This window comes from Plectropomus leopardus, chromosome 12, assembly GCF_026936395.1.
Source record: "Plectropomus leopardus strain MGB_pleo_1.0 chromosome 12, ASM2693639v1, whole genome shotgun sequence".
Lineage (NCBI taxonomy): Eukaryota > Metazoa > Chordata > Actinopteri > Perciformes > Serranidae > Plectropomus > Plectropomus leopardus.
Genome location: NC_142187.1, coordinates 4,886,405 through 5,157,203, shown reverse-complemented (window position 1 = coordinate 5,157,203; position 270,799 = coordinate 4,886,405). Strand labels below are relative to the sequence as shown.

The 270,799-nt window shown below is 38.2% G+C and overlaps 5 protein-coding genes and 3 long non-coding RNA genes across 14 annotated transcripts; 4 read left to right on the top strand and 4 right to left on the bottom strand.

The window, feature by feature from the left end:
• The first annotated feature begins 33,598 nt into the window (after positions 1–33,598).
• Positions 33,599–160,338, top strand: map4l (microtubule associated protein 4 like). 6 transcript variants are annotated; one of them, XM_042497553.2, is made up of 17 exons: positions 33,599–33,753; positions 59,801–60,000; positions 84,997–85,083; positions 86,601–86,678; positions 88,119–88,358; positions 97,657–99,015; positions 132,202–132,590; positions 134,545–134,742; positions 136,565–136,670; positions 139,085–139,144; positions 140,920–141,164; positions 145,618–145,677; positions 153,244–153,336; positions 156,683–156,764; positions 156,882–156,991; positions 157,699–157,876; positions 159,862–160,338. In XM_042497553.2, the coding sequence occupies exons 2-17, from the start codon at positions 59,811–59,813 to the stop codon at positions 159,864–159,866; spliced, it is 3,480 nt and encodes a 1,159-aa protein (XP_042353487.2). In that variant the 5' UTR covers positions 33,599–33,753; positions 59,801–59,810; the 3' UTR covers positions 159,867–160,338. The 6 variants fall into 6 exon arrangements, with proteins under 6 accessions (XP_042353487.2, XP_087941185.1, XP_087941182.1 ...); XM_088085059.1 differs by lacking the exon at positions 134,545–134,742; XM_088085056.1 differs by lacking the exon at positions 145,618–145,677.
• Positions 160,339–168,975: 8,637 nt separating this feature from the next.
• LOC148188032 (uncharacterized) lies at positions 168,976–175,105 on the top strand. Its single transcript, XR_015778094.1, has 3 exons — positions 168,976–169,083; positions 172,021–172,103; positions 175,040–175,105. It is a non-coding gene; the product is annotated as an uncharacterized LOC148188032 (long non-coding RNA).
• A 1,236-nt stretch (positions 175,106–176,341) lies between these two features.
• On the bottom strand, positions 176,342–191,451 carry LOC121951961 (myosin-7). Its single transcript, XM_088086076.1, has 39 exons — positions 191,327–191,451; positions 188,050–188,081; positions 187,430–187,638; positions 187,196–187,339; positions 186,946–187,102; positions 186,821–186,848; positions 186,630–186,738; positions 186,405–186,497; positions 186,246–186,309; positions 186,001–186,099; positions 185,793–185,896; positions 185,552–185,690; positions 185,143–185,261; positions 184,906–185,055; positions 184,631–184,801; positions 184,234–184,543; positions 184,010–184,080; positions 183,451–183,656; positions 183,178–183,301; positions 182,958–183,094; positions 181,996–182,251; positions 181,668–181,910; positions 181,397–181,573; positions 181,143–181,288; positions 180,966–181,056; positions 180,485–180,874; positions 180,241–180,367; positions 180,046–180,164; positions 179,774–179,970; positions 179,509–179,692; positions 179,259–179,424; positions 179,051–179,175; positions 178,646–178,954; positions 178,355–178,558; positions 177,978–178,274; positions 177,708–177,816; positions 177,530–177,621; positions 176,932–177,066; positions 176,342–176,468 (listed from the first exon to the last, which is right to left on the bottom strand). The coding sequence occupies exons 3-39, from the start codon at positions 187,628–187,630 to the stop codon at positions 176,448–176,450; spliced, it is 5,814 nt and encodes a 1,937-aa protein (XP_087942202.1). The 5' UTR covers positions 187,631–187,638; positions 188,050–188,081; positions 191,327–191,451; the 3' UTR covers positions 176,342–176,447.
• A 4,003-nt stretch (positions 191,452–195,454) lies between these two features.
• Positions 195,455–214,237, top strand: LOC148188031 (uncharacterized). 2 transcript variants are annotated; one of them, XR_015778251.1, is made up of 6 exons: positions 195,455–195,582; positions 195,876–195,923; positions 204,508–204,650; positions 210,714–210,818; positions 211,130–211,227; positions 213,400–214,237. It is a non-coding gene; the product is annotated as an uncharacterized LOC148188031 (long non-coding RNA). The 2 variants fall into 2 exon arrangements; XR_015778252.1 differs by having other exon boundaries at positions 211,130–211,282.
• Positions 197,696–209,351, bottom strand: LOC121951959 (myosin-7-like). Its single transcript, XM_088086078.1, has 39 exons — positions 209,215–209,351; positions 209,036–209,085; positions 208,494–208,705; positions 208,232–208,375; positions 207,982–208,138; positions 207,858–207,885; positions 207,667–207,775; positions 207,429–207,521; positions 207,284–207,347; positions 207,098–207,196; positions 206,887–206,990; positions 206,648–206,786; positions 206,425–206,543; positions 206,178–206,327; positions 205,870–206,040; positions 205,470–205,779; positions 205,047–205,117; positions 204,487–204,692; positions 203,939–204,062; positions 203,525–203,661; positions 202,877–203,132; positions 202,549–202,791; positions 202,196–202,372; positions 201,951–202,096; positions 201,772–201,862; positions 201,288–201,677; positions 201,044–201,170; positions 200,849–200,967; positions 200,578–200,774; positions 200,313–200,496; positions 200,063–200,228; positions 199,855–199,979; positions 199,450–199,758; positions 199,159–199,362; positions 198,771–199,067; positions 198,549–198,653; positions 198,343–198,438; positions 198,103–198,237; positions 197,696–197,811 (listed from the first exon to the last, which is right to left on the bottom strand). The coding sequence occupies exons 3-39, from the start codon at positions 208,692–208,694 to the stop codon at positions 197,794–197,796; spliced, it is 5,811 nt and encodes a 1,936-aa protein (XP_087942204.1). The 5' UTR covers positions 208,695–208,705; positions 209,036–209,085; positions 209,215–209,351; the 3' UTR covers positions 197,696–197,793.
• LOC121951960 (myosin-7-like) lies at positions 213,372–230,225 on the bottom strand. The gene is made up of 39 exons (XM_088086077.1): positions 230,087–230,225; positions 229,940–229,978; positions 229,544–229,756; positions 229,162–229,305; positions 228,863–229,019; positions 228,734–228,761; positions 227,298–227,403; positions 227,119–227,211; positions 226,975–227,038; positions 226,794–226,892; positions 226,592–226,695; positions 224,928–225,066; positions 224,727–224,845; positions 224,446–224,595; positions 224,144–224,314; positions 223,744–224,053; positions 223,527–223,600; positions 223,214–223,419; positions 223,008–223,131; positions 222,381–222,517; positions 222,015–222,270; positions 221,608–221,850; positions 221,342–221,518; positions 221,095–221,240; positions 220,885–220,975; positions 220,411–220,800; positions 220,182–220,308; positions 219,478–219,596; positions 219,182–219,378; positions 218,759–218,942; positions 217,556–217,721; positions 217,335–217,459; positions 216,952–217,260; positions 216,654–216,857; positions 216,230–216,526; positions 215,708–215,812; positions 215,408–215,503; positions 214,409–214,543; positions 213,372–213,488 (listed from the first exon to the last, which is right to left on the bottom strand). Exons 3-39 carry the CDS (start codon positions 229,742–229,744, stop codon positions 213,468–213,470), a joined length of 5,814 nt encoding a protein of 1,937 aa, XP_087942203.1. The 5' UTR covers positions 229,745–229,756; positions 229,940–229,978; positions 230,087–230,225; the 3' UTR covers positions 213,372–213,467.
• Positions 230,226–235,363: 5,138 nt separating this feature from the next.
• On the bottom strand, positions 235,364–250,395 carry LOC121951958 (myosin-7-like). Its single transcript, XM_088086075.1, has 39 exons — positions 250,303–250,395; positions 249,502–249,556; positions 249,052–249,259; positions 248,007–248,150; positions 247,482–247,638; positions 247,354–247,381; positions 247,137–247,242; positions 246,666–246,758; positions 246,479–246,542; positions 246,256–246,354; positions 245,986–246,089; positions 244,496–244,634; positions 244,281–244,399; positions 243,987–244,136; positions 243,729–243,899; positions 243,329–243,638; positions 243,156–243,235; positions 242,859–243,064; positions 242,653–242,776; positions 242,419–242,555; positions 242,057–242,312; positions 241,735–241,977; positions 241,489–241,665; positions 241,231–241,376; positions 241,052–241,142; positions 240,576–240,965; positions 240,169–240,295; positions 239,965–240,083; positions 239,662–239,858; positions 238,892–239,075; positions 238,573–238,738; positions 238,358–238,482; positions 237,937–238,245; positions 237,651–237,854; positions 237,262–237,558; positions 237,067–237,171; positions 236,886–236,981; positions 236,664–236,798; positions 235,364–236,406 (listed from the first exon to the last, which is right to left on the bottom strand). The coding sequence occupies exons 3-39, from the start codon at positions 249,250–249,252 to the stop codon at positions 236,386–236,388; spliced, it is 5,820 nt and encodes a 1,939-aa protein (XP_087942201.1). The 5' UTR covers positions 249,253–249,259; positions 249,502–249,556; positions 250,303–250,395; the 3' UTR covers positions 235,364–236,385.
• Positions 250,396–256,836: 6,441 nt separating this feature from the next.
• On the top strand, positions 256,837–262,849 carry LOC121950898 (uncharacterized). The gene is made up of 5 exons (XR_006106361.2): positions 256,837–257,338; positions 257,427–257,516; positions 257,619–257,834; positions 261,288–261,428; positions 261,609–262,849. It is a non-coding gene; the product is annotated as an uncharacterized LOC121950898 (long non-coding RNA).
• The last annotated feature ends 7,950 nt before the right edge of the window (positions 262,850–270,799 follow it).

Below are 270,799 nucleotides of genomic sequence, written 5' to 3'. Positions count from 1 at the left end.
CACACTGCAGACACCTGCCTGTTAATGAGAGTGAATGGATAATTAAGCTGTCAGACCTGTTAGTTTAAGCACTGGTCAAACAGTCAGTCCACAAGGAGGATTAATTTGTCTTTTTCTAACCTGAATCTGCCTAAAAGTATCAATTCACAAGATGCAAAAAAAAAAAAATAGCAGAAATTCATAAAAATCTAACAAGAATACTCATTTGAATTTATGACAGTTAATTAAATTCATATGATATCTTTAACAAATTAGTGCCCCATAAGTGACTTTAGGTACATAAAATTACACAGGTTAGGTCTCAGCAAGTTATGTTACGTAGGTTAGGTTTAGGCAAGTAAAATCATATAGTTAGCCCTTTGAAACCTGAGAGAATTTGCTTGATTTCTTTCAAAAACATGAGAAGAACGCAATGAGAGATATTAGTGAGAAAGTGCAATAATGACCTGAATATTAGTATTAAAAAAAGAAAAAGACATTTAAAAACAAACTAAAAAGGAAAATAACTAAAGAAAAGTGCTTAAAAAATGATTTTTAAAAATGCTGTATCATTATTTAAGATATGTGATAATGATAATTATGAATAAAGTTTTTCCTTGTTTTTTTTAATTTTTCCCTATACATTTAAAAAAACTTATTTCTTGCAGTAATACTTTTTTTCAGTTTCTTTCTTGCATTTTGTGGGTCATTTCTTATCAAGTTGCTCATTGCCTTTTTTTCCCATGTTTTTCAAAGAAATTGCACCAATTTGCTCAGTGCATTTTCAGTTTTTTCTTTAACTTTAATTGAAAGACAAAAGTTGTCCTTTTGACCCCAATACATTTTTAGAAATGCTTTCATTAATCATTACATTTTCTTTAAAGTCAGCTGATCTTTTTTATTTTTCTTTTCCAAAGTTCAAAAATTGTGATCATGCAGTCATGTGTGTGGTTTGTTTGTGAAGAGGTTTACCACTGAAAAAATCAGGTTAAATCATATTCAGAAACAAAAATTCAGTGCACTTTTCTACCTCCTGAACAGCACAGTGGCGAGTTTGTCATCACGACATCAGGGTTCGTGAGCGGTGGCGGTGTTTGTCAGTGGGCTTGGTTTCCCTCCTCAGCCAAAAACATCCCAGCATCTTACAAACATGCATTTGTTTTTGCTTCCAAGCAGCAGTTGCTTTTGGTTTTCCCGTGACGTGCAATGCTTATCTCGCTGCTCGAGCTGTCACAGTATGGGTGTGTCATACATGAATCTGTGTGTGTGTGTGTGTGTGTGTGTGTGTGTGTGTGTGTGTGTGTGTGTTGTGCGCGCGCATCTGAGATTGAGTCACTGGCGAAATATTGGATGTGTGCAGTGTCTTCGCAGGGTGTGTGTGTGTGTGTGACAGAGAGAGGGAGTGACCACTTTACTTGCTAACTGCCATGTTTCCATTGGTTACCTGACCCTGACAGGAAGTGTTTTAGTTGTGACAGGTATGGATGGAAGGACATGATGGAAAGATGGTGGTCCTTTCACTCAGTAGGCTGCACTGGAAACTATACACGCGGTTACAATTAGGGAGGTCCATAATGTGTGTGTGTGTGTGTGTGTGTGTGTGTGTGTGTGTGTCTGTGTCTGTGTCTGTCTCTGTGTGTTAACGTGTGCATGTGAGATGGATGTTTTACCTGACATAAATGTTTAAAACTCAAGACATACCGTTTTAGTTTGTCTCTAAATTGAATTTTACCAATTTATTTATGGACTATTTATTTAAAAATTTTAGTCTGTTTTACTAAATGCTATTATTATTATTTTTTCAAACATGTTAGCCCTTTATTTATAATTTGTTCATTTTCTCAACTATTAAGAGTATTTTGTTTATTTATTTGGCATTTTACTCGTGATTTATATTACATTTATTTTTATCTTTTATCTATTAGTTTTATTTTGCCTTTGGTGTTTCCTCAATTCTTGCTTTTTCCCCATATGCCTCTGTCCTGCGATGAATCAGAAGCCGTCAAAATGTTGATTAGGCATAGACACATTTCCAAAAGTCGGATTTTCCACAGTACGCCAGAAAGCCTGATATCTTAATGGATTTCTCAGAACAATACAGTCAATGACGAGGATATGTGCATTTTAAAATAACTGTTTCTTATCTAAAATAAGAATTTTTATCTACATGGTGTTTTTTATGTTGGTTTTTACACATTTTTACAGAATTTATTCATATTCAGGCTTTTTATTTATTTAATGTTGGACACTGTGGGGCTCAAACAATTATAATAATAGTTTAAAACCATTGATGGGCACATACAACATATAAATCAACCAGTATCTTTCAACAACAGAAAACACCACACATCATTATTAGACTAGCGCGTTTCGGCTTGTGGCCTTCATCAGGGTCATCCTGGTGAAGGCCACAAGCCGAAACGTGTCTGATAATGATGTTACAAGTGCTGCTGGAGCTCTTTGACCTCTTCAAGACTTCCTTCATTCTCCATGCACCTTGGAAACCCTTCAGTCTGCCGTTTCTGTTCCCCCATCATCCCCAGCCTCTTTCATCTTCATCTGCACGACCCCATCAACAGGACTACCAAAATAAACAGCGGGATTCTGGGTACTGTATTGCCAGGACAACAAAGGATAAGGGGCGGGGCCTTGTGGAACCAGAGGAGTGCCACATCTGGGTTTTATTAGCATCACAGGCCAATGACAGATGACTTGTGTTCTGCCCGGCGACACAGTGTTAGGCTGGATGGTGGTCTGCTCTGACAGAGAGGGAAATGACATCATCAAGGACAGCTGAAGTTTCCTGGGCCTCTGGGAGCCATTTCTGGTCCTGGAGGGATTTAGTTTGGTTGAGATTTATTAGGATTGCCATTAACTGATACAGTAGTGACAGTGGTCCCAAACGGTCTTAGTGAACTCATTAAGATTTGAGAGTGTGTGTTTGTGTGTGTGTGTATGTGTGTGTGTGTAGCTCCTGTTTTCTGAAGACCAATTCTCCACACAGTTTTCACTGTCATAAGCAAATGGCATAAATGTGGATGTATTCCCTTTGTGTTTTTTCCTCTTCTTCTTCTTTCATGCCAGTATTCATCCTCATGCTCCAGCCTGTTCTCACCCCAAACTCGTCAAATCGCACCGCTCTGCCAGTGCTTTTGGCGAACTAGCATGACACCAAAAGCCACCTTTCACAACCATCCAGAACGTAGTTGGATGGCATCAGATGAGATGCACCTGGATAGAACTGGTGACATTTTTGTCATACGCTGGCGGATGACCGGACGGAGCAGGGAGTATCTACATGCAATGTACCTGGGCGGCGTCATTTGAAGATGCGGCCAGACAGAACCAGTTGCATGTGCATGAATTGTGGAAGGACAGCGTCAGGTAATAACGCTGCCAGTGACCACGTAATTTAAGGAGCGTAAGTGCACTTATGAGGCAGGCAGGTGGGGAGGTGGATGGGTCCCACAAACATCCTGTTTTCATCCGGGAGTCTAGAGTTCACTTCCCATGTGGATGTGTGCATGCGGTTTCTTTCCACACCTTACCATGTGCCTCTTTTGCCTAAATCTAACCATCTGTGACTTTGTTTCCTAGTCTTAACTATCTAGACGGTCCGTGTTGGTTGCCATGTGCTGTTGTGTAAACATAAGGACCATGTTGCTTCATCCCACCATGTGGATTTGTTTACATCACGGTAACGGGCTGCATCATTTATCAGTTATTTCCAGTTTATTTGTCAGTTTGTTTTCACCTCAGGAAAAGTAACTATAAGATTTTGGTCAAAAAAAGTCTTATTTAGTCTTTGGTTGTACTAAAAGCTCTTCTACAGCAAAAATGCCAAATTTTAGGCTTTAAATTGGGAGTCCATCAACCAATAGCTGATGTACCGGTCGCTACGTCATGGGTGGCCGTGTAGCTTTTCAGTCACGACAGAGCACAGGGACATCTTCAGCACAGACACTTGCTCCACTTTAATGACCGCCACAAAGTTTGGACATCAAAACTGTGACCTGTTCATACAGTGATATGTACTTTCAGCACATTCTCATCCCAAGTCATCACATGTTGCAGTAATTCAGTGGACTTCCACCTCTATGTATTACGATTTAGGTGTCCTTCTGCATCTGTTCTTTGTGTTCTGGGATGCTACTACTGTGATGTCAACACAAGCACATGGTGGGATTACGCTACATATGGTTATGTTTAGCCAACAGAAGTATATGGCAACCAATGTCAAAAAATGCTTCTGTCTGGCTGCGTGATGCTGAAAAACACTGGAAGACCCAGCCCTCCATCCAATGTAGGCCTTAGGAGATGTTTTTTGGATAATCTGTGTTTTTTATAACCCCAAATAAAATCTAAAAGAACTGTCTCTAATTTCTTAAAATGGTCTGCTGAAATCCAAATTGGCAAATTTTGAAAAATATATAGAAACCTTGGTAGTGACATCATCTTAATAGCATTTACTCTGCCAATCATGGAGAGGGGCAAAGTCCTCCAGTATTCTATACTGTGTTTTAATTTATCAATACCTTCAAGAAAATTTAATCTGAGCAAAAGTTTAGGATTTTTTGAAATTTTAAGTCCTAAGTATGTGATATAGTCTTGGACAACCTCAATCGGGGAATCTTGCAAAATCGTATTCTCTCCAATTAACATAAGTTCACTTTTAGTGCAATTGATTGTGTAACCAGAAATTTTACTGAATGACTGGATATATTGTAAAAGACAAGGAATACCCCCTTCAGGATCCATTAAGGTGAGAAGTAAATCATCAGTGTACAACATTACGAGACATTCAGATGTACCCACTGGTACACCCGTGATATGAGGGTGACTTCTTATCCCAGTTGCCAAAGGTTCAGTTGCTAAATTAAACAACAAAGGGGACAGACAGTCTCCTTGTCTCACACCAAGGTATAGATTGAATGGCTCTGATACAATATTATTTGTAATGACAGATGATTTAGGGGAGCGATAAATCATCTCAACCCATTCCATGAAAGTCCTCCCAAATCCAAACCTCCTCAAAGTTTCAAATAAATATGGCCACTCAATAGAATCAAAAGCTTTTTGGGCATCCAATGTTATGACAGCTGCTTGGGTATCTTTAACCAAGTCAGAGTACAATATATTTAGCAAACGACGCACATTGAAAAAAGAATGCCTGCCTGGTATAAAGCCAGCTTGATCTTGGTGAATGATTGTTGCTATATGCTTACTAAATCTGGTGGCCAGTACCTTTGTCAGAATTTTGTGATCAAGATTTAGCAAAGAAATAGGCCTATAGTTACCTGGATCTGTAGGATCTTTACCCTTTTTTAGCAACAGACATATGTTTGCCATACAATATATTTTTAATGACGATCTTGCCAACCATTTCCACCAATTTATCAAATTCGATTTTTATCTTCCATCTTAACTTTTTGAAGCACTTATTTGGAATTTAGACTGTAGAATTAGCATACATTTTATGCAATAAAGTGCATGTTTGAAAGGGGGTTATGATGATCCTCCCCCATGTTTTTTAATTCACATTCTCCTTCTTACACTGACTGTTTCTGCTGTTGATTAGTGTAATTGGCTCTCAGATACAGTGAATGGAAAGAGTAACAAAGGAGGAGGGAAAAGAGGAGAGGAGGCTCTTACTCTTGGACCCTCCAGCCTTCTAAAGTCATTAAGAAACAGATAACTTGTTGGTAGAAATGAAACATTAGCTGGGGTCATAACATCTAAAATTTAAATGTCAAATAAGCTCAGCTATGGAAGGTAACTGATGTCTTGTGCTGTTCCACAGTATATTTTTGTGTTTGTGTTGTCACACTCATGAAAATCTAAAGCTCAGATATTATTTAGTTCTGTTGTGTTTTCTTTTCCCGTCATCTGCAGTCAAACCTCCCTACTCTCTTTCAGTCAGTAGATTTTTTCAAAACCTCCTCAGCGCTCCAAAGGAAACAGTGTTTTGTCCTCAGAGGCTAGCTAGCGTGCTAGTCGCTCTACTGAGATCACTGTGGTCAGCGGAAGCTTCTGGATTTCAGTGGTTTTATTGCAGCACTAATGGCCACTGCCTTTGATGTAGGTGCCCAAACATTCCCATCATCAGTTACACATAGAGCTGTCATTTTTCTGGTGAAGCTTAAAAGACTAAGATATCATTGTTTTTGCAATATCCTCATATAAAAAATGGTAAGTTTAAGGTTTTGAAGTTAGAACCACAGTGGACTTAATATTTCACACTTAGGAAGTGAGAGAAGGTCATTACCAAGTGATTCAGCATCTTGTTTTCCTTAAACATGAGGTGTGTTGAAGGTTTAAATGGTAGTTTTCAATATTGTTGTTTTTTGACCCTTTTCCAAAAAAGGAGAGGTATAAAAATCTGTTTATCTGGATCAAGTTATTAATTTAATGATAAGTGATCCAGTATCTTCAAGGCAAAGTAAAAACATTGATCTATATTGTCATCAAAGGATACGCCTTTATTTTGAAATTCTGTGTCACCAACACGTTCTCATCCCAACTTGTTACACGGTGCTGCTCTGTCAGTGACGCATCTACTTATGATGTTTTCTGTATCCTTATGTGTCAACTGTTTACGCTCCAGGATGATATTGTGATGTCAGCAAATGCACATGGTGGGATAATGCAGCACGGTCCTTATGTTTCCACAACAGCATGGACTGTCATTTTTTCGGAGTAGGCAACAAAGTCTCTGATGGTAAGGTTTAGGCAAAAGAGGTACAAGGTAAGGTGCTGAAAAAAAACACACACACACACACACACACATCCACTCAAGAAGCTAACTCTAGACTCCCACACAAAAGTCAGTTGTTTGTGGGACCCATCCACCTCACCACCCGCCCTATAAACACACTCGTGCTCCTTATTTTACGTGTTTACCAGCAGCGTTATTACCTGATGATGTCCTTCAGCATTTCATGTGTATGCAACCTGGTCTGTCCGGCCATGTGTTAAAGTGACACCGCCCATGCGCGTTGATTATGGACGCACCTGGTGCTGTTTGGCCGTCTGCTAGCATATGATAGTAACGCCACTGATTCTGTCACAGCGTGTTCTCGTCTGGGGTCATCCAACCGCATTATTGTTGGACACAGCTTTTGGCATCACAGTTGTGCACTGAAAGCACTGACAGAGCGGCACTATTTGATGAGTCGGGATTGAGAACAGGCTGGTCCAACAAACCCCGGACTTTATTGTGAGTGTCTTGTGTTCGCTTCACATCTAAAGGTGAATTCCATGGTTGCCTAATCCTAACAATCTGTGCCAGCACGTGCGTTTGTTGGCGTTTCAGCGTTAGTTGCCATGTGCTTACGCTGCTTAAACATAACTATGTGTCGCATCATGCCACCATGTGCATTGGTTAACACTGCAGTAGCCGCATCACAGAAGGTAATGAGCAGATGTAGAAGGATACCTAAAATGTAATATGTAGATGCAGAAGCCCACCAAGTGGGAACGTTTTTTGTTGCGATGTGTTGCTGCAATCATTTCATAACATTAACCACTTGTTAAACCGTGTTTCAGCTGTGCATCACATAGACAAGCTAATGACCTGGGAATGAGGACAGGTTGCATTTACCCTGACTACATTTTCTGTCTGTATGGCCAACGCAACATTATGTTGCACTCAAGTGTTGGTATTTGGAAGCAAGCTGCTCTTACACAACACTCCATTGTTCATGTACCCATGTTCAAACATTTTTGCCACAAGAGGATTTGTTTATAATTTGATACATTACTTCATTTTTCCATGTCTGGGAAGATGCTAACGATACATGACAGCAAAGTAAGATTTGTTTCAAGAAATTAAAAGAAAAGACTGTCTTTTGTCCAAGTAAAACTCCAAGCAACAGAGTTTTTCTCTGCTCCTTCCAAATAAGCCTTGAGGCCTTACTGTGGTGCTGAGTGCAGAAGCCACAGCTTCAAAGCTCTGTCTGTCAGTCACTTGGCTAACACAGCTAAAAATCTGACTCCAGACTCACTGAAAGCCTGTTGTTGGTGTTGACAGACCACTTTTATCCCATTTCTGTGTTCCTCTACTGGCACATGCAGAGACGTTACAATGAATCTAAGAGCTGAGGGCAAAAATTCCACTACATTTCTGTGTATGTTGGCCAATATGGTTCATACCCATCAAGACACTTCCTACGTCCTTCAGTCTTGTTACAAAATATAGTGTGCTTCAATCATCATGCCACTGAAAGCACCTCTTCAGTGAGTTAATATGCAGCATTGAGTCTTCTTGAGTATCCAGAGAAATACAGTTAACCTTAAAGATTCTATTAAAGTATTAAAAAGCACTTTTACAGGTTACTTTTTCATGCTCACATTATCTCGATGCTACCTCCATCTGTGAGTCTGAAATGCATGTGGCCTAATAACCACATTTACATTTGCACACCCTGCAAATGTTAGCCTTACATCACCAGACCAGTTCAGAAATGTGAGAAACATGTGATAAAGTGCTGAATGACAAACAATGTGAGCAGTGAAGCGAAGAACTTATGTCTAAATTTAAAGGTACTTTGACATAAAGTTCCACATCAGTTATAGCCACATTAGTTGTTTTCAATAATATCTAAACAGTGCTCCTCTTTACTAAACTACGTTTATGCTCACAGTAGTGTAGCATGAGGTTTAGTGAACCAAAAATGATGTCATCATGTATAAGCCAACTAAGGTTATCATAACACTATTGTTACCATAAGGCATGTGGGCAGTCAAAAACTGTGAGTCTGTCCTGGAAACAAAACTACTTGGTTAGGTTTAGATGAAAGGTTATGGCTTAGGTTAAAGTAAGTATGTTTGTTTTAGGGTTACAGGTAGAAGTAAATTGAAGTAAATATGTCATGTAAATAACTACATGATATACATAGATAACTTAAGCACATGGCAACCAAAACTGGTGCTACGTCAACAAAAGCATATGCTGGTTAGGATTAAGCAACAAGGGCACATGGTAAGGTGTAGTAAAACAGTCCCATCACATTTAGACAGGAGGCGAGCACTGGACTCCTGCATGAAAGCCTGGACTTTGTTGGATCCATCCAACACCCCTCCCAAAAGCAGCAGTATTTGGCAATTTTGGAAAAACAGGCTGTCCATCAACATTGATCATCTTGCTATGTGCATCTCATACAGATGCTATAGGGAGCACTGTACACTGGGAACAGACGCAGAAGGATGTGACAAAGCATCAATATTTGATTACCTGAGAGTGGGACCAGGTAACCCATTCTTACTCCCAACTCATCAAATACTGCCACCTTGTCAGTGACTTTGGGATCAGAACAAACGCAAAAAGTTTTGCAGTGGAATGATACTCCTCTGGATGGTGTCAGTTTATACCCTTTTTTGCAGTGGTATGACACATAGCCAAACAAGTTTAAATTGATACGGCATTCCTGGTACATCAACAGCAGACGCAGGAGGATACCTAGTGCGTCATACTTGTGATACGCGTGATACGAGTGAAAGTTCGCTGACGAAGATGTAATATTTGACGAGTTGGGATAAGGATATGTTGGTACAAGCTATGACCTGCAAAGGTCCAGTGGATCCAAACACAACATGTAGTGTAGATGTGCAGGAGGGTATACAGCATCCATTCAGTAAAAATGTGTTATTTTGAATGTTTACAACATACAGTGGTCCAAAGCCAAAGTTTCACACTGAAAAAGTATACATATTTTATTTTAGTGAACACTGAAAATGGGTCCCACAGACTGAAATGGATTATTCGGCTTTATTATAATGAACAAAGAGTTGCTGTAGTTTTGTCTTTTCTATCAATCATGCTAACAATGTGCTTAGCAAATGAATTGCTGACATCTGGGAACACTGACAACAACTTGTGAACTTGTGTCCTACATGTCTTACAGGTTGTTCCTATAGGGCCAAGTGTTCTTGTCATTGCATTATTTGGTGGAAGTTTTGGGGAATAAATACAGCACGTACTTAGCCAGTGTTAAAAATGTACAAAGGTATATTATATCATACAAATACAGTTAAACAAACCAAGTACAAAAAACTCTGGATAAGTGCTATTTTACTTACGATTTATACGAATACTTCAGATCTTGGAAACTATTATTAAGTTGATTGTATGTTTATTCACTCACAGTTTATTTTTTGAATGAACGTAATGTTGTTGATTTTGTCTTAAGGTCTGGATGCTGAGCATCAAAGTTAGAGATCAAAGCTGCATCTGTCAGTCAGCAGACCAACTCTGTGAAAAACCCAAAAGCTCTGACTCTCCTCTGTTATTAGAGAACTTTCATCACTTCATCTGTAGGGCGCTCACAGGAAGCCACCACTGTTTATCAAATCGTATCAATCACAACACACCACTCTGCATCTAAAAGTGGACTTCAAAGCTGAAGTAGGAATATTTTTGGCTGCTTTTGTACTTTTTCCTGTTCTTTTATTTCTTTTTTTCATTACACCATCTGTATAGTACATCCTTATTTCACCTACTTTCTTCCTTTTGTTAATCTGGCCTTCTTCCTTTCTTGTATTCCTTCTTTCTTTCTTTGTCTGCCACATTCACTTCTCTCTTTAGCCCCATTCACCACCTCACTTTACTTATTTCTCCTTCCCCCTCAGTTCTCCTCCGTTTATCTCTCCCTCCATCTCTCCCTCCTGTTCTCTTGGACATGTCTCTGTGTTTCCTGTCCTTTGTGAAACCCTCCTCTCTGTCACATCTTGTTTTCCTCATTCTATCCTGTTTTAATTCAGTTCCCGCCTCCTTGTACGGCAGAGTCACGCTATTGGAGGAAATGGGTGAATAGTGGCTGCTGAGTGACAGGTTATTCTGGGCCTCTTGTGGAGGTAAACATAGCGAGGTAATGGAGGTAAACGTCCGGGCGTTTGGCTGGGTGGTACACAAACAATAGACCAGGAGGTTCGGGCTGAGCCACGACACGGAGCGGGCTATGGAGGTCTGATAAGTCTGTGTTCAAACTCAACTCCTTTTTTTTTTTTTTTTTTTCATATTCATATTTGTGGTCTTCACACCCAACCAACACCGACTCAAGTGACTTCACTTGAGGACATTTATCAGATTGCATACAGCTTCCTCTGGGGCCACAAAAGGTTTTAGATAACTTTACAAAATATGCAACATTGGGGCCAACATCTGGAAACACACTTAAATGAGTAAAATCAATGAAGTTCCTCTTTATTAATAAATCAACTTGGAGTCGTCCTCTTTCCAGCTAGATCTTAAAAATAAGCTTCCTAAGCTAAACTGTGTAGCATAAGATGGAGAGAACATACATAAAGTAACCAATCAAAGCACATCAGTAGAGTGCTTTGGATAACAAGATTACTTCTGCCATGCCTGAGATTGTAATAGTTATGTATCTGCAAGGAAGACTAGATACCCATGGAGTCTCTGAAGGTTTGCCTTGCTAAACGTTTTCATTAGCTGCATGCCTACCGGTTATGTGTCTTCACAAACCGGGCTAGTTGCACTTAGAGTTCACATTATGACATCACATCGGAGTTGACCTTTGACTTTTGATGATAGATTGTCATGACTTCATCTTTATATCCTATTAAATAGTTGAGTAAAATTTTGTCATAACTACCATATTAGTTTGTGAGTTATGGCTAAGAACATGTTTTCTGAGGTCACAGTGACCTTGACCATCAACTACCAAATTCTAATTACTTCTTTTTAAGTCTAAGTGAATATTTGTGCCAAATGTTGGGAAATTCCCTAAAGTTGCTTTTGAGATATGGAGTTAACTACCATGGGATGAGTGCAAGGTCACCTTTCCTTTGATCACCAAAGTCTAATGCGTTCATTGTTCAGTCCAAGTGAGCATTTGTGCCAAATTTGAAGCAATTCCCTCAAGGCATTCTTCAGAAATTAGGTTCATAAAAATAAGTCACACGATCTCACAGTGACCTTGACCTTTGAGCTATGACTGCCAAATTCTAATCAGTTTATTGTTGAGTCCAAGAGGAAGATTGTGCCAAATTTGAAGAAATTCCCTCAAGGCGTGCTTGAGATAGCACTTTCATGACAATGGGATGGATGCAAGGTCACCTTGACCTTTGATCACCAAAATCTAATCTTTTCGTTGTTTAGTCCAAGTGATGTCTGTGCCAAAATTGAAGAATTTACCTCAAGGGGTTCTTGAGATATTAAGTTCATAAGAATAAGTCAGAAGACATCACAGTGACCTTGACCTTTGACCTACGACTGGCAAAATCGAATCAGTTTATTGTTGAGAAAAGTGGATGTTTGTGCAAAATTTGAGGAAATATCCTTCAGGCATTTTAAAGACAGAATTTAAGAGAATAGGACAGATAAACTGACAACCTGAAAAGGGCAGCACAGAAGTTACACATCTATTTTCTGCTAACAGGAGTATTTGGGAGCATCTCTGACCTTTGAACTCCTCACTATTGGTTTTCCTAAGTGTATGATCTTGGAACTTGGAAGTGCTGTTACGTTACATTTCCTGGATTATTGTCACATACACTTCTGATGTATAAACTGTTAACGTAATTTAGACTAAATTTAAATTGGAATTATTGTCCGCAATTTATCCATAATTCCTGAGGGAATGCTGGCCTTGTCTTAGCTGGTTAATTGACAAGCCAATGAGTACATTATAAACTGTCACATAGCACAGCCACAAACCAGAATGAAATTATTGATACTGTCAATCTATCCCCTCAAAAATGAATCTGACATCAATATCCTGTCTGGAGGTGTTAGGCCAAGTGGGACACACACACACAAACACACAGAGAAAGTGGACAGGAAGTGTGTGAGGCCCTGTCCGTCTGGCAGAGTGGAAGACGACTCTCTGGAAGGACCGGGACCTCTCAGTATTATATTCACACTGTTGGCCACTAAAAACCAACTCCTAACATTACGCTGTCTTATCCAGACATGCAACAAGTCCGTGTGATCCTACGAGCACAATATTAATCATTTGCAAGAATAACAGATTGAGATTGCTTTACAAGTCAAACGACTGCAGGCAGAATTCTTTCCAATCTGTAATCATGCATGGAAGTTGTGTTTACTAAACCAGATGATTCCTTAAAGAGAAGACACAAGACTATGACAAAAACACTCATTCATTGAAATGAGACATAGTTGGGATGCAAATGTGCATAGTGCACATTTAACAAAAGTACTAAATAAAACAGCAGCTTAAGTAAACCTCACAAATATTAAACGCGACATAAGAATATTATATCTACTTAACTTTTTGGTTTCCTCTTGTTTTTAAGCAGAATATACTTGTCAGACTTTACAGTGTGCTGTTCATCTTGCAGTTGTCATGACAGAGGGTCAGTATTTGCAAAAATATATGACTTTGCAATTTGCTACATTTTTCTAATGTTCAGGGGAAGGATTCTACTGTCACAGTCTAGAGAGATAGCTCTGGAAAATCTAAGTAAATTGACTATTAATCTTCATTTTTTTTCTTGTCTAACTCAGTTTACTTAAGATGTAGTTATGTTTGCTTAATTTTGTGAAGTTGTTGCAACTTAAATATGACATGTTTAAATAAATTTAAAAATTGTCTGGATTTTATCGACTTCAGTAACCCAAGTATACTGTACTACATATCTGTATTCTGCTGGTTGCAAACTAGTCAATCATATACTTTATATATATATATATATATATATATATATATATATATATATATATATATATATATATATATATATATATATATATATATATATATATATATATATACACATATACAACATACAACATATTAACAAAACAGAATTTCTAATTTCATCATCGGCAAAATACTCATTTCATGATCAAATTAATTCAAACTAACTTACTGAAGTTGCTATGAAATAGAAAGAACATGGTGGGTTTTTTTCAATTGCAAAACTTCACAAAATTAAGTAAATGCCACTAAATTGAAAATATCATAATTTATATTTACCTTACATCAAATTGTTAAGATTTATAGTTATATTTATTTTTTCAAGGCGATCCATTTCAAAGTTTATTTTACGTAAGATCACCTCGTCCGGTTTAAAGTGTGGATGCTGACTCTCACCCTGGCTGCTCTTCCGTGTTTCCACTGTCAAATCTGCTTCTCATGTCAACAAAATGTTTCAGGCATAATGAGGTGAAATTTGTCCTTTTGTAATATGAATTTGGTTCAAGATAAAATAACCTGAAGGGTATTCAGAGAAAAAAAAAGTTGGTGTCTAGTGCTGTCATTTTTAAAACAACCAAATTTATAATGGGTTCAGAGAGAGAAAGAGAGAGGAGAGGGAGAGCAGGGAGGTAAGGAGAGACCTCTGGACTCTCTCTGAGTGTTTATATAGTGGCGGTAGGAAATCCTGCTACATGATGAAATCATTACAGACCTGAAGAGTCTACGTTTCTGTGTGTGTGTGTGTGTGTGTGTGTGTGTGTGTGTGTGTGTGTGTGTGTGTGTGTGTGTGTGCGTGCATGCGTGTGTTGTAGATCTGCTGTGTAAGTAGTCTAAGTTTGTTTAGGGTCGATACAGAGACGATTAACAACGATATAATAATACAAAATTATAGGTGTCCATTGTAAAAAAAATAAAATAAAAAAATTCTCACTTAATTCTCTTTCATGTAAAACCATCATCCGTCTGGATCAGAGATTTTGGGCCTCCATATTATGATCACCAGCATGCTATTTTAACGCTCAATTACACGCGCACACACACACACACACACACACACACAACTTGGTTACTCAGTCACTTCCCTGGAGGTGAATGGAGAGCAGTGCAAAACCACTGAGAGAGGTCAAGTTACACACATACACACACACAGTGGATCCAGCGAAGATCACCTTTCAGCAGTGCTGCCTCAAAGCAAGAAAATGTGTGTGTGTGTGTGTGTGTGTGTGTGTGTGTACATGTGTGAGATCTATTAGTATAGAGCAGCCACAGGAACTAATGCTATTTCCTGTGTTTTACATCTGACTGTATTTACTTATTACAGTGGAAATGGTTCAACAGTGAAGATTAAAGGAACACATCAAGGATTTGGACATTTTTCCTGCTGCTGAGTTGTGCTGAAGTGCTGAGACAAACCAACATCCTCCATGTGTCCACACATGATGAAAACTCAACATAATGTCTCCTGCAGCGGCAGTGACAAACACAGCCAATCAGTTCATCTTGAACTTCTCTCTCAGATTTGTCAGATTCCTCTAGAAACAAAAGACTCGATAACAAAATATGTCATCTTTTTAATTTGGGGGTAAACCGTCCCTTTAACATGCATTGTATATTGTTATGAACTTGAATATTTATATTTGCAATACAAAGAAGAGTGATATAATCACATAGGTCACTGCTGTGTACTATATTTTGTTAGTATTGCAGACATACAGGAATTTTATGTAATACTTCATATTATGTATTTTTATTACATTTTTTTCATATGGCATGTATTACAGAAAAAACAGAAAACAAGTAAGGTAGAATACAGAACATTTATAGCAAGGTATCATCTTAATAAAACTGTTAAGACAGGACACTAAGTGTTTTTAAGGTTTAAAATAAATACTCAGGGAATGCTATCTATACAATTATTGATGGTCCCAAAGAAGGAAAAGGAAAAACAGCAAATGCAAATATATTTAATTATGTTGTCATCAAAGACAAAAAGTAGACTTCTGTAGCCTTCTCCCCTTATAGAAATTTCATAAAATGCCTCCATATCTTAGCAAAAGTAGAGTATTTAGTATTTAGTATTTAGTACATTTTTAAAGGGCAGTAGAGTGTGACAGACCTGCAAGCCAGGCTTGTAAGTTCACATATTGCTTTATGCTTGTCATGCGATTTTCATATTCATGTTATGTCTCATGAACATGAACATAAAGAAATGCTACACCAAATTCAGAACTAGTCCCACGAACATCAGAAAGTTTCCACAAATGTAAAAGCACATAATAATTAATAAAAAAATAAAATAAAATAAAATAAAATAAAATAAAATAAAATAAAATAAAATAAAATAAAATAAAATAAAATAAAATAAACGTGCCTGAAAACAATTCTGTGACAATTCAGCTAAATAATTCAGCCCTGTAATTTGTGCAGTCTTTCTGTAAATTATTTATAAATTACTCAGAGTGCTGCTTTGACAAATTTTGACCCTCTCTACCCAAACCTCTGATATTTTCTAATGAGCTGACTGGAAGCTACTGGCAGGTTCATAAGTAAATAAACAAACTAATATGACCACAAAGATCATTTTACATATTTGGAAAGTAATTGCAATTTTGAAAGCTTAAGATTTTCACCTTCCCACAAATTTTAACAAATCCCTGCAAATCAAACAGCTATTACATTTGCAGGAAGTTACATATTACGTTTGTAGGAGGCAACTATTATTATGTTGTGGGAAATGTATTACATTTGTTGCATTGTTACATTAAAAGCTGTAGATTTGTACTATGTTTGTGGTTTGTTGCGTTGGCGGATGTTACAGTGTTCTTTATCAAACTTTACATATGAAAAACATCATTTCCTGTGTCTGTTTGTCTAACATGAAGTCAGCTCCATTCTCTGAAGCCCCTTGGTAATGTTGTCTTTCTTCTCTACGCGCCGCTTTGTTCAGACAGCTACAGGCACACTCACATCTCAAAGTGCCGTCTAAGAGGAAATTTTACATTTGTCACACTCGCGTCCGTGTCTGTGTGTGCACCGTTTGCATTTTACTTGCATAAAGTAATGCAAAGAGCAGAGAGGTGGTGAAAAGCAAAGAGCCACAACAATGAAGCGTGCATCACCCGGAGGCTTACTCACACAAATATGGAAGTGGAGGAGGAAACCAGAGTGAATGGAATGATGACAGAGAGAGAGTAAGAGGCTGAGAGGGAACACGCAGGACTTACTGAGCCCTGCATGTTCACAAACCAGCCTCCACGGGCATAATGTGCACTTAAGAAACATGTTCTCCCTTTTTATTTTTTAAATTGATGACAAACAACATGAAGAACAAAGCAGTAATATAGACACGATGGAAAAACACAGACGTAAGTACAGTAACTATTAAATAAGATATGGTGTATGGAGTAGATGTTATTATGATTATGTGGAATATGTATACATTTAGTGCAAGATCAAAGTGTGAAGTCAGGAGCATGATATCAGAGTAACAGGAATGAAGGAAATAGATGAGACGCGGTGTTAATATAATTAGAATCATAGGAATATAACAGTTGTAAATAAAAAGTTAAAAAAACAACAATATAATAGCAGTAACATTGAAAAACATAAACCTATGTATGCATTATGGTGAAAAATAATCTCACTGACATTTTTTTTATCAAATATATTATAGAATACCTTTAAATACATGGAATTGAAAGTGAGAATATTTATCCTTTTTTATTTCCTAAAAAATGTAAATATATTATCTTAGCATCACTACCTTTACCTTAAACTGACAAATTCAACTGTTTGGCTGAGCGGGGTGAAAAATCACAATCATACTTCTGCATAGGTGTAGACATATCTGCCTCAGTAGTTAGAGCATGTGCATTTATTGTGCACCAATAAAAACAAAACCAGCAGAATTTTATTTTGATAAAATAAATATACTCCAGTACTCAAGTAATAATTGGAGCATCTATACTTTGACTCAAGAGTTGTATACTTTGTCCACCACTGATTCTGTTATATTCTCCTTATGTGTCATATCCTGGATTTCCTGTTTGTTTTTCCTTGTTTCATATATTCATTTATCCTTTATCTGTTTCCTGTCTTATTTTGTAGAGTCACACCTCATGTTTCTAGTTTTACTTCCTGCTTTTGTCTGTTTCCCGCCTGTTTTCTGTCACACCTGTCTTGCATCAGTCATCCTTCCTGCTCCTCAGTTTCACTCAGCCAGTCAGCTCCTTACCTGTTCCTCTGTCTCATCATCTGATTCTCCTCACCTGAGCTTCTCCGCCCTTTTTCTCCACCTGCTCTTCATCCCCTCGTCACTCTAGTTTGTATTTAACTCCTGTTTTTTGCTTCAGTCTTCGCTGTTTTGGTCGTGTGATGTTCTGACCTGGAAAACGATATATCTGTTTCAATTGTCTGCATTTGGGTCCATCTGCTCCACATCGTCACATCACACTATTAATGTCATTTTTACTGATAAAAAGGATGAAAAATGAATAAAGAAATGAAATTCCCTTTGCTGATAATACTTTTGTAAGTTGGATTGTTAATGCAGGACTTTTACTTTCAGTGGAGTTTTGCTGTAGGACTACAAGCATTATTGCATAAATACTGACATAAACACTGGCATGTCTTTTATTCCACCAATAATAACTTCTGATGTATTTATATTACATTATGCAGCGTGATCATGCTGCAGACTGAACGGCTATTATAACAGCATGACATTTAAACCATTACACAGGCAGATGTGATCAAATGATTTTAAAGTTGTAAGACACCCTTTAGGCCACTGTGTGGTGCTGCATGTCTACACTGTGTCCACCTTGTCAGGATCCATGTGGCTGTCTCATTCACTGTCACTTGTTAGTGTTTTTAGGGCAAAAGCATGAACCAGACTGCACTGATTGATCTGTGCTATCAGAGTGATTCCTGACAGTGGAAAAAAATTGCACTTTTTCATATAAAACGGGAAATTTAGATTTAAAATCAACAAACCCATTTTCTCCTCGAAGAACAGAAATAGCTTCCCAGCTTCTTTGAACATTAGATTAAAATGTTTTCTCTAAAATACTGTTGCAACTTGTGGGTAACGTTAGCCAGCCTAGTGGGAACATTTCCTGCCCGCTGGGTTTGTGAGGTAAATGCAAAGTGTTCAAGGCAGTGACTGCACCAAAACTGTAGCGAAGATAATGCATTAGTAATTTATTTAATGTAAAAATACACCAGTTAATATTGCATTACTGCGTTAGAAAAACCCCAAAACAGCAAAAAGAGACTCAGAGACTGCTGGACATACCAAAGCTGCTGTGACTGAGGCCACAGAATAGGAGTGAGACATATTCCTCTTCTCATGCTTCTGTTATTCTCTCTGACTCTCTTTCATCTTCATACTCATCCTGTCTGCTTTATTCAGATCACATGTAAAACACTACTAAGCTGCCACAAAGGTGTTTAATGCCAGGTGTTTCCCTTTGCTGTTTTTCAACCCGGAACCTATTTTTCCATGTTTTGTGTGTCAGTGACTAATGGAGATAACAGTTTCTGAAATATTGGTTCAGTGCTGACAGAGTGCTACAGCCACAAAACAGGCTGTAATGTCCCTACAGGCAAGTTTGCACTGGCTATTAATGTCCATTAAAAGGCTCAGATTGTTATTGTCTAACAGTGTAATGGAAAGGATGCGACAGAGAAATGAAGCGTTCCTTACCTTCCACCAGTCTCTTTTTCAGTGTGTGTAACCAAGTTTCGCTCAAGAGGAAGTCTCATTCTGAAATCTCAGAAAGCATAGCTTAGTGTTGTCGAAAAGATTCTCGATATCATGACTGAAAATGTAGTTGGATTTGATGATGTGGAAAAGTCAGGGAGATTTCAAAACAAGACTTTAAGTAAGACTTGGTTACATACACTAAAGCCCCTTTCCCACTGCATTAACTCCAACTAACACCCGCTAACGTGTGGCTTTTTTTTTTTTTGTAATTCACATTTTATTGAATTTTAATTTTTACAACAACAAATACAATAAAACAGAACAAATTGGCAGAGTTCCAGGCAATGTATATTACTAATTATCTAAAATAAAAACTGAGAGGTTCAACAATAAGGTTTGAATAATGGGTGTTCAGTAGGTGTGGTATAAGGTAGTTGCAGGTTCTCAAAGTACTAATTAATTATTGGCTTGCCAAGCCCAAGGCATCAAAAATCTTAAATTTTACTCTTCGAGACCTGGAACCACCCTGAATACTATCATATCAAGTCACATTGACAGATAAATATTTACTTTTCAGTTTCCTGTACATACAAAATTTCTAAACCTTTCCCATTGTTCATTAGCAGATTCATTCCCAATTGCTCAGTCTCATCAACATTTCTTCACATGCAGCCGTTTCCATCATTTGAACTTTCCACATTTCCATAGTTGGGGTTTGGGGTTCTTTCCAACACCTCAAAATCAGACGGGCACAAGTTAATAGAGCAGATTTTAATATTCGATATTTAAGTTTGTTTAAATTTGGTACTTTTGTTCTGTCCCCAAGGAGACAGAGCCTTGGTGAGATTGGAAGAATACATCCTAGCCAATTCCCTATTACCTTCAAAACGTTTTCCCACAATGGGAAAAACTTGAGTACATTCCCACATCGCGTGTAGATATGTAACACGTTGTACTTTACATTTCCAGCATAAGTGATCATTTATTAATTTCATTTTATTCAGTCTAGTAGGTATAGTAATATCTATGTATTATTTTATATTGAATATATTTGCTCCTTGCTTCTCTGACATATTTTTCAGTGTCGGAAAGAATCCCTTCCACACTCCTTCATCCAAAAGACAATCCAAATCTTTCTCCCATAGCTTCCTTTAAATAATCACACCTTTGCTGGTCTTCCAGGGACATATCTCGTACCACTTGGAGGCTGTTTGAATTCTTGATGGTACTTTAAGAACTGATCAATAATATTAGCATCATCATGTAAAAGTATCTTATCTTTAATGCAGTGTCTGAGTTGTAAATATTTCCAAAAATGGGCTCTTCCTTTAAGTTTAAATTTTTCTAATAATGTTTGATAGGACACAAAATTACCCTCCTCAAAAATATCATCTAATGTTCTAATGCCATTTTTCAACCATTGGGCCCAGTAAATGGTTTGTTTACCTATTTTTATTTTAGCATTGTGCCAAATAGATGCATATTTTGGGTGTTATGAGAGAGATTTTATAATTTTTATGCATGTCCGCCAAAGTTTTTCCTTGAATGAGTTAAATTGGGTTCATCATATTGTCATCCTTTGCTTAATTGTTTGTGAGAGATTCTCTGTGGGTTTGAAAGGGAACGTGAGCTCCTGCTCAATCAAGATCCAGTCTAGGTCTGCATTTTTACATTCCAGTGTTTGCAAGTTTTGCCATTTCAAAAGAATAGCTATAATAGGATATATTTGGTAGGATAGCCCCCATCTTTCTTTGGCTGGTATATAATTTATCTAAATTGATTCTGGGTTTCTTCGCACTCAAAGGAAGCATTTTATCATGTTGTTATATTTGAGTAATAGCTGTGGGGATACATAGAGGAAGCATACCTGTAAGATAGTTAATTTGGGGAGCAATGACCATTTTAATAGTATTTACTTTCCCCATAGTGTTGTAAATCAGCCTATCCCATTTCTCCAGATTAGTCTTAATTTTGTTTAATAGTTTTTCTAAATTGGTTGTAATAATTTCTTTTTATATCTGAATTTAGTTTTATTCCTAAGTACTCCAGTGTCTTTTGGGAGCCATTTGAAATTAAATGAATTAAGTAGGGTAGGGAGCATACCAGGGAAACTGGCATGGCCTCTGACTTATGCCAATTAATACAGTACCCTGAAATTTTAGAATATGTTTTAATAGTTTCTAGTAATTGTGCGACAGAACTAGCTGGATCCTGCCACAGTGCCAGAATATCATCCGGCGTAGAGAAAAGTTTGTGTTCCCTACCCCCCCAGTAACTCCTCGAATTCTTGGTTCCCTCTCTTATCATTACAGCTAAAGGTTCGAGAAATATTGTAAACAATAATGGACTAAGACTACACTGGCGTGTTGATCTAGATATTTAAAGAACTGAGATATCATGCCATTTGTAAAAACAGCAGCTGGATTTGAATATAGGATCCGCACCCATCGGCAGAAATTAAAGCCAAACCCAAATCTTGATAGTGTTTCAAAAGAAAGGCCCACTCCACCCGATCAAAAGCTTTCTGGGCATCAAGGATAAGGCAACAACAGGTTGCAGGTTAGATTTATTCAACCAAAGTAGGTGCAAGAGTCTTCTCATGTTATCAGTTGATGTTCTATTTTTTATAGCCTACTTGATCCTTATGTATTATTTTGGTAAAACTTTGTCTAATCTCAGAGCTAATACTTTTGATAATATTTTGCAATCAACATTAATTGCTTATAGGTCTATAATTTGCAGGGTCTGTTAAATCTTTTATCTTTTTTGGTAGTAGGGTTATAATAGCTTCATTAAAGCTGTCGGGTAATGATCCACACTCAAATGCTTCCTGCAGAACCTTTTGTAAGAAATGGGCATAGCACATCCAGATATTTCTTATAATTCAGCTGGGAAGCCATCCACACCTGGTGACTTCCCAGATTTCATAGCCATAATAGCAGTTTTTACCTCTGTGTTTGATATGGGGGTTTCTAAATGATCTCTTTCCATCTGAGGAACCTGTGGCAGCGTGATGTTTTCAAAAAGTGGCCAAATCATCCTCCTTTGTTATATTTGAAGATGTATATAATTCCTCATAAAAACTCTTAAAGATCTTGTTAATGCCAGTTGTGGATGTGATTAGTTCATTATTTTCTCTAATTGTCATAATTGTGTTATTTTAAGTCTGTGACTTTAACTGTCTCGCTAATAATCGTCCAGTCTTCTCTCCGCTTTCATAAAAATTAGTTTTAAGCCTAAACAATGCGTATTCTGTTTTTATTATAAATTTCATGTAAATCATATTTCAATTGACAGATTTTATGAAAATTTTCCTCTCAACCGTCCGCTTAACAGTTTTTCTAAATCAATTATTTCCTTTCTAATGATTGTAACTTATTACGACTTTCCTTTTCTTGAAGGAACTCTGAGAAATAAATTTTCCTCTTACAAATGCTTTGAGAGCGTCCCCATACTGTAGCTAGTCTCTTGTTGAACCAATATTTAACTCTAGAAATTTACAGATATCTTCCCCAAGTTTTTAGCAAATTCTTCATCCTGTAATAAACTTGTGTTCATTCTCCATCTTCCAACTTTGATTTTATCAACATTTTAGATCTAAATGTAGCTCACCAGAGCATGATCCGTTATTGCTATAACTCCTATATTACAGTCTATAACCTTATTCTATGAGAGAGTGTGAAATTAGAAAAAATCTATTAAATGAATAAGTTTTGTGGGAATGAGAGTAAAAGAATACTCCCTCTCCGCTGGTTAACAAGCCTCCAGATATCAATTAAACTCAGATCTTTCCTGTAGACTGTGTATGGCATTTTCTTTCTTTCGAGTATAGGGAAGGTCTAATTTTACTACGATCTAAATGGTCATCTATTACTTGATTAAAATCTCCCCTAATATAAGTGGACCATCCAGGCCTCCCAACATCTTAGAGACTTTAGAAATAAAATTTGGGCTCTCCTTATTGGGAGCGTAAATATTACATAATATAACCATTACTCCATTAATTTTAGCTTCTACACAGGATACGTCCATCAGAGTCCTTTAAATTCTTTTGAAAATATGAAATTGCTTTTTGTTTACCAAAAATGGCAACTCCGCAGCTTTTTACTAGATACAGAATTGTGAAATACTTTCCCCACCCAATCACGTTTCATTTTCAGAGCTTCTTCTCCTTTTTTTTAAAATGAGTTTCTTGTATAAGAGCAATATCTGTGTTTTTCGATTTTAGATATGTAAGTATCTTTTTCCTTTTGGTAGGAGTGCTGCAACCATTAATGTTCCATGAAACAATGTTGATATACTGACTACCCATAAAGTTTATAAAAACAATATTTTCCTCTCTTCAAAAGTAAAACCATACTATTCCAAATTTCAGTGTAATAGATCCATGCCTTGCCTTTTTACAATTACAAACATTTAGAATTAACCATAATCCAAGTCCTGCCACATCAGCAAAACAGTAAACAAAAGAAAAACGTTTTCAACTCAAAAACACTGTCTCAAACAGAACCTGACAGTGTAAAGCATCTTCTGCTGATTCCTGGTCCGTGTTGATCCTCTGGGTGGCACCGTCATTCTCCTCCTCGCCCCCTGGTCATGACAGCTCCCAGCTGGTCCCCGTCCCCGACGCCTCCTTCAGAATAAAGTTCAACTCTCCGTGCTGCGTATGTCACTTAGTCCTCTTGTTCCACGGTAGTAATGTTATCCTGCATAAGCATTCAGCTTTCTCGGGTCAGTGGCTCCATCTCTTCCCTTCCACGTAAATCTCAAGGTTTCTGGTTGTGCGAGCGTGTGTTTAACCTGGTGCTGCCACAGGATCTTCATGATGGGAGAGAACAGCCTCCGCCGGTCAGAGCGCTCGTTGGTCAAATCCTCAAACATCGAGATGGTGGCATCCTCCCATTTCAGCCCTTTATTTTCTTAGCAGCAGCAAGAGCTTTCTCTCGGGCCATACCGTAAAAACTTCACCAGTATGATACGTGGCTGCATTTATCATCCGGCCGTGGTCCTCCGTTTCATGGTCTTTCGATTTCAAATTCTTCTCCATCCAGTTTAAAACCATCTCGTAGTATCTTCCTGACATAATCATTCATATTACTTCCAGCCTCCTTGCCTTCCTTCAGTCCAACCAGCCTGACATTATTTCGTCTGCTTTGGTTCTCATAGTTCTCAATTCTCTGCCAAAGTTTGTCCACTCGCTCTGTTAGCCGCATGTTATCATTATTATGTTAGGCTGCGCTTATCCTCCACATTGGAAATGCGGGTTTCAGCTTCATCCATTCTTGTTTGGAGCGCACATACCGAGTTCTTGAGTTCGGTGGTGTCTGCCTCAGAATACGGGTCACATCAGTCTCCACTTGATTTAAAGTTTCGAAGCTTCGTGATCTCCGAGAAAAGATCTTCCATGCTATTTTTCGGGTTAGTTCCGGGGCTAGCCGAGCTAGCATCCACGGGGACAGTAGTTTTCAGACGAGTCTGCACACTTCGTTTGGGTTGATTCATCTCAAAATCCAGAACTTCTGCGTAAGTAGATAAAGCCACAACTTACTTAGCGTAGTTAGAATTAGTTGCGGAGAGTTGTCATGGTTTAATTGCCTTTAATTATGGTCAGGGACCGGGAGCGGATCTAGAGCGCTGCCATTTCCCAGGTATCCCCACGTGACTCTCCACGTGTGGCTTTTTTATTTTATTTAGAAAGGTTACAGTCGGCATTCCCACCCCATGTCAAATGATGGTGACGAAAAATACAACACCCCGGTGGATGTGCAGTATTTGCGCTGCAGTAACAGCTCTTGTAGCTTCTGCTGCATCCTGAGGGAGCCAGTTCCTACTGACAAACACATAGCCATAGCATCATGTGACCTAGAAATGTTTCCATTGCAGTTTTGCGAAATATGGCTTTGTCAAATTGCCTGAAATACCACCTTACGCGGGTGTAAAAACTTTTTTTTGTGATAAATGTGAGGTTTCATTTTTAAAAATGTATATATTTCCATTACGTGTATTCTATATTTACAGTTTCAATTTGCGCAATTTAAGGGTTAATGGAAGCCCGCCTACTGTCGTCATTGGTGCTCATTGTTTCAGTAAAATAAATGATAGAAATTGTGGAGAATCTTACCAACTTAACGGCGTGTGTAGCATGTCCATATTGACAAAAGTTTAAATATTAATACATTTATAAACATTGATTCTAAGCAGCTAACTAAGCTCCAGCTGGTAGCCCAAAAACATGGTTTTATACATCCAAATATATTAAAAATACACCGCATGGCAACCAGACTGGGCCTCTAATTGAGACAGGCCTTTGTTTGTCACAAAGTGGAGCCACACCAGGCTAGTAAAAGGGACTGGTTGTCTGTATTTGAAGTTTTACGGAAATCCAATTCATTTAGTTGAGGCTGTGGATAAAATATGCAAAGTGCAATTAAAATACTCTCTACTATGCTGTCAAGATAACATTCACAATCATAAAAAGCCACAGAGATCAAGCTCTAGAGAAACACCTGCCAGATTAATGATATTTGCTGTATATGAAATATCCCCTCGGCTCTTTATAGAGAAGAATTTTAAAGAGCATCCACAGCTGACATGACCTTTTGTCCTTTTATAGGCGGTCACATGACCTGCACAGAGCTCAGAGACCTGCTTTCATGCGCTGCACCGCAGTATGTCGACAGTCAGATGCAGTGAAACATACTATATTTTATGTTTAAGCGACAACATTGCTCCTCCTTTCCTCCATCACCACAGCATCCCTCCTACTGCCTTCCCTCACCCTTCCTCACCCATTTTCATCTCCCCACCCCCCATCCCTCTAACCCAGACACCCCCTGTGCAGCCTCGCCCCAAATCCCCCTCCAACCTTAAAACTCTCTCTTCCAAATCTCCTTCCTCCCAGCGGTCTCCCTCCCCGCCCCCAAACCCCTCAATGCTGCCAATCACTAAAAAACTCCTCCACGCTTAACTTTTACAAATTCTAATTTCATAATATGTTTCTCAGAAAACTGCATTTTTTTCCTTTTTCCTTATAATTTCTGTTAGTGATTGCTAGAGATGTGTAATTGTGTGTTTGCTGCTGCTTGTGTATATACATTCACAAGTGTAAGCATTAATGTGAGTGAGTGTGAGCCACCGTTAACATGACATATCCAGTGTATCAGTGTGTCAATCCCTCAGCTAAGCCTCAGCTCTGCAGGGGTTCATTCCTTATTTAGGTCATCAGATGGTTAAACAGTTAAACTCCCCTGGACTGGCCCAGACTGAGAGAAGAGTGATTTTAACTCCAACCGCTGGTCTGCATGGCCTCAATCCTGCACTCACATACAGAGGTGGTGCCCATAATAACCATTCGGCTTTAAGGCCTCCACGCCAGAGACAGCCACGACTGGAGGCTTCATATTTTTGGGTTGTCCATCTGTGTTATTCTCATGAACGCAATATTTAAGGAAAGCTATGGACTGATTACTAAACTGGTGTACCTGGAAAGCACAGACCTAGAGAGGGCCAAAGTGTCAAGGCCCTCCCAGCCTTCACCCACTAAATGTCACTCAAATTAATACGTACTGACCAGAGGAGACACAAAAAGACCAGAAACAGATGCAAAGACACACAAAAGAACTACAAAAAGAGGCAAAACAACCGCAAAGAGAAACACAATGACTACAAAGAGACCATATGACCAAAAAATTAAATAAAATGACTACAAGGAGGAACAAAACTACCACAAAAGAAACAAAATGACTACAAAGAGACACAAAATGACCAAAAAGGTGATTAAAATAACTAAAAAGAGAAACCCCCCAAAATGACTCCAAACAATAAAAAAAATAAACAAAATGACTACAATTAGACACAAAATGACCAAAAATTTAACAAAATGGCTTCAAAGAAATGAAGCAACCAAAAAAAGAAACAAAATAACAAAGACATACAAAACAACCAAAAAAAAACAAAGTAAAATGATGACAAAGAGACACAAAATGACCAAAGAGTTGATTATAATGACTAAAAAGAGAAACAAAGCCAGCAAAAAAAGAAACAACATGATGGCAGAGACACAAAACAACCTGAAAAGAAACAAAACAACTACTGAGAGACAGAAAAAAACGAAAATTGAACAAAATGTCTACAAACAGACTCCAAACAATGAAAAAAAGAAACAAAATGATTACAATTTGACACATAATGACAAAAAATGGCTAGAAAAAAACACCAAGCAACCAAAAAAAGAAACAAAATGACACAAAAACAACCAAAAAATAAAACAAAATGGTGACAGAGAGACACAAAACGACCAACAAAAGAAACAAAATAGCAACAAAGAGATGTTATTTGAGCTGTCGTTTTATGATATAATCAATCAGCAGTGAGGCACTTTGGCTTGCTCTAACCTGTACAAAAGGAGTCGCACAAAGTTATTCTGCTTGATCGACTGAATGATTGAACCTGTTGTGAAGGGAGTGAAACCTGGACTGAGGCAAAGACATAAAAGTTAAATGACGTCATTCACTGTTTTCTCCCCAGAAAATCACAACATGATTTCAGCCTGAATAGCACTGTTGCATCACTACAAAAATAGGGTTTTATTCCAGCATCGTCATGTGACGAGTTCGGAGGGAGGACATTTACACATAAGGACATTTATCAGATTTCAGATGTTGTGTTGTCTCAGTGAAAATTATTACAGTATATACTGGCTGAACATTATAGCAGGAAGACTAACTTTGTTTAAATTCTCTATAGTTTGCTCTCTTCTTTTCTGGAAAGGCAATAAGAGAAGAGGGAAAGAGCAAGAAGAAGGAATGATACAGCACATGAGGAGCGAGAAGGAGGAGACAGGATAGATGCTGTGACAGATTGAGTTTTGGGTGAGACGGGAACAAAGATGCTGATGATAGGAGGAGAGAGCGAGAGATAATGCAGGCAGGCAGGATATTACATAAGAGTGTGAGACCAGGAGAGAAGAAGGGAGGGAAGGAGGGAGCAGGAGGAGGCTAAAAGGAGGCGAGGACGGGCAGTGACGCAGTCTGTGAATGAAGAGACACCACCCTGGCCCCTCCTCTGCATGAACCTGATGAAGATGACGGAGACACTGCCACACCCTCTGGATCCAGCTGCTGCTGCAGAGCTTTTAGAAACAGAACTACACAGCTGAGATGAATAAAGATGCAGTTTTCACTCACACTTCATCAGTCCAGAGCCTTGATTTTATTTGAAGAGAGTTATATATTATGCCTTCATCAAAGGGGACCTGATTAATTCTCACATCTTGATTTTATTTGTATTTATTTTTATTTAACCAGGAATAGTCCCACTGAGATTCAACGTCTTTTCCAAGGGAGTCCTGGTCATGACAGCAGCACAAAGAATGTCACATAAAAGAACAAACAAAAACACAGCAGCAAAAGTTAAAACAAACAGCATAAAAATTCAAACACAAGCAACAAACTTAAAACAAACCATCAGTTAGCAGCGTTCAGACACCAAACCTGCGCATTCAGTGTCCAAAAGGTTTTTAATCCAGTTTTTAAAATCTCCCAGGCTGATAAAAGAGTCCAGTTTAAGGTGACTCTGCAGCTGATCCAGGATGACGGAGCAAACACACAGTGCTGGCTCAACATACAAAAGTTGTGACCAAAGGTAGCAGCTACTGACAGTTTTAGGAGTCAGCAAAGAACATAAATAAGAAGGCAGTTCCTGTAAAATGGCCTCATAAAGGAAAACATACCAGTGTTCCAGTCTACAGTTGGACAGAGAAGACAAACCAACTCTCACAAATTACAGTGATGTGGACAGAAAGCTTGATTGAACTGAATAACAGTCAACATGCAGATATTTGGCATTTTGCCCATTATATGATCGCCAATAAAATTAATCATTTAAAAAGTGCAAAGAAAGTGTCAGCATGGGAGGAACTTTTACTTTGGAGCTAATTTTATTCAATCATTTTTTATTTAAAGTGTCAGTTTTGATTAAATATTTGCCAAAGGCATTTAAAGAAAGTTTTGTGCTGGAGTTTGTTATATTCCAAACTCTAAATATTGACAAAGATTTTCATTTTTATTGTGAAGGCATATTGTATCCAAAGTTCAATTTGATCTCATTAATGACTAATAATCAGTATATGTATTGGTCCTGTAAAAAACTATAATGGTCGAGCCCCAATCAACACTTTATTACAAGCAATAATATTCAGTGTCTGTGAAGGCTTCTGACTGATCAAAGCAAATAAACAAAATTACAGCAAAATGATATTAAAGGAATACTTCACCCTTTAAAAGACGCCTCCACAGTAGAATCCTGCAAAGGATGTTTTGTTAATTCGGCTCCTGCTCTTCGGCTGGATTTCTGATCATTGTCTCCTGCTCTAGTTTTGTTTCTCTTTTTGTCCTCTATTATTTTATTTTTTTGGTCATATTTTGTTATTGCATTATTGTTATTATCTTTGAGAGAATGGCCAGATCATTCACTACAGCTGACTTCTGCCAGCACACAAAAAGGGGCCTCAACTTGACAAATTCCATGACCAGCAGTTTATTTTGGGTTGTCCACTCCAACCTGGAGGCAAGTTAAAACCACCTGCTCCTGCAAAATCTGTATCAGGTCCCCCAGGGTTAGAATTATCCAAAAACCAAGCATACTCTTTATTCAACATACACCACGTTCATACTGCAAGCCTTGGTGTTCAATGCAGATTTTTTCCTATAACTGATATTTTTAATGTAGCTGTTCACATTATCGCTTAAAATGTGGACAATATCAGACTCCGATGTGAAGAACAACAAGACGTCACACTCAGCATGCTGTGTCTACAGCAGAAGAAGAAGTCTGTAACTACATCATCTCTAAACTCTTGTATAACAATCTTGTAGAGAGACTTAATTGGACTGTGTGATCTGCAAATCATCAGAGGTACAGTTGGGTCTGCATGATATCATTACAATTAAAATCACGTCAAATAAAAGAAGAAGAAGAAGTCCTTGGAGTCCATGGAGGCCACTGATGTGATGTTGGATGTTTAAGTGATATTGCAGTGCCTCCACGGGCAGAAGAAGAAGCAAGTCAACCTTATTTATGAGGTATTTTTTATACAAAACAGGCTAAGTCAGTGCGTGAATGAGACAAAGGGCTTGGTCACTCTCTTCCTATGGCACTTCTCAATACCCATGAGCAATTTCAGATTGATTTGGTGACCCACGGAGCAGACAAATGGATGCAGACAGACCGACAGATGGATGGATGGATGGATGGACGGATGGACGGATGGACGGATGGACGGATGGACGGACGGACAGACGGATGGACGGATGGATGGACGGCGTTTTCTTTGTTTTATAGAAGGATATCGCTTCAGAGGAACGTGAAAGTTGTAGTGAATTCTGATGCGCGTCTCGTGGGTGTTCAGACTGAGGTCGTATTTCAAAAAATCAGATCTGTTCCTGATGCAGAACCACATATAAAGTGGCCCAAATCTGATTTGGAAAGATCATATTCAATTTAATTTGTGATGTTCATACTGTCATTAGACAATCACATCTGGGTCACAGAGGAGTCAATTACATTAACTTAGAAGACATTAATGAATAAAGGCTAAATGTTTGCATCATTTTATGAGCATTGTAAGGTGGCATCAAAAGGTGCTGACAAATCCAAATAAATTCATGACGAATCCTAAATGAGTAATGAAGTGGGATGTTGAAAATCATGACTGATCAAATAAAATTGAAGTTAGTTGGATGAATTTTTTATGTTGAAAGTATGCAATCAGCATGGAGAAGATGGATGTTTCGTATGTGAACAAATAGATATTTGTCATCCTGCTGTGTTTGTTCACTGAGTTTGTGCCGCTGTGCCGTGGACTGTATGTGATGATTGAGAGATTACAAACAAACCCACCAAATCAAATGGGAGCCATAATCCCAGATAATCCTATAGAAACCTCTGCTTTACCAACAGCCAGTCAGTCATCTGGCTAGCTAGTTCTGGCAGCCTGCAACTCTGACAGTCACACAGTCACACACTCAGCCAGTCAGTCAGTCAACCGCCTCCACTGCCCTCGGCTAGTTCCTATAATTCACTATAAAGCAGCAAACTGACCACAGAAAGAGGTACAACTGCATTAGGAGTTTTAACTGAAAAAAGAAAATGCATCCACAGAATGCCCAATCTTAAGCGTGTTTGTATTATGTGCATTGTTTTTATCTTTTGCTGCCCTGTGTGTATTTTGTAGTTGAGTTTATGTATGTTTATGCAACCAGGAAGTTAGCATCGCACCGCTTCCGCCGTCAGAAACCATATGGGATTTTTGAATATGGTCAAAAATAAGCTTTGTGACGAACAGAGATTTCACCAGAAGCAAAAAGATATTGTTGGGACATCGTGGACCCCCTTTTTTTATGATTGCAATGAACTTGTAGATATTTTTATTTTTATTGTTGCCAAATATTTATTATTTATTTGTATATATGTATATTAACAGACTCTTTTACTGTTGTTATTGGAGTGAACTGCCAAAGAAAGTTTTGCTGTATTTTATTTCACAATGACAAATAACTATCTATCTATCTGCCTATCTATAAATCTATCTATCCATCAAGCTATCTATTTTGGGTTCTGTAACCCAATGACACAGGATTTATACATAGACATTCATGATAAGATCATAGAGTAAAACAGTGCATGTGCAGACAGAATCTTCAGGGTTTTTTGTGTATTATTTGGTCAACATGCTTCTCACTTGATTAGAATTTGGGATTTCTTTGTCTAAAACGCTGCAACCCAGGTGCAAAATCAATCATGTTTTTGAACAATTATCCAGGAAAGACAGAAAAACATCGAGACATATTACAATCCGTGTCGGCTGCTCTGGGTTTTTGAGTGTGCTGTTGATTGGTCCATAATGCGGCACACAACAGAAGGAGCTGCCCAAATAAAATAGGTTCCCAGATGGTATTGCAAGAATAGCTCAGAGCAAGGTAACAAATCCTGGGGAAAAAAAGTATTTCAGTTTGCTATTTGTGAAGTAATCAAATTTTCATTTCATGGTAGACGCCTGAGATCACAGTATAAATGACAAATAGGTGCAGGCCTGGTATCATTTTCTGTTCTGAACACAACAGCTTCTAAAACCTCAGGACTTTCCTCTTCATCTAACTTTCTGCATTACTTTCTACAGCTGCCTCAGGCTCGTTTCTTGCCCAATGCACTTCACGTTGTCTATACTGATCAAGACTTTGAATGCAACATTTTTGGTTTTGTTCATATTTTCACAGGTTTGAGTTACTGTAAAAATCTGAGACCTTTTAAATGCACTCAGAAGGTCTATCTCTCTCAAAGTTTGGTTGCAAATTTGTTAAAATCCATGTTTTTTTTTAGCACCTCCCCATTTTCAAGACAGGTGTGGCACATCAAGCCACTGATTAATCAGCGTCATAGAACAGGTGTACCTTATGATCACAATAAAAGGGTACTGTAAATTGTGCAATTTCAGGCCTTTAATTGTGACTGTCCTGAAGGCACATTTGTTTGGCACTCATGCTGTTTAAGTAATCAGCATCTTGATATGGCATACCTGTCATGTAAGGTCTGTGGTTAAACTAGCTTAGCTTAACATAAAATTATTAGTAAATACCCCACTCATGAACTTCGAAGCTTTTATGTGTCTTAAAAAATTGCTAAATTATGTTACAAAATGTCCGAAAGCCTAACTGTGCTCAACACACCTCTACAGTCTGGTTGAGGTGGGAATGTTAAGTCATATGACTTTGATGTAATTCTTTCATGGCCTAACATTAGTTTACAAAATGCAAACAAACATGTTGGCTTGGAACACAAAATAAAAGCTCTGTGCTGGAAATTCACTACACTTCAAAATAAAGTTACCGAACTGACACATTCACAGGTCCAATAACTATGTCATGTTTTATTTTTATTTTTATTTACACTCATGGATTTTTATATTTGTGTCAGTTACTGCTTAAGTAACTTAAGTTTCAAAAAATGCTGTTTGTTTTATTATGTTGGTTAATACTTTGTCTTGGTCTTTAAAAAGACCACCTTACTACCCCCCACCCACCGCCCCAAAGACGAAAAAGAAAAAGAAAGAAAAAAAATGGAGTGAGAGTGTTATGTTTCCGGCAGCTCGTGAAGGCAGCAGCAGCCTGATGCCTGCAGATCCAGAAGATGAAAGGACCCTTTTTTGCTCCGCGGCTCCTGATTGGCTGAGCCGCTTGGGAAAGGGGGCGGGGCTTGTGTCTGAGTCTTGGCACCAGTCTGCTCTGCCAGCAGAGAAAGGTGGAGAGATTTTCACCTTCACACACTCCGGCTGTCACACACATACACACACATACACACGCGCGCTCCGCGAGAGAAACATCGAAAACGGTGAGTAGAGTGACCCATTTTACAATACTTATGTGATTCTGGCGTGTCATCGCGGAGTTATCGTTGTTTACTGTCGCCTCGCGCTGCGCCATCCTCTCGTGCGTTGCTGAGTGAATGATGAAATTCATGCCATATTTATAGGTCTCGTATTTAGGTCTCGCGCCGCAGTAGCGTGGATGCGGGCCTATTTTTGGCTTAATATATGGCGGACAGGCAAATTGACGGAGCGGTGGACGGTGTTTGCCATCACAATGGTGGTAGAGAGTAGTGGGCGTGTGAGGGGGAATCTCTGCCTCATGCAGAGCTCCGTGGATTCGTGTCTCTTTGTTATGGTACTGCCGCAGTCGGGATGGTACACCCCTCTTGCTGAAAAACCACCAGGCTGTAGTAATCCCAGAATATTACTAACATATCCCAACAGGAGCTCATAGTGCTTTTCAGTAACCATTAATGATTGAATAGTGTCCTATGTGCTATTTTAGACTTTGCCTTTGCCTTTAACCCCAATAGTCCTAGATGGGACTACAGTAGCCTATAGATATATATCATTTTTGGTGCTTCTTTGGCTCTATAATATTAACTACAGGAGATTTCTCAATGGCAGCAGGTGCAGCAACAAATTACTTGTGGCCATGTTATATAAAGGCTTTTTTATATGTCACACAGCCTATAAACCAGTTTTAGGACCAGTCTTTGATGTTCTATAGGGGCTAAGCCTGTCGTTATACAATGATACCCTCCCTCCCCACTCTACACACACATACACAGCTACACACACTGCATCCTCTGTCTCAGTGTGGATTAGTACACATTGTTCTATCTATGCTCATGTCTAACGCTCTCTGGCTGTGTCTGCTTTTGGTCTTCTGTCTATTTTGGATGTGAAATTTAATGTTCTGTGTTTTGGGATGGAAAATAAATCGTAAACTCATTAATAAATGAGCTACTTCAGCACAGACGGGCTGTATTGTAGTAGGAGAATCTTAATTCTCCCCTTAAAGAAACAGGAGCTGTAAAGTTTGGGTAAATGAGTTCTGTAACTGCTTGTTGCAACATTTTACGTAAAGCTGCATGATGTTTGAACCCAAGACACTTGGCTGCACCAGTACATCAAACAGACACATGCAGGAGTCATGTTCTTTAGCATATTTCTTGTTTCCACCGCCTGGTTCGGCTCGACCCAACTCACATTTGGTATTAAGTCCTCCAGATAGTAACCATGGATGTATGAGGAGAACTGGACATAGCCTCAGAGGTGGGGCCGGAGCTTTATGACAGTTACTCAGTCACGCAATGTGGCAAAAAAGTTCATCATGTGACACACCAAGAAGTTGTAATTCTGGTTTGGCCACTCAGGCAAGTTAGCGTCAAAGCCTGGCACTGTTCCTGGGGGCTTCATAGTACCCCCTCAGTGAAGGCAGGATTGTAGCTGACCGTCATTGAAACACATCATTTTCTCAATACTTTCACTAGCAACCAAACAGAAGAATATCTTCACTTTGCCAGTTTTATCAATAAAAATTACAACAACTGTTGACAGTAGCTTGGCTATTTAAAAATGGCAGGTTTGTGCGAGATGTGTTCTGCAAGTGATGAATCTCTCTGATCAATCGGTGGTCTGCAGTGTTTTAACTCATGTTCTAGTGTAAGCTTAGCCCACTTGGAACCTTAACTGAGGTGGTACCCCCAAGAAAGTATGAGGCACTATCCACAACTTTTGCTAATGTAAAATCAAGAAAGACTGAGTTTAGTAGAGTCGTACCATGCTGTAGAAATTTGGCATTATACAGTTATTTTAGACTGGCATGTTTGGTATTTGTCAAAAGTTTGCGGTCTAGACAGGAATTTGAAATAATGGTCTGGATCTGCTGGTGGCTCCTATAGAGTTGAAGAGGTCAGTCATTTTTCTTGCAGTCTTTGTATGTGTTTATTTGGGCCAGTTAGACACTTTTTGTCTCTCCAGTTCTGTCTACCGGTCACCTTGTTACTGCCTGTCTATGCTTCTGTCACTCATATGCCACACTGTGTTTAATAAATGATTCATTTGAATTTATTGTTTTATACTACTACCAGCCATAGACTTCATAATTGGTATTAAGTGGTTGTTTTTATGTTCTTACTTTTGATGAGGTGATAGCAGGTAGTGGAACAGGTTGGTTACTAATGGAAGTTGTCTGATTGTTTTCCCGGCTGGTTCTAGACACATGTTTAGGTGTCTCTGAGCAAGAGGCTGAACTCACTATTATTACTCCAAGTGTATATGTATGGAAAAATAACGTCATTAAGTCTCTGAATCAGATAATGAATACTGTTTGTCCAACAAACACTTCAAAACTCTTAAATATCCAACTTACTGCAATGTAGCATTGAGAAAAGCAGCATTTGAGTAGTCCAAACCAAAGAAGGTATTTTTTCTTGTAAAATATGAACTCATTATCAAAATAGTCACAGATTAATTTTCTGTCAATCGACTAATTAATGAATAGTATCATCTGCAGACATGGAGAAAGATGTCACAGTTAAATTTTACTGTCTTTGAAAATCAGACCACTTTGCTTTATTTGGCTCATAATATGAGACAGTGTTGGGGCTGTACAGTTTTGAGTCTAAATCAAAGGCTTATTGAAATAAGATTTGGATTTTGATCAGAGAAAAAAAAAACAGGAATGGAGATTTTCCCAGTATTCGCCCCGTGATGGTGCATAATCTATATAAACAGTTATCTGCATATATATGCAGAACCTGAAGGCAAGGGGAAGATTTTAGTATTGGAAACATTGTGGTTTCTGTTTGTAGCCCAAGTAGTATTAATTAAGTCCAGAGCGAAAGAGACCGAATGCATGTAATCTCAGGAACAGATTGGCCATCGTCAGATGACAGTTTTGCTTTTTATTAGCTTTTTTAAAGATCTACATATGCAGGTATCTCTCTATAAAGCCAAAATAACTGGTGCCTGAATACCTGCTGGCACCGGATGCTCCCAGAGGCATAGCGGCTAATAACTGATGGGTCCTGAGATCGGTTGGTAAAGTTCAGGTCAGGTAGCATCTGAAGTCTTACTTCCATGACCTTTAAGCCTGAGTAACTCAACAAAGTCTCTTTTAACAATTTAGCATTGAAGAAACCTTCTTAAACCAATGCGTGGTACCTGCAGACAGCAGGTCCGTTCCTGTCGCAGGCCATTTTACTCCAGTGAAGTGACAGTGTGGTTCACAGGATAGTAAGCAACATAGTTGTGAATGAACACAAAGACGGATACTAAAAGGAAGTAAACATTATAAATGATTTTAATAACAATAAATAGAAAATACTCAATTATGGCTTTTGAAATGGAAGATTTTAGTTTTATTAATCAGTGAAAATAACAATAACCATAAAATGAACAATGCTCAATTTCGAATGAATTCTTGCTGTGTTGACTACAGACTAGATCCAATACTCATAATAATACCAATACTTTCCGCCTTCCAGATTTAAGTAGCAGTCCTTCTCAAACAGCAATCTTTTTATGGGTATAATCTTTGTGATAAGTCAGTGAAAGACAGACAGCCAGGAATCAAAAGTGACACAGAGAAAGGATGAAAGAAAGAAAGGATGAAAGAAAGAAAGAAAGAAAGAAAGAAAGAAAGAAAGAAAGAAAGAGTTTAGTAGGTTCCCATATGCACACTTAAAATGCGTAAAGGCTGAATTTCTTGTACTGTTAACATAACAATATGACAAGAATTGTAAAGGAAAACACTATTTTACAACACAGTCAGAATGAGTTGGAGAAGAAGTTTCAAGGTTCAAGAATGTTTATTGTTATTCCAAAAAAAATAGGTTCATGAGAGGGAACAAAACTAAGTACTGAGATCCCACCAACAGCAACAATGAAATAGGACACTAGAATCTAAAACGAGTTGAAGCAACTAATAAATACAATTAAATAAAACAACAGAATCTAAGACCAAGCAAAAATAAAAACAATACAAATTTAACAGTGCAAAAAAGTATTAATCAGTATAAGTATAAATATTCAAGGATTATTGCACCTAAGAAGAACTGCTAGTTACATTGTGTTTATCATCATGGCAACAATGAATTTTTGGTGGACTGCAAATTTTCATGTCGGCATTAGTTTGAAAGGTCTAAATGTGAAAAATCGTCAACAAATTATTTTTTTTGTTTGGTTTTGTTTGCTCCATGCCTGGTATAAAAGGGCATTTAGACAGGAACCATTAGATTGCATACAAATGTTTACAGAACACTGTAAACATTTGTATGCTAACATTTTATCAAGCTAGAGTGCTAGCTCAAAAACTAAAGGGTTTGGGAAATCTGGTGCAATTTCAGCCATCCTGTTTGAAGTGAAGTACAAATTCTGAGGAACTGGGACGTAACCATGGATTCTAAATTGCAGCTCCTTTCCCCAAAAGTTTGAACCATACATTTCATAATAATATAAATTTGGAAAAAGACTGGCTGATGATGCGTAAGACTACAAGCAGGAAGCTTGATGGATTAATGGAGATGTTCTAATGCATGGCTGTTGTGATGATGATGCCATGATTTCTGCTTTAGAGATTGGTGGGATTACATGCAATCCCTCTCAGATTACCAGGCAAGCAGGCAGAAAGTCAGGCTAGCGGTCATCCAACCAGGTATACTCAACATCCTCAGTCCACCGGCCAGGCAGTCAGCCGTTCAGAGTCATCCAACTGGCCAAACATTGACTGTAAAAGTCATTGTACAACACAACAATGTCAGTTTGAGTCAGATAGCATTACAGGAAATGTATAGGCTCTTCAGTCATTCAGTAAATCAGCAAGTCAGCCAGCCAGAGGCAGTGCAATGATGTGATCTAATGGTGTTGTCTCCAAGGCAATCCTAAGCCATAAAAGTAGTTGGTAAAACGTAACATTATGTAACACCTTGGGGTCAAAATGCGAAGATATCTCTCAGTGCCCAATACCAACCTAAGCAATATGAAGGAGATGGTGACTGTGACGGCACCCTACATCCATGACCAGATCTTCCTGTAACAGTAAAGAAACGCTAAATTATAAACCTCATTTAGGAGGAATGGGACAGACGGGAGTGGAAGAGATTTGTAACTAAGGATCAAATACTGTCCCGTGATATAAAATGACCAAGGACTGTACATACAGTGACTCAGCATCTAGCAAAGTCTAAGTGTAATGGTGCAGTTTGCAGTTTGAATTCAAGCTCCAGTGTGTAGGATATAGTGACATTTAGCGGTGAGGTTGCAAACCTGAATTCACCCTTGTGCAAAGCGTGTAGGAGAACTTTAGTGGCCAACAGGAAAATGAGACATGCCCAATCTAGAGCCAGTGTTTGGTTTGACCATTCTGGGCTACTGTAGAAAACACTGAGCAGACTCTGTGGTGTAGGACTTGCTTTGTAGGTCAATCTAAACAGCTCATTTTAAGGTAATGGAAACCTAAAATTATTCCTATTTTCAGCTGATTAAACACTAAAGAAAACTTGGTTATGGATATTAGGATATTACATACCATTTCTGCCAATAGATGTTCCTAAATCTAAAAACAGTGATGTTGAATCTCTGACAAAATAAAATCGGAAACAGTGCAGTAAACTCAGGTGCATCTAAAGTACCCGCCATATTATTTGAGTCTTTGATACTGCTACATCGTGAACAACAAATCTATGTTGAAATCATAGAAATTGACATAAGAAACCATGTTCTTTTTTGAGACTTTGGACATGGTAAATAAACTTGCATGGTAGCTGATCAGTGCTGTATTGATTCATATCAATAATGACCTGATGATGCTTTACTGTCCTGGTAACAAAAAATATTTTCACCATCGTCTACCATTTTCTTCCCGTCTGCAGATACACTGTGCACAAGCTGAGATCCCATTTTGTTCAAAGCTAAACAGTAAAAGAAAAATGTAAAAGCTTGTCTCAGAAGTAAAGACACCAAGCATGTGGAACTATTCAATTTCAAACAGATTTAGGATTTTATTTGTTTGACTTTTTGAATCGTTTTCAAGTAACTTGAATAAAACCATAATTAAAACAGCATGACATCAAACATGAGTTTAACAACATGATTTGTAAAAAAAAAAAAAAAAGTTTTTATGTAGGACCCTCTTAAATGACTACCTGTGGTTTCAAGAGACACACTTTATTGCAAACCTGACTGCAACAATTTGCAACAGAAATCGGCTCATTTTCATGCAGTCAAAAACAAATTCTAATAAAAGTATTAAACAAAATAAATTTAAATATTCTATAATAACTAAGAAGTTTAACTGGAGGTAAAATGTTCCAATTTCCAAAGTGTGGGTTGTTTTGGCTTTCTTGCCTACAGACTTAGTGTTCCACCTCACAGATTTCATCAGCCTTTTTTCAAGCTGCAGCAGGCAGCTATTTTCAACAGAGAGGCTCTGATGCACCCACTTTACCTGCTCATAACAGAGCGAACAGACACTTAAAGAGGTGCTGAACTTAGTAGAGCTTCTAGCTGCTAAAGACTAAAGAGACAGCTGTTTAGTTGGAGAGTGTGTATTGTGCTTGGGTCTATCAGTTCAGAAACAACTCTAAATATGATTGTTAATGTTGCTGTGTGCATGCTGGATTTGTATAAATGATTGCTATCTCAAACATTTGCCCAAAAACCTGTAAGTTGATAATTTGTTACACATTGTGTTTTCAGCTATCTCTGCTGCCCCCAAGGGGTTAAAAAAATCAATGCAGCTTTAAAGTCTGTCAGTCTGAAAATAGATGTACCATATGTGAATGCATTTTTAATATCATACACAGCAGATGTTTGTTCATTGTTACTCAGATGTGGAGCATAAATATCTTTTAACTTGAACTAGCCTTTATTGTTCCACTGTGGAGTCCATTAACTTTTCTCTAATGTAAATACATTTTTTCAAGACCTAGATGCACTGGAAAAGCTCATGTGGGAAGACATTTATGGTATTGTGATGCACATATGGTGACAGTTTCAATCTGTTAGAGAGTAACAATGTTGCTGCCAAGGACAGAGAGGGCAAATTGCAGATTGTGTCAGTGCCAAAGTGATAGTCTCACCCCTGCCTGGTAATGAAGACACAGTTGGACAACTTTCCATTGATGCAGTATTGTCTGTTTTTTTTAAGTCTGTTGAACATTGTGAAGTCGGCCTCACGCTGTGCTGACGAGAACATGGGTGCAATCTGTTGCAAGACTTTCAGTGCACTTCAATGCAATAGTAATTTTTAATTCATTATTGATGACCTCAGAGAATTATGTAAGCTATTGAGCTATCTGTTGGAACCTGTTTTTATTGACACAGTGAGATTAATGGGCCCGAAATCCCTGCAAACATTTATCGTGTCTGATAGAATAAATTATCACAGATAGAAAGTAGACTTCCTGCCTTGTGGTTGTATGCCTCTGCCAACCAATACAGCTGCAGTTACAGTTTACATTCACGTCTGTGAAAACATGGATGCTTTACGCACATCTTCATCTGGCAGAAGAACGATACAATCATCAGAGTTTTGAGGTGGGCACCCAAGATTAGTGTCACCAATTCAGTATACCAAATGTCTCCCCTTTTGTTTCTGAGTTATGACATTGATTAATTGCGGAGAAAAAAAGGCATTTTTTTCCCATTTTCTATATAAAATTTGACCTATGACAACTAAATGACCCAATTAGTTCAGTCTTGTGTCCAAGTATGTGCCAAATATGAGGACATTTCCTGAAGGCCTTCCTTAGATATCACATTCACCAGAATGACATGGATTCAGTGTAGGCTTCCTGCAAATCCTTAAAAAGTCTTTAAAAGCATTGCATTGATTCATCTAAAAATAAGGCCTTAATTGGGATTGAACTGATGTAAATTAATGTTTAAAAATTCTAAAAATGCTCAGAAATGGGAAGTAATATTTTATGAATCTTTTTTGACATTATATTGTAAAATTTCAAAGTAAATGGTACAATCTTTCTTTTTTTAAATAATGATAATTAAAAAAAGCTACATATTTTAATAAATTCCTTTTCTTAAACACATCATGATGGGATTCAAATAGTGGAATTTCGGATGCAGATTGACAAGCTCAAAATTAACTGGCTAGAAATGCCAGATATCTTCCACTTCTGACAATTCCTGACATTGCATTGAAAAAGCTCAAAATTTATGTTACTTAAGAATAATAATGATAATTTACCGAATGCCTCTTGCATTAACATCACCAAGGGGTCATGTTTTATGTTACAATAAATGTTGGAAAAACGGATTAGAATTTCCCCTGATTTTAACTAATGAATTTCAGTGTATGTTTTTTCCCCTTCAGTATCAGCTTGTGTGAAGCTGGTCTTTAATTTTAATTCCAAATGCCATTAAAAAGTCACACTTGCCTTCAGATGCAGGAGCCCTGATGGTGATCTCGCCTGGTCAAAAAGTGAATCACCTTTGAGAAAATGAAACCCCTCTAACAAAGTTTACTCTCTAACACACCACTCTTGCTTGATGAGACAGACCCTAGCATTACCAAGGACCGCTTCACTGACTCAATCCAAACAACAAAGCTGTTTCTGGGACAACATTGTTTTAGGAGTGGGTGCCATACACCACAGGTTTGAGCTTAAAATAGACACATTACCCAGAAATACACCTGGGAACCAAGCTGTTGGTGTTGGACCAGCCTGATACTCATTGGAACTAAACAGCAATTAATATGTGCCACAATAGCTCCTAAAAATAGGTTAGAAAATTGTTTTTTTTATGTATAATTTGTTTAGCTAAATTTTTCTTTATGTGACAATTCAACTAACTGGGACTTGCATACAGTGCCAAAGTTTTGACATCACATCCAGGTTATTAGAAGAAAGACACTGTAACTCAATGCCATGTCTCATTGAGAGTGTATTTTGTCTTCCATAGGGTGCAGGACTTAGTAGAGCACTGGGTCAAAAACCTTGTTGGCTGGTGAGCCCTTAAACAAAAAGCTGATTATTTGTGAGCCCCTCAGTACAGGTTGCATGAACAGATGTGATCGGCTTAATCGACAAATGATTTTAAAAAGTTTTATGTTTATCAAAAAGATGCCCAAAGAAATAAGTAAGTAAATGATTAATTCCTGAGAAAAAATGCAAAAAATCTAAGGAAAGTCAGAAAAATGCATCAAAAAAATATGTTGATCTTTACTTTCCCATGTTTTTAATAATCACCACTGTACAATCGGTGTATTAGTATGGACTGCAGCACTTGATATAAGGAATCACATCTTTTGTGATTTTAAAGATAAACAATAATTTGATTGTGGAAGTTCACTCCCGGCCTTGGGACAGTATGTGACAAAATAGTCCCAACTCACAGATCCACATCTTCTGGACATCATCACAGATCGACGCTGTGAGAAGTAGTTGAGAGCTCAGAAGAAGCCAGAAAGAGCTAGAATAGTTTTGTCACAGCCGCCACTTTGTGTGCATTTTAAAAGCTATTGCTCCCATAAAGGTTTACCAACACAACATGTGAGCATACTTAACAATAACAGAACTGAGTCTTCATTATCGGCGATATCTGCCAGTGTTTTTTTTGTCTTTTCCAGCTTACAAGCTGATGCCTTCTCATTCCTGTGACCTCACAACATTTCTTTTTGGCTGTACCTCAAGAATTCTTTTGCTAATTATGACAAAAGTTCAAAAAATGTATAATAGGATAAAATCCTTTTATGATGACATTTTATATTCAAAAAGGTCAAAGTTTGAATTCACTGTGACATCATAATGTTTAGAAAAACACTCTTCTGGCTATTGCTCAACGCTATAACTCAGGTACACAAGGGGAGGTATCTGGTCAGATCCTGAATTGGTGACAATAATCCTGAAACTGTGCTGATTGTGTAGATATTCTGTGCTATCGGCTTGAGGATATGTTTTAGAATGTGTAGCATTTTTGCAGCAACATCCATAATTAGTACTGTTAAGCGATTTAGCCAGGTACGAGTCTGGATGGGCGTGGATGTAAACTGTAACTGCAACTTCATGGTTTTGCAGAAGCATTTAACTGCAAGATGGTAATTGTAGTTTCCTTTAATTTTGACCATTCTAAACTGCAAAAATCCATTTTGTTAGTGCACTCTGTAAATGACCTCAAACTTAATTTGGTATCATATACAATATTATATAAAATATATACATCTACAAAATACACCAATACCTGCACTGAGTTGATATTGGTGATTATTATACATAAGAACATACTCATTTCTACCTAGCTTTTTTTCTTTTCAAACATAGGGTTCTTTCTGTACCCCTTGCATGATTAGAAGGAGTAACTGATAAAAAGTAGGCATTTATACCTGATATTTATGTTCCTATTGGAATTAAATAAACCAGTTAATGCCAAGCAAACACAGTGCAGTGGCATTTTAACTTTAAAAGCAGCCCTCACTGACCTGACTGTAGGTTAGAGATGCAGTGAATGGATCAAACGGAAAGTTCAGAGGAAACAACAAAGGTCGTTCTCTCCTGCTGAGGGAAGAGGCTGAGATTCAGATCAGACCTGACATCATATTGTACAGTAGAGCCAGGGATAGGATGGGATGGCGGTGTGTCTTTTGTCATCCTCCTCCTCCAGAGAGCTTCCATCAGTGTGTGTTTGTGGTTTGAAACAAGCAAAGGTCTTCTCTGTCCCGCTGATAGCAGTGGCTGAGATTCAGATTAGACCTGACATCAGACAGTACAGTAGAGTGAGGGAAGGATAAGTACAAAATGTCCCCTTCTATTGATTGTCTTTAAACATGGAGCCTGTGCACAGACAGCAACAAGCGATCAGTTTATTCGCAGGGTTCAAGGTAGATGTAACAGATCACAGTTCACTTTGTTACTGCTCTGGAATAGATTGTACTTTTAGTCTTTAAAGACAATGCAGATTCGCATTTATGGGAAATCCTGTTAGCATATGTAGGTGGTTGGGGTCAAAGGAGCATAGGACTTTCAGCCAGGATATTTAGTCAACACTGAGCATTTTTAAGTTCATACATAGTGTCATTATGTCGTCACGTCACGTCATGCTAGGAATGCGACTTTCTAAGATGTCATGGTACTAGTTTCCAAGACCATTTTTTTTTCACAAGAGATTTTTCACACTGAGATGTTCAACAATTTAAACAACCAATGCACTGTCAGATGTTCGTCAAAAAAAGTATGTGAATGGTGAATGCTTCTACTAAATATTTAATTGATTGCAGGCAGTAGAAACAAGTATTTCTATATTTCTATAGTCAATATATACTGTCTCCTTATACGTCGTAATTCTCATGGATAAATTGTAAATAAACATGGATAAATTTACTCAACTGAGGGGAAAGAAATGTTGAGAAAAGTCATATATGAAAGATTTAGAGTTGTCTAAGACATGATGCCACATTTTGTAGGTACAGGCGTTGTAGTAGGTTACTGCGTGTATGGCAAAACATGATGATGAAATCAAAGTTGAAATTCCACAAAAGTTCATTTTCTACTAAAATTATGCAGTTTAGTAATGGTGTATATTATGTGAATGCATGTACTGGGGAAAGGATAACAACATAATGTATATGTAGTACACCACAGTACAATATAGTGTAGATCAACAAGATTGAGGGAATTGCATTGCAAATGTGTGGTGTCTGTTTAACTCTATTTTACATGAGTATTGCATCCAATTAGGCCCAATTTTTTGATTAATCAGTTCAGTGCCTTTAAAGACTTTTTAAGGATTTGCGGGAACCCTACATTGCATCCATGTCATTCTGGTGAATGCGATATCTTAAGAAGGCCCTTTAGTATGTTATCTCAAATTGGCACCTGTTCCACGTCATTTTCAAGCTCTACAAATCAAAGTCCAAATACAGTTCTTGGGTATGACTCATCATCAGCTACATGTGTTTCTATAAAGATAAATATGTTTAAATATTGATATGTGTATTCCAGTTCATTAACTTTATATAAGGTGTCCTGAGCTGCAGTAAGTAGCAAAATATACCATATTACCTTTTAAATTGTAGGTCTTGCCCTAGGAAACATTGAGCAAAGGACATTGACTTATTACATTTCCTTTCCAAAGGACACATGTAGCCTTTAGCTGCTTCCATCTGCTTCTTTTTGCATCCTTTTCTGTGTCCTTTGTTCATGCTGTCTCTCCTCCCACACTCTCCTTTACATAAACAACACGAGCACTTTTGCTTGAATACTGTTGCAGTGTGGGGAACTGGGAGTTCTAGAGTGGTGGAAAAGGTACTCAGAGTGCTCAATTAGCAACAATAGCAACACCATATTGTATAATACAAGATTAAAATAAACACTGGTAGACACACAACATTACCAGGAAGGATGCTCTCAGCGCACTTTGGCTGATTCCGTTAATCTCAAGATAACGCGCAGTTTTTTTTCCCCATCGACCAATCGATTGGTCAAAGACTAGAATATCAGTCAACCAAAACTTTCTTTGGTTGAAAGAAGCCCATGTCTGCAGTGTGATGACTTTGGCATATGTGTTTTTGAAAAATAGAAAACTACTAGGAGTCTTTCTCTATGCACAATAATATTGATCAACATGTTGATTTCTGCCAATTTCACAAAACAATGTTTTTTTTTTAATCATTATATTTTTGCTTTGTAAAAGTGCTTAAGCTAATACTGTGTTCCTAGCAAAAAGCAATAGTTGTGTCTGTGCATCTTTACCGTTATTATTGAGCTACATTCAATACTGCTGTTAAATGATGTTATTCCACATAGATTGCCCTGAAGTTTTAGGAAAAGATTGTGGTTTAGGTTCACATGAAACATTTCTTCCAGAAAGGACTCTATGGCAGAAAAAACATATACCATGTGCTGTTTTTTGTTAGTGGATTTAATTTAGAGTGAACTTTAATGCACTTAACTGGTGACAATTACTTATATATTACTTATATATTAATTATTCATATGCACGTGATGATTTAAGCTTTTATGGCCAAATGCAAAAAAAAAAAAGGTTTCAGCTTGTTCTGTAACAGATTGTGTTAAATGGTCATATCATGTCATACCAATCACAGACCCCCAAGTTGAATTGAATCGAAAACGTATTGTGACAAACTTTGTGTTATAAGCAAATATTGTATAATTGTCCAAAGAACTGATTTAACATATCATGATGACATTGGTGATTAGGTCTGCAACAATGAATCAATAAAATCGATTATAATCGATATTAAATGTGTTTAAACGTGTTGTGCGATTATTACTCACTGTTTCTCTAGCAGCACTTGTCAGGCGCATCTCAGCTTTGTGTCAGCTGCAGCACATGTAGAGAAACGGTGGCTCGCCGATTTATCACGCGTGACACGATAATCTGTTTTTGAGCAAAGTGATAGGAGAAAAATGCCTATGTTAATATTATTCCTATTTTATTTTTTCTTTAAATCTGATTAATCAGTTAATCAAAAAAATAGTCGACTGATTTATCGATCATCAAAATATTCGTTAGTTGCAGCCCTACTGGTGATTAAAACTCCTAGCTATGAAAGTGGCATGGACACTAGACATTCAGTTACTGGTACATCCCTAATTTGGAATACAGTCTTGTTTTTCAATACCATCTTTAATACAGGCGCTTCTCTTTCTATTAAACTCATTGCATGTAGTGCACAGCATGCACCACCAGAGCTCAGTCTCTGGTCTCTACTGGTGGAACAAGCAGATGAGGTGAAAGACACAGCGACACCTAGTGGTGGAGGGATATGTTACAGGACTGTGAACAGCCAACAGCCAGCACGCAGCGAGAGACTGTGGGAAATAATGGCAAGTTTTCCACATCTAACTTGGTGAATTAAGGATTTATTTTGAACTGGAGAACTGAGCTGGAGCTGGTAATTGTTGGAACAGAGGACTTACTAACTAGATTACCAGCAAATGTAACCAAGTTTGGGTGTATTTTTGGGTGTAAGTTGTATTTTGTTTCTGTTGAGTTTGAGATGGTTATGGTGAGTTAATGAGGCATTAAGCCTCGTCAGTCTTGTGTGACCAAGAGAAAGTTTATTTCATAAAGTTTACAGTTGTATTTCTCTGTATTATAAGGAGTATTTGAAATTACTTTTCTTAACTTTTTGTGGGTTTCTTTTGTGTATTTATTAGTCTAAAAAGCTGAAAGTGAGTAGCACACTTGCCATCAGGAGGTTGGGGTGTTAGCACTGCTCTCTTACACCATTATATATCGTATATCCCGTTGAGATTTCAGGGAGGAATGAAGGTATGAAATACTACATACTGCCTAAGCCTAATATGAATGTGTTTCCAAATAGAAATGAAAAAAAAATTGTTGTCCTTTAACCAAACACCAATGAAAACATGCAAACAAACAGACATGAGATCACGCTCGGACGCTTGGAGCTGCAGTGTAAACAGTCAGAGGGGTGAAATGATTCAAAGATACAATACCATTCACAGCAGATTCTGTACTGATCTCACTTTACCTCCATTGTTTGGCCTCCTTCAGGCTCGTCGGAGTTCTCTCCATCTCATCTCCTGCTTGCACACATGATTTTCTTGATCATCTCTCACTTTGAAACGCAGCACAGAGCCGCATGTGACAGATTTGCGCAGTTAGTCATCAGTCTGTTGAATAAGCTGACTGTCTGCACCTTTCTCTCATGTACTGACGCCATGTGTAAATGTGTGTGCATGTATGTGTGTTGTGTGTGTGTGTGTGGATAGGTTGACACAGTGTGTTGTCAGCAGTAATCTAAACTGCTGCTCATCAGAGACACACCGTGCGTATGTGTGTGTGTGTGTGCACGCGCGCAAGTGTGTGTGTGTGGTCGTGCGTGTGTGTGTCGGAGCTTGTGCCCATCAAGAAGGAGACAGCGAGGAGCTGCTGAGTCACCATGGCGACTGGCTGGGCAGCCATGACAGGATTTTGTTAACACTTTAGATTCCAAAAGTCTAGAAACATCTCAGAGTTACAGCTTTGGTTGTGCATTTCATTTTATTTCCCTCTTTGTCTTTCATTTTTAGTCATGGAGAGGGATTATTTTCTCATTCATACCATACATAGAGACTATTTACATCCTCTTATCACACAGAAATCCAGTCATCAGTTTCATATCCTTGTTGTAAAAAGACAACAACGGTAGAAAAGCAAGCCGGTGCTGGTCCAGCATGTCTGTGGGTTTAAACTGATTCGACTGACATGACGGTAACTTCCAGAGTCGATATTACTGAGTTGCTAATGGACTCGCAGACACATTTCAGCTGCTTACACTGTTAGCTCCTAACTGCATTAGACTAGTCATTTATCTAGTACGTGTGCTGGCCTTGTCATTGACATTGAACTCGTTGACACTGAAAGGGGCAGTATGTAATTTTAGGAAGTGCTCTTGTTTTGCATCTAAGCTCATTTCACTGATTTTCACATATGATTATAGTTAAGAGCAAACAACACTAGTTCCTAAAATCTTGGACTCTTCCCTTCAGTGTTTCCCACAGAATCATAATTGATGTGTGGTGTAAGCTACTGTTGTAGTACTTCGAGATCAGTCTTGGTCTCGAGATCGGTCTTGAGACCACTTTTAGGAGGTCTCGGTCTTGTCTTGGAATCAAACACATTTTGACTTGGTCTTGTCTCGGCCTTGGACATAGTGGAGTCTGGATTTTTAATTGAGACTGTTCAAGACCACAACAGATTTATTTGTTAACATAATTACTGTTATTGGATGTAAAACTTCCTTCTTCAAATCCAGCCAATCATGTAAGCAATTTGTAGTATGCTACAAATGCTGCATTTGGTAGTATGACTTAGTCTCGGTCTCCCTTTTAAGTCTTGATCATGTCTCAGTCTTAGCACACTCGGTCTTGGTCAAGTCTTGGTCGTGGTTAGTATGGTCTTGACTACAACACTAGTGTTAGCTGCTGTTGAAGGAGTGAGGTGTTTTTTTGATTCTGTGAACACAGCTCTGGCAAAACTCGTCATGGGTTCTTTTTTCAAGTTTGAATCGTGGTGAATAATTGATCTGTCGATCAGGTCAGAGCTGATCAGATTAATGGGGTAAAAGAGCTGCTGCAGTCAAGTGAAACCAGATTTTTAGATGCTGCTATGAGCAGTTTCACTTTGACTGCTGCTGGTGTTCTGTTGCTCTGTCTGTGTTGCTCTGCGGTTCAAGAGTGTGGTGCAATGAATAACTGAATATATAGATTGTAATAGCACTCCTTATGAGTAGTCCAGTTTCATATATATAAAATCAATATGTTGCTGCAGATGTTTTAATCGTGGTGGGCTGCCACAAATAAATGAATGTTTTGGAAACTCTGCCCTTAAAGTTGCACTAGAAAGATTAGCACATAAAATGTTAGGCCATTAAACTAAATCGGACCCATACATGGTCTCCGACATGCCAGTTTTAGTAAGTTAGCAGTTGCTTAATTACATTTCGCAGACACAGAACAAAGTTTGCATTTTTTTTATTGAGAGTCATGTTTCTGTCCACCTGCTCATTCAGAACAAGATGCCTTGTCCCCATCTTACATCGCTTAGAGTCACTGGTGTTTGAAAAGTGTCAGAAAAGGTTTTGTCAAAAAATGCTAAAAGAGAACTACAGAGAGTTGTAGTTATTAACCGTATTTATAAAGCAAAGCTAAGGCAGTAAACCCCAGAGTTAATAAAACAATTGAAGTTAGTCAATAATGCTGAACAAAGGCCAGACAAGAGTTAAGGCAGAATTCAACTGGAGATTTGAGGCAGAAACATAATAATAATAATAATAATAATAATAATAATAATAATAATAATAATAATAATAATAATAATAATAATAATAATAATAATTTCTTTAAAAAAGGCAGGATCAAGACAGAATAAAAAAGATAAGTAAAAAGATAAATTTGAAGTAAAAATCAAAAGACAAAATAAAAAATTAAAAGACAAATTAGGGAGAGATGAACTGTGATGATAATTCTAGGTGGGTTCATTACTGCAGGTGACCCTTTACATCTTATACCTGGTGCTTTGTTAAAATCAAAATATTGATTATTGCAGCTTTAAGTTGTCTGGATTTTTTAAATGAAATCTTTCAACGAAGTATCAGTAGGAATATTACCAGGTACTTAATAAGAGTATTTGTCAGAAGCAATAGTCAGCCTGCTCTGCCTCAGCTGCATCCATTGGTGATGTTGCAATACATATATAAATATCTTGGTAGGTTTCCCTGTGTTTTACATCCATTTTGGCATCACTGGTGACCTTATGACACATTCTGTGCTTCATCTGATACATATCCACTATCAGCAGTCTTATATTAAATAGCTCAGCACTCGCTCTTTAAAGTTGCAGTTCAGCTGGTTTTAGAGGTGAACTAGAAATTTTCTACATATAGTTTTACAGCTAAACTGTTACAACACTTTACTTCAGAGTTATACCCACAAAGGTAGAGCTATAGCTCCCTGAGGTACAGCGTAGATGGATTTTTAATTATTACATTCAGAACTTTTAGATTGTGCATAAAACCTGACCTTTCTGACCTTTTCAAGTAATAATGCCCCTATTTGCCCCTAATGTCCCTATTTTTAAGCAATGACATGGAGAGAAATACAAAAACATTTTAAGTTTTTTTTTGTTTTTTTTTCAGTAATAGAAATTTTTAGCAAAACTGCCCAGTTACAGGTTTACTTGTAACTAACTAATTAATCAATTGCCAATGAATTGTTCTCATCCCTAGTTACCAGTGATCCAAACTAAATGCCCAGTTGATGAAACATTTATTTTTGGATGACACGAGCACAAACGCACCATGTTATTCTGTCCCACCCACTCACTCTCTGTGTGTTCTCGTGTTTCGGTGCCTCTTTATCTGTTCACCTGTGTGTGAACCCTCCAGTAGGCTGAACAACAGAAGAGAAAGCTGCAGTGTTGGCCGCTTGCTGTCCTTCAGTGATTTCGGAGGCGCTGAGATGCTGAAAGTGCTGCTAAAGCAGTGATGTGCTTCACTGTTGGTCAGGCCACGGGGCTGGTCGCACATTAATTTATAATGATCATACTGAGCTGGAAAAACTCTCCCACTTTACATAATACAGCTCTCATATAATCTAGCCATAAAGACGCTCTGGTGGTGACTAACACTACTGTAAAGAGCAGAATATATTAATATTAACATGAATATGAAACCAGTCAGAAATCAAATTTTATAGCGTCGCAGTCGTGTTTTCTAAGCTTAGCAGAGATTTATGATTTGATTCTTTATTACAGAGAAAGAAATATCACAGCAATGTGCTGTATATAGTATGCGCTTTATAATATAATGCCATCAGTTGTTTGGTTGCTACTGTTATTTTAGTGTTTTTACTGTCATATCCATTAGCAGTTTATTACTGTAATTGATTTTTACAATATACCACTTCTAATATGGAGGACTGAAACTGACAAAACCAAAAATAAATAAATAAGTGTGTCAATAAATAAAAAAAAATGCCAAAAATAACAATATTTATTTAATTTCCCATTTAATTTTCCATTTTATTGATATTTTCATATTTATTTGCTTATTTTTTAATTTATTATTTTCCACATTTATTTATTTATTTTTGATTTTGTCAGGGTAGACTGAAGTCTGACTTAACTAAAAGAAAAAAATACTGTATCATACCATAAGATTGCAAAGTAGTTCACTGTAAGTATGTAATCAATTTTGGCCACAAAAGCATCAACATTTACAGTATTCAGTTGTTTTTATGGAGAACAGTACATTACTTCATAGTATTCTCTGTAATTTTACAGCCATTTACAGTGTACATTTTCAGGGACTAACAGTCCCATGGATACAGGAGGGTGCAGCTCCCTGGGGCCTCTAACCTCTCCAATCACTGTTGTTACATCATTGGCAGAGACTCAGTTATTGTGCTGTGACTCATCAGTGAGCTGAAATGACCTGTGGCTCAGCTCGAAAGCCAACTTGTATCCTGCTGTGGAGCAAAACAGCCTGACCTCTGTTTGAGTAATTCACAAGTGTTCACATCTTCAGACAGATCAGTCGGTGTCAGTGGAGCTCCTCTGTCTTGCTAATTGGCACCTTGACATTAGTTGATAGCAGTCTGGACAGTCTACCAGTTAGAAGCACATTTCTTTAGAAATCCACTTCTATTATTCACGAGACTGTGGTGAACAGACAGTAATCACATCATCACATTGGCTCAGTGCAAGAGCCACTCAGAGGAACGGTCTCATCCTCAAATGGCACTTTTGAGTGATCCGAGAGAATTTATGGCATTAGCCAACTCTGATTTTCTCTTCATGTACAAATGAAATTCAGATGTGTGGTACCAGTAATGTGCTGGGCGATATGGGCTGAAAATTGTAATGGGATATTTTTAGGCTATACCTTGATACACAGTATATATCTCGGTATTTTTAAATCTCCACAAAAGCACTACAGTAATACTAGAACTGGGAGACAGAATAGAATATTACTTTTTAATCCATATTCCTTCTTTGATGTGACAGTATTTCAGGAATGACTATTTATTACTTTGAAAAAATATTACATATACACAATTCAATTTTTGATCAATCATCAAAAGTAATGTAAATATAATGACTAAGTGGGTAAAGGCAAGTATTGAAACAAGTAGAACTGTCGCCTCATTTGAAGAAAATACTTCGCTTCACTGGATTGCAACCTTACAAATCAGGAAAAAACACCATTTATTGCATATCACAATATGACAATATCCAGTATCTAAGTGAATATGTAGTCTCATATCTCTTTGCACTTGTAAGTATCTGAGCCGACAACTGTATGCATTAGTATAGCTTGTTTAAAGTCACGTGATCCCGATGATGAGCGGGAGTCAGATTGGGGCTGGGGCTCAGAGGTAGAGCGGGTCATCCTCTAATCAGAGGGTTAGGGCGGTTTGATCCTTGGCTCCTACAGTCAACATGTCGAAGTATGCTTGGGCAAGATACTGAACCCCAAATTGCTCCAAACGCTGTGTCATCGGAGTGTGAGTGCGTGTGAATGGTTACTGAGTAGCAGGTGGCACAATGTACGTTAGACTCGGCCAGAAGCGTGTGAATGTGTGTGAATAGGTGAATGTAACATGTAGTGTGTTAATACATTGAGTGGTCAAAAAGACCAGAAAAACACTATACAAGTGCAGTGTTTTTAGCATTTAGAAGTGAAGAACACCGGTTGGGAATCATTGGGAATGGAGTAAAGTGAATAAGCTAAAGCCTTAGATGGACCTGCACACAGCAGCTATCATCAGAAAATTTCAAGACACATTGAATATGAGTCCTACATTTTATGAAAAAGTGTTTTTTTTCCCCATGTTGACTGATTTGCCTAAAGGCGATGATTTCACAAATCACTAAGAAATCACCTCCACATTTGTATTTCATGCAGCGCTGTCGCACAGGATAAGCAATGTCTGTATTTAACTCGAATTTACTGAAACTCAGTACGTTTACGTGCACATTTTAACAGAGCTACGGTTTAGTTCGATCAGGCCATTTAATTGGATGACTGTCCTTGTTCCAGTATACAAGCACTGGGGGAGAATCGAATTATTGATGAAGTGCATCTGACTCCACCACGGCAGATGGAGATATTTCCTCTTTCAGCTAAAAGCAAAAAAATCTCTATTATTTATACAGTCTATGATATAGACTGCATCACAGTCATAACTGTTTATTGACAATAACTGAGCTTTCACTCATTTACTTTATTGTGTACTATTAATTTTTTATTATTTGTTTCTGTTGTGATGTAATGTTATGTTGTCTTGGACTCCAGGAAGACTAGCTTGTCGCCTACGCGTCAGCTAATGTGGATCCTTATAATTAACAATAACTTCGGGGTAGAAAACCACAGTGTCACATAGGCTACATATAATTACAATTATATAATCGTATGTAACACTATTTTGCCTGTAAATTTTAAAACAGTAGAAAAAGATCACACAAAAACACAAAAGGCAGCGTACTGGAAAAAATGTCATAAATTCAGTCAGTTTTGGACAAAATAATCACTAAACATTCCTGCTTGTGCTGATATCAGTACAGCACTGCAGCAGTACAGCAGTGACAGGAGGGGTGGTGGAGCTTCATTTAGGTGATGGTTTATGTCCACAAACACACAGACACTGTCACACACACACAAATATCATCCACCAAATCTCTCTTGTATTTCCATGGTACAGTTATGTGTTTGATTTTCTGCCAATCTCTGGCCATTGCGTGTGTGTGTGTGTGTGTGAGTGTGTTTGTTTGGTGGTGTTTGTGTATGCTTGCGTGAGAACTGTCAGTGTTTTGGAGGATGAGATGATTATGTAGCAGAAGGCTGGGTTCAGAGAGGGAGAGGTGGCGGATGCTGGAGCAGGGGATTGTGGGTGCAGAGATAGTTTTTAATCCCTCAGAGTGCAACAGCTGTCATCATCATCATCATCATCATCATCATCATCATCATCATCATCATCATCTCCCTTTCTCCTTTATGCACACACAAACACACAGCTTTTTACTTACCAGCAGTTACATCATAATGCTTCTGTGTAACATTCGTATCATACACTTATGTCAAAGTTGAGCAGAGTCGTGCTCCATGTCAGAGTGCTGCACCCATTTACAAATCCACAGACTGCAGCGATTCTTTTGAAATGAATGATTGTGGTCAAAAGGATGCTGGTATGACCTTAGTGGCTTAGTCCAGTCTGTGCTCATGCGCTGTTTGTCACGTCTGCTCCGTGAAAGTCTAAGTTTCGAATCATCAGTCGGAGACCCCTCAGTCAGCTGAGATGAAGTATTTTAGCATGCTGCGTTTCCTCATATCAAAGTCAATGGGTTTTTTTGTTAGATGCCTGAAACAACGTCTTTGGTTTACCCAAGTTAAAGAGACTTTAACGTTTTGTTCTACGATATTAAGTAAGGGTCAACAGATTATCGGCCTGGGTGATTTTAGGGGTCAGTATTTGGCTTTTTGACAGTTATCTGGGTTGGCATTTTATTTTAATCTTCGTCGATAAATTTAATAAATTAAAAAGTGCAAAGAAAGAGTCAGCATGGGAGCTTCCTCAGGGAGCTATTTTTATTTAAATTTTCACTTGACTTAATGAAAAAAGTTGCAGGGAACTTGCCGTATGTAATACTGAAAGTTTCAGTTTTTATTAAACATTTGCTAAAGGTATTAAAAATTTTGTGTTGGGGTTTGTTATTTTTTAAATTCTCAGTATTGACAATAAAAGATTTTTATTTTTATTGTAAATGCATAGCGCTTCCAAATATTGGTTATCAGTCTCAATTAATAATAATCAGTATTGGTATTGGCCCTAAAAACTGATATTGGTCAAACCTTATATTAAATACGTCAGTAAATATCACACGTAAATTTTGAAGCTTTATGTGTCTTAAAAGAAGAGATTGCTAACAAGTGGCTTAACGGGACTACAGAACGTCATCATGCTGAACACAACGGCCTTGTCGTGGTGGGGACATTAAGTCATGTGATCATAGTGTAGTTCGTTTGCTTTTTACTTCTGGTGATTTACACCTTAAACATTCGAAAAGTGGTCCTCATTTGTGAAGATTATCTTGCGGAACAAAATGTAAATATGTACAAAAAACAAAAGGGGATGGGAGCTAAAACCCTTGGAAAAGAATTCTCTTGCACAGATTTTTTTGTTTGTTTCTTTACAACCTGGCGGATTGCTGCCACATCCAATATGGCTGCAACATCCACATACTATTCAGCAAGCAATGGGTCATCTACGTGTATATAAATAGCCTTATGGAATTATGAGGAAGTCATCGTTTTAAAACACCAATTCACACAAGTTAACTTGCAGCTTGTCACTTGACAGAAAGGTTATCTACAGGTGGTTCATAAGAACTTTTTTTACAGTCTGCTACTGATGTGGGCTTAAAAAATCCAAACAGAATTTCAAAAAAGTGCTTGAAAAGTTGCATTTCCTGTATATATTCCTGCAGTTCTCTTTATTCCATTCCTGTTGGACAGCAAGGACTAAAAAATACATACAATAGTTTAAATTTAAATAGCTGTCATACAAAGTTTTAGCATCAGTTACATAAAAAGAATGAGTTACATCCGCATTAATGATTACAACAACAAAAAGTGCTATCAGGAGTAATGAGAGGCGGAATGAGTGAGAGGAAACAAAGAACAGCAGCTTCAGGCCACTCAATATTCTGGCTTATGAAACCTCTCCAATGGAGCGATAAATATTGCAGAATAATACCCTAAGAGGGTAACAGAGGTTAGGAAGCCGTTATTTGGGATTGGTTCTGTTTTGGACTGGTGTGATGGAATTATTGGTTGCATCCTGAGTGCATGTATATCTGAGAGGGTGTGTTGTGTAATTAAAGGACATAATTTGTGTGGTAAAGCATGTCAGTAACCAGGATTAGCGAGGAAATGTAGCGTGAAAAAATAAGACATGAATCTGAGGCAACAGGAAAATGCACAGTCTTCATAACTGCAATAGTGTAGTAGAAATGACATGTGAAAACACAACTGTTAGAGAGCTACAAACCCAAAGTGTGTGTATGTTATGTGAGTTGTCCACTGTACTGTGTCCTCTCACTGAAACAATAGCCTACAGTTCCACTCGAGGCCTGCTAACACCCTACTGTATGTCCTCATACTGGCTACTGGCCACAGTGTGTTTGTGTGTGTGTGTGCGTGCGTGTGTGCGCGTGTGTGTGTGTGGTATAGTTGCAAGACAATGACAGCTTGTTTGCTGGGAGGGTGGATGGAGGGACAAACAGAAACAGAGGACAGAGAGAATGAGGAGTTTGTTCAGGGGTCATGCTGTCTAAGTGTCGGGACATGATTTATGCTCGGGGCATTTAGCAGCCACACTCCATCTTTAGGTTAATCTTTATTTTGAAGTATGTAAACCTATTTGCTTTAAGTTTTTTAGTTTGTTATCAGTGTTGTAGTTTTGGATTTATGTTGATAAAGTCAAGTTTTTGGTTTGTTTGTTTGTTTGATTGTGTGTGTGTGTGTGTGTGTGTGTGCGCGCGCGTGTGTGTGTCTGTTATCATTCTGTTTCCCCTATCAAAGGGTTTTGTGCATCTGTTAACGCAGCACAGGCAGAGCTCCTTGTGAGTTCTTTTATTCCTCAGCAGCAATTTGTGGAGTTTGAGTTGCGGGATAATTGATCCGATGATTTGATCAGAGCTGATCAGATCAGATCGATGGATCAGAGGAGCAGCTGTTGAATAATGTATGTAAAGCAAACTTTTAAGTTTTGCTCTCACTTGCTTTGGCACTCTGCTGCTCCATCTGTGAGCATAGTATTTGTTGCATCTATGGTGCACAGAAAAAACATTATTTATTTAAAAAAAGAATCTATATATATGTATATATATATATAGCAGTGTTCCTGGGGAACGGTCCAGCTCCAAAAAAAAAATTATGTGTATGTTGTGGCAGATATTTTAATGGTGGTATGCTGTCACAATTACATCAATGTGTGGGGAATCCCTATTATATGAGTCAGACAGACATGGATGTAAAGTGCAACTGGACTGGTTGGCAGAGACATACAAGGTATAAATTCCAAGGTTGTTTTGCATAGTATGAGACTGTCTTTTATATTGTCACTTGCTTTATTAGCAGAAGCAAGCGTAATAGCAGCCCACACTTGCAGTGCATGAGTCACATCGGAACACAGGCATCCATTGTTTTCAGTGTCAGTGCACACACTGGTGGCATCTTGATGCCTGGCAGCGGCAAGTCAATGCGTTAAGATACATTACCATCCTGTTGCCAAGTGCCAGCACTTCAGAAAAGTAGCACTTTTATCCTTTTCTCTCCCCATATCCACACTTCCTATCTGAAAAACTAAATGTCATGTTTTGGTGGATCATTTTAGAATGAGAAGTATTTTGTCTGTGTAAAGTTCATGGGTGTTGTTGTGGAAAAAAAAACCTAAAGAAAGGTTTTCTGGATACTGAGTGGATTTATGTTTATTCACCTTTGTTTTTACCACAGGAGGATCTCAGAAGTGGCTGAATAATATTAAACAGGTGCTGTTGTATCAGGAGGAGTGCCAAGACTGTGGGAAGAAGAAAAACACAGCATACTCTTTATGTTTTTCAGGCACTCCTCATCTTAAATAAAGAAGGTAGATTATATACACAGTCACAGTCACATTAGATTTTGGTGGTCATAGGTCAAAATCATTGTAACCTGGTTTCTAATTTTCATGATTGAAATATAAAAAAAACCCTTTTTGACATCAGATTTGGCACAAACATCCTCTTTGATTCATGGAGGAAGTGGTAAGAATTTGATGGTCAAAGGTCAAGGTCACTGTGACCTTGTACGTCGCCTTCTTGTAAACTTGGTTTCTCAAGGACACCTTGAGGGAATTTCATCAAACACACAACCAAAGCACAAACCTTAACTTGAACTTAATGGTGATTTGTTTTTAGAATTTGGTGGTCAAAGGTCACTGCTGCCTTGCAGAGAAGGCATACAACTGCGAGGCAGCAATAATAGTTTCTCTTTCTGTCAAACATTTGTTATATTATAAGTGATTGAGCCGTCTGAACAGTTTAAAAATTCTACCCACATTTAATTTGACTTTCACTTGTTTTTCTACATTCATAGAGGTTGTTAAAGACTGTTCTTTTTGTTACATTTAATTTCAGTTTCAGTGTTATTACCAGTTTGAGTCTAATTACTAACATCAATTCTTCTTTGAAAGGCAGTCATGTCTGCTACAATGAATTAAGAGAGTACAAATATGTGGAACCGTCAAAGCGGAAATGTGTGCCAGTTTGCTCAGCTTTGTTCCACTGAGATTTTTATTAGCAGGCAGCATCTGCAGTCTGTCTACAAACTGAGTGAACCACCGCTGCTCACCTAAATCAGCAGGCTTGTAAAAGGTGTGAAGTGGTCAGTCACGTACTAGTGATAAATCTGCTGTTCACTGGAGTGAAAAAATTACAATTTAATTTATGACACAAAAGCAATATGACTGTCAAGACAGCCTGCAAAATGGAGTGTGCAAAGAAGGAAATACCTAATCACACCTGTCCTTTTCTCTACAGAAACAGGACTATGGACCTGAGCCTGCGAGACGCTCTTGGTGGGGGTGGAGGTGGGGTCCCAGGTGGGGCCCCTGCTGAGGCCCTGCTGAAGAGGGACTTTGTGGCCTCACTGGAGAAAGAGAGCTATGATGACAAGGTGGGAGAGTCAGTCTCCAAGAGCGACTACCGACCCTTACTGGATGGAAAGGACACCAAGAGCGGTAAGTCGCTGTGAGCGTTTAAGCCAAGATGTGAAGAGGGAGTGATGCATTCTCTAATGTGATGTTGATCCCTTCGGGGGAGTCCTCTTTTCAGCAGGAGGTTAGAGTTGAGTTGACTGGTTGGCATTTAGTAAAATTGATATTTTTACATCACTGGGCTTGAATTTAAGTTGTCTGAGTGAAACTGACCTCCAGTTTCACGGTGGTTAACTGGCTGAAACAGACAGTTTTGCTGTAGTGTGTCCTCATTGCGTTGTTTAAGGACCACACATAGACAAATAACTAGTCTCTGCCTACACCTTCAATAAGTGCCAGGTGCAGATATATGTTCTTTCTGTGTAGTTTCATTTTGGATCATACAGCAGAAGAGATATCCCACCAACAAGGGTTTTTAATGGACAGAGTCTGCTCCCTGAGGCACACCACTTTTCTGACGTTATTTGCAAGAGAGCACTGAAATCAGGGCAGCTTGTCTTGTATGTGGGCAACCAACACATTGCACGTATTGGATTGCATACTTTTGCATGTGTTACTGCTAGAATGACTAGAATGTTTCTTTATGGCAAACTACTTTCTGTGACATTACTACATGGGTCTTCCTGCCCTTACCATCCAATAATAGCACACATCTGTGTTTGACGTGAAGGAACGTTATGTTTATGTGCTATCGTTAAGCCTGTCTGTTTGACGAAGTATATCCATGGATAAGTACAATGCTGATGATATATATTGACATGAGAAAATACATTAAAGTGTAAAGTATGTTACGTTCACTGTAAAGTCACTAAATCAACCACATTTATGCTCTAAATTCCAATATGGGCTGCCCCCTGAAAGTCAAAATTCAAATAATGACCCGTAGACCCCTCAGTTGATTGAGAGTCTTCAAGCTCTTAACGCCTCCATGCAGGTGATGGCCATGGCTGGAGGCATCATGTTTTCAGATTGTCCGTCCGTCCATCTCATTCTTGTGAACTTCTCAAGAACATTTTTGAGGGAATTCCTTCAAATTTGGCACAAATGTCCAGTTGGACTCAACAATGAACAGAACACATTCTTGGCCAGAACTCAAGAATTTGTATGCTAATTATGACAAAATTTCACAACCCTTATTCCCAAGGCTCAACTTCATAATCATAATTTTCTTTAGAAACAATTTTCTGGCCATATCTCAATTGCATTTAGGGAAAAAAAAAACGCTTAAAGGGGTAGACCAGTGATATAGTGTAGTGTTGCTTTTCTATGAAGTTGGACTTGAGAATGAGATTTTTTATAGTCGTAATCTAAGCAGCAGAGGATGAGATATGCTGACTTGTAGTCCCTAGAATGGATCAAATTCATGCTGAGTCATATGCAACTGTCTTCACACTCGTGTAAAATTGGTGAGGCATTTTGGCATTTTTTTAATAAAAGACAATGCTAATGCATTTTTGTATAATCAGGATGATGTTTCTCCTCATATTTCTGTCAGCACCTGCACGTTAATATTTGTTTGTCTGGAGGTGGATGGCTTTCAGTGGTTAACTGAAATATTTCACTTCAAGTTCTGTTCCACTGAGATGAGCTTCATGATATCAGTAGCTGTAAAATCGCCCACACAGCTCATTAAATCAGCCCCATCTCTGCAGTCTCTTGCACATAAATCCTATTTGGAATACTTTCTGTAATTAGTTCCTTGAAACAAGACAGAAAATCCATGAGTTTAAAATGTGATCATATTAAGTATTTCATAGCAGTTGTAGAGTTTAGAAACATAGATGAAGATAGGATAAGCTCTGTGTAAACATCCTTACCTGACATGAATGAAGTGAACTATGGCTGAATGGCAGGCAGACGGAACGGGCAGAGCTGGGAGATTAACAGAGAAGTAATATAGATAAGAGCATACTGGAGGAATTAAGGAAGGAGAGCATAGGATGGAGGATGAGAGTGTCGTCCGGGCCGGAGAGTTAAATAGAGCAGACACAAAGGCCCTGTAGACATGGAATATTTTATAGAAGGGGGTTCGTTCAAACCTCAAGGGGAGGAGGGTCATTTGTTCTAACAAGGGACAACAGTATTCTATTATATTTTTCCTCTGTGGGACTGTACCATTGAGTGAGGTCCCCCCTGCATCAGTTTGTTCATGTTCATGATCTGGCCAACTTCAGAGACCACAAAGGAATTGATGGCTGTTTCACCCTTTTGAAACCTGAGCATATTGGCCTTATTTCTTCCAAAAACATGGGGAGAAAATTTAAGAAATAAGAAATTACCAAGAAGGAAAAAGCAAGAAATAAGCAACAAATAAAAAAAGTAAAAAAACAACAACAAAAAAACAAGGAAATGACCTGAAAAAACTTCAAAAACATAATAATAATATGTAACACAATTTTGAATATGATTAAGATAATTTTAAATAGTGTTCTATATTTTTTCCCTAGCCTTTTCAATTTTTTTTTCTATATCTACAAAATCTTGCATTTCTTCGAACATTTCTTACCAAGTTGCGCATTGTCTTTTCCCCAGGTTTTTGAAGAAGAAATCAAACCATTTTGCTTAGGTCTAAAGGTTAAATTACTTGTGAAGGGTGTCTTAATGCAGGGCAAGAAACGTGATGTCAATTTAGGTTTCAAGTTAAACATGCTGTGTGTCACATTTTAAAACATCAGTATAGTTTTTTTTTTAATTGAAATGTGTAAAATGCAAGCATAATGGAGTCAGGGTTGGGTATCATTGACATTTGAATAGATACTGGTTCCTGGAATTTGGTACAGTCACCTTTGTATGAAATTATATAGATAAGGACGTACACCGGACGCCACTGTTGTGGTAGATTGGTGCTGCAGCGATAGTTTTGGGCTCCACAGCTGCTCTGTTGGCTGGCTTCCTGGATTCAGGGCACTTTAACTTCCTGTCTGAAGTTTAACCCTACGGCTCCACGGAGCTCTGTTGCCAGCCTTCAGGCTCTGTGGCTGGCCCTCAGACTTCAGGGCACTTCACAGTACTTCAGCTTCTGAGGTCTAAACCAGTCATCTGATGTGCTCTCAGGCACTGACATTTGGCTCTGCTGGATTTCAGTGTTTCCCACAGAATTAGAATGTATGTATGGCAGTAGCTGTTTTTCTTTTTTTATCAGTCTGTGTCCCCTTTCTAAATGTGGTTGTTTTTGCGAGTCCAGTGACACAGCATGGATGGAACTCGTCACAAGTTCTTTTTTTCTTCAGCTACAGTTTTAGCTGAAGAAAAAAAGGGTCGGTCGATCTGCTCGGTTATAGGTCGGTCGATCTGCTCAGATCACATTGAAGGATGAGAGGAGCAGATGCTGCAGGACGAATTGAAAGCAAACTTTTAGAACCAGTGCAATAAACGGAACAACTTTCACTTCCATTGCATATGACGTTCTTTCTGCTCCATATATTCCCAGGGTGTGCCTGGCACTCTGAGTGTGTATTGCAGTCAGTAACAGAACAGTATATATTGCAGCAGCACTCGTAATGAATGGTCCAGCTCCAGATATGTAAATTTAGTATGTGATGGAAATTTTTTTGGGAAACCCTGGATGTAACATAAATCAGGACTTGGTGGTATTGATATTATTCGGCCCGTAGCCTTCGGAGTATTAAGTTTGGTACCCAACCCAAATTGGAGCTGATAGCTTCTCTCTGTGACATGTACCTTTGGTGATGCTAAAACTAGTGCTCAACATTATTAGGAGGACATTTTACATAAATCCTTAAATTTTGGGTTGTAAAGATGAAGTAAGATAAGATTCTAGTTTTATGAATTGGGTTAAACCAAACTATGTTTTCAAGAGGGTACATATGCACCAAGCAACAGAAGAAGATAATGTAACACAATCACTTGTTTCGGTCGGTCCAGCCAGTCTAAAAAAAGTCCACTTCAGAAAATTCTTGACCTGTTTTCTGTTGCAATAATGATTATCATACAGCGAGAAGGATATAATACAATTTATATATTTGACACTTATAGTTATTATCTTTTAGTTTTTTTTCTGGTTAGTCGCACCTGAAAATGTAACTAGCCCTAAACGTTGTGTGACCAACAACCACTTTAGCTGCTTTAGCTAATGTTAGCTTCACAGATTGACAGGGTGAATTGCTTTATATTGCTAAATCCAGTTCCCTATTCAGAACTTTTTGATGTCAAAAGATAAAAAGGATGATATTATAGTTGAACATGAAGATTCTGACACTATCTACAAGCTGCCTATCAGAAAATGATACAAAAAACATTTTTAAAAAACATTTCCGTGATGAATGGTGCTTCTTTCAAAAGTCATCTCTGGCCAACTAGCATGCAAAGTTTTTATACTGTGACTAACTCATGGAATAAACTGTAACTAGCTGCAGCTGCTTAAGTAAAATTTTGTGACTCTTGAATTTGGGAAAAAACACTTTAAATTATTAATAATAGTAATAATAATAATCGTAAACTTCATTTCTCAAGGGCTTTTCTAAACCAGTTAGTAAGTGCCACAATAACATTTAAGGTAAAGAAACAGAGGTAAAAAAGAACATTATTGACAGAAAATGCTAAAATTAAAGATTTTGATGTAAAACATCAACTCTATTATCAGAGAATGTAAGTCTCAATAATAATCTACAATATATATTAACAGTTATTAAAATGCAGTGATAATTTATTGATGCCAGATTTAACATAGAGCACTTTAATGAGACTTTTCCCCAGGTTGAGACATGATGTGTTAATAATTAATGTTGTTTTTAACAATGTAGGCTAGCTGAAGCATGTTTTAGCCTGAAGTAAAATGGTTTAAAAAGAAATTAAGGCATCATATGATCGCAATATCAGTTATAGTTAACAACAGTCCAGTCATTATTGTGGATTTCCTTTTTTTTCATATCACTGTACAAAATACAGAGGCTACAAATTCCTCAGAGTCTACTCTGTGCATCAGGGATCCTCCGAGGAGTGTGTCCTTGCGTGTGGTGTGTGAGCTTTGAAGATTAAGTGTAATTGCCTCGACACTTTTCCCAACCCTGTCTAGACTTAAAATTAGCTGACCGTCTTTCTTTGCCTTTATCTCTCGGGCTTTCTCCCTTTATTTTTCTGTCTTTTTCATGTCTGTCAGGCTTCATCTTGAATCATTATATCCCAATTTCTTTTTCCTTCTCGCCCTTTTATTTTGATTTTTTTGCTTTCCCTTTCAGTCTCTGTTCCACCCGTCCTCTCGGCCTTTCTGTCTTCCTGTCATTGTTGCGCTGTGTCAGCCTGGAGACAGTGCTGTATTAGCATCATTACCATCACACACACACACATACACCCACCCACACACACACCATTAGCAGCCAGCCAGTAGCACAGTCTGGTCCAATGAGTTGAATATTAGCCTATCTAGCTGTCAGTGTAATGACACGCAACAGTTCAGAGCTGTAGGGAACAGTTTGGCAATGTCTCTAATTCATGGCACCTATAGATGGACATGTTTGGAGCTGTCAGACTCACACGAGACAGACCAATCGAGATACTCTGTTTCTAACATTGTTTTTTTTGTATTTGTTGTATTTTTTTCAACTCTGACTACAGAATGATGTCATAGTGTGTCAGATTTGATATGGTCAGTTGATCCCAGCGCACTACTTGCAAGTGTTTACATTTTGCAGCCTGCACTGCTAAATGAAGCTACATGCTAACGTCAGGAAAACATGTAGGCTTGTTTGTCGATGTTATTTTTTTCTCAAAGTTTTTCCCAACGTGGCATAGCAATGATGCAGTATACTCTCTATCCAAGTTTGTGTGTTGTCATACAGTAAGTTTTAAGCAAAAAAACAAAAGATTTGATTAGGGCTGGGCAATATAAAGACATTATATCATAATTAGTTAAGAGACTATATATTGTCTTAAATATTAGTTATTGTTATATTGTGATTCGAAATAATTTTTTAAAACTTTTCTCAGTTTATCAAACAGTTCTACTTGTTTTAATAATTGCATTTGCTCATTGAGTTATTAAATCTACATTACTAGTGATTATTGATCAAAAATTGAGTTAATAACAACCAATAGTTGTTTCTACAATGTTGTCACATCAAAGAGGGAGTTTGTTTTTTTTTTTTTAAAAAAAAGTCAAATTCTGTCTTCAATTTCTAACATTAATGAAGTGCTTTTGAAGAGATTTAAAAATATCAAGATATATACCAAGTATCGAATATAGACTAAAAATATTGCCGATGTAATTTTCAGCCATTATCACCCAGTCTTAGATTTGATACGAAGTGCTGTGCCACTGTAATGTATGTGGAGTAGAATATCATGCCACATTATACTATGATTACATAACCACATTGATAGATTTGTTCACTTGCATCTTAATATAACCTCACATTATCATGGTGTGACCAAAAAACAAAACATCAACAGCAATCAAAATGTGATATATTATGTCAATATACACCACCAGTCCCAGATTCATCATGCTAATGAGAACGCATAAAGGTTATGGATGGCAAAGCGGTAGCAGCATAGATCCAGAGATAGATGAGATCATGTTTGAAACTTATGATGCTAAACACAGATGGCACATCACACAGAGCTGTGTGCATGTTTTTTTCAAAATACTTATGGTAAACCATCAGGCTGTCATATCCCCTTTCCTATCATGTATCACAGTCTTTGACAGGCCCATGCACAGCTGGTATTAAAAAACATCAACAAAAGTAGACACATGTCCTCCAGCGGTGTGTGTATGTGTGACTATTTCAAACACTGGTCCTGTCCTGTATGTACCATATGGATGTTCCTGTAGACTGAGGAAGACACGTTTCTGTCAGCAGATGTTTAACCGCAGGGTTTCTCAATTTTTTTCATATCATTGACCTTCAGTTAAATATGCATTACACCACAGAGTCACATGTGATACCTCATCAGTCCAAGGGCCAACATGGGACTCCTCAAGGATCAGTACTGGGCCCACTTTTTTACTGTACAGTCTGGCTTTACGTATTGCTAAATTGCAACAAACAAGTTTATATGAACTAAATCTAAGAACTCAATGACATATACAGTTTACTGTATTACAGTTAGCAGCAGGCAGGCAGCTACAAGGTCAGAATAGGTGTATGGGTTGGGGTACAGGTTGGGTTAAGGCTTGGGTTCTGGTGGCTCAAAAGTAGGGATGGGGATTGTTAATTTTTATTGATATTGATACTATTATCAAGACTCCTAAACAATCTGAGTCTTTGTTGATACCACTATTGATACTTTTCTGTTATTTGGTGGATAAACAAGGCAATACTTTGTTTTTAACAGAACTGGTTTTACTTTTATTGCTTTACAAGTGACAATTTATAGGTATTGGTATCAATATGGGTATCGCTATAGGTATAAAAGGTGGATGATGGGCTCACTTAATTGGAGTAGATGCAAAAGTCTGGGGACATTGGTGGACAGGTTGATAATGGCACTGACTGGGTTTGGGGAAGTTTTAATGTGTCTGGAGGGAGGTACAGAGAGGCAGAATGTAACAGTCTGTTGGCTTAACGGCACAACAATAATATGTTCCAGTGTACAATAATATGATATGAATGCAGGTGAAAAATGTTATCTATTAATAGAAAACATTTCTGTCATAATAACTTTCCAGACTGACATATTGGCATATCTAGTTGGATGGTCAGGGTACATGTCAAAATCACTACCAATCAATGAGATCTATTGTCTGAGACAAGGCAGCATCTCACCATCCCACAGCCTCCATTTTTTAAACAGCTTTATCTCTGCTTTTCTTTTTCATCTTTTTCACTCTTTTATTTTATTCATCCTCTTGCACTTTATGTGTGCTGTCTTACACTGATCCCCTCTGTCTCCCTTTGTCTCCATTCTTTTCACCCCTCTCTTATCTTGTACCTTGTTTATTATCTTGAATTCTGTAGTAGAAGGTGCTTTTCCTTTCATTTCTGTGTTAATAATGTGGGAACCATGAAGTCATTTGTGGTCTCAGTCGTGATAAAGGGCTGTAATAAACCTGACTCCTGAGATGTGAACTGAATGGGGAACACAAAGCTCATCTGTCCTCACTGTCAGGAAGGACCAACCTTTTTCTCCCTCGAGCTCTGCACAGCACTATTGCTCTTTGACAAAAATAAGCAGTTTCTTTTCTTTTAAACTAGTTATGTAGAATTTGCGAATGTGATATAAAGATCTTTAAATCCTAAAGTTATACCATAGAGGATATTCATAGTAACAAAATGGTCATTGTTGTGACTGAACTGCTGAATCACAAAAGAAATTTTAACCGTTGAAATGAATATGATGCCACCAACTTCATGTGTAAAATTTAAAAGGATGGCAGAGAGTGTAGGTATTGAAATTGACTTCTTGCACAAGCCTTAAAGGGACAGTTCACCCCTAAAATAAAAAATGCATTTTTTCATCTTACCTGTATTGCTATTTTGGTGTGAGTTGCCAAGTGTTGAAGATATCAGCCGCAGAGATGTCTGCCTTCTCTCCAATATAATGGAACTAGATGGCACTCTGCTTGTGGAGCTAAAACCCCCCAAAATACTTTTGAAAATCTCAACAGCAATGTCTCTTTCCAAAAATCGTGCTCTAAATAGCACTACAGGTTAGAGGAAAAATGTGTATTTTTGGATTTGGGGGTGCACTGTCCCTCTAAAAATCTTAATTTTTGTCTTTGCATATTACTGTCTTATCATATCCTCTTAATAACAGTGATGCTAATAATAATCGTTATTAAAACTAAAAGTGACCACAGAATAACGTTGAAGTATACTACTCTTAAAGCAAAAAAATAAATATATTTTGACTTGTTTACAATGCATTTTTAAAAAAAAATATTCTAAAATCATTTTTGTTAGTTTGGAGTGCAGCAACCTGCTTTATTTTCCGTAGGCTTTTTTTTATATTATGGAGCAGTTGAAACATTTTCACTTTTTGGAAAATTAGTTTTTTATGGCCAGAGTATAGACAGACACGCTTGTAGTTTTACCATTCACTGTAGAGTTTATTCTGTTTTTTTGTTTTTTTTTTTTATGACAGTGCAAAGAGGGCATTTGAGATGTTTGAAAGATGGGTTGTAGAAGCTGTTATGACTGTTTCAAATTTTAACCAAAAAAATCTTTGAAAATAACAAAATATGCCATAAAATTCACATAACTCTAAAGAGTAAAACATAAATTGTGAATGGGATTTTTGTTTTGCTCTACATTCAGTGCACTAGCTGTACTAAGTATGTGTTGATTTTTATTGTTAATTTACTTTTAAATACATTTAATGAAACAGACATACTTCCTTACATTGATGGATTCTACTGCTGTGCTTATATACTGGGACGGTCAGTTAAATGTCCTAATTGAGCTAAAACGATAGCTCCACTCTGCATGTAAACATTTATCAAAGATTACACTTAATCTACTGGGTAGCAACTTTATCTAGTAGTACTTAATTAAAAGTTTTTTTTATGTTTTATCATTTAAAATTGAATTGACCTTAGATTTAGATCATCCAGGTTTATATAAAGCCAGAGTGAGCTTCAGTTTGAGTCTCTGTAGCTGCACACTGAAGGTAAAGTTGTGCTGCAGTCTGCTAGTGTTTCTATCAAGCTGGGAAGGAGCTGTGTCTGCTGAGGCATAAGAACACATCCCTGCAGTGTGTGTACTTTCACTGTACGTATGTGTGATCGAGGTTCAGGAGAGAAAGAGTGTGTGTGTGTATGTGAGGCACAACCACTCTGCAGTAGCATTTGTGTGTGTGTGTGTGTGTGTGTGTGTGTGTGTGTGTGTGTGTGTGTGTGTGTGTGTGTGTGTGTGTGTGTGTGTGTGTATCTGAGCCATTGTTTTTTGCATTCCTGAGTGCATGGTCTGCATTTGGGAGTGGGAGTGTCTGTGTGTGTGTGTGTGTGTGTGTGTGTGTGTGTATGTTACAGTACAAGACACCCACTGCAGTCACATGTGACTGCAGTGTCTGCAGTGAAGCATCGATATCAGCAGCTCCACACACATGCAGTTCTGGTGAGGTCATCACACACACACACACACACACACACACACACACACACACATACACACACCTTAGCTGTCACTGTCAATAATTAGGATGTGTGTGAGTGCTGAGTTCAGCAGATGTGTTGAAGTGAATATGATGTAACTGAAGCTTTTACAGCACTTCTGGTCGACACTGACTTACTGACTGACAGACAAACAGACTGATGAAACCATCTGACATCTGAACAACCGAGACAGACGGACGGACTGATGGATGGATGGACAGACAAAGGATCTGAGTTGTGCTGAATTTCTTGCAATTTGTGTTTTATTTTTGCAAGTTTGGCAACAACAACAAAGTCTTAAAGACTTAAAGCCAGTAGTTCAGCCAGATCATCTAATACTGTTTTATTTCAAGGTAAAATGAGAAGTGTGCACATGTGAAATGTAGGTAATATTTCCGTAGCACAGAAAAACAGTGCATATAAGTAGTACTGTAGGTCATAGTCCAAGCAGAAACTTATTTTTAAGCTGCAACAATTGTTTACAGCAAACTGAGTAATAATGTTACGGTTCATCTTTATTACCAGGTCCAAATAAGTTTAGTCTGGGTTTTTAGTAAACTAACAGACTGACAGACTGACCGACTGACTGCTTGTGTTTCTCAATCTGTGAAGAGTTCTTCTCATCTTGTCAAATTCTCAGATCCTAGCAGTTAACTTCGCTAGTACAAAATCATTATTACTGATAGTTATGATGGTAAAAAAAACTACAAACAATGAGACCCCAGTTTTAAAAAAATGTTGCTCCTTGTTGCATTTTAATGCCTTTGTGGCCTTAGGCAATAGCTGTTAAGGTTGTCCTCCACAAATGTGAGGCAGTAATTCTAGATTAGAAATGCCTGAATCTGAAGGTGTAGTTATCCTGTAATATTTGTAGCATCTGGACATATTATGGCAAAATCAGTACAGTACAGTCCTGGAAAATAAAATCTGGGAAACATAAATCAGCATTTTCGTCTGCAATATCTCTTTTTAAAGATTTTTTTTTTTGGGGGGGGTCCTTTATTTGGCAGGAGAGCTTGTAGACTGAAAGGGGGAGAGAGTGGACAACATGCAGCAAAGGGACACTGGTTGGAATCAAACCCGTGGCTGCAGCAGTGAAGGCATAGCCTTTGTACATTGGGTGTCAGAGAGCTACTGGGTTCCCTGCTTCTGCAGAATTTCTAAAGAATTTGGTAGATATTTTCGCTTTGTTTGCATGGAAACCTGGCTTGTGTTGGATAGCTGGGAGGAGAAGCAAGAACCTCAGAGGAAACAGCAGTTCCACAGTCCTCCAGTCACAGGAACAGGATTTGCATCATGTATTTAATGCCATGGGACTGCAGCATTATTCCAGAGCATCTGGAGTTTGTTGTTATGCTGTTAATGGCTGTCAGGACCACAACAAAACCTGCACCCAGAGGAAAGAATCATTTACCTTTTCCTCTGTTTCCCTTTCATTTACTCTGATATCATGCATCTGTTTCTCTCTCACTTTCTCTTGTTGTATTAGATCATTACTTGTTCTGCGTCATTTATGATATTTCTGGTAATGGGTCCTTACTTTCTGTTTGTCTCAATGACAATGAAATAACATCATTTACCGTCCATGTTTTATTGATCTCGCCCTCTGCTAGGAGTGTAAAGAGCTCCCAAATCTGATTGTTCCCACACCTTGTGGACATTAGCAGCCACTGTTCTTTCTCTTTGAGCTGGCTGCTAACAGCTGCCTATTAAATCTCCCATGGTGGGTCGCATCGATCATAGATATAGAAACGTAGGTACCTCATTGACCGCTGCATCTTTCACAAGTATTTAAACACTTTGTTAAAAATACTTTATTGTAGGAATTAACATTTGCAATAATTACAGTTATAACAGTAATAATAATAATAGTAATAATGATAATTATAAAGATAATAATAAAAGCTAAAAAATAAAATAAAAAAAGGAATACAAAAAAAAAACTAGCAAAGCCAAATAAGAGCTGTAGACTGTTCAATTCAAGTATTTAAACACTTGAACTTTAAGCAAATTGGTGTGATTTTTTTTTTTCCAAAACATGAAATGAAGGCAAACAGCAAAGTCTAAAACACTTTTCCATGTCTTGTTTGCCTTGTTGTTGTTGTTTTTTTTAACTTATTCTTTTTTCTTTTTTTTTTTAAACTAATTTTTAAAACATTTTTCCCTCCCTCTGACCCCCACTGCCTTCCTCACCCCTCCTTTACTGCGCGGCCCTCCCGTCTCTCCTCGACTCTTAAGTGCTCGTCTCTGTCCAGAGGTGGTGACAGCTGTGAGTGAGGACGGGCTGCTGTAGTTTGACATTCACCTCCCCTGTCCTTGGCTCGAAAGACTTCAGCATTAGCAACATACACTTGGCAATATTAGCTGCATGAGATTGGGGGCAGGGAGTGGGGACAGGCCGGGGACAACATAATGGCATCTGGAGATAGATATAATGGAGAATGATGAGATGTCACCGTGGTTTAGAATTTTTATTGAAAGTATTTGAGACTAAAACCTTAAGATGCCAAACAGTGTTTCTTTTCCTTTCCAATTTTATATTAAGTAAGTAACGTCAAATTCTTTAGCCATCATACTAAATGTTGTATGATAGGTTGTTATAGTAGCAACATATCCTCGTAGAACAGCTTGTAAGATATCCCACAAAAGGGAGCCCCATGAAGGATGTTATGCCCATAATGTTAAGTTAGGAAATGAATGTAAAAGTTCCTTAGGAAAGGAACATGGTGACTGAGGACATAAAATGACTCAAAGTTCTCAACATGCGTCTTAGTGGCAAAGTTCCTTGGCTAAAGTCCATAGTTTCACGACCCATTCACAACCCCAACCTGCCCCCGTAACCCTTTAACACATGGATCAACATTAGTATTGCTGTGCTGCATTCAGACACCTTTCAGGAGTGTTGAAACCTAAGCAAATTGGTGTTATCTTGGTGGTGTTTTTAAAACCTGGGAAAAAAAATAATGAGCAACAGGGCAAGGTCCCAAAAATTGCAAAAAAAAAAAAAAAATAGTAAAAGGTGACAAGAACATGACTTGAAATTTAACTGCGTGGGATTATTAGATATTATCAAAAAAATGAGTTTATAATTCTTAGAATTTAATATTCAAACCTGTGTGTGTGTGTAGATATATATATATATATATATATATATATATATATATATATATATATATATATATATATATATATATATATATATATATATGTATATAAATGATGTTCTTGTGTTTCAAATACATGGGCCAGACGTGGCCATCGAACAGACCAGGGGTTCTGGCACCGCATAGCTCCTAGAGCATATATATATATATATATATATATATATACATATATATATATATATGGGGCGACGCGTTGATGTGATCGGGGTTTTCGATTACGCAAATACTTCGATTCACGTAATGTGCATTGACGCGTCGCACCTAGTGCACTAGCAAAAAAGGGCTCTGGTCGCACCGTTTCACACAGCGCACGTCATGACAGCGTGAGCAGCGCTGAACGTGTCGTCTTTTATTTTGGCACTCATGTTATCAAATGAGAGTGTGCACACTGCTCGCCCGAGCAGCGCTTGTCAGGCGCTTCTCAGCTGCGTGTCAGCTGCAGCACATCTAGAGAAACGGTAGCTCGCTGTTTCTTTACATGTGACGCGCGTGTTTGTCAGCAGGAATAGACAGTAAGAAAGAATGCAGAAAGAATTTACTAGTTATAATTATTTCTGTTAGGGAAAACTTATAGTGTTATTCAAATTGCACTAATTTTACTGTAAAATGTTTTGTTGGACTGCTAGACTTGAGGTTTGTTACTGTAACATGGATGCATTACTTTTTGCTGAAAAAGTTACTTGCAGTTCATGAGAACGGCCTGAAACTAGACGTCATTTATCAGATTAGTAACTGTAACCTGCCTTGCGTTTTCAGCTGACCTGTTACACTGGTTAGCCAAACGGTAACTCTGTAGTTGCATTTAAAGGTCAAAATATCAGCATCATTCATGGAAGTGTAACGAGTTTACTGTTGCCTGCTGAAAGTGGGAGTAACAGACAGTAAAACTGATGGAGATGAGGGCCAAATTAAGACTATTACCAGATAGAAAATATGCACCGAGAATCCTGGTATCAGCACATTTTAAGTAAATAGTCCATACTGACCTTGTTGCCCAACTGTTATTGGCCCGTAAGACGTTAATCTAAATATAGAGGCAGCAGGTTTGCCCACAGGCTGACTGCCAACATGCAGAAAGCTGCTCTCTTGCTGCGAGCTCAAGTGCACTAGCTTCGGCCCCGGTACCCCCACAGTTTATAGCCATCATCGCAAAGTGCACTTCAGCAAGCCCCAAACCCCTTCAGAGGCACCGCACAGCAGACAGCCCTGCACTCTGACCTCTGAGAGGAAACCTGTGAGAACAAGGCATCTTTAAAGGGCTACTCCAATAATTTATATTTCATTTTTATGAATGTCACTCAGTGCAACAGTGTGGCTCATTGATGCGTTTTTTAAAGGACAGTTTACCTTCAAATCAGAAATACACATTTCCGCTCTTCCCTGTAGTGCTGTTTATCAGTCTGGATAGTTATTAGTGTGACCGTAGAGATGTCTGCCTCCTCTCAAGTATAATGGAACAAAATGACACTCGGTTTGTGGTGCTCAAAGTCCCAAAAATCTATTTCTGAAAGACTCAACATCACTATCTCTTGGCAGAAATCATGACCCGGTCACTGAAGAAAATCTACAGACCTTGGTGTGGGTAGTTTCATGTAAGAACTATTTTCTTTATACTAAACTACATCCATCCAACCACATCACTGCCTGGATCTCTTTTGGTCCGGGGCATTGTCCCATTGTTGTTTTCTAAACATTTTATTTTATTTTTTTATAACTCCATTTTGATACTTTTTATGCACTCTGACATCTTATTTACATTCAAAGTACAAAACAAAAATTCAAGAGATTGGTTAAAAATGACAACTTAGATAATCATAAATGGAAAGATCTTGTCAGTGAAAGATATGAAACTGAAAAGATTACTATGAGAATCAGAAACCAAATCCATATCTGAAGAAGGATCGGAGATATTGATCACGTATATAACATAACATTTTCCTTTATTTTTTCTTGTCTATTTGTCCCACCTGCTAACTCATAACAATATCCAGTTTGGATAAGTACATAACATTAAGTTATCCCGTGACATGAAATTGCTATATTTATCAACTGATGAATTTTGATCATTTGCAGACTGTAAATGATTTACTAACTCTCCTGAATGGTTTATTACTATGCATAATTCTGTATTTTTTTGTCTTCAGTTTTATTTATATACATTTGTATATATATATATATATATAGTGAATTAGAAAATGGTCAGCGGGCCACCCTGCACCCAGTCATCGGCCAAATCTGGCCTGCGGACAGTAAGTTCAGTATAACGGATCCTGAGTAACCGGGTCATGATTTCTGGAAAGACACATTATTGTTGGGTTTTTCAAATATTTATTTATTACATTTTTTGGCCCTTTGAGCACCACAAGCTGAGTGCCATTTAGTTCTACTATATTGGAGCGGATACAGACATCTCTATGGTCAAGATCTCCAACACTCTGCAACTCAAACCAAAACAGTCCACCCTGATAAATAGCACTTCAGTTTAGAGGAAATACAGAGAATTTTAATTTGGGGTGAACGGTCCTTTAAATTGCTCAGCAGTCTGAGATATATTCCTTAGTCACTGAGTTCTATTCTTCAATGTCTCATTAACATCGTCGGCAGTATGGATGCTTAATGTGAAGTCTCGTCAGGTTTTCCCTCCTGCTGAGTGTGTTAGAGGAAGGTCCCACAGGCAGCTCACAACTAGGACAACATTGTGGGTTTTAAGGGAAATGAATGAACCCAAATGACTGGAGTGATTAGGGTGGAGTGAAGCTGACGTGACTTACACTCATGCTTAATGACTCAGAGTACCACTTTTAAGGTAGTAAAATGCATTAAAGCAGACAGAATAGACATTAACACTGACATTGTCACTGGTGTTATGAGCTAAGAAGAAAATAGCATTCATTCTTTAACAAATAGTTGGGATTTTTTTTGAAGTGGGGTTGTAAGGGGCACTAATCCATAGTCAGTCAGCACACTCCCAGTTTGGAGAAGCAGGCTGGAGTCATGGTAGAAGTGTACTAGGGTTGACAGATTATCAACCTGGCCAATTATTGGGGCAGATATTTGTCATTTTGCTGATTATTTGTTTTATTTGAATGATCACAGATTGAGTTAATTAATTAAAAAATGCAAAGAATGTGTCAGCATGGGAGAAACTTCTGCTTTCTGCTATACATTGTTTTTAATTTTTAAATTTTCACTCATATTTATAAAAAATAAAGTTCCTTGGAACTTGCTTTAAATGATGTTGAAACAAAGTTTTGTGTCGGAGTTTGCTATATTCCAAATTTTATATATCGACAGAAAGATTTTAATTTTTATTGTAAATACATATTGATTTCGAATATTGGTTATCGGTCTCATTAATTACCGATTATCGGTATCCGACCCCGAAAAGCCAGTATCGGTCAACTGCTGGTTTGACAATTTAACTAGTTTTTTTTTCCTTCATTGGTGTTAACTCAGGTGTGCTTTTGTGCTTTTATGTTGACTGGTTTATGTACTATTTCATTCTATTTTCTTGGTTTTACTTGTATGTTATCATCTTTTACTTGTCTTTTTATCTGACTTAATTCTTTTTTTTTTATCTTTTATACATTTTAATGTATGTATGTATTATGTATTATACTCTTTCAATGATCTACTTTTAGTATTATTATTTTCTTGAATTTAAAATCTATCAGTTCTGGCACTCACGTATTTGTACCATTTCTTTATTGTTCATCTTAATTAATACTTAATGAGGTTTTATTGCTAGTTTTAAGGGATTTGACTCACTTGTACCTCAGCAGCACATTGTGCTTCTACCTGGAATAAAATGTTCTGATATAAATTAAGTTTTGCTTCCTTGCTTGCTGTGAATGAGGGTCAGCACCAAAATGCATTCTAGCCACCTGAAAAAAGTCCCACTTACAACCCCCCCCCCCAAAAAAAACCCCATCAATTTAAGTGTATTTATGCTCTTGTAAAAGCCACCAGACTCCATTGACAAAAACAGTAATTTTAGCTCTCTGAACATGGGAGCTGCTGCTCTATTGCCGCTTCAATCAGTTAGTTTGTGGTATTGTGCAACTTTGGTGAATCTGAACCGACCCACAGGCTTGACGCCAAAGTCATATAATAGCACAAATAAACTAACTGATCGAGGCAGCCAGACCAGCAGCTCCTGTGTTCAGATCACTTGTTTTTTCAATGGAGTTTAGCTTTGAAGAGAACAAAATAACGCCTTAATTTTCCCATTGGAAATCACAGTCTGACATTAAGGTAAAGAAGTGAAAATGCTCTGAATATTGCACACTTAAAATGATATTAGCCGGGTCTCATTTTAGTCGGTTAAAATATGTTTTGTTGCAGTACCCATCCACAGCAGTACATTGCTTAGCTTCCATGTCGGACTCCTGTCTGCTTCTCCAAACTGGGGGCGTGACGACTGAAATCTACTGTATGCAATACACTGCCTTTTTTACCCATTTCTTTTCCTTTCTAGAGCGATTAAGATGACTTAACAAGATGAGCTGAAACGGAAGGTCAACTTTGCGTCTTACTAAACGCTGCAGTGTGATAAGTTTTTGAGCAAATGACGTGAAAGTACGACCACTCTGTCAGGCACCGTGGTGACTCCGGGCCCATCAAACTGTATTTGCTTTAACTACACAGTGAAAGCTATTTTTTGTGGTGGTTCCCCCACTTGTATATTTTGACTCGTTTCTCCTGGCAGTGGGTTTCAGAGAGCTTCCAGTGCAGTGATGCAGAAACGCCATAAAAATAATGTCTGGAAAAAAAGAAGGTGTTTGACCTTGAGGCTCGATACTGGCTGCTGTCCTCAGAGGACTGTCTGGGTTCTGACTGTGCCTGCACGCACATGGCTGAGGGTGTGTGTATGTGTCTTTTTGGGGACGTCTGAGAGAGAGGAAGAGAACAAAAGCAAAAAGTGAAGGGCTGCTGAAAGAGCAAACTTTGGAAAGTACTTTCATCCAGATAATGGCCCGTTCTTCTCTTCATTGACAGTGAGACTATGTGCTGTTGCCCTTATGTGTACATATGTACATGTACCTTCTATCAAGAAGTATTGCTAATGTCTCTGAGATTTAAGACTATATTTCCCATAAACAAGAGAGAAAGGTTTTAAGCAAACTATCTCATTGCAAACTGCAAGTTTTGATCGCAACTGTCACTTAAACTGCAAAGATTTTATCTGAATTCTACTCTAGGCCTTTATTGGTTGTCTACAAAGCACTCAACAAGAGAAGTTTGGACAAAGCACAATCAAACATAGATTTAAATTAAAATAAACTCAGATTTATACATTAAAAAGGTATGATTTGTTACAATAACAAGCAAAGTATTCAATAGGCGAAAGGACAATTTATAAACTTAGTCTTAGCTAGCTAAATACAAATATTGCTCATATTTGAGATATTACATTAGTTTGGACTTTGTGTTGCTAGTTGAGAATTTCAGAGTTGGCTGCTATAACCTCCAGCTGCTTTAGCTGATGTTATTGACTCAGAAGACCAGGAGGAGATGCCTCCAGGCCCCAAAAGCATTTTCCCTGTTAACCACCATTAGAAAAACATGTTCTTGTTAGCAGTGTTAGTGCTGCTAGGACCATTAGTCTGCCTGCTAGACCACCTCAACCCGAATCAGACTACGAATTGTAGTGACACTCTTAATGTTGTATCTTTAAAATTGTAAATGTTAAATATTATATTGATATAATTTCAAAAAAGTCCCTTCAAATATCACAAAAGAAGCAGGTTGTCGATGTGAAATGTCATGTAGCGGGCAGTAGAGGCTTCCAGTGATAATTAATGTGTGCATTATAATGCTAATTGATCAAACTTTATATGATATGATACTTTGTTTTTTAGATAGTGTAACATCTGGCATGCAAAAAGTAGAGAATGCTAAACAGGGAACACAAAGAGATGTTGAGTGAGAGTGTGGCGGTGATGAAGGAAAACAGACATGACTCAAAAAGATCGACTGGCAGTGGAAGAATGATCGACAAGAAGAAAAACTAGACAGAAAGAAAAGAGGCCTGTGGCGCTCTGTCTGGAGTGACTCTGCAGTTATTGTGTCTGCTGTTTGTCTGTGTGTGTGTGTGTGTGTGTGTGTGTGTGTGTGTGTGTGTGTGTGTGTGTGTGTGTGTGTGTGTGTGTGTGTGTGTGTGTGTGTGTGTGTGTGTGTGTGTGTAAAATCAGCAATTCATGAATGCTGTACCTTTATGGAGCCAAAACAGATAGAGCCATTAAGAAACGCTTGCTGTGACAAACGCACTCGCACTCCATCCAGCGTGCGTGAGCTCACAGTTAATGCAGGTTTGTTAATTATTTATGATATCCACCATTACACTGATGCTGGCCCAGTGCCAAAACTCATTCCCTCTCAATACATGTGGTAGAAAATCAGTTATCAGTGTAAGACTCTGCGTTTTGTTTGTTTGTTCAGATCCCCATTAGCTAATGTATTGTATGTAACCGCTGAAATTCTAGAAAATGGTTTGTTTCCTTTGAAATCACAGGGGAAAATTGGCAAGAAATAACCTGCAAACTTAAAAAAAAGAAAATTAAAGAAAAAATGGCCACAAAATTATATTAATGATTCTCTTTATTATATATTTAAACTTATTTTATGGAGAAAAACAAGAAGAAAATAATAACTTTTTGGCACTTTCTTATGTTATTTTCTTGTTTGTTTTTGTCTGTATGTCTGTTTTACATTTTTCTTTTTCTTTTTTTTCCCCTATTTTATTATTGGGCCATTTCTTATTAAGTTGTTCATCACCCTCCAGTGTTTGTTGTTTTTTTTTTTTTTTCAAGAATTTGCTAATTTGCTAAGATTTCAAAGGGTTAAACAGTAGCTAAAAAGAAACTTAACCTTCAAAAAAGTGCTGGAAAACATTTTTTAAAATATGTATTAATTCTTTCTTTTTCTGTAACATAATTTGAAATAAAAAAATGTGCATATTTTTCCCTAATTCTTTATATATTTTTGGCTCCCACAGCCAAGCTGGTCATTGCCTTTTCCCCCATGCTTTTTCTTTCTTCAGAAAACATCAAACCAATTTCCTCAGGTTTCAAAGGGTTAAATAGCTTGTAAAAGGCATCTGAACACAGCGCAAGACAATTAATGTCGATCCAGGTTTCAGAGGGTTTAACTAATTCCACAGGGAGGCGACAGAAAACGACTTTCTGATGACTTTCGAGTAGAGTAATGAAGTTTATTGGGAAAAAAATGGCAGTTGACTATAAAGTATTTCTGTAGCACAGCAACATGTTTTATGTATACGGTGAACAGTCAGGTTGCATCTTTCAGAGTAGGAGTTAGTATTACCTGATGTGTCTGTGATAGTTCACTTGTAAATTCACTGTGTATCTTTCCCCTGGTGTTTCAGCACCATGGACAGAGACTGACTATATCTTATGTGCCGTGTAGCAGTAGCAGGCTAACGCACAGGAAAGCAACAATAATCCCGTTGCACTCGATCCAAGTGTGCTTCATTTAATGAATTATACAGATTAAGATATTAATTAATAAGTAGTCCAAAAAGAAATAGGTCTTCAATAAACATTTAGAGCTCATGTAAAAGGGAGATAATGTTTGTAAATATAACTAAGTGCACTGACTTAAATACTTTAAAGTAAAATATAAAGCAACTGTACTTTGAGTATTGTCATTTGATGGTACTTTATACTTCTACTCCATCTACATCTTAAAGGGGAATATTGTACTCATTACTCCACTCTGTTTATCTGATAACTATGAATATTATGATTTCTGATAACAGATATCTGCACATGTATGCAAAAATCTGTAGGTGATTAGGGTTGGGTATTGTTTGGGTTTTATTTGATATCTGTGGTAAAACGATACTTTTGAAATGGTACCGGTGCCTTTTTCAAAATAAGGCACAAAATGATGATCAACGATGTGAGCTTTTTACATTGCAAAAGCAAATTTGAACTTCAGCATATTACCTCTTGACAGCTTCAAGTACTCTTAGATATGTAAATACAAATTATTAAGATATGTATTATTAATACATATTCAATAAAACCTAATCCAACAACAATAGTGTCAAATACAGTAATAATATCAGCAAAATATATTTTGACTTGAGTTCACTCATTGACTCCACTGGCAGAAGACAAAGCAAGTCAAGGTTATTTATGAAGTATTTTTTTTTTCAAAACAGGCACGGGCAGTGGGTGAATGAGACAAAGGGCTTCACCATTCTCTACCTGTGGCAATTCTGAATGCTCATGTGCAATTTCAGATTGATTGACCTATCGAGGAGAAAAATAGATGCAGACAAAGTTTTCTTTTTGTCAGCATAAAGAGTCTTTTTACTTACTTTTGAAGTTCATTTTTCTGTAGATAATTCTTACCAAGGTAAGATCTTAAAATCAGGACTTCTACTTGTAATGGAGTATTTCTGCAGTGCGTTGTTGCTACTTTAACCCATAAAAGCTTGTTTTGCATACATATTGTACTGCCGTTGATTGCACTGACCGAAGTACCTTAACATATAGCAGTGAGCATACTGTGGTAACAACAAATCACTGTATTGTGTTCAGTGCAACATGACTGTGTGCTCTGTGCTCAGCAGTCTCCTGTAGCACAAACATATTATTCTCATCAGTTTTCTCAGGCATGTCTTCCTTTCCATTTTCCCAAAATCAAAGAAAATGCTGCTCTGTAGTTAACCTGGTGGTGTCTCACATTCCTCAGCTCTCCAAAGACCTGTTACATTTTTGAGATAAAATTATTTTTGGCAATTACAATTTTGATATTTTGACATTACAAAATAAGAATGGATTTTAGGAAAACTTCACCTGCAAAATGATCATTGGTATACCAACTACTCACCTGTTTCCCTGAATTCATAAAGAAAACTTTCGTGATGAATTGAAGGCTTCAAACAACAAAACTCTATCAAAACATCTGTTCACAAACTCTCGCACAACTCGTGCAGTTTAATCCAAGTCTTATTTATCCGGTCGTATGCTCCGAGCTTCCCAAACTCAGGGATTTTCTCTAAAACCGTCCTAATTAAAACACTTCAACATAGACGCTCTCACGCACAGATGAGAGGGGAGCCTCTGCAAGCACGCATGCACTTTACCAGGCACGCTACGTTTATCTGACAGTGATCATTTCAGGGGTGAAGTATCATTTTAACCCTTTGAAACCCCTTTTTCTTGTGCTGCGTTCAGATGTCTTTCACATGCATTAAAACCTTTGAAACCTGAGAAATTGTGTTTAATTTCTTTTGAAAACATGGCAAAAGTATGGATAAATATGACAATATGACCTGAAAATTAGTTTTAAATGAGTTAGAGAAAGAGAGAATAATTATAAGAAGATTTTTAAAAAAAGAAGGAAAAATGTCCAGAAAACTTAATTTGTAATAATAATAATTACTAACTAGGATTCTTTTGGGGATGGTTTTATTTTTTTTCCAAATTTCCTTTTATTTATTATAATTATATATATGTATATGTATGTGTGTATGTATATACATACACACACACACACACACACACACACACACATATATATATATATATATATATACACACACATTTATACATACATACATACATATATATATACCTATATGGAGGTGGGGCTGCTCTATTTTCCTTTTTCCTTCCTGCATTGTTCTATTCATGTGTTTATAAATATACAATTTCTAACTGATATAAAGTTATTTCAAAAACATAAAATAGACAGAGTAAGTTACCTATCTAATCAACTTAATACAGTGTCCTCTAGAATATCTAAATTGAATAAAAATTAATCAAAGTCAGCGCAACTGCAGTAAAATTACATTTTACATTACATTACATTTTTAATTTTAAAATTTCAGAAATGGATTCAGCATCCTCAATAACCCCCAAAACCACCCAAATAATTTTCAAATTAGTCAAGCAGTTGCTAAAGTACTGTCAATATATACAATTATGCAAACTGCCCAACATAAGTAAGTTAGCATTTGGTGGTTTCTTAACACTGGGGACCCATGCTATACATTCATAACATAAAACTTTGGTGTACTCAACATTTTTTGGTTTTACTTTGCTGGCAAGTAAATTTGTTCAGCTGAAATATACATAATAAAACCACAATGAGCGCAATCCCATTTAAGACTTAACAGAAGCACAATTTCAAAGCCAATACTGTTCAGTTTTTTGACGCATGGATATATTGTGCACATGAGTGGAGCTCAGCTTAATTTGATCATGTAATGGCTCCTTTGTGTTATTTCCTTGGTAATATGCTTTTATTGTTATAATAGTGTCGATGATAGCAAGTTTTGTGTCTGTGCTGCCTAGTGGGATTTAATGGAGCCGGCAGAGCAAATCTTTACTATAGTAGATGGATTACATCAGCCTCTTGATTTCTTTTATTATACAGCAGCACTTAAGAAGCTCCTCCTGCTGCTCCTTCTGCAGGAACAGGAATATCAAAGATGTACTTGATATACAGTATTTGTCCATACAGTGTGGGTGTGTTCTGTGTGTCTTGGTATGTGTGCCTCTCAGTGTTTGGCACACATGCATCCATCCTTTAAGACACATCCAGCCACAGTGAGCGTTGCCGAAGGAGCCACAGATGCTGTCGTCCTCCCCTTGCGTAACCATGGTGATAGTCCCCTTGGCGACGTGTTGTGTCTGCTCGCCTCACTGTCAAAAGATGTACACAGCAAACACACACCAACAGGCTGCAGAGGCTGGTTTTTGGGAAGCAGGACCTGTTTGGTGATTTAACAGCTGACAGAGCAGAGTGACAGATTCAGGTGCAGTTTTCAGTTTTATTATACAGAGAGTTTGAAAAGAGAGCCGGCAGGATGCAGTCTGTGTTTGTCAGAAATATGTAGGTCATTCATCCAAGGTCTGGGTTTTCATCCCTGAAAATGATTGTTGTATGCAACAAAAAGCCTGAAAGACTAATGAGCTAGTATATGATCTTTCAGTATTTTTTATTTTTTCACAGCTTTAACAAAGATGTGTACAGGGTACCTGTGGATCCTTAAAAAGTCTAAAAAAAGGCATCAAATGAAATAGTCTAAAGCTAAGGCCTTAATTGGTCTTAAAGTCTTTTTCCATAAGTCTTAAAAGTGCTAGGACATAAAAGATATGATTTTATAAATCTTATTTCTGAAATTGCATTGTCTCAAATCTCAAAATAATAGGTAACTTTAAAAGAAAAATTCAGAGAATACTACTTACATTGCTGTCACCCAAAAGTCATGTTTTATTTTAAAGTACAGTAAATAATTTAGCAAAAAAATCTCCCTAACCCAAAGTAATTTATGTGAGATCTTTTTTCTCCCATTTTTTTTCTACCTAGATTTTGGTTATAGTGAAATTAGTCATAAATTTAATTCCTAGTGGTTTTGAAAAAGTCCTAAATTTACTTGCTGTAAGCTGCAGGAACCTTGTGTGTCCAAAAAATGTCATGTAAACAAGAACACAAACGTACATGAGAGCAGAGATAATTGGCATTCTACACAGATCATAATCATTAGTAATAACAAATAATCAGAATCAATACATAAATCAATAAAAATCTTAAAATTAAAATAAAATGAATGGACATGGACAGAAAAGCAAGCAAACATTATGAACTCATATTCCTGTCACATCAGGGGGATTCGCCAAATAAGTTTTTGTTATAGTCTATAAATCTGTTGCTATTTAATATCACTATTTTTTCACCCATAAAGATATAATCTGTATTATAATGATACAAATAACAAATATTTGAACTATGTTGTTAATGTTTTCTTTTAATCTCTTCTAGGTCCAGGGATGATGTCATCAATGATGTCATCAGGGGGACGCCAAGACCCACCAGGACAGCCTGCCTTCAGCTCTGACTACCTGTCTGGTGAGGGAGGAGGAAGTGCCAGTTATTTATCATACAGTTTTCCCACTTTAGTACAGATGATCTTTTTGCACACTGATTTAGTTTTGTTCTTGCAGAGGCTCATGGGAGCTGTAGTTCCCCCTGTAGGTCACTCTTATAACAACAATGAAATTGTGAGACCAGCAAAGTGGCCCCCTTCTAGATTTGTATGCCCAAAACTGTATTACCCAAATGAGCAATGTTTTCTCACATGATCCTCAACACAAACAAATTCAACACTCAAATTTTCCATTTTAAAGAAAATTATGAAAAAGAAAAAATCTGTTTGCATCTACTATTGATGAACTGAACAAAACGCTAAATGCAGCAATTGTTTTTGTTCCCATTTTCCACAAGTTTAAGTTGAAAATCTTATTATTTTTTTTGCACTCAACAGATGTATTTCTTTTACATTTTTACAAATTTAGTTAAATCCGCATTAGTGAGCACTTCTCCTTTTCCAATAAATATGGTAACACTACATAACTCTTAAAAATTCATTTTAAAATGAGATGAAAACATAGTTTTTAGGATGAATCAACTTGAAAATGTATAATAAATATGGTAATTAAATACTAGTTTACCATAATTATGAAGACACGTTTTTAAGTTGATAACTCATACAAGTTAATTTGTTCCAGCTAAGTATTCCACATTATCTGAAAGAAATTCAAAAGTGTTTCGTACTTAATTACCATATTTATGAACATACATTTTAATCAATTACTCATAAGTAAAGGTTTTTCCAACAATTTTTTCACATTATTAAAAAAGGTTTTTTTTAAACTAATTTGTAACCAAAAAAAAAAAACAAAAAGGAAGCAAAAAAGTGTTTATGTGTTTAGTTTCATTCAATACATACAACAAAATAGCATAAACAAGAGTCAAATCTGTGGTAGCAAAATGTCAAGGCGGTGTCTATAGTGTTAGATGTTAAAGAAAAGGAAGAATTTATGTGCATATCAGCTTGTATGCAGAAAGTCTTTATTGCATTCTCTGTTTGTTGCAATAGTTATTTTTTATGTCATAGTATGAAAACCACAAATGTTACAAATAACAGTATGGCTTAATTTTATTCACATGTCTCAATAAGCTATGAAAACAAAAACTTAACCTTGAAATTGAAGTGGCTAAATGGAATTCAGCCATTGTTCATTTCATTATTACTCCTGTGCTTTTCCTATTGTGACATGTCAAAATATCAAACATATTTTTTTGGTTTTTCCATATAAATTTACATTATGCATGCACTCATTTGGACATTACCAAAATTAGCATATCTGTTGATATTCTATCCCACGGCTTCATCTCACTCTGCTCCTCATCTCTCCCAATCATTCACCTCTTTGTTCACTCCTCCCACTCATTTTGACTTCTCTGGCTCTCTGCCCTCACTGTCCTCTGTCATTCTCAAATATTCGCTCCTCTGTTCACTCTTGGATTTCTCTCCCTCCTGCCTATCTGTCTCTGTCTCTCTGTCTGTCTGTCTCCCTTTTCAGGTCCTATGATGGGAGCAAAGACAGATCAATGGAGCCTGAACAAGACAAAGGACAACAGCATGCCTGACTCATTACTAGGTCCACTTCACTTTTTTACCTCCTGTGTAATATTGACCTCTGACTGGATGGATCATCATATTATCACTCCTGTGTGTTTGCATATTACCATAAAAAGTTGTTTAACCCTTTGAAACCTGGATTGATATCAGTTTTTTTGTGCTGCATTCAGACGCCTTTCTCAAATCATTATGTTAGTGCTGGTATCAGGAATTTGGCTTTTAAATATTAGACCCCACACAGTGGAACAACCTGCAGAAGTTCTTAAAATTAGATGCATGAATTCCTCTTAATCAATTTAAATCTGTTTTGACTGACAGAACACAGTGAATGCATGTGTTTTCTTTGAGTGACATTGTTCCATCTGTTGATGCTTCGGATTATTTGTTTTATGTATGCATTGGCTTTTGTGTGTGTTTTGCTTTTAATGTGAACTTTAGTATCGGCTACATTTTTGATATTTTGTCAATGTATACTATCTTTGTAAAAGAGAGCTAGCTCTTGGTAGCCTTACTTGTTTAAATCCAGGTTATATAAATTCCAATGGCAGCCAATTTAGTTCGTAGACATATAACAATTAGACAATCACAGTAAAATTGGTGCAGTTGGCGGCAGTCACTGATTCAACCACTGGGGACACTAATTAGAATTTTTCAAATTCCGTGTATAGTAGCATTGAAGGGCTATATCACCCAAAAATTAAAACTTCAGTTGTTATCTACTCACCAACATGCTGAGGGAAAGTTAGGTGAAGTTTTATAGTCCACAAAACATACGTTAAAAAATAAAACCGTAATAAAAACGCAAAATGTCTCAGTACTACTCGTCTGAAGTCATCAAGTGTCCCTAAGCCCCGATGTGCCAGGTTTTTTTGAAAAATGGGACTGAGGTCACGTTTTTAGCCTTGTCGTAGCCTGTAGTTAGTAGTGTGGGAGCCACGTTCACGTATCCGCTGTGCTATCTCAGGGCTTCAGGACACTTGGATTGCTTCAGGCAAGCAGTATGGAGATATTTTATGGTTTTATTTTGTATTTTTTTCAATCCTTGTCACCATTTGCTTCAATTGATTGTTTTGTAGATTGCAAAACTTCACCTGATTTTCCATCAGACTGAGTTAGATAATGACTGAATTTTCATACTTAGTTGAGCTTTCCCTCTAGTAATGTTAAGCTTAAATTTGTCAACAAAATTTAGTTACTATTATTATTGAAACTGGTGTAGTGTGACAAATTATAATGCATCATTTGACCAGCTTTATCTTGATACTTTAAGCATGCCAGTCTGGTTATGGATTAATGTTATGAAACGCCTGGTCTCACCACTGTTTTTACAGCTTCCTTACATCATATACATTTTAGAAAAAAATGTAAAAGCAGTGTCTTTATATAGCAGCAGTGTGTTTAATTTTCTTGAGACAGTTGTCTGTTGGTGAAGAATCTCTGTGTTCTCTCTCTCCATCAGGCTTTTCTCAGTCTGGGATGGGAGGGACCATGGGGTCTAGCATGCCACCATTCCAGAGCAGCATGAGCTCCACTCTGGGCCAGACCGGGATGGGCTCGGCCATGGACTCCCAGAAGAGTTCGGGCCTGTTTGGTGTGGAAAGCAAAAGCACCACTAACACCAGTGGAAGCAGTCCAATGAAAACCAGTGATGTGTTTTCTTCTGGCGGCCCGGGACTCCACTCTATGGATCACACTGCAGGTATCTGAGAGAGCGGTGGATGCATGTGTTACTGTGTGGGGTGGGCTGAGTCAGGAGAAAGATAAGAGGCGGCAGTTACAGTTTATGTAGTTTGGTTTGGGGGTTTTCATGTACAATCTGTACAATCAAAAAATGTTAGGACGCTGGACAACATCAAAAAAATAACAGAATGCAATGATTTGCAAATCCTTTTAGACCTGTATTCAATAGAATACCATACAAAGACAAGATTTTAAATGTGCAAACTGAAAGATATGTATATTTTCACAAAAAAAATTGTGTTTTTTCAAATCCAAAGAGCACCTGTTTTTTAAACCTACACATGTGAAGTCGCATTCCTCAGCCAAACTTTTTTTAGAAGTGAAATTCTGTTATGTTTTTGCTTGATATACAATGTTAGATGTTCAACAGTCTAGAGTCTCTGTTGTTGTACACTACACAGCTGAAGAATGTACACAGTGTGTCTCACTGTGTACAAGGAAGTCTCTAAACAAGACAACGTCTAGATGGCAGCATATGTTGCTCTAAAACCTGTATGTACCTTTCAGCATTCATTATGCCTCTACAGATGTGACTAACACTAACAATCCCTAATACCATCACAGATGGTGGCTTTCAAGCTTTGCAACGGTAACAATCTGGATGGTCCTTTTCCTCTTTAGCCCAGAGGACAAGACGTCCATGATTTCCAAAAACTATGTGAAATTTGGATTCATTAGACAAAAGCACACTTTTCCACTTTGTGTTAGCCTATTTAGTTATATCCTTTATACAATTGTGTTAGTTTTTAATGCAGTGCAGCTTTAGGGGTCAAAGGTCACAGGCATTTAATGTGTAATGCAATTGTGCGTTAAGAAATGTTCTTCTTAATATTTGGGTTATGGGTTAACCTATCACCATCCTTGCTTGTGAACGACTGAGCCTTTCAAAGATGCCCCTTATAAACCCAGTCATGATATTGTCATTGGTTACCAGTTAACCTGTTTACCAGTGAAATGGTCCAGCTGTTTTTTGAGCATTCCACAACTTCCCCAGTCTTTTGTTGCCCCCTGTCTGAACTTTTCTGAAATGTGTTGCAGGCATCAAATTCAGAATAGGTCTAAATTAAAAAAAAAACAAATATAAAATGCATCACTTTGAATAATAAATATCTTGTCTTTGCACTGTATGCCATCGAATACATGTCAAAACACATTTACAGATCATTGCGTTTTGTTTTTATTTACGTTTTACACAACAACCCAACATTTTTGGAATTAGGGTAGTATGTTTTTAGGGAGGGTTGGTTGGATTTATTACAAAGTTACAACAAATGTTGAAGCTAGAGCCCTGGCCAAAATTGAAAAATTCAAATCCAGATCATATCTTAAATTTGACTCAAAATGTTAAATGTTTTGCTAATTAATGTAGAACGAAGCGCTGGGTTTGGGAAGCAAGGGGCAGGTGGTGACAGGGGCAGAGTAACAGCCTGATCACACTCATCCAGCAGCAGAGGGCAGCCTTTTGTAGTAGTTTCCAGTGGAGGTGGATCAGATCCAGCTCTGCCCTGATGTCTTATGCTGCGCGCACTTTGCAACTGTCTTTGTCTCATGACAAAACTGGATCAACAGACAGATGGGACTCTTTTAAATAATAGAGGGCAACCTGTAGTTTTATGTCTTCTGTAGTTACTGCAATCTGTTAGAAAAAAAACAACCCATAGGCATCTTAGAGCTCCCCATGAAATTTATATTGCCTCTTATCATGAATTGGTAATGTTAATAATAATCAATAGCTGCTTGGGTGGATAACAGCTGCGCATTATCTCAAAATGTTGTTGTAGTGTTAGGGATAACCTTAATCAACAAAATCACAAACCCATAAGACGATTTAACCACAAAGTAAAAGCAGCACACTGTGCCTTTTGCAGTTTTCCTGTGTTTCTGTGCCCAAAAGCAACATTTCATACAGAAATAGAAAGAACAGAGACATGCTTTTGGTGCTGCGTAACATCTGTGGTTTTTCGAAACATAATTTTACACTCACTAGGGCCGTTAGTCCTCTCAGCATAAAAGCTTCAGGTGTGAGAAATGGACAGAAAAAAAAGATTTGAACCGCAGGACCCTCAACTGAACTTTGAAAATGACTCAGCATCTGAGTTTCAGTAGTGCAGAACTTATAAAACATTTAGCAAGCTCTTACTCTTACTTTTTTTTTATCTCCTCTGTTTGTTGTTGTACTAAAGATAGCCCTGCTAGCTTAAAGCCAGTGAGCAGTACAGGCTGGTTATTATGTAATAGTTACTATCCTGGTTCATTACAGGAAATTTCAACACATCTTTTAGAAAGCAAGGATGAATTGAGGAGAAAGTGTCTGTTACCCAATAGCAGCTATTAATGTCTACTGTAAAAACTGCTACAATTGTCACTTAAGTCTTTAGAGTGAAAAAAAACTTTAGCTTTGTTTGTTTGAGGATAAAGATAACTTACTACTGTACCCATTCAATGTTTCAGGGAACAGAGTGTAGTGATGTAACCACATGCTGCTATTTTAACATTCTGTCCTCAGCTCACCGCTCCATCACACAAAATACCTGCAGACATTCTGTAAATGTGCCAACCCTGTTACATAATTTGGATGACAACAATGAAGAGTAAAATGTAAGCTTTAGATAAGCAAACCCAATCTTTCATGTTCCTATTGCAGATCTTTTGTTTTTTTTGTCAAATGTTATGTAAAATATGCAACCTTTAATGAAAACGGTTTAGCCCAGCTTTGTATTTGCTTAATGTGACACGGGCTAGAGTTAGGTTCGAGAACTATTATCATGACTCTGAGAGTCATGACACAGATCAAATTGACCTGACCACATTAGGAGGGTTGATATGGATAAACAGAATGTTAAACATGGGAACTCAGGACCCTGGAACCATAAGCTGCATTTCCACCAAGCAAGCCAGTTCAGTTCAGTTCAGTTCAGTTCAGCCAGGTATTCATTTTTTGCTTTTCCATTACAAAAGTTGTGGATGATACCTTTGGAACCATTCTTTACTGTGGCAGCGAGTGTTGCTGAATGGAGCAGTGAGTTACGAAACTGCCTCCATGTAAGAGCACTGTCTGCAGTGGAAATGCTTAACAGGTCCAGAGTGTAGGTACATGTTTGTAGGGGTTACTTTTAGTTCCAAAGGTACTATACCGAAAGTTTTCTTCAGGGAAACACAACTATAGGATTTTGGGAACATATGACATTGGGAACTTAGGACTTCTGGGAACATTGGACATTTGGAATTTAAGACCCTGAAAGCAGGCCCTGCGATAGTCTGGCGAACTGTCCAGGGTGTACCCCGCCTTCCGCCCGATGACAGCTGGGATTGGCTCCAGCCCCCCCGCGACCCTTACGAGGACAAGCGGTTACAGAAAATGACTGACTGACTGACCCTGAAAGCATAGGACTTTGGAAAAATAAAACCGTAAAAGTCCTGGATTTGAGAAGGTTTTAAGTACTGGAGGGTCGGACGATGGTTTTGCACAAACCTGTTGAGAATGTAATTAGTAATTGTTAATAGAACATCCAGAATCAGGGATTACAGGTGTTACTAATAATATGATCAATTGCTTTGCTCTATTGAAAAGTCCCAGTAAGCCATGACAAAGAGCCAGCATGAAAAGAAAAAAAAATCCATGAAAAAAGGTCTATTATACTCATCCCAACAGTAATGTGATACCACTGATATTGAAGTCCCTTGCCTTTGTCACAGCTGCATGTGCACATCATAAGAGAAATGTAATCTAAACTACATCTACACCACCACTTGGGGCATTAAGCACTGAACAATCTAAAGGTGTGTTAAGAGAAAGACATTTTAAGTGTTTTTCCTAAATAAAACATAGCTGTTTTAATGGCTGTGTGTTTTCTCTGAATGTCTTTCTCTTAATTGCACTTTAGAAGGATAATTGAGTATGAGTAGTTCATTCCTGTTGGCAGACTAAAGAAAGAAGCCAAAGAAGCCATTCGGAGTCATGCCAAGTCATGGTTTTCCACTCCTTCCTGTCTCACATCACTGGGTATCTAATGTCGCAAAGCCAAAATCATAAAACTTTTGGACCAGTCTTGTACTCTGTTTGGCCAAATGATTCCACAAGAACCAGAGTATATTTTCTGTTAGATGGGAATCTTATTGGTTTGTTTGAGGTTATAGTAACAATTCAGGTTACTTTATGATGTCTGAAGCTACCTGCAGACTGTAATATTTTTGCAATCTTATAAGATTAGTGCAAGCTACACTACGCGATATGGATCTTAATAAACTTGGGTATGTGGTGATAGTAAAATGAAAACAGATAAATCAATCTGAAACACTCAAAAATCAGACAGTGTATACCCAGACTTACAGTACTGGGCAAAAGGTCTTTTTGGAGCCACAAATCCTCTGCAAGACACTACTGATACATTCACCCACCAGCCTTCCACTCTGTCTGTGTCACCTCTTCCCGAACCATGAAATTTAAAGTCCTTTACACACTTGCTCCTCTTGCTGTCTGCAGGTGCCAATGGGATACACAGAGATATAACCCCCCACCCCCCCGTGCACAAAATTTCAGATTAACTCCCACCCATAGCACTTTTGCATAGGCAATGTGTTTGAGGCAACCAGTGCTTAAACACTAATGTTTCCTGTGGCAGTTTGCCAGCCTCCAGATTAAGATGTACTCCCATTAAATACCTTATCACATTAAATATAGATGATAATGCCCTGGCCTTGCTTCTTTTTCGAGCTGTTTATAGCTTGGCAAGCATTGGAGGCCAACGGGAAAAAATAGCAATTTCAATCAATCAAGTATTTAGAAATACGTGGAAAAGTGCCAGATTTAGATGGGAATGCACCTTTTTTGGATTCACATTAACATCCAGTGATGTAAGACTGATTTCAGAGATGGGAGGATGAAAACTGAGATGGAGGAATAATAATTTAGAAAGGAAGAGGACACGATGAGCAGACTGAGTGGAGTGTATAGGTCAAAGAGTTTCATTTATACAATCTATCCCTCTATCTGTCTGTTTCGATCTGTCTGTTCATCTTTCTCTCTCTCATTCTCCCCGAGCTGATGAAGTGCTTGTCAGAAATAATTGAGAAATATTGCTTCAGAGGAAAAATTCATACCCAACTGTGATGACTTCATCCCCAAACAAGACAGATAGTGGGAACAGACAAATGAAGGGGTCATCTGGTGTCAAGCTGCATTTCTTTTGTTGTTTGGTAATGCTTGCATGTGAACAATCTGTTGTGGTGCTGTGATGCTGTAACTTCCATAATTCCATATTTTTAAACAGATCATTTTGGATCATTTTAGTGTTTCTGCATTTAAGACAATGAGCCATTTATTACTCTAAAGATATGCATGCAAGTATTTTTATGCATGGTATTTGAAATGTGCCTGACTCTTTTACCCTGTTAAAGTGGAAATAGAGGGTTTTTTTTGCTTTAACTTATAATTATTAAGTCAATTTTGATTACAAAATGTGATTGCTAGTGAATGATGACACCATCTGCATTCAAACTGGTTCCCTGTCAAAAGTCAAAACTCAATCCAAGCCTAACACAGTTAATCAGTATACGCATAGACCGGTTTGTATTTCCTAAGAATTAGTACTTAATTAAAGACATTATGTCCTTAATGTACAATTATATAATTAATGTAAAGTTACAGAGGTTACATGGTGAGGACTTACCTTAAAATAACGCAAAATTTACATGGTTCTTAACTCGCGTCTCATGGGGAAAATCCAGACGGAAATTCTGTTTTTTTGACCCATCCACCATCCCACCAGGACTGCTTCCTTACTGATTCCCTTCAGCACTTTGGTCATGTGATCAAAGCCTTTAAAAATATGTGGTTTTTGTACAAATTTGAATGCATTACCTTTTATAGGAAAACATGCAAATAGTTTGTCAGAAGAAGTCTTACAACTTCATTATGTCAAGTCTTCATTCCCATGATCTCTTCTTGATCTGTAACTTAATTATTTACTTAATCCGTGTGTTGTGGTGAGGCGATAACATCCACCTTGGATGGCTTCAGTGCTGTTCCCTTTTGTCTTCCACTAGTGCTTAAGTTCTGTTTGCTGCTGCTGCAGTTGGCTAGAAAGGCCAGAATTCCCTGAACAAGTACATCAAGCTTTGGGTAATGTTAGGCGAAGACATAACTTGTCTGACGTCCTCCATCATTACCTAGCTAACGTTAACTTACATGCCACTTGAAATTACCTATGTTTTGTGTTCATGTGTTGTAACGTAAAAAAACAAACCCCAGCACTGAGCTGCTGTAGCCTAACACAGACATTTGGTCCATTGTTGGCCTGACCTAACCCAAACCTTAATGTCATTTGCAAATATTTATACAATCCCAGCCCAACCTGTCAGGCTCAAATTGGGTCTCCACACTCTTTTTGCTATAAGCCTTGCTTTCACTGTGCAATTCTGTCTGCCACCAGGTACAATCTCCTGGGAAAATGAAGGCTCGATTTACGGCATGAGGAAGTGCATCAACCATTGTACAACCAAATCAAAAGAGGATAGCACTTTTGTTTTTCCTGATAGCTTTTCGGTAGCTTTTCCCAGTTACCAGAGTATCAATATTCTGTAAGTTCCGCAAGTTCTTTGCATTACTAAACTCTAGGAAACTAACTGGTTAGTAGCTGCTAGGCTCTGAGATAAACAAATAGCGATCCAGTTGTCTTAAAGACAACTGGTACCAACAATAATATTACTTAAAAAGACCAAGGGGCTGGGGGGTTGTCTGTTTCCACTTTAACTTGCTTCAGAGCTCTTTTGCCGGCAGTGTTTGTTGTGCTCTGTTTTGTGTGCCTGCTCCCTCTGCAAGGCTCTGCCTGCTGGGTCAAGATGATGATTATGATGATGATGTTTAAAAGAGGTGAATCAAACCTTTTTTTGGACAAACAGAGAATCACAACGTTTACTGACTGATTGAAAAGTGCTATGTTGAAACATTTCATTCCAAACTCCATCCAGAATTTTAGAATTTAGAAATTAACAGTATATGATATAACCAACCAATAGAGCTTTCAGCTTTCATTTCCTCTCAATTGTATTGTATTGGTTGGGATAAATATTGAATGTAGAGGTAATGTCCAAAGGCAAGGATCTTAAACTTGTGTTAGGCCTCATCTTTATGTAAGCTGTGAGCTTTTACCGAGTTATGATGACAATTTGGCAAATTATTAATGAAAATGCTGTTTGAAATTAAATGCTAAATGACAGTTATTTGAAACACAACCATGGAGATAAACAAAAGCAGATTCTTCCCACCTAATGCTCATTGCAGAACCACAATGTTGCTGTAAAAGAGTACCTGCAAATATCTGTCTTAATATCAATTGATTATGGACATGCAATCCCAAATTAGCCTTTACTAAAATATAGAAAGTCTCAAACAGGTGAGTATACAACAGGTTGAATGTATTTATAAAAGTAGGCACCATCACATACATCCCACTTTATGAGAATGTTCTAAAGGTTGTGCCAAATGGAGTCTAAAAGCTGCTAGACTGTGGTTACGATGGCTGGACACATCCACAGAAGACACTTTATGACTATTTTTTCATATATTCTGCACAAACAGAACTCCACACTACTGACTTTACTTCATCTTTGAGAATTACTGTGGTAATTTCTATTCAATGGCTTTAGGTATACAGCCCATTCTCATTTCCAGGGCTTGAAATACACTTTGTCACATCCCTAAGCATGTGTTATCAATGCACCCTTTAGCATCCATGTAAGACGCACAGGACATTGAACTTATTCCAATATAAAGTCATCTCCTGCAATACTTTATGCTGAGAGAAACAGATGCAGTATAAAGGACAAGAAAGGGTGAGAGGGAAGATAGGAGACGAGTCTACCAAAACTGCACTATATGGATTTTGAAGTCAATGTTGTTTTGATATTACGTTACATCACTTACATTCCTATGTCTTGTGTGAAACCACAAGTCAATGTTTCTTAACGGTACACTCTTTTCAGACATTTACAACACGTTACCCCACATTCTTATCTTAACCCAAAACATGAACTTTTTTTCTGAATAAAACTAAGTAGCACAACTGTTTTAAAACATCAACCATGTGTTTCAGCTTCGCATCATATAAATACGCAAAAGGGTGCCCTGTGGGTTGCTTTGAGATGCCGAGGGGCGTTTCAAAGCATCAGTATTTGACGAACTGGGAATGAGAACAGGTTGGTATTATGTATGCATTAATGTACTGATGACTTGAATGAATGAATATTTTTCCAATTACCTAGAGTCAGACAATCGAAGACTTTAATCTCTGCAAGTAAAACAAGGGTATTTTGAATGGAAGTTCAGCCTACCTTTGCCTAATTGATAGTCGTCTATGGGATCGAAGTAGCTCTTAAAATGACCCATGCACCATTGCACCTATGACTGTGATGGACTTGTGATAGACAGAAACAGACAGAAAGAAACTGGTGCAGCAGAACCAGAGATATCATATTTTTTATTCTAATTATTCTTTTTTTTCTCAAAATCTGGCAAAAACTTTATCCACAATGCAAATTGAGATTTGGGTTATGCTGTTGATTAATGTTTCCTTGAGCGCTAGCCTTTAGTAGAGATGAGGAGCGGGATACAGAGGTCTGGTAAAATCACCTCTATCTCCACAACCACATATGTTTATCATTTTAAATTTGTGGTCCTCAGACCCCATCAACACTGACTCAAGTGACATCACTTGAGGGCATTTATCATTCTACATAGTGGTCCTTCTGGAGACACAAAGGCTCTATATGTTTTTTTTCACATTTGCAGTAGTATTTTCCAATGCCTGTAAATAGACTTTGATGTAGAATTTATAAAAAAAAAAGGCCTATTGTTAAGTACCCTAATCCCCACTGTTGTCCTAATCTAGTCAACATACCTTCAAAAGATATGCAAAAGCACAAAACAATGTATTTGTGAGTTTGTCTGACTCTTTGTAAGAAGGAACAGTTAATTCTGCAGTAGCATATTCCTATAAGAAAACAAAAATCCACCTTCAGTTATTGGTAATTCTTCAAGCTTCACTTTTTCAAAATATCACATAGGCTGGTATGGACCTTAATTTTGGATGAGATCAATGATTACACTCTTTTACTGCCATGAAAAAGTGGCCAATTTAGACATTATGTAGTGAAAACCACTTATGGTAACCACAATCTGATGGCTTTTTGGCAGGTGATTCTCTTACACAGTATGTGATTGGTTCCTCCTCTTATAAAACCCTCCCCCCCCTCGGCAGCTCCCATCCTCTCTCCCAGCGGCTCTATGGAGGACAGCAGTCCCACTTCCTCTGCCTCTGAACCCCTCAGCCCTGAGAGAGTGGGGCCGGGGGGCGAGGCTGGCAAGCAACAGCAGAGACGGCGGAAGAAGAAGAGGAAGGGCCATGACCAGGTCTATGACTTCTTGGATAGCCAGGAGAATAACATCGGACAATCAGACAAGCATGGGATGCAGGATAAGGGCGGACTGGAGGCGGAGGAGGATGAGGACGAGGACGAGGAGGAGAACTGGGAGTGGGAGATCAGAGAGAGTGGAGGAGGGGGTAGAGTGAAAGGCAAGAAGACAAAGAGTCGGGCAAGACTTCCAGAGGAGTGGGGAGGGCCCCAGCAGCCCATGTCTCCCACGCCGGCTACTGCTGGTCCTACTCAGGCTACCACTGCCAACTCTGGTCCTTCTGACTCCAAAGCTCCAGACACCAACCCTAGCCCTGTTTTGCCCTCTTCCCCTGCACAAATACCCACAAGTTTCATCAACAGTTCCCATGCTAGCCTTGTTACAGATTCATCTCCACGCTCGTACGAGCCGATGTGTGTAGATGATTTCCCTTTGTCTGCAAAAGACGGTCAAAAAGCAAATGAAGAGAAAATGATGACCAGCAAACCTGAACCTAGCGTTAGCACAGGGGCTAGTGTTGCCAACAAGAGCAGTTTAGCTGGGGATGTTAGTGGTAGTCTAGCGTTGATGACAGGGGACAATCTCAGCCCAGTCTCCCAGACCTTCTCTTTCCTGGATTCAGTCCTCCAGACCCCTCCAGGCTCCACTCCTGACTCACAGACCACCACCCCTATCACCAACACCCCTTCCCTTGCAACAGCTCCCTTGACAAAGTCCACCTCGGCAGAAACCTCCACTCCTGCCTCACACGTCACTTCAGTTTCCAACCCCTCCAAGAGCACCCCAGACCTTCCTCCTACTTCCACCAACCCATCACCCTTAGCTGCCACAGACACACGCCCTACAGCAACTGCAGTTGGATCAGTCCTCAACGCCGATGCCAAGCCTTTTGTCCCCTCAGCCTCACTCACATCCTTCACACCCACTATGACTGCAGCTGCTCCTATTGTTAGCACAACAGCAGCCGCAGGAACCGCGGCGTCCACCACCACCTTCGCCACAACCCTTAGCTCCTTGGCTTCTCCCTGTAAGAATGAATCCACTCCCACGCCATCATCAGACACTTCCCTCAAAAGTGTAGCCACGCCCCTTAGCTCAGCAACAGCCACTCCCCCTCCATCCATCACCCCCGCAGCCCCTCCTTCTCTCCCTGCACACTCAGAGCACCAGGAGTCCTCGTCGCCACAGCTCCCCCCAATGGAAGGTTGGTGAACTACAGGGAAGATTATGAATAACACTGGGCAAATTTGATCAAATGATAGTAGGCTAGGATAGCAGGAAGTAGCTACTATTTGTCTTCCTGTATGCATGGCTCTTTGTCTGTGGATTGAGCACCAGGCTTGCTTGGTGTTTGATCCTTTTTATCTATGTATATGTAATAACCAGGCCCGACACATACATGTAGAGCAGCTCAAGTTTTAATCTGTATCATAACTATAGTAAATCTACACACAAATCTGCTTTGGATCACAATTAAAAATCCATAAAAAAAAGTTTCTATTACAAAAAGGTACCAGAGAAACATTTGTGTCCAAATAAATCACCCTTCCCATATGTTGGCACATGGGACACAAATGTACTGTGCTGGTCGGGCCCTTTATTAACAAACCTGCAACAGTAAACTGATAAGTTGATTTGATTCCCCTCTGCCTGCCTCTGTGTATCTGTTACCATGATCATAACTATTTTATCACTTGACCTGCTGCTGCTGTTAGCTCTACTGTCCTTGCTTGCTCAACTGTCTACTGTTTTGTCTGATTGTCAGCTGCCTGTGTAACCTCCCACTATCTCCTCTCTGTCTATAGAAGCACACACATGACCTGGGTCCTTGCATGGCAAAGCTAGTTTGCTAATGCCTTTTAGCTTTAAAGTTACTTTAATTTATCAGCTGCATTGAGCAAAGTTCGCGTAGTAGTACAGAAGTTAAAAGTGTCTGTGACTGAGAAAAGTGAATTGATTTACATGTCTGAGGTTGCAAAACCTGCATTTATTTAATTTTCTTGATAGCTCTTGGGTTTATTATGCCTATATTCTGTGTTCCTGTTGCACCTTTTTATAATGATTGTGACCACATTTAGAGTCTCAAAGACAGGTTTTTTTATAGAGACAGAAATCCTAATTTCAAGAGACTGTAGACATTCAGGTTTAGGCAGCAAATCTAACACATGCTACCCACTAAAGACCAGATTACAGTAAACTAATATTTGCAAAATAGTCCAGTTTTCTGACATGTGAATTTATAAGTTTACAGTATTTAAACCTATTAGACAAAAGTGACAGTTTGCCGAAAGTCTAGATGAATAGATTAATAAATAACACTACAGGCATGAGGCAAAATATGTTGTTTTGATTTTTAACTGTCTGTAAGTCATATGATGACAACAGAACTACCTCCATGAAAAGTGAATAAAGCCTCTATAATTATTATTGGCATAAGATGTCAAAGCTCAGGAAGATGCTTATTAGGCACATCAGTTCAGTCTTTTGCAATTCACTACAACAGCTTTGACAGAAGTTAATGATGGTCAGTTTTTGGTGCCATTGATAGAAATCTGTGAATTCAGTTATGTGTTTACTGTTGAGGTCATAGTTGGAAAGTGGCGTTATGCTAAACTACATTATCTTGAGACGTGTTTCTAATTTTGTCCTCTCTGTTCACATATGAGGGGTGATGGAATCATAGAGACGCCTCTAAATATAATTCAGTCCAGTACAACGTCATCACTAACTATGACCTGGTAAATGTGCTGAGCAGTTGTATTAGGTTGCATTTGATTGTACAGGTGTTAAGGGTGGGGGAAATTGTTAAAGCATAGTATTGCAATATTTTGGTGGCAATATTATATCAATATGTGGACACTCAATAAAAACTAAACTTTTGGTAGCCTACAAGAACAATTAATTTGCTGCTGTTTCAGTCCCAAGATAATTTTTGCTGCAAGAAAAATGAAGTGAAAAAACGTTATATATAAAACTTTATCTTGTAAGATAAAACACATGTTGACTTTTTTTCCTTTGGGGACATAATTAATAAAGTATCTCTGATAATTCACAGTTGAAAAGGGGTCAAAAATTGCAATATATGGCAATATATGGTGTACTCAGTATATTGCAAAATGTTTAAAACCGCAATAGTATTGTTTTTTGACTTAAGTATCGTGAAAATATGGTATCGTCGGGCCTCTGGTGATTCTAGCCTGTAGCAGGTGCACCTAATTTAGTGGCCACTGAATGTATTTTTCATGTAAAGAATAAATCTTCAAGCACAGAGTATCTTAAATGAAATGAAAAACCATTTGCAACCTTGATCCTGCAATACAAAGATCCAGAGCAGTTTATAGATTTAAAAGTATAGTGTTTTTGCTCCTGTTTCAGTCCAGGCTAGAATCTACTCATCTGATATGTCATCCTAAATGAAAAATAAAATCACCTGCAGAAATCAGGGTTTCCCCCAGTTGTTATTAGAAACACAGACTGTTGACAAATCTTAAAAAGTTATGTGTATGACATAACTTTGACGGATCTAGCGGACCACCCCCGAGAGTGTTAACAGCCCTGTAGTAACCAGCAGTCTAATATCTTTCTTTTTGGCCTGTCTGACCTCTTGTGCACTGGGGTAAACCCCGAGATGACCTCAGTTCAATGCGTCTTTCTCCTGATAATGCTGGGTTTCAATCCTGTCTCTGGGGACATCCCACGGTCTGCTGAATGAAGCTTTATTTTCCAGTGTGATTCTCTCGACTTCTCCTCAACCTTGTCTCACAACTAAAACCTGACCCAGTATTCAACGCTGATGTGAAATCTGCGTTACACATTGGTTAATTGACTAACTTTTGCCCCCAAATTCTGACACAGTAGACCTTTATTTTGAAATCTCTAAATTATCTCTAAAACGTCTTGTAGTCTCTAAAATGTCCTGCAACTTCCAGGAATTCTAAGTGGAGTTTTGAAGAACATTCCTGATTTTCATGTTGTATTAGAAGTCTTAACGCTGAGACAATGTTTGATTTGATGTTAAGAAAGTGTCTTTGTCTAAACATTATCTCTTTATTTCTCTCCCCTTTCCCTCTTTCTGTTTCATGATGCCACCAATCATGTGACCTTGGATGACAGGTAAGACAAGTTTCTCTTTTTGATGTTTGCTTATTTTATTCTCTTTTGGGGCGATGATGCACACTCCTGATCCCACGGTGGTTTTACTGGGATTGTGTGTTGAATTTAGTTTACCGTGGAGGCATGCGAGAAAAGCTGTTATTTTCATGAATTCGATGTAACATGGGGTGAGTAACTGACACATAAATAGTCGGTCTCAGTCAGTAAAATCTGCTTGCAGTAGAAATTTACGTGGACTTGTCAGCGAGTATATTGGAGTATAGGCACCTTAGGTAACTTGAAATGAAGGTCTATCAATGCAGAGTGGTTACTTGGAACAATGCTGTTGCCTCATGCTAACTCTTTGTGCATGAGGCCATGAGATTATGCTCCAGAGCACTACATGTCAGCATGTAGCCACAGACAGATGAGTAATGTTGTAAATAGCAACATTGTCAGTACATACTGGATGTTTACTCTTAAGTTGCCATCATTTGTGGAATGGTTTGGTGAAATATTATCATCAAATATTCAAAAGTATGCGCCACCCTCTTAAGCTGATGTTGCACCAATTTTTGTGACACTTTTTGTGAGCTAAACAGTTCAATTATCTTGGGATAATAAGACCAATGTGTTACAGTGGCATCTGTTGTTTGGATTTGCTCCACATTTGGCACAATAGATCTAGAGCTCATCAAGGATCTGTTGATGTGACTTGTCTGTCGGTCTGTTAGAGTCTTTTGGTAGACTTTATAGACTTCTTTGATACAAATTTGTCTCTCTGAGTTGAAAAACTAGACACTAGATTGTTGAATTGGATTTTACAAGGCTGCATGAAGTTGCAAGAACACATGATATAAACAGAAACGGGTATGACCATTAGATGCATCTCTACTGTGTGTTGGGAATATCTGGATATGAAGCTTTTGAATGTATAGTCTTTATACCAAATCACATTTGTTATATTTGATGCTGGTCAGCATGATCAGTCAGTAGTTTCCATTAGCCGTCATACTGAACACATTGAAATTGTGAATATCAAATATGCCTAATGGAATATGTCAATTTAAAAAAAAAACCTTTTCATCTATTGTCTAAACTATTCATCGCAAAAAGGTTTAGATGCACACGAGGTGGTATTTCAGGCGATTCCAAAAAAGCCATATATCACAAAACTGCAATGGAAACACTTCTTTGGCTTTTCTAGGTCACGTGATGCTATGGCTATGTGCTTGTCAGCAGGAACTGGCTCTCATGATGCAGCAGGAGCTACAAGAGCTGTTATTGCATCACATAACTCTTCAAAAGTTAAGCGGTTCGTCTGGGAGGTTTGAATCCACAGTTCCTCAGTGAAATCTTGGACTATTACCTCCCAGAAATCCCTCATATTTGGCCGCTCCCACGTATGAGGGGCTTGTCTTTCCATTATCACTCACATAACTCGCCTACGTGGCCTTGGATTGGAATTAATGACAGCTAGTGTGGTGGCTGCAATAGAAATAAAGCTGCTAATGTTTTAAACATCCATCGCCATGCTTCTTGGAATATTATCGCCAGAGAAGTTGCAGAACATCACTCAGTGGAAACGCAGTCATCTCGCAATTGTGTTTTATCGACATTCCGATAACATCGCTTAAGTTTTGTGCAAAGCTGTCAAAGGAACCTGCCTAGTGACAGTTGAGGCATTGGTGTTATCTCATTATGGTTTCCCACCCTGTGAAAGCTGCAGTTGAATGTATTGTATCATTGCCACAATGATACTGAGCTGTTTTTTTAAAATAATTGTTATACTTCACAGCACATAAATTGGTTTTAGACCATTGTCAGTTCAGGGATAGGTGAGTCTTTGTATACTCAACAAATGATGTATCAATGGCAAATGCATCTTTATCTTCCGCGGAGAGGACACTACCTCATCTGTCTCAATAAGTAGAAATGACAGTAAATCTTTACTGAAACTCTCCATTTACCTCATAGTTTCAAGCCTGTGTGTCTGTGTGTTTGTTGAAAAGCTGTCTCTGCTGCAGAGGACAGCACCACCCGAGCCTGTCTACTTTGTGTATTCAGTCAGCACTAAATTGTTCCAAGGTGAGTGTGTTGCTCTGTAGCTGGTCCTCCCTCAGTGCTGCACTTGGCTGAGATCTGCTGCTTGTTACAGCCCAGTCACACGAACTTCACGGGGTTGAAAAATGGAGGTTATTAACACAGTCCAGTGTGTTATTTTTCAAACAGACGTTTTGGTCCAGTACAAATTAGGCTTTTTAATATTCATTAGCTCAGAAAATGGAAGTAACTTAGTTTGTGAATCTCTACTAATACTTTTAAACTTGCTGCTCAATTGTTGTAGAGGTTCTGCAGTCCCAAAACATCTGAATTTCTGATTAAAATGGTTGCTTAAGGTCAAATTAGAGTGGATTTCTGCTGTCAGTCTTTATGCTATCCGTCCTATTCTTTGCAAATATACCACAAACATTAAACACATTCCATTTTGCTATGAGAGTTTGAATCTGTAGCAGATGAATGCCACCACCTTTAGAAAGACTCATATTTTATTTTGAAAATCTTTGTTTAAGCTTTTCAGCCATGACTCTAAATCTGTAGTAATGTTTAATCAAATAGTTTAATGAAAAAGTACCCATAATAACACCTGCACAGTGATGGAATTCGTACTCAAATGTTGTATGACATTAATCAGCAGTAGGCGAGAAAGCGTGTAGGTATGTCCTCTAAAGCCCTCGTACAGCACAGTTGTGTAAAGATATTATTTTAGTTAGTAGCAAAATCCAGCATAAAATGGTAGATATTAGAATTTGTGGTATAAAAGCAGTTCCTTTGCAGATGTGCTTTCTATTAGTGCCTTAACCTGGATTTTAGAAATACTGAGGTCACTGATCCAAGTTGTACCCTTTGTTGCCTCGGGAAAAAAACAGTTACCAAAAGGGTCTCAACATTTTTCTGTTTTCTTTGAATATTTCAGTTTTTATTTGTCAGTAATCTGCTAAATTATATATTGTCAAATTTTATTTTATCTCAGTGCTAACGTAATGCAAGGAATAATCTGTGGAAAAATACTCTTAAGATAAAGTAAAATACCTACACAAGTTTTTTCTCCCTCGTAGAATACAAACTCTCAGGTTGCTAAAACCCCCAAACTCACAGAAAAAAAAAAAGCTGTCATTGGGTCAGTTTGGATAAGTTTCACCTTCACTTTTGTTAAGTTTAGCTGCCAATACTGTACATGGTTAGGTTTAGAAAAACATCATAGGTTGGCTTAAAAAGTTTGTTAGTTTTAACATAATGTTAGTTGGCAGACATTGCATAGTTTAACATATCCTCATACAGTTTGTAGGATATCTTACAAAAATGTTGCGTACTTAAAGCTGCATAAAGGCAGGTAGGTCAGATTTAAGAAATGTGACATCCCTTAAAAATACTCAAAGTTACCCTCTCTTTTTGGACTTAATTTGTTTAGTGCCATCAGCCTATTGGTCTCAATATCACAGCCTTCTCAATTATGTGGGTTCTTTCATGACTGAATGTGTTGTATTTGAATTGTGGTGCATAACTTTTTAAAGTTTAATGTACAAACAGTGCATTAAAACAGCCTGTATAGTTAAAATAACACTGACTTTTGGTTTCACACGGGAAACAAACCCTGGTCTTTTTGGATGAACATCTTGTGTTTGTTTGACCAATCTCCCGCCCCAACCACTTCTTGCTCTTTTTACTAAAGTCACTTGATATGCATAATCTCTCATAACAGAAATCACAGCTATTTAATGGGCTGATAATGGTCTTCTTAACCTACTTATTAGTTTAGGACCATTCTAATCCAGATCTTTCATGTGGATAACTACTAAAAACACATATTTATGAAGTGATAGCATTGTAAATGGGTGGTTTCTTCTTCAACTTTTACTCCTACATTTTAAAATGATCATATTTTATCATTCGTTGCACATGTGAGGTTACTTGTAAGATTTGGCCCAAACATTGCAGGTTTAGTGCTTGTGTTGTTGCCCAGTGAGAGTGGGAATTTCAGTGGATGGGCTCTAATGGAGTTGTTGACAGCTGGCTGCTTCCTTGGTTTAAGGTTTGGTAGACATCGGTCACTTAATTATTCTAAGTGTGTCTGTTTCTTTCTTCTGTCTTTGTGTGTCTCTATTTATAAACCTGCGTTCTGCCTTCACATCTCGCTATCTTCTCTCATATGCAATATTGATGTCAGGGACTATTTCACCCTTACATAAAGCAAGGACGCGCTCACTTTTTACCGAGCAGGCGTGTGTGCGGCCTGTGAAATGAGCTGTCATCCCTGTGTCTGTGTTTATGTACCAGCTTTCATGTGTGTGTGTGTGTGTATGTATAAGAGAAAGTACTCTTCTGTAGGCAAAGCACAGGAGTAACCCTCTTTTTTTTTTTACCAGTGAGAGAAATCTGGAATCCAAACACACACGCGATGCTCTGACCTGGTTTTGTCCTTGAGACTGAGCCAGTGAGATTGAATCAAAGTGAATACTATAAATTGAGATAATCTCCGGGGACGAACGTGTGTTGTGGTTGGCTGTCTGACGTTGCAGATAGATAATCATGTTGCAGTGTGTGTCTGTGTCGGTTGTAAAGGGCTTTGGGGCTGTTAAGTCTCTGCCCTGCTCGTTGGCTCCATCAGGTGTCTGCTGGAAGAACTGCAGCTCTCAGCACAAACTGCTGCTGCTGCTGCTGCTGGAGCTCATCAGAGACGAGATTCAGATTAAGATACACATTTATTGATCCCCAGTGGGAAGACAGTGTCTGATGGCACAGAAAAGTTACTGAGGAGCATTGGACAGACTGGCTCCTCGATCAGGAATGTGAAGGCCATTACACATATGGCCTAAAGATTGTGTATTTTTCTTTAATCTTGGAATTTTCAGCTCAGCTCCTACAATAAGTCTAAAATACACAGTGTAAACACAACTGTTACATTCAGACTGTTGAAGAGCAAAAAATGCTCCTTTGAAGCCCATTCAGACTGACATTTTTGATCCCACAGCCATCGAAGCATAAAAACATGCATTGTATTATTTCTGGGTGTCATTCTGGGCTTTTGCCTTGGAACTTTGTCATTTTTACTATTTTCCATCTGATGATGTCTTTTTTTTTACCATATTTGGCATTGGGAAAAAAATACATGCTATTTCCACTAGTTCACATTCACAGTGAATGTTGCTGCTAATCACTGGCATATTCCAGGCTGTGATAATAAAAATCTACTCAGCATATAGTATTTTGAGAATAATTCTGTTTTTTTCATCTAAAAACATCGTGGCATCATGTCCAAAACTTGGCATTTAAAGAGTTAGAATTTCAAAAATTAATGAGTATTTAATAATTATGATTAGGACTGATGCTGGTTAAAAGATAAACTCAATGAAAGTAGCCTGATTTTCAAAAGCATATTTTGTGTGCAGAGTGGTTTGAGTGTGTGTATTTGACACTGCACTTACAAATCTCTTGCCAATTTGTGTGACTTCTCTTACGTTGTTGATTTCCTTCTCCCCATGTTTTTGAAAGACGGGTTTCAAAGGGTTAACTCACCTCTCACATTAAAAAAAATGTCCACAACTTTCTCTTCCCAAACTGGCTTTGAAGAGGGTATCAACTATATTCAAGTCAAAAGGTTTAAGTAAAAAAAGTAAAGTCACAACTCATTGGGGTTAAAGTCCAAGTTGAGTTGCAAGTCTTTTTTGATTTTGCCAAGTGGAGTGTAAAGTCCAAAACATACATGGTCCACAGCCCTGCTCCATATACTCATTATTAGATCTTTTATGTGGTGCGTTCAGCTGCTGTGAGACGGTTTGGCAATTTGCAACGTGAGTGACAAATGCTGAGCAACTGTAGATTCTGGAGCTTAAATTGTTTTGTTTGTCATCTTGAGTTACAACAGACAGGGGTTGAATATTTAATAATTTTAGTTATTTTTCTGTTATTTGTTCCTTTAACATGCATGACATGCAACTTGGCAAATGTGTGACTCACAGGTGTATGGGATTATTTATCATCAAAGCCCGAGGAGGATAATAGAAAACCCCTGGTTAAATATTAGACAGCTCATCCTTCTTGAGGGCTTGTTTAATTCTGCATGTGATGGATCTATAAGATGTCCCTGCATGATGCCGGTGCATGCAGCGCTAACCAAATCATGTTTCACAGTCTCTTAAAGTGGAATTTTTCTCATGATTGAGCCCAACACGAGCAAACATCCACATCTCATTTAAAGACACCTGTATCTGTATTTTGTATGACCTTTTAAATTCTTCATCCCATATATTGGCACTGTTCTGTTCAGATGTGCCAATCGTCTTTACTGTATATTTATATAAATGTTTGGCTCCTTTCCGTCTGCTGCTGCCAGAATGCCTCAAAGTTCTTCTTCCTTCCTCCGGCTTTCCTGCCAAATCTGACTCATTGACACGTATTGCAATGCAGCAGCCAGGAGAAGCTGTCAATCTTCTCTATTTATGTAGGTCTTCTCATTTATGTCGTCTTGATTTTAGCACTCTTTTCCTCTGATGCTAATTTCTCTAAAAAGATACTTTATTTGGGCCATTTTAACAAAAGTCACAGAGAGACAAGATGCCCCTCAAAAGTATTTTCACCTTTGAACCCTGAGCAAAATGATTTAATTTCTTTCAGAAATAATTTTTTTTTAAAAGGCAATGAAGAATTTGGCAAGAAATGTCCCGCATATTGCAAGAAATAACTTGTTAGAACAACAATGTTTTGAAAAAGGTACAGAATAATGTCATCAAAACGCTATTATAATTATGTATTTGAAATTCTGTAACAGATTTTTAAACTATTTGTTTTTTTTTATCATTTCCTTGTTTATTTTACTTTATTTTTTTACCTTGCTTTTTTCTTTCTTTCCCCTTTATACAGATTTTTTGGTAATTTTCTTGCCTCGCCCCTTTGTCATGCTTTTGAAAGACAAATCAGTTTGCTAAGACTGTATCAAAAAGCTATTTTTCATGAAACAGCTATTTATAATTATCATAATTTTATATTAAAAATGTTGTTACAGAATTACTATTATCTTAAAACACTTTTTCAGGTTATGTCCTTATTTATTTAATTATTTATTTATTACATTCCTTTCCTTTTTTTCTTTCATTATCTTGTCATGCTAATTGTCAGGGAATTTTCTTCTACTTTTTAATTGTTTTTATTTATTATTATTGTTGTTGGTTGTTTTGTTTTTTTTTTACTAATTTCTTGATTTAAGTTTGTCATTGCTTTTTTCTCGTGTTCTTGAAAGAAATCAAGTTAATTTGCTCAGATTTTTCATGGTTTAAGTGCTAAAAGTAAGAAGTGGGCTAGTGAAAAAGTTTCTGGAAATTATTTTTTTTCTTCTTGGCCTCCTTTTTCTCCCACCTTTTGCCGAAGTCTCTATCTTTATCTCTACTCCCACCCTTTTTTCTGGTTGAGTCTTTTCCTCTCTATTTTTATTTCATTTCATCTCCCTTTTGGCCATTACTTCTCCACCTGGGTGTTTTCCTCTTTTCTTCCTTACTTCCTCCACCTTCATCTGTTGCCCTTCATCATCTTTCATCTTTATCTATTCCGGGATTCCACCATCTTCCTCAGTCCCTCTGTCCACCCTCCTCCATCTCTCTCTCTTCCCTCCTCTCATTTCTCTCTCCCTCCATCCTCCATCTCTTTGCCCTTTCCGTCTCCTCCATCCTCATCACGTCTTCCCCTCTCCTGCCCAGACTCCCCGTGTCGCTGCGGCACTGTTATAATCACCGCATTGGAGATTGGGGGGTAAGGCGGGGGTGCAGCGTTGTCAGGGAGACATGGGAGGCGGTTACCGTGGAAACAAAGAGACTCTGCGAGTGAGGGATGGAGGGATGGGGAAGGGGTGGACTGGGTGTGACAGTCAGTGAGGTCGGAGAGTAAAAATAGAAGCGCTATGACAAGATCCTCCACCCTCCTCTTCTTCCTCCCCCCGCCCTCCTCTCCCTCCCTGCCCAGAACCATGGGCAACCAGCTGTAGCATCCTCTTTCTCTGTCTCCTCCATCTCCAGCTGATGTTCAACAATCTGTGACCTTCACAGGGAGGACTTCACAGTGACCTCTGTGATTTAATTTATTTATTTATTTATTTTGCCTGAGCAGACAGCAGCAAGAGAATCACATTTAATTTTTTATGTCTTTTTTTCCCCTGTTTATTAACTTTATTTGCCTCCCTCTATTTGTATCCCACAGAGTGTCTCTGTGGTCCAGCGTCTTCATTGCCAGGTTGTCAGAGTTTAAGAGATTTTCACAGTTTTCACGCTCCAATTTGGGAGCGATATTTACACAATCGCACATTTATAGTCATTAAAGTTTTGAGATATAATTTTACTTTCTAAGTTACAGTGGTCCTTTCAAAACACAGCCATCTCCCATTAGCCTACTAATGAAAAGACGTGCTGTGTCTAAAAAAAGGATTAAAAAAAAAAAAGCTGGAGCAAGGGACTGACATATACAGGCTTCCATTTTTACTTGTGTGTATGAAGCCAATTTTGTGAACTTTTTTTTTTATCTTAAATTAATTTTGTAGCTGTTGTGCAAAATATGACACAATTAGCTCTTACATAAACAGATATATATAAAAAAGGAATAAGAAGGATCCTAACAATAGCAGTCAGTACTATTAGTGCACAAATAGAAACAAGAGAGAGTTCTTGCTAAGAGCCAAAGTGCTGCTGAGAAAGGGATGTGTGTTTGTGTTCATCCATGAATATTTTTAACCCTTTAATACCTGAACAAATTGACTTAATTTATTTTAAAAACATGGTGGGGAGGCAATAAGCAAGTGAAGGAGAAATCACCCAAAAAGTTACCCCCCCCACACACACACACACACAGACACACACACACACAAAAAAGTGATGCCCATCCAGGTTCCAAAAGGTTAATACAAATATCGATATTTTCATTCTGCAAACTTTGCATGGCGCTAATTGAATACAAATTTAAATAAAGTTTGGCTAAAACATGGGGGCTAAAATTGTCTCAGTCCCAGGCTGATTATCAAATAGAGATAAGACCAAAAAAAATGATGATGTAAAAATCATGTTACACTCTAAATGTAAGGCTTAAGGCTGTGAAAGTCTATTTTATCAGAGGAGGGGGCCCAAACTGTGTCAGACTTTGAAAACTCCCTTTTGTCTGACCCAGTTAAGCCTGTCACGTTAAAGCTCAGTACTAGTAAACTGCAGCCTAAACAAGAACAACATCTGCTCAACAGGATTAAACTCACATTTAGAGTGAATCAATTAGCAAAATGTAAAAACCTAAATAAAGCCAATCTATAAATGTGCATTGGCCTGATTTTCTGGAACATAATCAGGAAAGTGAAGTGAATCTCGTTCTGTCTGAGCAAACGTTTTCACAGCAGTGTGAGCTGCAAAGAGAAGCAGCATCTCTGGGTGCAGGGACACCAGCAGGAGTATCAGCTAAAGGTCACTGCCACAGGCTTCCAGACATGACACTTCATAGAAGACATAATGAACACACTGCAAACTGCCAGCTTCCACAGCCAGGTTCTTTCCATCTGATCTGGTCGCTATCGTGATTACAGTTTGTGAAGGAGAGATTCAGACACGGAGGGGTCAGTCCTCTGTGTCGTCCAGGTTTCAGGCTTGCTCTTGTCTTCTCTGAAATACCAGAAAGTCCGCTGTCAAAGCAACAAATTTCTCTGCTTTAATGTCTTTGAATGTTAGCATGTTAGCCTGAGCCTGACTCAAACTTTAACCCCATTGGAACCCAATTATGTTGCAAATTTTAAATAAAAAAATAAATTAAATTGTAATGATGGGATTTCTCCTCTGGATACCTTTTTAAAAAGGTATGTTTATTAATTTTATGCAGTTATACATTCAAACATACAACAAACATCTGAATTTTTCCCCAAAGGGAATATATGGCAGTGTGAAAACAAAAAAATATGATACTACTGATAAAATAATTATAATAATAATAACAATAACAGTAATCAGAATAATAATATACAGGAAGTTAAACACAAATGCGACATGCAAAGGACCATAAACAATCATAATAATAATAATAATAATTGCAGTAAATAAAATGAGGAAGTATATAAATACAGCATCAATCAAAATACTGAGTGAGTTACTGTCACGTTCCTGACAGTAAATCTAATGCCTCTTTAATATCACCGTTTTTGACAAATTCCAAAAACCTCTCTCAAATGTTATTAAAATGAAAAGTTTTCTTTCTAGTCAGAAACCTATTATGTGTTTTTTTTTTTAAGGTTATTTTTTGGCATTTTTGCCTTTATTACACAGGACAGGAGATTGATAGTGTGAAAGGGGGAGAGAGAGGGGATGACATGCAGCAAAGGGCTACGAGCTGGAATCAAACCCGCGGCTGCTGCAGCAAGGACATTGTCTTCATTTATGGTGCGCCTGCTGTATCCACTGAGCCAGCCAAGGCCCCTTTTTATGTATTTTTTTTCCCCTGCCCATTCCCATGGATGTAGAATCTTAACACAGAAATGACCTAAAAGTGCAAAAACAAAAATTTCAACAAAAATGGTGACATTATTTATTTTTCATGAATAATTAACTCATATAGATGAACATAGCGATGCTATACATATATTCAATATCTATTAATATTTACATATGTATATAGATATTTTCATTTTTGTCATCTTGACTCAAAATAACCTTAGTTTCTGAAGTATCTCTGGAAAAGATTTAGTGGAGACGCTCCAGAGATAAATATTCTGTGAACATTATAAATACGATGTTTTTTAAGTGATTATATCATTATAAAATCCAATCAGAAGTGTATTTCCTTATATAAACTGTATTTTTCTTTTAATTTTCCAGTGATTTTCAGATCCACAGTCCATTCCAATCTACAGATTTTTTTTTTAATCCTGAGTAAAAGCTATATATCTTTTATATAATATTTTGACATGTATATCATGTCTACTTAAACAAGAGTTTAAACACAAATTATGTACTATAACAATATGATTTACAGACTGAAACCTGCCTTGTGCTTCCTCCTCTCCTCATGGTCGCCCATGCTTGTTAAAAAAGGGGGCGTGGCTCTACTGCAGTTCACCTGAGATGGTGTATAGCTCTGTGATTGGCTAATAGACATCCCATCAAATTAGTCTGTGTGTTTGATTGGGGTCAGATGAGAGTTATCACAGATCTATAGATCCTAGAAAAATTAGGCCCGTTGGAACGGACAGGGGGATCTGAACAGGTTAACAGAATCATCGCCTGGATTTCTTGCATAATGTTCGCCCTTTCCAAGTCTATTGAAGGTGAACAACACTCTAATGTCTTCCTCTTCCTCTCTCTGGCTGCCTCTCCCTCTGTGGTTACAGTAGACAAATTGTTTATGGAGGATTATGTAATGACACTCATTCATTTTCAGTCATGCCTGACAAGCTGCTCTTGTTCTTTTGGCACAGGCCTCGGGTGTGTGGGGGGGTGAAGCAGGGTTGCTGGGAGACAGTCAGCTGTCATGTGCAATGAAAAACTTCACATGTCAGTGTTTTTCATCAGGCATTTGTTTAGAATAGTGTTTCAAAGGCGGGGTCGAGACCTTGAGCTGGCTCACTGGCAGTTGATCCCCTCATGGCTGGAAATACTCTGGAGATAGTTCCCACTGTGTCTGCATGTACTCGCTGTCTGTCTGCCTCTGTTTTTCTCCTCTAAGAGCACTCAACACTTTCACTCATATCAGTGCTTTTTACACCGTGATGGCTCCAAGATCCCAATCTTAGTTATAGCAATGCTTTTAATGGTGTAGGACTTAACCCTTTGAAGCCTGAGCAAATTTCTCTGAAGAAATGTTTCAAAATTTAGCAAGAAATTAGTAAAAAGAACAAGAAAATGACCTGAAGATTAGCAGCCCCCTCCCCACCACCAAAAAAAAGGACATTTCTGGACATTTCTTTTACTAGTTTTTTCTTTTATTAAAAAATATTTTATATATTTAATTTCACTAATTTCTCGCAGTTTGCTGAACAGTTTTTTATTCTGTTTCAGTTCCAGTTATTGACCATAAATACAGACGTTCTAGATTAGGTTTTATTCTAAGTATTTTTAAGATAGATGCTGATCAATCCATTTTCCCACCGTTATGGCCTGCAGTACAGTAGCTGAGGGTTTACTCAGCCTTTATTTTACCCTGTGTAAACATGCATGTTGTACATCTCGTGAACAAGTATCCCACTTTGAACATGACCTTGGTCTTTGGGAAAGGTTGTTGGATGCTTTAAGCAGCCAGATGAATTGTCAGTTCTAGTTGAAATTCTGTCAAGAGAGAATACTGAATTCCAGATGGCTGCACTCCTTGAAGCCAATTTATGCTCTCTGCATTGAGCACGGAGTCGAGTGTTGAAAGCATCATTATTAAGTCACTGTAAGACATTAGTGGCTAGAATGTAGCTGTTCTTAAGTAGATGTAGTTTTATACTGGTAGTTTCTCACAATTTTCAGCCAAGTTCAGAAAGTCAGTGCTCTGCAAAAAAAAGTGGAGATAGGAGAGGCTGGGTGGACGATGGGACCCGTCGACGTCAGGATAGTTTTAATCCTTCTTGCAAAGCTGTAGAGCAAATCCTGAGAGGAGCTCAGTGGGATATTGCACCAGTCTTGGAGTGGAAAAGACTCTTTTCAGGGTGGAAAAGGAAAAAATTTACGTTGCACTCATCTTACCGTACCCTCTTAAGGTCCTGTTCTATATGTTGAATGGAGATGGCCTCTGGAAGCATTAGGTCGTAATTAGTGGTGTGTTAGAGGGCTATCATTACCATAGGTGGACCACAAAAGAAGAAAAAAGAAGTCAACCAAGATAAAACATAAAGAATTTTTTGAAGTTAAAAAATTGTAAGTTTGATAAAAGAAAATGCAAATTGGGAAAAAAAAACCAAAAACATTATGTTGAGGTTTGACCATTAATTAAACCAGTGAATTGCAAAGGATGACTGTCACAGACTATGTGTAACAGTTGGCAGTGCACACAGGTAGTTTGAGACAAGAAAATATAAGAAAGAGTCTTATGTTGGTTATGTTGATAATAATTCTTTATTTTACAGCTGAAAGGTCCAGCTAACCTGTGTTCCTCTGCCCCAGCTTTTGACAACAAATGATTAACAAATGGCAGCAATACGTCTGTATTTTTTCAGTGAGTCTGAGTGTCATCATGGCAAACTGTGGACCTGGTAAGACCTACTGTAGCTGGAACTACCACAGAAGCAGTTTTGAATATTTTTTTTGGTCAATGAAATAGCACTTCACATCCCTAGCGCTCCAGCTGTACATGTGTGCAGTTGAGAAGTTCAAAGATGGGTGTTGTTGGAAAAAGGGGGTTGAAAAGGGCCATTGGTCCCTGCCATAGACGGTATATAAAGACTGACGACGCGATGCAATACGATTGTTACAGTACTGTTCTGTTGATAACCTTCCATGTACTGTAACATAACTGCAAATATATTTTCTGAAGCTGTTGTCATAGTATAGCTGTAATATGCATTCATGTGTGACAGCATTTGTTTACCGTCACATACGTTTCCTTATTTTCTCCCTGTGTTCATCCCACCCTCCGTCTCCATCCCGTGTCTGCCAGCTAGGTAAAATTACAATTACAGGGAAAATGGGCAAGAAAAAGACAAAAATATTATGACACCTTGGAATGGAAACATTTTTATTTATTTTTTAAATGTTTTCCATGAAAATGTGTCGGTACCCTGTCACTGGAATGAACAGTGGCCCACCTCCAGTGCTGTATCCAGGTCTCTTTAAATATCCATGCTTCATGTCCCTGACCCACATTCATTTTAAAATGCTAAATTGTCGCTAGAGTGAGGCCATGGTGAGATGGTCTCTTGTTGACTTTATTATAGACAATTATTTATTAACCCTTTAAAACCTGAGCAAATTGGCTCGATTTCTTTCTAAAACATGGTAAGAAGTCAATGAACAACAAAAGAAGAAGAAAAGAAAGACAACATTAGTTTAAAAAAAATGCAAAGAAAGTTTTTGAAAAACAGCAAAAAGGAAATGACTTGGGAAAAGTGCTTTAAAAATTACAATAATTTAGAAGTAAGATATAGAACAATTATAATAATAATATGCACAGAAAACGTGTCTGTAACTTCAACTAACCGAACCAAACAATGAAAACTAAATTCCAAACTTGAAGCCACATTGAAATTGTCGCAGTGAAATCAGTCAAGCCACCAGTGGTATTTAAACTCATTTTGTCCAATGAAGTATATCTTTATTTAATCAATTTAATCAGTGTTATCAACTAAACCAATGAAGGTAATTATGATGAGTGAGTGAAAATTAGAACTCTGCAAAGTGAAAATGTGAAAGTCAGCTCAGTGAAGGCACAAATTATTCAGGACGACAGGGCAAGGTTCAGAGCGCATACTTGTTTCATGTTGACACAAGGCATCATCACATGACGTCAATGTGATAAATTATAGCTTTGAAATATACATTTGGATTTTTTTTTCCTTAAAGCCAATCAGAGTCTAGTCAGGATGATTACAGTCCTCAGTGATGTCTCACTAATCTCGCCTTGTGTCTCCCACTCTGTATCAACATGTGAACAGTGGCTGTCATATGGCAGCTGAGTAACTGTGACAGCCATTGATCTGTTTTTGTGCATGTTTGCCACTGTACATGTGTGTGTGCCAGCATGCCTCTTTGTGTGTGTGTGTCTGTGCACGTTTGTCGCTAGGGGCTGGATGCTGAAATTTTGCTCCAGCGAATGAGGGAATATTCCGGGCTGTCATGTGACTGTGTGATGTCAGAGAGAGAGAGAAAGAAAACAGAGATACAGAGAGAGAGAGAGCAAGGTGCAATTTAGCCCCACAGCTGATCCGTGCAGTGCTCAGAGAGAAGCCGAGACGACCAGATACGCACACACTCCCACTTTCACACGCACTCTTTTTGCCTTGCCTGTAAACACACATGCACTTCACACATCAGCACAGTTGCACACACGCACAACTCTGAGGCTTAAAAACAGAAAGGATGCAGTGCTTCCTCTACTTTTCAAGCTCATAACACTTTTGGATGCTGAGGACATTTCTGCCTCCTGGACAAGAGTGAAACGACACTGGAGACACACTCGAGCAGGAGACAGGAGGACAAACTGAAAACAGAGAGAAAGACGAACAAAAATTGTCAAAAACAAGACAAAGAAGAAGTAAATAAAGACAGAGAAAGGACTGGCAAGAGAGATAGCCAGAAAAAGAGCAAGACAAGAGGACCTGACAACAGAGCGGGAGAATGTCCTTCCTGTCTGGCTCGCCCTGGCAGCAGCCTGGCATTATTAGTGCTAGCAGCGGGTACGGACAACCTTCCAGTGGGCATCAACAGCAGCAGCAGCATCAACAGCAACACAAACCTCCCACAACCCTCTCTGGTGCCAACATCCCTGTGGTCCTGGCTTCCTCTCCACTGACACCCTCCAGCGCGGCCTCTGACCGGCGCAGTGAGTGGCACTGCCAAGGCCAGATGGCACTGGGGGGGGCGCTTCCAGCTGCAACACAGGGGGGGTCCAAAATAACTTTGATGGAAGGCGAGGTGAAATTAGGGCGAAGCGGGACCGAGGGGACATTGTCTGGGACGGTGGCCGAGGCGCCAGGAACACAGAGCTTCAAGATGCCAGGGCTGAAGATAGAGGACGAGGGTACCAGAGGGGGGAGGCCAATGGAGGAAGGACATAGGGTGGGAGGAGCAGGGGGGTCATTAGGGAGTGCAGGACAGAGCCCCAGCAGCCCTCTGTCTTCCCACTCTTCCCCTTCCTCTTCATTGCCGTCCCCTTCCATCTCGCCAAATTCTGCACCAGAACGTAAAGCCACGTCGAACTTCGGACAAAATCTACCAAACTACACAGGCAGCAAAGATGGATTTTGCATCCAGGGATCTCAAGTGTCTGCCCAAAGCCAGGGCTTGCTTCCTCCTCCAAAACAGGCCTCAGGGCAAAGGGAGACAAACACACTGAACCCTTACTTCAGTGGAAGTACCAGATCAAGTCCTGGACATAGAGAGGATGAGACAAAATCTCCTACATTCTCTACATCTGGAGGCCTACTTGGAAGTCTGAAGGAAAATTCTGTCACAATTGTAACTAATCAAACGCTCAAGCCATCTTTAGGAAAGCAAAGTTTTGATATGCAACCAGCCAACCTAGCAGGAAGTAAAGATTGTGCCATTAGAGGGCCTACTGCAGGCCTACCTCTACCCTCAGCCAGCACTGGTGTTGGGGTGGGTGGTGTAGGGGAGAGCAGAGTGGAAAGAGAAAACTTAAGCCATACTGAAAATGGAAAGATGGAGACACCTGGCAGAGGCGTAACAGATCCTGTCACAGGCCACGAATCCCACCTAAGTCTCGTCGATCATGGAAGAGTGGAATCATGTGCTATTAGAACCATCCAAAGCAGTGACCTACCACAGCGGACTGCAGTGAGACGGGCAATGTCTGACTGTTCACACCTGTCTGTTCCCATGGTAATGACCGGGACGTACCCCACTGGTATGGGAGGCTCACCAGTGATGATGCCCAACGTACCCAATTTTGCCCTGATGGGAACAGCATGCCCGCCCAGGACGCCCTACCCACACGTGGCTGTCAGACGCTCCCTCACAGTGTCGGACGGCACAGAAGCTGCAGCTGCAATGGCAACAATGATGTCATCCCCTTTAATGACGTCAGCTGTGTTGCCATCATCACCACCTCCTAGGAGGCATCAAGGGAGTTCCGAGACCAATTTTTTACTTCCTGTGCCCCCCCCTGCAGGAGCGTCTGCTTACAGCACGCAAGATAGAAAACTGAATACAACGGGTAAGAGTTTCTCTTTGTATGTGTCTGTTGGGATGGACATTATAAAACATACAGATTATCACAAATATCAGGTCAAGTTTCCCTGGTTGGTGGTTCCAAACCTCTGAAGCATAACAGATCTTAGATTTGTTGGTTTGTGAGTTCAATTTGCATTAATATCTCTCTTAACTCTTATTTACTGCTTGTAGAAACAGCTACCGCAGCTTCCAGCTTGGTTCAGAGCAGAACTAAACAAAACAACTCCAGCAAGATCTTTCTTGTCGTGCTGCTACTAAATATGAGACTGCCATGTAATCAGAAATGGCAGTATTCATGTTTGAACTCTTCCATTTATTGTGATCACGAGTACTGATCATGAGGAGCTGAGGGTTTGTAGCTGAAATGGCTGCTAGATGCTGGTTCCTGTTGCCTAGAAATTACGCTTGTATTGTAAAAAAAAAAAATGGCAGTTGTGGTCAGTTGTTCTTGTCAGTGGTGCCATAAAGAGTGTCACACTCACCAGTTTGAGAACTCAGTTTTGGCCTCAGACCAGGACTTTGATTCTGTCTGTCTCTTGTTGATGCTTGTCATGGAGCTTTGGCCCATAGTCCATGGAAATGTTGCTTTGTGCTACTCTACAGCTTGTTTGGTGGTCACTGCCAAACCTCACCTCATTGAGTTTGCAATTTGTCCTTTTAAACAGAAGTGAGCTCACTACCGTGGTTACAGTGCTTTGCAATGGTAACGATACACATGAAAATGGCTGCTACTCTGACCATTTTGATATGTTGATTTGAATGTAGGAAATATTGTTAACTGATGTATCTGGCAAGTCACAAAATTGTTGATACTGAAAGTATCAGCAAAATGTTGATGGACACTATCAGCTTGTACAAAAAACAAAATCAAACTTCAAAACAAGCAATATAAAACACAGAAAGAACACAAAATAAAGTTTCTACAAGGAAAGACTAAAACGTATGCTAATATACGCTATAAGTAAACCCTAAAAACAAGACAATTAAAAGACCAGCAAAGATACTCCCTGACAATTGCATGAAGAAGTCCTTTCCATACAAGAGTCCTACAACAGTGCTTTGAAACAGGTTTGAGGAGTCCAGTTTTAAGTCTCTCTGCAGAAGAGTCCATGTAAATGGAGCTGCGTACATATAGGCTGTTTTGCCAAACTCTGCACAAACCCAAGTCATAGACAATAAGAACGAGTTCTGCGAATGCATAGCCATTTTCCATTTTTTGCTTAATGTAGACACATAAATATGCTGGATTTAGGCCAAGAACAGCTTTGTAAATAAGAGAATGCCAATGAAAAAGCCTACAGCCAGAGCCTACAGGATACAGTGATGATTAAAGGGCTTGCAATTAGTAATGAACCTCAGTTCACCATGATACGTAGAAATTTAGCTCTAAATTACGGCCGCTTGCTTTTAACTCGATCAAACGCAGTAACTTTTTTAGTAATTCATGCAGTTCCAATGATACAGAAATGTCACAGCTCCAACAGATTGGACCATAAAACTGCTTCTGCTTTTATGTTGCTCTGCCTTCATCTCTATAAGGGGTCGTGTAGCATGTGGATGTCATCATTATGCAGCTAAGCTCATGAGTGCCTGCTGTTCTTTCCTCCACGGCTCTTCATCTGAGCACATCCATGCCATAACAGCTCAGTTGCATTTGGTTAAGTATAGGTTGCTGGCTGTGCCTTCTTTTCAAATGTTAGCTATATGTGTGAAAAGTGGTGTGTTTTAGAACATCAATAGGAGGCTGTCACATTGCTGCTAGTCACTTTGGTAGAAAGCACATGACAATACATAGAACATGCTGTCACTGGGTGCAGCCAGTGGCACTGAGTGTTCTTTACGTGCAACCTTTAAGTCTAGATACTACTAGACTTAAAGTGCTACTTCCACTGCTGCACACCACCATTATCCACCTGTGGATATCCATTCTGTTTCTTTGTGTTTGTCTTCGGCAGAGTCAAATAGATTAAGCTAAAAAATTGTTAAATCATTATCTGGTAACGTAATGTAGAAGTGAAGTTAACCCTCTGAGACCTGGGTTGACATCAGTTTTCTCATGCTGCATTCACACGCATTTCAAAAGCATTTAAACCACTGACACCTCAGTGAATTGTGTTGATTCCTTTCAAAACTTTGAGATGGCAACTTAGCATAAAATGTCCTGAAAATACCTTTCACAAATATTTTTTTAGCTAACAATAAAATGACCTGAAAATGGAGAGAATCATTAGAAAATGATCACATAACCAGTGAAAAATATCAAGAAAACTATGATAATTATCATTATAATTGTATATTTAAATTAGATCACAGGATATTACAGGAATATATAATTTTTATTTCTTTTTTTGTTTTAAATAGTGAAAAATATCAAGAAAACTATAACTATAAAGAAATATTTAAAATTAGATTACAGGGTACAAATATTAATATTTATATATTAAATATTACATATTAAATATTATATATTTTCATTTAATTTGTCTTTTTTTCAGGTTATTTCCCATTTTTGTTCTTTTATCTTTCTTTTTTGTGCTAATTTTGGGCAAATTTCTTGTGTTTAATAATTTTTTACAAATTTCTTGCTAATTTTCAGTCATTTCTTGTTAAGTTGCTCTTTGCCTTTTTTCTATGGTTTTGTGAGAAATCAAGCCAATTTACTCAGGTATAAAGGGTTAATGAACTCACTTAAAAGTAGTGTACGGGTAAGGCGTGTGTCGAAAGGTGGCATATTGTAATTAAGATATATGCATCTTTACTATATCTTGAGGTCACATTCACCATCTGCGCTCTTAATTTGCTGAAAGTTAATTAGACTGGAAGTGTAAATCAGTACAGGTGATTGCAGCTCACAGGGTGTAAATGGGTGGTTTAGTTGAAGGTGTCTGCAGGTGTAACTTTTATCAATGCTGCTGAGAAACATCTTGCACTGTAGCACATTCTACATAAGGGGCTTAAACCAAAGACAGACTGATTGAATACACCCAGAATATATAAAATATTGTGGACTATTTGAAGTTAATGTTTTGTTTGTGTTCATATTTAAATCATTGAGAAAACAATTATAAGGGAAAAACATAAAAAGGAAAAAAGATCAATTCTTTTTTCTGCAATTTTGTTTTTCTCTGTCAGCACTGTTGCCATTGTTTTGCACAGTATTAAGAAAATACTGTGAGTTAGCAGCAATAGCTCTGTCAGCACTGTTGTTGTTGTTAAGTTGTTGAGTAAACAATGTTAGCTCTGTAAGCGCCATTGCTGTTGTCTAACACAGTTCATGAAGATAGCACTGTTAGCTCTATCAGGACTGTTGCTGTTGGTTAGCATTGTTTATAAGGTTATCGCTGTCAGCTGCGAGACATTAGTTAAGCCACCTTTACGTTTAGAACCATGTTCAGACTACTCACACACTCTGAGTTTAGCATAAATCCCCTTTAATCAGTAATTTGGGTGAGTCTCCTCCTAATGAGGCTTCTGTAACAACAATAGCTTTTGTGTCTTCCTTTGATAACTGAACTGAGTGAGCTCTGCTGTATCAGGGATGAGAGACGACTAAGTTCTGCAAAAGTTCAAATGGCAATGTCACGCCTATTTTTGTTGCCAAATCACGAGTACCGTACGCTCGGTTGATTCCTGGCAAGTCCACGGAACGAGTTTTGGAAAAACAAGTCTTCATTTCCATTATCTGAAAGGTTAAAACTCTTTTAATCGTCGTCTCCTCCTCTAATGGGGGTTTTAATGAGGTAAATCAACATGAGAAAATGGGTTTTGCCAGGTTTCACATCATCACATTATTTCATTTTCTGAATGTCACACAGATATTATCACATCCTGGTATTTTATTGCACTCTTTGAAATGACTTTTTTGATGGATTCTAGGACAAATGCAAAGGAGATTTTCACAAGTTTGATGGGGATGTAAGAGAGAAAGAAAGAAGGGAAGTGTATGAAGGGAGCTGGCAGAGGATTATGGGAGGACCAGCCCAGGGTTTAGAACTTGAAATGAACGCTGGTTTGGATTATTGGCGTGTACTATATGACTCCATATAGCAAAATTAATGAGAGAGGAACCATTTCCTATTCCCCTCACTGTGATATCTTTTATTAATTTGTAATCAGTATATGTTGTATGATTCTCTGTCTGTGTTATGATATTTCCATCCATCCAGCCGGGTGTTCTGTTTTTCAGACTACAGTCGACAGAGAAAGGCTGGGACATTGATTAGACATTGACTGTGACTGTACTCATTCAAATATAGAGCAGCTATTTCCAGCATTGCCCGTATGTGTGTGTGTGCACGCATGCATGGACATGGGTATGTGTGTGTGTAGGTGAACAGCTTCTCCTGACGTGGATCTTACAGATTTTAAAGACACACGCCCCCGCAGACAGCACACAGTGTGTTCATTTATCACAGAGAGATAGAAATAGATCACAGCTGCACATCAATACACACACATGCACACACAAGTACACAGCTAAAGAGGGGGGGAGTTGGGCAAGTGTGAGTTTTGAAGCTTGAGCTAACAGGTAACTCAAACATAATACAACAGCAGTTCATTAAACAGACTGAACACGCTCCTTCCTGCTGCAGTGATCCCTGCCCTTCCTGTAATGTGGTCTCTGTGGGTTCGTTGCCCGTACAGAGAATCCAGAGGGACAAATCACCAAACATAGAAAAACACTGAACTCATAACATTCACTGCGAGCTGCTAGCCTGTTGGCAGTGTGTGAATGTGTCGGGCGCAGGCGAGGAAGGCGAACAGGTGAACCAGGTGCATGTAGGCAGGCGCTGTCATAGATTCAAACCTTATATTAAATCATGCTGTGTAACTGTATGAGACATATCTGAGTGTTATACTTAAAAAAAAAGTCAAGCAAATTACTGCAGTCTTTGGTTTATATACCAGCAGCATCACTTTTCTTGTGCTGCTTAATTCATCTATTTATCTTTTAATTTATTTATTGCTTGCTTTTTTTAACCACTTTATCTTTATTCAGTTTTTTTACTCATTTGACCCTTTCTTGTGCTGCCTCTACATGCCTTTTGCAAGTTGTTATAACTTTGGGCTCTTTAAAAAATAAAAACAAGATAAAAAGGCAATGAGCACTTTGAAATGTTCCATAAACTGCAAGGAATTCTAGATTTGAAAAATGGTTCGAAAAAGAGCTAGACGACAACATCTAGAAAACAACATTTCTAATTATAAAATTTGCATACTTAAAATTAGGCTTTTTTTGTTTGTTTATTTTTCTTTCTTTTTTTTTTATACTAATTGTCAGGTTCTTGTTTTTTTTGCGAGTTTCATCACAAGTACAAAAATTGATCGTTCGACAGCCCTAGTTATTATCCTTGAGCTTCACTCCCAATTGATATGGCGACACCTGTGGGTGCTGGTGATAACAGCAAATGTGGTTTAAAATCAAAGCATTCTCTCTTTGAGCAGCTGCTTTATCAGAAATATAACCAGAGAGCAACAGGTGAATCTGTTTATAGTGCAGTCAAACAAACTTGCATCACTTTATTAAAGAAGTCGGCCTATAATAACTACTGTATACAACTATAATCTGATGTGATGCTGCACCCAGCGTGAGTAGTTTTGCACACAGCAGCAGGATACAGCAAAGTTTCTCACTGAGGGGTTGGAGGTGCAGCCTGTCGCCCGCAGCTCTTCATCTAACAGCTCACTGCGGCAGCTGCTCCTGACTGTTCCATTACTCCTCATCATTTTCAAACTGCCACGCTGATACAAAATGCTGAAACGTATGTCCACGTCTTCTTGTGCCCTCTTTTCAACAAAAGCTGCCCATGTGTTGCTAGTTAATGTGGAGCAGCAGCTCCTCATTTACTAGCAACATAATGCAACATAATGCAGCTCGGATACGCTATAAAGTGAGAGAACAGTGAAGAGTGAGGCTGTAACTGTAAGAGAGATGAAATGATACTGGATTACATTTTATGTATTGAATGTTTATTTAAAAGGGGCATAGCAAATTAATGAACGTCATTATAAAATACAAATGTAATAAACATGCCGGAGTTAGCAGGACTGCTAATTTGCATCCGTAGTCTCTTGGCAGGTAACAGATAACAGAAATAAGAAAAGAAAGAAAAAGACAAAACCAAACAATACAACAATTAAATAGAGAGGAAAAACAGTGCATTAAAAGTGGCGATGAAAACTGTATGTAGAATTCAACGTGTGTTTGTTGAGCACATGCATCACTGGATAAACTTAATGTTTCCTGTCAATCTCTTGTGTGTGTCTGAAGGCGATTTGAATCCAGCGCTGGACTGGTGGACTGTACCACAAATAATGGAATCTGTCACAGCAGATAATTACTAGGGCTGTCAAATGATTTAGAATCATAATGAACGTGTTTTTTTCAGTTGTGTTAATCACTGCCTGACATTTCTGTCTTTAAGAGGCTGCACCGTGATGATATCATCTGAAACTAGAAGACCTGACGAATCCAGCGGTACCAACCGTGCCATGCTATCTTCTCAGTAAGGGGGGGTGGAATAATGATTAATTGCATAATTTCTATAGTTCATTGCAATTTATTGCATTTTTTAAATTTCTATTATTTTGCATTTCAAAATAGTTTTGGAATCCATATCGAGTCAATTTTATTTATAAAGCCCATATCACAACTCACAGTTTGCCTCAGAGGGCTTTACAGCATACGGCATCCCTCTGCCCTTAGACCCTCACATCGGCTAAGCAAAAACTCCTCCCAAAAAACCCTGTAATGGGGGCAAAAAATGGTAAAAACCTCAGGAAGAGTGACTGAGGAGGGATCCCTCTTCCAGGATGGAGAGATGTGCAATACGAGGATGACGCGGCTGGTACCACTAAATCCCTTAGATTCCACTAGTTTTATATGATACCAGTATCATTAGTCCAGGTATAAAAGACAGCCTCTTAAAGACGTTCAGCCGGCAATAAACGCAATTTAAAAAAAACAAAAAAACATCTTCATTACGATCTTCGCGATCACAAAGCAATTTACGCATTTTATTATGAATCAGTCATGTGCTTTTGTGCTGTTTACAAACAGCAGTAAATAGTAAATGTATAATGTGTAACTATCTGATATGCACTAATGACAACGTTCATCATGACTACATAAAGAGGGCTTTACGAAGTGTCTCTCATAAACTGTGGCATAAACACTTGTGTGTACTGTATGTCTGTGCAGTGTTGTGATGGTTATTACTGCGTCCATCAGACTGTCTGTTGATCGTCCAGCCTGTCACTGTGGAAGCTAGATAGCTGTCATGCTAGCAAAAAGGAGCTATAGCGGTCAATACTCAAACTGGGCTTATATGAGACAGAAAAGTGTGTGTGTGTGTGTGTGTGTGTGTGTGTGTGTGTGCGTGCTTGCGTGCGTGTGTGTGCGTGCTTGCATGTGTGTCTGAAGGCCGCCTCCAGTAAAATATTCTTGCACCAGCTTCATGTCTGTGTATGTTAGTCATGCTCTGATTTACGTGCAGTCATTTCTCTCTCTGTCACACACACACACACACACACACGCGCGCACACACACACACACACACACACAGCTGGTCGCCAGCAGCTGTGTATTGTAGCGTGGTATTAGATAGATCCTCTGTGTTCTCAGCCAGCAGTGTCATGTTGAGTCATATTGCTGGTGTTGCAGGGTGGAGTGATACACTGATGTAAACTACTGTAGCAAAAGCAATACATTGTGTGCTGAAGCTGCAATAACTGAATCTATAAGAATATCAAGGCCTCAAATACATATATCCACATTTTTCTTTTTCTTTTTTTTTTATCAGTAAAGCATTTTTCAAATTATTCAGACTAAATATGTTTTTTTGTAGAAATATGACTGCAAATTGGTGCAGTCCAAGTGTTGTTCTCAGCCCGTCACTCTTAATTTTCCCTGGTGAGATCCACACTGTCGACAAACACTATTGTTCTCTCAGTTTCCAAAGCTTTCACTGAGTTTGATTTTGTTAGACAGGCAGAAAAATAAACCAATCTGCCAGCTCTCCATGAGGATGTCTCCACACCCTCAATGTGCAATTCAAATACCTGCCAAGTTAAAGGAGGATTTTGTTTATGGGAACTTTTAGCCATTATTGCCACCGCTTCTGTCAATTATGGTAACTTTTTTTTTATTTTGTTGAGATGTGGAAATATGACAATGACAGTGCAATAGTGTCTGATGGATCTAGACCTAACCAATCCAACCAATGAAGGTAATGAGTATCAGCCAATCAGAGGGAGGGTAGAGTGGGTCATGCTTAAAGCACAGGACAGTTAGGGTACTAATTTTACTGCCCATATTCTCTTTGAAATAAATGAGTCTAACTTGGAGGTTTACATCCTGCCTGATCATCTGACTCCATTGAGCTTCTTTTTTCCTAAACTGGAAAGTAAAACATTGATTTAACCCTCTGAAACCTGGAGCAAAATCACTTTTCTTGTACTGTTTTCTGATGCCTTAACAAGTATTTCAGTTTTGAACCATGAGCAAATTGATGCAATTTCTTTAAAAAAAAAAAAAAAACATGGTAAAACAGCAATGAGAGACTTGGTAAGAAATGTTCCACAAATAGCAAGAAATTAGTACTTTTATAAAATTATTTTTAAAAAAGCTAGGGAAAATGTCTAGGGAAAAGAAGAAAAAAGCCAGGCAAAAACTTTATTCATACTCATCATAATTAGGTGTTTAAAAATATGTTATAAAATAATTATACATTTTTAAGCACATCTCTAGCTTTTCTTTTTTTGTCTTCAGCTAATTTTAAGGTCATTTTTTTGTGCTAAAAATGATAAAATATGTTACAGAATTACTATATTTTTAAGCTCCATCTTCAGTGTTTTCCTTCTGTGTTTCTTTTTTTTATCTTTATTTTTTTCTTATTTTTTGCTAATTTTCAGGTAATTTGCCCTTTTCTGTTTTTTTCTTCCTAATTTTGGGTCATTTCTTCCTCCATCGCTCATTGCCTCCTTCCCATGTTTTTGAAAGGAATCAAGCCAATTTGCTCAGATTTCATGAAAACGCTATTTATAACTATCATAACTCTATATTTGCAATTCTCTTACAGAATTATTATTTTTAAGCACTTTTTCAGGTTATATCCTTGTCTTGTTTTTTTTATTTATTTTTATTACTCAACATTTTTCTTTCATTTTCTTTTATGCTAATTTTCATATAATTTTCTACATTTTTGTACTTTATTAATCTTACAGTAGTAATCTTAAAGTCCACTCACGAACTTCCTCAGCTGATCCACTAATGAAAGCAATAAGATACAGCTGATAGCTGAAGAAAAACCTCATGCGTGTGCTTTGACACAAGACCGTTTGTCTTAGTCTATCTTTGGCTGACAATATCTACGGCTCTGCTGCTTCGATTTTGATCCTTTTTTTAAAAAAACTGTCAATCTTGAGTCAGACATTGTTAAAGGACAGCAGTGCTAAATCAGTTCATTCATTCATTCATTCATTCATTGTCCATAATCGCTTGTCCTCATAAGGGTCGCGGGGGGGGCGATCCCAGCTGTCATCGGGCAGAAGGCGGGGTACATGCTGGACAGGTTGCCAGACTATCGCAGGGCCGACACATATAGACAAACAACCATACACACTCACAGTTACACCTCAGGGCAATTTATTTGTTAATTTATTTGTTCCAACCCGGGATTGAACCGGGGACCCTCTTGCTGTGACAAAGTAGAATTTGCTGCACCACCTGGAGCAGATTAAAGACAGAACGCTTTTGTAAAAAAAGACAAAGAGCCACAGCTGTAATGAGCTTCATACACACCAGACCTCCTTTTAGCTCCTTCCAGGAAATGAAATGGGTAATATTGATGCGTGTTTTCTCTGTCAGACACCAACATCAGATGGGACCGAAACACTGCAAGGGATCTTGGAAATCAAGGACATTAAAATTCATGAAACAAGTAGGTGTCAGCGCGAGGCTTTGTAAAGCAGCTGCAGCAAGTGATGAGTTTGCATTAACATCAGTGTGACATTGCAATACAGCAAGAGACTTCATTTTGGTTTAATAAAGCACGACAAAACAATAGCTGAGGAGGGAAACCAGGAGTGCAGGAGGATAACACAACTCCAAATGAGAGCGACTCTGTACACCGAACATAACGAGGCGTTTTTCCTCTTCCCTACCCCACCACACACGAGCCCTGCTTGTGAGAATTGTCCGTGCTCGTGTCCTGTTTGTGATACGTCTCCAGGCTGAGCTAGTTTGCAGATATACTTAAGAGTAACAGGAAAAGTGTATCTTGTTTAATCACTTTTCTTGTGCTGCGTTCAGACACCTTTCATAAGTATTCGACCTTTGAACCTGAAGAAAATTGGATTGAAGTATGTCGAAAACATGGGGAAGAAAGGCAATGAGCAACTTGTCAAGTAATCTCCTGCAAACTGCAAGAAATTAGTTGATTTAGAAAATGATATGAAAAAGCTAGGGACAATAGCCTGAAAACCATATTTTAGATTGTCGCAATTACATATTTAAGCTACAGACTTATAATGATTCTGTTGGACATTTCCTTGTTTGTTTGTTTTTTTTTTAATTTTTTTAAAATATTTTTTTTAATTTGAAATGTTACGTAATTGTCTCATACTTTATAATGATTCCTTGCAAATATTTAGGTTATTTCTTTTTTATCGAATCATTATTACTCTAAGATTTTTTTCAGGTCATTTCCATGTTTGTTTTTCTTTTTAACTTTACTTTTTTGTGCTATTGGTCATTTTCTTGTACTTTTTACAGATTTCTTGCAAATATTTACGTCATTTCATCTTTTTACTTACTTTCCTTTTTTTTGGTTACTTTTCAGGTAATTATCTCATACTTTCTTATTGATTTTTTGCAAATATTTAGGTCATTTCTCCTCCTTTCTTTACAGAATTAGTAATACTCTGCAAATCTTCTTGGTCATTTTCTTGTACTTTGTATTAGAATTGTCATTACTCATTACGATTTTTTTTCTGGTCACGTCCTTGTTTGTTTTTATTTTTTTACTTTCCTTTTTATAACTTTGTCGTAATTGTACCTTTTACTGACTTGGGCCATCTCCTCTTTAGAGATCTATTATTACTCTCTGAGAACTTTTTCTCTGGGCATTTTCCTGTTTATTTTTGTCTTTTTTAAAGAAATTGAACCAACTTGCTGAAGTTTCAAAGGGTTAATGGCAGCCATAGAGGGACTCGCTCCATGTTGCGGACTTGATTGCTGGAAAAAACACAGCGGCAGCAAATTGCCTTGTTTTCAGAGGAGACTGTGCGGCTGTCACACAGCAAACGTCAGTACAGAGGGAAATGAGGGGACATGAGGGCACAGCAAAGGCCTGTCCACTGTCACTGTTATGTAAGAGATGTCTTGGGTGGTAACAAAGAGCTCTTGTCTCTTCCTGTCCCCCGACCCCTCAGCTCCGCTGGCTGTCCGTCCTTAACCCCATCAACGCCCGGAGCTCCTTCTGTCTCCCTCGGCTCACGTTCCCCTGTCATACCTCCCTCGTGCCGTCACCTTGTTCTCTCCTTGTTTCTCATACTGTGCTCACCCTATGAATCAGCTGGAAGCAACACTGGTGAAGCAGCACAGTTTGACCTAGTGTTTGCTCTGCGGAGGACGGAGAGACGTCCTGCCTGGTGTTTTCATAATCCTGCCGCACAGAGGAAGAACACTGACAGCTAAGGACGTGTTCTTTTCAAATTCTGATTGAACAACAAAATACAAAACAAAACAACAAAATTATTTTTGCCTTAGCTCTGATAGCTGCAATTATGTTATCGGGTTGTCCATCTGTCTGTCTGTCCCATTCTCGTGAACCTGATATATCATGCACGCCTCGAGATCATTTCTTCAAATTTGGCATAAACATCCATTTGAATTCAAGGTTGACCTGATTCAGTTTTGGTGGTTATTGGTCAAAGGTCAAGGTTACTGTGACCTCATCTGTCTCATTCTTGTGAACACTGCCTCATATCTCTCATCTTTCTTAATGTATCTTTGTTTTTCGATAGAGATTTTTTTTTCTTTTCCTACTTTCTTTTCCCTATTTTAATTATTGTCAAAATGTATTATTATTATTATTATTATTATTTGTCTTCTTCATTTTCTTTGCCTGCTTGTTTTTAATCTGAGGAGAGCACTGTGCTGTTAAGTTATAAAATCAGTAAAATCAATGAAAGAAAAAAAAAGAATATCTCAATGAATACCACTATGGGCAGGACATAAACTCTGTACAAAATAGTCTGTGATGTGGATTTCGTAGAGAGGGTGTGATCATTATGGACACTTGCATGATGTAGGGCAATGAAATAACTGAGCTTGACCTGTTTACCAACCAGAGCCAGAATCATCTGCCGGTGCGACCTACTTAAAATCACCCAACAAATCTATAAATAACGAAAAGTGCAAATGCAATCAACGGTGTTCATTTAATGTGATAGATTTTCTCTGTGGAAACAGTCTGAAACAGTGGAGAGACATTATGTCCTCAGAGGTGTCAGACAGTGTCTTGAAAGTCAGGTGCTTAAATGTGTAGTTTGTGCTTCAATACTTCAATGTGTTCTATTGTACACTGTAAAATCTGACAAGCTGATCTCACTTCAAATTATCTTGGAAACTGATTGCCTGGAAAAGGCAAAGTAGATATAACTTTTAATCTGAATTTGTGTTACCTTTATATAGAAGTGTTAATGTTACTTGAAATGTAGCTGTATTTACTTAATTTTTAATTTCAATTTTTAATTGTTACAACTTAAAAATGACCAGTTTAATTAACTTATTCTTCTTTGTGTTAGCAATTTAAGTAAACCAAGTTAGTCTGACTCAATATGATCATGACAAAGAGGATTTTGCCAGTGATGAAGCCAGTGAAGCAAAACACAGATAAATAGCACAGTATACTTGGTTTTCTGAAGTTGTAAAACTAACAAAGATTGACGTAATTAAACTTGTCATTTAAGTTGCAACAACTTTAAATGAACATAACTAAATTTAAGTGAACTTAATTAGATATGACGTAAAAATGAATTAAGATTAATAGTCACATTTGCTTGCGTTTTTCAAGGCAACTGGTTTCCTATATGTTTTTGAGTAAAATCAACTTGTCAGATTTTACAGAGTATGTCATTTCACAAAAGCAAAGTAACTAAAGTAAGCCCGTGTCATTAATAGGAATGGTAACAATGTGCTTATACTACATGATCTATCATATGTAATAACCAAAGGAAATTGTGCATCCATCCCCTCCAGTGCCTTTCAAAGAACATGTACTGCAGAATTGTTAATTATTGTTCATTTTATGCAGTTAAAAGTGTAAATGTATGGGGTTTTTTGCAAATGTTTGGTAAAATCACTTTTTATGCTGAAAATTACATTCTTTCTCTCACAGTGAAATCCGATAACAAGGACAAGCAGGAGAAGACAGACATCATGTCCAGCAAGACTGACAAGTTTGACACCTTTGACAAGAAGGAAAAAGAGGAGCAGCAGAAGAAGGACAGCAGCCCAGATAAGAACCAGAAGTCTGAGAAGATCCTCAAAGACGAGGAAAAGACGGAGAAGATGAACGCCGAGAAGAACAACAAAGCCATTGAGAAGGCAGAGAAAGCAGACAAGCCGGAGAAGACCAACAAAGACGAGAAGAAGGAGGAGGACGAGAAGAAGGAGGCGGACAAGAAGCTGGCGGAGAAGAAGGAAGAGAAGGGAGGGAAAGGGACAGCCAAGTCTCCAACAGGCAACGGCAGCAAGAACCTGCCGAGCCCTGACAGCAAGAGCAAGGTGGGTCACACGCACACACGCACACGCGCGCAAACACACACACACACACACACACACACACACACACACACACGCACACACACACACACACACACACACACGCACACACACACACACACACTGCTGTCCACACACATTTCCTACAAAGAGATTCACACAATCCAAGTTGAAAAAGTGTCCAGTGGTTTCAGAAACAGCCCCGTCACCCAAAGGTCACAGTTTTGAACTCTGCCACAGCCGGTGTGTCCAACAACAGCCTGTTAAAGTGTCCTTGAGCGGGACTCACAAACCCACACACACACACACACACGGATACTCTGTCTGATAGCAGAAATTACAGACATCTTCCACTTCAAGTAGTTCACCACTGCTGCTGCTACTACCGGTCTCCTGTGTGTTTGTGTGTGTGTGCGTGTGCGTGTCTTTCAGCCAGTATGTACCTGCATTCTGAATGAAATTTTGCAGGGAAAATGTTCGATTTCAATGAAATTGCTGCAAATTTGCTCACAGAGACTAATGATATGTGTGCAAATGTTTTGTTTGAAGTTCAATTTTAATCAATGTTAACCTGCAAATTCATGCTAATGACATTTAAAGAAATACAAAGGCAGAGGTTCCAAATGGAGGATGATATCATAGATTATTAGCTGTGTTGCACCTTCCACTTTTTTGGGGGGCTGCAACTAACCATTATTTTGATTATGGAATAATTTTAGGGTTCTGTACTCGATCGGTCTTGAAAATAAAGCATGTAGGTTTCATTCGCTTCATTCTAACAGATTTGGGCAAAAACACAGGACAAATAGCATTTTGTATTGATTCAGTGTGGGGCAATGTATTTAATTTTTCAATAAGGGACCATCCTGCACTATGCCAGATCAGATGTGTTTTCAATTAGTTACAGTTTTCTACCTCCGACAAAGAGTACTGCACAGCCATTTAAACTTAGCGTCATCCTTAAAAGAGAGTGAGTGAGTTTTTCCTCACTGCGCTGAAGTGAGTGAATCAACAAACAGTCAAATGTTCAGCAGTGGAGAGTTACTGTCTTTACAGACTACTTTATTTAAATTTTCAGTTTTAATCTTTTAATGGAATTCTTTATATGGATACGAGGAGACAACCAGGAAGTGAAAGCTATGGTCAGAATCATCACTCTTATGACCTTCACACAAACAGGGCTCACTTCTATGAAGAATTAATTAAAGAAAATAACCAATTTTCCCACTTTTTGGGGACTGCCTGAAACTCCCTTGAAAACTCTTGGGGGTCCCCGGGACCAGAAGCCACTTGGCTAGTGAAGCTATCTGTTGGACTTGCTTTGAGGGCCCAACATTGTTAAGGATCTGGGTAACTTCATGCTGACTGAACGTTTTTGGCTTCATGCGCCACTGACCGACTTTCACAGGAAAGAATGTATCCAGTTGTCTTTTTACCAACTTGTATCTGACATCTAAGCAATTAGCTTGCCTACCCAGTAGTACGGCAGGTAGCCCTGTGGCCTGTCCCTATGTCACCAAGCTTCCAGCACCACCTACTGAAGGTGCATAGATAAACTTTGAACTTCCTGTGTCTTTACTATGTCAAAAAATGCAAAATATTTTATATCCATCATTTGGATTCTCTGTGTTTGTGCATGAATGTGAATACCTGAGACCTGATTTCCATACCATATGCTACTTTTGGACTGCTGCTCATTTTATATAATTATAATTTTATAATTTACAACTCATGAGCTCTCCAAAGTGGCTTTAAATTGCTTGCTTTATTTTAAATTCTATTTTATGATTCTCACGCGGTTGCTGGCTTTGCTACCATATCATGCTGTCATTGCAACCAGTGATTTCATCTCTGCTTTTTCTTTCTCAAACTCTACCTGTCCTCCTTTTTCTTTCTTCCCCTCCCCCCTTACTCCTTTGTACTGCACTGTGGCTTCTTTTAATTCCATTATCACCAGCCTGACGTGGGTTCAGCTAAACCAAACTCAGCCAAATCCCGCCCATCCACCCTCTCCACCAATGGCGAGGCCAACTCGGCCAAACGCCCCTCCCCCACCGCAGCCTCAGCCAATAAAAAAAGCCCTGTACCCAAGGCAACCACACCCACCGCGGCCAAGCAGCCGCCAACAGCAACAGGCTCCACCAAGGCTGCCAAGGTGAGTATAATACACATGGGTGGATGTATGTGTTCATGTATCTGTTCAGATGAATGTGTGAGGTCTCTGTCTTATTTAGTGAAGACAGGACTTTTCTCAGTCTTCATGTTTGTGGACTTTGGAAACATCACGATTCAAAGACACAATTTTTGAAAATGCTCTGAAGTGTTGTTGTTTACTGAGATGATAAGATTCCAAAAGCCATGTACAAGAAGTTGAATGAATCTTAACCACCTGTTATATTGCTCACAATTTAATAAAATGTTATCTAGGGATGTTCTGATCGGATGGATCGGTATCGAGCCCAAACAATGTTTTTTTAATTGATTAGGATTGGTTATTTTGAGCATGTGCCCCGTCCAATCCTTTTTTTACGTACGTAGCCACACAGGTGAGCACAATTTGCAGTGAATGTTTAGATTATATGATAATGCTGCCTCTCCGATAAGTACAAACCGATTTATTTTTTATGGTTCAACTTAAGCTGCTACAGCACTTAAAGAAGTGGAACACAAGAAAAGCCATTTGTTCCCACTGATTGAGACTTAATACCCATAAGATACACATATTTTTACTTGGGCTGCAGCTATGGATTATTTTAGTAAAAGAGTATTCTATAAATTATTCTGGCGATTAATTAAGTAATTGGATAAGAAATCTGCATACTCAGCAATTTTTTTTATTACATTATTTTGCTTTATTAAAAAGCAATATAATTTGAAAACAGAAATTAAGATAGGTCTCTTTAATGAACAATTATAATAATAGAATAATTGGTTTCCAGTTTTAAAAAAAATAAAATTTTTACTGCTGAAATTGCAATTATATCTGTCTGCAGTGTGCACTGAAACATTTAACAAATCAAATGATACATCTGCAGCTGGAGAAGAAAAAAACATTCCTGACATACGAAGTTGAAGGGGTGCCTACTCCTGCTGATTCTCCTCACTGCAAACACATTAACATGAATATACCTGCTGTATTTGATTTCTAGGAACCAATAAAATGTATCAGACAACCTGAGAATGATATTAAAAGATCCACTTTCAGAACCACTTTAACAGTGTGCCCGCATTTATCTCACACAGTGTTGCTTTTATTGTCCCACACTGGCTGCCTCTCCTTTCTGTTTCTCTTGCATTTCAGTTTCTTCCAGCAACATTTTCTGCTTTCTTCATCAACGGAAGGTTTAGTGTTTTTTTTCACCTGCAATTCTGTTATCAGGCCCACAGGTGAGCCGCGTGTTCAGGAAGCTTGTTAACTATTATCTGATCAAAACCAACGCGCAGCAAAAGACATTGCAACAACCAGCTGCACTCATGAGTTTGTACAAAACAAGGACATAAGTAAAGGAAAAGGTTGTGCAACGGCGAGGTAAAGCAGTGAAAGTACTCTAAGTATAGCATCCCCAATTTATGGGACATATCTTGCAAAGTTACTACTTAAGTTTTTCACCATGTTTTCTAAAAGAAATCAAACCAATCTTTCTCCGGTTTCAGAGATGATAAATGCTTGTGCAAGGCATCTGAACACAGCGCAGGAAAACTGATTTTGATCCAGGTCTTAAAGGGTAACATTTACACAAAATCTGACTGCAATCATCCTCCTCTTCCTTTCTGTGTGTCATAAATCTGTCTTTAGCTCCTTTCCTCTCTTTGCTTTCGCTCTGCTTATGCAATGGTTACAGTTGGCCTCTCACAACACCGGAAAACAGGATAACATCAGCGTCACGCACACAGAGGCGAGAATCCACACAGACATACTGATAAACTCTGAGACTGTCGTCCCCACAGCTCGTCTGTTTGTGTGTTGTGATTTCCAGACTGCAGAAAATGAGAAGCGCCCACCTGTGCCAAAGGCCACGCCCACACCCCGCGCGACTGCCAATAAGAACGGCTCCTCTGCAACTGCTGCAAATAAAACTGCTGGTATGTGCACGCGCACACACACACACACACACACACACACACACACACACTTCCACAGCTTCCACAGTGTCATTATTTTTGTTCTATCTGCTTGCCCTCTGCACCTGGTTGTGTGATGTGAACACTATTGTCACCACTAACGCCATCTATGGGGAGGCATTGGGTTTTATGGCCCTCCTGCCTCCCAAAAAAATATATAAAAAATAAAGATGGGGGGACGCTTTGGTAAGATCTGGCCGTTTTGCAGTGGCCATCAGAGCCTGTTATGTCCTATATTGTTCTATTAACAGTAATTTAGGCATAAAATATTTTTCCACAGAAAAAAATAGGTGCTATATATCCACAAACTTCACATGAAGGCCTATTCAGTAATTTAAAAAATGACTTAGAATTAATCAGTAGCCACCCTCTCTGCTGATGAAGGATGCAAAGGTATCTTAGATCACAGCTGAAAAGTTTTGGTGTGATCCAAACATATAACCTCAGTGTTGAAAAGTCAAAAAAACCCAAAATTTATTGAAAAGATATGGATGAAATCATCTTTGTCTAAAGAAAATTTTGGTTTCAACCCATAATTGTCGGTGATTTCTCTTCAGAAAGTATTTATTTAATTATTTATTTTTATTTTTTTAAGGTATAACACACCATGAGACTGAAACTAATGTACTAATAGCATGAAGATGTAATCAAACTTTCCCAACATTTTTTTTCACCCCAATACTGAACCCAAGTCTTCACCAGTGGTATTCACAGACAGTATCTTCACTCTGCAGCAGCTAGTTGATAGTGTTGAAAGTGCAACATGACCTCCACAACAGGACCTGAACTCTCCACAGTAGCTGGGAAATGACTCACAATGTAAACTGGCACCGCTCCAGGCAACAGGCTAACTGAATTGCTACCATATGTTACACTTTATTGGATTCAAGAGCCGGCTTTTAAAGACACCAGACTGGTATTTTTATCTGCACATCACAAACAGTATCTCACCTCTCCCAGAGAGGAAACTATGACTCAGTCGGAGCTATGATAGTCAAACAGGCTTTCTGCTTTTTGTGCACTTCGGCTCAGCACCCTCAGAGAATATGATTCATTCAGCCAGTTTACAGCGACGGGTGTGATGTACTGCAAGGTGCATATTTCATTTTAGTTGCATGAGTGAACTCCATTACTTATGTGTCTGTTGCCCCCATGGCAGCAGTTTAGTCAGATTCCATCATGTGTCAACCACACCAGCATTACATACAGCGAGACTCTATCAACATGATGGACGTGCTGTCACGCCTTTGGAAACTGTGAAATATCTCACTTTTGCTCAGACTGCATGCATCTTTAAGTAACCAGGGCCCAAAAATCTCCTGCTCAGCTGATCAATCATGAAAACTTGATAACCAATAAGTGAGCAGCCCGCTGCAGCTCTCTGATGGACAGGAAATCTTGACTATGGCAAAACTTTGGATTGTCAGCAGATCACCTTCTTCTTTTCCCTTGATGTGATTTTAGCAGTTTCAAAAACCGATGACAAGTTCCAGCTGTTTTAAGCTTTCCTGTACAGTCATGATGTGTTATCACCTTACAAACTTGTTGTGGGAAATTAACCAATTCTCACTCCCAACTCCTCAAACTGACCATAGACTGTAAATAAAGATGGATGATACATCTCCAGTTACTCCTACTGTATAAAAATTAAGTTAAAGTGATAGTTCACCCAAAAATTCAAATTCAGTCTTTATCTAGTCACCCTCATGCTTATGTAAAGTTAGGTGAAGTTTTATAGTTCACAAATCACTGCTGGAGGTTCACAGCGAAAAGGTGTTTCACTCATCTCCCTAACAATTGAAGCAAATGGTGACCAGGACTCAAATGTTAAAACAATACAAAACATAACTACAAAATGCCTCCATACTGCTCGTCCAAAGTAATCCAAGTGCCCTGATGTGCCAAGTTGTTTTGAAAAAAGTCACAGGGACCATTTTGTAGTCTTGCTCCTAGTTTGGGAGCCGTGTTGCGCAAGACCAGTGAGAGCTTGTGGTATCTGCACACCAGTGTTTGTTAGATCTTTACTTCGAACAAATGAAAAAGAAGAACAAAATAAAATACGAGAGAAGAAAATCAACAACCAGTATGCCCAACTGAATGTAAACACTGGCATGCAGCTGGCATGCTGGTCATATCTGCACTAATGTTTTGCCATAGTGAGATCAGTAGTGTTGTGGTAGATGTAGAATAGTAGGTTACAGAAGCGGAAGTGGCTATACTTTTCTGTACTTTTTGGCTGATATGTAAGTATCCTGATTTATAGATGAACAAAGTGCAGTGTGGCATGGGTGTTGACATATTTGGTGAAGCCTACTGTCGTTATGTGTGACTTCAGAGTTTTTAAGGTTCTATGTTTCCATGTTTCCTTGTTACAGCGAACAAGAACGACAAGGCTGAAAACAAGACTGGAGAGGCCAAGAAACCTAAGACTCCAGGTAACCAAAGACGGATAATCAAGAAAAAAAGAGTAACAGTCAATGGCAGTACTTGTTTCAGTATATTCTTTTGGAATTCTAAATGTCAGTAGAATAAAAGAAAAGCTATGAGTAGAAATGATAACATGGTTTTACAGTCAAAGCAGCTTCAAGCACTTCTACAGTCGGGCAGTCAGAACCTGTAACTGTTCTGCTCACAATACTAACCAATTGACCAGCCATGATGTTAGAAATATGAAAAAGAGAGAAAATCAGAGTTATTTTGTGCAATTCGACTGTTTGTGAGAGTTAGAAAAGGTTTGGGAGATTCAGACATTATGGTCTGAAGTCTGAAGTTCAGTTTTTTATTACGACAGTCTCAAAACCATGTTGGGCCATCCGATCATCGATCTGCTCGCACTGCCAGACATGCCCGAAACCCGTGCAACTGTCTGACAGCAGGGAATGTTAATTACCCATGCAATTAATCATTGTGACCCCTCCCCCCACCTTCAAACTGCACATCAAATGATAATCGATGTGGTAGAAATTTGGCCTGATTCCAAATTTGAGGTTAACTGGGGCTTAATCTGTACAGTGTCTACTCGGACAATGTGAAACTTTTACTGCCCCACGATACAAAATAACCATATAATCATGATCACTGATGCCTATATTATATGAAAGCACACTATGTTGATCTACTGTTAAATAACATGGTTGAATGTACAACCCCAATTTCAAAAAAACGGTGTAAAAAAACACAGAGCGCAATGATTTGCAAATCTTTTTTGACCTATATTCAGCTGAATACAGTACAAAGACAAGATATTTAAATGTTCGAACTTATAAACTTTATTGTTTGTAAGTATACACTCGTTCTGAATTTAATGCATGTGACATGATCCAAAATAGTTGGAACAGGGGCAACAAAAGACTCATAAAGCACCTGTTTAGACCATTTCACAGGTAAACAAGTAAAAGGTGTTGATATCATGACAAGGTATGAAAGAGGCATCCTCCAAAGGCTCAGTCGTTTACAAGCAAGGACGGTGCAAGAGGCACTACTTTTTGAAAAAAAAAACTGCACGGGCAAGAAGTCCAGCCCTAAAAAAAGAATCTGTATCAGCGTTTTATTTTAATGATCCCTGATAAAATGAATTACTGAAAAACCAACACCAGGGAAGGCAGTCTGTAATACACGCAAAGAAATTGTCAGCTTGGGAGGAACTTTTATTTTGTAAAACTTTAGGGAGGTATTTGTTATTGGGTTTTTTTTTGTTTATTTTTGACTGAACTTATCAACAAAAAAAAAGTTGGTGGGAACTTGCTGTATACAATGTTGAAAGGTTCACTTGCCAAAGGCATTTAAACAGAGTTTTGTGTTGGAGTTTGTTATATTCCAAATTCTAAACTGTGACAGACATTTTTTCATTGTTATTGTAAATGCATATCGAAAATATCAGTTATCGGTCTCATTAAGTACTCATCATCGGTAAGGGTATCGGCCCTGAAAAACCAATATTGGTCGACCCCTAGTTACCAGCTCAAACTTTAAATGCTTTGATGGTATGGAGGTGTGTTAGTGGCCATAGCATATCTTTATATGTATGTCTTTATACTGAACTCAACTGAATATGGGTCAAAAAGGATTTGCAGATCATTGCACTCCATTTCATTGATGTTAACCCTTAGCTTACACGTGGAGCAGAAGTTGTTTTGACTGGCATTTACTTTTCAGCTTTAAAAAAATGAACAATAATTGAATTTTTTTACCGTTTTTTCTTACTCTATAGCCCGTCCTCGCCCGGCCACAACCACCACCACTCCTGCTGCCTCGACTAATGGTGAAACCGGTCACCGCCGCCGCGTTATCACTAAACCCCCCGTGCCCAAGCAGACCCCAATGGAGAAGAAGCCGGCGGTGCCCCGCACTCCTCGAACCCCCCGGCCGATCAACGCTCCCACACCTGACCTGAAGAACATCCGCTCCAAGATCGGATCCATTGACAACATCAAGTACCAGCCCGGCGGAGGAAAGGTAGGGCAACACAGACAGTTTGAGAATGTCTATGAATAATTCAGAGCAGTGCTGTGCCTGTCAAGATCCCTCAAATGCTGCAGAGGGATTTTCTTGTATCAGCAACTGATTTGGTTGGTTTGTAATTCTAATAGCTGCGATGTGCTGTATATCATAATAACATGTTTTAGTCAGAGGGCTTCCTCCACACAGGGAGCAGAACTCCTGTCAGAGGAAATACTAAAAGTTAATTCTCTGTTAATTCTTGAATCTAAAGACATTAGCCAGCTAATTTGATATATATGTATATCTATATCTATATCTATATCTATATATATATATATATGTATATATATATATATATATATATATATATATATATATATATATATATATATATATGTTTTGGGTTTTTTGTTTTTTAAATGCTACTGCACTGCCAAGTTAATAAAATCACAATTTTCACAATCATAACATTATCTAACAAAATGACCATTGCAGCTGTACTGCATTATAGGCTATAAACACATATAAAGGAGTAATCAGTGGGAGGGAAACAGCTGCCACACCAACAAGAAACGCATCTTAAGAAGATTTACAACAAAATTGTGAAATAAAACACAATGGGCTTCATGTAGGGAAGCCCCAAGCAGCTATACATTCATATTCTTTTTTCCTCCGTTTTCCCAAGATAACAGGATAATTTTCTTGAGATAACAAAACTGTGTTTAATAGTAGGTTATTCATCAAAATAATGTATTTGAAACATCATACAGTGTAGCAACATCAGAGGAGCAGGGGAATACCGATCGATGCATTGCATGGGGGGGACGACAAAGGTGGCTATTTGTGTCCAGTTTTGACAGATTGAGAGATAGTTACAGACTGAATGGCATTGTGAGGTCCCGAGCCATCAAGTTAGCTCAACACACCCTTTGTAATGTTAACATTCGTGTTGTAGCATTCACTCAGTTATGTGTTTAAAAAATATTTTAGAATAAGAAGCAGAAAAGAACAAAACAAACGGCTCATCTACATTAGTGTTCAGGGCGTCCATCAGTCAACATGGCAGCACATGACACATGTGTGGCCTGTCACATTTAATTTGTTATCTCGAGATCTCAGATAAATTCTGTCGTTACCCCAGGAAAACACATTTTAGTTAATGTATGAGGACTTGCTGTTTTTCTTATTTATTATTTTAATTATTTTGATTTAGTAAATCTATTTAAACCTTTTTGCATGTGTACTTCTACTTCTACTACTTCAGTACACTTCTCTGACATCTCATTTTCTTTGTTAAACTACATTTAACAGTAGACCTACATAAGTTACACTGCTGCAGAAGTTCTAACACCCTTTTTTGGCATTGTCTCTCCAGTCTCGGCCATGTGCCAGAGGTTTTCCACAAACCCTGCCCTTATATAGTTTTTAGGGGACGTTACCTGTGCTAACAGGTGACTTGTGATCGGTGGGATTCAGCATTGATCACCGCAGCATGGTTAAGAAATTTTGGTGCACCTGGAGTTGAAGTTTTTCTCTTACCAGCAAATTAAAAGAAAATATGAGAGACATTTAAGAGAATGTTACTGCATGATGCCCAACGTTCCAAGCATGTCCTTATTATGTATGCATTTACTATGTTACATGACAAAAAAAATGTGTTAAAAGGACAGTCATGTTCTTTTTTGTCTTTAGGGAGCACTATATGATATTAAGAGCATTAATGTACATTAATTCTACATTTGGTACATTTTCGTGATCCATGGTCCAAGGTCACTGTAACCTTGCATTCATTGGATCCTTACACAATGACTCAAGAACACCTCAACGGAATTTCTTTAAATTTGACACAGACGTATATTAGGACTTAACAATGAGATGATACGATTTTTAGGGTCAAAGGTATAGGTCTCTGTAACCTTGCCTCCATCTCAATGTCATGAACGTTATATCTCAAGAAGGCTTTGAGTTTTTTTTTGTTTTTGTTGGCACAAATGTCCACTTGGACTCAAGAATGAACTGATTAGAATTTGGTGGTTGAAGTTTACACAAATGTCTAACAGGATATAATGATGATCCAAAAGGTCAACTTTACTGTGACATCATAATGTTTTGCAAAACACTTTTCTGGCCATTACTCAACATCATATCTCAGAAACAGAAGGGAAGGCATTTGGTCAGAATACTGAATAGATGTGTGTGTGTGTGTGTGAAGCATCCATGTTTTCACAGACATGGATGTAAACTGTTTTGTGCAACTAGACGACTTCACGGAGGCATACGGGTGTAATGCAGTAATGATTGTGTCTTCCTTCCATTACTCTCCAGGTGTTTGTATGTCCTCACATTTATCTCTAAAGATGTGTTATTTTGTATTAGTCATATCTGCCCATAAGTCTAAAATTGCTTCATTTCAATCTATTCTGCTTTTATACCTTGATATCAACATTGGTTTCGAAGTGCAGAAGTAAAATGCACCTTTCTGTTCTCAAGAATATGTGCATTTTCATCCTGTTTTCTTTAATACCTCTCTGTCACATTTATTCATATTCCATAAACAGCAGGCATATAGCAGTAACTGGCTGTGTAGACAAGCTTTGCTTTGATTCATCATACCCAACACAGACGTCATCTGCGTCCTATTTATGCAGGGAGCCGCATGCATGCTTCTTTTTAGCAACACCCTGTTACACATTTACAGTCATTCCTCACCCTGAATCATTTGGACATGATCTCACGGCCAATTAAAGTTAGATCAGTGTAGAGAAGGAGCTGCTTTCGGCTCTGTGAAATTGACCTAACCTCATATTTTCCTGGGAAAATGTCCTCTGGTTGTCAGCAGCTGTAATTTTTGGGCAATATTGGCTCTGTGAGGCAGATGCAGAGTGTTTTGCAGGAGCAGGTCTGTTCCTGCTGTGTCGTCTCCCTTCCCAGTCAGACATGCTCCTGCTCTGTTTTTGTGAGTCTGTCAGACTGAAGCTGCTTTATACAAACAGACACAACGCCGCCCTGCATCCCAATCAGCGGCACTGACTCATGCAGTCTCCAGTGAAATTAATATTGGTTTGTTTATTAGCATTTTAATATTTTTCATTCAACAGGAGCTTATGGGTCTAACAACCTTTTTATCCTTGGTATAGTTCTGGTGTTGTTTGTCTGAACAGTAGGAATATGACATTTGATTGTTGTTCTCTGCTTGTGCAGTTATTCTTATGGTGTGTTCACACCGAACGCGATGTGAGCGTATCGCACAGCGAGTTTACATACAAAGTCAACGCAAAGATGCAAATAGAAATGAATTCATGGTGGGGGGGTGGGGGTGGGGGTGTATATTGCTCGCGTCTTCACGTCCATCGCACAAGTTGAAATTTGTCCACTTGAGCAAGAATTTTGCATGACGCTGTGTTATGATAGCCTGTCAGCATTAAGATCTAGATGAGATTCTACTGATGTTACTGAGATCCAGAAATGAAGGATAAAGCACAGCTATAAAGTTACATTGTTTGTAAGTTATTTTTGTCCTTAAAATTAAAATCAAAATAATTTATTCAAACGAATATCAGAATTGAATTTAAATTATATTTTAAAGCGAAATTAACCTTTTTCTCCACTTATTTTTATTTTGAAAATGTTTTAGATTTTTTAAAAATTCATTACCAAATACCAAATTAATTTTTTAAATAAATTTTCAGATTAACAAACCTTTTGGCCTTGATTTTGTTCCATAAGTTGCTTCTTATCAAAATATAATAATAGGTTGGTCTTTTATTATGGAAAATAAACAACAGAGAGCATGTAATGCACTGACAGTCTGATAATTAACCGTGTTAGCGTCTCTGTGTCAGGGCACTGAGCCTGCTTTTTAACATTCAGCTGTTTTATTTCACTGTAATCCACTTGAGCTGTTAGCTGCCTCAAAAAAATACTCCAGCGGCCGTATACGCACGAGTAACATAACGCATTCGGTGTGAACACCGCATTACACTTGTTCTTTGTGCTGATTTTTGTCGTCACTAACTGACAAACTGTACTGGCACTAATCTACTGTAAGTTTTTTATATGTTTTGAAAAGTGCCTCATCTGCTCCAGTTTACTCCCATTTGCTATTTCCCATCCGATAAAGTGCATTTTATGGCAGTTCTACAAACATATGCACACATATTTGTTTAGTATCCTCCCATATTATTAGCCCATCTAATTAGTGCTACTACTTTCAGTTACTTGCAATGACTCATACACTTTCACATTTGCTAACTGAATTTGATTCTAAAGCTTTGTTCACTTCTTATTGTTCTTCTTTCCCATACGCTCATGTGCTTCCCTTTTGATCGGCTCTAATGACCCATACACTCACCTGATTGGTCCAGCTGCTAACCCCACCCACCCCCTCCACCTGCTCTTTCACCCCGTTGTGTTGTGGCGTGTGGTTGGTTGGAGGTTGTATTGACCAGGGGGGTGGTTTTCTCCCCAGGTCTCCTCCACCCCGAACAACAAGGCATCAGACCCCTCCACCCCTGCCGCCAAGGCCAGAGTGAGTCCCTGCCATTTACACCCTCACACCTCACACAAGTACATCGTCCCACCGTCTCTCTGGATCCACCACATACACCGTCCATTCTACATCCACCCAGAACACACCAGCTGCTGTTTAAACATCTCAACACTACATGAAAAATTAACAAATATATACTACTTTCTTATATAGAGAGTATAAATATATACTATACATTCACTTTACTATTCTAGTCACATATGAATATAACTCGTACTTTGTATGTATCAGGCCAGACTCCTTTCATTCTGGAAATTATCACAGCAGTTTAAAAGGAACATTTCCAGTATCAATAGGCGGGCTGCCATTAACCCTCAAGTTGTGCAAATTGAAATTGTGAATATAAAATACACCTAATGGAAATATTTCAATTAAAAACATTTAAGTTTTTATGCTTGCATGAGGTGGTAATTCATGTATTTTGACAAAGCCATATTTCGTAAAACTGCAATGGAAACACCTTTTTGGCTTTTACAGGACACATGATGCTATGGCTATGTGCTTGTCAGAAGGAACTGGCCCTCGAGCATGATGCAGCAGGCGCTGCAAGAGCATATAGCTCTGCAAATAGCATAACTATTCAAAAGTTGAGCAGATAATTGAGAGGTTTCAAATTCACAGTTCCCCTGTGAAACTGTGAGAGATACGATCACATCTCTCACCCAACAATAATGATGATGTAACACCAAAATTAAAGTGGGCTTAACACAAAATATTTGCAATGAAGAAAATGCAACAGTGCAGCAGAATGATGGCACAAACAGGTCTTTCAGTCTCATATTGTGATGCAGTTCATTTTGTTTCTACTGGGTCCTCACACCTTGCAGGCTTACAAAGGAGCTTTTCTGTGACAACCAATCACACCTGTAAAAAGATTATGTCATACCTAGCCATTAGGTCACTGAGGTCGCCTCCTCACTGAGGTCAAAGTTTCTGTTCCTGTCTTGCTCAGAGTTGCTTTGAGAATGTTCCGTAATCCTAAACTAGGCTCTGGCTAGAATTTTTAAACTAAGCTAGGAGCTCTCTCTCTGTGGATATGGCCCCAGCTGTTTTGAATTTTCCTATATTTCTCAAAATTCCCCAGGCCTAGTTCATAGTTAATTGGATTGTTTCAATTCTGGGATAGATTTAATTTTTTTTTTTTAGGATTATTTTGATCCCAGCAGAAGGCTGGAATCAGAGTGGATTTCAAGAACCAAATGTAGAAAAACATTTAAAATGGTTAAATATATATCCATTTTTATATATTTTTACATATGATTTGTTTAACCATTGCTGTGTTGAAGTCCATAAACATTTGGCTACCTATTTAGTACTGTTAAGTTTTTTTTTTTAAATTGTTTCCATAAACACACCCCCCCCCCCATGAACATTGGTTCATCACTTTCTATTAATTACAATCTCACAGTCAAAACAAGTTAGTAACATACATTTTTTTGTCTTTTTTAGTTAAAGACACTTCAGTGACTCCACACTAGTTATTCTCACTGTTGTTTTTACACGTGTACTATATATGTGTATATAATCCTGCATAGCAAAACATGGGATTACTAAAATACATTTTTTAGGAACTGCTGCCCACCTCACTCAGACATAAGAAAGTTGTCCCAGTGGGCAGCTGTGGCACTGCAACAAAAATAATTTTACCCACAGACAGCCACATAAAGGAAGCGTCTGTAAATTGTCATCAGGGCATCTCGAACTGTAAACAGGGTAAATAAATACTGTTTGTCTTTCAAATTTGTTAAACTAAGGTTTAATATTTGTGAAACATTTCCATAGCCTTGAAAAGTCTATGTGAAAAACCAACAGGGCCAATTAAAAAATGTTTCTTTACATTAAAGTAACAGTTGCAGGAAGTAAAGGCCAGTTTTTATGTAAATATTTGGGAGCTGACCATGGTGCTTGAATTAAAATTTACAGATTTTAATTTAGAAAATTAAAAAAGGCCATACAGGGTTCATCAGTCAGTGTGCCTCTCTTAGAAACATATCAAAAGAGGAAATACCTAAACTTATGAAAAAAAATGCTCAAATAAAAAAAGAATGTAAAAAAGCCCAGCATAGACTTTATAGCAGCAGTATTTTGAGCCGTAGCTAAGAAGCACATATACCTTTACTGAATGTTGGTACCCAGAAATGCCAACCTAAAGAGAAGCATTCAGAGACAAGCCATCCATCATACACAAAAAAAGTAGTTTTTGTTGATGGGATGCCAAGTGAGGGATCATGTCCTCATCGCTGCCTCAGTGACGACCTCTAGAATAAGGTCCCCCAACCTGAGGACAAAAAGAGAAAAATACCTGGTACAAATAAATATTGTACATATAGTTTTTTAAAAAAACAGTTTTGCTTCATGAACTCTGTGTTTTGTACAGTGACATCTCATCTTGTACTTGCAAAGTGCCTCTTCTATAATCTGAGGCAGACGTCTTTCATATCATAGAGTCCATCTACGATCTCTTCTCATTTCCATTTTCATTTCCATAACACCCCAACTTTTACATCCACTGAGCTTCATTTAGTGTTCACCACATCAACCAAACTACAACCTGTTTTCCAACAAAATCATCATCTTCACCTCTTTATATCAACACTTTCTACACGCCAGCAGGGACTGATGACCCGTTTTACAAGATGTTACTACTTGTACAAAATGGATTGATTGAAGCAGCATCTGTGATAAGATAAGACATAACTAGATATTGCTCTGCAGTATTTGCAGTATAAAGTAGAACAGAGTGCAAATGTAAATATAAAATAACAGTAAAGTGTAACAGTTTGACAATATGGATGTTTAAAGGCCTACATTAGTCTCAGTGGCTTGCATATAGATATATATGTATAAAATCAATAATGATGCCTAGGTAGGTGTACGTGTTTATTTAGAATGTGACTGATTCCATGATATTGCACCCAATGTCCCACTATGTCCTGTTAATAAGAGACTTTTAATGACTAAAATTTACAGTGAATAGTTATCAAGAAAGAGAGTAACCAAACAGAGATGAGTAAGGTGGATAGGTAGGTGGGTAGGTTTGTACATACGTACGTACATACAGAGGTACGGTGTTTCCCACAGAAGGACAGTGGCAGTAGTTGAATTTAATGGGTTTTTTTCCTCAGCAGCAGTTTGTCACTTACGTAGATAAATGATCTGTCAATCAGTTCACAGCTGATCAGATCACATCACTGGGTGAGAGGGCAGTTGTTTGTAAGTGAAAAGTAAGTTTTTAGACCCAGCAGAATGAGCAATTAAGTTTCACTTTCAATGCGCCAAACGTTCTGCTCTGCCACATCTGCCCCAAGTGTGCTATTAATAATATGTAATATATATATTCCAATAGCACTTTTTAAAAAGTCCAAAAATCTATTTATGGCAGGGGATGTATTTATTTCCCACAAATATCTGCTAGAATAAAATGATAATGTCATGACATTTTATACCAAAAAGGTAAAAGGTCAACTTCAGTGTGACATCATAGTGGTCTGCAATAACATTTATCTGGCCATTATGTTATATTTCAGAAACAGATGAGTGGACATTTGATTGCATACTGAATTGGTGACACTAATCTTGGGGTTCCACCTTGAATCTGTCCTGACTGTAGAGATCTTCTGTGCTGGGGGGGTTTCACAGACATGGATGTAAGGATGTAAACTGTAACTGCAACTGCATTTAGAATGCATACAAACTGCAGCTGATAAATCTAGTGTCTTTATCCTTTCTCTAAAACACACCAGTGACAAAGGAATGTGGCCCATTTTGAAGACAAGTAGAACTAGGACAAATGCAAGACACAAATAATACACAAATGGTATTGTTGGAAGTGTGAACAAACGAACAAAAAAAGAACATCTTTTTGGTTTTGCTCATTCCTTGTGTGCTAGTTACATTTCTCCACTGAACTAACTATACAGGACATTGCAGTGCAACAGTAAGTAAAGATAAATGGTTTCAAATGCTTTGCACAGATGAAAACTGCACTTGGCACAATTTTATTTATCAAGGTTTATAGTTTATTTGATAGGAACAATGCAAATGAACATAGTGCAACTTCAGCCTGTTACAAACAAGCTGTAGTAACTATTTTTCACATGTAGAGATTATAACTATTGCTAGTTTCCAACTCCTGTCTCTAGTTAGGATTTAAGTAAAGAAGGTTATATACAATAATGTGCATACAATAACATTTATGGTAAAAAGAGAAGAAAAATTTATATCAAGATAACACAGAATTACAACAACCCAAAAAAGACACAATTATCAAAGTTACATTGTAGCAATCAACTATAAGACGTTATAGAATATTTTTAAAAAATTGCTTTAGCAAACCTTAAACACTTTTGTTTAAAATCTAAATATCTTGTTTAAATTTTATTTTGCTTGGTAGTGTGTTCCACATTTTGGAGGCTTTTATGGAAAATGCTGACTGCTCCAGGGAGGTCTTAGGATGAGCGATCTTATAGTTGCCACGCTGTGCAAAAAAACACTCTGAGAGGGAGATCACCGATGAAATGAGTATGTGCAGTCTGGAAGAACTCTGTGTGAAGTCTGGTCACCAAAACTGAAAAGCTGTCAGCATCTTGCAGTGCCCTTTTTTTGCATAAGCAACATTTCTTATTTCTAATTTGAGGAGACATGACGAAGCACAACCTTGCAGCTACTACAGGTGTGATGAAATACACTTAGGCTCTGTTTAGAGGCTATACTGCTCTTTCTGTGTGTGTGTGTGTGTGTGTGTGTGTGTGTGTGTGTCTGTGTGTCTGTGTGTGCATGTGTGCGTGTCAAGTGTGTGTGTGTGCGTGTGAAACAAAATTACTACAACGATGCACAATACAAAATACAAATAGGAAAACTTAGGCTCTGTTTAGAGGCTATACTGTTCTTTGTGTGTGTGTGTGTGCGTGCATGCGTGCGTGCGTGCGTGTGCTCACGCTCATGCGTATGTGTGCAAACTGCTCAGTGAGTCATCCTTTGCTGGTGCCACCTGCGTCATCATGCCATTTTCATCCTGGAGAAAGAGGCTAAGACAGAGACCGAGAGAATGCAGGAAGGCGTCAGAAGGCTGCTGTGGGGCTTTTTACGATTCAACCACACAGGCAATGAAACTGATATCACAACACAATGGGGAGGAGTTATGTTGTGGTGGAGGTGGGGGTCGATGTGAGTCCCTTTGATTCCTCAGTAGTAGAGCAAACAACTGACCAGTATTTGCGTGTGAGCCTGTGCAAATAAAGCAATACATCAAGTTCCTAAAATGAGCAGTTATAATAGCCATTAGGGGGGGAAAACACAGACATTAAAAGCATCCTATATCCCTAGAAGGTTAAATGGTTTTAATGCTGCATTCTGACTTTTGTGCATCATGTTGAGTGGCAATCAAATATCTCAAAAGCGAGATTAAAGATGATGCGTTTTAAGGTTGATGCTGGGGTGTCACAAAGTTGCCTTTCTAGTTTTTACCTTTGCCAGTGTTCCATGTGTTGAAATCTCAACACAAACACTCCTTTTGTTGGGTTAGAATCCAGTCTGGTATAGCTCAAGTGAGACCCCCCCATACTCAAAACTTATTTAAGACGTTGCTTTCCCAGATCTCATGGTTTATGTCCTTACTGTCTAGTTTGGGCTTAAAAGTTGCAGCAAGCAAATGTAAAAGGATTAAGGGAAAGTAGGTGCTCAATGCCCAGTCTGCAATAAAACAGATGAACTGCAATCTGGCACCTTCTAACATCATGTGTCCCTGGGCAAAGAAACAGAAAACGACCCGACAACTCTCCTACATGGGAGCAAGAAACAGTTTTTTGCAAGACTTGGTTTGGTCTCTTAGTTCTCATGCATCTTTGTGGAATATTCATTTTGTTTCTTTTTTGGTCATTTTGTGTGTCTTTGTAGTCATTTTGTTTCTTTTTTGGTTTTATGTGTCTGTAGTAATTTCTTTTCCTTTTTGTGCTGATTTGTGTCTCTTTGTAGTCATTTTGGGGGGTCATTTTGTGTCTCTTTGTAATCCTTTTGTTTCTTTTTGGGTCATTTTGTGTCTCTTTGTAGTCATTTTGCTTATGTTTCTGGTGGAATTGTGTCTTTGTAGTCATTTTGTTTCTTCTTGGTTTGTTTTGTGTCTCTTTTTGGTCATTTTGTTTCTTTTTGGGGTTGTTTTGTGTCTTTGTAGTCAATTTGTTTATGTTTTTGTCAGTTTGTGTCACTCTTGTGTCAGTTTTGTGTCACTCTTCATTCTTGCTTAGTTTTTGGTTGTTTTGTGTCTCTGTTGTCATTTTGTCTATATTTGGTCTTTTCGTGTCTCTAACACTCTGACTTCTGAGACTCCTGGCAGTGACTGAGATGTGGACTCAAGATGTAGATCTTGAGCCAAATATTCAACTAGTCATGCTTCAGATACGCTGCTGTGAAAATCTGACATCAATTCACATGTATCTCCAATGCAATGAACTGCTCAACTTTAATCCCTCCAGACACTTGATTTGTACTTTTTGTTGTATTCATGCTGTCCCTTTTAAAACTCCAGTTGGCTTTATTTATTAATTTATTCATTTTATTTGCTCATTCATTTATGTAGTGTTTTGCTGATCCTTTTTCTCTGTTCTTGCTCCTTTTGGTTTCTTCGTTGCTGCAAAACTGCAGTATTTGCGCTGCTTGTAGACAAAACTGAAAGCCGAACTATCAAAGAGATGGCATTCAACACATGCACCAAGTTATTTATTACTCAATGTCCAGGTTGACCATCAAGCCAAACTCTCTAAATCTGAGTATTTCTTTAAAAAATCCAGAAATCCAGGCCCACCAAACCATGCACCATGTACTCACAATTTGTGCTTCAGTCATTTTTCAGGGCAGAACAGACTGATAGGTTTTATTTAAGAGGCTCCAACACTCTTTTATCTTCCACACTCCTGTATTAGTCGCTTGCAGTTGCTTCTCTGCTTAGAACAGCATGTTTTAACACAAAATCACTGAATGTCCTGTGTAATATTCTGTTGCATGTGCTCTGTCACCCCTTCCGGTGTTTGTCCTGTGCGTGATCACTTTTTATTAACGCTGTTTATGGAAGCGCTCTGTTCTTATTCAGTCAGTATCCTCATCTTTTCATACAGCGTTGATTTTTTGTAAAAATGTACAAACCAAGAATCAGTGAGACAAGCCTCTTTTTGAACCACAGTGATTTTGTTGCATAATGTCCCAAAGAATTTTTGCAGTGCCATTTAAAACGATCACATAGTGCAGATAAAAAGTGAACTCGTGTAGGAGGAATCATTTGATTTGAATGACAGAACCTCTTCCATACTTCCAGAGCAAGGCGACTCTGTTTCCTGTTTACCGAAGCTACCAGCTGATCTGCTCTTTTCTGCTGCTCTTGTCTGTCTGCCTGTCATCCCCTTTTTCTTCCTTCCTTCCTTTCTTTCTTTCCCTCTGTCTTTCTTTCTTTCTTTCTTTCTTTCTTTCTTTCTTTCTTTCTTCCCTTCCTCTTTGTCCCCTCTCCCTCCTCACTTCCCTGCTTGTCTGTGTGTCTGTCTGCCTGCCTGTCTTTAGGTTCAGATAGTGCACAAAAAGCTGGACTTCAGCCATGTCACGTCTCGCTGTGGCTCCAAGGACAATATCAAACATGTCCCTGGAGGTGGCAATGTAAGTACTGCTGGAGCTGAAGGGGGAGACTCTGCTCAGGGTGGACGCATATCATATTTATGCTAATCAGTCTGTCTGGCTCAAAATTGTGATCAATTCAGAATCTCCTTTTTATCCCAGCAGCAGAACTATCTGATCAGACATTTTTGTTCTTGGTATATGTGATTTTGGTTGATCTCTTACACCTGATGTGGGCTGTATTCACTCCCAAACATTATTTTCAAAGTAACAGAGGATGGATACACGGTAATCAGCACATTTATGGCTCCCTCTGTTTGCATTTGTGATTGATTTCACTCAAAGCACTGACCACAGATCTTCCTGCCCACCCTTCCAGATGTTACTCCCATCTGCTCCAAACACCTGCTGCACTATCATCTTCCATCTGCTGCCCTCACAGTAACTACTTTGCTGTCTCAGATCAATTACACCAATGCAGAAGGGTATAGACCAAATCTCCGTGATGTCGCACCAACTAAAAAAGTCACTTCCCGGTAGAAAACCGGCCACTGTTTTGAATTGCAGAGAGATATTTGGCAAACTTGTTTTTTTCTGTTGTAATTGTCAATTGTAACTATAATATATAAAGATATTTAGTTAAACACAGTGGTCTGACCAATCTGACATTTCTGTTAAGCTTATTTTATGAGCTGTAGCTGGGTTTCCATCAACCCTCAAATTAAACAAATTGAAATTGCGAGCATAAAATACGCCTAATGAAAACATGTCAAATTTAAAAAAAGTTTTTCTGCTTGCACGAGGTGGTATCTCAGGCGATTTGAAAAAGCCATATTTGGCAAAACTGCAATGGACACACTTTTTTTGCTTTTCTAGGTCACGTGATGCTATGGCTATGTGCTTGTCAGTAGGAACTGGCTCTCATGATGCAGAAGGAGCTACAAGAGCTGTTATTGCATCACATAACTCTTCAAATGTTGAGCAGTTCGTCTGGGAGGTTTGAATCCACAATGACTCTGTGAAATCGTGGACTATCACCTCCCAGAAATCTCTCATACGTGGCCACTCCCATGTATAAGGGACTTGTCTTTCCATTATTGCTCCATAGCACGCTTAGGTCGCTGTTGGTTAGAAATAATGACAGCTTTGTTTGGTGGTTGCAATAGAAATAAAGCCGCTAATGTTTTGAACATCCATCACCATGCTTCTTTGAATGTTATCACCAGAGGAGAACAAAGTCATCTTGCAACTGTGTTTTACTGACATTTTGAAAATACTGCAAGTTTTGCACAAATCTGTAATGGAAACCTGCCTAATGTCATCCCTGAAAGTTACAACAATAAGTAGAACAAAATGTCTTCCCTACAATGTAATTGTTTTTTTGGATTAGCCTCTTTTTAGGTGGCTTAAAGTTAATTAGTGAAGGCAGAGTTTGCTCGGCGCATTTGATTTTATTTACGTGACACGGTGGTTTTCTACCTGGAAGTTATTGAAAAAAAAAACGTGATTCGGTCTATAGTGGAAATGGAACACATCCAAGTAGTGTCATCAAATAAAACTATCAGCTTCTGTTCAGTCTTAATACTCAAGAAACGTGTTTACTCACATAACAAATTAAGTTAATAGAAATCTTGTTTTTTTTGCTGTAAAAAATGTGTTTGACTAAAACAGAAATCATAAAGTTTGAAAAAAATAGTAGATATAAGTGAGGGTGACATGATGTTAGGAAAGATATTCTTCTAATATTATCATGTAATTATGTCCTATAATGCCATAATCTAAAAAGTCATTTTCCCCATGATTCTCAACAATATTGCTCAATTATTGCACTAATTTTTTTTTTTTTTTTGTTATTATTCACGTTTATTTTAATCTGAAATTTGCCTTGTCTATCTTTGACACCTTATTGCATTAGGTGTTCTATACTTTTTCATGTACTGTTGTTTTACATGTAAATGTATAACAGCCGTGTTCAGCACATGTACAGTAAAATGAAAAGGTAAGAGCGAACTCAAGAAACCTTAAAGTAGATTTACAACCTAGCTTTATGCATTAGCTCCATATTGTTTGTGGAACGACCCTTTTTTGTAAGGCACAGAAAGACAGCAAATATAATCCTAGAGGGTATTTTGGGGAACTCTGCAATTTTTTCCATGTTTTTGTCTTCAAGCAACAGATGGGAACATTTTTTTTTTTTTTTAATTTTTAAAAATCGGTCCAGTATTGAGTGAGGGAGCTAAAGCTTGCAGCGAAACAGGCTGCCGTGTAACCACACGCAGGTGTGCTTTGTCAGTTTACATCCACTGAAGGTCCTATTTTGCCACTGACAGGCTCAGATTGTTTTATGACAGTGTTACAACATTACAGAAAGGCCTACAGAGGAATTAAATGTTTTTCTGTACCTATGGCTTTTTCTGGTCTCATTTGTGTCCAGGTCTCACTAAAGGAGATTGTTGATACTGGTCTCCTTTAGCAAGACCAGTTTCAACAATTCAGGTTTCAATGAGTCACTCAGACACAAAAACATGGAAAAATTGGGTCCAAGTTGAAAAATACTCCCTTTAATACCACAGTACAACAGCACTATACAAATCTCATGGGTAAGTACTGCAGTAGGCTCAACACATGAATTTGCACAAATATTCAAATTTTTCTGTGTTGGTTGGAGTTACTGGTGTGTTTCCTCAGTCTAAAATGGAATCATGAATATTTAAGTCAGCTGTTAAAATTCAAATATTTGTGTTTGTGCTATTAAATCAGGTCATTATTATCTGAATCTGTCACGCAGCCTCTAATGAGGGAGAGCTCTGATGTCAACCAGAACTAATCACGGTTTGTTTGTTAATAACATTTCAGCAGCACTGAGGGTCACATTCAGCTGGCTGCTGGTCCTCTTGTGTGTTATCAGAAATGTAAATCTGATTGATGTGATCACACACACACTCAGGCAGGTACTGAGCAGTGCCAGCCGCCCTCAGACTGCTGTGTGTAATACTCAACACACCCACTGATGATGTCGTGACGCTCTAATAACCGCTTTCTCCCATCCTCCAGTATATCCTCTCCTAAGTTTTATGCATAAATGGAACATCATTTTACAGCTTAAGCGAAACAAAAAGAGACTGTAATAACAATAAAAAGGGCAAAGGAGGGAAAGAGGAATGGGTAAGTAGTTCAGAATTTGCTGTGTTGTAGCCATTTTTCCACGTATGCCGTTGTATTGTACAGAATGTCATCCCCTCTATAAATGCACCAGGTGCGTGATAATGGACATCTTATTTTTCTAACTGGACAGGGTGGACGCTGAAGTATAGCTGCATTGCCCTGGATGTGGCGTCTTTATGAGTTAGGACAAAGAGGATTCATGATGATGTCTCCTCTCCCGCAGGTGCAGATCCTTAATAAGAAGGTCGATGTGAGTAAGGTGACGTCCAAATGTGGCTCAAAGGACAACATCAAACACAAGCCAGGTCGGACTTAATACCAATACTGTTCCTCTCTGTGTCATTTATGTTATTATTTTATTATAAGCCTGAGAATAAGAACGCTGATCTCATAGTAACCTCTTTTTTTTTTTTTTACTTTAGGTGGAGGTGATGTGAAGATCGAGTCCCATAAGCAAAACATTAAAACTAAGTCTAAGATTGGATCCATGGACAACGTGGGGACAGGCAACGAACAGACCAACGGACACAAGGTCAGACTTTAACACAGTCACCAATTTAATACTTTGAAACCTGGAGCAGCATCACTTTTCTTGTGCTGCTTTCAGTTCAGTAGCACACAATTTTAAATTGGGGAACCCTGAGCAAATTGTTTGATTTCCTTCAAAAAACACGAGAAAAATGCAATTATTAGCTTTGTAATAAATGTCCCACAAATTACAAGGAATTAACAGATTTAGATTGTTTTTTAAGCATGGGAAAAATACCAAGGAATAAAGGAAAAAAACAAGGGAAAAATATCTTGTGGGAAAAAATGAAAAAAGCTAGGGTAAAAAAAATCAATTATTATCATCGTTATTTTTAATTATATAATAATTATGAAACATGTGAAGCACTTTTTTCAGGTCATTACCTTGTTTTGTAACTTCTTTTTTAAAACTAATTTTCAGGAAATTTTCTTGTGCTTTTTACTCATTCATTGCTAATTTATGGCCAGTGTTTTAATTTTATTTATTTTTTGCTTATTATCAAACCTTTTTGCTTGGTTTTCAAAGGGTCAATAGAAAGTTAACTTCTCTGGTTCTGCTGAGTCATTGTGCTTTTACTGGCTGACACCACAAGATGGTGTGCTAGCGTGAAAAAATACACTGAAAAAAACCTTATAGTTCTGTGTGTGTGTGTGTGTGTGTGCGCGCGCGCGTGCGTGCGTGCGTGTGTGTGTGTCTATATTTGGTTACAGGAGGAGAAAACAGAGGAGAAGTCATCTTCACCTCCAACAGGACCAGCGGGCGTTGCCAAGGCGACAGCACCAGGAGGGGTTGCTAAGGAGAACGGGGTGAAGGAGCCCACACCTACTCCTTTCGGGGGGGACGGACTGAGGGAGCCCCTTAGCATAGACAAACGCATTACTGAGACAAGTGAGTGTAAATACACACACACACACAGTTTTAAACACCTCAAAGTGCTCGTCTGTGATTGTAGCCAGCTGACTGTTCGCTGAACCAACTTGAACATTTGACAAACGTTCCATTGTTAACGCTGGCAGGTTAGCACTCCAGATTCATTTTTGAAGCACTGGGTCCATTATTGAGACAGAAGTAAATAAAAGCAGGCGGCTCCTTTTAGCAACAGTGGATTTAATTGGTTGATACACTCTTACATGTTCATTCTTCTTAGAGCAGTTCAAAAACCAGTATGTTTCATTTGAGTATGGGACTTCATGGGGGATATTCAGAAAAAAAAAGCTGATGAGGTCTACGGATGCTCACCAATTGCCCAACTTGTGACAACAGTCATGTGTCACAGCCTTTACAGCTGCTGCACAAAAATGATGAAACACTCATTAAAAGATTAAGGGCGTGGTGCTTTTTTTTTGTCTGGTGTCCACATGCAGCCATATACACTCTCTCGTCAATGGGAAAACATGCTGGTGCTGAGAAAAAGAGTGCTATGTGGACACAGGCCCTTACTGCGTGGACTGATGAATCAGTGACGCTGTCCGTAGTGCTGAAGTAACAGTCGGATTTGTAATATGGTAACTCAAGGACAGGACAGAGACACCAAGTCTCTCTAAACTCTGATAAACCTGAAACATTGCCTCCAAAGTAGTGGATGTTTCAGGCCTGCACAAATATTTTTCTAATGTAAATTCGAATCCCATTGACTTATATACGGTAGAAATACTAGTGTTGGGCTAACTGGCCATGCAGCTTATATCAGAGCAGAAAAACACAGTCTTTAATCTGTTTCTTAACAGTGAGAAAAAAAAAACACCACTCTGCCAACTCTTCAGATACCAGGTATTGACCTCCTTGACCTGACATGCGTAGTTACGGTTGCTAAGCTATGATTGGACAATTGCTGTTCATGGATTTAGATTACAGTCAATTACAGAGACAATCAACAATAAATAGATTTTGTGCATGCAATCATGTGTGTGTACTTGCTCTGTGTCAGATGGAGTGGTGGTAGAAATAGCGGACCCTTTGCGACAAAATGAGATTATGCTGAGAGCCACAGACTGAAGATGAGACAGTCTTAGTGGATAAATTCATCTCTGGCACTGCAGCTGGCCTCCAGACTCCCAGAGTTCAGAGGGATCAGACTTCTGCCACCTGATGTGGTTGCCAAACTGGGCTTAATTGATGGATGGCTGTCGTGCTAATACAATAAAACAACAGGAAAGTTTTATAATTTGGCTCATGATTTATACAGCTGGTAAAATAAGAGACCATCTGGATGGTAAATTGGAACTCTGGAAATGTTCATCCCTGACTCAATCGCCCTTTTTACACAGACATGCGCTATAGGGCCGTTATGAAGTCCCTTTTTTATGCATCCTTTGCATTTTTACATAGAAAAAACAATAACGCGTCATGCCGCTCGATTGTGTAATTTTAGACAGAGTGCCGGCATTGAAGAAGCAAAAGCAGCACTATGGGCCTGACAGGTAACACAACAGCGTCTGCCTCTTGTGTGTCATATAACATGTTCAATGGTACAACATGGCAACAACAATCATTTACTGTCTCTGTTACATGGCAGGTGATCTCGTCCTCGGCTCAGAGGATGATAAGCTCCCAAATTCGAGTGTTTTCCCAGTTTATAGACATCTACAGCTCCTGTTCTTCTTTGTGGAGTTAGCTGCTGACTGCTAGCAGCTGCTTTTAAAATCTCCCGAAAGGGGTCGCAGAAATAAAATGCCGTCAAAACGTCAAGTAAAGCCTGAGCTAGCCCTTACTATAAGCTTTATTAAAGAAGAAAATCTTAAATCTACTCCATATCTCCATATTTCCGCGTTGAGCAGTCAGTGCAAAGAGGCTAGTGTCACTTCTCTCTCCTTGTCTCTTCTTTTCTCTCTTTGGTTTCTTCATTTCTTAAACCACGTCGTTCACCTCCACAGATTGAGTCCCAGTGACCTGTAGATTTTGGTGGGACACGCATGGCGCTCGCCTGCCTGCCAATCAACTGACCAACCAACCTACCACGGCGCAGTCACTTCCCTTTGGCCCCGCCCTTCATCTCGCCCACCGCAGCACCGAACTGACCGATCGCCTCTCAGTGTTTCTCTGGGGTCCGCCTGCCAGCTTCCTGCTACCAACCCTGACCTTTGACCTCTCAACGGTTGACCTTTGACCCTGCCTACCACAGAGAAGAGCACTTGCTGTTTGTCTGTGTTTCTGTGCGTGGGGTTCCACCAGCTTCTCAACCTTCAGACCCCAAATTTAACGCAATAAACCCACTAACTGTAGTCAGTGCTGTAAGGAAGTATACTGAGCATAGCCAGCTTTAGAATATTTCCACCAGTGAATTTAATTACTGCTTTATCCTTTTAGTGCAAACACCCTGCATCAGAACTTTTTAGTCTAATCTATGGTCCCCCTACAGGTCCTACACAATCCAAAACCACTTTGATCTGTGTTAACAGACCTTTGCTAATGCTAATATTTGCCCCACTTCTATTCCCAGTCTATGTCCACTTAGTCCCAAACCACACTCACCATTTAAGGGACTGTTACCGCTCAGCAGCAGAGTGAATACTGTCAGCTCTGCTTTAGATTAACACGTTCCAGCCTCCCAGCCAGCCAGCCATTATTTTCACATCTACAGTATCTAAAGAACTGCACGTTGTCACATTATCTCCCATTATATCTCTTGGTATCGTTTGTCTCACCCAAATTTATTACAATAATGCTTCTTTATCTCTGGATTATTAATATCATGATGTTAGCAGTGAGCAGTGACGAGGACAGGGACTTATGTAGAGTAGACAGAGTAGACGTTTGGAAATAGATCTAAAGGTTGGAAATAGATCCAAAGGTAGAGTTCGAAATCAGCACAGAAGCATTCAGGATGTTAGATAATTCTTGTGTTTCAAGGAAAGATGCATTCATTGGCAGAGCAAATGACTTTTACTACAATCGGAAACATCATTTGATGATGTGATGAGTGCAGGATAATCACCAGGAAAGGTAGGCGTTAAGTGACGGGGGAGCTCTTTGGCTTCTCTGGATAGCCTTGGCTCAAAAAAGATTTGGCACTGGACACAGGTATTTGATCTTGATGCCAGATAAGTTATTTTAACCTTGACAGAGTGGTTTCAAATTCAGGATGAAGGAGTATTTAAATCTGTATGATATGTGTGAGGCCTTGGAGTTAATCTGCAAGCTGCTGCACTTTTTAGTCAAGTTACATGAAAGCATTAATGCACAGTGTACTGTATCTGGCACCTAGACTCGTCAGCCACCAGGCTGCTAGGTAAGACCCGGTTGCGCCAGTGCTTGAAATGGTGGGATTTCACAGCAAAATCATAAGTCACATTAACTTCAAGTGCTACATGCTATTTTGCCTAAAACTAAACGGCACAGTCAAGAGAAAATGGAACAATAAAAATCAGACAGCTGTTCAAGAATGAGAAGGCTATTCTATTTCTATGCTTGCTAGAGGCTTATCAGTTAGCTCGCTAGCTATGTTCATTTGCCAACTGACCTTACTAGTCCCTACATCACCAGGCAAATCTGATCTGTTTCTCAAATCAGATCTTGAAGACAGACTGTCCGCACTGTTATTTGCATTAACCAGATTGGATTTGTGTGTTCAACCAATTTGCTTGGGTTGCTGTGGTAACGATGTAGGTGTCAGTAACTATGTAGCTATGCTTGTGGCTTGGCTCTCCAGCCCAGAAGCATGAAGGTCTATTGATTTGTACGCAAGACAATTTATTTTGCCATCTGTCATGGGAGTGTTAAAGCTCATGGTGTCTTCTCGGCTAGCAGCAGCATGGATCTGCTCAGCAACTCTGTCAATGTGGATTCGACGTTGTTATTTCCTGTTCAAAACATTTAGAAAATCTGATTTGAGATGCAAGAGCAGCTGGACTGAGACACATCTTTGGAAATCTAATTGACAAAGCATTTCCAAACACCTCCAAATGAGGGTTGCACATAGTTTGTTTTTTTGTCCAGACTTTCTAAACATCTTGATATGCCAAACATATAAATGATTTGGCTTGCAGTCTTAACAAGGCACAAGCTGCTGAACCCTCTTAATTAGGAAGAAAGTTTGGAATAAATCCCCTTGCCACTTTCTGGTGTGACCGGGCCTTAAATTCACTACAACATAAAGTTATTTATTTATTTGGATCCCTGTTAGTTTTCGCCAAGTGGTCACTAGTTTTCCTGCAACCTATGAATATCTATGAGGGAATGCACAGGTCTGTAGAGTATATTACACACCTCTGGGGATATTGAGTGTGATAGCACTACTTAATGTTACTTAAAGAGTAACTAAACCCCCTGCTTTTAGCTTGAGTGCCTCCTCCCTGCGATGGGATAAAAGCCTCAAAAGTGGGCAAGGCTGGGAGGGGGTCTAATACACGTCCAGTCACCTAATCATGCCGTCTCTTGATCCGCAGCACCTCCCTGTCCCAGGCATAGACATAGTCAGTTGGTGACAGAGCAGCGATAGGGAGGCTCGGTTGGTGATAAAAGCTTGCTGCTACCAGGATCAGCAAATAGCAGAATCAATTCAATAGCAGGTTTTAATATTTTGCACTCAAACGTCAAAAGTTGGACCTAAATCATTCAACAACATAACTAAATATACCCATCAATGGTGCTTTTCAACTATAAAAGTTTGTGGGTTTAGTTACTCTGTTCACATCCTGCTCATAAAAGCTGAAAACTTTGATCAGTCGTGGTCATGTGGTCTTAGTCCACAACTAGTGTGGGTGTCTGCATGTGCTGCAGCCCAGTTCAGCTTTACGAAAGTATTTAAAAAATGACAAAAAAAAGCACCTTAAGCAAAAGATCATTTCAGTATAAGACTTACAACCTTAACCTTTATCTCTATGTAAGCTCATAAAGTTAGGGGGCACTTTAGTCTTCTCAATAAGACTATTTCACGCAACACAACACAACACGTGCAGCCCAGTTTTCCTGCACTATAACTCTGGTTCACACACCTCCCATACACCCCTCAGTTTCAGTCAGACATTCATTGATTCTCCTGCAAAAGACCCCAGCAGTCACCCTGAACTGTGTGTAGCAAATACAGTTCACATGTGGCTGTTAGAGACAGACAAACAGACAGACAGCGCCTTCTTTTTCTCGGGCATGTGGTACTTCCTGGTCATGTGGTTCACCCCAGTGGAGAGGGGGTGGGGCTACAGAGCCGCACCCCTCTTTAAGTTCTCCCACTAGCCGGTGCGTCTTAGAATCCTCTCTGTGAGACCTGCTAACTTTCTTCACACACTTTACACGCAAGCACAGATATACACAGGAAAGCACACACATGCTTGTTGGTGTGCATGCACACAAACACACACACACACACACACACACACATAAACAAACAGAAATCAGCACATACAGTATAATACACACGAATAAGCACCCTAAAGTAAAAACAGTATGCTGTTCATAGAGGCATTTGTTTGTTAATGAAACCAACTCTTTATTGTACTTTGGTGGTCTATGCTGATATTGTTAAAACAATGATGAGCTGTGTCGGTGTGTTGTTCCTATCATAGTCATTGTCTGACATTTTCATCATAGGCTCACCTCATGCCCGCCGCCTCCGCCTTGTCTGTTTTTCTTGTCCCGTGTTTCGCTCCGACTCTCTGACAGCAATACAGTGATCTTAGTTCGAACGCCTCCTGTTACGTGCGCAAACAAATGAGACAGAGAGTGACCACAGAAGTTAAGATCAGGTAGTTAGAAGCATTCACATGCAGGGAGAAGTGTCAGTTAAAGGGAATAATGTTACATTCATGGCGAGTCTGAAGTTGGCATTTTATTTGCAGCTTTTTGGTGAATTTGTGATAGACTGAACCTACATAGAGCTACAGTACAACCAAGCCCCCAGCCAACATTTGTATGTGGGGTCCATGTGAGTAGTATATGGGCTAAGATATAAAATTATGAATTATTTTACTACTCTGGACAATGGGAAGTGCCCAACTCCAAAAATGCCATGAATGCAGCAGTATTTCAGCAAAGCAGAACCGAGAAATGGCCTGTGAATACTGTAGTTGGGACCATCCTGTGATGTTTGAAATTGTGTACTTTTATAATAGAGATTTGACAATTTGATTTTTTAATTGAAATGGTCATATCACACTCAGTTATAAAGAAAATTTCAATTAATGGTTGACGAGAAATCTTAAACTTAAAGGGAACATTAGTTTTTTCTCAGTTTACACAACATTTAAATGTCTTAGATTGTCAAGTTTTTAGAAAATACTTTTTGAAGTATTGTTTGTATTATTTTAGGAAATCACCTCAATTCAATTTTGGATTCTATAAAAACAAAAAAACACTGTGATGTGACTTTGATTTTAAAGCATTGATATGTGTCCCACCAGAATGAGTAGAAGCAGTTATCCTAATGGAGAAGGCCCTGTCTACTTACTTTAATTCTATGCATTGTGCATCAAAGGCAGGGATGGTCTCCACTGTAAAGAATTAGTGATGTGTTTGTGGGGTGTTGCCGTAGTTGTCAGATGTGTGAAGTGTTACTACTGCATCCATCCTGTAGAGAGCGCTGCTTAGCCTCTAGAACACTGATAGTCTGGCTCTGAGACTTAAACAAAGGCTGACTGAGAAACCTTACATTACCATCAGAGACCATTACACCATTAGAACAACTTCAGTCAACGTACATACTGTTCTCATTTAGTTTTGATGGCCATACTATATTATTGTATCTGGAACACGACATACTATCAAAGTCATATTAATTCTGTACAGTTCCCCTGACAACTCCAAAGTCTTGTGCACTTTGAACACAGTCTTGTTCTTTTCTTGAAGCACTGAAGTGGTATAAAAGTTGCTTTACTGTATATTGGTAAAACATTGTCAGCTGTGTACTGTACATGTGTGCTTTCGGGAGCAAAACAGTCTTGGTAGTTAGAAGTTATGATAATCAAAGAGCAAGTTATCAAATAGTCAACAAAGAAGAACTAGGCAACTAAAAGCACCATATAAGCTTGTTTAATATTGTACCGTTCCCTCCAAATCATTCCCATGAGTTGCCTGAAAGTAAAAAACATGACCTGGGAGGATCATATGTGATAACGATAATGTGAATCTTTCTTTGGGAATAGAGGAAGAAAAGGGATGAAAGCACTTTGATAGGTAGACGGTGGTTTTTGTGCATTTAACAGAGGAACAAGTTGTAGTCTTATCATGTGCTGGAAGCTCAGTGTGTTAAAAGATGATCTGACTTTGTGTATCTCAAACGGCACATTGGTGCCCCTTATGTTGGTCAGCTTGGTGGATTTTAATGGACCTTTGGTCATCAGTGTTGTGCTATTGGCTATGATGGTTTAACACTCAACTCTACACTCTGCCCTCATGTTGTTCCTGTCAACATTCACTGGTTATTACTTTCTGACCAAGCTGCAAAAGCAAGTTTCAGGTGAGCAGGATTCAGTTCACAGTTCAAGGACCCTTCTGAACTTTGAGGAGCCTTATTTGGGATGTTTTTAGGAATAGCATCAAAGCTAAGGCATTTGTGTCTTTATAAAATACCCAAACAGAAGAGAAGAAATTACACAGGTGTTGACATGTAAGAAAAGTCCCTGGGCATGGTCTTCACCTGAAACTTCTAGACCACCAGGGAGACGCAAGATGACAGTGAATCTTTTGTTTCATCCATCCATCCATTTTCTTCCGCTTATCCGGGGTCGGGTCGCGAAATCTTTTGTTTCTGTGTAAGATTTATTGTGTCGTGCAGTATCAGCGCATTTGTCGGCTAATAAATGACAAGTAACAAATAGCCGTACATAAATGACAAAGATTGGCTCATTGTCACTTGAAAAACAGTCAAGTAGTTCATTACTATCATTTTTCAACTTTGAAATGTCCTGCTCATTGTAAAACTTTAAAACCACAATTCTTAATTCAAGGGATTCTTTTTGAGAATGTTTGTTTATGTTATGTGTTCGTGTAAAAAAATGATCATCCGTATACAACTATATCAAATTTTTAAGAATTATGCTGTATGCTATTGCACATAAATATGTCCAATAGAGGTAATTATAGATCCAGTCTACCCTTCAGAAAATCTTTCAGAAGACAAATGGGCCATGTTATCCCTTTAAATTAAGGTATAATATAACGATAGAGGATACTGTTAGGTTTAAGACTAAATTTATGCTTTCAGTGCACAGTGGGTTACAGTTATCATTGCAACTTTGCAGCTTGGTCCAAAGGTAATAACCAGCTTCACTCTGATGTCCGTTCACAAGTGTTTGATTACACCTTTATAGCGCTTGACCACCATCCATCCACTAGTATCTCACACTGTCCCTTGTACATAGTTTCCACCATGTTTTTATCACTCCAAAAGTAACTCAAATAAATGAAAATCAAACAAAAAAAAGAAAAAAAATTGTACTTCTTAACAGGGTGTTGTGGATGTTGACAGATGAGCTTTCACGTTCATAAACCTGTAAGGTCAATAATGGTATTATCATTATTATTATTATTATTATTACTATAAGATTGAAAGGAAAGGAAAAGTGTACTTTTTCTTTTTTCAGAGTCTGCCTTTTTTTCCGCCAAGAAAAGGGCTGCTGAAGTTTCAAGAATGTTTTTCAAATGTATTAAAGATGCAAGATTATGAATACATGTATGAGGTTCGTCTCTGTTCTGTTTTGGAAGATAGATCACATATGGAAACACTATTTGCCAGATTCAAATTGACCGGCAGGAAGGGAGGCAGTGTGTGTCGTGTTTGGTATGGTCTGATATGTGATTATTAAAAAAACATTACAGACACAACAAAATAGAAAGCAAAACAGTTAAATAATTCACTTCAGAATTGGTTGAAAAACTTTAGTTCATTAAAACAGAAATAAACGATGTGATTGGTTGTCACGTCAGTTTGAAATGCACTACTGTACATGTAACACCTGACACACACTGGTCAGCCCTTTCTCTCGCCTACCACCAACCCCCCTCTTGTTAGATTAACCAGACTTAGTCTTTTGGCATGTGTTAGAATGTAATGTTGTATTAGACAGCTCCTATATAGACACCTTGACATACCTACCAACAGGGGAATGAATTAAGGGATGTCTTGGACCAAATTATCCTCTCAGTTTCAGTAACAAAGGCTAGAAATAAAAGAAAAATTGGAATTTGATTTGTGCAAATTTGTAAGTTTGACTCTGAACTGCCTGAAATGTAACTGGGACAAAAGGTTACCAAGAATAAAAAGGAGTGTTGGTAGATATGCACCTGGAGCCCCTAGCTGTGTCTCCCACCTACAGAGGCTTGTCAACATCACAGCACTGAAAAGTAGCTTTCTCTACCACAAATACAGGCACTACTATATGGTAGGCCAGTAAAAACAATATTCCAACTGTAAATTCCAACAAGGAAAGCACAAAACTAAAAGTCTGTAATTGTTAATTGTATTTACTAGACAGACTTTGTTTTAATTTTTTATTTTATTTGTCCCAAATTGCAAACCAGACAAAAGAATCTACTTTTCAGTCCTGTGTCGTGGATCCACTGTAGCGTGTGCTGTATTATTCTGTAGGGCACAACACCATAGCAAGAGCATGCAGAAGACAACAAACAAACTGCTGGTTATTAGAGGCATCTGTCCTATTAGATAGAGCTCATCTCCCCCCCTTCAATTCTGAATATTTGGTATGAAAGAGATGTTCATTGTGATTCATTGTTAACCAGTGATGTGAATATTAATCATGAAATAAAAAGGTGAGCAAAAGATCAGACAGTGTCAAGGCTGTATTTTTTTCCCCCTATTTTCACACTGTGAAAAGAAACTGTTTTAACTTAAAAAAAAAGTTAGTGTCTGGGTTGCCTTAAATTATTAAGTTGTCTGAATTTGAGTCAACAGGTTGAATTAAGTTGAATCAGTACAAAATTAGCTTAACTTGTCTTCTCAGATTTAGTCAACTTAAAATTCATAAGGAGCCTTTCAAGTTAAAACAATTAGTTTCTTTTTACAGTGCATTTACGTTATGCATTTCTCATAATGCATCATTTATCTATCTTACACAGTTGTTGGCCTTTTTTAACCAGTAGTAGACCATAATCAGCAGTTAAACTGTACACTTTATGAATTAATGAATTGCCTAACACAGTGGCTATTTTTCCAACTCAATTTTTAATCAGCGTATTTGTTAAGTATTCTATATCCAACAGTTATTATTATTAGCAACTACTAGCCTAATAATTTTTCTCATCACAATTTTACCTATTACAATTATTATCAAACTGAAATGTTAAATAAAAAATGTTTTTGAGTTTAACCTTTTAAAACCTGAGCAAATCAAAAACATGGATAAAGGCAACAGCCAACAGAGAAATTACCCAAAAAAGAGAGTTAAAAAAAAGATGAATAATTCTGTATCATCATTTTTAATATGTAAGTATGATCATATATAGTTTTACCTCGCTTATTTTCACTGGAAATTTTTACCTAGCTTTTTGAAAAAAAAAAAACAAAAATTAGAATCTACAAAGTTCTTGCAATTTGCTAAATATTTCTTAACAAGTTGCTGACTTTTTTCCCCCAAGTTTATCAAAGAAATCAGACCAATTTGCTCCAGGTAGAAAGGTTTAAATGCTTGTAAAAAGCGTCTGAAAACAACATAAGAAAAATGATGTCACTCCAGATTTTAAAGGGTTAAATATTGTGCTAGAGCGCATAAAAGCAGAAAAAAAAAAATAGATAAATAAAAATAAAAAATAAATAAATTTTTATTTACATTTTTATGCAATTGCTGCAACTTGATAATTTTAACTGTACGTTAAGTACTCTAAATAATTGTATATTATTACATTTTACCATTGCTGAGTTAACAATGCATCATATTTTTTTAAGTGAGAGCATAGGTTAACCCATAATGGTATGTTGGTTGGTAGAGAGCTAGTTGCTAATACATCCATGATCAGCACCCTGACCGAAGAGGACATGCAGGTGTGCAGGACCGTCTAGACCGGAATACGTAACCTCGCGCCCATTGGCGGACAGGAGCGGAAATGGCAGCTGTGAAGGACCGAAGGAAATATCTGAAGGCAGGAGGGGCGGTCGTGAGGAGCTGGTGGGGGCTGCTGCTGTCGCCCACAACTAGAAGTACTCAGCTGTAAGTACAGTACTTGAACCAATGCTCTGGGTTACTTTCCCGAACCGAAGTTCAAAATATCCAGTGCTGGTGGTTGTTAGCTAGCATGCTAGCATAGTTTTAGGCTATAAGTCAGCTAACATGCAAAAGCTGGTACTCCTGCCTTTTCAAAGACAGTAAATGCGTGAATACGCGTGAATATACTGTACATTGTAATGTAAAACAACAAACATTCGGGCGTGAGTTTTTCTGTAGTTGAATATTTTGTCAACTTTATGTAGTTAAACGTTATGCTGGTATGGCGCTGCTGTCATGGATGTATGATAAGGAAGTCGGGCTGCTCTGCCCCAAAGACTTCTACTCTGCTGCCTTGAGTGTATGTGCATTATTCCTTTATTTTAAAGTGGGTAACTTTTGTTAGTTAAAATGTCTCAAATGACTCCACTAGGTTTAGTTAGAGGAGAGCTACAGGTGTTGTGAAAAATTTTGTACCCCTGGCGGATGGTGTTTCCGGTCTGTTACAACGCATAGTGCCCCCCTCGGTGTTTCTGGTGACAACAGCTGTACTGCAGTTTGGGGCTGCTAAGTGCTCGTGACTGTAGGACCCTCTCTTGGGTGCTTGGCTCTGTTGTTTTAACATTAGCTGCTGTTTTTGAATTTTGTCAGACCAGCAAGCATTGTCAGAATGAGTTTACCTTAGTCATGTGGGCTTTTCTCTATGATGTTGGGGTGTGGTACTGTAATTAGTAAAAAAAAAAAAAAAAAAAGTTTATTATGAAAAAACTGTAGCTGTTTTTTTGGGTTTTTTTTAGCAATTTGTAACTTAATGGCTATAGTTGAAACTTTATGTGGTGGCATTGGAACAATGAGGCCCAATTCCTTTATTATTGCAGTAGACTGAACATTTGGGTTTGACATCAAAAGATGAATATGAGGGTTCAAACAAAAGGTGCTATCTTCTACGTTTTGTATCAGATCGAGATGTAAATACCTGGAAACAAAAGCTGGAATGTCTCATATTCATCTTTTGATGTCAAACCCAAATGTTTTCAGTCACTGCTCCAATACAATATCTCCATTCACTCCCATAACTCCCAATAAGTTGTTGTATGCAATTTCCTTTCTATGGTCGTCTAGCTGAGCCGGAAGTGCTGCTTCTCAATGTAACATTTTTTTTGCAGGTAAAAGTTTTTCCTTGTACAATCCACCGTCTTTTGAACTACTTTTCAGCACACTGACTGAAAAATTAGCATAATATATCCAATACCGCTACCTGTTAGCTATTCGTTTGCTGGGTGGCCACACAATATGGCGGTTCCAACCCATTCTACACCCACAATGCACTGCGTTACGACGTCACTTGCCAAGCTCTGTTAACGATAAAATCCACTGTTGAATAGAGCGTGTGGCAGTTTCCACCACAAAACGATTGTTTTCATGAAATTTCTTATGGAAGATGAAGCTCAGTGGTCAGTGTATCATCCGCTCATTCAGTTATTCAGTTCTATCTGGCAAACTAAAAAACAAACAAACAAACAGTGAAAATTTTGTTTTTGTTTTTCTGTATGAAACAGATATTGAAAAAATACCTTCTTTTTTTATCATCATCTGCTCAAAAAGGAAAAAAAACAAATAAGTAGGGAAACAAAAATAAAATTACTCAAATTTTTTGTTCTTTATTTTTGTTTATTTATTTTCTTATTTCCTATGGTGTCACTCTGGTGCAGCGCTGGCGTTGCATGCCCACTATACACGACCAAGTTGCCTCAATTCACATCTGTCCTGCCCCACGGTCACTTGTAACCATCCACAGTCCCCTGTCCGCTTCTCTACCAGAGGACCTTTTGCCTTAGTATTTCCTATATTTAAACGGAGCTGTTCAGAGAGTCACAGGGGCTGCAGCTTGAGTGGCTGTGTTGATGTGAGCTCCGTTTAAAATTTTGAAATTGTCACTCTCTCTCGTCGTATAGCCATTTTGGTCTGCATTGCTTGTATCCCAGCATACTTTGCACAGGGGTGCAAAACATAAGGCTAGCAGACACGCAGAAGATAGTTAAGTGCGGCTGGATATGTTTGGCTCATAGACATGTTATCGTGTGAAACTTTCTGATGACCATACTACCTGAAATATTTTTGATCTCTTTTCCACCGTCACGTCCTTCACTCTGAGCATCACTAATCTGGCAGCACATGCAAGACACCATAGGATATAAGAAACTAAATAAATAAAAAGACCAGCTTAAATTTGTATTATTTTTGTGTTTTATTAGTTACATAGAGCAGTCAAATTAAGTAAGTTGTGATATCAATATAATATCACCGTGTTTAAAATGGATTGGTACCCTTGCTTCTCCCCTCGTCCTTGCCTTCTGGCGACGCGTTGTATCCTTGAGCACAAAGATAACCTGTGAAATTCCTGCTGGCTGCCTTCATGGCGCTGATGATTTAGGGGACAGCTTGGGGAGAAGTTTATGACGCACAGCAGAGGAGTGAAGTTTTTACATTGAGAGTAGCAGCAACAGGTGACTGAGCAATAGACAGCTAATAATTTACTGCATAGCAATCTGAATCAAGGCCTAACAGCACAGACTCAAAACTTAGACCTTAAGAAAACCTTTATATGAATAAAGTTTGACCACATGAGTCTTAAATTATACTTATTCAGACATCCATGAGAGGCAGTGGAGAGGCTTTCATGGCAAAACAATTTCATGTTTGTTACTTTAGTTTTTAGTCCTCGTTTTACGTAAAGCTATTTTAATAACATTTCATAAGTTTTTTTATTTGTTATTTTATTATTGTTATTGTTATCATTATGTTATTTCAATAACATTCTGTTTAGATTGAAACATTCTGATTGTGTTTCTTCAAGGGCTGATTAGACAAACTCAGTTAGGTTAGTTAGGATAAAACACTGTATCAAGTGTGGTATTTGTGATTTTTTTTTTTTTTGTTCAGCTGGCAAGGAAGGGTTGAACAGAGAGGAAGGGGGGTCGGTACCATGGACAGTGACCTTTTCCACTTATGCCAGCTCTGACTCTGTAAGTATTACATGCTTTTTCTACTCTCAGAGCCCATTGCCTATCATCTGACAACAATGTAGCCTTTTGGGGGCAATAGGTAATATCCGAGATCTGGTGTATCCAGCAAATGTCCGAGCCAAAACTTACTCTTCTGCACGTCGCTCATTGTTTAAAGTTCGATTAGCAACTAGAGAAACATCCAGACAACATTTTAGTTAACCCTATATAAAGAGATGTTCTCATAAAGATGCAGGTAAGTTGGAAAAAAAGATGATAAAAAGCTAAATTGTTGTCAGACAATAGCTGATGGGCTCCAAAATTGCATTTTGGCCCATGTTCTGCCTCTCTTGCTCTCAACAGGGGCTGTTTACCAGTACGAAACCAAAGCCCACTCAAACATGACTGGTCAATACTACTCCGACCACAAATAGAAATCAGAAAGCATCCGATGCCATCTTGTATCGTTGTCTACAGATTCTGCACACATATGCTTATATCTGTTCATAGAGATTAACATTTTCTCCACTAATTTACAGAAAATCCTTTCAATATATTTCTGAGCCAGACCAACCAGCCATAAAGTAAATCATATAAGCACCTAATGTCTTTAAATAGGGAAAGAAATTCACATGCCACACAGTATGCTGCATCCTCAAAACAAGTAACCTAATTCACGTGCACACATATTTTTAATTCAAAAGTCACAGTTGTAGGAAAGGCGGGACAAGGCAAATTTATTTATACAGCACATTTCCTGCCCAAAGGCAACCTAAAGAGCTTTACAGATTAATCAAGTCAAAGTTCATTGTAGCCCAATCACAAAGCATGCCCCCAAGGGCTACAGAAATTCATTCATTCCAGCGGGATGATGGCTGGAGCCAATCCCAGCTGTCATTGGGAAAGAGGTGGGGTACACCCTGGACAGGTCGCCAGACTATCGCAGGGCCGACACATATAGACAGACAACCATACACACTCACAGTCACACCTCAGGGCAATTTAGAGTCACCAATCAACCTGAGCTGCATGTCTTTGGACTGTGGGAGGAAGCTGGAGAACCTGGACAGAACCCATGCAGACACAGGGAGAACATGCAATCTCTGCACAGAAGGGCCCACCCGCACAAAGTCCGAACCTTGCACCTACCAGAGTTCGCACTGTGGACCCTCTTGCTGTGAGGTGTCAGTGCTAACCACCACACCACCGAGTCGGATGTGGAAATAATTTCAATTAAATTTCATTTCTAAGGTCCAATATCAAGAATAACCTCAGAGGGCTTTACAGTGTACAACATCCTGCAGTCCTTGGACCCTCACAGGAATAAAAACTTCAACTGGGAAAAAAGTGGTAGAAACCTTAGGAGGAGCAGCTGAGGAGGGATCCCTCTTCCAAGATGGACATATGTGCAATAGATTTTGTGTGTATAGAACAGATCAACATAGTAAGGTAACAGGCTTTTAATGTAATTCCTCCTTATTTTTCACATTTGACACACTTTTGGAGTGCCTGACAATATTTCAAATATGCATTGAGGCTAATGTCAGATAATTTTCTATTCTATTCTTCTTATTGTGCATGTAAGACCCTCAGTTAAATAGTAAGAACATTTTTGGTGATTTGGATTCCCAGAGGCCTTAAGTGCTTGATTGTCTATACTGTAATTTAATCATGTTGGTCTATTCTGTACACATGACATATATGTTCGTCCACTCCTCCTTGGTTGCTCCTCTTACAGTGTCTTATATTGTACAGATTGTAAATCTCCTTGAAGCAAATTTGGAATTTGTGATACTGGGCTATATAAAGAAAAAAACTTAACTTAACTGGAAAAGTAACACCAATATTTACATACTAGAAAATACTTTTAATAGGTAACAAATGAACAGAAAACAGCATATTTTTTGTAAATAAGTGTCATCCATGAAAGAGTTTCGAAGGGATGTCTCACACTGAGCAGGCCCTGTATACCAAAACCTTATCCGTGAACCTTGTTTAGCATAAGTAACAACAGCAAGTAGAAAAGAACGTCTTCCAGACAATGGACACACACATTTTGAAATGTGTTTCTTTTCATACCAGAATTCTGAACCTTTCTTAGCTCGTCTCTATTCCAGGCGTTAGTGGTGCACTCAGCCTTCCGTCAAAGGTCCCATTCCCAGCTGTCCACAGTCCTTGTACCTCTAACTTGTGCAGTCACATGTCCACACAAGGGAAGGTGTGAGGCACCTTGTCTCACTTAAGTTTGAAATCTGAGCCAACTGTGCTTTCAGAGGAGGTTGCTATTGTTAGAATGCTTGTTATTTACTGAAGGTCACTTGAGGAGGCGTTGAGTATTGGACCCTGCCTCCATGCGTCCTTCTCGTGTCTTACCCTTTCTCCTGGCCTCCATTCAGACGACAAAGTTAGAGGTTGGTGCATTTGCGCTCAGATCTGGAAGACTATAGATTTTAAAGTTGTTCTGCTGATGAAGACTGAACATTGCACATAACAGAGAAACAACGCGAGGAGGTAGGGTTTGAATTATAGAATTATTTAATTAGTTATGGGAGATGTGAAATATGCCTTATCTGCATATTATGCTCGTTAAATGTAACATTTTCATGGAATTGCACACAGTAATCACAGTAGCAGTATGTGTGAATGGAGTGATATTATTGTGAAACATGAGGAAAGTATAGACAAAAGCTTTCCTTTTCCATTATGACACTTGTCATGTGTAAGTGGTACAATGCAGTGATTAATTACTTCTAAAGTATTTCTGCTGTAGTACTGAAAACTTTAAGTTTTAACATATTTTGCTCTCGCTTATTTCACTCATATTCATTCTTATAAGTTTGTTGTTATGCATTTGTAGAAATGTAATTTAATCTTTAATATTGCTGCATATTTAAAATAATTACCTGAAAAAGAGCTGGACTTTCACATTCATGCTTTTCTTTTTTAAAAAATTCTAGGCTTTTCTTGGGAAACACAAATCTCAGGAACGAGACACCCTCAACAAGAGTACCTCAGTGTAACAGGTAAGCCTGTCTGTGAATTGCTGCCTCATATTACCAATAGTATTTGTTTAGTCAGTAGTGATAATATGGATATAAATAACCAGACAATAATCTGTGACAGATCTATTTTGTATTTTCACTAAACTGAAATTTATAACCTCATTACAAAAAAATGGATGTTAGATACCATTTTTAATACCATGGGGAAAAAAACTGAACAAAGAGAAGAATTGAGGGTATAAAATTTAAATTAAATTATGCCTTTGAGTTGCTAGCAGCCATTGCAGGAGGCATGATGTTTTCATTTGCCCTCTGTCTGTCTGTACGTATGAGTGCATGTCCATACGTCTGTCCATCACATTGTCATGAGCACGGTACCTTGAGAATGCCCGGAGGGAATTTAATTTAAAATTTGACACAAATGTCCACTTGGACATCAAGGATGAACTGATTAGATTTTGGTGATCAAAGGTCAAGGCCACTGTGACCGCACACCTCCCTCATTCTCGTGAAAGCGAATACTCAGGAACATATGGAGAAAATTCAAATTTGGCACCAGCGTGCACTTGGATCAAAGATCAGTTGATTAGATTTTGGTGGTTAAAGGTCACAAAGTTCACTATGGCCTCACAAAGCATGTTTTTGGAAATTACTGAAGATTTAATGTGCTAATTATGACAACATTTCTTACACAAATGACTAATTGACATCATAATGTTTTCTGGACATTATTCAGTGCCGTAACTCAGCAGCAGAAGGGTAGACATTTGATCCAATGATAAATTGGTGACACTAATTTTGGGTGTCCACCTTGAAACTACGGTGATTGCATTGATGTTTTGCGCTGTTGGGTTGAAGGTGTGTGTGAAGTATCCATGTTTTAAAATTTGTAGCTTCTTTGCAGCAACATTCATATTTAAAAATATATTTTATCTGCCTTAATGTTCATTATGTTGCAACATAGATCTGAAAACTCAAATTCACATGTAATAACCATTTGCACAGACAGAAATCCAGATTTCAACAAAAAGAAAAAAAAGCTCTTGGAATTGTGCAATAATGTGTAGCTACAATCCTATACGTGAAGCACAGGTCATTATTGTGACATAGATGCCACAATTAAAATAATGAAATGCAATTCAATTATATAGTTATGGATAATAGTAGAAGTAATGGGTACATCAGCCAGTCCAGGTCACCAGTAAGATCTTCAATTTACTCATATATGGTGAAGTTACAAAAAAAGCCAACGCATAGTTTGAGATGCAGATTATTTTTATTCTACTGAACAAATGACATGCTTAGGGAGGCACCATTATTCAGACATCAGGTGCCTCAGAAACAAAACTTTATGCCATGAGCTTCACTCCTCATCATGTCCTTTCTGAAATAAGAGAAAAAACAAGTCAGCAATGAAACTTTTCTCATTTGTCATAGATTACATTATTGATAAATGCATGATATTTTATGAAGAAGTGGCACAATCAAAATATTTATATGTTTTAAATGCACTACCCAGACACCCTTGACTGTTAGTGACAAGGTTTTGTGCACACTGTACATAATTTAACTGGTGGCCTTAATGGATTCTAGTCCACAGTTAATAGATTCTAACTGGTTCATGAACAGTACCACAGTGTTTTATCTGTGATCATATTCTTCTGAAGGAGTAAAAATGTGTGAATATACTGCCATGAATGCTATACTTTATTTATGTTCTAACAATAATACATTGTCCAGATTGAAGGGAGCATTAATACTATATTTACTTTACCACTAATTGGACAAAAAACTGGCACATGTAGTGTTCCCAACACAAGAACCAAAAACAATGATCAGTAACTGACCTTTGACCCCACATCACGGCTCTTGGCACGTAGCTTGTTGACCTGAGACTCAGCGATGTCAGCTCTCTCTTCAGCTTCATCAAGCTCATGCTGAATCTTACGAAACTTGGTAAGATTACTGTTGGCCTGTTCCTCCTGTAGAGCAGAATCACAATATCATCAGTGCCTGACTTGACTGCAAGATTAATGTGCCTAGTTTAATGCAACTTATTTTTAAAAGCATGAAACCAGCTGACACCACTGGCAATAGATTTTTTAAAATTGAATTCTTAAAAAAAATAAAAGAAGCCATATTTGTGTCAAATTATTTAATAATGGTTACTGACAGTTTGTACTGGGATGTGCAAATCAAATGCCACTATCAAAGGATGATCAGTCTACTTTATTGCTGTGCTGACTAGAGAAAGCCTGTTACAGAGTCATTTTTTCAAAGCTAAAAGTTATTTGTTGCTGTAGTGTCCAGCTCTACCACATAGCTTGTAGGATATTGATCAGGAATTGAGCCATGGTGTTGAGTATTCACGCACGATGTAAGTTCATACAGGTTATATGCTTTATTTTTCTTTATTAGTTTCTCTTTAATATTACGAATACTTACAGCTTCCTCTGCAGATCTCTTGTAGGCTTTGACCTTAAGCTGCAGCTTGTCTACCAGATCTTGCAGACGGGCAAGATTCTTGCGATCCTCCTCTGTCTGAAAACAAATGATAACAAGTTTTGTAATTACATAGAAATTACACTTACAGGGTTCCACAGTTTTGTAAATGAGTTGAAACTTGCCTGGTAGGTCAGCTCCTTGATTCGTCTGTCATATTTTCGTATTCCCTTAACAGCATCGCTGGACTTTCTTTGTTCAGCCTCTACTTCACTTTCCAGCTCTCTGATCTGTTGAGGAAATGATTTAAAGACTGAGTTTTTTTGCATTTAATGTTTTTGTAGAGCTTTGATTATGAGGAACCATAACAGTTCTAATATCTTCATAATTGTTTGATTTTTATCATTCAGTGATTTAATTGCGTTGTTCATTTGAAATTATTGACACTCACCCTGGCCTCGAGCTTCTGCACCTGCTTCTTGCCTCCCTTCATGGCAATCTGCTCAGCTTCATCCAAACGGTGCTGGAGGTCTTTGATGGTTTGCTCCATGTTCTTCTTCATACGCTCCAGGTGAGCACTGGTGTCCTGCTCTTTCTTCAGCTCCTCTGCCATCATGGCAGCATCAGTAATGGCCTTCTTGGCCTTCTCTTCAGCATTCCTGCACTCCTGCACCGCTTCCTCCACTTCAGTCTGAAGCTGGGACGTATCAGCCTCCAGCTTCTTCTTTTGATTTAGCAGACTGGTGTTCTGGTGGAATTCAACTTGTGATTATAGAGTTCCTCTGTATATTGATAAGAGAGAAGACCTGTGCAGTGACTGCATCTTACCTGTGAGTGCAGTAGCTGCACCCTTTCACTAACATCCAGCAGCTCTTGCTCAGCAAGTTTGCGACTTCTGTCAGCTTGTTCCAGAGCAGCCCTGAGCTCCTCCACTTCAGCCTGAAGCAGGTTGTTGCGTCTCTCTACAATGGCAATGTTTTCCTTCAGATCATCATTGGCTCGAAGAGACTCATCAAGCTGGAGCTGTGCATCCTAGAAGAGTGACATTTATTGTGAAGCAAGTCAAACCAAGTAATAACATTATATGTCCCAGGTGGGTTTTTTGTTAATAACACAAACCTTTAGATGTGCATGAACAGCCTTAAGTTGTTTCTGAGCCTCAGCTGCCTGCCTGTTGGCCTGGCTCAGCTGGATCTCCATCTCATTGAGGTCTCCCTCCATCTTCTTCTTCAAACGGAGGGCCTCATTCCTGCTGCGAGTCTCTGCCTCGAGAGAGCTTTGAAGAGTGTCCACAGTACGCTGTTGGTTTCTCTTTGCTTGCTCCATCTCTTCATCTTTCTCAGCCAGCTTGCGCTCAATATCGGCCTTAATCTGGTTAAATTCAAGCTGGGCTCTGAGAATCTTCCCTTCCTCATGCTCTAATGAGGCCTATTATGAAATAAAAATAAATGAATAAAACTGGTTATTGCCAATTACCAAAAAACACGCATAAGGTCCTCTATGAGGACTCTGATTTCAACACACCTCTGCTTCTTCCAGGGCTGCTTGTATCTCAGACTTCTCTTGCTCCAACTGTTTTCGAATCTTCTCAAGCTCATGAATACTCTTCCCACTCTCCCCAATTTGCTCAGTGAGGTCAGATATTTCCTCTGAAAAACAACATGCAACATTATTAAGGGTTTAGTCACTAAACAAATTCTACAATAGAGGCATAAGCTGGTGTTACCCTTACCCTGCAGATTCTTATTCTCTCGCTTCATCGTCTCCAGATGTTCCAGTGATTCTTCATAGGAGTTCTTCAGTTTGAAGAGTTCAGTGCTCAGGGACCTGGCCTCCTTTTGAGAGCTCTCCAGCTCTGTTTGAGACTCTTCATACTTTTGTTTCCACTCTGCCAAGATCTGAAATATGTGTGCCTCAAGGTCAATTATACTCAAATTCTTCATTTAAGAGAGCAAAGGTGCCTTATGCATTTAAAATCCAACCTTGTCAAAGTTTCTTTGCTTCTTGTCCAGAGCAGCAGCAGCAGCATTAGACCTCTCCACGTCAACCATAAGATCTTCAATCTCATTCTGCAGCCTGTGTTTGGTCTTCTCCAGAGAGGAACATTTAGCATTTACTGCTTCAGCAGTTTCCTCAGCCTCCTGCAGACGCTGAGCCAGCTTCTTCCTGCATTATGATACAATTCATTCAAGGTTTACTGCTTTTATACTTTGCCAAATTGTTGGAGTAGAAATGCATTTTACTCACTTGGCCTCCTCCAGTTCCTCAGTTCTCTGGATGGCATCAGTTTCGTACTTAGTTCTCCACTGAGCCACCTCTGAGTTGGCCTTGGACATGCCACGCTGCAATTCAGCCTTGGCCTCCTGCTCCTCCTCATACTGCTCCCTGAGCAGGTCACAGTCATGACGAGCAGACTGCACTGCATGGGCTAAAGCATTCTTGGCCTGAAATAAAAGCATATCTTTGTGGATCTTTACACTGACATCTGTATCAAGTTCTCATTGTTATTTGCTTGCTACCTTAACTTCCTCTTCTAGTTGTCTTTTAAGGTCCTCAATTTGTTGAGTGTATGACTGTTTTCCTCTGGTTAGTTGAGACACCAGGGAATCCTTTTCCTCAAGTCGTCTTGCAAGTTCACCTAATTTTGATGTAAGAATAAAATGAGTACCTCATAATATCCTGAACAAAACACATTGTTCAAATCAGTTACATACCATTCTCAGTTTGAAGCTTTGCTTTCTGCATGGTGAAGTCATTGATGGCACGTTGTCCCTCTTCTGCCTTTGTTTTGTATTCATTCATCTGGTCCTCCAGAGACCTGCACATTTTCTCCAAATTGTTCTGCAAACAAAAAGCATTAACAATGGCACAAAACCTACTTCAAAAGAAGTGAAAGGTATCTTAGTCCAACAAAATATAATGATCATCAGCTGATGAGTCGAAAAACATTTGTTTTACCTTTGACTTCACAGTCTGCTCCATATTGGAGACAACATCATCCAGCTCCAATCTGAGCTCACTCTTCTCCTTCTCCAGTTTCTGCTTGACTCTTTGCAGGTTGTCAATCTGCTCTCCCAGATCAGCAACACTGTCAGCTTGTTTCTTCCTGAGTGTGGCAGCAGTGGCTTCATGCTGCAGAGTGGCCTCTTCAAGGTCTCTGCGGAGTTTCAGGAACTCAGCCTCCCTCTTCTTGTTCATCTCAATCTGGGCAGATGTTGCTCCACCAGCCTCCTCCAGCCTCTCACTGATCTCCTCCAGCTCTCTGGCCAAGTCTGCTCTCTGCTTCTCCACTTTGGCTCGGGCAGCTCGCTCTGCCTCCAGCTCTTCCTCCAGCTCCTCAATGCGGGCCTAGGCCAAAATCACAATTGTTTTTTGAAGTGAATAATGGCAACAGTCAAATATCATATTCAAGCAAGTTTACTATCTTTTTTAATTTTACCTGCAACTCCTTCAGTTTTTTCTGGAGTTGGGCACTCATCGCTTGTTCATCTTCTATTTTGCCAACTAGCTGACTGATTTCAAAATCTTTCCTGTGGATATAAAACCAGGTTAAATATACTAGCTGACACGGTTTTAACGCTATTGATGTGTCACACAAATACAATTTTCATGTTACTTTTTCAGCCTCTCTTCGAGTTGCTGCTTGTCATTTTCCAAGTCCATGAGACTCTCATGGGCTAACTTCAGATCCCCCTCAAGCTTCCGCTTTGCTCTCTCAAGATCCATGCGTATTTTCTTTTCTTGCTCAAGGGATCCTTCAAGCTGTGGTGGATGATTATTATGATTAGTTTAATATGTCCACAGTATTTAGTGTTTAGTGAAAATCAATTTAATTGATTTTCAAACATGCCAGGTTTTCCATGTGCCTACATCATCCACTTGCTGCTCCAGCTTAGCCTTGGCCTTGGTCAGAGTGTTGACTTTGTCTTCTTCACTCTGCAGATCATCCAGCGTTTGCTGATGAGCTTCCTGTAAGGCTTTCTTTTCCTTGGTCAACTTAGCAATTATTTCATCCAGAGCAGCCATCTCCTCGGTCATGTTCTTCACCTATGGCCAGAGGATTTTTTTCAATCAAGTACTTCAACACCAATGCCATTTTGAATACAAAGAGTAACTTCACAGTAATTATTGTTTCTGGTACCTTGTTCTCAGTGGCATGCTTCTCTTTCTCCACTTTAGCCAGAGTTAATTCCAAGTCGTCAATGTCTTTCTTCAGCTCAGAGCACTCATCCTCCAGCTTCCTCTTCTTAGCAGTCAGTTCAGCATTCATTTCCTCCTCATCCTCCAGTCTTTCTGTCAGCTCTTTGATTTTTGCCTCCAACTGGATCTTGCTCTTGATCAGCCCCTCACATCTTTCTTCAGCATCACAGAGGTTATCTTGCTCCTGTTATTTGAAGAGGCACAGCATTAAACAATAGCTGACAATGTTTGATTTTGTTATTTGTAATTATGACAGATTTTAAACATACAGATTGAACTTGAAGCTGCAGGTCGTTCTTCTCTTGGAGAAGTGTAACCATTTTTTCCTCAAGTTCCTTCTTGCGAGCTTCAGATTTTGCGAAAGCCTCTTTTAATTTGGTAAACTCCTCTTTCATGTTGGCCATCTCTTTTTCAGTCTCTGCTGATTTCAACAGAGGTTTAATCTTGAAATACATCTTCATCCAAGGCCAATTCTTGACCCCCATAAAGGCGCGGATGTTCCATTGTATCACAAGTAGTGCGTCCCTGTGGACAACAGATCAATGATCATAAAGCCATCTACAGCAGGGAAAATCCAGGATTATATATAAGTTTATGCTTTCATGTACCAGAACAAACAAACAATAACAAAAATAACAAAAAAATCATTTCCAATACTACCTAGATCATTTCCCCCCTTACAATGCTCTTCTATGTTTGATATTTTGTTCAGTGGCCGTTGTACTGTTTGGTTCGGGTATGTAATGAAGAGTACGTCTACTTTTTAGGCACACCTTGTCATCAAAGGATGTGGTTTCTTAAATCTTTATACATTGATTGTTTTTTCTTCAAACTTGTTCTAACCTTGACCCATCCAACCCTAAAGACCTACATGTTTGCTGGGTGGGTCCATGACTCACACGTGACCATTCCAATTCTGAAACTCAGACCTCACATGGCCTCAACAACTCAGTAGGGTTTCACACCCATACAGGGTTTAAAGTCTGTCAAAGGACTCCCAACCAGTCAGTTACAACTAAAGAAGCCTCTGGGATGAGAGGGGAAACATTTTCAAGAAACTCAAGCAAGACCAGTTACCTACGATATAGCACTGAGAATCACCATGACCTAGATGACTGAGAGTCTTCACCCACATTGTGAAGCTCCTTGAGGCAAATTTATGATGTTGGGCTATATGGATAAAACAGACCTGACTTGACTAAGGATGTTGGGCCTTGCCATGAGCATTTACCTGCGTTCGACGATCTTTTGGAATTCAATTCTTGCCAGAAGGCCTCTTGACCGGGCTTGGATACCAGTGATGATAAGTGCCAGTCGGTCATCTCGCATCTCCTCCAGCAGACCCAGTAGTCCAGCTTTGAAGAACACCTTTTTATTGGGGCAAATAAGATACTCAGTAACAATGTACTGTGTCTGTTATGCATAATTTATTTTCTGTATATAATCCTGACCTTGGTGTGTCCCAGTTTGTATTGGTTGTGGTCAATATCAAGAGAGCCTAAAAGTTTCTCGGCAGCCTTCTTGTTGTCGATGAACTGTCCCTCAGGAATTGCATTAGGGTTCAAAATACGGTATCTTCAAATTCAATAACAAATGAATAACAAATTCAACTAATGAATTGTTTAGCATGTTGTGAAAAAATGTATAAAAACCCCAAAATAATTATGACAAGACATTCATTTGTTTTCATTGGTAGTTACAAATTTAGTCCATCACATGCAAACCTCTGTTTGAAATCTCCATAGAGGATCCTGTTGGGGAAGCCCTTTCTGCAGATCCTGATGCCTTCCAGCACACCGTTACAGCGCAGCTGGTGCATCACCAGAGGGTTCTCCATGGCCCCAGGAGTCTTGGTCTCATTGGGGATGATGCAGCGCACAAAGTGAGGGTGAGTGGACCTCAAGTTGGTCATCAGCTTGTTCAGGTTCTCCTGCAAAGTTTAAATTATAACTTTAAATATATTCTATGTATTCACTTTGTGTGTTATGATAACTTCAAAAGAACTGTGTTGTAAATTTAAATGCATTCCCAAATTATTTAATACCTTAGAGCTCAGTAATTGTGTCATAGCCTTGGGAAAGTATGTAGTAAACAGTAATGTTGGTAAATTATTACCCTGAAGAAGTTTTCTGTCTTGATAGCTTTTCCCTCTTTTCAGTTATGCTGTTTGAAACAAACCTTGAACCTACATGTGATGTGCCCACAATTATATTCCTAACTTAGATGTGTCAGCAATTGATTAATTGAAAATATGAACAGAAAAGAAACCCACAAATAGCATACCCTGTGCAAAGCTGATACTGTCTGAAAGGATGAACCTTTCTTCTTGCCACCTTTCTTTCCACCAGCATCAGCTAAAAAGAATAAATAAAAATAACTTTAGTAGACAAAAAACTGTACAAAAACTATACAGTAATTGAATCTATATCAAGATGTCAGTCATCGTTGTCCATTATTGTAAGATTTAGTTAATTTACATTTATTTTAACTAGTGAGTGTGAACATACCTGAATCAGCTCCAGCATAATTGGCAAAGAGCACGGATAACAGTTTGAGAGTAGACTTCTGGTAGAGTCCAACCACAGTCTCATTCAGAGGATCCTTGTTCTTTACCAGCCAGTTGTTGATATTATAATCAACAGTTCCAGCATAGTGAACCAGGGAGAAATGGGCCTCTGCTTTCCCTTTGACAATTCTGGGCTTCTGGAAGTTATTTGATTTGCCCAGGTGGTTGTCATAGAGCTTAGCTTTAAAGGTTGCATCAGAGGCTTTGGGGAACATGCACTCCTCTTCAAGGATGGACATGATACCCATGGGCTGAGGGGACAAATATGAGTGGGTTGAAGAAAAACAAATTCAGTCATCATTTCACCTGTCTTAATATGTAGTAATCCAGTTTCACACCTTTTCAATCAGGTCAATGCAGGCCTGCAAGTCCATGCCAAAATCTATGAAAGTCCATTCAATGCCCTCTTTCTTGTACTCTTCCTGCTCCAGCACAAACATGTGGTGGTTGAAAAACTGTTGCAGTTTTTCATTTGTGAAGTTGATGCACAGCTGCTCAAAGGTGTTGAACTGTAATAACATTGAAAGAAGCCAGAAATTAACACAGGCATGACAATTATAAGCAAATATTGTTTACTCATGTTCATTAGCTGCTAATTCCATTCCAAACTTACATCAAAAATCTCAAATCCAGCAATGTCCAGTACGCCAATGAAGTACTGGCGCGGCTGCTTGGTGTCCAGGGATTGGTTAATTCTCACCACCATCCACAGAAACATCTTCTCATACACTGATTTAGACAGTGCACCAACTGCATAGTACACCTTGAGAAAAAAATATTAGTAGCATTTTTAAAACATTACTTTTTATTGAATCAAACTTTCCTCAAAAGGTTTCCTTCAGGTCATTACCTGAGCAACATTTTGTCCTTTGGTGACCCACTCATTTCCTACTTTGACTCTTGGGTGACACAGACCTTTGATGAGGTCAGCAGAGTTCAGGCCCATCAGATATGCAACTTTGTCAGCAACTGAGAAAGTGGAGAAATGTATCAGTCTGCATAAGTCTCTGCCTCTGCAACCTGACTGTTATTGCTAGACCGTTGTATTAGACTGCATTAGTTTTAGCTAGCTGTATCTAATAAAGAGATAATAAAGAGAATGTAGTGAGTAAAAACATAGACAGCTGAAAAGTTTTATTTTTAATTCATTATTATGACTGAAGAACAGTTGAAAATCTGAATCCGCCCTGTGCCAAATCTTTGATTATAATAATACTGAAGATAATAATTATAGCAATAAACATATCAAAACCTCTCACCTTCAGTGCCATCGGCTTCAGCCTGCTCTTCTCGCTGCTTCTGCTTAAACTTCATGTTACCATAGTGCATAATGGCACCAGTCAGCTTGTAAATACTGTTCTTCTCTTCTTGAGTGAAGCCCAGCACATCAAAGGCATCCTGAATCAAATCAACAAGTGTAATTATGGTATTTCCTTATTTTGTTCTAAGTTGATATTTAACTAAAAAATGTTGCTGTCGTGAATTGAAGATTCAGCTCACATCAGTGGCCATTAGCTCTTCAGAATCATTGATAGAGGCTACTGTCGTCTCTCCCTGGGAGATGAAGGCGTAGTCATAGGGGTTGTTGGTAATGAGCAACATTTCTGAAAGTATAGTCACAAAATAGAAAATATTTATTTCATGATACAATGCATGAAACAACCCAGTTAATAGTAACCATTATGTCACATGTATATTGTACACTTGCCCAGAAGTTCAGGCTTTGCCTGAGACAAGATCTGGTAGAAAATGTGGTAGTCCCTCTCAGCTTTAAGCTGATAGGTCACACGAGACTTTTCCAGAAGGTCTGTCGGAGATGAAATAAATGTTTTATGTTACTGTTACTGGTGTACAGTGGCGCTTACATACTGGGATTGGCTCTCGCACCACAAATCAGTGCAAAGAATGGGTGCCCTAGGAAATAGATGAATTGATGTATTTACTTTCACTTACATGTTTCGATATCAGCAGAGGCCAGCTTTCCTCGGTTGTCAAAATGAATTCTGATAAATTTACCCTAAGAGGAAGAGTAGTATTCATTTATATTTCAAATATGAAAAGTAACTATCAATGACGATCAAGCAGCCTCACTGCAGTTACACAGAAACTCACAAATCTGGAGGAGTTGTCATTCCTGATGGTCTTGGCGTTACCAAAGGCCTCCAGAGCAGGGTTAGCCTGGATAATTTGATCCTCCAGGGTACCCTGAGTTTGTCAAATAGAGACAAAAAACTGAAACTTGATTTACTTACTTAAACTGAGTAACTTACAAGTAAATAAATTATTTAGCATTGATAATTTGGTTGTATCATTTAAATAAAAATGTTTGATACATACCTTCTTTTCAGCAGCTTGATCTTTCTTCCCACCTGGGACAGCAGCAATGCTGGCAAAGTACTGAATAACACGCTTGGTGTTTACTGTCTTTCCAGCACCGGATTCTCCACTGAGTGGAAGACAGAAAGTTTAAGTCCAAGACCTATTAGTCTTAACTACTGAAGAGATTGTTCTCTTGCTCTGTGACTTACGTGATCAGGATTGACTGGTTTTCTCTGTCTGTCAGCAAAAGAGGTTTTCAGATTATCGGTATAAAATTGTATTGAAATCATAGATGAATATTAAGACAAAATGAAGACTAAAATCGATGGTCTACCTGCCAGCATGTACTGGTAGGCATTATCAGAGATGGAGAAGATATGAGGAGGAGCTTCACTCCTCTTCTTTCCTCTATAAGCAACAACCACCTCTTGGTTGTAGACTGGCAGCCACTTGTAGGGGTTGACAGTCACACAGAAGAGCCCAGAGTAGGTCTGCCATATTAAGAGAGGGATAGACAATAGGGGTTTCATATGCTAAAATGTCTTTTTAACAGAAGATAGTTACAGATACAGCAAGTGTCTTACGTATATCATCCATGCTGCATAACGCTCTTTGAGGTTAAACAGCACAGCAGGCTCATGGAGAAAGGTGAACATCGCCATGTCTTCAATTTTATCAAACTTTGGCGGGTTCTGAGGATGTACATCACACTCCTTTACTGTGACAGTCTGCAGAAAGAGATAATGCAGTCTTAATCAAAGGTCAAAATATATTTTAGCATATGTTTGAACTGAACTATATTAAAATGATATACATACTTTTCCATGTTCAGTCTGGGCAGTGACTTTGTCACCATCACGACTCGTGATGGATGCCTTGACGTACTCAACCTCAGGGTCAGGAACAAAGCACTCCTTCTTCATGTCAAAAGGACGAGTCTGGGCTTCCAGACGTTCCTTATCTGACTTCCTAAGATAGGAAGCAGCAGTCCCAAATTCCGCCATGGCGGCATCACCCATTTTTCAGCCTTGTGAGAAAAAAAAGTATGATTTTCTTTTCATACACATGTGACCTATTGGTTATTAACAGCACCCAAGTGGAAACATCTTCAGGACAAGTAAAATATATTCATTTATTTATAATTGTTTTCCTGATAGCATGCCTTTATTATTCAAAACAATTTATTGTTTAGCTTTTGTCCTTTTAAGAAATGGAGGTGCCTCTAACATTAGGGTTATAGAGACACGCAGAGGTCAGGCCTTTTCATATGCAACAACAACAATCCCAAAATGTCAAAATCAGAAAAGGCATTAATTTGTTGGTATGACATAAGCATGTATCAAAAAAAAAAGCAAGATGCTTAATATTTGAGTTAGCTGTCGTATTTCTTAATTTAAAAATGATTGCATTGTCACTTAAATGTTGCTGTGAATTTTACCTGAGGTGTTTCACTCCACAAGAAACTGGGATCTGGGGTATTTGTATTTAGTAGACAGAAGCAAACCAAATGTCACATTACATCATTATTGAAGACAAATAAAGTGAGAAGTAAAAATAGGAACAAAAAAGTCACAGTAACACAATAAATCATCTCTTTTTTTAAAATTACACTTTTACATTTATACATAACAAAGTAAGACACACAAATCCAAATCACTACACACCACTAAAGACAACAACAGAGAAAACATAACATGATATTAACACGTTTATTGACATTTAACATAGAAGGGGATATAGTGCATGCAGTACCACATAACTAAATAAATAAATAAATAAAAATATTCAGTTCATCATCATGAGGTCCACTTTATCTTCGGATCGACACAAGCCTCAGAACAAAGAATGAAAGCACTGGGCTTCTCATAACTGAAATTAATTAAATTGTCATTTTGGATGTTGAGACACATCCCCACACCTGGCTCCAAATGGCTTTGGTTAAGGATAAGATGCTTAAGATTAGTGTCATTTAATATATCAGCCATTTGATGCATAACCAGAAGTTTGAAATACTCAAGTAGCCATGTTTCTATTGAGAAAACATTTTGGCTTGCGAGTATTTCAGTTTGACAAAATCCTTCTTTTAGCAGCTTCTGTCTTTATTTGTCTTGAGTTGTGCTGCTCTGTGCTCTAGCAGGCATGTGCCTGGACATGGTGAAATATCTGTCTTCATAATAATTGAAGTTAAATGACACACATCAAACCAAAAGGACTTGACTTTTGGTTTGACTTTTGGTGTGATGTGATTTGTAGCATATGTTGTGGCAGTGTCACAACATATGCTACAAAGTTCCCACTTGTAGATTCATGCCAACAGAGTTCTAAAACATTTGGGTCCATTTTTTAAGTCTAGAGGGAGTGATATAAGCTCTATGAAGAATTTTCAGTGGCTTATTCTACCTCTTACTGATTTTGAAATTGTTTTAATGTCTCTCCAAATATCCTCCCATTCAGCTTAACTGAATTCAACCCCAAACCATGTTCCCATTGAGACCGAGTCTGAGTGTTGGGATTTGAGGAGGACTGGCGCAACATCTTGTATAAACCAGCGACACCTTCTCTGTCTAATGATAAGAATCAAATTTTTTTATCTATCTCATAGTTATAGTCAAAATATTCTTTGGGAAATTTGGAAAAAAATTATTTTAATTGGGCACACTGCAAAAAGCTGTTCATATTTAAATTATATCTTCTTCTAAGTTCTTAATGGGGTAAAATCACCCTTTTCTCCACAATTTGCAAAATTTCTTTAATATTGTGTTGATACCATGTACTATTGGACAATGGATTCCCTGCAGCCTTAAAAGCAGCTTTATGCTATATTAGGCAGGATGGTAGAGCATTTCTTGTAGTACCCATTCTTTTATGGATTTCTCTACTTATGTTGCATGAGAACTTAATAATAGAATTGTCTAGTTTTTTAGGTGAAATAGAATCATACCAAAGTGAGGGTAATGAAATAAGTTGATTCTTATTTGCAACAAGATGTTGAAAATAAGAATCAACTTATTTCATTTCCAGCCAAACACAACTCCCTTTTTCTCTATTCTTTTTATAACCCTGAGTAAGGGAATATCTGGCATTGAATGCAAGATAATACAAAAACACATCTGGGACTCAAAGACTACCTTTGTTTCTTGGCAATGATAGTTGTTTTAAATTAATTCTAGGCTTCTTGTTGTTCCACAGAAAAGAGAGCATTGTATTTACAGTATCAAACCAGGTTTTTTGGGGAAAAAAGGGAACAGAAGAAAATAAAAAAGTAATTCTTGGCAGAACGTCCGTCTTTCGGATTTTCGCTCTTCCCCACAAGGACAAAGGCAAGGTAGACCACCTTTTAAGGTCTTCCTTGATATTACATGATAAAGACTGTGTATTAAGATCAAATATTTTACTTATAGGTGTTCTGATTATTATGCCCAAGTATTTCATACACTCTGTTCTCTCAAAAGGAGCTGGTCCAAGATCAGTAGAGTGTGTACAGTTGTTTAGAGGTATGGCTTCACTTTTAGTCTCATTTATTTTATAGCCTGAAGGGCTGCCAAATAAATTAATAATTTCTGGCACTTCTGATATAGAGTATGATGGTTTGGATAGGGCCAAGAAAATATCATCCCTGTACATATTTAACTTGAAATCATGATCATTAATTAAAACGCCTGAAACATCGTTGTCTTTTCGAATTGCACATGCTAATGGCTCTAAGGCTAAAATGAACTATAAGTGAGACAAGGGAAACCCTTGTCCAGTGAAACGCCAGAGCTGAAAGGGAGCCAAAATCAAGCCATTACTTTTTACCAAGGAGACAGGTTCATGATAGAGTGCTCTGGTCCACTGTAAACACCGTGGGCCAAAATCATATCTAGAAAGAGTATAGAATAGATATGGCCATTCTAATCTATCGAAAGCTTTCTCAGCATCCGGTTTGCAGAAGCCTTCTCCGTATTATTAGATAAAATCCACATGAATTAAATTTGCAACAATTTTTCTAACCATTTTGCTAATATTTTTGCAATAAGTTTGTAGTCATTATTGAGCAAACTTCCTGGCCTGTAAGTTTTTACATCGAAATGGTCTCTCCCAGGTTTTGGTAATAATGATATGATGACTTTCTGCATTGTGGGAGGCATCGATTGCTTCTGTATAACATCATTATATAAACAGCAAAGCAGTGGTGTGACTTCTTTTGGAAAACACTTGTAAAATTTTGTAGTGTAACCGTCATTTTTAGGAGCTGAAGTTTTAATAGTGTTGTAAATTTCTACCTCTGAAACAGAGACATCAAGTTTTCCTTACTCTTCCTCCTCTTACTTTGGCAAGGGTACATTTTTGAAAAAAAAGTCTTCTTTAGCCTAATATTCAGAGTTATATAAAGATATAAAAAAAAACTTCTAAAGGTATCATTAATAGCCTCCTGGTGACTTATAATAGTGCCACTACTATCCCTTGAAGAAGTTATAGAGTGCTTCTGTTCAAGTTTTTCCAATTGGTATGCAAGCATTTTTCCTGCCCTTTCCCAATGTTCATAATGTGTCCTTCTCAGTTTATATAATAAAAATGTACGATAAATCATCTCAGTCAAAATGTATCACTAACCCCTTACAAAATGTGTGAGCAGTAAAAACTGTCTAGGTATAGCTGGGAGTAATTCCAACATCATCAACAAACATTTGTCACATGCAACACAGCAGTTACCCTCTTGATGTTTTTCTTACCTTTGACCGTCAACCTTTGTCAAGTGAAATGATGGATCCAGTGGCTGACACCAGACTTGCCCCTCTTAATAAAGGTTGTTAGTCAACCAAATATGGGGATGCATATCAGAGAAATGGCATCCAGGTTGCCTTTCACAAAAAGCATTCTCCAAATTGGGTAGAGCCTTGGGCTGCTATTGTTGCTCTCACCTTGTGAACAACACACTAATACGCTACACTGAACATGACAAAGAAAGGGGGAGGCAAGAGGTGGGGGACAAGGGACAAGCTGCAGTCTATCAAGTAATTCTCTTTCGTGCCAATAAGTAATATTAAGCAGTTGTGGAATAAAAATCAACATCAGAATATCTTGCAATTGAGTAAACTAAATGCTCGAAATGTCATGATTAAAAGTCTCTATTCTTTGATTAAACTACATAAATCAGTGTTGGCAAAACTTCTGAGGGCATGATTATTATAAAGGAACTAGAAAAATCCCTTTTCATTTACAACGCTTAAATTTAAAGTGATTTAATTAATTATTTGTATTAATGCTTGATCAAGACATTATAAGTTGTACTATACTGCATGCCCCATAACAGCACTAAATAAGCATGTGTTCTTCCTTTTAAACACATTAGTGTGAATGTTTGTATAAATGGTTATTTGTTACAGAGAAGAAAAAAAAAACACTGAGCTTATAATTATGTATTTTTCATTCATGTTTATCATAGACTTTGCCTCTATACTCTAAATAAAGCTGGCAAGTGGGATTTATGGGACATCCAACATCTCGAGATCTGAAGTTCAACAATAGTCTGTCAAGTGATAGGGTGTGAAATACATTTCAAGGGGGAGAATAAAGAGTTGCAGCTGTTGTCTGCAGATTGGCAAGACAAGGCCAAGGTCACAGCTGTGAGATCTCTTTTTTATCACTCACCACTGTTCACAGATATGTGCCTGGTCACATGGCATTGTTTCCTTTTCTTTACCATCAGTAGAATTGTTCAAACATTATGCAATCCAACTGCTAGTTATATTAGGCCACATGAACGTGTTGTTACTTGAGCTGACCTTTTGAGGCAGACACTTTTAAATGATCCAGACCAGGGCTGCAAGCATATGGGCTTTTGCAGTCAAGTCAGATGAATTAGTTCAAAACCAAAATCTGTAGGAACTGTCACTGTTTGTGGTCTCCTAGGATGCCTTTACAGATACTCTACAATACCCACAGTCCCTTTGGTTCATGCACTAATCTAGGCAACTGGAAAAGTTTAGGGAGACTAAAATCACTCCCTTATATCAGTCTTTTGTATGTAGAAGGTAGAAGGAAGATCTATTTTAAACAAAGTTTAAAAACAAAATTACATTTGTCCTCAATCTTGCTACATCTTTGGGGTTAGATGATGATTTGATTAAATCGGGTAGTATCCAACATTGTGGTTTTAGCTCTTTCCATCACATATAATTAACAAATAGTACATAAAAACACAAAAAGGTCAAGGTATAAATCAATACAGCTAAGCAATAGTATTGTAAATTGTGATTATACAGTATGTGATGTGCAGTTTAGCTGTCAGATGTTGTATTTTTACCCTAACTACTGTTCATCCCTAAAAGTGTTTATCGGGTCTTTGTATATACATACGTATAGATAAAGCAGCTCATTTTCATTCTCAGGTCATCAGATAATGACATTTTGTGACGCCCCTCGACGTAGGATACTAGCGCCGAAACACCTTTTAGCATGTCTATGACACGCACTGAGCTTTTGTAGTTCCAATTTAAACCTATTTGTGGCAATATTTGACACTCAGAGCAACTGAGGTAGTGTAACGAGCGGATAAGTCTGCATATGGTTGGAGGGAGGGAGGTAAGGCGGTTGGATGGGTTAAACAAACACAGGACTTTCATCCAGGAAAAAGGAATTGGTTCTATCGTTGAGTCAGTTTTTTGTGAAGTCATAACAAAAAGGCTAATACGATATAAAAAGTTTTCTACAATTTTGTTTGTTAAAAATGTAGTAACTTTTCATAGTAATTTTATTTGGAGAAGTCTGCATTGGAAAAGATTCTTTATTGCATTGCTGTGAATTAAGTACTTGCCACATATTGGCATTAAACAACTTTTAGGAGTAAAAATAATAGTTGTGATAGCTGTGCCTGGAGGCATTATGTTTTTGGGTTATCCATCCTGTCTGTCCATCCCATTCTGTTGAACACGATATTTTATCTCAAGGGAATTTATTAAAATTTTGTACAAACGTCTATTTGAACTAAACGATAAACTGATTTCATTTTTGTGGTCAAACGTCATGGTCATTATGACTTTGCATCCTTCTCATTCTGGTCAACAAGATATCTTAGGATCACTGTGAGGGTTTTTTTTTTCAGATCTGGCACAAATGTTCACTTGGACTCAAGAATGAACAGATCAGAATTTGGTTGGAGGTCAAGGTCCTGTGACCTCACAAAATGTGTTTTTGGCCATAAATCAAGAAGTCATATGCTAATTATGACAAAATTCCACAGAAATGTCTCATAGGATAAAATTATGAAGTGATGACATTTTATCCAAAAGGTTAGAAGTAAAGTTCACTGTGACATCATAATTATCTGCAAAAACACTTATGGCCATTAATCAGTGTCATAATTCAGGAACAGAAAGGTAGACATTTGGTCAGATACTGAATAGGTGACACTAATCTTGGGTGTCCACCTTAAAACTGTGCTGATTGTAGAGATCTTATGTCGAGGGGAAGATGTTGTGAAGCATCCATGTTTTCACAGACGTGGATGTAAACTGTATACTTTTACTTTATTATGATGTCAGAGACTGTGTCTTTAAAGTCTTCATATAGATTTAAGGTGTATATTTATTCTGATGACATATATTTAAGGATGACTTTTTTTCTCTATACTGGTATTAATCAAAGATTATTCTAATTATATTGAGCAGATCAGTTCCAGGTGAGGTCAAACAAAGGTTTTATATGAATAAAAGTTGTCAAAAGTTGCTGTTTTTTCTGCCACTAGATTTTTGCACAAATGAACAAAAATTGATTTCTATGTGTTTTTATTATAAATGAAGTAATAAAAAAGTTTGACTGCACTGAATGTTATAATTTATAAAATCAAATTTTATATCTGAGATTTTTGTTTTATTTTCATTTTACTATCACCTCTCTTTGATTGTTCAAATAATACAGATGAACTTCCTTTTTTTGAAGAAAATATCAAAATAGATATAAAAGCATAGAAAAAATATATATATATAAACCTACATACACAACATGTTATATTGTTGTGACCTATACTCCAGGCTGCTGTCCAATAGTTCTCTGCTGCAAGTGCCCTTGGCCTGCTTCTGTTGACAAGGCATTGTTTTCTTCTCTTTATCCTTGAGCATAAAGATAACTTGCCAAATTCCTGCTAGCTGCCTTTGGGGGCTTGGTGGTTTAGAGGACAGCTTGGGGACAGCTTGTGATGCAACAAGTCAGGACAAGCTTTTTTCTTTTCTTTGATTAGCAGCAACAGGTGATAAGCCCACACCAATTATGTATGGGACGTATATGTAGTGTAATATCGAAAACTAGATCATTTATATTCAGTAATATTCTAAATGAATCTGTATTTAGACCAAGTTCTAGAAATTGCACAAAACTCAAGTGTGTCATACCATGAAGGACATTTATAAGGCATATCATTCTGAAGCTACCATGAATAATGGCAGCCAAGATCTTTCTTAAACATGAAATCTGATTTTCTTGGCCTTACACAGAATTTAGGATATATTATGAAACTCTGGTAGAAATGAAATCTTACAAAGCATGCTTGCCAGTTATGCAGCTGGAACCCCAGCTGTCCTCTTTTCTACACATCATATCCCACAAGGTCTTGTCCATGCTAGCCTTCAAACTAGAAATCTCATCCCCTTTTAAAGGCCGTCCATTAAAGGTCTCATTCTCAGCTGTCAACAGTCCTTGCGTCTCTGACTTTTACAATCCTGTGATCACATGAGCGAAGGTGTGGGGCACCTTGCCTCACTTAAGTTTGAAACCAGAGCCTGTAGAGCTATTGTTAGTATTTGATCTATGTTTTTGTGAAAGGTCACTTCCAAGGGGGTGTTAAGCTCTGATGGAGGCAAGGAGTTGATTGTTCTCTTGTTGTGTCTTCTTCCCATTAATTCAGACTGTGCACTGCTGTGTGGACTCAAATCCTGAGTACTGCTTGTCTTCTGATAAGGCGATGGCCAGGACATGGGAAATTAATGAAAAGGTACTGTACCATTAAAGCTTCTATTGTCTACTTTTTTGGATGTAAAACTTCGGATCTTTTGGAAAGTCTACTAATTTGGAAAAATTATGTGTTCATTTATCACAATATACTCTTAATACCAATTTGTTGATTTGATTGATGAAATGATGTTTCATGAAATCACCAGGTCTCTCTTAGAGGACTCTATCCCTGAATTTGCTAACTCTAGATTATTTGATGTCAGTCTGACTTCTTTGTCAAGCCTGCCTCTTCTCTGTGTTCCAAATGACCCTCCCTTGTCTGGCTTTGAAAAGACGATGCTTGTTGCTAGAGAAAGACCAACCTCCATCACCGATATTAAGGTTAGTACTTTCAACTTAACTCATTTGACATTTTAGTCTGTAATCTTATCAAAATGGAAGGAACATTATGTGTTACATTTGTGTGAAAAATAAAGGTTGGGTCACCACTGAAGAATTTAAAGATTTCTGTCCAAAAATTGTGGTGAAAGCTAATTTACAATAGGTAGATGGTTATTTTTTTATTTGCAATTGCCTTGCATAATAGTGATAAGATAATAGAATGTTTCACTTGTGTAGTTCTCACCATATGAATTTCATAGTATTATTTTAGCTGGTTTAAAGGGGTAATTGATGAGGCTGATGTGGCATTTCCGTGTAAACTTCGCATAGTTTATTTTTCAAAAACCGTGTCCACTAGTAATTTATAGACATCTGTTATCATACTCATGCTCATTACAAACCCATAAAGCCATAAGCCCTATGCAGTGGACAGTTCTCCTTAGAAAAGCTCAATTAACTAGTCATGTAAATTCTGTCAAATTATATTTACAGTTTTTGGATGGTGGGTCCATCTTTAATACTAAAAATGTGGAATTTCTTCTCAGTGACCCTAGTAGACTCTGCTGTAGCACTATGCCTTTAGTCAGCTTTTTCAGTGAGGAACTGGGCAGCAGCATTCTGCAGTCCACCTTGTCATATATGAGGCTTTTTTATTCTGTGTTTGTTTTTTACTTTTTTGAAATTGTAAAAGGTTTTTTTTTTTACCCTTTTACAATTTAATTCAAATCCAGAAACCTTAAAAAGCATTTAATAGTAGGAATGATTTCGGAGAAATATTATTTTTGTGTTTATTTTGTATTGGCAAAAAGAAAAAGTTGAATACTTGAGTTCCTAAGAAAAGGTAAAACCATAAACACCATTATTTGCCAGCTGTATAGTAAGATCACTTTTTGTTGTGGTTTTGTACTTAAACCTAACCAGTTGTTAACCACAGTGTTATAGAAACAACTAGGGTCATTGAAGTGCTTCAATTTAGGGAAAATGCAGTATTGGCATACCTTGAAAATAGCCCCTTTGATCAGTGACAATCAAAATACTTAGCAACACTTAGCTGTCTCCTATTTAGGTTCTTCCAAATTAATCATATGATCCAGACAAGGTAAGGTAATCTTGATGAACCCAAACCCTCTAAAGATAAATGTCTCATCAACAATGATGTAAAAACTCCTAAATGATTTTTTTTTTAAATATATAAATCCCTAATTGTTTATCTATAAATACAGAGGCTACTAAACAGGAAAAGCATTTGCAGATGAATACAAATCAAAAGCACTGGTCTTTTTTCTGTTTTAAAGTTCATAAATGTTCTTTCAATATGAGGCACAAACTCCCTCTTTACAGACCTCAACACAGAACTTTTAAGTCAAAAAACAAACAAAAAGGGTCTGTTTTATTTATGATATTTTATATTCAAGCATAGCATAGCATAAGTCGGAATTATTGAATTGACTGGGTATTAGCAAGTCACTTTGATGACTGTCATAAATCTGACAGTTTTAAACCAGTGGTCCCAAAGTAATATGAGTGATCTAACAATACAAAAGCAAAATATAGACCATGCTTCAAGGAAATACCTCACTTGAAATACAATTCTTCAACAAAGAAGCATTAAGAAATAGAACACACCTTTTTGACTTTTTTAAATTTCTCAATTGAGAAGAACCACTTTAACTTCTTTTTATTTGTTTTCTTAATTCAAGAAATGTGATGTTTAGTTCCGTGTCATTATGAATCATTATGAGAGCCTTTGTCAATTAAAAGTCAAGACACTGTTTCAGATGCACTTTTAATTTATTCTACTGAACAAAAGACATGCTTAGGGAGACACCAGGCAACAGGTGCCTCAGATATGATCTTTCTTGAGGAAACTTCACTCATCGAGTCCTCTCTGAAATAAAGAAAAGAAATCAATGAGATAAATAGGAAAGATGTATGATGAATTGTTAATTAGTCCTTGTGTCATAAGACATTGCACCTCAGAGGAGTATTTGAGATGTTGTATTAATACAAAATGTCCTGCTAGAAGACCACTGACAAATCAGTGAAAGAACAGCATTTCATTGTTATACAGTGTCCGAGAAAGATATTTGTTGGTGCTAGGTAACTTTTGTGAGGGGAACAAACAAAGTATCAGATGATTTTCCGTTTTCAAATGTATGTGCAATATGTGTATACTGACCTTTGGCCCCATATCACGGCTCTTAGCACGTAGCTTGTTGACCTGAGACTCAGCGATGTCAGCTCTCTCCTCAGCTTCATCAAGCTCATGTTGAAGCTTACGAAACTTGGTGAGATTATTGTTGGCCTGTTCCTCCTGTAGTACAGACACACCATTTACAGCACGCAATACATGGGCTAATGAAATGCTTAGTTTTACCGGTAGGATGCTAGTTTTGCATTTGAATTTTGCTTCACTTACAGCATCTTCAGAAGCCCTCTTATAGGCTTTGACCTTAAGCTGCAGCTTGTCCACCAAATCTTGAAGACGTGCAAGATTTTTACGGTCTTCCTCTGTCTAAATTGTGTTTTTTTTAAAAAAAGTAAAATAGTAAAATGTATATTTTGATTCTGATAATTGATTTAATTTCAAAGCTCAAACAGACTTTGGTACGGATAAATATTTACCTGATAGGTCATCTCCTTGATACGTCTTTCATACTTTTTTACTCCCTTTAAAGCATCACTGGCCTTTTTTTGTTCAATTTCCACCTCACTTTCAAGTTCTTTGACCTGCAGGATATTGTCACAACAAAAATCAGTCAGTAACTCTGTACTTCACACAGAGCAGCAGTTGTTTTCTTACATATTTAAATGATGAAAGAAGCCAAAGAGCCAGTTTATACTCACCCTGGCCTCGAGCTTCTGCACCTGCTTTTTGCCTCCCTTCAGTGCAATTTGTTCAGCTTCATCCAGACGGTGCTGGAGGTCTTTGATGGTTTGCTCCATGTTCTTCTTCATACGCTCCAAGTGAGAACTTGTATCCTGCTCTTTCTTCAGCTCCTCTGCCATCATGGCAGCATCAGTAATGGCCTTCTTGGCCTTTTCCTCAGCATTCCTGCACTCCTGCACCGCTTCCTCCACTTCAGTCTGAAGCTGGGACGTATCAGCCTCCAGCTTCTTCTTTTGGTTTATCAGGCTAGTATTCTAATTGTACATAAAAAGTGGAATTTCCATTGTGAAAACAGTGCATGTGAAGCAAACATGTTAGAATGTATTGATAATTAATGCATCTTACCTGTGAGTGCAGTAGCTGCACCCTTTCACTAACATCCAGCAGCTCTTGCTCAGCAAGTTTGCGACTTCTGTCAGCTTGTTCCAGAGCAGCCCTGAGCTCCTCCACTTCAGCCTGAAGCAGGTTGTTGCGTCTCTCTACAATGGCAATGTTTTCCTTCAGATCATCATTGGCTCGAAGAGACTCATCAAGCTGGAGCTGTGCATCCTAGAAGAGTGACATTTATTGTGAAGCAAGTCAAACCAAGTAATAACATTATATGTCCCAGGTGGGTTTTTTGTTAATAACACAAACCTTTAGATGTGCATGAACAGCCTTAAGTTGTTTCTGAGCCTCAGCTGCCTGCCTGTTGGCCTGGCTCAGCTGGATCTCCATCTCATTGAGGTCTCCCTCCATCTTCTTCTTCAAACGGAGGGCCTCATTCCTGCTGCGAGTCTCTGCCTCGAGAGAGCTTTGAAGAGTGTCCACAGTACGCTGTTGGTTTCTCTTTGCTTGCTCCATCTCTTCATCTTTCTCAGCCAGCTTGCGCTCAATATCGGCCTTAATCTGGTTAAATTCAAGCTGGGCTCTGAGAATCTTCCCCTCCTCATGCTCTAATGAGGCCTATTATGAAATAAAAATAAATGAATAAAACTGGTTATTACCAATTACCAAAAAACACGCATAAGGTCCTCTGTGAGAACTCTGATTTCAACACACCTCTGCTTCTTCCAGGGCTGCTTGTATCTCAGACTTCTCTTGCTCCAACTGTTTTCGAATCTTCTCAAGCTCATGAATATTCTTCCCACTCTCCCCAATTTGCTCAGTGAGGTCAGATATTTCCTCTGAAAAACAACATGCAACATTATTAAGGGTTTAGTCACTAAACAAATTCTACAATAGAGGCATAAGCTGGTGTTACCCTTACCCTGCAGATTCTTATTCTCTCGCTTCATCGTCTCCAGATGTTCCAGTGATTCTTCATAGGAGTTCTTCAGTTTGAAGAGTTCAGTGCTCAGGGACCTGGCCTCCTTTTGAGAGCTCTCCAGCTCTGTTTGAGACTCTTCATACTTTTGTTTCCACTCTGCCAAGATCTGAAATATGTGTGCCTCAAGGTCAATTATACTCAAATTCTTCATCTAAGAGAGCAAAGGTGCCTTATGCATTTAAAATCCAACCTTGTCAAAGTTTCTTTGCTTCTTGTCCAGAGCAGCAGCAGCAGCATTAGACCTCTCCACGTCAACCATAAGATCTTCAATCTCATTCTGCAGCCTGTGTTTGGTCTTCTCCAGAGAGGAACATTTAGCATTTACTGCTTCAGCAGTTTCCTCAGCCTCCTGCAGACGCTGAGCCAGCTTCTTCCTGCATTATGATACAATTCATTCAGGGTTTACTGCTTTTATACTTTGCCAAGTTGTTGGAGTAGAAATGCATTTTACTCACTTGGCCTCCTCCAGTTCCTCAGTTCTCTGGATGGCATCAGTTTCGTACTTAGTTCTCCACTGAGCCACCTCTGAGTTGGCCTTGGACATGCCACGCTGCAATTCAGCCTTGGCCTCCAGCTCCTCCTCATACTGCTCCCTGAGCAGGTCACAGTCATGACGAGCAGACTGCACTGCATGGGCTAAAGCATTCTTGGCCTGAAATAAAAGCATATCTTTAGGATCTTTACACTGACATCTGTATCAAGTTCTCATTGTTATTTGCTTGCTACCTTAACTTCCTCTTCTAGTTGTCTTTTAAGGTCCTCAATTTGTTGAGTGTATGACTGTTTTCCTCTGGTTAGTTGAGACACCAGGGAATCCTTTTCCTCAAGTCGTCTTGCAAGTTCACCTAATTTTGATGTAAGAATAAAATGAGTACCTCATAATATCCTGAACAAAACACATTGTTCAAATCAGTTACATACCATTCTCAGTTTGAAGCTTTGCTTTCTGCATGGTGAAGTCATTGATTGCACGTTGTCCCTCTTCTGCCTTCGTTTTGTATTCATTCATCTGGTCCTCCAGAGACCTGCACATTTTCTCCAAATTGTTCTGCAAACAAAAAGCATCAACAATGGCACAAAACCTACTTCAAAAGAAGTGAAATGTATCTTAGACCAACAAAATATAATGATCATCAGCTGATGAGTCGAAAAACATTTGTTTTACCTTTGACTTCACAATCTGCTCCATATTGGAGACAACATCATCCAGCTCCAATCTAAGCTCACTCTTCTCCTTCTCCAGTTTCTGCTTGACTCTTTGCAGGTTGTCAATCTGCTCTCCCAGATCAGCAACACTGTCAGCTTGTTTCTTCCTGAGTGTGGCAGCAGTGGCTTCATGCTGCAGAGTGGCCTCTTCAAGGTCTCTGCGGAGTTTCAGGAACTCAGCCTCCCTCTTCTTGTTCATCTCAATCTGGGCAGATGTTGCTCCACCAGCCTCCTCCAGCCTCTCACTGATCTCCTCCAGCTCTCTGGCCAAGTCTGCTCTCTGCTTCTCCACTTTGGCTCGGGCAGCTCGCTCTGCCTCCAGCTCTTCCTCCAGCTCCTCAATGCGGGCCTAGGCCAAAATCACAATTGTTTTTTGCAGTGAATAATGGCAATAGTCAAATATCATATTCCAGCAAGTTTACTATCTTTTTTTTTTATTTTACCTGCAACTCCTTCAGTTTTTTCTGGAGCTGGGCACTCATCGCTTGTTCATCCTCTATTTTGCCAACTAGCTGACTGATTTCAAAATCTTTCCTGTGGATATAAAACCAGGTTAAATATACCAGCTGACACACGGTTTTAACGCTATTGATGTGTCACACAAATGCAATTTTCATGTTACTTTTTCAGCCTCTCTTCGAGTTGCTGCTTGTCATTTTCCAAGTCCATGAGACTCTCATGGGCTAACTTTAGATCCCCCTCAAGCTTCCGCTTTGCTCTCTCAAGATCCATGCGTATTTTCTTTTCTTGCTCAAGGGATCCTTCAAGCTGTGGTGGATGATTATTATGATTAGTTTAATATGTCCACAATATTCAATGTTTGTATTTAATTGATTTTCAAACATGCCAGCCTTTCCATGCGCCTACATCATCCACTTGCTGCTCCAGCTTAGCCTTGGCCTTGGTCAGACTGTTGACTTTGTCTTCTTCACTCTGCAGATCATCCAGCGTTTGCTGATGAGCTTCCTGTAAGGCTTTCTTTTCCTTGGTCAACTTAGCAATTATTTCATCCTGAGCAGACATCTCTTCAACCAGGTTCTTCACCTGTTACGAGTCAAGTTTGAATTTTTAGTAAAAAATCCTAGAACCATGGCATCACCGTTCTGTGTGCCACTTTCTATAACAGATGTTATAATGTAAATAGAAAATTTGCTATTTTCGATCATGGGCAAGACACAGAAAAAACATAGTCTGAAAAACAAATGTTCATTTCATTGTACCTTGTTCTCAGTGGCATGCTTCTCTTTCTCCACTTTAGCCAGAGTTAATTCCAAGTCATCAATGTCTTTCTTCAGCTCAGAGCACTCATCCTCCAGCTTCCTCTTCTTAGCAGTCAGTTCAGCATTCATCTCCTCCTCATCCTCCAGTCTTTCTGTCAGCTCTTTGATTTTTGCCTCCAATTGGATCTTGCTCTTGATCAGCCCCTCACATCTTTCTTCAGCATCACAGAGGTTATCTTGCTCCTGTTATTTGAAAAGGTACAGAATTAGACAATAGCCGACAAGGTTTGATTTTGTTATTAGTAATGTTGACTGACTGTAAACATACAGATTGAACTTGAAGCTGCAGGTCATTCTTCTCTTGGAGAAGTGTAACCATTTTTTCTTCAAGTTCCTTTTTGCGAGCTTCAGATTTTGCGTAAGCCTCTTTCAGTTTGGCAAACTCTTCCTTCATGTTGGCCATCTCTTTTTCAGTCTCTGCTGATTTCAGCAGAGGTTTGATCTTGAAATACAGCTTCATCCAGGGCCAATTCTTGACCCCCATGAAAGCACGGATGTTCCACTGGATCACAAGTAGTGCATCCCTGTGGACATTGGTTCATAAAAATATTATAATGCTGCAGAGCAATACAAGTAGTATAATTAATATGCAGTGAGTTAATTTTCTGCATCTATTGGACTTGACAGTTAATGTAAAGGAATCTGTTTTAGTTCCATATTTAAAGTATATCAGTCTTTTAAAAATGAAAGATCACTTTTAAATCTATGAACTGAGCTAGTGACACTCAAGGATTAATGAATGGCTTTGTATCACCGAAGAGTTTGTTCCTTTTTATGACTTTTTTTGTGACGTATAGTCTCTGTATCTGACACACAATAGCTGATTAAAGAAGGCATAATCTTAAATGCCACCTGGAATCTATTTCATTCCCGTAAGCCTCCTTATGCTCATGATAGTTAAATTTAGTGCACATACCTGCGTTCTACAATTTTCTGGAATTCAATTCTTGCTAGAACACCTCTTGACCTTGCCTGGATCCTGGTGATAATTAGAGCTAAGCGGTCATCTCTCATCTCCTCCAGCAGACCTAGCAGCCCAGCTTTGAAAAATACCTGACATTAGCAAGGAAAAAAAGCCCACATTGAGAGTTATGTGTTTAAGACAATGGTTCATGCTCAGCTCATTACAAGGTAAATGTGAATGTTATCACAAAATAAGTAATTTTGTAAATGAAAGCAGGTGTAGCTGGAAAAAAATCTAACATTTATCTATAGTTAAAGAAATGTTGTCAATAGAAGACCACAAAAACACATATAGTCACCCTGCACAAGTCCCTATCACACTGAGACTGAAATGTATACGGTTTAAAGTATATATGCCAATACTTGCCTTGGTGTGTCCCAGCTTGTACTGGGTATGATCTATATCCAAGGAGCCCAAAAGCTTTTCTGAAGCTTTTTTGTTATCGATGAACTGTCCCTCAGGGATAGCACTTGGGTTCAAAATGCGGTATCTTTGTATTGAGGATGAAACATTATTTCAGTTTTATTTCATCTTATTTCATCTTATATAAAAAATGCTACCAAAAGATGTCCAACTAAGTGGCTATCACTGGTAGATAGTAGAATGTATTATTGGGTGACAAATTAAAAGGAAAAGTAGAGATACATATGCAAACAGGGCACGAAGATTCACTGAATGGTCTGACAAATATGAAAATTCTGTGATTTATATATCATAGACTTTACAAGTACCAGATCGTGACCAAATTGTTAGCACTTCTGCTCACATCATGAAAACACAAATTGAGGGGCAAGGCACATTGAAGCTGATTAGTGAAGACTGTTTTTCTTTTAATTTGTCATAGGTCCATTTATCTAATATTCATTTGTTTTAATTTTTCATTCTAAATGTTGTTTGTTCCATCACACACATACCTCTGTTTGAAATCTCCATAGAGGATCCTGTTGGGGAAGCCCTTTCTGCAGATCCTGATGCCTTCCAGCACACCGTTACAGCGCAGCTGGTGCATCACCAGAGGGTTCTCCATGGCCCCAGGAGTCTTGGTCTCATTGGGGATGATGCAGCGCACAAAGTGAGGGTGAGTGGACCTCAAGTTGGTCATCAGCTTGTTCAGGTTCTCCTGCAAAGTTTAAATTATAACTTTAAATATATTCTATGTATTCACTTTGTGTGTTATGATAACTTCAAAAGAACTGTGTTGTAAATTTAAATGCATTCCCAAATTATTTAATACCTTAGAGCTCAGTAATTGTGTCATAGCCTTGGGAAAGTATGTAGTAAACAGTAATGTTGGTAAATTATTACCCTGAAGAAGTTTTCTGTCTTGATAGCTTTTTCCCTCTTTTCAGTTATGCTGTTTGAAACAAACCTTGAACCTACATGTGATGTGCCCACAATTATATTCCTAACTTAGATGTGTCAGCAATTGGCCAATTGAAAATATGAACAGAAAAGAAACCCACAAATAGCATACCCTGTGCAAAGCTGATACTGTCTGAAAGGATGAACCTTTCTTCTTGCCACCTTTCTTTCCACCAGCATCAGCTAAAAAGAATAAATAAAAATAACTTTAGTAGACAAAAAACTGTACAAAAGCTATACAGTAATTGAATCTATATCAAGATGTCAGTCATCGTTAACCATTATTGTAAGATTTAGTAAATTTACATTTATTTTAACTAGTGAGTGTGAACATACCTGAATCAGCTCCAGCATAATTGGCAAAGAGCACAGATAACAGCCCTTTCCACTGTCTAATAAACTAGTGTACAATTCATTAGGCTTACATTAACAGACATAGGCATAAATTATTCAGTCTTGCCTGTCCCACTATGATTAATTTAATAATACAATGACATTCCCAGTTGAGGTCAGTATATGTTCAGTTTGTTCCTACCTGAATCAGCTCCAGCATAATTGGCAAAGAGCACAGATAACAGCTTGAGAGTAGACTTCTGGTAGAGTCCAACCACAGTCTCATTCAGAGGATCCTTGTTCTTTACCAGCCAGTTGTTGATATTATAATCAACAGTTCCAGCATAATGAATCAGGGCAAAATGGGCCTCTGCTTTCCCTTTGACAATTCTGGGCTTCTGGAAGTTACTGGATTTCCCCAGGTGGTTGTCATAGAGCTTAGCTTTAAAGGTTGCATCAGAGGCTTTGGGGAACATGCACTCTTCTTCAAGGATGGACATGATACCCATGGGCTGAGGGGACAAATATACAAATGGTGAAAAATCACAATGTTTTCAATCAGTCTTTATGTTTGTTGAACTATCTATTATCTAGTCTCTCACCTTTTCAATCAGGTCAATGCAGGCCTGCAAGTCCATGCCAAAATCTATGAAAGTCCATTCAATGCCCTCTTTCTTGTACTCTTCCTGCTCCAGCACAAACATGTGGTGGTTGAAAAACTGTTGCAGTTTTTCATTTGTGAAGTTGATGCACAGCTGCTCAAAGGTGTTGAACTGTAATGAAAAGTGACAAAATTTTTGTCATTGTTATACTCATATTTTTGCCAGCACTAAATTGAAAAAGGTGGAGTTGAATAAATTAATTAGTCCATGCGATATACATTACATAAACTTAAATAGAAGAAACTCACATCAAAGATCTCAAATCCAGCAATATCCAGTACACCAATGAAGTACTGACGGGGCTGCTTGGTGTCCAGGGATTGGTTAATTCTCACCACCATCCACAGAAACATCCTCTCATACACTGCCTTAGACAGTGCACCAACTGCATAGTACACCTACAAAATATAATACATGGAAATACATGACAACTTCTTAGTAAAAATTTTCTGTTTTTTCATTTGGAGCCTAACCAAAAAATTCCTATTCATTCACCTGAGCAACATTTTGTCCCTTGGTGACCCACTCATTTCCTACTTTGACTTTTGGGTGACACAGACCTTTGACAAGGTCAGCAGAGTTCAGGCCCATCAGATATGCAACTTTGTCAGCAACTGTTGAGAAATTGTGGTATTACTTTATCAAGGTCATCATCATTCTTTTATTCCTGATTCTCTCATTACCATCGTCAGTAGTTTTTTCAAAACTCATCTCCCACCTTCAGTGCCATCAGCCTCGGCCTGCTCTTCTCGCTGCTTCTGCTTGAACTTCATATTGCCATGATGCATGATGGCACCAGTCAGCTTGTAAATGCCATTCTTCTCTTCTTGAGTGAAGCCCAGCACATCAAAGGCATCCTGAAAAAAAAACATAAGACCAAAAATGCCTGGCATTGGTCAGTTGATAATATGGATTAAAAAAATCTTTTTTTGACTGGGATTTAAAGATTCAGCTCACATCAGTGGCCATCAGCTCTTCAGAATCATTGATAGAGGCTACTGTCGTCTCTCCCTGGGAGATGAAGGCATAGTCATAGGGGTTGTTGGTAATGAGCAACATTTCTGAGAAGAGATTGATAATAAATGTTTTAAAATACATCACTGTATTGAAATAAAGTAGTAACTCTTAATGGGTCTCAAGATTAACAGTGTTTTTGTGGGATACATACCCAGAAGTTCAGGCTTTGCCTGAGACAAGATCTGGTAGAAAATGTGGTAGTCCCTCTCAGCTTTGAGCTGGAAGGTCACACGAGACTTCTCCAAAAGGTCTGTTAAACAAATCAGTTGTTATTGTTGTACACTGATAAGCAGAAAGGTTATACCTTCAAATTTGTTAAATAAACTGTATTACTTACAAGTTTCAATATCAGCAGATGCCAGCTTTCCTCGGTTATCAAAATGAATGCGGATAAATTTACCCTAAGAGAAAGAGAGCCACTCATATTAGTTCAGTTGATTCCCTTCAATTTAAAAATGATTTGCAATCACATAGAAACTCACAAATCTAGAGGAGTTGTCATTCCTGATTGTCTTGGCATTCCCAAAAGCCTCCAGAGCAGGGTTAGCCTGAATGATTTGATCCTCCAGGGTACCCTGAGATTGTCAAATAGAGACAAAACTTCAGTTTTTTAATTTTGGAAAACCTCTAAGAAAAAGAACTTGACTCACTTACTTAAATGGAATAACTTCAAATTAATAATTTGGTTGTATCATTTAAATAAAAATGTTTGATACATACCTTCTTTTCAGCAGCTTGATCTTTCTTCCCACCTGGGACAGCAGCAATGCTGGCAAAGTACTGAATAACACGCTTGGTGTTTACTGTCTTTCCAGCACCGGATTCTCCACTGAGTGGAAGACAGAAAGTTTAAGTCCAAGACCTATTAGTCTTAACTACTGAAGAGATTGTTCTCTTGCTCTGTGACTTACGTGATAAGGATTGACTGGTTTTCTCTGTCTGTCAGCAAAAGAGGTTTTCAGATTATTAGTAAAAATTGGAATGACACCAAAGCTAAATATTTGAACAAAAAGAAGACTAAAATAGATGATTTACCAGTCAGCATGTACTGGTAGGCATTATCAGAGATGGAGAAGATATGAGGAGGAGCTTCACTCCTCTTCTTTCCTCTATAAGCAACAACCACCTCTTGGTTGTAGACTGGCAGCCACTTGTAGGGGTTGACAGTCACACAGAAGAGCCCAGAGTAGGTCTGCCATATTAAGAGAGGGATAGACAATAGGGGTTTCATATGCTAAAATGTCTTTTTAACAGAAGATAGTTACAGATACGGCAAGTGTCTTACGTATATCATCCATGCTGCATAACGCTCTTTGAGGTTAAACAGCACAGCAGGCTCATGGAGAAAGGTGAACATCGCCATGTCTTCAATTTTATCAAACTTTGGCGGGTTCTGAGGGTGTATGTCACACTCTTTCACCGTCACAGTCTATGAAATAAAATGAAACATTTTGCAGTCACACTGACAACATCCCAACCAGATGCTTCTCTACAACTATGTACAACTATGTATCAGCACTCTCCTGCTGAACCTAAAATGTATCTACCTTTCCATGTTCAGTCTGGGCAGTGACTTTGTCACCGTCACGACTCGTGATGGATGCCTTGACGTACTCAACCACGGGGTCAGGAACGAAGCATTCCTTTTTCATGTCAAATGGACGAGTCTGGGCCTCCAGGCGCTCCTTATCTGACTTTCTCAGATAAGAAGCAGCCAGCCCAAACTCTTTCATGGCAGCATCACCCATTTTTCAACCTGCTACGGATTTTCAGATGTTTAGCCATTATTGATGATAGTGTTTTCATTAACATGAAGCAACATGTAGAATTATAGCAGAATGTGTACAGCAGGGCTTGTGTCACAATTTTCCATGCAGTATACTAGCCATTGACATATCACATGGGCAGTGATGACAAAGTAGATAGTACTATCACAATACTATAGTATTTGTATAAAAATCTCTTTAGTATACAAATCACATTCAGCTCATGTATCAATTAAACTTTAACAGCTGCAACACTGACAAAAGGTAAAACTATTGCTGTCATTAATAAAGTCTTATCAGACAGAATCAAAGGTGGATTTTACCTGGGGTTGGTTGGAGTTCAGAGAAAACTAGGGTCAACCAGGGTCTTGCTCTTCAATCCAGATAATAAAGCAAAACATTATTGCATTACAATTACAATAGCATCACCATGTGTTACTATTAGCAAAGATATTTATGTGAATTATATTTCTCAAATTTACACAAAGCATTCTCTACTTACTTCAGCAGACCCCTGATATAAATGCTTTGCTTGCCTTTGACTCTCAACCTTTAGGCGAGTGAAGAGATGCAGCCCTGTAGCTGACAGCAGCCCATCCTCCATTAATAAAGGTTGTTTATCCACCAAATAAGGGATGAATTTTTGGATAAAGGTTTCACTGCTGCTATTTGTTGCTTCACCTTGTGACAAACAAGGCGAGGACAATACATGGTACAAAGAAAGGGGAGGGGAAGAGTCTGGGATCAGGGACAGGCTTGATATCAAGTGACCTTTATTTTATCCAGATAAATCACAACAGGTTGTTTTAAGTTTTTACTAGCAACTGACTTCATTCAGTGAGGTCTGTTGAGCATGATTTCATAGTCAGTGTTTAGCTTTGTTTGTAGTATTTTATTTCTATATTATGTATTTTACTATTATTTAGTAATTTACAGAGTCTTTCATACTTTTACAGAGAATTCTAATGTTTAAAATTGTATTGAACACCTTTTGTGTCATAAAGTTTTTTATTATGAGTGATCAAAACTTATTAGGTAATGAAGAATTAAATCAACTGATGACTTATAACATGAACCTGTTATGCTCATACAGTATTTTTAGGATTATGAAAACTGGAAAAAAGAAAACATGGCAATCTCTTTAAATTTGCATGGTGGAGACAAACAGAATCATCAAAGATCCTTTTTCTCTTTTTTTACAGTACCAGTAGATTCTGTGTGTCTCTGCCAAAATCCCAAACAAAAGGGTGATAAACAGGAAAGATTAATGTCTTAATAAGATTCAATCAATGTGTTTTGAGAGCAGCTCTGGACTTGTCAGGTCAAGATCCTTAAACCAAAAGTTCAGCCCTGGTCATCCATGTGAAGGTGAAATGCATTTCTGCAGCCTCTGCTGAGACAAGTGTCACAGCTGTTGTAGACTTTGAATTATCACTCATCACTGTTGTGCCCAGCTAGGTCTACACCCTTTGTCTCATGGTGTCGTCATGGCATTGTTCCCTTTCCTTTGGCCTTGAGGACAAAGATAACCCTGTGAAATTCTTGTCTGGATTTTTTCTCTCTGATTGAGGGGCAGCGACGTAGCTAAAGTGCGGTATCTGATGTCCTGATGGATTAAGGGTAACAGGTGCAAGGCACTGAAAACACCCTTACTCTTTATTCTAGACCACAAGATCCATATATTTACCTTTTTGTTCTGTTAATCATTTGTTTCTGTTGGTTTAAATCTGTGTAGTGTATACAAATTCATTTCCTTCTGATACCATAGCCTTTTCTCGGTTTTCATTTATATAACAACAATTGAAACACATTTAAATGAACTCTGCTTCCAAGCGAAAAAAAGAAAAGCAAGTTGATGTTCTTGTTTTGTCCTTCTCTCATGAAATATAGAAATCTGTCGACTCTCAACCTCAAGTAATGATGTATGTATGCACTTCTATGGATGTTGTGAGAGTCGATAAGAATTTGCTTTGACACTGTTGGCCTCATTCTCATTCTCAGCTGTCCATATCCCTGTGGAAATGTTCTGTTTCGAGTCTCCTTCCTGGCTTTCATCCCTCTTCTGGCATTGTTATGGGCACAGAGTTGCAGCCAGACTCCTCTAAGGTGAGGTCAACTGTTGACCGTTAAAATCTTTGATGGAAAGAACAAATGGTGTCACATTGATATGCTATTATTGCTTATGCCTGCTAATTGATCCTGAAGTATGTCTAAACATCCAGCTCTGCGTGTTAAGCAGTTGACACAGTGGAGCTTATAGTACAAAGGTCATGATGTCAAGAGGTTGTTAAGTAAAAAGGATCAGCAGAAAAATAAACAAGGACATGGCTTGCATAGTTAGTGTTAGCATGTGGATGACAAAGAATAACACTATGCAATTTATTTTTTATCCTATAATCCCTCTGCCAATATCAAAGACCTTGGAAGGACCGGGCCATATGAGATCAAGGTCAACATGCAGTGCTAGACAAGTGTCAAGCTGATCTCCACCCGTCACTTAGCTCCCTCTAACAGTGTAAGTACTTGAGCATCAGTACCTCCTTTACACTGCTGCAAGAGAGTCAAGTACGGTAAGTCATAGATTAACCTACTGTAGAAGGTAGCTTTAGTGTAGACAATAATTATTAAATTATTTAATGCAATTAGATACTACAGTTTAATTTCAGCTTTTTATTTTGTTGTGTTTTGTTCATTTTTTTTTTGATGTACTAATTGTATTTCACTGTATAAAATATAAGTTTCTAATGACTGCATACTCATCGAAGCACTAACCAGCACTCAGTGTTACATTGTTTTACTGCATGTTACTTAATCCAGTTGGGTGGTGTAGTTTGAATTATAAGAACATTACTGAAGTAGATGAACTATGTTCTGCTATTATGCATCACATGAGACCATACAGAAATATGTAGAACAACTACATGGGAAGATTTTACCACTTTATTGTTGTAATTTATGCAGAAATTTGATAAAAGATGATAGTAAATTATAATTCATTGGAATTGACTAGATTGTCAAATTCTATAGATATCACCCTTAAACTATTGTGTTATGTTAATGCTATAATATGTATGTTACCACATGCACAACTAGATCTGTAAACCTTAGCTCCACTAGATCTGTAATGTAACTGTAATCTGTGAACCTGGATCTGGGTGCTGACTACACTGAACATCTAAAATGCCAGTGCAGATCTAATTTATTAAAAGGCAGCATCTTCAGACATGTTTAATGATGTCATTTCCACATGAGTACATTTATAGAGATTCCAAAAAATGTTCTCATCTGGTTCGAGTCTCCAGTCAGTCATATGTGATTGACAAATATTACATTCTGCAGCATCTACTACATCTATATCAAAGGATTTTCTTTTTTTTTTTTTTTTAACATTTTTTAATCAAGAGTCAACTTTATCACTAGGATATTTTCAGGACTTTCAAAAGGGTGAGGTAATTTCAAAAGTTTGTAGTGCCGTCCAGAATAGGGCAAGATGGATGCACTTTACAAGTACACTGGCAGATGTATTTTTTTTTTTGGCAGTCTATGTAAGACTATGCAACATTAAGATGAAATATTTTTTATAGTGTTTGTGTTATTACAACACTTACAGGCCTGTTTATGATGTAGAGGCAAACATAACACCTCAGTACATTTGTTCAAAGTCTTCTTTGGTCCTCCTTATTGTTTATGGCGTTGACTGTGTAAAATCATTTTCAGGCTGTGTGTAACCACAGTGGGTTTTAAAATGCCAATAAAATTTCTATGCCCTAAAAAAATATATTTAATTGCAATAGAATTACAGTTGCAACCGATGCTTCTCCTAGTACTTTACACTGAAAGCATTCCATTGAAGGCTAGCTGACAGATTTATATATAGTTTTATTGCTGTGGTCAGAAAGAGACCTTTCCTAACTAATATACAATACTTTTAATAAAGCCAATGTTGTTCCCATTTATTGTTAACCTGATGTATTATTCTAACCCTAATTCAGTCATAAATTACTACCAAGTTACTATTTAGGTAGGAAAACAACTGGATTTTTTTTTTTTAAAGACTACAATTAGTCTAACAAGTAATGAAAAAACACTGTCAGATTATCAAAACCATCTCTGCAATGATACAGAGTGTCAGCACAAGGTGGCAGGAGTTGCCCACCTAACATTAGTAAGGAGTTGATTGGCTGCATGTACTGTTATTATGGCAAATTTTTGTCCTAATGCAAATGTATGAGTGGCTTTTTGAGATTCAACCATTTGACTCTTGCTTTTTCTGTAGATGTTTATTTTAAGAGTACATAAGACCATTCACCAGATATTCTCAAAATAAGTTAGTTAAACTACACTCAACCTGTGCTGCTATTGCTGAGTCTAAACTAAATTAAAAGCTACTGAAATGTTACAAATAGTCAACAAACTATCTGCAGGCGGACGATTCCAATAAGGTGTTACCAGTTTTTTCCCCTTTCTTTTGTGCTTTCTAATGCCCAACCTTCTTCATTTACTGAAATAAAATTACCAGTGGGTGATTGTTTTCATTGGTTATGAGGTGAAAGCTGGTGAATTTAACATACACATTATATGACAGGTCTCCCCACTGCCCCTGCCTCTCCAAGTTATGTGATGAATTCTGCGTGGTTGAAATAAATGAAGACACATTAATTTGAATGCATTTTGCTTTATTCTACAGTTACTTTAAAGACAAAGGGGACTACAGCACAGGAGATCCCAAAGGTCTTAGAGGGCCATCTGTGAGTTTCACTCTTCATCTAGCCCTTTCTGTGATGGAGAATGATAAGAGAGCGGACAAAGAGAGACAGATTAATGACAGAGGACCAACAACACTCAACAAGTGGTACCAAAGGTAACTTGACTAAAGATGTTACAAGTTAGTGATGTGACAATACTACATGAATACCATTCATTTACAGTAGTATGTTGGAAAAGCATTTGAAATGCTCAATTATGTTGAATTTGTGGAATTAGATAATTTTTAACTTTTCCTAGTCCTAAATGTATTTTGAGAAAAGCAAAAATGTTTAAAAGAGTGGGTAGGTATGCCAACACAGCATCAGCATTAGCATGTTTTACACACTGCATAAGAGCTATTAATATAGTAGAAGATGTTTACCAGCAAATAATACGTACATTGTTTGTACATGTATGTATGTATCTATATAATTCTATATATTATTTGGTTTATTTAGAGTGTTTATTGACGTCTTTGCATTCACAAACAACACTCTTTTAGAGTTTTATGTTTAATTATAGTTATTTAGGGATGTTCTGGAGAACTAAAGTTTAAGACGCTAATCACAAGCTGTCCGTGTTCGAGTCTGGCCGAGGAGAGGACCTTTGTTGTATATTGTTCCTGATCTCTCTCTCACCTAAGTTTCCCCTCATATCTTAACTGTCAACTTACAGAAGCCTAAATTACCCCAAAAAATGCATTACCACTAACCTACTAAATTGCACTAATATAACTTACCAAATCCATAAAAATTAAAAATAAAATGGATCTATACAAAGACTGGTCTGATTTATTTGCTCTAATTAAATATGATCAACATTTGTCATTACTGATTCTGCTTTCCAAATAAAACGAATGACACTAAAATGGTATTGAGGATGATTGGAAAATAATTTGCAATATTGTGAATGTAGAAGGGCAGTACATGAAATGAAAGGTAGCTTCTCACCTTAGAGCTCACATCACGGCTCTTGGCCCGCAGCTTGTTGACCTGAGACTCAGCGATGTCTGCTCGCTCCTCAGCCTCATCCAGCTCGTGCTGCAGTTTACGGAACTTGCCCAGATGAGTATTGGCCTGCTCCTCCTACAGGAGTCACCAAAAACACAGACCACAAAATTCTATTACTACAAGAGACAATGAACCCTGATGAATTGACTTGAGGCCACATGGTCTCCAGTTAAAAGGGTAAAAACTAGGGTTGTCAGATGATTTAGTTTTTTAATTGTGATTAATTGCAGAATTTATTTAATTAATTTCGTTTATACATCACGTAATCACCTTTTTAATTCCATTATTTTGCATTACAAAACAGTTTTGAAGTCCTTTTGACAAAGCGAAGCAACTTACCAAAAATTCTTACCAAAATGTCTTGATTAGGAGTCAAATCAAAGCAAAAAACTACATAGGACTTGCATATAGTGGGTTTGTCTGTAAAGGGGAGACTCATGGGTACCCAAAGAACTCATTTTCATTCAGATATCTTGAGGTCAGAGGTCAACGGGACCCCTGTAAAATGTCTATCCGTTTTTCCATCACCAAAATTTTGCCTAAATTTGGAGCATTATTTTATCCCCCTACTAAAACTAGCCTTACTAGAAGCTAGGATCGCATGCTTGGTACCACTGGATTCCTACTGGTTAACAGTATTATCACTGTAGCTTTAACACTCAGCCTGGAACAGCCTCATAAAGACGCAAATAGGCCGCCGATTAATGCAGTTTAAAAAAATACTAGGTATAAAACAAGTCACAGTAGACGTTGAGATGTTCCCCAGCTAAAATTCAAAACAGCTTATATTTGAGTGGTATTTAGAATCTAGTAATGTATAATGTGATAAAAGCAAAGCCTCACTTTACATTTTGCAAAAGGGAAGTAAATTTGATTCCTTGAAAAAACAGTGTATAGAGTTTGATCACAAAGAAGAGGTGATTCCCAGCCCATACTTACAGCCTCCTCTGCAGCTCTCTTATAGGCTTTGACTTTCAGCTGCAGTTTATCAACCAGATCCTGCAGACGCACCATATTCTTGCGGTCTTCCTCAGTCTGTATAGATCAAGGGAATAGAAAAAAAAGACTCACAAGATTGATATGGAGCATTCAGTTCACATCTTGATTTTAACAAAAAAAAACATTTGGATTGGTTTAGTACATTGAGGACATTCATAGTGTTTTGTTGATCCATGCATAAAGGGATATTTGTAAGCAGTCTAATAACATTCCCATTAATAGGATGCTGTATGTTGATACCTGGTATGTGAGCTCTTTGATGCGCCTCTCATATTTACGGATTCCCTTGACTGCTTCACTGCTCTTCTTCTGCTCTGACTCCACCTCGTTCTCCAGCTCCTTCACCTGAAAACATTAACATTAAAAAAAATTGTAAATTCAGTGGTCCGCATGGAGATTAGATCAAACATGCATAAATCAACATATTTTAACATTGATCAGCAAAATCTGCACCTCTAAGGAGCTTAATAGCCAATTTCAGCTTTTGATTTCATGGCGTGGTTCTATCTCAAAGCTCTCATAAACCCACTGTACACTACCTGCCTATAATCAAACATTAGAAAGACAAAGTTAGCGACTACCCAGTGCAAACTTAAGACAAGTTAATTTTCCTTAGGATTTGGCTTCAAATACTGGTATGATGGTGGAATGATCATGTCCTCTAGAGTTCAAAACTATAGCCTAATAAAATGAAAATTAACATTGGTCCCACAGATGTACTTGCAGTGGTGCAATATTTTTACATTGGCAAATTTCTCTTACCCTGGCCTCGAGCTTCTGCACCTGCTTCTTGCCTCCCTTCATGGCGATCTGTTCAGCTTCATCCAAACGGTGCTGGAGGTCTTTGATGGTTTGCTCCATGTTCTTCTTCATACGCTCCAGGTGAGCACTGGTGTCCTGCTCTTTCTTCAGCTCCTCTGCCATCATGGCAGCATCAGTAATGGCCTTCTTGGCCTTTTCCTCAGCATTCCTGCACTCCTGCACCGCTTCCTCCACTTCAGTCTGAAGCTGGGAAGCGTCAACCTCAAGTTTCTTCTTCTGGTTTATCAGGCTGGTATTCTACATATTTTTTGAGATGTGATATTTTGAGAAAAAGTTTGTCACATCAGAAATAGCAATGCTTTCAATTTCTTTTTAATATCCAAAAGCCAGTCAGTCATCTTTGGTCACTGCAATAAATAATTACCTGTGAGTGCAGTAGCTGCACCCTTTCACTAACATCCAGCAACTCTTGCTCAGCGAGTCTACGACTTCTCTCAGTTTGCTCCAGAGCAGCCCTGAGCTCCTCCAGTTCAGCCTGAAGCAGGTTGTTTCGCCTCTCCACAATGGCGATGTTTTCCTTCAGATCATCATTGGCCCGAGCAGACTCATCCAGCTGAATTTGGCAATCCTTGATAGGGTAATACCAACCACATTAATCCTTAGAATCAGATTGTATTGAATGAAGTGTCTTAAGAAAGTGAGACTTCCATACTCTAGTTTACCTTCAGATGTGCATGAACAGATTTAAGTTGTTTCTGAGCCTCAGCTGCCTGCCTGTTGGCCTGGCTCAGCTGGATCTCCATCTCATTGAGGTCTCCCTCCATCTTCTTCTTCAAACGGAGGGCCTCGTTCCTGCTGCGACACTCAGCTTCAAGAGAGCTCTGCAGGGTGTCAATCGTCCTCTGCAGGTTCCTCTTGCACTGCTCCATCTCCTCATCTTTCTCTGTCAGTTTGCGTTCAATATCAGCTTTGATTTGATTGAACTCAAGCTGGGCTCTGAGAATCTTACCCTCTTCATGCTCTAGGGAGGCCTGGTGGACAGGAGGGTACAGAGTTAGGGTACAGTTTACTCTAAGATCATTAATTTATCAAAGAGGGCATGTACCTCAGCTTCCTCAAGAGCAGACTGGATCTCCATTTTCTCCTGTTCCAGTTGTTTCCGTAATTTTTCCAGTTCATGCATGTTCTTTCCACTCTCACCAAGTTGCTCAGTGAGGTCAGAAATCTCCTCTGTGGAATGTCAAGTGTGATTAAGATGGCTCTACAGTCTGATTTATAAATTATGTCTACAGAAACTTGGACACAAATCATGGCAGTAGACATTACCCTGTAGGTTCTTATTCTCTCTCTTTATGGTCTCTAGATGATCCAGAGACTCCTCATAAGAGTTCTTCAGTTTGAAGAGCTCAGTGCTCAGAGCCCTGGCCTCTTTCTGAGAGCTTTCCAACTCACACTGGGACTCTTCGTATTTCTGCTTCCACTCAGACAGGACCTGCAAAGGATAACCAAGCCAGCAATAAACGCATGTGCCAGTTGCCTGGAGAAAAGCCGAGTTCTCCTTGCATTAAAAAATCTCCCATTATTGATAAGAGCACTCCAAAGGGGAGAACATATCCTTACTCTAAACAAATTCTCTGTAACTTTTAAACATATTAAGACTGATAGAGAGTTGTTCTCTTCACTTGAAACCACTGTTTGCATCTTTTAAAGATGACGTGAGTTGTGGAAAAGTAAGGAAAATTTGTGAAATGATTTTGCCCATTTATCTCAGTATATACTATAGTGTTTTTTTAAGATTTTACCACTTTGGGACACCAAAGTTTGACTTTTTCTAATTTTACACACAGCTGTAACAACCCCAATCAAGGTTCCTTTGAGCAATGGACTTAACCACTGCTTGAGTGAAATTGCCCTGATGGTATCCTGCAGTTGTGCAACCCAGTTGCCATGAAAAAATGTTGGCATTTTATGTTTCAGCAAACCACATTACATTTGTACATTATTTTGTAGTAGATACATTGAAAGTTTACCTTTCACATGTTGTTAGGTCAAGGCACAAATACCTTATATTATAATTATGATATTATGATTCAGAAAAGATCATGTTTTGGCTTAAAATCACCATGTTTGATAGTACAAAAGAAGTTGGAAACGTGGCCACTGGTTGCTGTTTTTTAATGGTCTTGAACAGTGGCCTGCAGCATGTCAACTATCTTGCCTAAATGTTAACTCATACACTGTGTACCTTTAGAAATGCTGATATGATACGTATGAAACGTACAAATATAATGTATCCCTGTTTCGCAGAAACATACAATGACAGCACTTTCTTCTGGCAACTGGGCTGAGTTGTACTGGGCAGTGCCAAGAGGTGATTGTATGTAAAGATGAAGTCTGACACTACTGTAAATAGTAAGGTAAAAGGTCAAACTGAATGTTAATCCTTGGTGTTTCTGTTGATATAAAATTTCGGAGGCAACACCGGCAATTCATGCTTTTGGTGCTCATCAATACTTGGTAGTATTTCACCTTGTCAAAGTTTCTTTGCTTCTTGTCCAGAGCAGCAGCAGCAGCATTAGACCTCTCCACATCCACCATGAGATCTTCAATCTCATTCTGCAGCCTGTGTTTGGTCTTTTCCAGAGATGAACATTTAGCGTTCACTGCTTCAACAGCCTCCTCAGCCTCCTGCAGACGCTGAGCCAGCTTCTTCCTTTAGAAATGGATCATGTAAATATATTAATTTTTCTGCATTTGCGCTCGTTAAATAAATTATTTGAAAAGGTCAACCAACATGAATGGCTGCTCTGTCATCTAACAGACAAACTTTTTGTTCGTCTTACATTTTAGTAGGAACATAATACAAACAAAAAGCTGATCTGCTAGACGAGGAAAAATGTGTTTTGAGGAATTACATGTCATATCATGAGCTTGGATCTCAAACTTTCTTACTTGGCCTCCTCCAGTTCCTCAGTTCTCTGGATGGCATCAGTTTCGTACTTAGTTCTCCACTGAGCCACCTCTGAGTTGGCCTTGGACATGCCACGCTGCAATTCAGCCTTGGCCTCCTGCTCCTCCTCATACTGCTCCCTGAGAAGGTCACAGTCATGACGAGAAGACTGCACTGCATGGGCTAAAGCATTCTTTGCCTGTGGAAACAAAATGATATGAATGAGTATCACTGTAATACATTTTAGTTAGCAATAACCTGTCATGTGATGTTGCTATGCACTGAAACTTCATCTCACCTTTGTCTCTTCTTCCAGTTGTCGCTTGAGGTCTTCAACCTGTTGGGTGTAGGACATTTTCCCTCTTGTCAGTTGAGATACCAGAGAATCCTTCTCCTCCAGCTGCCTTGAGAGCTCACCTAATATTGGCAAATGCATAATATTATTTTAAGTTTCCCCAAGAGACATTGTGAAAGAAGTTCACAAAGAAGTTAACTTAATAAGAAATGTTGTCTGGTTTTCCTAGTATTCCCAGCTGGCACTGAACCTCAATTTGACAATGGTTTCTCAAATCACACAGACATTAAATGTTGGTTAAATGTCTAATGACATTTGAAATATTGACAGTTTAGTGTAGAGATCAACATTACGACATTTGAAGAAGTTAGGATTTGATCTCCATACCTTTAAACTAAATGACTTTTGGCATGAGATGGTTGGAAGACACTGGATTTTGGTTACTTAACAACAAAACTCAAATCAACAAAAAATCATCAGCATCTGTCACCATTCTGTGTCAAATTGATGTTGGCATTTGACCCTGTCCTGACATTGAATTTTGGTAACCTGATGTGACAACCTAAGTTCAACCAAGTATCCCTCTCTGACAAAGTTGGTGGCCAGCTGGGTCAATGATTTTAAAATTTGGGGGGGTATACAAGAAATTTGTTATCAATAGCTATCAAATACTGTATCATTTATTAATTATTCAAAAAAATATGTACCATTTTCAGTTTGAAGTTTAGCTCTTTGCATATTGAAGTCATTGATGCAGCGTTGCGCCTCTTCAAACTTGGTCTTGTATTCATTCATCTGATCTTCCATAGTCCTGCATGTCTTCTCTAGATTCGTCTAGATTCAAAATAAACAATGCAAACATTGCTATCATACCACACAAACCCATACTTCTGTTTCATCAACATTAGCAAGAAATTAGCTGTCAGTTTAGCCAACCTTTGTCTTCACAATATGTTCCATATTGGAGACAACGTCATCCAGCTCCAATCTGAGCTCACTCTTCTCCTTCTCCAGTTTCTGCTTGACTCTTTGCAGGTTGTCAATCTGCTCTCCCAGATCAGCAACACTGTCAGCTTGTTTCTTCCTGAGTGTGGCAGCAGTGGCTTCATGCTGCAGAGTGGCCTCTTCAAGGTCTCTGCGGAGTTTCAGGAACTCAGCCTCCCTCTTCTTGTTCATCTCAATCTGGGCAGATGTTGCTCCACCAGCCTCCTCCAGCCTCTCACTGATCTCCTCCAGCTCTCTGGCCAAGTCTGCTCTCTGCTTCTCCACTTTGGCTCGGGCAGCTCGCTCTGCCTCCAGCTCTTCCTCCAGCTCCTCAATGCGGGCCTAAAAAAGGCAGCATTTTTTAGTTGCGACGTGCTCTTGAGTGTTTTACCAAGTGTGAACCTTTACACATTGATCATCCTTTACCTGGAGCTCCTTCAGTTTCTTTTGAAGCTGAATTGTGATGGCCTGCTCATCCTCAATTTTATTGTTGAGCTGATTGACTTCAAAATCTTTCCTGTGGCAAAATACAGTAGTTAGAATAAGTGGTCATCTGTTCTCCCTGTATCTGTACAGCTTTTGTGTACGGTATGAGATAACGACACACTGTAAATACAGTAAAATTATGTTATTTACTTTTTCAGCTGCTCTTCAAGTTGCTGCTTGTCATTTTCCAGGTCCATTAGGCTCTCTTGGGTTAATTTCAGGTCCCCCTCTAATTTCCTCTTAGCTCTCTCAAGGTCCATCCGAATCTTCTTCTCTTGTTCCAATGAACCTTCAAGCTGGGCAAGATCATGACAAAGTCAAACTACTTTCTCTTTTATGCAGTATATAATTGGACTAAACATTTTAAGTTTGCAACAGTAAGTAGAAGAATTCTCACATCATCCACTTGCTGCTCCAGCTTAGCCTTGGCCTTTGTCAGAGTGTTGGCTTTGTCTTCTTCACTCTGCAGATCATCCAGCGTTTGCTGATGAGCTTCCTGTAAGGCTTTCTTTTCCTTGGTCAACTTAGCAATGATTTCATCCAGAGCAGCCATCTCTTCAACCAGGTTTTTCACCTGGGAAATTTGTAATAAGTATTGAAAAGTTTAGAAATACGGGACTTGTTCAGTTTCAGGAATTTGAAATAGTGGAGTAATTGTCATACCTTGTTCTCAGTGGCATGCTTCTCTTTCTCCACTTTAGCCAGAGTTAATTCCAAGTCGTCAATGTCTTTCTTCAGCTCAGAGCATTCATCCTCCAGCTTCCTCTTCTTAGCAGTCAGTTCAGCATTCATCTCCTCCTCATCCTCCAGTCTTTCTGTCAGCTCTTTGGCTTTTGCTTCCAGTTGAATTTTGTTTTTGATCAGCCCCTCACATCTTTCCTCTGCATCTGCAAGATTATCTTGCTCCTAAAATGACATGGTCAATAATTTGATAAATATGTTAACATAAAATAAGTTGCGATTTACATGAGGAATATAAAGTATAAATAATTTAATCTAATTCATATGCTACTGTATGGCTATGTTGCCATTTACCATCAAAATATTAAGAATGATGTCATTAGACTTACAGCCTGGACATGGAGCTGCAGGTCATTCTTCTCTTGAAGAAGAGAAACCATTTTCTCCTCTAGTTCCTTCCTCCGAGCTTCTGATTTGGCATAAGCCTCTTTCAGCTTCAGGAATTCTTCCTTCATGTTGGCCATCTCCTTTTCTGCCTCAGCAGATCTCAACAGAGGTTTGATCTTGAAGTACAGCTTCATCCAGGGCCAATTCTTGACCCCCATGAAGGCACGGATGTTCCACTGGATCACCAAGAGTGCATCTCTGTCAAAGACACGCCAAAATTATTACTACCATGTACATGAAACAAAATCTTTAGGATAAAACATAATTTACTTGGCTTCAATTAGTTTTAAATTCCTGATTCATCTGACCTCCTTTCAACAATCTTCTGGAATTCCACTCTTGCCAGCAGACCTCTTGCTCTTGCTTGGATTCCAGTTATGATTAGTGACAAACGGTCATCCCTCATCTCCTCCAGTTGCCCAAGAAGACCAGCCTTGAAGAACACCTTAAGGAGCGTGTTTATATCCAGTTGGTGTTAAGCACAAGGACTTTAAAGCAAAAGGACTGTATAACTTGAAAGAAGAATTAATGCCTTGTTCCTCCTATAAATGTAAAGTGAACCTAAATGATCCCTTGCTCAATGCAACGCACCTGAGGATTTTGAAAGGTACAAGATTTGGTCCAGAATAACCAGTAGCTTATTGTTGCCAATATTAGTTCAGATAAGATGTTTTTTTTTAATTTTATTTTATTTTATGTTTTTTACTTGTATAGCATTTTGTGCTACATTAAATGAATGAAAAGTGCTCTATAAATAAAGTTTGATTTAATTTGAAGATTGCTATATAAGTTGTTGACTGTGTTAAGACTCTTCTTGACTATTCTCCTTTTACTATTGCTACAGTGTTACCAGTATTTGCATTCACCATCATTCTGCAGTTTACTATAGAGCATTTGTAAGACATGAACAGAACTTTTTCTCTTATGTGAATTACCTTGGTGTGTCCAAACTTGTATTGATTGTGGTCAATATCCAGAGACCCAAGAAGTTTCTCAGCTCCTTTTTTGCTGTCAATAAACTGACCCTCAGGGATGGCAGCAGGATTTAGGATGCGATATCTGGAAAGAGATTGGAAAGAATATTAACATTTCCTTTGAGAATTATTTAGCATGTGACAACATTCGACTTATCAAATGATACCTTTGTTTGAAATCTCCATAGAGGATCCTGTTGGGGAAGCCCTTTCTGCAGATCCTGATGCCTTCCAGCACACCGTTACAGCGCAGCTGGTGCATCACCAGGGGGTTCTCCATGGCCCCAGGAGTCTTGGTCTCATTGGGGATGATGCAGCGCACAAAGTGAGGGTGAGTAGACCTCAAGTTGGTCATCAGCTTGTTCAGGTTCTCCTGTTAATATGAAGAGGCATACATTAATACATGTTGACTGTTGAGGAACACTGCATCATACAAAATATAATTTAACAATCCATAACCATTTGCAACTTTTTACAAACCCTGTGCAAGGCAGACACTGTCTGGAAGGATGAACCCTTCTTCTTGCTTCCTCCTTTGCCGCCCTTTCCACTGTCTAATAAACCAGTGTACAATTCATTAGGCTTACATTAACAGACATAGGCATAAATTATTCAATATTGCCTGTCTCACTGTGATTAATTTGATAATACATTGAAATCCCCAGTTGAGGTCAGTATATGTTCAGTTTGTTCCTACCTGAATCAGCTCCAGCATAATTTAAGAAAAGGAAAGATAACAGCTTGAGAGTAGACTTCTGGTAGAGTCCAACCACAGTCTCATTCAGAGGATCCTTGTTCTTTACCAGCCAGTTGTTGATATTATAATCAACAGTTCCAGCATAATGCATCAGGGCAAAATGGGCCTCTGGTTTTCCTTTGACAATTCTGGGCTTCTGGAAGTTATTTGATTTGCCCAGGTGGTTGTCATAAAGCTTAGCTTTAAAGGTTGCATCAGAGGCTTTGGGGAACATGCACTCCTCTTCAAGGATGGACATGATACCCATGGGCTGAGGGGACACATATACAAATGGTGAAAAATCACAATATTTTCAACCAGTCTTTATGTTTATTGAACTGTCGATAATCCAGCCTCTCACCTTTTCAATCAGGTCAATGCAGGCCTGCAAGTCCATGCCAAAATCTATGAAAGTCCATTCAATGCCCTCTTTCTTGTACTCTTCCTGCTCCAGCACAAACATGTGGTGGTTGAAAAACTGTTGCAGTTTTTCATTTGTGAAGTTGATGCACAGCTGCTCAAAGGTGTTGAACTGTAATGAAAAGTGACATTTTTGTCATTGTTATACTATTTTTGCCAGCACTAAATTGAAAAAGGTGGAGTTGAATAAATTAATTAGTCCATGCGATATACATTACATAAACTTAAATAGAAGAATCTCACATCAAAGATCTCAAATCCAGCAATATCCAGTACACCAATGAAGTACTGACGGGGCTGCTTGGTGTCCAGGGATTGGTTAATTCTCACCACCATCCACAGAAACATCTTCTCATACACTGATTTAGACAGTGCACCAATAGCATAGTACACCTAAAAGAAAAATCCAACCTTTTAAACATTACAATAAATCGTCCAATTTGTGCACTCAGTGTTTCCTCATTCTGCTGTTATGCTTTCAGGAACTCTTTGCAATATATACACCGCTTGTGTTTCATTCTTACCTGCTGGACATTTTGTCCCTTGGTGACCCACTCATTTCCTACTTTGACTCTTGGGTGACACAGACCTTTGATGAGGTCAGCAGAGTTCAGGCCCATCAGATATGCAACTTTGTCAGCATCTGAGAAAGCACATATAAATGTAAAATCTCCTGTTTTATATCCTGTTTATCAGGTCTCAGGGCTTTAAAGAACCTCTCCCACCTTCAGTGCCATCAGCCTCAGCCTGCTCCTCACGCTGCTTGTTCTTGAACTTCATATTGCCATGATGCATGATGGCACCAGTCAGCTTGTAAATGCCATTCTTTTCTTCTTGAGTGAATCCCAGCACATCAAAGGCTTCCTAAATGAGAAGAGGGGCAATACATGTAAATTTACCTTTCGCATATTATCAGGGTATGCAATAGTATGACAGAGATCCATAGGATAAGAGTAATAGCTGAAACTGACATCAGACATCCAGATTCAAATCATTTTTGTGCTCACTGAGGAACAAGCAGACTTGGAAGCCATCTGCGTTTTGCCTGACTACTGAAAGCCTCTGGGGGCTATGGCCGATATTTCTGGAGATCCGGTATAGCCAGCAGATATCCCAGCTAAAACTTCTTCTCCTGTGCACCAGTCATTGAGTTTAATCTCTAAAAATTGAAATTGAAATCTGCAGATGACTGCATATAAGAAAATAAAATACCTACTATAAAACTAACTTTTTGTCAGATGACAGCCAAGGGGTTCCAAGTCTGCATTTTGGCCAGTGTGTTCAGCCTCTCCACACAGACTTTTTACCTGACGCTCAAAAGTGACTAGTCCATACTACTTGGTAGGTTTGGGTGGATCATGGTATACCTGGTATACCACGGTATACCAGGCTATTTAGAATTCCAATATCATAAAAAATATAGACCCTTATCTTTCTATTAATTTCAGAGACTTTAATGAAAATGCTTTGTATGTAGTGTAAATCACGTGCCACCAGAGGTCAGTGTGTTGCAACAGTAAGCTGAGTTAACAGCAGTGGTTGAAGAGAAGATTACAAGACTGTAAACAGCCGAACCACACGGCCCGTGTCGTGCCCACAACAGTAGAGTGAGCGCAGAGAGACTGTGAAAAAAAAAAGCTTATTTCACATCTCACTCTGTAAATTAAGGGATTATTTCGACCAAACCAGAGGTGGTGATTGTTGAAAAAAGTGGAATAAATAAACAACTAACAAGAATAACCAAGATGGTTTTGGTTATTTTTTTTGAGTCAAGTTTGAATCAAGTGTTCTCTATGCTAAGTTAACAGGGCAATAAGCTAGTCTTTTGTCAGTAAAAGAGAGAAACATGAATTAAGAAGGTGTGCAGTTGTTCTTCTGTGTTTAGTAAGGAAAGTTAGATGTAACAATATAACCTTTCTTGGCATTATCCAAATGTAAAATGTATTTATTTTAGTGAAAATAAGAGTTTGTGGACAGTATCATACTCACTGGTTGGTGGGAGATGGGGGGGTGATGTTGTGCCACGCACTGATACCATTATGTACTGTAAACTCTGGTGGATTTCCAGGAAGGTATTAAAGGACAGAGAACGCCCAAGCCTACTACTTAGACTACATACAAAAACCAGAAGACTTCCGATAACAGAATCTTTTACTGTTGCCTACAGATGCTGCATACATATTCAGCTATCTGTTTATTAAGATTAAGGACACAGTAATATTGGGTTAGGTGACAATAAGCTTCATTATCCAGTAAAAAACAGCTAGATGCGAAATAATATGCAAAAGCAATACCAATAAATTTACCAGCTTTCTCAACAACCCTTATTAATTAACTTTAACTATTTGGGCTGTTTTATGAAAAGACATTTGGGTTCATCCCTACTCACATCAGTGGCCATCAGTTCTTCAGCATCATTGATGGAGGCTACAGTCGTCTCTCCTTGGGAGATGAAGGCGTAGTCATAGGGGTTGTTGGTGATGAGCAACATCTCTAAAAAGCAAAAGAAAAATGTGACATTTTGTATTCTAGAGATACAGTGACATTACAACAAGTAGTTGTTACTGGTCCAAAGATCAGTTTTCATTTACCAAGCAGCTCAGGTTTCTTCTGAGACAAAATCTGATAGAAAATGTGGTAATCTCTCTCAGCCTTCAGTTGAAAGGTGACACGGGACTTTTCCAGCAGATCTGTAAAGACATTTGCATCATGTAAGTGGTGGGATCATTGTGACTATATGAATGTGCAAAATACCGAGAAAAGACTGCTTACATGTCTCAATATCAGCTGAGGCCAGCTTCCCACTGGCTGCAAAGTGAATTCGAATGAATTTGCCCTAAAATTCATGATGACAACAACAAAAATATTAAAATAAATGAGGTACAAAGGGGTATTTTATTGCGGACAGAAACTTACAAATCTGGAGGAGTTGTCATTCCTGATGGTCTTGGCATTACCAAAAGCCTCTAAAGCTGGGTTAGCCTGAATGATTTGATCCTCCAGAGTACCCTGAAAGACAACAGGAGTGCAACATTTGTTCAAATAGTCAAACACTAAAGAAAATAATAAATATTCTGTCATTTGCGCATTATAACCTTTTTCTCAGAGCCTCCCTCCTTCTTCCCGCCTCCTGCTGCAATGCTGGCAAAGTACTGGATGACTCTCTTAGTGTTGACAGTTTTCCCAGCACCGGATTCTCCACTGAAGACACAAATTGAATTGTTTTGATAAATAGGTGACATGTTTGTTTTTTTTTAAATAGCTATCATCGCTTTGTATTGGCCTGATGCAGATAAAAAAAAGTAGTGACAGCTTCAAGGGTTTGCTTCTAACTAAATCACATGACTTTAAACCTTTCCATAAGAATGCATACTGAGTTTTGTTCATAGTTATGAAGTTCCTTGCAATTAAATCAGTTATTTGATTTTCTTGCTCATATTTAGCTTTTCTAGTTCACTTAAGCATTAATATGCACGTGTTCCCTTATGTTATACCATTTAAAATAATACATATATCACTGGGATTAACTGGAGCATATCAACAAAACTCATAAAACCAATGAATAATACAGCATTTTATGAAAGGCTGCAAGATGCCACAATAGATACTATTTAGAAGTGGACGTAGCACGTCTGAAAAGTGAAGCCAATATGGAAGTGCCATAAATCTGCATTCTTTCTAATGGCCAGCAGGGGGCAATTCCAACTTTTCCCCAAACTAAGTGCAGCTGTGTTTAAGTCTATGCAAAAGTGACCCTTTTTCTCTCTTGATTCAGATTCCCAGTAAACATTTACCTAATGAGATCATGGCCTCATACACTAATTTCAAGTCTTCTTCAATACAGCATTTGGTTCATTTAGTAATTCATGGTCAGAAAAGTAAAATAGACAATATAACAGGAAATGCTTTAGGGCTTGGCTAATTTGTACCTTGTCAGTCTACAGGAAACTGTCAACCGGGATAGAGGCATAGTACTCCCCATAAATAACCAGATATCTGCAGGCAGCAATTACAAGATTTTTGGTATGGGAAGCATTCTAGTTTCCATTTGTAGTCATAACAGTTCGACCAATCAAGTAAGAATGCCAGGTAAACAGTCTATGTGGAGAGCAAAAGAGATGGAATTCATTGGTCGAAATACAGTCTCGGAATCTATTGGCTATAGTTTGATGATGGTTTAGCTTTATAAGGAAGAAGTCTTGGCCTAGATATCTGCTCGCTGCACTGAATCTCTGGAAATGTATCGACCTCAGATGATAGCTGATGGGTTCATACATTTAAAGCATAGCTATGTGTATTTTCGGCATGCTCTCATGCAGTATTGTTACTTCTGGCTCCAAAAAGCAACATGGCAACGACCAACATGCAAAATTTAAGACTTTCAAACATTAGTCAACAAATCAATGAGTAAAGTCATGGTGACTCATCCACTTCACTTACACAATCTATGGATGCCACTTGGTAAAATTTTCATAGCATTATATAATTCTTAAATCATATACTCATATTAAGGCATGAAAATATAGCTTACGTGATGAGAATTGACTGATTTTCTCTGTCTGGAAAAGAGAAGAAAGGATCACTTAAATGGATTCTAGGACTCCTCAGCATTTCTAGTCTTCAACTTTCTGTGAAAATTTGATAACTGAAGGTAAATTACCAGTCAGCATGTACTGGTAGGCATTATCAGAGATGGAGAAGATATGAGGAGGAGCTTCACTTCTCTTCTTTCCTCTATAAGCAACAACCACCTCTTGGTTGTAGACTGGCAGCCACTTGTAGGGGTTGACAGTCACACAGAAGAGCCCAGAGTAGGTCTGTGAGAATGAAAAAAGAAAACAAATAGTTTTTAAAAGATACAATAATTTTTAGCCATTTATATGTGAATGTATCATGTACTTGTACTATAGAAGAGGGGTACAACATTGGACTCATAATGTTTCAAAGTTTTTAACTCACATAGATCATCCATGCTGCATAACGCTCTTTGAGGTTAAACAGCACAGCAGGTTCATGGAGGAAGGTGAACATCGCCATGTCTTCAATTTTATCAAACTTTGGCGGGTTCTGAGGGTGTACGTCGCACTCCTTCACTGTTACAGTCTGAAAATGGAAATAGTCATTGTTATTACACTGTTAACCCTGCAGAATTTCAGCTACTTTCAAAAATTACACGTGCTATTTGTGGTAATTCACTACAGAAAGGAGCATCATTGGTCTTTCTACTTTTTCTGCTATGTATGACTAAAGGACAAATATTTCTGAATCGCCTCTTGCATTGTTGTGTCTTAGTTAGGGAACCAGTTGCATCCAGGGCAGCTGCGCCTGCCAGCTCACTGACCTTCCCCTTTTCAGTCTCAGCAGTGACTTTGTCCCCCTCACGGCTGACGATGGAAGCCTTCACATACTCCTCTTCAGTATCGGGGACGAAGCACTCCTTCTTCATGTCGAAGGGACGGGTCTGGGCCTCCAGACGCTCCCTGTCCGACTTCCTCAGGTATGGGGCTGCTGCGCCAAACTCTTTCATGGCAGCGTCACCCATTTTTCACCTTGTCTACAGAAAATAATCTTAATTGAAATTCAACTGTTGAGCATGTATCTAAAGCTAGGATAAAAAGAACGCTAATATAGAGCCAGCTTTGCATTTGTTGATTTATCGAATATTGTTTTCTTTTCCCGCATCATCAAATTCAATGTCTTTAAATCAAACACATTTGAATTTTTCAGATGGTCTTACCTTTCCAATCCCTACCAAGGAGACTGAGGTGTGATGGTCCTGAGGGAATAAGTAATGGAAATTGATGACTGCAGTCCACACCAACACAGGTACTGCTTTGGTGTCAAAGTGTAGTCTGATTTGTAAGCTATTGTCTCTGTGCCTTACCTTGAGATAGAAGGGTGACCTATAGGGGCTTTCACCAAGGGTTCTCTTTATAAACAAAGCCTCTCCGCCAAATATGGAGGAGCGTTCAGGGTCCAGGAATGTTATTGTGTCTGCGTCGGGTTGGGGGTGCGTAAAGGGAGGGCGTTAATGAGTGGCGTAGAGCAATATAGAAATCAGCGGGTCAGAGTCTTATCAGTGATGGGGTCTCCTGACAAGGCCATATTAGGAGCTCTATGCACTGCTGTGATTAATCATAGGTATCCTCAAGCAGCCAGGGGACCACAACTCAGTCTTTAAATAGACGCAGGGAGAAATTCCTCTCTCATCATCCTTTAAGTGTGCTTCTGTTACAGGAACAATGCATGCTGTACTGAGCAGAAGCATCCCCGCTTAATACAGGCAGGACTGATAGTGATCTAAAGCAGTTAAATGTTTTTATGTGGTGCAGCATTTAAATGGATGTGATGATATTTAGATAGGTGGTGATATGCCCAACTTCAGGATGTCAGACCCCTTCCAGTGTGTGAATCCTTGCCTTTTTTTTTAACTCTTAGGGCCCACTTTAAATAGTAAACACAACTGTATCCCTTAAATCATAAATATCAAATATTCATTAAGTTTCAGAATTTTAACCCTTTAAATGCCAGGTTTTTGTCATGATGCTCTATGTTTTTAGATTTGAAAAACTCCTGTGAAATAAATTACTTTCAATAGTACTACATGCTAAGTAGATTATTGTTGTCTTTTTGTTCTTTAAATTATATCCTAGGATATTTCAATGATTAGCAGCAACATTGATTTGTATACTTTTTTCTGCAGTGTCAAATACTTATACTCAAACCTCACTTAAAATGCACTTTTCAAAATTAGGTTTTAAAAATATTATACATAAATATGATTTTTCTACTTTTTTAAACAAGATCAGTCAAAAAATAAATTAATTTCAGTATATTACATGAAAAATTGATTTTTTATTTATTTATTATTATCACAGCCTGGGGTATGTCAAGCATTGATTGTTAAGTTAATCTAGTGGAAATAGTATTTATTTTCTCCATATGCAAAATATGGTTAAAAAAATATTACAAATTACAAATGGTTCAGAATGACAACCAGAAATAATACAATACATGTTTTATGTTCTGATGGCTGTGGCATAAAAATTTGCTGTTTGAATGGGTTTCAGTGGCACTTTTTTTTTTGCACTTGACAGTATGAATTTAACAATTCTGTTTCTGCAGTGTATTTTAGACTTATTGTTGGAGCTGAGCTGGAAATTCCAAGATTAAAAAAAATATATACAATCTTGCCAAAACATATGCATGAACACTGCCAAAATGATCAAAATAATGAAGAATGTAAAGTGCATAAAATGCACCAAACAGTCCCTAAGCTTTAATCATGCAGGTCAATCAAATATAATCATTGATGTAATAGAAAATGACAATGTGGACAAATATTTTTATCTGCCAGAGGGCAAATATCAAAATTACCAGTATAATCAAAAATGAAAGAAAGCATATTCAAAATATGCTTATAATTCCACAATCTCTCCTTAATGGTCTTCATGTCACTGTTACACAGAGTTTTAAGAAGTTACTAGAATGTGCATTTCCTGGTGATAATGTGTGTGAGAGCTGGCTGCTCATTACAGCTGCTGCTCCTATCACAAAAAGGGGAAATTGTATCAAATGCAGGTTTTCCCATCTGTACAACTTTGCTGGCTTTGGCTACCATGCATGACGGGGCTGTATGTGCCGTGCTTGAATATGCCATGCACATGTTAATTGAAAACTTATTTACAAAGTTCTATTTTTTTAAAGTCAGCAAAATTGTAGAAATATTATATAAAATGTTAAGCATCTCCAGAAAGGACACCTGTCTGTAAAGTATGAATATTTTAGCACTTGAAGTTGTTGGTATTTCAGCTATCTGACATTTTTCCATAGACTTTCTGTTATACATTTTAAGACTTTTATAAAAAATTATATAAAATTACTGAAACATGTCAGAATAAAGATCAATAGCATACATTTCCTGAATAAAAATTTCTGCAGCAAAGAGTACAGAAGTAAATGGATGCCAAATAAACAGCAAAATAAATAATAATTCTAAAGACTGAGAGAACACTGTTGACAGCTCTCATAGGAATGATTAGTTAAAACTTAAGAATTAGAGGACAACAAATCCATCCAAATCTGAAAATGCTAATAAAAACAGCTTTATGTATTATAATATATATATTTATGTAACATATATGTTTTGTTTTGCATAGTTATTTAGAAATTATCACATTATATTCTGATTATGTCTATTTTTGCATTTACAAAAAAACTGTTATATCAGAAATAAGTTAGAAGTTGAGAAAGAAATAAGTAGACATTATTAATGCGTCTTGATATAGCAGCAGCACACAAAAGCGAGGTTTACATTCTTTGCAGGCTTTACAGTAATACACAGCATTCTGTAAATGTAAACTACTGCTGGTGTTGTCTAAACACAAAGGAAGACACAGAAAATATCCGGGGAGATATTTTAGAGAAGAATGTCATGTATGGGTCTCAATTACCCAGAAGGCTTAAGTGGAGTCACAGCGAGGCATTGGTAACATATTGTGTCCAGTTATCACAGAATGGACTTTGCGGTACCAAATGGGTCGGTCTAAATAAAGAACATTAGTCTGAGAGATTAACTAGGCGACAAGTGCGAGGCAACACAGACGCACGTCTGCCACAGGTGACATGCTTGAGATTCACTGGAAGACAGTAATGATGACACAATAGAGGGCTATGTCAGCATGATATGTGCCAGTGCAATGCCAAGGTCACTGTGGAAGCCTTCCCCCATTATCAGTCAGCAGCTTGCAAAAGCTGGCCCCTCAGTTACAGTCCTGTTGACACGGCATTGTGTCTTTGAGGACAAAGATAACTGTGTGAAATTCCTGCTAAGCACACAGCACTGATTGAGGAGAGCAGCCACAGAGGCTTTCAGGGTCCTGCCTTTGCCTGCAGCTAGGATCAGTGGTAGCAGATGATGGCCTCACACAGTGTAAATATACTGTGAGTGACAGGTATATCCCGCTGCTCATCAACTTTTACTGTGCCATTGAAATACCACTTCAACATGGAGTCTAAGCTGATCTGCTTCAGTTCTATAGCAGGCTTTAATTCCACTCTTCATTCTGGCATCTTTGAAATCTACTCTACTATTTAATAACGCTTAATATTTATAATTAATGAAACTTCAACAATATACGTTGTAATTACTATTCAGAGTCAGTCACTGGCACAAGCTATCACAGCCCCTTCAAAGGTTAAGAGATAAAAGAAGGGTCAACTGCCGGTGACAAGTGCTGAGATTATTTCCATTCTGATAGTTTCCCGGCCTGTTACTGACAGCTGGCGTCAGGGTGCCAAATGGAAGTGAGAGATTCCATGCCCCCGCTAAAGACCAAGTGAAGATAACGCTGACCTTGAGGTCAAACTTCTATTCATTAAAGGAAACATGATTTGAATCCATTGTTTATGTCACAGCAAATAAACATTGTCATTGCATAGATTTAATTGAAAACAAGCAGGGGAAGGAGGTTCAGATCGAGCACTGAGCCACATGTCTGTGGGCTTTGGTCCCAGAGAACATGTTGACAGTAGGCTCCTTATTATATTAGCAATGTAAAGACATGTCTCAAATATAAGTTTTCTGCTTTTTATTGTAACGAACTGACAAAAGTGTAATTTAAATACAGTTTATCATTACTATTATTATTTTAGTTACTAAATTCATGATACTGTATTTTAGTGTGATATGAATATCAAATTCAAGCGAATGAAGGTTTGAAGTAGGTTTTTATGGTTTTGTTCTTTCATGCAATTAACTAGTTAATTATGTGCTTGGTCTTCATAAATAGGGATTCTTTTATCTTGTTATCGTGTTTTATGGACATCTCAAAACTACTGCTTAAGTTTTGTTCAAAATTTCCATTTGAAACACGGCTATAGTTGTGGAGCTTTTGCAATAAATATGACCTTGAGGGGCTCTGTTATTTTCTGCTTATGAGCTTTGACTTTAATTTAGGTGTCCTTTTCTTTCCTAGTTCAACCACACTAATTAATGCTGCTCATGGTAGGTAATGAATTTTACTTTTCATGAATATCCACTGATGTTTTTCTAGCTGCTACTGCTGCTAGAGAAGCAAACAGCTCTTTATGTAGCAGAGTCATTCCCCTGAAGAGACTGGGGTCAGGCCTGCATGATTAAAGTCTTTTATACTGGCTGTAAACTAAATTCATCGTCATGTTAGACCAGTCAGTGGTAGTGTCAAACAGTTTTGTATAAAAACAGTAATAGTAGTGTCAAAGTTGACTGCTTTTAACTCTTGAGATAAGACCATAAGCATCATATACCATGTTAAAGAAGGTCTAATTATAGAGGCGGCAAATGGTTCCATCTTTGGTTAGTCCTGCATGTGCTCAGACATCCTGCTAATCATGTCGATAATCCTCAGCACATACTGCGCTGTATGTGTCGCCCCTCTTTAAACATAGGTGTGAATGTACTTTCATTAGCTAATGGATACCTGCTTGTCCGCACAGGGAGTTAAGGGCATGACATGTAATAAGAGAAGACACAGGACTCCCTGAATTTCACACAATAGGAGTCTGGGGCCTCTCTCTCCTCCCTCCTGCCCCAAATCATTTTTTAGTCTCCAGCAGCAGCAACAATGACCGAGAGCTGACATCAGCATCAAGGCAGAGCTCTGTACAGACAGGTAAGTATAGAACTGTCAGTTCAGGGTAGAAAAGAACATTAATCCTTATTATGCATTGTATATATTTTATTCTCTTGATTTATTTCAGTATATGAACAAGATATTTGACTACTGATTTTTCAAAAATCCTCCCTCGCCCTTCGGAGGAACAGGTATTTGCTGAGCAGCTGCAAGTGATTATGCATGGTATTATGGTTAGGCCCGCGTATGAGCCTTTGTTTATTGCTGACCTTGAGGCTCAGGCTCTTGGGCTTTCTTTAACTCTATTTTGAGAAAAAGGGATTTGCTTTATCTCTCTCTATTTTAGAAATCACCTCTCCATAACATCCCACTTTTTAGACTCTCTGCCCCTGAATTTTCCTGCCAAGGCCTAACCCTCAAGGATAATGACATTGACCATCCTGTTTAGTTTAAAATAATTGTGCATGTGTGTGTGTGTGTACACAAAAAAATGTACAGCACAATGTTCAATGACCCAACTAACTCCTTAAAAAAAGCAGAATACAATGTTGTGCAACAGCTTGATGAGATTTTATTAAGCACTACAGGTTATGAGTATTGATAGTGGAGGAGATCTATGTATATAATGAAGTATTAGGGCCACTGTTAGAAAAAGAAAATCACAGATTCTGCGTATTAACGCACAATAACATGAGAAAAAAGTCATAATATTTTGAGAATGAAGTCAAAATGGAGTAGGTGTCGCCAAGTTATATTCTTCCTCGCTTGAAGGCGAATTTGCTCTGTTTGTACCCCTACTACGCCTAAAGGAATGTGGCTGAGTGCTGCGCTTGATCAGAAGTGTTAAAATTCGTGCGGACAATCAGCCACTCATTGATGACATCGATGCCTGATTAGAAATGAAATTTTTTGCATCCAAGTTTCAGTTTTTAACCTCTGCTGAAGAGCATCACACGGCTTCTGCCCTAATCTTCATCTCATCCAGAGAGAGTCACATGGTTAGGTGTCAGATGGTTGTGTAAGGGGGTATTACCTTATCAGCAGCGCACAGAGTATTAATGTAATACACAGTAGATTATAGGACTGCCTTTCAAATCATTTGCAGAAATGCATCACATTCTTATGCCATGACTGAGCTCTCAGTACCTGCTGTGCTAAAGCTACTGCTTCAAAACACACCTGCCTATTATGTCATACTTTGTGTAACTGTTTTAATTTTCTCTCTAATCAGACAAGTGTCTTACTGGTGAAACCTATACCATCCAGTCATTACAATAACTTATTTGTCAGATAAAAGATAGATTGCTAGGACAGGGTATTTAGATCTCAACTTGTTTTGCATATAAATTACAACTGATTCTTGTAATATGACATTTTTTTCTTGAAACATTATGAATTTATTCTAATTAAATTCCAAATTTAATAGTGCAATGTTATGTTTTGTTTCGTCAAAATATTATGACTTTATTCTCGAATCTCAATTTTTTTCTCCCTTAAAGTAGGCCTATTACTCCATTGTGCATCTACAGTTACACGGCAGGCAAAGGGGGTTTCTGCAGGCTCCAAAGCTTCACTCCTCCTCAAACCCTTTCTGTTACAGCCGGGGAATTTGGAAGAAGAAAGAAAAAAGAGAAACAGCAGTCAGTGTCTTCAGATTAGTATTGCTTGAATGCCACAAAGCAATGCATACACGAACAGACTCAGATTAACTGAAGGACCCTATTTTAACTTAACATGTGTTTGCACTAATACTTAAAGAGCAGAGCGACATGTTAAATGCAGCCAACAGAGGGCAGCATGTGTCAGGGTCAGATGCTGTGCACCTGCTACAGAGTGCATGCTTCAAACCTTGGAGCCGGCTTCACGGCTCTTGGCCCGCAGCTTGTTGACCTGAGACTCAGCGATGTCAGCCCTCTCCTCAGCCTCGTCCAGCTCGTGCTGCAGCTTACGGAACTTGCCAAGGTGGACGTTAGCCTGTTCCTCCTGTTTATGATAAGTTAAAGACATATAGTTACACACAACCAGAGGAAGATGCCAGAAGAAAAAAACCATAACACACATTTCACTTACAGCTTCCTCTGAAGATCTCTTGTAGGCCTTCACCTTCAGCTGCAGCTTATCTACCAGATCTTGGAGTCGGGCAAGATTCTTGCGGTCTTCCTCAGTCTGTGGAAATAAAACACTAGGTTAAGTGAATATCCTTTAGAAGAACATTCACCACACATGCTGGCTATTGAATCTTGCTACAAACCTGATAAGTAAGTTCTTTGATGCGGCGCTCATATTTGCGGATGCCCTTCACTGCTTCGCTGCTTTTCTTCTGCTCCATTTCAACCTCATTTTCCAGTTCCTTCACCTACTCCGGGAAAACACATTTTTGGTAACTCAAAGTAACTCACTGTTAACAAAAAACAACCAAAATCATAAATGTAAAATATATACTCACCCTGGCCTCGAGCTTCTGCACCTGCTTCTTGCCTCCCTTCATGGCGATCTGTTCAGCTTCATCCAAACGGTGCTGGAGGTCTTTGATGGTTTGCTCCATGTTCTTCTTCATACGCTCCAGGTGAGCACTGGTGTCCTGCTCTTTCTTCAGCTCCTCTGCCATCATGGCAGCATCAGTAATGGCCTTCTTGGCCTTCTCTTCAGCATTCCTGCACTCCTGCACCGCTTCCTCCACTTCAGTCTGAAGCTGGGACGTATCAGCCTCCAGCTTCTTCTTTTGGTTTATCAGGCTAGTGTTCTTTTATTATACAATTAAGGCAAATTCATTATACAGTTCATTATAGAGCAACATTTTTTTTAATAAAACAAATTCTAAGTTATCTGCTGTACCTGTGAGTGCAGTAGCTGCACCCTTTCAGTAACATCCAGCAGCTCTTGCTCAGCAAGTTTGCGACTTCTGTCAGTTTGCTCCAGAGCAGCCCTGAGCTCCTCCAGTTCAGCCTGAAGCAGATGGTTGCGTCTCTCAACGATGGCAATGTTCTCTTTAAGATCTTCATTGGATCGAAGAGACTCATCAAGCTGGAGTTGTGCATCCTGAAAATGTACAATAGCCTCCAGTTATAATGTTACCATAAAAATGATGCTGATTACAATGAAGGTATGTCCCCTTTTTCACCTTTAGATGTGCATGAACAGCCTTAAGTTGTTTCTGAGCCTCAGCTGCCTGCCTGTTGGCCTGGCTCAGCTGGATCTCCATCTCATTGAGGTCTCCCTCCATCTTCTTTTTCAAGCGGAGGGCCTCATTCCTGCTGCGAGTCTCTGCCTCGAGAGAGCTTTGCAGGTTGTCAATCATCCTCTGCAGGTTCCTCTTGCTCTGCTCCATCTCCTCATCTTTCTCTGCTATTTTACGCTCCATGTCTGCCTTAATCTGGCTGAACTCGAGCTGGGCTCTGAGAATCTTGCCCTCCTCATGCTCCAGAGAAGCCTAAGATAAACATCAGAAGTTTTGCTAATCGTATATATTTCCAACTATTCACAAAATTACAGCAGCTTCATTTTGAAACTCTCATAGAAGTATGTAGAGGACTTGGTCTTACCTCTGCTTCCTCAAGGGCAGACTGAATCTCACTCTTTTCCTGCTCCAGCTGCTTGCGAACTTTCTCCAACTCATGAATGGTTTTTCCTCCCTCACCAAGTTGCTCAGTGAGGTCAGAGATCTCCTCTGTGTATAAAAGTAGTTGTATTTAATTGTTTTTTTGCCCCTTGCAGTGTATATGCATTGCTTATTTAGGCACATTCAATGATACATTACCCTGAAGATTCTTGTTTTCTCTCTTCAGGGTCTCCAGATGGTCAAGAGATTCTTCGTAGGAGTTCTTCAGTTTGAAGAGCTCAGTGCTCAGAGACCTGGCCTCTTTCTGAGAGCTCTCTAGCTCACACTGACACTCCTCATATTTCTGCTTCCACTCAGACAGGATCTGGACATTGAGATGCAAGTTGTATGAATTCAGGTTTAGCTCATCACAACAGGGCCTTTACAGTAGAAAATATTTATTGTTTGAAGAGACTAATTTCTCTGTAGTAATTATTTGAAACCTTGGGTTTCTGATGATTATAAAATACTCATATACTTTGTCAAAGTTTCTTTGCTTCTTGTCCAGAGCAGCAGCAGCAGCATTAGATCTCTCCACGTCAACCATAAGATCTTCAATCTCATTCTGCAGCCTGTGTTTGGTCTTTTCCAGAGATGAACATTTAGCATTTCCTGCTTCTACAGCCTCCTCAGCATCCTGCAGACGCTGAGCCAGCTTCTTTCTGAAAAACAAAGGACTTGTTATCCACTGATGTCTAAGTGTTCTTTTTATTTTGCATTTCATACCTTTATTTGAGAGAACACAGGACATTAAGTAAGGATGTGGAAGAGTGTGCAACAAAGGTGCCCATCTTCACTCACTTCATCATGTAAAGCGCAATTTGTTTGAGCAATGTGTGACCAACCATCCGTGAATACTAAAGTTTGGTTATGCATTTTCTTTGACCCCTGTTTTCTGACCTGGATGTAGAGCCCTAGCAGATAGCCCTAATGGCTGTTCCAGCTGCTTCTTCCTGTATTTATTTTTGGTCAGAGTTTGAGACAAGTGTTTGGTTCATGCAAAAATCATGTTTGCTTGAACAGCTGTAGGAGACTCACACAGCTTGCCCCAAGATGAGTCCTAGTTTCTCCACATCCCTACAATGGAGCTGGCAGTTGCAAAATCAGCATCACCCATAGAGTAACAATGGCCACAATTATGGACATATTGTGGACATGCAGGGTTTAAAAAAATCCCTTAAGTGTTCTCTCAAACTGTTTATCTTATATCATATTTCAGATAAATGCTCTTGTATGAACTGGACTCACTTGGCCTCCTCCAGTTCCTCAGTTCTCTGGATGGCATCAGTTTCGTACTTAGTTCTCCACTGAGCCACCTCCGAGTTGGCCTTGGACATGCCACGCTGCAATTCAGCCTTGGCCTCCAGCTCCTCCTCATACTGCTCCCTGAGCAGGTCACAGTCATGACGAGCAGACTGCACTGCATGGGCTAACGCATTCTTGGCCTGGATAAATATTGATAATGTGAGTAGTTCTCTTTCACATGCAACTATGCAACTAAATGCAACTACATGCAACTAAAACGTGAATGTAATTCTACCATTTTCATACCTTTACTTCCTCCTCTAGTTGTCTTTTCAAATCTTCAAGTTGTTGATTATAGGAGTTCTTTCCTCTCGTCAGCTGAGAAATGAGAGATTCTTTTTCCTCCATCTGTCTTGAAAGCTCATCTAGAGAAGCAACAATTTGGATTGAGAATGACATTGTTCTGCATAAAACAGTTTTTATCCTACCATTAATAAGGCTAACACTGACCGTTCTCAGCTTGGAGCTTGGCTTTTTGGGTGGTTAAGTCATTGAGAGATCTCTGATTTTCGTCACACCTGTTCCTGTATTCATTCATTTGATCCTCCAAAGTTCTGCAGGTCTTCTCCAAGTTAGTCTTCGAAAGAAATACACCATATTTCACAGGCATCATTTTCTACTTTTTAACATCGCAAGACATTATTCACTAGTTTGTACTCCCAGTTCCATCCTAAAGAAAATTCTATTTTAGATTTAGGTTGTCTCATTCACCTTAACCTATTAACAAAAGATTGAAGTTGGAGGTGCTCATGTTCACTTTTCACTGCTGTGCATCATCTGTCATCATTCAGTCAACTACCTGGTTGTGAGTAAAAGCAACATGGAAATGTAACTTGAGCATCTTCACGCCCACATACCTTAGACTTAACAATAAGTTCCATACTGGAAACCACATCATCCAGCTCCAGTCTAAGCTCACTCTTCTCCTTCTCCAGTTTCTGCTTGACTCTTTGCAGGTTGTCAATCTGCTCTCCCAGATCAGCAACACTGTCAGCTTGTTTTTTCCTGAGTGTGGCAGCAGTGGCTTCATGCTGCAGAGTGGCCTCTTCAAGGTCTCTGCGGAGTTTCAGGAACTCAGCCTCCCTCTTCTTGTTCATCTCAATCTGGGCAGATGTTGCTCCACCAGCCTCCTCCAGCCTCTCACTGATCTCCTCCAGCTCTCTGGCCAAGTCTGCTCTCTGCTTCTCCACTTTGGCTCGGGCAGCTCGCTCTGCCTCCAGCTCTTCCTCCAGCTCCTCTACACGAGCCTAGTATCAGAACAAAGTGCTCAAATACAACAACAGATTTGGAATACGATTACATCTAATGAAGACCCATTAATACACATTTGTACCTGCAGCTCTTTCAGCTTCTTCTGAAGTTGAATGATGATGGCCTGCTCATCCTCAATTTTGCCATTCAGCTGGCTGATCTCAAAGTCCTTCCTGAAAAAAAATTGTTTAATCAGTGTTAGCTAGTTAAACAACTTTTCAATGACAATACTAAATTAACAATGTCATAATGATTTTGTACTTTTTCAGGCGCTCCTCCAGCTGTTGCTTGTCATTTTCTAAATCCATTACAGTCTCCAGGGTCAACTTTAAGTCTCCCTCGAGCTTTCTTTTTGCTCTCTCAAGGTCCATTCGAATCTTCTTCTCTTGCTCAAGAGATCCTTCAAGCTAAATGAAAATACATTTGATTAAAACATTGGTAAATTGATTGATTGTTTAATACATACACATACATACATGCATATAATCTAAGTAATATAGTTCAGATATGGATTCTTACATCATCCACTTGCTGCTCCAGCTTAGCCTTGGCCTTGGTCAGACTGTTGACTTTGTCTTCTTCACTCTGCAGATCATCCAGCGTTTGCTGATGAGCTTCCTGTAAGGCTTTCTTTTCCTTGGTCAACTTAGCAATGATTTCATCCTGAGCAGACATCTCTTCAACCAGGTTTTTCACCTATGAACCAAGAAAAGATGAGTTACTGGATGCCAGATCAAGTTGCTAATGTGAAACAAAGGGTCATACCTTGTTCTCAGTGGCATGCTTCTCTTTCTCCACTTTAGCCAGAGTTAATTCCAAGTCGTCAATGTCTTTCTTCAGCTCAGAGCATTCATCCTCCAGCTTCCTCTTCTTAGCAGTCAGTTCAGCATTCATCTCCTCCTCATCCTCCAGTCTTTCTGTCAGCTCTTTGGCTTTTGCCTCCAGTTGAATTTTGTTTTTGATCAGCCCCTCACATCTTTCCTCAGCATCACAGAGGTTATCTTGCTCCTGCCAAACATGTGATCTCATTAGCATATCTCTTAATTACATGTTCATAGGGGAAATGTTAGTATTGTTGCATTCTTACCGCTTGAACTTGGAGCTGCAGGTCATTCTTCTCTTGAAGAAGAGAAACCATTTTCTCCTCTAGTTCCTTCCTCCGAGCTTCTGATTTGGCATAAGCCTCTTTCAGCTTCAGGAATTCTTCCTTCATGTTGGCCATCTCCTTTTCTGCCTCAGCAGATCTCAACAGAGGTTTGATCTTGAAGTACAGCTTCATCCAGGGCCAATTCTTGACCCCCATGAATGAACGGACATTCCATTGGATCACCAATAATGCCTCTCTGAAGTATTTTTAAAAATACATTGGAAGGCTTTAGTTAACTATACAAATCAAAAAGTAATAATCTTTAAATATTTAGCAACAATATAGGCTGGGCACAAGAGTACCTGCGTTCCACCATCTTCTGATACTCAATACGAGACAGAAGTCCACGGGACCTGGCTTGAATAGCAGTGATGATTTTGGAGAGACGCTCGTCTCTCATCTCCTCAAGCAGACCCAGCAAACCAGCCTTGAAGAACACCTAACAGCACCGATGGATATTTTACTTTTTTTCCATCTACTTCATCTCCTGCTGCATTGTTCCACTTTTCTAGTATCAGAACAATTTAAGATGATACCTTAGTGTGTCCAAACTTGTACTGATTGTGATCAATATCCAGAGACCCGAGAAGTTTCTCAGCTCCCTTCCGGCTGTCAATGAACTGACCTTCAGGGATGGCAGCAGGATTTAGGATGCGATATCTGGAAAGAGATTGGAAATAATATTAACATTTTCTTTGAGAATTATTTAGCATGTGTCAACATTCAACATATCAAATGATACCTTTGTTTGAAATCTCCATAGAGGATCCTGTTGGGGAAGCCCTTTCTGCAGATCCTGATGCCTTCCAGCACACCGTTACAGCGCAGCTGGTGCATCACCAGGGGGTTCTCCATGGCCCCAGGAGTCTTGGTCTCATTGGGGATGATGCAGCGCACAAAGTGAGGGTGAGTAGACCTCAAGTTGGTCATCAGCTTGTTCAGGTTCTCCTGTTAATATAAAGAGGCATACATTAACACATGTTGGCTGTTGAGGAACACTGCATCATACAAAATATCATTTAACAATCATAAACAATACCCTATGAAGAGCAGACACTGTCTGAAATGATGAACCCTTCTTCTTCTTCTCTTTTTTGCCTTCAACATGTTCAGCCATAGCTGTTCAGAAAAATAACCCAAAGGCTTAATGTCATAGACAAAAAAAAACAAAAAACATTGTTATTTCTGAACAAGATATTCATTCCAGGGTACCTGAATCAGCTCCAGCATAATTGGCAAAGAGCACAGATAACAGCTTGAGAGTAGACTTCTGGTAGAGTCCAACCACAGTCTCATTCAGAGGATCCTTGTTCTTTACCAGCCAGTTGTTGATATTATAATCAACAGTTCCAGCATAATGCATCAGGGCAAAATGGGCCTCTGGTTTCCCTTTGACAATTCTGGGCTTCTGGAAGTTGGCAGATTTGCCCAGGTGGTTGTCATAGAGCTTAGCTTTAAAGGTAGTGTCCGATGCTTTGGGGAACATGCACTCCTCTTCAAGGATGGACATGATACCCATGGGCTGAGGGGACAAATATACAAATGGTGAAAAATCACAATATTTTCAATCAGTCTTTATGTTTGTTGAACTATCTATTATCCAGTTTCACACCTTTTCAATCAGGTCAATGCAGGCCTGCAAGTCCATGCCAAAATCTATGAAAGTCCATTCAATGCCCTCTTTCTTGTACTCTTCCTGCTCCAGCACAAACATGTGGTGGTTGAAAAACTGTTGCAGTTTTTCATTTGTGAAGTTGATGCACAGCTGCTCAAAGGTGTTGAACTGTGAAGAGAGAAAATATAGGATTATCCATTAATGTCATGTGAAAGGAGGAATGTGTTTTGTGTGTGTGCTTATAGGATAACTCACCTCAAAAATTTCAAATCCAGCAATGTCCAGTACACCGATGAAGTATTGGCGAGGCTGCCTGGTCTCAAGTGACTGGTTGATTCTCATCACCATCCACAGGAACATCCTTTCATAAACAGCCTTGGATAGAGCTCCGACTGCATAATTCACCTGGGGAATATGATATATATGTAATCCCAATTATATAAATGCATAAACCTTGTTTTTTGCAAATGTTGTAAGTAACGTTTCTTTAAACATAAAGGTAAATAACTGTGTGAGACAAAGACTTAAAATTACTTTTTTAATTCTTACCTGAGCAACATTTTGTCCCTTGGTGACCCACTCATTTCCTACTTTGACTCTTGGGTGAAGGAGACCTTTGATGAGGTCAGCAGAGTTCAGGCCCATCAGATATGCAACTTTGTCAGCATCTGAAGAAGGACGGGGAATGCTGTAAAACTACCTTCTTACGCTAGTGCCTCTCTTGACCAGTTCTGCGTCAGTCTGACAAACCAAGCTTCTCTCACCTTCAGTGCCATCAGCCTCAGCCTGCTCCTCTCGCTGCTTCTGCTTGAATTTCATGTTGCCGTGATGCATGATGGCACCAGTCAGCTTGTACACAGAGTTCTTCTCCTCTTGAGTAAAGCCCAACACATCAAAGGCTTCCTGTGGAGGAGCACATCAGATAAGTTATTAGCATTTGGGGCAGGCAATGCAGTTTAATCAAAGTTATAAATTTGGGAAGTAAAAAATTCCACATATGTATTAGCTACCTTAATAGCTTATTAGACTAATGGGCCACTATCACATACAGACTCAAAGCAAGTGTGTCTCAACAATACATAAAACAAAGACTAATCATTACTCACCATACAATAAGAAAATAACAGCTTCCTTATGTGTACTTCCGCATCATCAGAACACAAATGTCCAGACATAACAAAAATTATGTACTCAGTTCAACAGGCATGCACACAAACACACAGAGCTTTATGAGAGGTCAGAGTCTTTCTTCTACTCTTGATCTGTATGGGGAATGCAGCACAGCCAAACAATGCACGGCTGTCCAGAGAAAAGTTGGACCTGGCTTAACTTTTGCTTGAATGCAACATGACTTCCTTCAGAAAAATTCAACCAAACACATGCAAGTTCATATTCCTAGTAGCAGTGTTAATTTTGTTAGAGAAAACTGAACTATGATTAAATATGCTAAACAGGACATTGAGACTATATAAACATGCAATGCTGTTGATGAGTGTTAAAAAAAATCATTACAATCTTTATTTATTTTTGTTGGAATATTCTAGTTTGTTTGGCGAATTAACTTTAAGAGAATATGTTGGATATTTGTTGGAATGTGGATGTTTTTGTTGATTTGCCTGCCAGTAGTGGTTGGTTTCACAAGTGTCGGTTACATGCGGGTGGATACCTTCGTAAAAGAAGGATAACATCTTATGTGGCAAAGGTTTGACTAAAATGACAAAATTATATCCTTTGGCTCCACTAGATTGACTGATGTTTTCAAAATAATTAAATGAGTAAAAAGACTAACATGTAAACAGCTCTCATGGACTAAAACTGTACTAAAACAGATCAGGTTTTCTTTGACTAAGATGAAGTAAAAATGGCCCAATTTTAAGTCAATCTTCAGACATTTGGCACAGGACTAAGACTACTTAAAAAATAAATAGTTGACAATATTAACACTACCTGATAGATTACATTGTAACCTGTAACATTGTACTTCTAACTTGTGGGTGTTTTGAAAATAGATGAAACTAGATGGACAGTGTTTTGGCATCTGACAAGACTTTAAATGCATTAATCTGTTACTCCAACTGGACTTCTTGGATGTATTTTATTCTCTCTCTGGTACCTTAACCAGCACAGCCCCCTGCATTGTTTTAACACATGAAGGGGTTGTTTTCAGTGTGAATCCCATGTAACTCCTCTAGTCATTATGGTTAGAGTTTATGTCAAATTGTAAAAAACTGAGTAAAATGAATGAGAGCCTGACATCTGTTGCCATCAGTTCCTCTGAGTCATTAATGGAGGCCACTTGGGTTTCCCCCTGAGAGATGAAGGCGTAGTCATAGGGATTATTTGTGATCAGCAGCATCTCTGGAGGACAACGAGACAGGGCGAGACAAGGTCAGACAGATGGACAGGCAACTGCAATAAAATTCCAATGACAGACGTGTTTTGTTGTTTGTTTGTTTTTTCAACTTTTTTTTCCATCTTGGCCTAGCACCACTGAGACACAAAGGAACCACAGTCTTGCACTCACCCAGAAGTTCAGGCTTCTTGTTGGACAGAATCTGATAGAAAATGTGGTAATCTCTCTCAGCCTTGAGCTGGAAGATCACACGAGATTTCTCCAGAAGGTCTGACAAGTGACAGATACAAAAGAGAAGATAATGTCATGTGTAAAATCAGCTATATTACTATGTTATACAATAATATTTACAGCATGAGTGTGTGTAAGATAAGATAAAAGTGTTTGTTCTTACATGTTTCAATATCAGCGGAGGCTAACTTCCCCCTGGTATCGAAATGAATACGGATGAATTTACCCTGAAAGAATCAAGTTTGCATTTTTAAGGCAACCTTCATATCTGCTACCACCACAGATAGTGTTTTCATGAGAACTGAATACAAAATATTCACAATTAAATCACACAAAGATTAGACACTCACAAATCTGGAGGAGTTGTCATTCCTGATGGTCTTGGCATTCCCAAAGGCTTCCAGAGCAGGGTTCGCCTGGATGATTTGATCCTCCAGGGTACCCTGTCAAAGACATTGTGTATGCTCAATCAAGATACACAAAGAGACTTCAGCTGCCTCCGGTGGCAGTTTTTGAAAGTTTTAAGAACTTTATAACCAACAAATTATATTAATTATATATATTATTAAACACAGTCGCTGCACAAACTGGAAATCATGACAGGAGTTTGATTTGTCACCAGTATGCAGAGAAAAGTGATTTCAGCATTGCTTCACATCAGGAGTTTCACTCACTTAGTCTAATGTATTACATTCTTGTTAAAGATGGTAAGAGTTGATAGCTACATTCATCTCTTTGTTGTGTTATCTGTAGTTTTTAAGCAGTTTACAACTCACCAGACCCCCTCTGACATCTCACACGTGACAAAGCTTTTCATTTACCTTGTCTTTGGCATTGGGGTCTTTCTTTATGCCTCCCGCTGCAATACTTGCAAAATACTGGATGACTCTTTTTGTGTTGACAGTCTTTCCTGCACCAGATTCTCCACTGTAATCAAAAAGGCTATAATCAGTACCTACAGTGGCATAATTTAGAAAACGATTTTACTCATAAGGATATGCTGTCATTTGTTCTTTTTAAGAATTGACTGTTACGTACGTGATCAGAATTGACTGGTTTTCACGGTCTACAAAAACAAGTAGTGAGAACACAATTTTATAAGTATCAAGATTCAGCGTACCTATATCTTACCAGAGTTACCTAAAACATTATTTATTCCTTTTTACCTGCCAGCATGTACTGGTAGGCATTATCAGAGATGGAGAAGATATGAGGAGGAGCTTCACTTCTCTTCTTTCCTCTATAAGCAACAACCACCTCTTGGTTGTAGACTGGCAGCCACTTGTAGGGGTTAACAGTCACACAGAAGAGCCCAGAGTAGGTCTGCGACAGAGAAAAGAAATATTAGTTTTAATGTCAACCATTTTCTATTTGTAAATTAAAACTTTGTTAGGTTTTGATGTATTGCTGATTTCTTGTTTTGGACACACTATTCTTCCATTTAGTATTTCTGTACTTGTGAATTTCAGTCCTTTATAATATTTTTGTTCACATCTTAAATAATGAACTAATACCAGAGGAATTATATTTATTTAAGAATAATTGCAAAATTAACACTGAAGACATTTTTTGATGTGTGTATACATTGGTCATCATATTTAGTACAAGGCTTACTCAACGCAGTCGTGGTTTGAGTGGTGCACGGTACAGTTTATTGAGAGATCTTGTCTATTGCGTCGCAGGCTACTCACATAGATCATCCATGCTGCATAACGCTCTTTGAGGTTAAACAGCACGGCGGGCTCGTGGAGGAAGGTCAGCATGGCCATGTCCTCGATCTTGTCAAACTTTGGAGGATTCTGTTGCAGAATCTGGGAATCTTTGACCACCACAGTCTGGGGAAAAATAATCCAGTTATCTGGTTAATAATAATGGTCATACAAATGTCACCTGAAAATGTTTTTTTTAAACATATTTTTATTGGTTTTTGAAAACATACAAGCAGCAGTACAACATAGCAGAAAGACAATAACGAAATAAGATGAACATATAACCATATAGGCACATAAACACATATAGAGACACTCACACACATACAAAGATGTTAAAAAAAGAAAAACGCAGTTGCACAAAATAGAGGCCCATTGTGAGTGGCTACAAAAAGATGCAAGAAGATAGATAAATATGACTTTGTTTGTTTGGAGTTATATTCAGTAAGGTGTGGGGTTAGAGTTTAGCTAAAATATATTCCATTCCAGATTCTCACAAATATATCAGAAGAGTCTTTAATGTGAATCTCAGATTCTCACATTTGAACATTTTATTTTTATGAGTAATTTAACCAAACATTCAGATCATTTCTGTTGTTATTTAAAAACCTTGTTATTGCCGACACTGCTTGTGTAACTTTAAAGAGTGTAGCACACATTATTAATGCCAGATGGCAGCAATGCTTCGTGTCATCACACACTCAACTGGAGAAACAAAACATGCATTCGAAGTAAAGTAACTGCCTTTTCATTGTGAATTATGCAATTCACACAGACTTTTGGGAGTCTGACATAACTTTTAGCTCCAACAATTTGCAAACTCTGTCCACAACCTGCCTTCTACTCCTGCTTACCCTCAGCTTATTACAATTGCTGTAATTCAGCTAAGTGCTTACACTTATTTTTAACATTGCCGTGTTAAGGTTTAGGTTGAGAATAATTTTATCGTTGCAGCAATGCTAAGAAAACTATATGTATTGTTCATTATATGAACTAAATGCTCGAATGGTATACTGAAAACACTGACCTTCCCATACTGGTTCTCCACAGTGACCTTCTCTCCATCTCGGCTGGTGATGGTTGCCTTCACAAACTCTTCCACTGGATCCGGGACAAAGCATTCTTTCTTGATATCGAAGGGACGCGTCGACGCCTCCATTCGCTCCCTGTCCGACTTCCTTAGGTACGAGGCAGCCTGCCCAAACACAGCCATCTCTGCATCCCCCATGGCTGCACTATTGTACACACAGTTAGTAGAGATGAGGATAAAGGGTTCACTCTGCCTGTATGTCAGACTTCATTTTAATATATTTTACTTTTAAACTATTGGTTTCAAGGAAAATCCTTCTTTTTTGTCTTTAAGATTTGGATTTTTCATATTCCATCTGTGTTCTCTACAGAAAACATTGTAATATAATATCAGTCTTTAATTATATTGTATGAATTGCTATGAATGCATAAGGAAAGGAGAATTTACCGTTTGATTCACCTCAGAGGACAGATGAGCTCAGATTTCAAAATATGTCAAGGACCTGAAGTGGGCAGAGAGAACAATTAGGAGACTTTGAGGATATTGTAAAATATCTGAATTATGGCAACATACTAACATCAGGGGTTCCTGCAGATCCTTAAAAAGTCTTAAAAGGCATTGATTTTGTTAAAATAGAAACAAGGCCTTATTGTTATTAAGATGACTAATCAAACATTCAAAAGTCTTTAGGATGATCAGATATGGGAAGAGGGATTTCATTAATCTTTTTTTTTCTGATGTTGTGTCATAAAAAATAAATCAAAGTGATAAGTAGCATCTATTGAAAAAATAATTTACCAAATCCCTCTTATAAAACCATAAGACTTAATGCAGTTAAATCCCAAATGCAGAGTGAGAAAAAGAAAACTTGCCAACAAAGTATTGCAATTCAAACTGATTTTTGGACAAAATTGTCCCTAACCCTAAGTAAAAATGTGGTTTATGTTTTTTCCTCACTTTTGGTTATTGTAAAATTGGTCTTCAATTTGATGCCGAGTGGCAAGTGGCAAGTCTTGAAGTGTTAAATCTAACTTGCCTTAAGCTACAGGAGCCCTGACTAACATCAATATTTGTAGAAATAACAGATATTTTGTGCCAAACATGCTGTTGCTTCAGATATATCAAAAAAGTACCTTTGCAACATTTCCATTTTGTTAAATGAGACCATATTGAAATCAAGTTATTATTAGCTTAGACAACAGACAAATGCAGCGTAAATACAAAATACAACCAGCTGTGCAGACTTACAGAGGCCAGGTGAAGAGGAAGCAGCTACTAGACCTGCAGGGAAGCAGGGATCAAATATATAACCCAGATAACCCCAGATAACCGTGCCTTACAAGGCCAAGGGCACCACCCTGACCTACTAACACACACACACACACACACACACACACACACACACACAAACACAAACACAAATCTCAACAGGTACGCTACTTCCACACACACCCCTTTTGCCCTCACACACACGCAGTGTGGTAATCGCCATTGCTTTCATCACTTAGGGCAGAGCTCTCTATGGCTCTCATGATGTCTGGCTGCCCTCTCTGACCGCATCCAAATAATGTGATTTTTCGGGAGCAGTGCCAGGAACTTTCTCCTGCATAACTCGTTTGTGACTCACCCAAACATACCCTCTCTATCTCTAATTCTGCCGCACTTTTTTTTCTGTCATCTCTTATGCCAAATTCTTTTTCCAAGTGAGGACTGGTCATGGACAGAAACCAGATTCTATTTATTGCCTGTGAAGGGAAGTGAAAAGGGTGTAAGTGTAATAAATGTATAATTTACTACCTAGGTCAAAAATAAAATGATCAAAATGCCAATATGGTTTATATCAAATTTGCATGCCATTTTCAAGTCTGCTGCTACACACTAATAGCCACAGTATTTGCAAGAAAGAATGTGTTTTTTGCTCTGGAAAAAAAAAAAATCTGTTTAAAACATTAAAATCAGATTTTTCTGAGACAGAAAATCTTAGTAAATAGGAACAATAGGAGAAACTTGTTATTTCCTCTTTACAGTATACTGTAGTCTGCCTTGAAAACAATATAGTTCATCTCAAGAGGTTCATCTTCAAAATAGATTTTAACTACTTTGACTTTATTTACAAAACAAAATCATTATTATTAAATGCATCATGCGCAGCAATACCTTTTTAATATTTCAATTTTCAGGAGGATCTGCCTATTGATCGTATCTTACCACATAGTCAGTTGTGCCTGGAATAGTACACCTCCATAGCTATGCACACTAGACCTCTTTACCATCTCAGTGGCTCATCCCAAAGCCGGGGAGCAGTGATTGGACACCACAATTCTTGATTAGACAGCAAGGCTCTTGACCCCTCCAGGAGAGTGATCTTGACACGCAGTAGAAAAACTCAGTGGAGCCACTCGGGCACATGACGTTCAAGTTTAAGTTTCTTTATTGTTGTATTATAACAGCAACAAGACAGCCTTTTCTCTCTCTGTCACCGTGGTCTAAATCACAGCAGCGGTGTCTCAGAACTGTCTCTCTCTCAATCTCTTTAACTCTGATTTGTGATCGCAAAGATACTTGATCACCTCGTTTCTGGCAGGGGTGATTAGTAGGAACAGCCTACCTCAACTAAGTGTCTGTGCTCTGTTAATGATAACACTTTATTTGGATTGTCCATCTACAGATAGCTTATGGAGTATTTGTAGCATGACATCTCACATTTCAGCTGTATCACTTTATTCTGTAGATGTTTGACAGATTATCTATAGAGTGTATGTGACAATTTATGGACATACTATCATACTTAGAAAGTAGAAGGTAGATAAATGAAATTACAATTAGCCTTGATCTTGCTACATCTTTGGAGCTGAAGGATGAGTATTCTCCCAATAATTTAAATATGTATTGAATTGTCACATATACTCTGTAGATAAACATCCAAATACAAAGCGAAACAGGTGAATTGTGGAATCACAACTAATAATCAATTGAAATGTTACAAATACTCTCTCAACTATCTGTAGATGGGCCAGCCAAACAACCTGTTACTGTTTGGACATTTGACTTGGTCATGGAATGTCCATAATAAACTGCTTTTGCAACATGAGGTAGTAATTTATCTAATAAACTTTAGGCGTTATATTGGCAGTCAACTATTGCGACTATATATCTTGGACAACCCATGGGTAAGAAGCCCAGCTTGCCGCTTGGATCCAGGTGTTTCCTGCAATCCACCTAGAGGGCCGATTTTGGTAAAGAGAACTGCCACTGTGAGATGAACTGAATCTGAACAGAAGCAGCCCTTGAAGGTTTGGTTAGTCCCAAAGATCAGAGGGACGGCTGCTTCTGTGGTCATGTACACAATAACTAGAAAAGGACCTTAAGTTTGCCTCAAAGATGTTCTGGAAAAGTGTTGTAAGACTCAGGAAGGGAAGACAGGGCTTTTTCCAGGTTGGTCTTTGCAGGGCAGAGGGGTTTGTGCCTGGGGGTACTTTTAGATGGCTGATGGAAAACTTTTTGAATCTACAAAACCTGACCAGAAAATCTGTTGTGCAGGAGGCAGAAAGACAAAAGAGAAGCCTTGCCCATTTCTCCACAGTAGATAATAAGATGTTAAAAAAGCTTTTCAAGAGCAAGGCACCACTGGTGGATGAGATTAGCCCTAAAGGCAGTGGAGTTTTTGGGCTGTCTGCAGTGGCAGGCGTCTTCATGGCTGTTTTTATGTGGCTATTGGAGAGTGGCAGAAAAAGTGATGGTTGCCATTTTCAACAGGCTGTGGGGAAAAAATGTGCTTATATTATATCACACTGCTCAGCCTCCAAAGGGACTCCAGAGGCTCCAGCTGCCGGGCATCTGGTTCAGGAGGAGCAATACACATGCCAATCCTAGTCATAGAACAGTGGATCAGGAGTCAAAGGAGTTTACAGTTGCACATGTATTTTGTGGACTTTGAGGCTCATGACTGTGTTCCCCGGGTGTCCTATGGCAAGGATATGGGCTGCTGGGACCACTGACACCAGCCTATAACTGGATAAGGGCTGCTGTCTGCAATAAGTCACACACATCATCGGGTATTGCCTTGTCATCTGTTCTGTTTGTGATATTCATAGATACAGCCAACAAGTGGAATGTGTCCAGACTTGTGATCTCAGGATTACATCCCTGATGTTTGCTGGTTATAATTCCATTGGCCCTACCAATATGCATTTGATTGCGGCCTTTGATGCTCTGAGGCCATAATACTCTGCCAGATGACCGTAAACACCACACTTCAGGTTGGTATTAAGTGCCACAAATTCTACAGAATTCTGACAGGGTCATGAACAACAGATATTTTGTTTTAACAAGTGTCCTTGTTAACATATGACTCAGCTAAGTGTATTGTGGTTGCTCGTAGTGATGGCAGCTGTTGAAAAAAACAAACAGAACATGTAGATGTCCTTGTAAAAACCTTCAGTTTTCCTGTAATCAGTTTTAAATACATACTCATCTGTATTTATCAACTCTGCCAACTATTTATGTAAGTTACCACTGGTAACCAAAGACACATTTGGCTGAAAGTGCCCAGTTAACTACTAAAACTTGTTAAATGGCCTCTTTGGCTGCAACCTATTAAACAAGTTGTCCACCACTGGACAAAGGACACAATTGGAGCGACCTCAAGCTCATCAGGTAGAGTGTGGGCCCCCATGTTTGCGCCCCTGAGGCTTCTGCAGCGGTCCAGGTACAACATATATAATAGTGCTTGGTTGCAAACAGCTTCATCTCATTGGACTGATTTGTTAGTCCATTTAAAGGTCTTCATGACCCTGCATATCGCCTGCGAATGCTGTTTCTGCGAAAGCCTTTCCATCCCAACCTATATGTGGTTTAGTCATGGTCTGTTTTTTAAGCACTCTAGAGGATCTTTATTTTTGAGTTAATGCTTACTGGGAGGTTATTTGCAATATGTTATGTATCACTGCACTATAGATAATCTCCAAAAGCAAAGCCACACCAAGTAAATTTTAAATTCAAAGTTGCTTGAGCAAAAGTTGTTTAATATCACAAATTCCTCTGCCCCTATAACTGTATTATCTCGGTGAGAGCATTAAATATCATCAGCAGGTGCTAATTGGCTGTCAGATCACTCCTTCCTCCATGATAGCAGCATTAAATGGTTTGGTGGTACCTGTAAATGAACACGTGTCATTACAACATGCTAAGCTTAGCCAGGCATTTGGTTTAATGTATGTACTGTAGGCTGGTCACGCTACATGTGGTTGGAATCCTGTCAGCAACAGCTATAGACAATGACAGCTCTGTCATGACATCATGCATGCTACGGACCCATGTAAAAACAGCTGACACAGATGGACTTAAGAGGAATACATAAGAGCGGTGAAAGCCGAGATGTTTCTACAGACAGATTCTATCATACATCAGCTGTTAAAGAGCATTTGTTTCAAACATAAACACAAGTTACATTTATGTTAGCTGCAGTACCTCTGAAGTGACCACCACTTAAATACTACATAACCTCAGACATTCCTGGTTATATTAGTAAACTCTAGAACCTACTTTTCTCTCCTATACATATCTTAATTTAACATTTTGTTTCTACATTAAAAGCTTCATTCCCTATTTCCTAGCTCCCTTCATTGCTATTTTACATCCATCCACCAGATGTTCTTGGACTTTACCTCCTTTCCTCATCACCTGACTGCCCCACCCACCTGCTCACCTGTCCCCCCTTCACTCATCAGTCCTCCACATAGTTTACCAGTCCATTTCATTCAACCCTTGTCAGTTCATTCTAGTTGCTTTTTGCATTGTGCTTTTGTATTTGAGAAAACTCAAAGCACAAATGTGAACACAATCCATCAGTTGTAAAGAAACATTCATGTATCTGATTCAAGATGCTGGTACTTGCTTATCACGGTGTGAACATCGCAGACCCATCCATCCATCAAGTCCGTCCATTAGGTTGCCAATCCGCTCGCCACTCCCTTACTATGAAGGGGGGCCCAGCTACTACTCTACAAAGACACATTCTACTAGTTGGCTAATAGCTTGAAGATCTCCAATAAACACAATGCATACTTTTTCTTATATTTAATAAAGATTCATAATTTTGTAAAAACTGCAACAAAACACAAAATGGCAAACATAAATATATCACAATGCAATGAAATGTAACCAATACACAGTACAAAGGCACAATGTAAGACTTAAACTGCTCAAAACAGAAAATACTAATTCACAGAGCAAGAAGTGCTAATTACCAGCCTACAGCCGTGTTAGCTCTTAGTTAACTCACTTTTTAAATTTTCAGAAAAACAAAAACAAAGCAACTGCATATGGTATCTAAAAAATGATAAACAAAATAGTCACAGAAAAACAATATCTAAGGCAACAACTCCGATGATAAATTGCAGCAGGAGACAGTCACATGTTGTTTTCTACCTTAACTCACAAACCTTCCCTGCTCTAATGGTGCTTACACACCAAAAGCAGAGCAAATTTTTCACAGAGACGTCAAATTTGCTTCACCGGATGCAAATGAGCGCATGATGCTGTGTTGTAAAAGCCATTCAGTGATGAGATTTGAATGAGATTCTCCTGAAAAGTGAGTGAAGCCATAGGCCTGAATGGTAAATTCTGGAAATGTGAGTGACATGTGTAAGCTATTTGTTGAGTTTCTTCTCAGCAAAATTCTTTGAGTAATTTAAGCTGTTTTTTGTATTGTGGAAGTTAAACAATAGGAGGAGTAAAGCGGTAAGGTTGTTGCTGTCTCGGTTCACACCGGCTCAGAGCACAGAGCCTCTTTGTTTACCATGTTCACGCCACTTGTACTTTATTACACACCAACTTAACATGTTAGTGTTAGCTGCCTTTCCCAGTTATTACGCAGAGCTGTTTGCACATCAGCTTAAGATGAATATTTGGCTTTTGCTAAATACACTAAAAGATATTCTAGCAGCTATAGTAGTGTTAGTAACGCAGGGGTTATCAATGTTAACATACCATAAGACTGCTATTGAATGACCAGTAGGGGGCACTGCAGTATACAGTATAACATTTTATTGAACCTCTTTACATGCACTTACACACCACATATAACCAAAAATGGCGCCAGACAGGAATGTCTTTTTGTGATCAGTGCAGCTACAGGTGGCCTAAAGATATATAGTGAGACATGGTTACCATTATAGTCACAAGTAATCCTGCAATATTAGAATCTAGATCCACCAATAAAAGCTTGGATAGTGTAGGTTGGGCATTAGTTTTTTACAACTCAACATTAAGGGAATCAACTCTTGGCTGCATACTGTCACCAGTTGCTTATTCATCCCACCACACTGATTGTGTAGAAAAACTAATAAGTTTAGCTTGTTTAAGCCCTATTGTTTGTTTTGTGCAACCTCAGATGTCAATGCTTGTTTGTTTTTTGCTTTTTGCAGTCTGTTTTTCTTTACCACAGCAAAGTCTTTGTATCCAAATGTAATAATCCTTGGTACATTTTTTTCCTGTCTTCTCTCCATTGTCAAATCTAACTTATTTCTTTGTACATACATTCAGATTTGCTTAATTTCAGTTGATTTACAGCATACTCTTAAATAACAGCATTTTTTAATCTTTCAGCTTTGGGAGGGTATTAAGCCATTTTAGTCAAAAACCTAAAGACACAAGACTATGGATCAATAAATATTCATTATAAATATCATAAGTTGCAAATTAAACACCTTCCAAACAATGCCAAAGAATCACTGTTTTTGTTCTAGAAATAACAATAAATGACATGTCCATGCTCTCAGGAAATAACAGATTGAAACTAAAGAACAGTGGTTAGCAGAGGGTATGTATGCAATTATAGCTCCTTCTGTTTAAGTAAATGTATAGTCTGTGGATTATACATTAAACCAAGTAAAATCAAAGTAAATTCCATGTCCACTACTAGACAGTGATTTCTCTATCCAAAGAAGCTGCACTCACACACCATTGTTCTCATCATTTTGGTATTAAGCACGTGTGCAGTTTATTAATACACTGGGTGTGAGGGATATTAATAAAGCTTTTGTTTGAAACCTTGCCTGACCCCGCTGTCTTCCGCTGGATGACAGACCACACAAACTGTGTTGGAGATTGTTTACTGGCTGCAACCATCAGTGGCATTATCAGCCTGATAGCAGCAGAGGAGATAAGGTCTCACTCTTACTAGAACTGACCTGAACCATGCACAGAAGAGACAGTCATGAGGGGAAAATAACCACCACGGCTAGACAAACAGCTTGATACGAGTGTTTTTCCTGTTTACTATGTCAGTTATAATTTGCCTTATATTTTTATATTTTAGAAACTGAAGGTTTTGTGTTAATGTACTCAGTATTTTTATTTTTTTATTACAGGTTTTAGCTTCGGAGGTGTCCCCATGAACCAATGGTTTCAGTCATCGTACGAGGAAGTTGCTTTTATATTGCGAGAGGTTTAACTGCGACGTATGTGACAGTCCCCAATCTATTCAGCACTGATTGCAATACAGTAATACACACTCACTGCATTCTGAACTGAACTTAGACATATTTTTTGTCTTTTGATAGGGGTGAAGCCAAGGCCTCCTGCATGTCCATCACATGCCCTTCCTCGTTGGCTCTCTGTTTTGGAACATTTTCAGCAGCGGGCAGAGCAGATCAGGCAGGCAGCTGTTTGTGTTTTCAGTCAGTGGAGGATTAGAGGTGTGATCCCACAGCTGACAGTGCCTCCGGGTGCCTGGACGCCACACAGACAGGCCTTTTAATGGCTCTACACTGGGAGGGGTGAGCATGTGTTACTACATACTCCTTCATTTTACTGATATCACAAGTCAAATGGAAAGTACCAAAGCAAAGAACAATAGTAGAAGACAAAGATCCAAAATACTCTATGGGTCCAAGTTATTTGCAGTTGTATTTGCATGATGAACAGAGAGTTGATGCAAGACAGCAGAGAAAGCTTAGGATGAGCTACAGTAGGTGGGTTTGCATTTCAGTTTTGCACAAAACATAAGCAATATTTTCCAAATGTCTATAAAACACAATTGCAAGATGGCTGTGTTTCCATTGAGTGATGTTCTGCAACTTCTCATCTGGTGATAACATTTCAAGAAGTATATTGATGGATGTTTCAAACCCTTAACAGCTTTATTGCTATTTTAGCCACTGCACTAGCCGTCATTATTCCCAGTTGATAGCGACATGAGCATGTAATGCAAGCAATAATGGAAAGGCAAGCTCCTTATACATTTCACAGAGGAACTGCGGATTGAAAACTTCTGGGTGATTAGCTCAACTTTACGTCAAGTTATGTGATGCAATAACAGCTCTTGTAGCTCCTGCTGCATCATGAGAGAGCCAGTTCCTACTGACAAGCACATAGCCATAGCATCATGTGACCTAGAAAAGCCAAAAACAGTGTTTCCATTGCAGTTTTGCAAAATATAACTTTTTCAGATCACCTGAAATACCACCTCATGAGCGTGAAAACTTTTTTTTATTTTTTTTTTGGGCAATAAATTGGAGGTTTTCCAAAATTGACATGTTTCCATTAGGTGTATTTTATATTTGCAATTTCAATTTGCACAATTTGAGGGTTAATGGAAACCCACCTAGTGAGTGAACTCACTTTTTTTTAACTTCATCAAACACAGAAACACACAAAAATACAGAGCTGGATCAAGACACAAACCCGACCCTCTCCCAAACTCCGACCAAAGGATAGAGACAGGCAGTGCTGATCAAATATAATTTCTTTCTATTTCTCGCCTCAAATGTTTTCAGAAACATATTGTAGTGTACTGTTTTGCTGTAATAGTGAGTTTTTGAGCAAAAAGTGGTTGCCACACTGCTTCCTGCACAGTGAAAACAGAGGCTGAAAAAACGGTGATAAAACTCACCAGCGCTGATCAAATATAAACCAAAACTCTGTTACTGAATTGCCTGTTTCTCCCTAAAATGTTTTCAGAAATATGTTTTAGCTTAACTGTAATACAAGATTGTTGTTACCAGCTGGCCGCCATTGTGTCATACGGATGAGTTTGCATTATGTTACCCATTAGCGGGAGCATTTATTGGTCTTGTGTGGCGCAGTGCATTCTTAAAGTTGTAGATTTTCTACCTCTTCAGCAAAAGAAATGCTGCAGTCCTTTTTCCTCAGTTTTCTCTGGTCATGTCGCACCAATTTAAAAAGCATTTGCGTCTTTTTACTGCATATACAGCCTAGTTTTATAAAAAGACCATCTTTCCAGCAGGGAAATACTTTTTTTAAGTGTGTGGAAAAAAATGACAGTGTGGGAGCTTTAAAGTTTGGAACGTGAATCAGCATATTATTTATTCTAAGTTTGATGCTCCTTTTTAGTGTCATTGTATTATTGCAGCAGTGTTCAATGCGACTGATATCAGGGGATGGTAGATGAAGGGCACATCATCTGAATGATGTGTAATCCTTTAAGTCCTGTACCATTCTTGTACTAGCTAGAATCAGCACGAGCATTGTTTTGTATTTCCTTTGGGAAACATGGTGGCCATGTATAATGCTGGATATCCTCCAGCATCAAGGCATCATTCTGCAGGTATTTATTGTACCCTGTGATGTCAGTTGAATGTCCTTCAAACATTAACATCTACCATCAGCATGTACAGTTGTTAGTCTGAAGTTTGACCTCAGGGTGGTGCCGCTGGACACTTACCACACCAGGCAAACATTTTCCAGTTGTCAGTTGGTGCCATAAAGAGCTCCAGTCATCACCAGTTTTGGCATAAGTCAAAGCCATGCTATTTGGTACAACCATGACTTTAACCCTTAGGGACTGTTTGGTGCATTTTACATGCTTTTATTCTTCAAAAATACATTTTGGCAAGACTGTTTTTGTTTAATATTGGATTTCCAGCTCAGCTCCTACAATAAGGCTAAAAAACAAAATTGTTACATTCAGACTGTTAAGTGCAAAAAATGCACCATTGAAGCCCATTCAAACCGCAGTTTTTTATCCATCAGCCATCAAAGCATAAAAGACGAATTGTAATATTTATGGGTGTCATTCTGGGCTTTTGCCTTGGAATTTGTAAATTTTTTTTCTACCTGCTGGCATCATTTTTTACATTACATTTTTATTTGGCATATGGAGAAAATACTATTTCCACTTGATGCGCTGTCACAATCAATGTTGCTGCAAATCATTGACATATCCTAAACTGTGATCACTCATGTAAAATGTCATAACACAGTATGATATTTTTCTTTAAAAAATCATAATATGTCATAAAAAAGTCATAATATAGTATGATATGAAATATAGCATGGCAAATCATAGTATATTATGTCATAAAAAATGTATGGTATCGCATGATATGAAATATCAGGGAATATTATGACAAAAAAAAAAAAATTATATCCCAAAAAGTCATAGCCTTGTATGTCATGAAGAAATGTCATCAAAAATGTAATAGTATAGTATGTCATTCAAATTATGTCATAAAAAGTCATAAAATAGTATGGTGCTTTATAAAATGGTATAACATATCATTTTAAAAAATCATTGTAAAGTAATTCATAATACTCATTTGTCATAGAAAAGGTCATAATATAGTATACCTAAAAAAGTAGTATAATAAAAACATATATAAAAATGTTATATTTGACTAGAAAATATTATTTAAAATGTTAATCTCTCATGAAATGAAGAAAGAAAGGAAAAATGTAGTATAGTATGCCATAAAAATCATAATTAAGTATATTTTTAAAAAATCATAATATAGTGTAATATAAAAAAAGTATATAGTATGTCAGTAAGATTTCATAAAAAATGTCAAAGTATAGTATGCCATAAAAATCATAATTTAGTATGATATAAATAAATCATAATATAGTATGTCATTAAGATTTCATAAAAAATGTCAAAGTAATACTATGCCGTAAAAATCACAGTTCAGTATGTCAGACTATACTACACTATGATGTTTTTTGTATATCATACTAAACTATCCTTTATTTTATGGCATATTATACCATGATTTTTTATGATATACTGTGATTTTAGATGACGTACTATGCCATAATCTTTTATGATATACTATAATATGGCTTTTTGTTTTTATTTATTTTTCGACATATTAACATTTTTATTACATTTCGTGGTCATTCTAGGCTATGACAGAATTTATGAGATACAAAATTCTGACTTTTTTTTATCTTGAACTTTTCTCCTCACGCATGTTTATTTTGTGTGTGAGAAGTTGGTTCTGTGATCATCATCAGGAGGAGACACTCTTCACCTGGATCAGATCTTGGAATTGTGGAAGGAGAAGAACAGCAGCTTCTGCTCACGCCTCATCTTGGTGCTCGACTGTGATAACTCATTTCCCGGGATGAAGGAGGTAAGTATGGTGGCCCTGAGGGTCAAAACACTACTACATTTCTCATACCATTTCAGAAAAACAAAACATGTTATATTTGTTTTAGGAAATGTTGTGTTTTGGGAACGTGTTAGTGGTTTCATAAATGTTTTAGTGTTTTGGGAAATGTAGTTATTTCTCAAATGTTGTGTTTTGTGACAGACGTGGCGCTGCAGGACCTGCCACAGCTGGGAGACTCACCTCTCAGTTGGTGTCTTAAAACTGCAACTCAAACAGTGACATCTGCTGGTCGCAGAGGGCAGGGCAGTTTCTAACACCCATGGCATCACCAAACATTGGAGCCACTACACTCTGCACCTGCCGACAGGAAGTGATAACAGCAACCACTGGAACATGTTCTTCTCTCAGGTGACCTGCCCAGTGGTTCAGCTGGTGCAGTTAGTGCTTTGGTCTGAACATGCTGTGGCATCTGCCTGTGATCTCTTAAGAGAGTCAAACACAACAGGATTCCACCAGCGATACTGAACACCACCAATACCTCAAACTGGTCACATTATATAAATATGAGCAAAATCTATTTTAGAGCATATTTCTTGGACTCTAAAAATAAAAAAAATCATTACATTTTGTAAAAATCCAAGCTGTGCTTTTTACTGTTATCACCAAAGAACATCCAGCTTCCTCTGCTGTTCTAATAAACCAAATTTGCCAAGACAACAGCAGCGCATGTAGATGCAGCAGCCTGTCACGCCTCAAATCTTTGCTACTTTTTTGCTATATTTTTCTATTTTTCGGACTCCATGGCCCCTTCTGCTGAAGCACGACTTTTCTACGAGAGAGAAGCATCTATCAAAGTTGTTTGGGGTTTGGACTGAATGCAGCAGACTGTGAGAGAATCCACGCCAATGGCATATGGCGAGCGGCCAGTCAGACCAGAGTAGAGAAACGAAACCGAAAGCGCCAAACGAAGAGAGAATGTGATGAATTTTGGTGTAAATCTAATTTTAGGCAGTCTGGAGCATTTTCTCATGCCCTAAATATTACATTGTTTTTGTATTTTGATTGTGCAGTGATTCCTCTGTACTACACTATGCATTTTAGGCTCGAATTGTGTTCAGTGCACTGCTTTCTGTTCATTGTAACAGCATTTTGTAATTCTTTTAGGGGTGATTTTTTGAATCATCCAACTGCTTCAGGGAGACCAGAAAGAGTTTTGATAAACATTATGTACTGATAAATGCACTGCACACAGACATGTATGCAAACTGCAGTATTTATGTGATAATAAATCCCAGGAATTAAATGCATCATGTGATGAGATATTTTGTCTTCCCAGGGTTTCTTACAGTTTCCTGGGGATGTGAAAGACTTTTCAGTTGAAAGTTGGATGAAACTATGCAGTAAGGCAGAAGTGTGACTTCTCACTTCAAATCAAGAATCATGGATGCTCCTAATTGGATCAATTCTGGCATAAGCAAAATTAAAGAGGTTATTCCATGTGTCGAAAAAAAAGTTAAATGCCTATTACATATATTATATTAACAATATCATACTATGATGTTTTTCCTGATTTTTGGTTGACATACTGTCTTATTTTGACTGACATACTATACTAAGACATTTTTATGATATTTTGATGGGCACAGAATACTATGACACTCTCATGTTTTGGACGACATACTATACTATGACATATTAATAATTTTTCGGACGACATATAACGTTTTTATGATTTTTTTGGACTATACATAGATATTTTTAGAAGTTTTTTATAGGACATACTATACGATGACATTTTTATGAATTTGTGAATGAAATGCAATGGTCAATGGTGCAATGGATTTTTTCATGGTTTTTTGGAACACATACTACACTTTGACATTTTTTAATTTGGGGGGGACAACATACTATACGACAGGATACTAGACACATTTTAATAATTTTTTATCGTTATATTTAACGATATAAATGATAACATTTCTATGATTTTTGGAGCTACATAATGAATTATAGCATTTCTATGATTATTTGAGTAACATACTTTTATACTATTTATGCTAATATGTCATTTTTATGAATTTTCGGACATTTTATGCATTTTTTGATGACAATATACTATGATATTTTTATTCCATTTTGGACGAAATACTATACCATGAAGTTTTTATGCAATTTTGGACAACATAGTATACTATAACCTTTTTAATATGTTTATGTCAGGTTACGTTTTTATTGAGTTTTCGATGACATTCTTTACAGGAGCATTTTTTTATAACATTTTTGATGACATACTATGAACTATACCACTATACTACTATAAATTAATGTATAATGACGTTTTTGTGCCATTTTGGACGACAACCCACAAAATATCGTCGAATGACATACTGTGCTATGACATTTTTATGCCATTTTAGACAATTTAGTATACAATGATGTTTATATGCCATCTTGGGCAACCTACTATACTATGATGTTTTTATGCCATTTTCGACGACATACTGCACTATGACTTTATTATGCTATTTTGGATTAAATACTATGACGTTTTTATGCCATTTTGGATGACGTATGATAGTATTACCATTTTGAAGAACATACTATGACATTTTTGTTTTTGTTTTCATACATTTTTAAACAACATACTATGAATTGTTGCATTTTTGGTTAACATACTATACTAGGAAGTTTTAATGAATTTTTGACAACATATTATACAATGACCTTATTATGCCATCTTTGATGACAAACTATATTATGACATTTTTATGCATTTTTATACTATACTATGATACGCAAATCACAACGACATACCAACACATTAAGACATAGTATACTATGATGTTTTTATGTATTTTTGGACTGCATACTGTAGTATAATGTTTTGTATGCCATTTTGGACAACATACTATACTATGACTTTTTTTTTTACATTTTTGACAACTTACTGTACTATGACGTTTTTATGCCATTTTGGATGAAGTACTATAGTATGAGGTTTTTATGCATTTTCAGACAGCATGCTATACTATGACATTTATATTAATTTTTAGATGACATGACGTTTTTATGCCATTTTGGCCATCATACTACTCGTCATTGTATAGCATGTCCTCTAAAATGGCACAAAGAAGTCAAATGTGGTCCAAAAATGCATAAAAACGTCATAGTATAGTATGTTGTCCAAACTGGCATAAAAACATCATAGTAAAGCACGTCATCCAAAATGGAACAAAACCTTCATAGCATAGTATATAATCTAAAATGGTGTAAAACGCCATAGTATAGAATGTTGTTCAAAAATGCTTTAAAATGTCGTAGTATAGTATGTCGTCCAAAAATGCATAAAAACATCTTAGTATAGTATGTCATCCAAAAATGCATAAAACTTCATAGTATAGTATGTTGTCCAAAATGGCATAAAAACACTTTGGATGACATACTATACTATGACATTTGTATAATAAAAACATAAATAACAATAATACATTTTATTCGCAGGGCTCTTTTCACAATTCTCAAAGACAATAAAACATAGACAAAAACAAAATCAATTTAAGCTAGTTAAACGTACAAAATCAGTAAAGGCAAGACAGCTAAGCATAAAATGTGCACAAATCAAATATTAAAAGCAGATTTAAAAAGGTGGGATTTGAATGGTTGGAGGTTAGTCCTGGAGGGGTTTAGGGTGTGACTTCCAGAAGGTGGGTGCAGCAACCTAAAAGGTTCTGTTCCCCCAGATCTGGTGCTTGGTCCTGTGTGGGGTGGAGAGGAGGTTGGCATCTGAAAAGCTTAGAAGTACAGGGAGTGTATGGGTTGAACAGGTCAGCGTGTCGTGGGGAAGAGATTGTGGAGGACTTTATAGGTGAGGAGGCGCAGTTTCAATTGGTAAGCAATGAGGAACCAGTAGAAATTTTGCATTTTCTGACGACACACTAAACTATGACGTTTTTATGCCATTTTGGACGACGAACTATACTATGTCGTTATTGGTTGTCTTTTCAACATGCAATATTTTGATGTTTTTGGCCGTTTTTTTCATCACACTATATCATGGCATGTCTCAACATGCTATGCTAAGTGGTTTTCAGCTGTTTTTTGGACATGTCATTTTATGACAGTTTTCGACATACAATACTACTGTATGTCATTTTCGGTCAGTTTTTCAACATGCTATGATTTGATGTTTTTGGTCATATTTTTGACATACTATACGATGATGTGCCTTGATTACCTATACCAAGTGGTTTTCAGTTGTTTTTTTGGACGTCATTATCAAATATAGCATGTAAAAAAACGGACCAAAAACAACATATTTGAAAAGTGTGAAAATAAGACATCTCTAAACAAAAGCTGAAAACCAATTAGTTTAGTATGTGAAGACATGCCATAGTATGCTATGATAAAAACAGCCGAAAACATCAAAATATAGAATGTTGAAAAAAAAGCCAGAAAACGACATAGAATAGTATTTCCATAAATGACAAAAAATTACATGTCCAAAAAACAGCTGAAAACCACCTAACATAGCATGTCGAGCTACACCGTACTATAGTATGATGAAAAAGCAGCCAAAAACATCAAAATATAGCATGTTGAAAAATCGACCAATGACAACATAGTATAGTATGTGGAAAAATCAACCAATTATGACATAGTATAGTATGTCGAAAAATGTCAAAATATGACATGTCCAAAACACAGCTGAAAACCACCTGACATGGCATGTCGAGCTACACCATAGTTATAGTATGATGAAAATGCAGCCAAAAACATCAAAATATAGCATGTTGAAAAATCGACCAATGATGACATAGTATAGTATGTCGAAAAATGTCAAAATATGACATGTCCAAAAAACAGCTGAAAACCACTCAAAAAGGTATGTAGAGACAGGCCATAGTATAGTATGATAAAAAAACGGCCAAAATCATCAAAATATAGCATGTTGAAAAATCGCACAAAGACGACATAGTATTGTATGTCGAAAAATCTCATAATATGACATGTCTAATAAACAACTGAAAAGCACTTAAAAAGGTATGTAGAGACAGGCCATAGTATAGTATGATGAAAAAACGGCCGAAAACATCAAAATATAGCATGTTGAAAAATCGACCAAAGACGCCATAGTATTGTATGTCGAAAAATATCAAAATAAGACATGTCCAAAAAACAGTTGAAAACCACCTAACATAGCATGTCGACCTACACCGTACTATAGTATGATGAAAAAGCAGCCAAAAACATCAAAATATAGCATGTTGAAAAATCGACCAATGACAACATAGTATAGTATGTCGAAAAATGTCAAAATATGTCATGTCCAAAAAACAGCTGAAAACCACCTAACATAGCATGTCAAGCTACACCATAGTATAGTATGATGAAAACACAGCCAAAAACATCAAAAAATAGCATGTTGAAAAATCGACCAAAGACGCCATGGTATTGTATGTTGAAAAATATAAAAATATGACGTCCAAAAAACAGCTGAAAACCACCTAACATAGCATGTCGAGCTACACCGTAGTATAGTATGATGAAAAAGCAGCCAAAAACATCAAAATATAGCATGTTGAAAAATCGACCAATGACACCATAGTATAGCATGTCGAAAAATGTCAAAATATGTCATGTCCAAAAAGAAGCTGAAAACCACCTAACATCGCATGTCGAGCGACACCATAGTATAGTATGATGAAAACACAGCCATAAACATCAAAATATAGCATGTTGAAAAATCGACCAAAGACGCCATAGTATTGTATGTCGAAAAATATCAAAATATGACATGTCCAAAAAACAGCTGAAAACCACCTAACATAGCATGTCGAGTTACACCGTAGTATAGTATGATGAAAAAGTAGCCAAAAACATCAAAATATAGCATGTTGAAAAATCGAACAAAGACAACATAGTATTGTATGTCGAAAAATATCATAATATGACATGTCCAAAAAACAGCTGAAAACCACCTAACATAGCATGTCGACTTACACCGTAGGATAGTATGATGAAAAAGCAGCCAAAAACATCAAAACATAGCATGCTGAGAAATCGACCAATGATGACATCGTATAGTATGTCAAAAAATGTCAAAATATGACATGTCCAAAAAACAGCTGAAAACCACTTAAAAAGGTATGTAGAGACAGGCCATAGTATAGTATGATGAAAAAACGGCCAAAAACATCAAAATATAGCATGTTGAAAAATCGACCAAAGACGCCATAGTATTGTATGTCGAAAAATATCAAAATATGACATGTCCAAAAAACAGCTGAAAACCACCTAACATAGGATGTCGAGTTCCACCGTAGTATAGTATGATGAAAAAGCAGCCAAAAACATCAAAATATAGCATGTTGAAAAATCGACCAATGACAACATAGTATAGTATGTGGAAAAATGTCAAAGTATGACGTGTAAAAAACAGCTGAAAACCACTTAAAAAGGTATGTAGAGACAGGCCATAGTATAGTATGATGAAAAAACGGCCAAAAACATCAAAATATAGCATGTTGAAAAATCGAACAAAGACGACATAGTATTGTATGTCGAAAAATCTCATAATATGACATGTCTAATAAACAGCTGAAAAGCACTTAAAAAGGTATGTAGAGACAGGCCATAGTATAGTATGATGAAAAAACGGCCGTAAACATCAAAATATAGCATGTTGAAAAATCGACCAAAGACACCATAGTATAGCATGTCGAAAAATGTCAAAATATGTCATGTCCAAAAAAAGCTGAATGATGACATAGTATAGTATGTTAGTACCTAACATAGGATGTTGAGTTCCACCATAGTATAGTATGATGAAAAAGCAGCCAAAAACATCAAAATATAGCATGTTGAAAAATTGACCAATGACACCATAGTATAGCATGTCGAAAAATGTCAAAATATGTCATGTCCAAAAAAAAGCTGAAAACCACTTAACATCGCATGTCGAGCTACACCGTACTATCGTATGATGAAAAAGCAGCCAAAAACATCAAAATATAGCATGTTGAAAAATCGACAAATGACTACATAGTATAGTATGTTGAAAAATGTCAAAATATGACGTGTAAAAAACAGCTGAAAACCACTTAAAAAGGTATGTAGAGACAGGCCATAGTATAGTATGATGAAAAAATGGCCAAAAACATCAAAATATAGCATGTTGAAAAATCGAACAAAGACAACATAGTATTGTATGTCGAAAAATCTCATAATATGACATGTCCAAAAAAAAGCTGAAAACCACCTAACATGGCATGTCGACTTACACCGTAGAATAGTATGATGACATAGCAGCCAAAAACATCAAAACATAGCATGTTGAGAAATTGACCAATGATGACATTCTATAGTATGTCAAAAAATGTCAAAATATGACATGTCCAATAAACAGCTGAAAAGCACTTAAAAAGGTATGTAGAGACAGGCCATAGAATAGTATGATGAAAAACGTCCGAAAACATCAAAATATAGCATGTTGAGAAATTGACCAAACACGCCATAGTATTGTATATCGAAAAATATCAAAATATGTCCAAAAAACAGCTGAAAACCACCTAACATAGGATGTCGAGTTCCACCATAGTATAGTATGATGAAAAAACGGCCGAAAACATCAAAATATAGCATTTTGAAAAATCGAACAAAGACGACATAGTATTGTATGTCGAAAAATATCATAATATGACATGTCCAATAAACAGCTGAAAAGCACTTAAAAAGGTATGTAGAGACAGGCCATAGTATAGTATGATGAAAAAATGGCCGGAAACATCAAAATATAGCATGTTGAGAAATTGACCAAACACGCCATAGTATTGTATGTCGAAAAATGTCAAAATATGAAATGTCCAAAAAACAGCTGAAAACCACTTAACATAGGATTTCGAGTTCCACCGTAGTATAGTATGATGAAAAAGCAGCCACAAACATCAAAATATAGCATGTTGAACAATCGACCAAAGACGCCATAGTATTGTATGTCAAAAAATGTCAAAATATGACGTCCAAAAAACAGCTGAAAACCACCAAGCATAGCATGTCGAGCTACACCGTAGTATAGTATGATGAAAAAGCAGCCAAAAACATCAAAATATAGCATGTTGAAAAATCGACCAATGACAACATAGTATAGTATGTTGAAAAATCGACCAAAGACGCCATAGTATTGTATGTCGAAAAATATCAAAATATGACATGTCCAAAAAACAGCTGAAAACCACCTAGCATAGCATGTCGAGCTACACCGTAGTATAGTATGATGAAAAAGCAGCCAAAAACATCAAAATATAGCATGTTGAAAAATCGACCAAAGACGCCATAGTATTGTATGTCGAAAAATATCAAAATATGACATGTCCAAAAAACAGCTGAAAACCACCTAACATAGCATGTCGAGCTACACCGTAGTATAGTATGATGAAAAAGCAGCCAAAAACATCAAAATATAGCATGTTGAAAAATCGACCAAAGACGCCATAGTATTGTATGTCGAAAAATGTCAAAATATGACATGCCCAAAAAACAGCTGAAAACCACTTAAAAAGGTATGTAGAGACAGGCCATAGTATAGTATGATGAAAAAACGGCCAAAAACATCAAAATATAGCATGTTGAAAAATCGAACAAAGACGACATAGTATTGTATGGCGAAAATCTCATAGTATGACATGTCTAATAAACAGCTGAAGACCACTTAAAAAGGTATGTAGAGACAGGCCATAGTATAGTATGATGAAAAAACGGCCAAAAAGTCAAAATATAGCATTTTGAAAAATCAAACAAAGACGACATAGTATTGTATGTCGAAAAATATCATAATATGACATGTCTAATAAACAGCTGAAAAGCACTTAAAAAGGTATGTAGAGACAGGCCATAGTATAGTATGATGAAAAAACGGCCGAAAACATGAAAATATAGCATGTTGAGAAATTGACCAAACACGCCATAGTATTGTATGTCGAAAAATGTCAAAATATGACATGTCCAAAAAACAGCTGAAAACCACCTAGCATAGCATGTCGAGCTACACCGTAGTATAGTATGATGAAAAAGTAGCCAAACACATCAAAATATAGCATGTTGAAAAATCGACCAAAGACGCCATAGTATAGTATGTCGAAAAATATCAAAATATGACATGTCCAAAAAACAGCTGAAAACCACTTAAAAAGGTATGTAGAGACAGGCCATAGTATAGTATGATGAAAAAACGGCCGAAAACATCAAACTATAGCATGTTGAGAAATTGACCAAACACGCCATAGTATTGTATGTCGAAAAATATCAAAATAAGATATGTCCAAATAACAGTTGAAAACCACCTAACATAGCATGTCGAGCTCCACCGTAGTATAGTATGATGAAAAAGCAGCCAA

Bases quoted from the DNA above. Each gene is read 5' to 3' on its own strand.
- map4l (XM_042497553.2), top strand. From the start codon at position 59,811: ATGGACCTGAGCCTGCGAGACGCTCTTGGTGGGGGTGGAGGTGGGGTC. The intron at 88,359-97,656 runs GTATCTGAGAGA...CCCCCTCGGCAG, and splicing joins CTCTATGGATCACACTGCAG to CTCCCATCCTCTCTCCCAGC. The intron at 145,678-153,243 runs GTGAGTCCCTGC...GCCTGTCTTTAG, and splicing joins CCCCTGCCGCCAAGGCCAGA to GTTCAGATAGTGCACAAAAA.
- LOC121951961 (XM_088086076.1), bottom strand. From the start codon at position 187,630: ATGGGTGATGCCGCCATGGCGGAATTTGGGACTGCTGCTTCCTATCTT. The intron at 181,911-181,995 runs GTATGTTTAAAA...TTCAAATAACAG, and splicing joins TGCAGCTTCAAGTTCAATCT to GAGCAAGATAACCTCTGTGA. The intron at 178,275-178,354 runs GTAAGATGCAGT...GAATTCCACCAG, and splicing joins TGCAGCTACTGCACTCACAG to AACACCAGTCTGCTAAATCA.
- LOC121951959 (XM_088086078.1), bottom strand. From the start codon at position 208,694: ATGGGTGATGCTGCCATGAAAGAGTTTGGGCTGGCTGCTTCTTATCTG. The intron at 206,041-206,177 runs GTGAGTTTCTTC...TTTTCATTACAG, and splicing joins CTGGATTTGAGATCTTTGAT to TTCAACACCTTTGAGCAGCT. The intron at 200,775-200,848 runs GTAGCAAGCAAA...CTTTTATTTCAG, and splicing joins AACTAGAAGAGGAAGTTAAG to GCCAAGAATGCTTTAGCCCA.
- LOC121951960 (XM_088086077.1), bottom strand. From the start codon at position 229,744: ATGGGTGACGCTGCCATGAAAGAGTTTGGCGCAGCAGCCCCATACCTG. The intron at 220,309-220,410 runs GTTGGCTAAACT...TTTTGAATCTAG, and splicing joins AACATATTGTGAAGACAAAG to ACGAATCTAGAGAAGACATG. The intron at 215,504-215,707 runs GTATCAACATAC...TGATCTATACAG, and splicing joins TCAAAGAGCTCACATACCAG to ACTGAGGAAGACCGCAAGAA.
- LOC121951958 (XM_088086075.1), bottom strand. From the start codon at position 249,252: ATGGGGGATGCAGAGATGGCTGTGTTTGGGCAGGCTGCCTCGTACCTA. The intron at 240,296-240,575 runs GTATGTGGGCGT...TTTCTTTCGAAG, and splicing joins AACTTATTGTTAAGTCTAAG to ACTAACTTGGAGAAGACCTG. The intron at 237,172-237,261 runs GTGAGTATATAT...TTCCCGGAGTAG, and splicing joins TGCAGAAGCTCGAGGCCAGG to GTGAAGGAACTGGAAAATGA.